The sequence below is a fragment of the Hyperolius riggenbachi genome, chromosome 5 (assembly GCF_040937935.1).
Source record: "Hyperolius riggenbachi isolate aHypRig1 chromosome 5, aHypRig1.pri, whole genome shotgun sequence".
NCBI classification, from domain to species: Eukaryota; Metazoa; Chordata; class Amphibia; order Anura; family Hyperoliidae; genus Hyperolius; species Hyperolius riggenbachi.
The window spans coordinates 271,774,602-271,986,212 of NC_090650.1; the positions used below are offsets into that span (position 1 = coordinate 271,774,602).

Genomic DNA, 211,611 nt, shown 5'->3' on the forward strand with positions numbered 1-211,611 from the left:
AATACTCAGAATAATTTTGACAGTACCTTTTCCCCTGCTTTTCAATTACAGGGTGCAAAAGTTGTTTTAAACAGAAGATGAGAAAACTTAGAAGACAATGTAAATTGGATTGGGCCCGAGATCTCACTTGAGACAGAACTACCCGCTCTTCTCAGGCTTTACCTCTATGTTATATACAATTTTGCATCTCTGTACTTTTCTGTTTTCTGCCACAGTAAAGATTTTGCTTATTTGTTGACCCCCCCCCCCCCCCTCCTCTGATTATTTATCTTTGTTCTGCAGTGTATTTCACATGAAAAGCTGCATCATTAGATTGCAACGTGATGTACAGTATCAGTATCCATTATTGTGTTTTTCATGTATTACTTCAATTTATTTTTACCGTTACATTATCTTATTGGTAAGTTAAAAAATTGGAATTACAGTCGGACACTTCATTCAATGAAAACGTATCCCCCCCCCCCTGCCCCTCCCCCAGCAGGGCTGGGAACTGCCATTGTAATGGATGTATTATATCAAATTCATTGTGAGGAAAATTATCTTTTCTACTTATAGCCATAATGAATCCTGCTTGCTCACCATATCAATAACAATTGTGGTCGGAAAACAAGGGAGGAAGCTGTGGGGCAGGGCAACAAACTATTGATAAGCTAATGAGAAAAGGTAAATAGTTAACCTTTTAGTGAAGTGTTAACCCTTTTAGTAAAGCCTTTCACGCATGTATGAGGCATGTCACATGTTGAGGAATGAGACCCGATCCTTAGGTTAAATTGCTGGGCCTATGGCTGTACAAGCGCAATCAGTTTAGTGATGGGTTGTATTGCTATGAGGGGGGGACGGGTTCACAAAGCAGAGAGGAATGGGCATAATAAGGAGGGTGGGATGAGAGTGATGTCACAAGGAGGGCATGATGACTGCTTAGCACTTTAGGGGTACACTACCAGGTAAATCCCAGGTGATCATAGCTGGTTAATATCTGTGCAAAAAGAGATGGCTTTACTCAGTGATTAATAAAAGCTACATGACACTATTAAGATATTCTATAAACTATTTATAGCTTATTCATTGCTTCCTCTAGACTGCATGTTATGTAATGAAAGGGCTGAAGACTTATATTCTCTGAAGTGTTACAATGAGTGTCTTTGTTCATTAGAGCTGCGTACAATAGGGTTTTGTTAACAAGTTAATTATTTAATACTTCGGAAAATAAACCTTACAGGGAATTTTGTTTCTAAGCTACACTATGTCGTGGTAATTTACCATCTCTGAAATTAAATGGGAAACATAGGCTGGTATGTTTAAACACTTAGACTGTTTTTAGTTCCAGTGTACTATGGCACCGAATATTATTTATGTGTAGACTATGAAGATCCAGTTATGAATGTTCATTTCATTTGAGAAGTATAACTGTATTGTACTCCAAGTAAAATCATCTGTACGTTTATGGCTGCTGGGTCTTGGATGCTTGTTTGCTCAGTAAAAGCTCACCTGCCATTGGATTTAGCTCTATAATAATCTCCTGTGTACAGCAGATGGTTAAACAGAAGACTGATGCTTTAGGCAAAGAGACGGGTATTGTAAATTCTGAAGGTTATGGCCAGCTATTGTCATCTCTGTTTAGACATATCAACTTCCTGTAACTGGAGAGAGATGCTTAGGGGCATATATTAATGTGAATATGGGCATACACGTATCCATTTTCTCCAATAGTATCCGGCTGATTTGATCATTAATTTGAATCTGCTAGAAACCAATGCCCCCAACATGCTGTCTTGATCTATCATTAGATCCACAGATGGATTAAGATGTAGGGGGCCCTAGGCAAGGTAGATGATTTGCTGCCCCCTTGTGGTCCTTTTGGTAAGCTGAAATGCAGAAAGTCCAGATAAGGTGGGCCCCTATAAAACCTACTAGGCCCCAGGCACTTGCCTAGGTTGCCTGGTGGATGATCCTGCTCTGATTAGATCAATTTTCAGGCGAAATTGATTGATCATACCAGACAGAAGATATCGATCGGTGGCAGGTCAGGAGCAGCGGCAGATTGACAGCCTATAGCATTGCCTTGCAGCGCACAGTGCAACGCTGTGGTTCGATAGATTTTAATAGATTTCATGCTGAACTATATATAAAAATCTGTGTAGAGGGATTCGTTCAGGTAGATCCCTCTCAGATAATAATCTGATCAGTGAGGGATTATTATTATTATTATTTATTATTATCATTTTTATTTATAAAGCACCAACATATTCCGTGGCGCTGTACGATGTAAGAAAACAAACAAGGGATACATAATGATACAGACAATGATATACATCAAATATGAACACTGATACAAAATACAGAACTGCTGATTACAATAGCAAATTTAACATGATGACTAAAATGTATAAATGTCTCACAGAGTGCAAGCAATTAAATTAATAACATTCCATAACACAAAAGGGTGAGAGCCCTGCCCTTGCAAGCTTACAATCTAAAGGAATGGGGTGGAAACGAGAGGTGGGGGAAGTATACAGTATATGTACAGGCAGTGCGTAATTAGGTTATTTAGTGGGTGCATGGCCTACCCTAGAGAATATGCTTGTCACAAAAGGTGGGTTTTGGGGGAGCGTTTAAAGATTTCAATGGTGGGAGAGTGGCAGATGTGCTGTGGAAGGGCATTCCAGAGGAGGGGTGAGGCACGTGAGAAGTCTTGTACACGTGAATGTGAGTAGGTAATTGTAGAAGAGGATAAAAGAAGCTTGTGTGCAGATCTGAGATTGCGGTTGGGATGGTATCTGGAGACTAGTGAGGAGATGTACAGGGGAGAGAGATTGTGGAGAGCTTTGTAGGTTAGGGTTAAGAGTTTGAACTGAATCCTCTCGTTAATTGGTAGCCAGTGAAGAGCTTGACAGAGAGGAGCAGCAGAGAAAGAGCAAGAGGAGAGATGAATGAGTCGAGCAGCAGAGTTCAGTACGGAATTGAGCGGTGCTAGTCGGTTAGTTGGAAGTCCACCAAGCAATATATTGCAATAGTCCACTCGAGATATAATAAGAGCATGTACTAACCTTTTGGCTGTGTCATGGGAGAGAAAAGGTCGGATATGTGCTATGTTTTTGAGTTGGAGATGACAGGAGCTGATTAGGGAGTTAATGCGAGGAATAAATGAGAGAGAAGAATCAAATATTAGCCCTAAGCACTGTGCTTTGGGAACTGAAGTTATAGACGTGTTGTTAACATTTATTGTAATATCAGGCAAAGAGGTGGACAGGGATGGTGGAAAGACTATTAGTTCAGTTTTATTCACATTAAGTTTTAAGAAGCAAGAGGACATTATTATTTTATTATTATTTATTATTATTTAATATTTATATAGCGCCGACATATTACGCAGCGCTGTACAATGTATATATATATATATCTTGTCACTAACTGTCCCTCAAAGGAGCTCACAATCTAATCCCTACCATTGCCATATGTCTATATTATGTAGTGTAAGTACTGTAGTCTAGGGCCAATTTTAGGGGGAGCCAATTAACTTATCCGTATGTTTTTGGAATGTGGGAGGAAACCGGAGTGCCCGGAGAAAACCCACGCAGACACGGAGAGAACATACAAACTCTTTGCAGATAGTGCCCTGGCTGGGGCATGAAAGAGGATATAGCGGACAGGCAGTCGGGAACCCGTGTGAGGAGGGAGTTAAGGTCTGGGGCCGAGAAGTACAGTTGTGTATCATCTGCTCATAGGTGGTAATGAAAACCAAATGAGTTGATTAAGTTACCAAGACCGTGCATGTAGATGGAGAAGAGGAGGGGACCGAGAACAGAGCCTTGAGGTACCCCTACAGACAGAGGATGTGAAGAGGAGGCCTGAATAAGAAACAGTGAAAGACCTTCCAGAGAGGTAGGAAGATATCCAGGAGAGAGCGAGGTCCTTTATTCCTATAGATGAAAGGATCTGTAGGAGTAGAGTGTGGTCGACAGTGTCGAATGCTGATGACAGATCTAGAAGGATAAGTATGGAATAATAGCCTTTGGATTTAGCTGTGCGGAGATCATTAGCTACTTTGGTGAGGGCTGTTTCTGTGGAGTGGTTTGGCCGGAAGCCAGACGGAACTGATCAAGCAAGGAATTTGCAGATAAATACTGACTTAGTTCAGCATGAATGTTCAAGTAATGTAGAGGGATCTATCTTTTGGCCACATCAACCAGTGTATGGCCAGCTTAAAGAGGAACTCCAGCCTAAACAAACATACTGTCATTAAATTACATTAGTTATGTTAATTAAAATAGATAGGTAATATAATCTCTTACCCACACTGTTTTAAAAGCACAGGCAAATGTTTGATTTCATTATGGCAGCCATCTTTTTGGTTGAAAGGAGGTGACAGGGAGCATGAAACACAGTTCCAACTGTCCTGTGTCCTGAGCACCTCTCCCAGTTGCTAGGCAACGTGAATAACAACATAGGAAATCCCATCATGCTCTGCACAGCATCAAGGGAAAAAGGCCCAGGCTTTTTTTCTTTGATGGGTGGAGCTTAGCTAAAAATGCAGCTAAAATGATGCTTTGGTAAGAAAAACAAAGTTCTGATGCTGTGAAACTGTTAAAGAAACACCAAGCCTTTTCAGTTCTGCTGAGTAGATTTTTAGTCTGGAGGTTCACTTTAAGAAGCTAAACTTCACATTTTTACTGCATCTTTAACACTACACCTTAAGGTATTTGGAATGTACTGTGAAATTACCACTTTGTAGAAAAATAGCTTTAGAACCAATACCCTACATTTTTTTCATCTTTTTATTGGTCTCTGTGTTTCAGGTTGCTGCATGTGTAAATTGTGAGCGCAAGTAGCTAACATTGGTTTGTACTGGACTTTGACACACCCCTTAGCACCTTCCCTCCTCCTATTTGAGGCTTCTACAGGAGGAGCACAACTATACTGTTTGGTAGTACTCCGATACACCTCACCCTTTTTGCTTCAGTACTGCTCAGCTATCTTGGCAGATCTGGCTAAAGTGGTAATTACCATCACTGGTTTCAGTTTGGGCAACTTTGCTTTATCCAATAAAAGTCTGCTTTATATTGATAGAAAAAATATAAGGGAAGACGCCGAGAGCCCAGTATAGTGTAGTATGTACTGTAAATTGGGTATGGAAGGTAAGTATAGGTAGGTTATACTCACAAACAAGGGTTACCGTCCAGGTAACCACTATGAAGGCAGGTGAGGAGATTAGACCTGTCCCCACTCAGGATTAAGAAGTCACTCTCTGTAGATCGGGAAAAAAGAAGAATTCCCCTCCACCAGGCTACCGCTACCTACTTCATTTTAACCATTTTAAAGAAATATTGTTTTTACCCTGTTGGCGCCTCTGTACTACTTTTATAGAAAAAATGCTATTGTTTGTTTATAACTTTTACATATGGTAATCAGTTTCGGACAAGCTTAGTTAAAATATATGCCAGAGCTGCCAGATATATATATATATATACAGTATATGCCTGCCAGAGCTTAGATTTTAACTTACGCATTCTGCATGGACCTGCTGCAACTGTCGATAGTGCCTTTCTCCTGCCACTGCAGCTCTCTCGCCCCGCTGTCAATATTACAGCAGAGCTCCGTGAGCCGGTCAGGAGCTGATTTCAAGCCAAACCCATGATTGCTGTGAGCCAATCTCAAGTTCAATCATGAATTGTGAGCCATTGACTCACATTGATCACAGGGACAGGAGCCAATGAAATCAGCTCCTGGCTGGCTCACGAAGTTCTGCTGCCATAGTGAGCTTCAGCAAACAAGTGAGCTTCAGCAAAGGGAGAGATTGGCAGGGCCGTGTGGTGTGTCATTAGTGAACCCGGTTTCTGCACCAGCAGTCTCTGGTCCTGAAGGGGCCAGAAACGAATAGTCTTAGGTGGTTAAGATAAACATTGTATTTTCAGGAATTCAGCTACACATAAACAAGAAGTTATTCACAAAATGCATCACTTCTTGACAAATAATTCCTTTAGGTCACTAAGAGGTCAGGCATACTTTCAGAATCACTGGTCATAGAACACATAAAGCCTGTTAATTTTACAACTGTATATGAGCAAACTTGCAGACAGCTGTTTCAGGCTTTTCTGGCCTTTATCAGAGCAAGTTGCAGATTGTTGTAGGTCTGTGGTAGGATTTGTGAGAAAGAGGTTTTTATAGGGTACCCAGTTAGGTCATGGAGCACAAAAGAACTCAACTAAGGATGAGTTTGTGAATCCAAATGCTTTAAATCAGAACTCAAATGTTTACTAATGCGGGCCACAGCTGGAGGGGGGGGGGGGGGGGGTTTCCTCACCTCTACCCTTGAAGCTCCATGTCGCATTCTAGCTCTCCGATACTTCCTCCTTCTGGTTGTGAATAAGAAGTATCAGAGAATTTGAATGCGACATGGAGTGCAGCAGCCAGAGGCAGCAACAAAGGGGAGTTAACCATCTCACCCCCATCCTCCCCACTCTCCCGCAGTCTGCATATGTAACGATTTGGGTTCTGATCTGAAGCATTCGGAACGCTGATTTGGATGCATACCATGGCACCTTTTGTTCAAGACATCCTTTTTGAATCCATTCCACTAACCACACCTAGAAAGGGAGACACACTTGTCATGCCAAACATCATTTTTCATCACATTCCATGATATTTCTTTATTTACAAGATGTCTCTGTAATAATGCAGAAAGCAGCATTTTCAGAAGTGCAAATGTTCTTCTTATAACTATGACGGAGCTCATATCTCTACTACAGCTACAATTTACCATTCCTAAAGGTTTTGAAAGGTAAATTATAGTACATTTTAGTACAATGTAATGATATTCCTGTTTTTTTTTCTTCATTTTTTTATTTAACAAATAAACAGATGGTGCAACCACAAAACTTATCTCTTGACAGCTCATATCTTCTGGGATGCTCTTCCAGCACCCTCTGCATAGATGTGTAAATTAGCTTAGCTTGGTTTACTTTGCTGGGAGGGAAAAAAGAAGTGGAACCTTTGAGTGTGAGTTGGTTCACACTGTAAGGTATCATTGTTTCATGACAACAAATAGTTAATCAAGCATGACAGGTCTGCATCTCATTACTGAAGTAAATACTGTCTATTTCATGGTCAGTCTTTCAAGTTAATATGCTGTATGCTGCCATCTACAGCCAATGAAGAAAAATGCAGTCTGCCTTGAAAAAGTTCACTGACCCAGAAGTGTTTCTCCACATTATTTCAGTATGTACCTCTTTATGAAAGATAGTGTATGTCAATAACATCATCTCAAGTAAAACATACAGTGCAAATGTGTTAGGAGTACTCAGCATTTATATAAAAATGTGTATGAAAATATTTATTAACCACTTCGCATCCAGACTTTGTTTCCTCCCATGGACCAGAGCAGTTTTGACGTTTTAGCCATGTCCCTATTTAAACAGCAATAACTTTATCCCTACTAATGACACCTAAGTGAAACATATATCATTTTTTTTTCATGAGAAACCAGGCTTTCATTTGGTGACATTTATCCCAAGAACTATTTTGTTTTCTATGCATTTTAATAAGAAAATTAGGAGAAAAAATATTTATTTATATTATTTATTTCTCGGTTTTTACCAATCCCAGTTTAAAAATAAAAAGTGATACTGTATAGAAGAAACACACATTTTATTTGGCTATTTATCCTGTTTTTCATAAAGGTTTTTTTTTTTTTTTGAAAGATTCGTTTTATTAACTTTTTTGGTACATAAAAAAAAATTACATTTAGGCCCCAGATCCCCTAAACAGATGGGGATAACAACATTCTCAACCACAAGAAGAAGATTTACATCCATGAACCGATATATAATGCATAATATAAGGAGATCAATGTGTTAAGGTGATAAATGCATGCAGTTAGGTCCACATCTTGTATATCATTATGAAGGAACAGAGAAACTTACCATGTTATTTTATATTGTTCCAGTTCAATCATCCCGGATACTTCAACTAATTAGAATCACTGACTCACTTATTCAGTACAAAAGTTATATTATATTTCCCATCGGTGTATTTGTACGGATATGTTCTGTATTTATAGCTTCATAGCAAGAGGATTACCATATATCCTTTAGTAGGAGAGATTCATTATTAACACTCAGTAACTGTTATCCTTGGAATGTATATCATTTAGTCTGTAGCTGCCGTATCCCGATTTTTAACCCATACACCCCATACCTTTTGAAATTTGGAGGCGCAGCCCCTAGCAATGTATGCGGCTTTGTCTAAGTGTAGAGAGGAATTGATTAAATTTTTCCAGTAGGAAAGAGACGGGTTCCTGCTGCTTCCATTGTAGTAATATGCATTTCCTGTAGTAGTACAATAATAGTCCAACCAATGATCTTTGGGCTCTAGTTGGGGCCAAGGCTGTCACTTCTTCAAGGAGTCAGTGTAGCAGTTCTGGGTGTACATTTATTTTAGTTATATGCGTAATGTATTTACATATTTTAATCCATTGTGTGGCTATTTTAGGGCATACCCAGAAGATGTGGTCAAAATTTGCTGACACCTCCCCACATCTCCAGCAATTACTGGAATCATCCGTGTTGAATTTTGCTAGTTTTACTGGAGTCATGTAAGCCTTATGTATTATTTTAAATTGTATGAGTTTGTCTTCAGTGGCAATTAAGTACTCAAAAGGTTTTATAAGGGCATTTTCCCAGTCTTCATCATCAATGGTAGGGATTAGGTTGGTCCAGGACTGTTTGTAGATGGATACGTGAGGTTCTGTAAGTAATCAGAATCAGAATCAGAATCAATTTATTTTCGCCAAGTAAGTTTGCACCTACAAGGAATTTGTCTTGGCAGTTGCTTAACAAACACAAACAAAAACAATACAAGGACAGACAGTGTGAATATTACAAGTTAAGGACGTTATAAGTATAGTGGCAGTAAGTGTTGATACAAGGTGGATAGTGCTTTTTGTAAGTCTTCTTTTCTAAGAATGTCTTCTAGCTCTGAGGTCTGTAGTCTGACTATACCATCTGTATATTGTGTGCGAAAAGCATGTCTTAGTTGGATGTATCTAAAGAAATGTGTGTTGGTTAAGGAGAAGTTCTCTTTTAAAGTGTCAAAGTCCATTAAAGTACTATTAAAAATGATGTGGGAAAGTTGGGAGACACCCTTTATTATCCAAATAATTGGATCCGGAATAGTATAAAATTGGGTAAGGAGTGGATTATTCCAGGTAGATGTGTTGGGAGATATTTGGTTACATGGGGCTTTATACCAAGAGTGCACCACGTTCCAAGCCCTGATGACGACCTTCATGTTGGTTAATAATGGATAGGGTGCTTTTAGGCCTCTGTATAAGATCTGTGTTAATGCTTCAAATGAGCCAAGGTGCGCTGCTTCCAGGACCAGGGAGGAGTTGGAATGATCCTGGACCAGCCACCAATGAGCTGTGACTAGTTGGCTAGCTATAAAGTGCTTGTAGAAGTTGGGAAAAGCTAAACCTCTCTCTGTCCATGGCCTCTGTAGCTTTCTAAGACTGATACATGGGGTTTTATTGTTCCATATAAAGCTGCATATTAATGAATTGATTTGTGCGAAAAAGCTTTTTTGAATCCATATGGGGGAATTTCTAAATATATATGTATATTTGGGTAAAAGTTTAATCTTGATCAGGTTGATCCTTCCTATCAAAGACAGTGGAAGACATTTCCGACCTGCAAGTTTTTGTTTAGTACGGTGGAGTAAGGAAAGGAGGTTGTCTTGGTAAAAGTCAAGCGAGTCATGGGATATCCATATACCTAGGTATTCAACTTTAGTGACTGAATCCAGTGGGGTTTGTATAAGAGTATTTTGAGTAAGAGGTAGTAATGGTTAAGGGCTCTGCCTCTGACATGGGAGACCAGGGTTCAAATCTCGGCTCTGCCTGTTCAGTAAGCCAGCACCTATTCAGCAGGAGACCTTAGGCAAGTCTCCCTAACACTGCTACTGCTTATAGAGTGTGTCCTAGTGGCTGCAGCTCTGGCGCTTTGAGTCCGCCAGGAGAAAAGCGCTATATAAGTGTTTGTCTTTGTCTTTATTTTAGATTTGGTCCAGTTAACATGTAATCCCGATAAAGGGGAATAGTTATTAAGAATGTCGAGTGCAACTTTAGGCCTCTTTCACAGTGCGACGTTAAAGTCGCACGTTATAAAATACTTTAACGCAGAGTAACGCACAGCAATGCAAAGTCTGTGCGACATTCACGGTGGACACTTTGCGTTAGTGTGTAACGTGTAGCGTTATTAAAAAGTGCTGCATGCTGTGCGTTTAGCAATGTATCTGCTGCATTATGCGTGTTGCACATGCTCTGTAATGTTTTTAAAGAAAAAAAAAATTAACGTATGCGCCATTTTCATTCCATCAGTATGCAACGAAAAACGGCGCACCAAGAGACACATAACACAGTGCAAAATAACGTCCAATTTCATAACCTACATGCGCTGCGTTAGAGGCACGTTGTGCGACTTTAACGTCGCATCAAACGCAACGTCCCACTGTGAAAGAGGCCTTAATAGAGCTATTGGTGTCCTCTAGATAAAGTACCATATCGTCAGCATGCAGAGACACCCTCTCCCCCAGCCCTCCCACGCGAAAGCCCTTTAAGTAAGTGTTTTGGTGTAAAGCCGCTGCAATCAATTCTATGGCTATCGCAAAGAGGGCTGGAGGTTTTTCATAAAGTATAAATTATGTTCCTGGCACAATTTAAGTTGATGATATTTGTTTCTGAAATAAAGGTGGCTTTTTGCTACAATGTGTACTTTTCCCTTAGAATTGAGAAAACATTAAAATATTTTAAATTGTAGTAGATGTGCCCGTTCTATTAGGTATCCCCTCCCCATATATAAATAGCCAGATGTGTCCACAGTATTAATACCCCCCCTCCCCCCCTGTATAGAGAGCCAGGTGTGCATCCAGTATTAGGTTCCCTCCCAGTATAGATAGCCAGATATGCCGCCCTTGCCAGTACAGGTAACTAGATGTGCCCCCAGTATTATTCCCCCTATAAATGGCTAGATGGGCCCCCAGTATAGTCAGATTTGCCCTCAGTTTAGCTAGCCAGATGTGCCGCCATTATTAGCCTCCTATATGTAGCTAGCCCCCAGTATAAGGTCATCCCTCCAGTACAGATAGTCAGCTGTGTCCTCAGGATTAGGTCTCCTTCCCCCCCATATAGATAGCCACATGTGCCCCCGGTACTACCCCACCATTATAGATATGTGCCATTATTAGGTCCCCCAGTATAGTCAGATGGGTCCCCCAGTATTAGCCCCCCAGCATAATCAAGTGTCTCTCCTATTTTTACCCCGCTCCCCCAGTGTACCCACTTGTATTAGGAGCCCCCCCTCGTATTAGGCAGCCCACCCCCATGTATTAAGCAGCCCCCCTCCCATCAGGCAGCCCCCGTGCCACGATCTGTTAATAAAAACCTGTAAAGAAAAGTATGACTCACCTCCCGGGATCTAGTGAAGATTGTGCAGCAGGAGATGCTATTCACAGCTCCAAGTCATCAAGCCGGGACCCGGTGTACATGGAAGTACAGGGCTGACTGCGGAACTGCGAGCAGAGGATCCTGCAGCACGATCGCTGCTAAATTCAGGGAGGCGAGTCATGCTTTTATTTACAGGTCATTCCTCCGTGGGGGGTCTGCTAATTGGTTAAGGGAACGGGGTCCCTTAGACTAATTAGTGCAGAAGCAGGCTCTAAAGGGAGTGCACCCAATCATTTACAGCACTGCTTCTGCTAAAAATCATATATCTACATCCTCGTGGCTTAGATGAAGTTACAGAGGACGTAGATATACTGTAGCCATGAACAAAGCAGTTAAGGTTTATTTATACACAATTTATCATTTTTGTTTTGGATCATCTGGCAGAACTAAAGATGTCTGAACCAGTGATAAATTTCAGAATGTAAACCAGGGAAAGGAAAGATTTTACAGTGGGCAAATACTGACTAAATAATCTACTCATGAATATTGTAAAAAAATGAACAATTTTATTCATTATGTCACACATTTCACTACAGTTCCTCTTTAACATGTTACCTGAAGGATCCAAAGCAACCGGAATTCAACATTCATCAAATTTTCATTCTGACTTACAGCGCCCTTTAAACTAAGTACACATGCTAGAACGATTCCTGACGAATGGCCAATATCTGCAAATGATGTAATGCCCAAGAATACATTTTATATAATGTGATGCCCAAGAGTACATACTACAACAAACTGAGCAGAATGATCAGGAAGGATCATGCATTTGGAATTGGTAGAGAAAGTGAAGCATGCACGCTATGAATTGTGTATGGGTATATGGGCATTCAAAACACATGTGGAGAAACTGTACATGTGTACTTGCACTAATAATCATTCATGTTTTAAAACTATTGTGGCCTCATACAATTGTTAATGACCTCAACAATTCACCACAATAGATCATTTTTGGGTCCTGAGAACTGTTGTTGGTCATTACATTTTAACGTCTTTGGAGCCACTGTAGCAAACAGTTGTATGACGACTGTAATAAAGTATGTGTATGAGGCTTCATTTCTAGAGTGGAGGTCTGAAGACACTTCACATGTTGATCCATCTATCCTAGTTAACAAAGTAAACTGGAAGAAGCTCCTTATTGTGAATGCAACCTGCAGGACTGCTGAAGTTTTACATAACCCATGTGTAAATACCTGTAAGCCATTAGCTGTGACATGTTGCAAGACCAGGGACCTGCCATAGTGACATTTTGCAGCTCGTGACTGACTTCTAGTGTGACACTGTCTTGAAGTGCTTCAAGCATGGTCTTTTTTATGCCCTATGTAGCTGTCAGATTTAAGAAAGATTGGATAAATCTGCACTCTAGTAGCAAACCCTTTAACTAGCTGGAAACAGATGATTTCACTTGTGTTTTTTTGACATTTAATGCTAGTACTATATAACCAAGGGCCATCAAGTTCCAGAATTGTATCTCTTGCCCAGCTGTCTGCAGTTACATATTGTTAATCCATTGGCATCCAAATATGGTGAGTTGAGGCCAATTGTTCCGCTATCTTTTTTTTGTGAGCATATTTATCAAGCAGTAAATTATCTGATCTCACTGAATAATTATATAGAGAACAAACAAACAATAATTTATAGATATAACTGCAATAAAACTTTAGGGAAATATATATATGCATTGCTTACTTCTTTTTTCTCAAATGGTATGCATTTGACTCTATGTAATATTTTCTGACTGATTGATCTGCGCTTTGAATCTTGCATTGCTTACTTCTTTTTTCTCAAATGGTATGCATAATTAACTAAGGCCATTTTCTGACACTTCTTACCTATTCAATAGAGGCTTTGCATATGTTTGACTAGCCCTGCCCCTTTGAGACATATTGGCTAGCCAATTCTCACCTGATATCAGTCTGCCTATTAACTTCAAACTCAGGGCCTATATTAGTAGATCTCAAAAGGTCAGCAAGACCTTTTTGGTCAGCAGGGCATAATGTTAAAGGGTATATCTTTAAGGGTGTATAAGACACCCAGAATTAGCCCAGAATTGAACCAGAAGAGAACAGACGAGATCAAACACAAAACTCTCCATGGCTGCTCATCTGCTGATCTAACACTGGTATGATCTTTTATCTTTGGTTTCCCTGATTTCCACCATCAGCTCAAGTTTGTCAATCCCTGGGCTACCCTCATTTCAACTATCCACATACACCTAATAAATTCACACAAACTACCCTGCACTCTTTAACTCTGACACTTATTTTCCCTAATTATACTGTATACACACCAACTTGCAAAATGTTTAATATCCTTTTTACAGCCATTATCCTGTCAGCCCCATTACTTCAAATACCTACAACACTCACCCCTCCCGCTGTTAGTAATAACATCTACATTGCTCCCTCTCTCCTACCTTCCTCTCTTCTCTCTACTCATGAACTATTCTTATTTCTCAAATCACACATACCTTCCTCCACGTCTCTTAAACAGCCCTCTGTCACATACAAATCACATCCTCACCTCTCTCATCTCTGCCTACTACTCCTACTTGCTGCTGGGGACATATCACCCAATCCAGGACCCTCTCCCAGACCTCACTGCACTCTGGTAAATACCACATCTCGCACAGACCGTCCTCACATCTCCACAAACATTAACCGATGTAACCTGATCACCGTTCCTTGCCTTCCCAGCTCTCCCACTCCCATATTTGGGGCCCTCTGGAATGCATGCTCTGTAGTCAATAAACTAGCCCACATCCATGATCTGTTCATCACTTATGCTTTCACCTTCCTAGGGCTCACTGAGACATGGCTAACCCCATCTGATACTGTGTCTCCAGCTGCCCTTTCATACGGTGGCCTCAAATTTAGCCACACACCTAGATCGGGTGACAAACATGGGGGTGGGGTGGGAATTCTTCTTTCTGAACACTGCTCCTTTACACCGCTTGCACCTGCACCTTCTCTGGCTTTCTCTTCTTTTGAGGCTCATGCTGTCCGCATCTACTCCCCTCACCACTTCCAGGTTGCTGTCATCTACCGTCCTCCTGGACCAGCCTGCACCTTCATTGACCACTTTTCCACATGGCTCCTCCACTTTCTATCCACCGACATTCCTTCCATCATCATTGGGGACTTTAACATCCTCATAGACACTAACTGTTCCACTACCACAAAATTCCTCTCACTCACCTTTGACATCCCCATAGACACTAACTGTTCCACTACCACAAAATTCCTCTCACTCACCTCATCCTATGACCTCTCCCAGTGGTCCTCAACCTCCACCCACAAAGATGGCCACACTTTGGACCTAGTTTTTACCCGGCTCTGCCCAGTTTCCACATTTAACAACTTTTCATTCCCACTTTCAGATCACAATCTGATAACTTTTACAATCAGCCCCTCCCTTCCTCCTCCAGCTACTGTAGTGCAGCCATCACACTTATGCAGGAATTATCGCAACCTCGACCTCTGCTCCCTAGCTGATTCTCTAAAACCCCTGGGCTCCCTGTCGTCCTACACTGACCCCGAGTGAGCATCCATCTACTACTCCACCACAGTCACCGCTGTCATGAACACAGCCGCCCCTCTCACCAACTTCCACCCCTGCCACATCAACAGATAGCCCTGGCTGACTGAACCCATCAAACAACTGAAAAGACAGTCCATGGCAGCAGAACGGCAGTGGAGGAAAAGCTCCAATGCAGACGACTTCGTCCACTTTAAAAACACGCTGCTCCAGCTCAGGGACGCTCTCTCACTTGCAAAGCAGTCATACTTCTCTACACTCATTTCTTCACAATCCCATAACCCTAAACAACTTTTTAACACCTTCAGCTCTCTTCTCCACCCCCCGCCTCCCCCTACAACCACATGCTTGTCTGCAGAAGACTTTGCAGCATATTTTGTGAGCAAAATTGAAACACTACAGAACAGCTTTCAAAAGCAACCCTCTTCACTGTTCCAATCACCTCTTCCTTTTTCCTATCTGCCCGGCAGCTCCCCTACTATCAACTATCCCTCTCCACATAACCACTCACTCACTCAAACCCCCTCCCTGCTAACAATCTTCTCTACCTTAACTGAACAGCGTCTTTTTTCACTAATCTCTAAAGATCATCTTACTACATGCTCCTTGGACCCTATTCCCTCTCATCTTATTCCCCAGCTCTCCTCCCCCCTCATTCCTGCTTTAACAACACTGTTTAACCTTTCCATCTCAACTGGCATTTTACCTTCTTCATTTAAACAAGCTATCATAACACCCCTAATAAAAAAAACCTCCTTAGACCCTACTGTCCTTTCTAATTACCGCCCAGTCTCTCTCCTTCCCTTTGCCTCCAAACTGCTGGAACGCCACATTTACTCAGAGTTGTCTAACTTTCTCTCTGCTAATTCCCTGTTGGACCCCTTCCAGTCTGGCTTCCGCCCTCAACACTCTACGGAAACCGTTCTCACTAAGGTTGCCTATGACCTCCTAGTTGCTAAAGCCAAAGGCAGATTTTCAGTACTATTACTCCTAGATCTGTCCTCCGCCTTCGACACTGTTGATCATACCCTACTCCTCCAGACCCTCTCAACACTGGGAATCAAGGGCCTAGCACACTCCTGGACCAACTCTTACCTGTCTGGACATTCTTTCATGGTCTCCTATGCCAATACCAACTCCTCTCCGTGCCCACTGTCTGTGGGAGTACCACAAGGGTCCGTCCTTGGACCCCTCCTCTTTTCCATTTACACCCACGGCCTAAGACAAATAATAAGCTCTTTTGGGCTTCAATATCACCTCTATGCTGATGACACCCACATTTATTGTTCTGCCTCAGACCTCTCCACACTACTATCAAAAGTCCCAGAATGTCTATCCGCTGTATCTACATTTATGTCATCCCGCTTCCTTAAACTCAATATGAGCAAAACGGAGATTGTGATATTTCCACCTATCAACAAACATGAATCCTATAAGGACCGCACCACACAAAATATAATAGGTTAAGAAAAATGAACTTTATTGAAATATGATTGCACACAATTGTAAAAACAATTAAAAACACTAGACCCCAGGTAGTCACAATGAATAATGTAGCCAATGGCTATAATAATGAATAATGAATGAAACATCAATGATAAAAGCCCAACCCTTCACTCAATCCCCAAATGCAAAATCGGTATACACATTGATGGGAAAGTGACAAGTGCAAAGTGCATGAAGCCTCCTAAACAATGTATGGACAAGGAGGGTAAGAAAGTGCTAATAGTGCAATGAAAATTGAGGTAGAAATGCTGAAGAGTGCGATGTACCTGTCAATTCAGATGTACAAGACCGGAAAGTGTGACAAGAAGAAAGAAAGTGGAAGTAAAGTGAAACACTGGTCAGTGTGACCAAGTAAGAAAAGTGCGCCAGAGGAAGACTCACCAATGTAGAGAGCGGGAGGAGGAAGGGATGCGACAGCCTGGGACGTCTGCCTTCGCGATTCTTCTACCGGGCATAATGAACGCCTGAGCGTCCCCCGTATAAATAGGAAGTGCGTCATCGGAGGGGGCGCGGCGTCACAGTCAAAGCATACGTGGCCACGTACGCTAAGACGCAAAGGTCGCGCTCCAATGGAGCGCACCTTCCGTCCCATCACACACAAGTCAAGTCAATTGGAGCGCGACCTTTGCGTCTCAGCGTACGTGGCCACGTACGCTTTGACTGTGACGCCCCGCCCCACCTCTCTTCTATATTCTCAGAGGCAGCCCCTCTCTGACAATCCCTCCATTAGTTACCAGTTGCCCAAAGGATCCAGTTTAAACTTCTCACGCTTGCATACAAGGCTCTACACAAGCTATCGCGTCCATACATTTCCTCTTTATTCTCCAGATACCTCCCCGCCCGGACCCTCCGTTCCTCACAGGAGACCCTTTTGTCCTCCAGCCTAGTCACCTCCTCTCACTCTCGCATCCAAGACTTCTCACGGGCTATCCTTTTCCTGTGGAACTCTCTCCCTCAGCCGGTTCGTCATGCCACGAGTCTGGAAACCTTCAAACGTACTCTGAAAACACACCTGTTCAGAAAAGCCTATAATTTGCTATAGGCAGCACTGAAGGCACACTTGCTCACCCACTGATCCTTGTGTTTCCTTCCCTTTTGTTTCCTCCCCACTGCCCTCTAGATTGTAAGCTCGCAAGGGCAGGGACCTCTTCCTAGTGTTTCTCATACTGCTGCAATTTTAACATATGTACATGTACCAACTACACATCAACTATGAATGTATCTGTATTTATTCTATTCAATGTCATGACTGTACAGTGTCTTGTATTTCTTATGTATATTTGTTCCCCATTATTTGTTTGTACTATGTACAGCGCTACGGAAGATGTTGGTGCTATATAAATAAAAAATAATAATAATATAATAAGGGGTTATCTTTTGTCTTTCTTTTGTGGCCTGAGGGTTGGGTTTTAGAATTCTGTTTCAATCTTTGGTGGGCACAGACAGTTAGTCCACTGGATTTCGTTGTTTTTTTTCAGTGTTTTGTGTTATAATTGCACCACAATTGGTCTGATATGTTCAATCTTTTTGGCAGTTAGAATTTATATATTTTTTTCATTCCTGAAGATCTGAGATATGGTGTATACAGTCATTACATTCATTGTTATTAAACAAAATGCAGTTACTGTAGGTTACTAATACAAAATGCACAGGTTTGTCTGAACCTCATGTTCGCATAGATCATTAATTTCAGTGGTGAGGAGAAAGTGCCCTCTAGGCTAGATGAGGTAATGCAGCTTTAATTTAGCAGTCTTAAGGCAGCCATACACTGGTTGATTATGCCACCAGATCGACCAGCAGATAGATTCCTCTGTGATCGAATCTGATCAAAAAGGGATCTATTGGCTGCCTACACTGCAAACAGATTTTGAATCGATTTCACTATGAAACCGATTCACAATCTGTGGAGCTGCCGCCGCCGTCCCCTACATACATTACCTGATCCGGCCGGCGCGGGTCCCCCGGTCTCCACTGTCTCTACTCCGCTCTGGGCTTCAGCTTCACTTTACTTCCTATCGGGGGAAGTTTACACAGTAGAGGGCACTCTACTGTTTAAACTTCCCCTGACAGGAAGTAAGTGAAGCCAGCCGCAGCCCAGCGCGGAGAACGGACGGTGGGGATAACGGGGACAGCGGGGACACGCGCCGGCGGAACAGGTAATTATTGCCGCTAGCGTCGGGCATCGGACATTCAAACGCCGCTATCGACGCACTCCCGACCCGGCGATCGAGCGACAGATAGACTGGATCTATCATTTACGGGCAGAAATTGGTCGAACGGTCAGCGTTTGCGCATCGATTTCAGTGATCGAATCTGCTGTCTATCGGCGGTAAATCGGGCAAGTGTATGGGCACCTTTACTGCATTTGTGTATGTTCTAGTTTGTCACTCGCAGTCTCCTTAATATAGAAAGTGGTGAACTACACCAAATTAGCACCATTCTTGTGCATTTTGTTTTGCCCCTCAATTCTCCTCCTAATATTCACTATTTCATAAATTACTCCGTGGCTTACAACGTGAACAAGTGCAGTCTGATTCAGAAGGGTAAAGTAAGTAACCCCATTTTTGAATAGGCCCCTGTGTTTTCCATATTAAAGTGAGCTTTGCACATAAGGACAAGCTACATGGATCCCATGGATGCCGGAACCTAAGCTGTAAACCTTGGGCCTGGTACTGCAGTACACTCTGATGTTGGCTTTGCACAAGGTTAACATTGGTAATGGTAACAGTAGGCTGACTAGTGCCCCATCCTAACTCTTCCCTAACTACATCAAATCAGAATCATCTTTATTCGCCAAGTACGACCGCAGTTGCCCACGGAATTATTTATGGTACACACGTCATTAGTAAATAGTGCAGTAACAGACATTTAAGGATGGGCTTAGTACACACTTCAGATACTGTATATATTTTTATATTTACATATTTATTATATATATATTTATTTATATATATATTTCAGATATATAGAGAGGGTCTAAACAAGACAGAATCAGCAATACAGAAGATGCCTGAGAGGAAGGTATGGGAAGCAAGGGGATATTGCAGGGCCTATAGTTCAGAATAAGGATAGCCTGGGGGAAGAAGGAGTTCCTGTGCCTGGCGGTTTTGGTGGGGATGGTCCTGATGCAGCGGCCGGAGGGGAGAGGGTTGAAGTAGAGCCTGCTGGGTGGAAGGGGTCATTTATTATCCTGTTCGCCCTAGACCTCAGTCTAGAGGTACCGTATATACTCGTAAGCAAGCCAAATTTTTTTTCCCCCAAAAGTGGCCCAAAAGTTGGGGGGTCGGCTTGCTTGCGAGTCATGTGTCTCTCCCCCCGCTCTGCGGCTGCCGCTGCCATTACCTTAGCCGGCGCCGCTTCCTCTATCCCCGTCCTGCTCGTACGGTAACTAATTCACAGCAGCTCGCCCCATGGCGGCCGCTGTGATGAGGGAGGAAACCATAGAGAGCGGTTCCCCTAGTAACGGCGATACACATCGCCGCTACAGGAAGCCGCTCTTTCTAGGCTTCCTCGCTCATCACAGTGGTCGCCGTGGGGCGCGCTGCTGTGAATTAGTTACCGTACGAGCAGGACGGGGATAGAGGAAGCGGCGACGGTTAAGGTAATAGCAGCGGCGGCCGCGGGGGGAGCGGGAAGGGGCACTACCTACCCACCCACTCACCTACCCATACTGGGACTATACTAGCCATACTGGGCACTATGTTAGCTATACTGGGGCACTATACTAGCTATACTGGGCACTATGCTAGCTATACTGGGGCGCTACCTACCCATACTGGGCACTATACTAGCTATACTGGGCACTATACTAGCCATACTGGGGGACTACCTACCCATACTGGGCACTTTAATAGCTATACTGGGCACTTTAATAGCTATACTGGGTTGCTACCTACCCATACTGGGCACTTTAATAGCTATAATGGGACACTATACTAGCTATACTGGGCACTTTACTAGCTATACTGGGGGACTACCTACCCATACTGGGCACTTTACTAGCTATACTAGGCACTATACTAGCTATACTGGGACACACTGGGGGGATCACACGGCCAGCATTTCCTACCCCCGGCTTATATGGAGGTCAATCATTTTTTCCTGGTTTTTCGGGTAAAAGTTGGGGGGTCGGCTTATATGCGGGTCGGCTTGCTTGCGAGTAAATACGGTATATAGGAGGTCCAGCAATGACAGGGGTGACCCAATGATCCTCTCCACAGAGTTGATGACCTTTTGAAGTTTGAGCCTATCGCTTGCGGTTGCGCCCACATACCAGACAACAATGGAGGAGCAGATGATAGAATCGATGATGGCAGTGTAGAAGCTAGTCAACAGTCTCTGCGTCATTCTACACTTCCTCAGTTGTCTCAAGAAGAACAACCTTTGCTGAGCTTTCTTCTGGGCTTTGATGGAGTTCTCCCCCACCTCAAATCATTGGTGATGGTGGTACCAAGGAACCAAAGCGCTAGACACTCTGGAGATGTCAGTGCCCTCTATTGAGACTGGGTTGAGTATGGGAGGCTGCTTCTGAAGTCAACAACCAATTCAACTGGTTTTGCTGCATTTAGTACGAGCTGATTTTCCTTGCATCATTTGCAGATGCGCTCTCGTTTCGGTATGCTTGTTCATCATCACCGCCGATGAGGCCAAGAATGGTGGCATCATTCTTCTCCTTCAACATCTTCAAGAAAGCCCTCAAAACTCACCTTTTCACTCTGGCCTACTACCCTCACAAGTGCTCTAAACCCACAGCTGAACTCTCGTTCCCCACAGTCCGTGTCCTTACCTCTCCCTCTAGATTGTAAGCCTTTGGGCAGGGTCCTCCTCCTTTTGTGTCCTACCTGATCATGCACCTCCATTACTGTGAACCCATGCTATGCATCTGAGTGAACCTAACTTGCCTAATCTCCATGCTCCATCCAATGACTGGCTAAGCATTACCTGGTACTCATACTGTGCGGTGTGATCTGGTTTTCTTGTATTCCTGTATTGTCATATTGCTGTATGTCACCCCTAAATATTGTCTGTAACTTAAATTAATGTTCAGCGCTGCGTAATATGTTGGCGCTTTATAAATACAATAAATAATAATAATCATCTGCAAATTTAAAGAACTTTACAGACTTGGCAGATGAGGTGCAGATGTGCGTGTACAAGGAGAACAGGAATGGGGACTTTTCGGTGTGCCTGTATTGGTAGTTCAGTTCTGGGAGGAGCAATTACCGAGCTTGAGAAGTGGCGACCTGTTGGAGTGGAAGTCTTTGATCCAAGCACATAGAGTGGGGTTGAGACCGGGTTGTGCAAGATTATGAGTGATGATGTGCTGGGGGTGAAGTTTAGACAGCTTATAGACTGCTGATTATTGCAGCCAGTCATTATCAGAATCATTATGATTAAGTGCTGGTTTACACTACAAGAGCTTTTTAAGTGCTAGTGATTTTGAAGAGCTCTTGCTAATGCAATGCTATAGGTGATTTTTATAAAATCACGTTGCTCAAGTGAAAACACACACATAGCATTTTAAAATCACAAGTGCTTAGAAAAAGATCTTGCATTGTGAACCAGCCCTAACTGCTACAAACTTACAGGTAGGTTAACTGGTTCCCCCTAAAATTTGGCCTTAGACTGCAATAGGAAAATAAGACAATGATTGACTATGGTAGGGATTAGATTGTCAGCTATATGAGTACACAATAATAATATTATAACACTGTAAGTCCACATTGCAAACCCAGCAATGCGGGCAATAAAAAAACAAATAATCCAAAATGGTTTTGAGAAATACCTAAAAAAACCCTGTGCATTGAAAATTATGATATAAACAGGCCTGTACTGGAGCATAAAAGGATGATTATTGTGATGTGAAACAATCTCATGCAATGTGATAAAGCAGTGGTTAAGCAGTGACACTCAGAGGTGAGAAATGGAATTGCAGTGTCACTTAATACTGCAGTCTCCTAATATTTGTAATTTAAAAAAGAACATGTAAGCCTTAATATTGCATAGAATGTTAAAGGTAAGAAGTGTAAAAAAATACAGTTGTATGGATAACTTAAAGTGTAACTACATTTTTGTTTAAAGAAAAATTATTATTTCCAGAAGAGGTTAAATGACACGCTGCAAGGGTTTCAGCAAGTTTTATAGCAGTATTGCCTGTTTGTTTGTTTTTGGAAGTGGCAAGTGGAATGGAAAATATGTCCCATCATTATTAGCTATGGGATTGAAAGGTCTTTTGCAGTGACCCCAGACACAGTCCTGAGCATGTCCAAAACTTAGATTTTTCTTGTAAACAGACTTTTGGGAAAATGGTGAATTAGTGATAGAAACAGAGAGAGATGACAGTTCTGGATAGCTGTACCCCCAAATAGACTACATACCCTTACTAAGCCAGTCACATGAAACACCATTTACTTTTACTGAGCCAAGAGCTATGTGAGGACAGAACAGGAGTAGTCACATTAGGTAGCCCATTACACAGCAATGTGCTTAATGACGGTGGAGAGTAACTGTCTGCAGCTGCATCACCATCATTTAACGAGGAACTGCAGTGAAAATTACATAATGGCCCATATGCAATTCACTTTTTCTCCTTCGTTTTCTCCTAGGAGATTATGTTTCATCTTCTATTTAAAATAACTTTTCAGCATTTTTCAATTGAAAATGTACCAACAAGTATTTGAAAAAGTACTATAAAAATTATTTTGAGCATTTTCTTGCTTGTTGGTTTGTATAAAGGCATTGTATTGACAAGTTTGAAAATATCACCTAGGAGAAAACTGGAGAGAAAACATTAAGTGCATATGGGCCAATGAAAGAAGGTGCTTTTATTCAATGGAGAATAGTGATTACATCATTAAAATGCGACGCACATGTGCAGAAGTGTTTAGGCGCAAGTGAGAGCAAGGAAAATGGCAAGAAATTAATGGTGTGATGCGGGCGGGGCACCGCACAGCACACAGCAAACATGCCACACCCTCTATGACCTGAGAGGTGTGTATTAAAATTTTACCTTATAGATACAACACCAATATAGGTAAAAATAAGGTAATGGAGTATTGGTGCTCTCTAGTGGAGAATCTTCATACAGCAGTTAACATTGGTTCAATGTGTAGAAAATAAAACAAATGAATAAAAATTGGCTAAGAGACATAGATCTAGTACTAACATTCAAGTGGTTGTCTACAGATTCAATTAATCATTGCCTGAATGGTAATATATGATCCATAATGAGAAAAGAAAAATAATTAAAAACTAGTAGTAAGAATGAGTAATAAAAATATAAAAACAAAAGTTTGCTTTCCTAAAACAGAAAGAATTTGCGATAATTCAGGTTGGAGTGAGCTCGAGATGTCTCCCAGGCACCACTGCTGAATATATGCAAATTAACCATTGTACCCTTAGAAGCTAAACACACCTCCAGAACGGCTGGAATGCAATGATGTGTCAGCTTGTTAATCTGTACAGAGCCATAATAATCCAACTCTGTATGGCTCTGTACATATTAACAAGCTGACACATCATTGCATTCCAGCGGTTCTGGAGGTGTGTTTAGCTTCTAAGGGTACAATGGTTAATTTGCATATATTCAGCAGTGGTGCCTGGGAGACATCTCGAGCTCACTCCAACCTGAATTATCGCAAATTCTTTCTGTTTTAGGAAAGCAAACTTTTGTTTTTCTTAACATCTTAGTAAGGGGGCTTTTAGGACCATTGTAGTCCCTTACACACCCCAATGAGTTCTGGGTCACCATGAGCTTGCTGGTTAGTCTGTGCCTCCCTAATAAAAATATGAACACTACATTAGTCAGAGCAGTGATACTAAAAAGGAAAAGGGAAAAGCGTGGAACCATTCCTCAAAACAGTTTAGATTACTAATGGCTGTTGTGTGTTATGATCATAGAAGATATAAGTTCATAGTAAAACTATTGCATACAATCATAAACTTATTGCAGGTAAAAATCATAATGATAGTAACAAAATTTAAATAAAAGTGGAAATACAAATGATAACAGTAATAAAAGAATAGTATAAAAGAATCAGTTTAAAAGAGAGGACTAATAAAAATATTGCAGAGATTATTTAATATATTTTTTTCCAGTTATTCATTAAGACCTCCTGGAACCAGTGTTTTTCTTTTACCCCCTCCCAAATACCTCTTATTCCCCCAACTACTCCCCTCCCCCCCCCCCCCCCCAATGTATCAAATCTTATCACCTATATTTTTGTTATATTAATTTCATTACATAAGTGAATTATACACAATTGCTACTTTTCTATGTGAGCCTCACTTAGCCATGCCTTCTGTCTTTAGCCTACAGTATATGCTCCATCCTTATTGCCTGAGGAAGCAGGGTCAATCCCGCGAAACGTGATTGTATGTGACCATAAATGGAAAATATCTTCTAAAAAACCTGATCAGATTAATGGAATCGATCTGATTTTCGTGATGAGATGCATCAGATTTTTCCTCACTTTCTTAAATAGGCCCCATGTGAGAATACATCAGCTAAAACAAAAGCCTTATCCAAAATAACCAGAAAAGAGAATATGGGTTGAGTTATTAAATTTGGAAAAACATACGTGATCCAACAAACAGGGGCTTTTGTTTGTTTTTTAAATAACTGGCTTCTATAAGATTAATCATACAAATTTGCACACCTAACCTGGGTCCTATCAGAACAAAGTAAGGCTGCTGAAAGGTTACATGTGGGAGAAGTTTTGTAGCTACAGAGCAGTGGGCCCAACAATAGTAAATACAATAGCTAATACTCATGCTAACACTAATACTCATGTGTGAGAATCTGCTCCGCTGCCTGTGCAGACAGGCAGCGTTTTGACCACTGTTTACGTCTGCATTCTGCAGGTCTCTTTAAGAGAGACCTTTTGTCAGTTCTGCAGCTTCCTGCTGAGGAATTTGCATACATTCGTTATGCAAATCCCCTACCTGCCTCCTGTGATGACTGGCAGTATAAAGGTTGGGATTACCCACAGTCCTTTGCTGGTCATTCCTTCAGGGTTTGTAGTACACACTCCTAGAGAGTGTCAGCCATGCTCTTGGTTTGAAGATCAGCTTAGAGTAATTCCTGGAAACTGTGCTAGGCAGATTCCCTAAGTGCAGTTAGGATTGTTTATCTGTTTGTTTGTTCTGTTGCTGTTGTCCTGTCCCAGCGGTGGTCGACAGGAAATGGTTCTGATCTCTGTTCTTGGAGTATAGCTGGTGCAGCGGTTGCTACCAGCTTTCTCTTCTGTTCTGTCTCCTGGGATCGCTCTAGCCACTTTTCGCTAGCGCTGTGGATCCTTCTGTTCTGTCTCCTGGGATCGCGCTAGCCACTTTTCGCTAGTGCTGTGGATCCTTCTGTTCTGCTACTCTGTACCTGGATCTCACTCGCTTCTCGCTGGTGCTGTGGATCCTGTCTCTCGCTTGTCCCTGTTTTCGTGTGTCTGTCTTGTCTGCTACAGACGCTTGCTGGAGGCTCGGTGAGGTAACCGTTAAGCAAGCGTTTGCGTCCTCTCTTTCATGTTTGTCTGTCGATGGTTAGTTAGGCGTGCTTGTCTCTATCTTTATCACGTGGAGACCGCGCATAACCACGTGCACTGTTGCGAATGAGTGCGGTGTTCGCGGTTAGCTAGCGTTTGTTATTTTCCATATCTCCTCATTGTATGATTTGCTGTGCCTTTGCTACTCTCGTGCTCCGCCTTGCTGTAGCCTTGTGTCACGTCTGGCGATCGCACCTCTCGCGATCGCGTTCCTGCTTCTTATCTGCTGTGGTGTGCGCACAGTCGCGGGTTGGCGACTAGTTTTATGCACACACACACAATCTGTCTCTGTGCTCACTCTCAATCGCTTCTCTTGCGATTGCGTTTCTTCCCTTCGTACAATTCCTGTCTGGCGTGTGTGGTAGGGCAGAGGAGCTGTTCCTCTGCACTCCACAGCTCCACCTGCCGACAGGAATTTCCCTCTGCAGGTGCATAGCACCTAGCCTGGGTGTCCTCAATTATACGCTTGTGGAGGAAATCCGCCGTGTCAGCGCACGTCTGGTGCGCTGACCACGGAGACAATTCCGCAATCGTTACATCATGTCATAGAAAGTTTATGCTTCAAAACAGAGAGACTTTAAAAAATAATACAAAACAGTAAACATTAAAACATAACATTGTTTGTGGCACAAATTCAATATCTCCCTGAGTATACATGTATGAGCAGTATATATATATATATATATATATATATATATATATATATATATATACACATACTATATATATATATATATATATATATATATATATATATATATACACACATACTGTGTATATGTATATATATATATATATATATATATATATATTTACATACACACACACAGTGGGATGCGAAAGTTTGGGCAACCTTGTTAATCATCACGATTTTCCTGTATAAATCGGTTGTTACGATTAAAAATGTCAGTTAAATATATGATATAGGAGACACACACAGTGATATTTGAGAAGTGAAATGAAGTCCGTTGGATTTACAGAAAGTGCGTAATAATTGTTTAAATAAAATTAGGCAGGTGCATAAATTTTGTTGTCATTTTATTGGATCCAAAACCTTTAGAACTAATTATTGGAGCTCAAATTGGCTTGGTAAGCTCAGTGATCCCTGACCTACATACACAGGTGGATCCAGTTATGAGAAAGAGTATTTAACGGGGCCAATTCTAAGTTTCCCTGCTCTTTTAATTTTCTCTGAAGAGTAACAACATGAGGGTCTCAAAACAACTCTCAGATGACCTGAAGACAAACATTGTTCACCATCATGGTTTAGGGGAAGGATACAGAAAGCTGCCTCAGAGATTTCAGCAGTCTGTTTCCACAGATAGGAATATACTGAGGAAATGGAAGACCACAGGCTCAGTTCAAGTTAAGGCTCGAAGTGGCAGACCAAGATAAATCTCGGATAGACAGAAGTGACGAATGGTGAGAACTGTCAGAGTCAACCCACAGACCAGCACCAAAGACCTACAACATCATCTTGCTGCGGATTAAGTCACTGTGCATCGTTCAACCATTTGGCACACTTTACACAAGGAGATTCTGTATGCGAGAGTGATGCAGAGGAAGCCTTTTCTCCACCCACAGCACAAACAGAGCCACTTGAGGTATGCTGAAGCACATTTGGACAAGCCAGCTTCATTTTGGAATAAGGTGCTGAGTTATTTGGGCATAACAAGGAGCGTTATGCATGGAGGAAAAAGAACACAGCATTCCAAGAAAAACACCTGCTACCTACAGTAAAATATGGTGGTGGTTCCATCATGCTGTAGGGCTGTGTGGCCAGTGCAGGGACTGGGAATCTTGTCAAAGTGGAGGGACACATGGATTCCGCTCAGTATCGGCAGATTCTGGAGACCAATGTCCAGGAATCAGTGACAAAGCTGAAGCTGCGACGGGGCTGGATCTTTTAACAAGACAACAACCCTAAACACTGCTCAAAATCCACTAAGGCATTCATGCAGAGGAACAAGTACAACGTTCTGGAACGGCCATCTCAGTCCCCAGACCTGAATATAATTGAAAAGCTGTGGTGTGAGTTAAAGAGAGCTGTCCATGCTCAGAAGCCATCAAACCTGAATGAACTAGAGATGTAAAGAGGAATGGTCCAAAATACCTTCAACCAGAATCCAGACACTCATTGGAACCTACAGGAAGCGTTTAGAGGCTGTAATTTCTGCAAAAGGAGAATCTACCAAATATTGATTTCATTTCTTTTTTGTGGTGCCCAAATTTATGCACCTGCCTAATTTTGTTTAAACAATTTTTGCACACTTTAGGTAAATCCAATAAACTTAATTTTACTTGTCAAATACCACTGTGTGTGTCTCATATATGATGTATTTAAATGACATTTTTTGTTTTTCGCATCCCAATATATGTATATATATATATATATATATATATATATATATATATATATATATATATATATATATATATATATGTGTGTGTGTGTGTATGTATATATATATATATATTCCAGTTGTTGAGGTTTTAAATACCTCTGCTCCGTTACAGGGAACCTGAAGTCAGAGGTATATGGAAGCTGACATGTTTATCGCATTTTAAGCAATACTAGTTGTCTGGCTGTCCTGCTGACATTTTATTTTTTCTAGCCATAGACCCTGAACAAGCATGGAGATTAGGTGCTCTAACTGCAGTCTGACTGTATTAACTGCATGCTTGTTTAAGGTGTGTGATTCAGACATTACTGCAGACAAAAAGATCAGCAGGACAGCCAGGAAACTGGTTTTGTTTGAATAGAAATAAATATGCCAGTCTCCATATACCTCTTGCTTCAAATGTCCTTAAAGGAATACTATCAATACCCACGTGTTCTAAAATGACAATGTACAAATAATGTCTAAGTAACTGTGTAAACATTTTCCTAATTTTCATGTTAAATATCAGAGGCAAAATCTTTAATTCATTGTGTATAGGATTTAATACTATTGGGACAAATCATTTGCAAAGGGGTGTCTGCTTCAATGCACAGCCAGTGTTGTTTTTTTGCATATCAGACTAGAGAGTATTTTTCCCTGAAAGCCTAAAAGGTATGAAAAGCTGTTGAGTCACTGACAATTAATGTTTAAAACAAGTGACATTTCCTCTGCTCTCTGTCAGAAACACAGGCAGCTGAGTGCTCTCTGACACACAGTTACACACAGAGATAACAGTGAGGGAAATCCCCCCTCCCGTCACAAAATGAGCAGACTGCCCTCAGTTTAGAATGAAAGGAATTTGTTACAGTAAACAAAAGAGATAAGCAAATGAAATGTATACAACATTATTTACCAGCACTTCAGGAACTCTCTCAAACTCAGGTTAAAAAACACATTTTAATCGATAGTATCCCTTTAAGTCATGTGTGTGACAGTGTACTTGTTCAGCCCATCTCAATAGCGGACCCAGAGCTCCAGGTTTTCCTAAAGTGGGGTACTATCTGTATCAAGTACCATATTTCCACATTTATTTATTTTTATTTTTATTTTTTTTCAAACCAAATTTTTTATCTATTTGATTTGAAATTTGGGTGAAATACAGAACAATTGTTTTGCAATTATAGAGTTATAAATGTAATGTGCTCATAACTTGACAAGTTAGCATTGAAAGAGGAAAAGAATGGTGCCTGTGGCACCCTGGTAAAAAGGGTGCCACCAAAGGTGGCAATTATAAAAGCCGTGATTAGCAGCATTACGGGAAAATTTGGAGCCTGGATGCACCCCTTAATATAGCGGGTGCCAGGGCTACCTGTTATGCAATGTACATAGTGGGCAGCCCCAGCACTTGCATAGCGGGTAGCCCAAGAACCCTCTATTTTATCAGGCACCCAAATTTCCACATAATGCCACTAATCATGCTTGGTGGTGATGGTGGTGGTGGTGGGGGGTGGGGGGCTGGGAATTAAGGGTAAGGTACCACCAAGAGGGGTGGGGTAAGGGTGCGGCTCCTCAGGGGGGTTAAGGGTTAGGATCCTCCAGGGGTGATAAGGGTTAGGCACCAGTAGAGGGAAGGTTAAGAGTTAGGCATCGGTAGAGGGAGGTTTACGGGTTAAGCAATGGTAGAGGATGGGTTCTGTGTGAGAGTAGGGTTAAGTCATAGTGAAATATCGGTAAAGATTGCCAATATTTTACCAGAATTTATCGGAATTCAGTAATAGAAATATCTGTTATTTTAACTATATTCTACTAGCGGCAATATCTGGCACCTTTTTTTTCCAGGCGTCTCTATTACATGTACATAGTTGGCATCCCTTGAAGCACACTGGAGAATAGTTAGGGTTTTAGCTCTAAATGGATTTTTATTTTGTCATTGTTTGATGCCTACCCTTTGATAAGGTTCCTGAACATTGCATCATCGTCAATGACGTATTCAGATTTAGTTGTTTCTCCCCCCTTTCTGCCATGTATTTGAGTTTCTGTGATTTTGGCAGCTGGGTTTGTAAAGAGTACAACACAGAAATACTTACCTATCTCAACTGGTCATAGAAGAAGTAGAGTGTTATACTTTGTTAGCTATCAGTAAAAGAAATAAGTTTTGAATCAGGATGATACCATTTATTGGCTAACTTAGAGATAAATAAAGAGTAAGCTTTTGGCTAATAAGCCTGCATATACAGGAACTAAGTCATTCTGCTTCTTCTGTTGCTGTTCAGCCAAAGATCCCAAAGGGGACTATGTAGTTCTGTGGAAGGAACAGGACACCGCTGCTGAGGTTCAGGGCTTCTGCCCCAAATCTTTTCCCCCACAGAACTGGGCCACAGGGCAGTATTCCAAAATGATAGCGACCTCAAACACACTTCCAAGACCACCACTGCCCTGCTAAAGAAGCAAAGGTTCCGGACTGGCCCTTTTGAGCAACCCTATTGAGCATCTGAGAGGCAGCCTCAAATGGAAGATGGAGGAGCGCAAGGTCTCTAACTTCCACCAGCTCCATCATGGAGTAGTGGAAGAGGATTCCAGTGGTAACCTGTGGAGCTCTAGTGAACTCCATGCCCAAGAGAGTTAAGACAGTGCTGGAAAATAATAGTGGGCAAGCAAAATATTTACATTTTGGGCAAAATTTTTATATTCTTAACGTAGTATTGTACTCACTTTTGTTGCCAGAGGTTTAGACATTAATGGGTGTGTGTTGAGATATTATGATGGGACAGCAAATGTACAGTTATGCAACCTTTACACTGACTAGTTTACATTGGCTCACAGTGTCATATTTTCAGTGTTGTCCTATGAAAAGATAGGAAAATATTTTCAAAAATGTGAGAGGTGTACTCAGTTTACTGTATGCAATAATAAATGTACCTTTGTTTATATGGCACTTGCATTTCATACAGAAGACTTCCCACTTTTTTATTTACTATAAGCCATTGTAGTTTCTCAGGCCTTAGGTCTATAAACAAGTAATGACTGTGGTAATTTCTATATTATTTTATTAGCAATATCATTCAAAGTTTACTAGGAGAGGAGCTTTATGTTTTTAAATTTCAGAAGGCAGGTGCGGGTGGCTCTTCCCGGTGCTGGCCATGCTGGGGGGGGGTTGCCTGAACCTCCCAGCCTCCCCCTCAGCGGTGCCGCTGTGGTTTCCAAGCAGTGAGAGAGCTTGGGTCCCCGTGGCACCCCGGTTGTATGGGGGCATTGGGAAGCCTCCCCGTGGTGCTCCTGGATAGTGCTAATGTAGCATGGACTAATCCCTGCATGGAAACCGCCTGCGGTATTGGTTTTAACCCTGCAAACTTTGGCATGCGAAAGCAAATTCTTATTTGCATGAGCTATGTCTCATGAGTAGCCAATTAGGCCAAATTTGCAAAGCCAGATTTGTCAGGTGTTACTTGGTTTGATGCACACATAAATTCTCTACGAAGTGTAGTCATTCAAAGTTTACTAGGAGAGGAGCTTTATTTATTTCATTCAGATTATCTTATCAATATTGTGACATGTTCCTTATGTTCCTGTATGTGTGTTTTTAATTATTTTAAATTCTTAAGAGGTATGTTAACTCTTTTAGTTTTACTATTATAAAAAAAATACTTATTGTAACGATCTGTGTCAGCAAGAGGCAGAATTTGATTATTAGGTGATCTGCAGTATCACCTATAATGCAGATATATACCTGATTATAGAGTGATCTGCAGAATCACCGATAATGCTGGTATATCCAACGCTGCCGTGACAACAAATACAGATGGTGTAACAGGTGTAACTACACACAGGAGGTACACAATGAATAGTGCTTGGTGCAACAGTAGTACTTGATAGCTAGCAAATACCTCACCAGAGGAGCTGGTGGGTACTCTCAGTATAGGGGCCTTCACCAGAGGAGCTGGTGGGTATATCAGTACAGAAGCCCTCCCCAGAGGAGCTGGTGGGTACTATCAGTACGGCAACTTTCACCAGAGGAGCTGGAGGATGTTATCTGTACAGTAGCCCTCACCAGAGGAGCTGGTGAACACTATCAGTACAGAAGCCTATTACCAGAGGAGCTGGTGGATAATATCAATACATTAGTCCTCACCAGAGGAGCTGGTGGATAATATCAATACAGTAGTCCTCACCAGAGGAGCTGGTGGGTACTATCAGTAAAGAACCTCACCAGTGACAAGGGCTCACTGGTGAGTAGAGTAGTCAGACAGATCGGTTTGGCAACAGACAGTAAGAGACAGTACAAAATCGGCAGGCAAGAGGATAAAGGTAATTCAGGCAGTGTTAGCAACAGGATCAGATTTGCTAAAGTACAGAGACGTTAAGTGAAAGGGAAGTCAGAAGAGAGCCAGAGTCATACACAAGATATCAAGCAATATATCGATAACAATAATAAATCCTAGTCTGTGTGAAATCCCCGGTTTCCTCCCGGATCAAAGCACACCCGATCTATCTATGGGTCTGAGTGCTAACACCTAGCATTCGCAACAGCAGACAAAGAAGGACTGAATCCTCCGAGCTTAAGAGCCGGAGAAGACCTCGCAATCACGCCCCCAGCGTCCAGCAAATGAGCGGCGGCGGGCGCATGGCAAGACGTCAGCCGACCCGTAGGTCAGCTGACCCGTCTCCTCGCCGCATAAAGGCCGCGACGGTGCGCACGCATTGCAACAACCCTATGGGCAGCTGACAAACCCGTCCTTGGCGTGCTAGACGCCGGAGGCACGGGTGACACACTGGGCAGCGGAATGGAAGCAGCTGCGGTGGACACCAGACTGCCCGCAGCTGCTTCCTCCATGTTCGTTACAGTACCCCCCCCCCCCTTGAGGCGTGGACTCGGACACGATTTACATGGCTTTTCTGGATGTAACTCATGAAACTTCTTCCTAAGTTCCTCAGCATGCACCATGTACTGTATTGAGTTGCGCACCCACCGGGAATCCAAAATCTGCTCAACCTCATATTCAGGCTCACCCTCAATCATCACGGGGGGGGGGGGGGGGGGAGAGGAATCCACATGCACAGCAGGCTTCAAGAGAGACACATGGAATGACTTTACACCTCTCATGCTGGAGGGTAATGCAATGACATAAGTGACATCATTAATCTTCTTGGACACTGGGTATGGGCCTATAAATCTGGGGCCCAACTTAGGATAGGTAGAGAAGAAAAACCGTGCACCTTCCGTCCTTGGATAAGTGTGTTTATTTGCAGCAAAAGCATTCCATCATACCGGGTATCTTGCATAAAGCCTCTGATTACGTGACCCCTGCATAGGCAATGGTGGTGGAGGAGGTGGGTGGCGGGTGAGGATGGCGGAGAGCTCTCCGCCATCCTCACCCGCCACCCACCTCCTCCACCACCATTGCCTATGCAGGGGTCACGTAATCAGAGGCTTTATGCAAGATACCCGGTATGATGGAATGCTTTTGCTGCAAATAAACACACTTATCCAAGGACGGAAGGTGCACGGTTTTTCTTCTCTACCTATCCAAAGATTTATTCTTCCCTGTACTGTGGCATGACGGAGCACACGTCTTAAAGGTGACAGACAGCAAAAGATCAAGACAAAGGTGGTGAGAGTTTTTTTGCTTTTTATTACCTTCCAGTGTATTTTTCTAAGGAGTGCCGCACTACACTTTTCTCTCTTGTATGAGACTGGGGCCCAACTTAACTGAGGGTTGTCTCAAGGTCAAATGTCTGGTAGAGACCCACACCATGTCTCCTGGAGCAAACTCCCGCTCTACAGACCGTCTCTTATCTGTCTGTCTTTTATGGGACTGAAAGGCCCTTTCCAGGTTCTTTTTGACCAAGACCCAAATCTCCCTCAAAGCTCCCTGCCAATCTTCCAAAGCAGGAAAGGAAGATGACACCACAGATAATGGCGTGAATTTGGGTGATCTTCCCATAACCACTTGAAACGGGGAGAAACCTGAAGAAGAACTCTTCAGGTTATTGTGTGCAAATTCTGCAAATGGTAAGAACTTAACCCAATCCAATTGAGCATCAGCCACATAACAGCTTAGGAACTGTTCAAGGGACTGGTCTGACCATTGGTTTGTGGGTGGTAGCCAGAGGAAAATGATAGGTTCATACCTAGATGATGACAAAAGGCCCTCCAAAACTTGGACACGAACTGGACTCCCCTATCTGACACTATATTCTCCGGTATCCCATGCAACCGGAAAATATGCTGGATGAAGAGTTCTGCCAGTTCCTGCGCTGAGGGGAGTCCGTCCAATGGTATGAAGTGAGCCATTTTACTGAATCTATCGACTACCACCCAAATAACCGTTTTACCCTCAGATCTAGGTAGTTCACCGACGAAATCCATGGACAAATGAGTCCATGGTTGTTCAGGTACAGGTAATGACTGAAGCGTGCCTACAGGAGTCTGTCTGGATGACTTATTCCTGGCACAGACTGAACAATCTTTGACAAAGTCCCTACAATCTGAGACTATAGATGGCCACCAGACGCATCTGTCCAATAATTCCTGTGTCCTAGCAACTCCTGGTATGAAACATATTCAGAATTTTCAGACGGAATTGCAGTGGCACAAACAGAACCCCTTCAGGTCTACCTTCAGGAACGTCCTGTTGATAGGGACTCAGAGTGGACGACCAATCCTCCCAAGTTTCTGTATCTGCGAGGACAACTTTCTCGGGAAGAATGCTCTTAGCGGTTGGTGGCTGTACTGTCTCAGGCTCAAAACATCTAGACAATGCATCTACCTTGATGTTCTTACTACCTGATTTATAGGTAATAATGAACCTGAATCTTGAGAAGAATAATGACCATCGGGCTTGTCTAGGAGTGAGACGTTTGGCCCCCTCAATATGCTCTAAATTCTTGTCATCAGTATAAACTGTAATGGTATGTTCTGCTCCCTCGAGCCAATGCCGCCACTCCTCAAATGCGAGTTTGATGGCCAGCAATTCTCGATTTCCAATGTCATAATTTCTCTCGGCGGGAGAAAATTTCTGAGAGAAAAATGCACATGGGTGTAATCTGCCCTGTAGACCGGAGTGTTGAAACAGCACAGCCCCAACCCCGATCTCTGATGCATCTACCTCAACAATGAAAGGATAAGAGACATCCACATGACGTAAAATGGGGGCGGAGCAAAACAACTGTTTTAGTGAGGAAAAGGCCGCATGAGCTTTAGGTGTCCAATTATAGGTATCGGCCCCCTTTTTGGTGAGCTCCGTGAGGGGTGAAATCACAGAAGAAAAACCTTTGATAAATTTTCTGTAACAATTGGCGAAGCCAATAAATCTCTGGAGTGCCTTCAGTCCCAAGGGCTGTGGCCACTCCAGAACGGCAGAAACTTTGTTAGGATCCATAGAAAGACCAGTAGTGGAGATAATGTATCCCAGAAAAGGAACCTCAGACACTTCAAAAATACATTTTTCCAACTTTGCATATAAAGAATTCTGCCTGAGCCTCTCTAGCACAAATCTCACATGCTTTCTATGTTCAGTCACGTTGGGGCAAAAAATAAGTACATCATCCAAATATACCAATACGAATCGCCCCAGGACTTCTCTGAAAACCTCATTGATTAGTTCCCGGAAGACGGCTGGAGCATTACACAACCCAAAGGGCATGACAAGATACTCGTAGTGCCCGTCGGGTGTGTTAAACGCCGTCTTCCATTCATCACCCTCCCTTATCCTTACCAGGTTGTATGCCCCTCTTAGATCAAGTTTTGAGAAGATACAAGCATCAGTAACCTGAGAGAATAAATTGTCAATTAAGGGGAGAGGGTAACGTTTTTTTACAGTAATTTTGTTCAACTCTCTGTAATCGATACATGGCCGCAGGCCACCGTCCTTTTTCTGTACGAAAAAGAATCCTGCTCCGGCCGGAAACCTAGAAGGACGGATAAATCCCTTAGCCAAGTTTTCCTTAATATACTCCTGCATAGCAAGCTTTTCAGGTCCTGAAAGGTTATACAAACGACCTCTAGGGGGCATACAACCTGATCTTAACTCAATGGGGCAGTCAAAATTCCGATGTGGAGGGAGCTTGTCTGCCGCTTCGGGACCAAATACATCAGCAAAATCAGAGTACTGAGCAGGCAAACCTTCCATTTAAACCTTGGTAGCACAAACCGTAACTTTCTCCATACAATGATGATGGCAAAAGGAGGACCAGCTCTGCAACTGTCTGGAACTCCAGTCGATCTGAGGGGAGTGTTTTTGCAACCACGGCATACCAAGGATCACTGTGGAAGTAGCCATTTTGAGAACAAAGAACTGTATCTGCTCTTTATGCAGTGCCCCCACCTGACATAACACTACAGGAGTTTGTGATAACGGTTGTTACCCCTGCAGTGGTGAATCGTCCACTGCAGTAACGAATATTCTGCGACCCAAGGAAACAAGGGGAAAACCAAACTTAGCAGCAAAGTCATAGTCCATGAAATTAGCTGCGGAGCCCGAGTCTATAAAGGCATGGGAAGATAAGACTTGATCTTCCCAGGTGATTGAACACGGGAGCAATAACCGATTTTCTTTTAGAGGTAACAAAGGTTCGCCTAGGGTAGTACCTCCAGCTACACCTAGGCGATACAGTTTTCCGCCTTCTGTGGACAATTCTGTACCATATGACCTTTCTCAGCACAGTATAAGCAGAGTCTCTCAGTATGTCTTCTAGTTTTCTCTGCCTCAGTCAATTACGATTGTCCATCGGCTCATTTTGAGGACGAGAAGAAGTAGGAGCAGAGAACGTGATGGAATTGGTTTTTGCTGTTGCTTTACCTCTCATTAGCCTTTGATAGCGAACTCGTCGATCTATCCTTACAGCTAATGAGATAGCATCATCCACAGTTTTGGGTTCTGGGTGACTCAACATTAGATCAGCAACAGTGTCAGATAATCCTGACAAGAAACAATCTAAAAGAGTGAACTGTCCCCATCTGGCCGAGATTGCCCACCTTCTAAATTCTGCCTCGTATGTTTCAACAGTATTATGCCCTTGTCTGAGAGCTTTTAACTTCCTCTCTGCGGTCACTGCCAAATCTGAATCATCATATATAATTACCATAGTTTTAAAGAATTCCTGTACTGAATTTAAAGCCTCATGACCAGTGGGAAGATTGTAGGCCCATGACTGTGAATCTCCAGATAATAACGTTTTTCTAACAGTAACTCTCTGACTTTCTGAACCTGAAGAGGCAGGCTGTAACTCAAAATAGGAAAGGGAACGATTTCTGAAATTTTGGAAATCAGACCTATGCCCTGAAAACCTTTCAGGGAGAGGTATCCGGGGTTCCATAACAAATGGGGATGACACTGGTGCATTAGGCGGTTGTAAAGTGCGCACCGTCTCAGATAGCTGATCTATCTGTGTCTGTTGGGTGTTCACCGTGGTGGTCAAATTGTTTACAGCCATTGTCAGGAGTTCAACCTGACTGCACAGTGTCTCCATAGACATTTTGGTCTGCTGTTCTGTAACGATCTGTGTCAGCAAGAGGCAGAATCTGATTATTAGGTGATCTGCAGTATCACCTATAATGCAGATATATACCTGATTATAGAGTGATCTGCAGAATCACCTATAATGCTGGTATATCCGAAGCTGCCGTGACAACAAAAACAGATGGTGTAACAGGTGTAACTACACACAGGAGGTACACAATGAATAGTGCTTGGTGCAACAGTAGTACTTGATAGCTAGCAAATACCTCACCAGAGGAGCTGGTGGGTACTATCAGTATAGGGGCCTTCACCAGAGGAGCTGGTGGGTATATCAGTACAGAAGCCCTCACCAGAGGAGCTGGTGGGTACTATCAGTACGGCAACTTTCACCAGAGGAGCTGGAGGATGTTATCAGTACAGTAGCCCTCACCAGAGGAGCTGGTGAACACTATCAGTACAGAAGCCTATTACCAGAGGAGCTGGTGGATAATATCAATACATTAGTCCTCACCAGAGGAGCTGGTGGATAATATCAATACAGTAGCCCTCGAGGAGCTGGTGGGTACTATCAGTAAAGAACCTCACCAGTGACAAGGGCTCACTGGTGAGTAGAGTAGTCAGACAGATCGGTTTGGCAACAGACAGTAAGAGACAGTACAAAATCGGCAGGCAAGAGGATAAAGGTAATTCAGGCAGTGTTAGCAACAGGATCAAATGGGCTAAAGTACAGAGACGTTAAGTGAAAGGGAAGTCAGAAGAGAGCCAGAGTCATACACAAGATATCAAGCAATATATCAATAACAATAATAAATCCTAGTCTGTGTGAAATCCCCGGTTTCCCCCCGGATCAAAGCACACCGGATCTATCTAAGGGTCTGAGTGCTAACACGTAGCATTCGCAACAGCAGACAAAGAAGGACTGAATCCTCCGGTCTTAAGAGCCCGAGAAGACCTCGCAGCACGCCCCCCTGTGTCCGGCCAATCAGCGGCGGCGTGCGCATGGCGTGACGTCAGCTGACCCGTAGGTCAGCTGAGCCGTCTCCTCGCCGCATAAAGGCCATGACGGTGCGCGCGCGCGGGTTACAACAACCCTATGGGCAGCTGACAAACCGAGCCTCGGCATGCTAGACGCCGGAGGCATGGGTGACACACTGGGCAGCGGAATGGAGGCAGCCACGGAGGACGCCAGACTGCCCGCAGCTGCTTCCTCCATGTTCTTTACACCCATACACTGTTGTGTGGAGGTCGCCTTCTGTGAATTTTAAACTGGTCAAGCAGAAAATCTCCAAAGCAATGTACTTTGACAAAATGAAGGCAATCCAAGTCTAGATAACACCCTTAATACATTTGTAAAAGCCTGGAGGCCCTTGTATACTTATATACTGCCGGAGTTTTGTTGTGAGGTCTTTAAGTTACCCGGGGCAGAGAAGCGGGGGGCAGGGGGCTGGGATACTGCACTGGGATCTGTTCTGTCTTGTGCTACTATTTATCCATGTATTCCTTCTTTCATGTTCCTCCCTTTTCTCTCCTTCTTCTCTGTTGTTGAGGTAAAGGGGTGCCCACTCCTCTCTCCCTCTGCAGATTCATGCCTCTCGGGGTTTTGGAAGCTCCACCCACTGTTGTTTTTGGTGTTATTGACTAACCTCTCTTTAGAGGTCCTAATAGTGATATGGGCTATCCTAGGGCCATCTCAGGAAGGTTAATACCCATTTGGTCCTGGGTGACCTCCTCTAGTGTTCCACCTGGCACTGGTCCCCTCCATACTTGTCTCATACTACAACTGCATTGATGGTGAACAGTTAGTTACTAAAATTAATGTTGTATTCTTTGCATTTTGTATTTTCACAAAACTTTTCTTCAATAAAAAATGATTGATTGTAGTCAAATCAAGCTGCGCCCCCTGTAAGTTCACAGTACTTATATCACCAATGCTATTCCTTGGTCATGGGTTCGGAGCAATGAAAGTCCAACATTTCTAATGTTTTCCAAAATTCACTGTACTCATCCACTTGTCAATCTATGCAGAAAGAAAATTACACTACAGGGAGTGCAGAATTATTAGGCAAATGAGTATTTGACCACATCATCCTCTTTATGCATGTTGTCTTCCTTTAAGCTGTATAGGCTCGAAAGCCTACTACCAATTAAGCATATTCGGTGATGTGCATCTCTGTAATGAGAAGGGGTGTGGTGGGTGTGGTTTGAATTCTGAAGCGTGATCATCAAACAATCAAGCGTTTCATTCAAAATAGTCAACAGGGTCGCAAGAAGCGTGTGAAAAAACCAAGGCGCAAAATAACTGCCCATGAACTGAGAAAAGTCAAGCGTCCAGCTGCCAAGATGCCACTTGCCTCCAGTTTGGCCATATTTCAGAGCTGCAACATCACTGAAGTGCCCAAAAGCACAAGGTGTGCAATACTCAGAGACATGACCAAGGTAAGAAAGGCTGAATGACGACCACCACTGAACAAGACACACAAGCTGAAACGTCAAGACTGGGCCAAGAAATATCTCAAGACTGATTTTTCTAATGTTTTATGGACTGATGAAATGAGAGTGAGTCTTGATGGGCCAGATGGATGGGCCCGTGGCTGGATTGGTAAAGGGCAGAGAGCTCCAGTCCGACTCAGACGCCAGCAAGGTGGAGGTGGAGTACTGGTTTGGGCTGGTATCATCAAAGATGAGCTTGTGGGGCCTTTTCGGGTTGAGGATGGAGTCAAGCTCAACTCCCAGTCCTACTGCCAGTTTCTGGAAAACACCTTCTTCAAGCAGTGGTACAGGAAGAAGTCTGCATCCTTCAAGAAAAACATGATTTTCATGCAGGACAATGCTCCATCACACGTGTCCAAGTACTCCACAGCGTGGCTGGCAAGAAAGGGTATAAAAGAAGAAAAACTAATGACATGGCCTCCTTGTTCACCTGATCTGAACCCCATTGAGAACCTGTGGTCCATCATAAAATGTGATATTTACAAGGAGGGAAAACAGTACACCTCTCTGAACAGTGTCTGGGAGGCTGTGGTTGCTGCTGCACGCAATGTTGATGGTGAACAGATCAATACACTGACAGAATCCATGGATGGCAGGCTTTTGAGTGTCCTTGCAAAGAAAGGTGGCTATATTGGTCACTGATTTGTTTTTGTTTTGTTTTTGAATGTCAGAAATGTATATTTGTGAATGTTGAGATGTTATATTGGTTTCACTGGTAAATGAAATGGGTATATATTTGTTTTTTGTTAAGTTGCCTAATAATTATGCACAGTAATAGTCACCTGCACACACAGATATCCCCCTAAAATAGCTAAAACAAAAAACAAACTAAAAACTACTTTCAAAAATATTCAGCTTTGATATTAATGAGTTTTTTGAGATCATTGAGAATATGGTTGTTGTTCAATAATAAAATTATTCCTCAAAAATACAACTTGCCTAATAATTCTGCACTCCCTGTAATAGTGCATTGCTGTAGCAAGTGTATATCAATCACTCCACCAGTTGTTAAGGGGCATGTGCTCAATGTCAAAACAAACATAGCACAATCCAGCTCATAAAAGCATCTCCTGCATTAATTTAAGATGGCACAGTAACTGTGGGAGTGGTTAGCAGGAGCTTGGGCATAGCATGGAGGGACACGACGCTGTACTCCGACACCGCTTGACAGATATGCCTACATTCAACTTCGGTTAGGTAAATGCAATCTGAACTTCATGCAGGAGAATTTCTTATACACTGGCTTACACTACAGTATGTTGCTATTATTTTGTTTTACCTTGAGATTTTATAAGCATTAAAGATTTCTGGAAGAGTATCAGCAGTTGTCTATTGGAGTTGTATATTAAGACCGAGATCCACCTGCTCTACAAGGTGGTATGACTTTGGTGAGCGCAATGGAAGTGTGCAGTGCTGAGGACACCAAGCACATGACACATGTGTCACACTTATGCTTGTGGAGTGATTGATATCTGGTTGCTAGTTGTGTTATGTAGTAGGGGTGTCTTGGCGCCCTATAGGAAAAGGCACAGGAGACAAAAGACAGGAGCCAAGTAGTGTAGTATGTCAGTTATTGGTGAAATAGTAATAAGTAAGATGCTACTCAAAAAGGAGGGTTGCAAGGGGCAACCGACCTCAGGAAGCAGGTGGAGTCCATAAACCCAACTCCACTCAGGGTGGTCCTGAATGGACCTGGATGTGGTCTCTTGAAGAAAAAGGGGACAGATGTCCACCGTGGTGGAAACCATGGGAGTTCTGTCACCACCCCACAGACAGGATATGTACGGGAGTGTACTATGCACACTAGGGGGAAAGAGGGACCCTGGTTGAATAAAATCTTCTAAAAACAGTTTAAAAGCGAAAAGGATAACGAGGTGTCTTAACTTAATGACGAAATCTTTGTAGCTTACAAAATATTTTTAATTAAGCACAGGCAACGCGCCTCGCGGGTCTGAACCCGTCTTCCCAGGCCAATAACAGTGCCAATTAGAAGAAAAACCAATAGCAAAGGAAGCCTCTCTGAGATCCTTTTCGCTTTTAAACTGTTTTTAGAAGCTTTTATTCAACCAGGGCGCCTCTTCCCTCCTAATCTGGTTGCTAGGGTAATGCACTATGTGTAGTTTTCTCTCTGCATAGATTCAAAATTGCGCAAAGGTAGATCAGCGCATCACCAGGCCGCCTCCGAATGGCCACCAATCAGAGGTGCGCTGAGCCCCCCCCCCCCCCAAGAAACTACAATCGCACCTTGAAACCAAACAGAAGCTCTGCATAAACATCAATAAGCAATGCTATTAAATGGGAGCAGCTGACCAAAGTTACTTACATTTGTACATGGCCGAGGAAAGGAACAGTGCTAATTAGAAACAGATTGCATCCTTATGACTACCTGCTTGAGAGTGCAAGCCCCACTAGTGGGATAAAATACACACCCAGCATTCAAATTACTATTACGGAAACCAACATCCTCCAATGGTAGACAGGTGCATTTTATTTGAATGCTGGGTGTGTATTTTATCCCACTAGTGGGGCCTGCACTCTCAAGCAGGTAGTCATAAGGATGCAATCTGTTTTTAAGTATCGCTGTTGCTTTCCTCGCCATGTACAAATGTAAGTAACTTTAGTCAGCTGCTCCCATTTAATAGCATTGCTTATTGATGTTTATGCAGAGCTTCTGTTTGGTTTCAAGGTGCGTTTGTAGTTTCTTGGGGGGGGCTCAGTGCACCTCTGATTGGCGGCCATTCGGAGGCGGCCTGGTGATGCGCTGATCCACCTTTGCACAATTTAGAATTTTTACATGGTAGCGCACCCAGGCTATGCATATGCATAATTTAAGATTAGTTAGTGTTAGGGCCCCTCCCATGGGGGATGACATCTTCGCAGTGGGAGGGACGAGTACTTAATAAGTTGCATGCAAGCTATTACGGAAACCAACATCTTTCAATGGTAGACAGGTGCATTTTATTTGAATGCTGGGTGTGTATTTTAACCCACTAGTGGGGCTTGCACTCTCAAGCAGGTAGTCATAAGGATGCAATCTGTTCTTAATTAGCGCTGTTCCTTTCTTCGCCATGTACAAATGTAAGTAACTTTGGTCAGCTGCTCCCATTTAATAGCAATGCTTATTGATGTTTATGCAGAGCTTCTGTTTGTTTTCAAGGTGCGTTTGTAGTTTCTTGGGGGGGCTCAGCACACCTCTGATTGGTGGCCATTCGGAGGCGGCCTGGTGATGCACTAATCCACCTTTGTGCAATTTTTAATTTTTACTTGGTAGCGCACCCAGGCTATGCATATGCATAATTTAGGATTAGTTAGTGTTAGGGCCCCTCCCTTGGGGGATGACTTCTTCACAGTGGGAGGGACGAGTACTTAAAGAGACTCTGAAGTGAGAATAATTCTCGCTTCAGAGCTCATAGTTAGCAGGGGCACGTGTGCCCCTGCTAAACCGCCACTATCGCGCCGCTAAACGGGGGTCCCTTCACCCCCAAACCCACCCCCGCAAGACTTGGTCGCAAAGTTGGTCGTGAAATGAGGCAGGTCTAACGGCTGCAGCCCTGCCTCCAGTCGCGTCTATCAGACGCGCATCGCCGCCTCTCCTCCGCCCCTCTCAGTGAAGGAAGACTGAGAGGGGCGGGGGAGAGGCGGAGGTACGCGTCTGATAGACGCGCGGGAGGCAGGGCTGCGGCGGTTAGCCCTGCCTCAATGTGGAAGAGATTCCGCTTTGTACGGGGGTGGGTTTGGGGGTGAAGGGACCCCCGGTAAGCCGCGGGATAGCGGCGGTTTAGCAGGGGCACACATGCCCCTGCTATCTATGAGGTCTGAAGCGAGATTTATTCTCGCTTCAGACTCTCTTTAATAAGTTGCATGCAAATTATTACGGAAACCAACATCCTCCAATGGTAGACAGGTGCATTTTATTTGAATGCTGGGTGTGTATTTTATCTCAGTAGTGGGGCCTGCACTCTCAAGCAGGTAGTCATAAGGATGCAATCTGTTTTTAAGTATCGCTGTTCCTTTCCTCTCTGCATAGATTGACAAGTGGATGTGCGCAGTAAGTTTTGGAAAAAATTATTGAAACAGAATAAATATACTCATACTATTGCACGCAATACAGCCTTTGCTAGCTGTCTTGCTATCTTCTTCTTTTGAATAGAGTATATAATTCACCTTCAGCTTGGCTTGCACAAGGAGGGTGGTGCTTGTCCCAGTCTGTTTTGTTTGTCCATCCTCCCAAAGCACTGTTGCCACTAGCCTGGTGCTGCTGACACCCAGTGTCCTACTAAAGTGCCGGTAATGAAAGAGAAAAGGTGGTATACAATTGTTAAAGAGACACTGAAGCGAAAAAAAAATTATGATATTATGATTTGTATGTGTAGTACAGCTAAGAAATAAAACATTAAGATCAGATACATCAGTCTAATTGTTTCCAGTACAGGAAGGGTTGAGAAACTCCAGTTGTTATCTCTATGCAAACAAGCCATTAAGCTCTCCGACTAAGTTAGTCGGGGAGAGGGCTGTTATCTGACTTTTATTATCTCAACTGTAAGTGAACTGTTTACTTTTTCTTCTGCCAGAGGAGAGGTCATTACTTCACAGACTGCTCTGAAAGAATCATTTTGAATGCTGAGTGTTGTGTAATCTGCATATATTATAGAATAATGCAATGTTAGAAAAAACACTATATACCTGAAAATAAAAGTATGAGAATATTTTCTTTGCTGCTAATCTTCTAGTAATTATTCATAGTACACAACCAATTCATTATATCATATTTTTTTTTTCGCTTCAGTGTCTCTTTAAAAAAAGAAGCAGTCCTGCCCTGGCCCCATTCTTGATCCAGCACTTTCTTGATTGTGGTCTGGCTGCCTTCATGTTATTTGGAGCCTTCTTTCCATGTTCATCGCAGTCTGGATAATTTCTTGTTTTTGCAGTCTTTTTCTATTTTGCTTGGGGAATTTGTGGAAGAGTTACATACTCTAGAAGCGCTTCTGCTGCGCTATGTTCTTGCTGTCTCGCCTGCTCCATCTCTGTTTCCAGATTAGACTGGGGCTTGCAGGAGACTGACGTAGCAATGGCATGAGATTCTCTGTCTATGGCTATATATAATACAGTTTTATAGGTATTTATTAATATTAATAATAATAATTTCCATAACGCTGACACATCTACCAGAGTGCTTTACAGTGTAAGGTGATCATTTATGCCACTAACTGTCCCTTGAGGGACTCATGATCTTTTTTCCCACCCATAGTCTACAGAAATAAAATTGACCAACCAAACCAGAGAACCAGGAGAAAACATAGGGAGGATATGGAAACTTCATTAATGACAAATCTTGACTTTCCCACTGAGTGCTACTTTGAATTTTCCCACAGAAGATATTTTGAAGTCCACATAAATTGTCCAATAGGAAGTGCCGACAGGGACGTCAAATAAACTGGGCCTCCTTATCAGTATAGAACTGAGATATAATATGACTAGACAGCAGCCTGTAGTCTAATAGCAAAATTAAAGAAGAAGAAAAGAAGAAGAGTAGAAGAAGTGAAGAACACAAGAAAAAAAGAAAAAGATAAAAGACACAAAGATTACAGAGTACAAAAGATTGAAAAGCGCGGACGAGAGGTATACAGATTTAAAAAAAAGTTATTTTTATTACATTTAGAAGTACTGCACCTGGGCAGAACGCTCCCGGCCACGGGCACAGGTGCGCTCGTGCATGCGCAGAGGCTGCTTACCTGGCTGGGTCGGCAGCTGCTACGGAGGGGACCGCGTGGCGTGAGACCGGCTTGGAAAGGAGCTGCTTCAAGGGACACATACTGTAGGCTTCCAGATGCTGGAGGAAGCCCCAGGTAAGAATGGCCTCAATTCACTAAGCTTTATCAAACACGTATCGATAAAACATTTGATAAATATATAACACATTAGTGAATTCAAAATTAGATTTTACCCATGAGGTAAATTATCAAACGTTTGATAAAGTGTTTGATAAAGCTTAGTGAATTGAGGCCTTAATCTGATTTTTAAAAAAATATTTTTAGGTGTTTTCTCTTTAGCACAAAACATGCTGCTCACTCGCCGAGGAAAAGATTCTGCTTTATTTTTTTACTTCACCTCCTTTTTTATATATTTGCGGCTGTCCCCTCATGCTACGTGGTCAGCCTACTACCCCCCCCCCCCCTCCACCCCCATCGTGTGGTACTGTTTACATCATTCTGAGAGTTTTGTAGTGCCCTACGATGCTCTGTTTGCTGCAGAGGTTAAAAGACTCAATTGGCACAACCCTATGGCCAGAGTTTCAATATCGGGCCGAGGCCCTTATTTTTCAACAGGGTTGTGATATCTGGTTAAGTTTTTATTTGATGTTTGTCTTAACAGTTTTTTTGCTCCCTACAGGTACATATTCATTGCTAGGCAATTGGTTCTTATGCATTACTAGTATCTGGTTATTTTATATTCACTCCTATGGAAGTGCTTCTCCTCTCTTCTTCCTTGTATTTAGGTCTACGATTAACACTTGTCTGTGGAGCTTAGTAATATTTTATTGGAAATGACCATTACTTTTATCTCTCATAATGTGAGGGGTTTTAATACCCCCCACAAGAGGAGGAAAGCCTTCAGGGAATATAAGAAATCCAAACCAGATTTCATTTTTTTGCAGGAGACTCATTTATTTGATCGCTCTGCCCCCACCTTTTTTGACCCTTCCTATTCTCGAGTATTTTATACTACCTTGAAGAGGAAGAAGAGACGAGTGGCTATTCTCATTCATAATAAGACCCCCATCACTGTTATACAGGTATATAGGGATCCACAGAGCCGTTTCATCATTATTAAGGCCAGACTAGGCTCCAAGGACATAACACTGGTCAATTGCTATGTGCCCCAAAGCTCTCAAGCCCAGTTCTACAGGTCCCTGTTCCAGCATATGGATCAGTTTCATTCGCCTCATTTTATTCTAGCGGGCGACTTTAATGGTGTGTCTAGTCCCTCCTTAGACAGGAGCAGGCAGACAGTCTTTACCAGGGTGTTTCCTAGAACTCTCATTTCTTGTCTACGTAAATTTCAATTATTGGACGTCTGGAGGGCTCACTTCCCTGGTGAGACTGGGCACACCTATTATTCCCAAGCTAGGGACGTGTATGGCAGGCTTGATTATATGTTTGTTTCCCCTGTTGATATAGGGGGCTCTTCGGGTGTTGAGACGAGATGGCACTCTTGGTCAGATCACGCTTCATTACAGGTATCATTCCATCACCTTGGCTTTCCCTATTCGATGGTTCATTGGAGGCTTAATGACTCCCTATTATCTGACTCCTCGGTGAGGGATCAACTTTCTACCACCCTCGAGAATTTTTTTGAGGATAATGAGACTGATGGTCTATCACCGGGAACTCTTTGGACTGCACATAAGGCCGTCCTTAGGGGCCATTTAATAAGCATAGCCAAGCATAAGCAAAAATCTAGAGGCGCAGAGATTGCTCGTCTTAGTAGAGAACTTGATATTTTGCATAGGAGGAACGTAATTGGCAGTTCAGGCTCCTTGAGAGATCTTCTTATTGCTAAACGCAAAGAACTAGAATCCTGTTTTGATTTCTCAAATTGATAAAGAACTCCGAAGTTTTAAAACACGGTTTATTTTACTGGGCAACGCGCACTCAAAAATGTTTGCCCGTAAACTGAACCAAACATATAGAGTCCCTCATGTGTACAAACTTCGAGACTCGAGGGGCCGCCTCGTCTCTCATCCGAATGAGGTTGTAAAACTGTTTGAGTCCTTCTATGGTAAACTTTATACCCCCGAAGCTTCTCTTTCTCCTGAATTTATTAATAACTGGCTGGATACTTTACCACTGCCTAGGTTGAACGCTGATCAGGTCGAGACTTTAGGGCATTCAATCACTGATGATGAAATACGTACAGCTATTCAATCTCTTAAAAATTCTAAATCTCCAGGCCCTGACGGATACACGGCTTTATTTTATAAAACTTTCAGTCACATACTCCTACCCCGTCTTAAGGGCTTGTTTAATTCAGTTATGAACAGTTCTCCTCTTCCTAAAGAGATGTTGTTGGCCAGTATGTCTCTTATTCCCAAACCTAAATTGGACCATACACAACCTACCAATTACAGGCCAATCTCAGTCCTGAATAATGACATTAAACTGCTGGCAAAAATCCTAGCCCTTAGATTAAATGGAGTTATTCAATCAATTATTTCCCCTTCTCAGACGGGATTTATTCCTGGACGTCAGCTTACTGACAACACAAGGCTAGCCATTAATATCATTCAGGATGCTTGGTTAACAGGGGAAAGGTTGGTTTTATTGAGTCTCGACCTGGTCAAAGCGTTTGACTCTGTGCTCTGGCCTTACATGAACACTACGTTGCACCATTTTGGTATTCCAGGTACAATATTAAATACAATCCAGTCTCTTTATCGTTTTCCTGAAACAATAATTAGGACCCCAGGTGCTAATTCTTCCTCTATAACTATGCAAAGGGACACCCGTCAGGGGTGTCCCCTTTCCCCTTTAATTTTTTCTCTGATGATGGAGCCCTTAGCATGCGCCATTAAGTCAAATTCGAATATTAAAGGTTATGAAAAAGGTGCATCGACTTACAAAACAATTATGTATACCGATGACGCTCTTATGTTTATCACTCAACCTCTCACTTCCATGCCTAACTTGCTTAATTTATTAGACGAATTTGCTGGTCTTTCAGGTTTGAAAATTAGCCCTCATAAATCTAAAGCTATGCCAATTAACTTTCCTCCAGCTGTTTATAAGGTCTACCAGGCTAATTTTCCTTTTGATTGGTCCCTAGATTTTATCCCCTATCTAGGTATAAAACTAACTTCCACATATGAGACCTTATTTAAACATAATTTTCCTTCTTTGTTTACGTCGGTTCTAAGCAACCTGAAAGACTGGCTTGCATGCAAAATCTCTTGGTCTGGTCGCATGGTGGCCTATAAAATGACCCTTTTGCCAAGGCTCTTATTCTTTTTCCGAGCAATCCCAATACCGGTTTCTAGATCCCTTTTAAATTCAATTCAGGGGCAAATCTTAAAATTTATTTGGGATAGGCGACCCCCTCGAGTTAGTCGTAAGTTTTTTCAAAGGCCTAAGCATTTAGGAGGGATGGGTTTACCTGACCTATGGTCCTATTACCTTGCCTCACAGTGTGCTCAGTTGGGCGGTTGGTATTCCACATTGGAACCTCCTCTTTGGGTAGCCTTTGAGAGAGATACCATTGGCCCTTACAACCTTCATTCTTTATTACCCTCTAGTAAGAACCTTTCTAAACACCTTTTAAAGTACAATAAAGTTGTTTCCCATGGGATATCTTTATGGTGGCGGAGGTTTGGGCAGTCCCCTCCAGGAATCTCAACTATCCCTTTAATTGGTAATCCGGATTTCCCCCCAGCCTTTGATAACCCAGGAACATTAAAATGGTGGGAAGATAATGGTATGCATTATGCTAAAAAATTTTGGATCTCTGATATTTTTTTTTCCTTTGAACAGATTAGATTCACCAAGGATGTTCCTAGATCGGAATTTTTTCACTATCTGCAGATTAGGCATTTTTTGCGTTCAAGGAGCCTTGGCAAAAGGGTTGACCCCCCGTCACTTTATGATAGATTATGTAGGGGGGATATCCCAAGTAAGGGACTCATCTCCTCTATTTATGAGGATTTGATCACAACTGGTATTGAAGCCAAACCTAAATATATATTGGATTGCGAAGGAGAATTGGGGATTACTCTAACTGAAAATCAATGGACGCTCATTTATGATAAAATACTAAAATCCTCTCCATCCCCCTGCGTAAGGGAAACCGCTTTTAAATTGATGATGAGATGGTATAATACACCGGTTAAACTTCATAAGATTTTTCCTACTCATTCTCCATTATGTTTTAGGGGTTGTGGGGGTATGGGTACATTAACTCACATCTTTTGGGGCTGCACGGTCGCTCAATCCTTTTGGGCTGAAATTTGGACCTTGTTTCACAATATTACTCAAATAACGTTTTCTAGTTCCCCAGCCCAAGCTTTGTTATATGCTAATGCACCTACTATCCCTAAGTCCTTCAGACGGTTATATAGTGCTTGCCTGTTAGCCGCCCAATGGGTTATCGCATATAATTTTGTGACAGTGGTGCTTTAAAACATTTTTCATTAAAAAACTTGAAAAAAAGGCACATATACTGGTCCATATTTAGAAGTAAAATGTTTTATTTTGGGGGCTTAATTTCCTCCTGAAAAGATGAGGTTTTATTGAGCTACGTGAATATAGTGGAATGAACATCACATGATTAAAATCATAACTAATCAAGAATTAATGGGTTGCAAATCACACATTTTATGTATTCTCTATTAAAATTCAGATCCTCAGTATCATTACATCAGTCACAAAGGCCCATATCCCAATTATTTTTCTCAGTTTTCTCAAAGGTGATTTTATCAAACCTTATTAATAACCAAACAAGAGATTACTAAAACTACTGTATGCTTGATATTACCTTTTACCTATTTTTCAATTGCTTGGTACTGAAAAGTTATTTTGTAGATAAGATGAAAATTATCTCCTAGGGGAAATCTTAAGAAAAAAAAAAAGTTAAGAATTTTTTTTTTAAGAGACTCTGTAACAAAATTTTCAGCCTTATTTCTTCTATCCTATAAGTTCCTATACTTGTTCTAAGATGCTCTGCATTACTGCAGCCTTTTCTAGTTGCTCTGTCTCTGTAATAGATCTAATCTTCTTTTCTTGTCAAGCCTTGTCGAGCCAAAGAGGATTGCATTGTCTCTGCTGTGATAGGGAGAAGTTATGCACGCCCCCTCCATGCTCTCCTGTGTGTGTATGAGTCACAGGCAATGTCTCTGCTCACAGCCAGTGTCTCTGCAAGGCTCATGGAGCTGAGACATTTCAAACAGCTGTGAGTGCAGAGAGATCAGTGCAGAGCTCAGACAAGCAGCTAAGGCAACACATGGGAGTAACATTCCAGCAATTAAGTCACCTTTGAGAGGAGCCTCAGCAAACAGGCACCTGCTCTGACAATGTATTTCCTGTTTTGTTTACAAAAACAATGAATAAAACAGTGATATTTTCACCAGGAAAGCAGCGGGGGTGGCGAAAATGTCACAGAGGGGGCTAGGAGAAGACAACAAACAGGTTGGTACGTTTATTTATGTAAGATTTTCACAGGACAGATTCTCTTTAAACGAGAGGCTATGTTTAAAGGACCACTGTTGCAAATGATAGTACATTTTAAAACACGTGTATACATGTATAAAAATGTACAATTCTCCTAGAGCAAATGCAATATAAATTGTGTTGTTGTTTTTTCTATGTTACGGTCACCCTAAAGTATGTACTAAACAAGTAAAACAACTCCCCATGGGGGATTCTCAGCATTCATTCTATTTTTTTTTTAATCCCTGTAAATGATCTATATAAAAGATGGTGGCTGGCTGACCTAATTATTTACACACTATTGTGGCAGTTGGTTGGTTCCAGTGACATTCAGGCCCATATGCAATTCTCTTTTTCTCCTGAGATTTCTCCAAAGTGATATTTTCATAACTTGTCATAAAATGACTTTTAAGCCGCCAGCAAGCATTAAAATACTAAAAATAAAATTGATAGTGGTTTCTAACCAACTTTTGGGTAGTTTTTAAATTGTATAATGCTGAAAAGTTCGTTTTAAAGAGCAGATGAAATTTATCTCCTAGGAGATAACTCAGGTGAATAATGTAATTGCATATGGGCCTCAGTGAGTGCTTTTAAAAATAAAAAACTGCTAATTGACAGGATAATGCTGATTGCTACTTTCACAGTGCAAATGATAAAACAGAACACTCTCTAAGAACACTTCCTAAAGTGCAATGCTCCACAGAGGTTTTAGGGTCGGTTCACACTTGCTTTAAAAACGTATCCTGGAGATACGTTTATAAAGCTTCGCGAAAACACAGGAAGCGGATCCTATGTTAAAAAATAGGACCCACTTCTACTCCTTAAGAACACAGATCATACACGGATCTGAGAGCCGCAAAATGCATGACGGAATGCAGAGTCCAGATTTGGCACATTTTCCCAGACCGGATGGGAAAATGTGTCCATTGAAAGCCTATGAGAGGCAAGCATGAAGACAAAAAGGATAAAAACACATGAAGAAATAAGTAGGCAGATTAAACAAAGGTGTAATAAATAGAAGCTAAGAAAAGTGGAGAGGTCATAAAATAGAAAGAATAGGGAGGGTTTAACTACTTAAAGACCGCGTCACGCCAATGGGCGTGAACGCGGCGGCAGCCCCAGGACTGCCTAATGCCAATTGGCGTCAAGTCCTGGGGCTGCAGTTCCCCAGGGAATGCGCGATCGTTCCCTGCCGCGTCACGGAATGGAGTTCCGTGAATAGCCTGCTAACCACCGATCGCAGCTAGCAGGCTGCTTGTAAACGTAAGGGGAAAGAAATCCCCTGTGTTTACAAGCGTACAGCGCTGCCGGGGGCCGCAGCGCTGTACGAGATTGGCGATCCCCGGCCTCTGATTGGCCGGGGCGGGGAGTGCCGTCCTCTCATAGGCTGATGCCTATGAGAGGCGGAACAGGACGGATCGCTGTTCACGGAGGGGAGGAGGGAAGGGGAGGGAGGAGGGAGGGAGAGAGAGCCTCATAGAGGCGAAGAAAAAAAAACAAAAAACAAAGTGCTGCAGCAATCGGACCCCTCCGGCGGCATGTCCCCTTAGGGACAAAAAAAAGGAGGTGAGTCCGATCGCTGGGCTCCCAAGCTGGGCTGTGCAGGAGGCTGAAAAGCCTACACAGCCCAGTACTTCACATAATGGCCAGGTCTTTAGGGGGGGGGGGGGGGGTTAGCACTGTGGGCAGCAAGTGGTTAAGTATACAGATAAAAAAAAAAAATCAACCGAGAGGTAAGTAGGAAGATGGAAGTCTGAAGGGACGTTACATCCACTGGATTACTCCCGACTGATCTTAGAAAGTGGATATTTGGTCCAAGAAATGAAATTGCCATTTCTTATGTTGAAAAAACTCTTCTAGGTTTCTACCTCTTATCTTCCTTTCAAACTAATTTTATTTGTTTTATACAGTTTCTCTTGTCACCTCCCATATATTAGGACATTAAACATAATAACTACTGTAGCTATTCTATATTACAGGTTGTTTTTCCCTTGACTTAAGTTGCAGCAAGAGAGCTGTTGTGTATTCCAGCATGAGCTACACCATGACTAGGAAAAGGGGTAATGCTTAGAGGGAAGGTGGCTTTGGTGCATTTATGAACTGCCATTCAGTGCATGCCACTATCACAGGTGAGGCCCCTACACCATGTGGATCTGCCATGAGGGTGATTAGATAAATTAGAGAAAAATATATGGAGAAAGCAGTGGTGTTACAATCTAAAATGTAAGAAAAAAAAATGTACCTAGTGTTAGTAAGAGTAACATTCAAAATATTGCAACTTTACTTTCCATGTGTGTATGTATTGTTTCAGCAGAAATGTCAGAATTTTTTTTTAGATAGCTGCACTTCCTGAATTGGAGAGATTTACTTACTTTACCACTTGACAACCAGCTGTACAATACACTGACAGCAGCCATCAGGATTTGGTATTGCCTGCTGAATGTAAGCATGTGACAATCTAGGGTTGCTCGTTGGATTCCGCGGAATTGAGATTTCCGCGATTCCAGACGGAAATTGGCAGTTCTGTTCCGGTGAACCGGAACCGAACATCTACAGCGGTAATCGGTAAATAGCGGAATTTCTATGCGGAATTTTGCCGGAATTTAGAGCCATCGGAAATTAAAAGCCAATCAGAAGCGTGTAAAAGCTGCATTTACTATTAGGCAGAATTTTTAAGCCAATCCGAAGGACCGGAAGGGATAGACCCATCACAGAAGTTTAAAACACGCTGATTTCTGCATTAAAATCGGAATTTCTGCACCAATTAGAGTCTTAACAAAAAACAACTAATCCTACATTAGCAACCAGCTCCTAGCTACCTATCATCAGCTATCCCACCCATTTTGTATATAAGAGAGGTGTGACAGTCACGAAGCTTGTGGGTTTCAGTCTCGTGTTTTGGAGAGAGGAGAGACAGACCCATATTAAAGACTATATATAAAACAAAAGTCTTTTTAAAGGCTATGAGAGAGAATTAGACTGAGCTATTAGTAGTAGTAGCTAGGTGTATTTGTTAAAGAGTGACAGTAGATTGTTAGTTTGAGTGATAGATTGTAGTGTAGTGTACTAGTAGTTGCTGTGTGGAGAGGGTTAGAGAGAGCTAGCCAGGCCGCAGGCTTAGTGTTTGACAAAGTGAGAGAGGTAGGTGATCGAATTAGTTGAGTGTAGTGCAAGTTTTTTTTTTTGTTTTCTAAGTTCATTTTTGTTTTCTATATTTTGTTTTTGATTTATTATCTTTATTTCACCCCCTTATTTTCTTATGTTTTTTAGTTCAAGTTAGGTTGATTTTATTTTATTTTGGTTCTGTCGCTCATACCCATTCCTCAATAAACTTTTTTGGCCCCAAAACAATGGAGCGAGAGCAGCAGCAATTTCCTTCCACTCCTAAAAGAAAATGGAGTGATGCTGGTGTTGGTGGATCACGTCAAGTACGTGATCAGGTTGAGGGTGGCAGGAGCAGCAGGAAGCGTTCCCCCCTTATCAGAGATGTCTTCCCTATGTTCGCACGCAGGAAAATTTTGACAGAGCAGCAGGCGAACAGAGTTGTTGATTATTTCGATCAGGAACCCTCTACCCAGTCTGAGGAACTTGAAGCTAATTTCGTTGTGTTACACAATGACAATAAATTGAATTGAATTGAATTGAAGCTAGTTGCAGCAGCACCAGTAGTGGCCAGGTTCCTCATGACCAGAACCCGACTGCAGCTGCTTATCTTGACGAGGTTTCTTCCTCCCAGTACTCTCCTCCAGAATTAAAGCACACCTATGTAGATGAGAGAGATGTGCAGAAGGATTGGGATGAGGCATTGGAGGAGACCATGGGACCAAGCTCCCAAGAAGTGGTGGGTTCTGTGGTGACAGAAATGGCCCCTGTGTTTTCTTCATCCAGTGATCCATCACAACTGGGAGCTTGTGTCACCACCAATCAACATCACAACCAGTCAACTACAGAGGTGTTTCGTGGCCAGGTGGAGGGTCCAGAAGAGTCACTTATGGGTTCCAGAGCTTTTGTTGAACTGGATGATGTTTTGGATGATGAGGTGGCAACGTTGTCGCCATCTGGTGGGTTAGGCAATAGCAGGAGTGAGCAGCATAGAGAAACAGAGCAGATGGTTGGCCAGCAGCCTGCAAGTGCTTTCCCATCTGTCAGTACCCACCAGTCCAATGCTGAGCATCGACGTGCTAGAACAGGTCGCACCACTGTTCCACGTGCACGCATGTCTCCATCATGGAATTATTTTACTGTTCTGGAAGAGGATGAATCCAGGGTAGTCTGTTCTGTGTGCAGTAAATCGGTGAGCAGAGGCAAATCGGGCAGCGGGTTCGGCACTTCAGGGCTGATAAGCCATCTGCGCAACCACCACAGACGGGAGTTTGAATATGTAAAGAATTACAATAAGATGGGTGGAGGAAAAGCAGCAGCATCAGGCCCCTCCTCTTCTTTTTCTAGTCGTCCTGTCCCTATCCAACCTGCTCAATCCCATTCTACTGCAAATCCCTCTGCATGCCAGGCTGGAAGAGGGCTCCAGACCTCGGCAAGCACCTCATCATCATCCTTGTTGGTTTCCTCTGAATCACCAGTGTTCCAGCGTCAGGCCTCTGTGCCTGAAATGTTGCAGAGGAAGCGGATGCTCCCTGCAACTAATCCATTTGTTGTCAAAAATAATGCGCTCCTGGCAAGGCTGTTGGGCCAACAGCTGCTGCCCTACCAGTTTGTGGACTGTACCCCCTTCTGCAGACTGAAGTGACAGTAGTGACAGTAGCTCCACAATGGCGGATCCCCAGCCCCCATTATTTTGCAAGGAATGCTATCCCTGCCCTTCACCAGCACATTGTGGAGTGTGTCGGCCGATCTATGGATCACGCTGTCGGTGGCAAGGTGCACTTCACTATGGATGGCTGGAGCAGCAGGCATGGGCAGGGAAAGTATCTAACTTTTACCGCCCATTGGGTCACCCTCCATGGTGCTGAGGAGAGTGCAAGATCTGGGGCATCTCAGCTGGTGGTGCCGCCACGTGGGTTGAAGGGGAGACCTGTTCTACTTCCCTCTGCTACCTGTTCTGTCCAAGGCCAGTCTGCCATTGCTGAGTCTCCCAGCAAGTGGTCCCGGTCCTACACTGGTCTGCAGCACCATCGATCCCAAGCAGTGCTGAAACTTGAATTCATGGACGAGAACAGGCAAACCGGATCTGTAATCCTTGCAGCCTTACAGTATCAGATTCGGCAGTGGCTGTCCCCCCGAAAACTGGAGACAGGTGTAGTGGTGTCTGATAATGGTGCCAACATGCTGGGCGCTATTTCTGAAGGTGGCTACACTCACTCACCTTGCTTGGCCCACGTCTTCAACCTTGTAGTTCAGAAGTTCTTACGCACTTTTGATGGGTTGAAGGATGCTGAGGCCTCAGCACGAAAGGTGTCAGCCCACATCCGTCGCTCTACAACCGCCAACGCGGCATTGAAACTGCCGCCATAGCCTGCCGCAGCACAGGCCTATTTCTGATTGTCCGACGCAGTGGAACTCCACCCTCCACATGCTGGAGAGGTTGTGGGAGCAGTGAATGGCGGTCAGGCTATACCTGTCTCAGACATCTTCCTCCAGAACAGGGCCACTGGACTACATTACTGGGGGCCAGTGGCAGCTGATTGGACAGGTGTATGAAGTCTTGGAGCCGTTTGAGCAGGCAACAAAATTGGTCAGTGAGAAGCACTGCAGCATATCAGAAGTGCTCCCTCTTGTCTTCATGCTGGAGAAGGCTCTTGACAAACTGCTCAGACAGGGGGAGGAGGCCCTACTGAACAGTGGTCAGTCAAGTGGGGGAGTGAGTGAGCATGCTCAAGTCCTGGATGAGGAGGCAGAGCTTGTGGAAGCAGAAGAGCCCATTGTCCGGGGGTGGGAAGAGGATTCTGATGTGGAGCTGAAGCATGACGACAGTTCTGAATGCCAGGAAGAGGTGATTAATGGCAGACATCTCTTCCCTATGGCTGCGCATATGCTCCAATGCCTCCGTAAGGACCCCCGAATTAAAACGTATATAGCGCTTTTCTCCTAGCGGACTCAAAGCGCCAGAGCTGCAGCCACTAGGGCGCGCTCTATAGGCAGTAGCAGTGTTAGGGAGACTTGCCTAAGGTCTCCTGCTGAATAGGTGCTGGCTTACTGAACAGGAAGAGCCAAGATTCAAACCCTGGTCTCCCATGTCAGAGGCAGTGCCCTTAACCATTACACCATCCAGCCACTGCGTTTCCTGAACCTGTATCCCGGGCCCAAGCTACCAAGCCTCATCATACTCAGCAAAGGTCTGGTGGTCCCACTCCCAGCAGCAGCACCATTAGCCAATCTGTTAACCTGATGAGTATGTTGAATTTTATCAGCCAATGCCAGATACTCCTTGTAGCAGCAGCACCACCAGCGGGCAAAGTAGTCACCGCCAGCGGATGGACCGTATGGTGAATGATCACTTGGGGTCGGCCAGTGCTCCAGACAATATGGAGAGTAATGATGACCCCATGGAGTATTGGACAAAACAACTAGATACCTGGCCTGAACTCGCTCAGTATGCACTGGAGGTTCTTGCATGCCCGCTGCCAGTGTTCTTTCTGAGCGAGTATTTAGTGCTGCAGGTGGGGTGGTCACCGGCCAACGGACCCATCTGTCCACAGATAATGTGGACATACTAACGTTCATTAAAATGAACGAGTCATGGATCAGTGATAATTACAATGTCCCACTGATTCATTATGAAGATTAGACAGACTAAATTAAAATTGTGCTATTTTCAAGCCTCAAATGGTCTCCCTCTCAAACTCTGCTGCCTATCACTATCATTGCATATATCACTATCATTGCATATTTTTGTCTTTTAAGATCATAAAAATGCAGCTTTTGCAGCTGTCCGATGTTATTTTCTATCATAACCCTATGCTTTTGGCCTACAACTTCTCCTGCTGCTCCAAAAAAAAATGTAATGACTGCTGTGAAACCACCTCTTGGTCCCATGGCCTACGACAACTCCTGCTGCTCCCCAAAAAAATTGTAATGACTGCTGTGAAACTACCTCTAGGTCCCATTGCCTACGACAACTCCTGCTTCTCCAAAAAAATTGTAATGACTGCTGTAAAACCACCTCTAGGTCCCATGGCCTACCACAACTCCTGCTGCTCCCCAAAAAATTGTAATGACTGCCGTGAAACCACCTCTAGGTCCCATGGCCTACGACAACTCCTGCTGCTCCAAAAAAAATTGTAATGACTGCTGTAAAACCACCTCTAGGTCCCATGGCCTACGACAACTCCTGCTGCTCCCAAAAAAAATTGTAATGACTACTGTGAAACCACCTCTAGGTCCCATGGACACAACTTCTCCTGCTGCTACAAAAGAAAAATTGTGATGACCGCCGTGGAACAACCTCTAGGTCCCATGCCCTACGATGTTTCAAAAACGGTGTTTCAAATGAGCCTGTGAGTAATACCTTGGAAATTTACAGAAATCCTTTTAACCTCAATGGCGGTTTATTAAAATCCGCCAGGGGGCAGCAAATACGTTTTTTTTTTTTTTTTAATTTCTTTTTCAACAATGTCTCGCTACATGACAGCTGCTGCCGAGCGGCATCCCCCCAGCCCCTCCGATCGCCGAAGGCGATCAGAGATCAAGAGATCCCATTCAAAGAACAGGATCTCTTGGAGGGCTTCCCCCGTCACCATGCAAATTGGCCCAGCGGGGCCTGAGCGGTGCCTCCCGGCGGCATAGCCCGAACTCAGTTCGGGCTTACCGCCAGGGAGGTTAAAGGGAACCTAAACTGAGAAGGATGTGGATTTTTCCTTGTAAAATAATACCAGTTGCCTGACTCCTGCTGATCCTGTGTCATTAATACTTTTTGCCACAGCCCCTCAACAAGCATGCAGATTAGGTGCTCTGACTGAAGTCAGACTGGATTAGCTACATGCTTGTTTCAGGATTGTGATTCAGCCACCACTAAAGCCAAAGTTATCAGCAGGACTGCCAGGGAACTGGTATCTGTTTAAAAGGAAAAATCCATTAGGTTCCCCTTAAGATTGTGGAAATTGTACTGCCGGAATGCGGAATTCCGCGGAATACTGCGGGAAACCGCCGGAATGTAGCGCTAGCGGAATTTCGTTACAGCGGTAGGTGGAATTACTGAGATATCGGAAATCACCTCTTCCGATCATCCGATCACAAGCAGTATCCAGCAGGCAGTTGGTGCGGAAGACAGCATGGACTCCTCCCTCCTTACAGCCTTGCTGCTAGAATAGTGCAGTGGATCTAGAATGATGAGGTTATCAAATTGTTGAAAACCATCTTCAAGCCTAAAGGTGCTCATTGTTCTAGCGATGATGGGCAGATATGGGTCAGATTTGGGTTTTCATAAATCCTCCTCTTTGTGGGAGGAGATACTAGCACTATTCCAGTATGTAAATTCAAGGTTTTCAGCCACACAATAGAAATGATGTTTGGGTTGCAATGCTTAGCAGCCTACTGAATGGAATGCATTTCAGTTACTTTGACATTGTGCCCTTCGTTTCAACTGTAGAATTATGCTGCGCACACAGACTTGTTAAACTGGTTACGACTGTTTGTATCTGGTTTACACAAAATAAATGTCTTGATAAAGCAACTGCAAGAAGCAAACAAAATAAATTATGCCATTCAATGCCAGAGCATGCAGCATTTATTAGCAGAAAGTGTTAATCTAAAGGGCCATGCCAACCAAATTATTATCCAATATTGTTTTTTCTTAAAGAGTACTCACATTATAAATTACAGTTTGCTTAAACCTAGTAAGTTGCCAAGATATTTAAAATCACACTTGATAAAGTGTGATTTTCTCACCTCCAGGGTCCGTACTCCACATATGGTCTTAAAAATCCCTGCCCCAAGTATAAAAACTGGGACCTGATCATAGGTGTTAAGGATGCTGGGTGACTGATGTCATAACTCCACCCCTCCTGTCCATGTGATCTAATCTAGGCAGACAGATAGACATCTAAAATAAGAATTATAGCAAACAGACATGCTAAAGCTGGCCACTAACAGTCCAATTTCTAGCGAAAAATCGTTCGAGCGATCAGAAATTTTGATCGGACGAAAAATCGTTCACTACACTATCAACTAACCAATCATTTCTTCCTATCTATCACGACCACCAAGAAAATCCAAATTTTCGTTCGACGAAAATTCATTCGGTCGACATTTTTTTCACTCGCTCATAATCGATTGTGTCCACCAATGGAGATTATTTACAACCAATCCGATCAGAATTTCTGATTGCTCTAATGATTTTTCGCTAGAAATTGGACCGTTAGTGGCCAGCTTAAGACAGGCTACAGCAGTTCTTCTGCATCTCCTCTCTGTTACACACTTAAAAGTGAAGTAATTTTATCCAGGCAGGCAGAGAGCCTGGGAGGGAGGAGCAGGGGAAGGAACCAGGCCGGGGGGAGGGGGAAACAAAAAGTTTCAGAATTAGGAAAAATAAGGAAGTGCTGCTACAGATATAAATGTGTGTCTGTTTTATCCACTTTGATGTACCACATGTAAACTTTATATGTTTATCTAACGGTACACAGTGCATAGACTACATATATGCCATTCAGACCTTTCTTTGGCTGGAGGTGGTCTTTGAATAGGAGACAGAATTAAATCCACAAGACCATCAAACATACTGCAGAACCAGACCAGTAAGAAATGTTTAATGTCTTTAATTTTAAAATGAGACACTGAAGCGGAAACAAAATTATGATATAATGAATTGGTTGTGTAGTTGTGATGATTTGCTCAGCTGCCTGTGCAGGCAGGCAGCTTTTTGACCATTGTGTAGGTTTTCATGCTGCAGGACTCTGGAAAGAAGAGCTTCTGTCAGTTTTGCAGCTTGTGCTTGCTGAGGAATTTGCATACATTGTCATGCAAATTGCCTGGCCACATTCATTGGAGGCGTGTACTATAAGTACTATGTGTGTCCCACAATGCTTTGCTGTTCATAAGGATTTCGTCCTATGTAACACTCCTAATGGGGTGTCAGCCTTACTCTCTGTTTGAAGATCAGCTTAGAGTAATTCCTGAATCTGCGCTAGGCAGGTTTTCCCTAGTGCAGTTAGGATTGTTTATCTGTTTGTTTGTTCTGTTGCCATTGTCCTGTCCCAACGGTGGTCGACAGGAAATGGTTCTGATCTCTGTTCTTGGAGTATAGCTGGTGCAGCGGTTGCTACCAGCTATCTCTTCTGATCTGTCTCTTTGGATCGCGCTAGCCACTTTTCGCTAGCGCTGTGGATCCTTCTGTTCTGTCTCCTTGGATCGCGCTAGCCACTTTCCGCTAGTGCTGTGGATCCTTCTGTTCTGCTACTCTGTACCTGGATCGCGCTAGCCACTTTCGCTAGTGCAGTGGATCCTATCTCTCGCTTGTCCCTGTTTTCGTGTGTCTGTCTTGTCTGCTACGCTTGCTGGAGGCTCGGTGAGGTAACCGTTAAGCAAGCGCTCGCGTCCTCTGTTTCATGTTTGTCTGTTAATGGTTAGTTAGGCGTGCTTGTCTCTATTGTGCTTATCACGTGGAGACCGCGCATAACCACGTGCACTGTTGCGAATGAGTGCGGTGTTCGCGGTTAGCTAGCGTTTGTTATTTTCCGTATCTCCTCATTGTATTATTTGCTGTGCCTTTGCTAACCTCGTATTCTGTCCTGATCTGCCTTGTGTCACGTCTGGCGATCGCACCTCTCGCGATCGCGTTCCTGTTTCATATCTGCTGTTGTGTGTGCACTGTCGCGGGGTGGCGACTAGGTTGGCGCACACACATACAACCTGTCCCTTTGCTCGTTCTCATTCGCAATCGCCTCTCTTGCGATTGCGTTCTGCGCTTCGTACAATTCCTATCTGGCATTTGTGGAGGTGCAGAGGATTGGTTCCTCTGCACTCCCCAGCGCCATCTGCCGACAGGAATTTTCCCTTTTGCTGGGTGCCTGCAAATATACGCTTGTGGAGGATTTCCGCCGTGTCAGCGCACGCGTTGTGCGCTGATCACGGAGAAAGTTCCGCAATCGTTACAGTAGTACAGATAATTACTAGAACATTCGTAGCAAAGAAAATATTCTCACATTTTTACTTTCAGTTATATAGTGTTTTTTATAACATTGCATCATTCTCTAATATTTGCAGTTACACACTACTCAGCATTGTAAATGTTTTTACAGAGCAGTCTTGTGAACTATTGACCTGTCCTCTGGAGAGAAAAAGAAAATACAGTGATTGACAGTTGAGATAATAAGCTTCAGAAGACAGAGCTCTCTGCGACTTTGAAAGTCGTGGAGCTCAATGGCTTTTTTGCATAGATAACAACTTAACTGTTCCTGTACTGGAAACAATATTAGACATATGTCTTTGCTTCTAATGTTTTATTTCTGCTGCACTACACATACAAATCATTATATCATATTTTTTTTCCTTCAGTGTTTCTTTAAAGGAATACTATCGATTCACATATTATTTTTCAATTGACACAGGAATTGTTTGGGAAATGCTGCTAAGTACTGGTGTGTACATTTTAGTAGCAACTTCTTTGTTTACTGTTAGCAAAATACTTTCAAACTTTACTGACGCCAAAACTGACGGCTGACTGAGCTATGAGGAGAGGGGAAATTCCCCTCACACTTGATCAGTTAACTCTATGTGTAGCTCTGTGTGTGACAGAGAAGAGAGCTCCCAACAGCTGCAGCTCCTGTGTCCTGTGCTTCTGACTGAAGTGTCTGAAGAGAGCAGAGGAAATGTAACTAATTGTCACAGCTTATCATACTGTTTTTGCTTTCAGAGTTTGATATGTTTGATATTTGCTTTCTGTAGTCTGATATGCAACTCTGGCTGTGCATTGAAGCTATATTTGTCCCAATATAGCTAAATCCTACCCTCAATAAATTACAGTTTTTGCCTCTGATATTTCACATGAAAAGTAGGAAAATGTTTACACAGCTACTTAGACATTATTTGCACACTGTCATTTTAGAACACTTGGGTATCGATAGTATTCCTTTAAGTAGATATTATTCAAAATATGTAGGCAATCAACCTGTTGTAGTTATTGAGCCTCGAACACAGGCTAGATGTATCTCTATCACTTATTTTCATTAGGTGTTGTAGTAGAAGTGATGGATATGACAGCTAAGCTTTAAATTGATTTTCTGAAATATTTGTTAGTAATTTATTCCTGAAAATGTTTAGGCTCAACATGTGTCTATCCAGTGGCGGACATACGGCCGTGCAGGCCGTGCCGCCGCACGAGGGCCCCTGAAGTTCTGCTGCTTCAGGGGCCCATTAAGTATTGCAGGTTTTTTTTTTTTTATTTATTTTTTTTTTATTTATTTTTTTTTTAACCTGGGGGGCCCAACTCCTGTCCTCCCCCCTCACCTCGCCCCCCCCCCCCTCATGCGGCGGGAGAGCGGAAAATACAAGAAGTCTCCGGCCGGGGCGGCAGCTGCCGCTTGGTCTTCAACTTTGGAGACATATCGGAAACTAAGCAGCAGCTGCCTCTAGCGTCTGCTGCAGCCCCGGCCGGAGACTTCCTGTATTTTCTGCTCTCCCGCCGGCTGCAGCGCATACCGGGAGGGGGGCCCCGAGGTGAGTGAGGGAGGATAGGAGTCGGGCCCCCCACCCGGATAGCTACCCACCCGGCTACCTTACCCACCCACCCGGCTACCTACCCCGCTACCTAACTATCCACCCGGCTGCCTACCCGGCTACCTAACCAGGCTACCTACCCACCCACCCGGCTACCTAGCTACCCACCCGGCTACCTAACCACCCTGCCGGCTATCTACCTGGCTACCTACCCACCCGGCTACCTAACCACCCTGCCGGCTATCTACCTGGCTACCTACCCACCCGGCTACCTACCCACCCGGCTACCTAGCTACCTAACCACCCTGCCGGCTACCTACCTGGCTACCTACCCACCCGGCTACCTAGCTACCCACCCGGCTACCTGACCACCCTGCCGGCTATCTACCTGGCTACCTACCCACCCGGCTACCTAGCTACCCACCCGGCTACCTAACCACCCTGCCGGCTATCTACCTGGCTACCTACCCACCCGGCTACCTACCTACCCACCCGGCTACCTAACCACCCTGCCGGCTACCTACCCACCCGGCTACCTAGCTACCCACCCGGCTACCTAACCACCCTGCCGGCTATCTACCTGGCTACCTACCCACCCGGCTACCTAGCTACCCACCCGGCTACCTAACCACCCTGCTGGCTATCTACCTGGCTACCTACCCACCCGGCTACCTACCCACCCTGCTGGCTACCTACCCACCCGGCTACCTACCCACCCACCCGGCTACCTACCCACCCACCCGGCTACCTACCCACCCGGCTACCTAACCACCCTTCCGGCTATCTACCTGGCTACCTACCCACCCGGCTACCTACCCACCCGGCTACCTAGCTACCCACCCGGCTACCTAACCACCCTGCCGGCTATCTACCTGGCTACCTACCCACCCGGCTACCTAACCACCCTGCCGGCTATCTACCTGGCTACCTACCCACCCGGCTACCTACCCACCCACCCGGCTACCTACCCACCCGGATACCTACCTACCCACCCGGCTACCTACCCACCCACCGGCTACCTAACCACCCACCCGGCTACCTAACCACCCACCCGGCTACCTACACACCCACCCGGCTACCTACCTACCCACCAGGCTACCTACCTACCTACCCACCCGGCTACCTACCAACCCACCAGGCTACCTACCCACCCACCCAGCTACCTAACCACCCACCTACCCACCCACCAGGCTACCTACCCACCCGCCTACCCAGCCACCCACCAGGCTACCCACCCGGCTACCCAGCCACCCACCAGGCTACTTACCCACCCGGCTAAGGGCTACCTACCTACCCACCCGGCTGCCTACCTACCCACCAGGCTACCTATCCACCCAACCACCCATGGGAGCTGCGCGCCGGATGGAGGCTGGGACAGGAGGTCTGCTGCTGCAGGTGAGTAAATGTTTTTTTTTTATTATTTATTTTAGCAGGTGTATGTTCTGGGCAGGTCTGCCACATGATTGCGTGTATGTTCTGGGCAGGTCTGCCACATGATTGCGTGTATGTTCTGGGCAGGTCTGCCACATGATTGCATGTATGTTCTGGGCAAATTTGCTACATGATTGCATGTGTTTTCTGGGCAAATCTGCCGACATGATTGCACGTATTTTCTGGGCATATCTGCCGACATGATTGCAGGTATTTTCTGGGCATATCTGCCGACATGATTGCACGTATTTTCTGGGCATATCTGCCGACATGATTGCACGTATTTTCTGGGCATATCTGCCGACATGATTGCACGTATTTTCTGGGCATATCTGCCGACATGATTGCACGTATTTTCTGGGCATATCTGCCGACATGATTGCACGTATTTTCTGGGCATATCTGCCGACATGATTGCACGTATTTTCTGGGCATATCTGCCGACATGATTGCACGTATTTTCTGGGCATATCTGCCGACATGATTGCACGTATTTTCTGGGCATATCTGCCGACATGATTGCACGTATTTTCTGGGCATATCTGCCGACATGATTGCACGTATTTTCTGGGCATATCTGCCGACATCATTGCACGTATTTTCTGGGCATATCTGCCGACATCATTGCACGTATTTTCTGGGCAAATCTGCCGACATGATTGAATGTATTTTCTGGGCAAATCTGCTCACATTATGTGTATTTTCTTGAGAAAACCTGCACAATTATGTGAATTTTCTGGGGAAAGGGTCACCAAAACTTGGGCCCACTGTCTTTGCGTTGCACTTTTCAAGGGAACCTGAGGTGAGAATAATATTGAGGCTGCCATATTTCTCTCCTTTTAAGCAATACCAGTTGCCTGGTTGCCGTTCTGGTCCTCTGCCTCTTATTCTTTCAACCATAGACCCTGAACAAGCATGCAGCAGGTCAGGGGTTTCTGACAATATTGTCAGAACTGAGAAGATTAAGCTGCATGCTTGTTGCTGGTGTAATTCAGTTTATTACTGCAGCCAAATAGATCAGCAGGGCCGCCAGGCAACTAGTATTGTTTAAAAGGAAATAAATATGGCAGCCTCCATATCACTCTCACCCCGGGATCACTTTAAATTACAGTTAGCTCCGCCCTTATCCGGTCATTGCCACGCCCATTTTTTGCCGCGCCGCTACGCGCCGCAGGTTCTATCCACGCCCTTCGCGCGCCGCAGGTTATAGCTGCACCCATTTTTGGGCGCGCGCCGCAGGTCAGGGGGGCCCACAATTGATATTTTGCACAGGGGCCCACTGCTGCCTGTGTCCGCCACTGTGTCTATCCAAATGTTAGCTGTAGAAGCCTGCTTTACTATAAAATTGGGGATTAAATTATTATGAAGAGAAGGTTCTTTTAGTATATGGTGATAATAGAAGAGTGTTCTTAGTTGAAGGGATTGTCATAAATATTTTATTCTGTGGTGAGAAAATTACTTTGTTTAGGGGCTAATTAATAATACAATTAAATATTTGATTTATGCATAGTAAGGAGATTACGATATGGGGCAGAGTAGATCCGTCTATACGTTGGTAAAAGGGCAGTTCGCTGCTCTCATGATGCCCTAGTTGGCTCCAATTATGGGTGTTAACAGGTCTAACTTTCAAAGGGATGTTAATCCTATGGGGAACGATTAAAGAGCATATAGAGTGACATCTTGCCCTGAATACTATTCAGTTACCTTTTTTCCCACCAGGTTATAATAGTATCACAAAAAGTGATATCTGTTTTCAGTCTTTAGGACTTTGGGATTAGGGGATATGAAGGAAGCCCGTCAGAGAAAATAGTTGTATTTCAAAACACTGCACTGACTCAATTCAGAGTATAAATACGGTGGTATACGGTGGTATAAATACGGTGGATGCTTATTAATGATGCAATTTTACTGAACGATACTCCTTCCAGTTGATTGTATTGGACAGTGTTGATGGTACCAATCGACTACAAATTACCAATTTGTCAATCGTTTTATCAATTGATCGATTACATCTGAAATGATGGGAATGGTTGTAAGTTTTATTCCATTTATGAGCCAAATCCATGTTTTTTGCTCTGAAAGGTTGGAGCTGGGTGGAGAGCGGGAGTTGGACTCAAAGAGCAGCTGACAGTGATGATGAGTGACAGCTCAGGTCACAGACATTTCCTGCCCCTCCATCCTCTGAGTCCCAGACACTTTCCAGACTGCTGCAGTTCGCATGTTTGGCAGTTTGACTGCTTTAAGTGAACCTAAAGTCAAGTAAAACAAATGAGATTAACTCACCTGGGGCTTCCCTCAGCCCTCTGCAGCCGATCGGTGCCCTCGCAGCCCCGCTCCGATGGTCCAGGACCCGCCGGCGAACACTTCCGGTTTGGCCGTCACCGGCCGACAGGCATGGGAACGCGAGTGATTGTTCGCGTTACCAGCCTTTAGGTTCACTTTAAGTGTGCCAGTCCGCAGCCCGCCCCTTGCTTCCTGGTGCCCTAGGCCATGGCTTTTGTGCCCTTGCCGGAAATCCGGCCATGCTGGTATGGTAGTTGACGGGCTAGCAGTTCTGACAAGACAGCTGTCAGATGCTGGGCAAGGGGGTTACTTAGCGACATCATTTTTTCCCCCTCAAACATCTGAGGGAAGGAACCCCGGCTCTGTGGTGATGACCATAAAGGAGGCAGGTTGGAAGGCAGAGTGGAGCACTACTGGGAACTATGGGGAGGGCAGGAGGCAGAAGGAGGAACACGAGGAGGTTGGCTTGTGCTTTGACAGCTTTTTTCTTTAAGGGCTTCCTGCCACAGGGCTTTGTGATAGGACCCCATGTGCCTTCTCAGAGAAGTTGTTCCTATATGTGTATGCTGGTCTTCCCACAAATTCGCTGGTGACACAGGATGCAATCATGCAGATGGCTTTGAACTGTCAGCAGCACACACAGAAGTTTTTCAATATTAATGAGCCTTGTTGAGGCTATCTAGTCCCACTAGAAGTCACTGGGTGTGGGGCTGGCTGACCCCATGTGACGGCACACTCTGCTGTTTGCCGACTGTAACCGCTGCTTCCTTCCCTTTTCCTCCCTCTGATCTCTCCTCCTCCTGTTCCTCTTTTGTGGGAACCCAGGAGTTATCTATCACCACATACATCATCATCACCCTCATCGCTTAAAGTTTCAAGCTCACAGTAGGCTGAAGCAGCAGTGTCATTACACCTTGTGGTGACATGGTGTAATGACAAGTGTGAGACAAGTGTCTCACAAAAGTCTGTGACACGGTTTTATTTTTATTTTTTTTCGGCACACTGAGATCACCTATAACACACAGTATGCTCACACGGATGTTGCTGTGACACGGTAACAGAACACGCAGATCACACAGCAGGCAAAGACCAGCAAAGGTGGTGTCACATGTCTGTGACACGGCTTTATTATTTTTATTTTTTTGGCACACTGAGATGACCTATAACACAGTATGGTCACACGGATGTTGCTGTGACATGGTAACAGTACACTTTTCACACTGAAGGGTATAGCAATAGGGGTTGCAGAGGTTGCGACCGCATCAGGGCCCTTGGGCCAGAGGGGCCCGAGGGGCCCTCTCTCAACTGCAGTGTTAGCTCTCTATTGGTCCTGTGCTCATAGTAATCACTTCTATAGATGCTTTGAATAGTGGTAATTATTAACAAACTGTTCCCCATCCCCTTCTTGCACCTCTGACACTGTAGTTGCCATTGGCAGGTTTTGGTGCACAGTATCAATTGTTATGTATAGAGTGCTTAGGAGGGCCCAATGTAAAACTTGCATCGGAGCCCACAGCTCCTTAGCTACGCCACTGATCACACAGCAGGCAGTGACCAGCAAAGGGGTATTGTCACACTGACAAATGTCTGTGACACTGTTTTATTTTAATTTTTTTGGCACACTGATACCACTGATAACACAATGCGGTCGGTCACACGGGTGTTGCTGTGAAGCTATGTGGGGGTAACATAGCACTCCTCATGTCACAAATGTCAGGCACTAAATCACTCTTTGCAGTGATGGTGGGCTATAACAGTGACGCAGCCACACACTACAGTCACACGGATGCCCCAGCAAAGGGGTATTGGTACAAATGTCTGTGACACTGAAGGTTTTTCTTTTGGCACACTGATATCATCGATAACACAGTACAGTCGGTCACACAGGTGTAGGTGTAGAATCCATCAATATGTCCGTTGGTCCATTATGTCCCCTTCCGCGAAAAAGACTATTCTGAAGTATAGTGTGAACCTACCCTTCCTGGTATTTTCCTACCATGTTACCTATAGTAATCTATGGTAACATCACAATCAGTTCATATAAAGTGAGGGAAAGTATTTGATTCCCTGCTTATTTTGCTTGTTTGCCCTCTGAGCAAGAAATGACCAGTCTATAATTGTAATGGTAGGTTTACTGTAGCTGTTAGTGACAGAATAAAAACAACAAAAACCCTCAAAAACCCTGTGCCCCAAAGTAAGCGCTGGACGTGCATTGTAATGAGTGAATTAAGTATTAGATCCTTTATCAAAAATTTACTTTGTACTGGGTGACAAAACCCTTGTTGGCAATCACAGAGGATAGATGTTTCTTGTAGTTGGCCACCACCAGGTCTGCACTCATCTCAGGAGGGATATTTTTGGCACACTCCTTTTAGCAGATCATCTCAGAGTCAGTAAGGTTTTGAGGTTAATGTTTGGCAATGCTAACCTACCGCTCCCTACACAGATTTTCTATTGGACTGAGATTAAGACTCCAGAACCTTCAAGTGCTTCTACTTGAGCTACTCCTGTTGCCTTGGCCGTATTTTTGGGGTCATTGTCATGCTGGAATACACATCCACGACCCATTTTCAATGCCCTGATTGAGGGAAGGCGGTGCTCACCCAAGATTTGATGGAACTTGGCCTGTCCATTATGCTTTGGATGCAGTGAAGGTGTCCTGTCCCCTTACCAGAAAAAGACCCCCAAAGCATAATGTATCCACCTCTATGTCTGTTGGTGGGAATGGTGTTTTAGCCATCATAGGCACCATTGCTGCTCCTTCAAACATGGCAAATTTTATTTGATGCCAAAGAGCTTCATTTTAGTGTCATCTGACCACAACACTTACCCAGTTATCTGGATTATTCAGATGTGCATTGGCAAACTGCAGACGAGCCTATACATGTGCTGTTTTGGGCAGGGAACCTTGTTGGCAGTGTAAGATTTAAAGAGAACCTGTACTGAGTAAAAATATTTAAAATAAACACATGAGGTAACTTCAAATGAACATTACATAGTTACCTTGCAATCAGTTCCTCTCAGAAGCTCACCATTTTCTTCTGACAATAATCCCTTCCAGTTCTGACAATATTTTGTCAGATCTGAAATATATCAGTTGCTGTCAGTTATAGCTGAGAGGAAAACCGATGTACCAGGTAATGTTCATGTTTCCCTATGGCTCAAGTGGGCGATGTTACAGTTTAACTGTGTGCTGACCAGGAAGCTGTTACGGGGTAATGGCCAGTTTCAAAATGGAGGACGGAAAATTCCATTGAACACAGAGGACAAACAGGACGTGAGAGAGGAGAAAGACACTGAGGAGTAGACTACATGGAAGGTAAGTATGACTTGTGTATACTTATTTTGACTTTTAATGTTCAGTTCAGGTTTTCTTTAAGTCCTTGGTGTGTTACCAATTTTTTTATTGGTGACCAGTTGCCCTGAGATCATTAACGAGTTTCTTCTGTGTAGTTCTAGGTTGATTTTTCACCATTCTTATGATCATTTCAACCCCACAAAGTAAGATCTTGCATGAAGCCCCAGAACGAGGGAGATTGACAGATATTTTGTGTTTCTCCCATTTGCGAAATTATTGCTCCAACTGCTGTCACCTTCTCACCAATCTGCTAGGCAATAGTCTTGTTGCCCAGTCCAGCCTTGTTCAGGTCTACAATTTTGTCTCTGACATCCTGGGACAGCTCTGTGGTCTTGGCAATGGTGGCTAGTTTGGAATGTGATTGCTTTTGTGGACAGCTGTCTTTTATACAGGTCCTGTAACAAGCCAGGATTAGGAGCACTCCCTTACAGAGGGTGCTCCTAATCTCAGCTTGTAACCTGCATACAGTGGTGACAACAGTTGGCGCAATAATTTCGCAAAGTCACCTGGGAGCCTGGTTGCTGGTTGATAGGGGATCAAATACTTAATTTAATCATTTAAATCATTTAAATGCACATCAAGCTCGGACTTTGGGGCACTGGATTTTTGTGGGTTGTTTTGTTGTTATTCTGTCACTCACAGCTACAATAAAGCCACCATTAAAATTATAGACTGGCCATCTTGGCCAGAGAGCAAACAAAAATCACCCTCACTGTAAGCAATCATGTGTAAGACTGTTTTGCATCAAATTTACACTGAGGTAGAACAGTATTTCAAGTGTAACAAATGATTCAAAAATATAGGTTAAGTAGCCTGGCGGTTTTCAACATTTTTCTTGCGGTTTTCGGTTGTCCAGGTTGTTACTGGGGTCAGCCCAGCCAAATAAAACCAAATGCCTCAAAAATACTAGCTACGCAAACCCACCAAAATGCTCTTATTTAGACTGGTCTCTTGAAAGTGTCTGTCCAGCTATGACTGGAAATGTAGAATTGAAGTGGTAAAGTGTACTAAGCACCATTTTTAGCACCCCGGGCATCTCAATAGCACAAAAAAAATGCATGACAACAATGTGGCTCATTAATAATAAAAACAACCTTCAATTTAAAAGTTTAGCAGAGAAGAAGGGTAATAAAATACCCTACTTCCGCAGCTTGCCTAGCCACAGAAATTTCAGGCAGATAAGGACTGATATTATTTTACTGCAAACATTAACGTGGAGCAAACAAAAGCTTTCATCAGCAGGGGGCTGGGGAGATAGGTCACTGTGCTTCAAACAGTTTTGAGAAATCACAGACGCTATTTTCACACCTCCACCTGGATAAATAGAGGACAGCTAGAAGGTGAGGGGGGAACATGGCAGCTCCTACCGTATAGGTATTAGAAACCAGGAGAAACTGCAGGGGGGAAAGTGGCACTTGGTTCCCTTTAACCGCACCAGCACCACCACTCCACTATTTGCATGAACCAGACCCTGGTATTTTTACTGATGTGTGTGAAAACCTCAAGGCTTATGCATTAGGCAAATGACTTTCCCTTTGAACATTAACAAGTCATGAATGGCTGGTTTACAGGAATTCGCTTTGAATTCACATTCCATGCACAAGTAGATTAAGATGCATGCAGCTATGCAACATATATCTATTTTCATGTATGAATCATATTGTGGCAGAGAAAGCAGTGGAACACTTGTGTAACAGTACCAGAAGATGTTTAGTGCACACCCTAAAAAGGTCTTACAGGAAGTGTTTGACATAGGATTGTCTGCATCACATTCATTTACAGTCTGCTCTGTTCTGTTCTCTCTTCTAGGGAAGATAGCTGCAGCCAGCAGGTTTTACCCACACAACTACAAGCACGCAAGGCTCATTGATGAATCCTGTCTAGTGCTTTGATTCAGTTATGCAGCCTTTTGCTGTGGAGAGCAGTTGAGTCCTGTTATTACACACACAAACTAACACACACACACTAGCAGCCGCCAGAACAGGAGCCAGAGGGAAGACTGGAGTCCTGCCGCTCTACTCTACAAAGGCACTTTCTAAATACAGCACTTGCCTAATAAAGATATGGGGCTTGTGCATTCATTGCTGGCCTTTACTGCACTATAAATACTCTTGCTGAAGAACATTCAGGCTTTGGTTGTTTTAGGCTGAGACCTGGTGCAAACACAGTAACAAGCATATCTGCTGTTCTCTGATACACACTATATACAAGGCCCTATTCATTCAGGATTAAAGGATCTAATAACCTTCCCTGAGAATGCCTAGGGTGGACGCAGATATCAAGCTGGACTTTAAAGATGTCCTTCTCCGTCCAAAGAGGAGCAGCCTTAAGAGCAGATCAGAGGTGAGTCCTGATTTATTCTGCTTTTCTATTGGATGTCATATACTAATGTATTGCATGCTTTGTCATGGTTTGTTGTAGGTGGGACACTTTAAATGTATCCTCTTAAATGGAATAAGTTCTGCAGTTGTGGCTAAATGGTTACAAAATCAGCACAAACCATTTTTTTACTTTGAAACAGATTTTAAAGGATTAGATTTTAGTACATAGTAAAGCTGCCCACAAGCAGATTTTATTTCCCATGTGATCAGTCAGATTAACAAGATTTACCAACAGCTATATTGCATGATAACCTTTCGACATATTCTATTACAATTATTTAGAGTAAATCATCTTAATCCTCTCACTACATGGCTGTAAGTTTGCTAATAAATAATGAATAGAATCTGAGGGGCCATCATGTGGTTTTCAGTGAAAAGTTTAAAGAATGATGAAAAGCTGAGTTGTGGACACAGAGACACTGACTATGAGGTGAGACAGGTGTCTGACAGGTGCATGTATCTGCAGCATCCTAGGAGGAACAGGTAACTGTTTCCGTTACCCAGAAGAAATTTCCACCTTTCCTGAAGAGTGGTGCGTGCACCTTAGGCAAGACAAAGGACATTGGTGTAGTAAAGAAAGCATAAGGCAGCCAGCCCAGTGCTTTCACCTTGCAACGTTCTATAATTCACCTTGACAGTCCAGAGAACAACTCCACATAGTTTTGGCTGAGGGTGGAATGACAGCCAAGTTCTCAGAGCTTTAGAAAACACACATGACAGTGACAGTCCCTAGGTAGACTCAGGCACTAAATAAGCAATTGCTCTGTCTCAAGTTACACTGCTCTGTGTCCTGCTGGGAAGATGTTAACCTATGCACTGCTGTAAATTACTGTACAGTTACATCAAGCCTCTTTACAAATACATATTTGAATTGACGGATCATTACAAATATTTTTTTGTATAGTCAATTTGTTTACTGTGGTAGTACATTTCTTTACTGTTTTAAAAAAATATTGCTTTTGCGTTATCTTTGTATGGCTTTCCAGCAATTCTAATATATAAGTATTATAAAAGCTACTGTAAGATTTATAATAGTAACAATTCACTATAGCTCCTCTCTGAATGGGGTTTTTGGGCAGTGTCCTGATAATGGCTTCTGCTGATTTGTACACCCTACAAAGGTAATTCAAGGTAACCGCATTCCAAGGCCTTGACTGGATTCTGGCAGGAGGAAATTGATGGCAGTGTGTTCTGTGGTACACATCTCTGGGAGCAGTGCTGTATAATATCACTGCATTGCAGGCTGTGTCTGCATTCTGAAAGAACATGAGAGGGATGGGCCTCTGTCACTCCTGCTAATGTCTGCAGCAGCTTCCCTGCAAAATCATGCAACCTCTATGTCATACTCTGGGCAATGAAGTGTAATTTCCTCTTCTTTCAAACTAGTGACAGCCTTTCATTGTTAGGACTATAAAATGTAATCTGTTTGTTTAGGAGAAGAGAGGGTTGCTCCATTACATCTGTAGTGATAGCTCTTCAAGAGAACACAGCCTGTAATACTGGGTATGAGTTTCCAGGAACACTGGGCCACTGTGCATGTAAAGTGTATACACATGCATACATATGTCATGACTGAGAAGAAGGACCCTATAAAGGGGTTATTTGGATCACTTCATACTGGATTCCTAAAATCTAGAGAAGCCATGATAGAGGTGCAGTCCAACCACATTTGTTCCTTGCAATGCATTTTTCAGGATGTGCAGTGCTGATACCTTGAGTATTGGTAAAATGATTACCAATATTCTTGTTTGGTTTGCATTGGAGTTTTTCTTTCTCTCTTTCTTTTTTTTTTTTTTTGCAATGGAATTCTTCTAACCTAGTTTTAACCTAATTCTAATTCTTCTTCCTTGCCCTATCCTTTAAACCTTCCTGGCGGTAACCCCAAACGTAGTTCGGGGTAAGCCGCGCAGTAGGTTTTCTCAGGCCCTGCTGGATTGATTTGTGCAATTTATTTTTGCTGCACGCAGCTAGTACTTTGCTAGCTGCGTAAGCACACCGATCGCCGCTGCCCCGCGCCGATTCGCCGCTATCCGTGTCGCCGCAGAGCCCCCCCCCTAGACCCCTGCACTGCCTGGCCTATCAGCGCCAGGCAGCGCTAAGGGGTGGATCGGGACTCCCTTAGACGTCACGACGTCCATGACGTCGGTGACGTCATCCCGCCCCGTCGCCACGGGGATTTCCTGATCGCCCATCGCCGGAGGCGATCGAATAGGGTAGGGGGATGCCGCGGCTATCATGTAGCAAGCCCTAGGCTCGCTACATGATTTTAAAAAAATCGCTGCCCCCTGGCGGTTTTTAATAGACCGCCAGGAGGGTTAACTAACCTCCTACCCATACGCCTAATACTAACTGACCAAACAATGACCCTCCTACCCATATGCCTAACACTATACCGACCTAACACTCACACTCACCCTTCTACCCATATGCCTACCCAAGACTAACCGACCTAACACTAATTAATATGCCTAACACTCACCCTCTTACCAATACACCTAACACTAATCTTCTTTTGGGTATGCCTAACACTAATGTTCCTTCCAATACAACTATCAGCAACTGAAGTCTTCTGCCACTAACCAAATGTTCTTCCAATATGCCTTACACCAGGGCTGGTTCAAGTAACATTTGGGCCCCAGGGCAAAATTAGCCTGGGGGCTCCCCAACAGACACCCCCCCCCCCCCCGACCAAAACGCATCATTAGAGGCCCTTTGTTGCAGCCAAACTTCCCTCCTGGGCCCCTGAGCTGGCTGCTGACCCTCCCCCAATCACCTCCCAACTTAACAGACTCTGCAGAGTCCCTGGGAAGCAACAGTTAAGGTGGGGAGGGACAACTTGGGGGCCTCTACAGGCTCTGGGGCCCTGGGACAATTGCCCATTTTTTCCTATGGTAGCTCCGGCCCTGCCTAACACTATCCTATTACTGATGCTGTTTACCAAATTTTCCCTTGCCGCTAATATCAAAAAGCATTAAAAAGAACCTACTCAGCGCCGCTTCCCAAAGTCACTGCATCACTTGCAAGGTTTACTGTTATAACCACTCCGGAAAACCCCCTTCATTGGCGCGCCATAACCACAATTAACATTGTGGTTTATGGTATAGCTAAAAAGCACCATTTACTGTAGTGCCAAAATGAACTTCTTCGGTACAGTCAGTCTCAGGGAAACATTGCTGGCCATTTTGTACATACCATACATATGCTCTCCCACCTCCAGTGAGCCTTGTATTAAATTGTATGGAATAGTGCATAAGGATGAATAGGGAGCAGTTATCACATGTTGCCTGTTCGGTACATTTTCTGCAGCCAGAGGCATATCTAGAGGGGCGCAGGCATACCTTGTGCCATGGGCGCCACAGCACCATGGGCGCAATGCCTGCTCCTGTGCTGCACCCCCCATGCCTGCCTCCGTGCCTCTCTGTCACTTAGACTTCAGATGAGATTCATTCTGTTAACTGAGGAACATGGCTACTTAATGTATGTATGTAGGATGCACTTGGCTTAGTGAAAAGAGGACAGAGAGGGAATAAGAAGATATATTTCAAAAAAAAAACTTCAGCAAAAAACATAGGCCACCATAACGTATGAATAAGAAAGGATTCTGTTTTTATAGGGGAAGGGGGCTCTGACTAGGGGGAAGGGGGGCACAATTTCAGTGTTTGCCATAGGCACAACATTACTCAGATGCACCCTTGTCTGCAGTGCAGTGACCAGCATGCAAACAGATCTAATGTACAAAATAGCTTGTGCTTCCACTTGCTATTTCTAACGGATCCTTTTGCTGCATTACAGTAAGCGCAATGCAAGGTCCTAACCTGTTGCTTTTTTCCAGACATGACATATGCAGCGCTTGCTCACAGAGACAATGCAAGCCTATGGAAACTAATGGTGTCCGTACCCACTAGGCTTTTTACCATTCTTTTTCTGTCACCTTCTGTTTTTCTGTCACCGTCATCTGTCATCTTCTGCCATCATTAGTGTTGGTTGCCGCTCTGGCCGTCATCACCGACAATATCCACAATACGAACGAGAGCCCTGGCAAAAGCCTATTAAACTGCTAGGGATCCCTATTGGGCATGAAACACATGGTGACCGGAGTGGCAGTGACCCGAGTGGTGCAGAAAATGTATCCATGCTAGTGCAAAAAAAAAAAAGATGCAACAAAGTGTGATGTATCTGGATGGACCTGCTTCAGTGCACCATTGCAGATGCAACACAAATGGGAACCGAGCCTTACTAATGCCTGATTGATTATTTTACCACGTAGTAATTCAGTTGCCTCAAAGGCCAATTTCAACCTGATGAGGGTAGTAAGTTGCACCATTTTACTGTCCACTTCAACTGCCAGTGTGTTAACCATAGGACCAGTACCCCTGACCTGTATGCGCATAGGAGGTGGTGTGGTTCTTGCAGAATTCAGGTTGCTGTACCCGCCTGAAACTAGACATCTACTAGTATGGGCCGAAGCAGTAAAGTTTGGTGTGTGCAGTTATAAGGGTGGCTAAATACCTGGTGTAAGCACCACAGAGAGCTCGCTAGCAAATGTCTTTAATACTGCTCAGTGCTGGGCGTAATGGAAAAAGCTACGCTTACGGATCATTACGCGTAATTTTACGCTATTATGCATTACGGAATTACGCTAACGGTGTAGACATTCAATTTCGGTACATGTCTGTAATTACGCATAGCCCTTACGCAATTACGCGTAAGAATACCGTAATTCGGGTTGTTACGTTATTGGCTTACGCGTAAAATCCTACTAGCAATTAATGCGTAAGGTCATGCTGCCAAGCGGAAAAGTTGACGCATGGATCAATGTTAGGTAGCCGCCGACTTTAAGGGTTAATAGCAAAGCCCCCTTAAGTGCTAAGAGCCTCAAATTTGGAGAATATATTAAGGAGATCAGAAGGAATAAGAGGAAAATTTTTTTTTTCAAAAAGACCTTATAGTTTTTGAGAAAATCGATGTTAACCGCTTCAGCCTATATGGACGAGCAAGCTCGTCCAGGCAGCGGCAGCTGAAGCCTATCTGGACGAGAGTCCGTGTCCAGGCGCACTTCCGCGTGTGCGCGCGCATGGCCGCGTGGTGCGCACGGTGCGTGCTTGTCCCCGACGGCTTACAAGCCGTGCTGTTTGGTGAAGAGGAGCCAGCGCTCCTCTGAGCCAATCAGAGCAAAGGAAGTAAAGAATTCACATAGTTACATCCAGTAACAATGTGAATTCTTAATAATGTTTGTAAATAAAACGTTTCCCTCTCTCTGTCTCTCAGCTCCTGTCACACAGATCAATCACTGTTCTGTGGTGACAGGAGCTGAGAGACAGACTGACAGATAAACTGGTAGGACTTTCTTTTAATAAAATTTGCCCCCCATCCCTGAATTTTTAACCCCATAACTGCCCAGAATCCCTGATTCTCCCTCTCCTTGGCCATTTATTCCCTACAGATCTATTGATCACTGATCTATTGTGATCTTTTTCTTCCTATCTGTTACTATCTATACTCTACTGTCCCCCCCCCCCTCTCTACCCCCTCTACAACCCCCTCTACACCCCCCCCCCCCAAAAAAAAACTTTAAAAAAAAAACTGTCACTTTAAAAAAAAAAAATCTTTCTATCACTTTTTTCATCTTTATCATCTTTATCTATCCCTTTCTAAATAATGGCGAGGAGGCTCTATTCTGTGGTGGAGGCAGCTGCCATCCTCCAGCAGAGCAGCAGCGAGGATGAGTCAGGTAGTGATTGGCTCCCTCCGTCCGGCTCTGGTTCAGGATCTGAATCTTCAGAGTCCGAAGGGCCGCCATCACGCCGCTTGAGGAGGGACCCAAGTCCTGAGTCCGCTGATGAGGGACCATCAGGACTGTCCACAGCAGGGGGCTCCGTGGGCGACCCAGCATCGGGCTCCGTGGGTGACCCAGCATCGGGCTCCGTGGGCGACCCAGCAGAGGGCTCCGTGGGCAACCCAGCAGAGGGCTCCGTGGGCAACCCAGCAGAGGGCTCCGTGGGCAACCCAGCAGAGGGCTCCGTGGGCAACCCCGCTGCTGCTAGCAGCAGTGCGCCAGGGGGAGCTAGGCGCAGACAGGGTAGGCAGCCACAGGTACCTCGCAGGCAGGAGGTACTGCTTCATATGTTAAATGGCACCTGGGAACCCCCTAATTATGCTGCGCCCAACATCCCACCCTTCACAGCCACCGCTGGTGTGTCAGTGCCCATTGTCAATCAGGCACCAATTGACATTTTCCAGCTTTTCATGACAGAGGCAATGTGGGAGCATTTAGTAGAGCAAACTAATTTATTTGCTCTACAATTTTTAGCTGACCACCCCACCAACTATATCGCCAGAAAATGGCACCCCACCAACGTGCCTGAAATGAAGGCTTATGTAGGCCTCACGCTCAGCATGAGCATCACCCCAAAGCCCCAGATAAAAATGTACTGGTCCAGGGACCTTTATCATAATGCACCCCTCTATCCAGCAATAATGCGCAGGCAGCGTTTTGAGCTGTTGTCAAAGTTTTTCCACCTGAATGACAACTCTCAAGATGTGGAACATACCGACCCTGCCCATGACAGACTGTTTAAGTTGAGACCCCTGTTGACCCACCTAAGTGCAGTGTTCATGGATGTATATACCCCACACCGGGAAATTGCTGTGGACGAATCCCTGGTACCGTTTCATGGGAGACTTTCCATGAAACAGTACATCCCAAGCAAGAGGGCAAGATGTGGGGTGAAAATTTATAGGGCATGCGAGAGTGGCACTGGCTATACCTTCACTTTTAAAATTTATGAAGGCAAAGACTCTATTCTGCAGCCAGCTGGGTGCCCTGAGTACATTAGCACCAGTGGCAAAATAGTGGTGGACCTACTGAATCCACTTCTCCACCAAGGCTACCACGTCTACTTGGACAACTTTTATACAAGTGTGCCACTGTTCAAGTTCCTCTTCTCAGTCCAGACTGGCGCATGTGGGACGGTGAGAGCAAACTGTAAAGGCCTCCCCGCACAGGTAGTAAATAAAAAACTATGCAGAGGAGAGTCCTACGCACTCAGATCTGAAGAGCTCCTGGCATTAAAGTTCCACGACAAGCGGGAGGTGATGATGCTATCCACCATCCATACTGAGGCCACAGTTGTTGCCACATCCAGAACGGAACATCGTACAAAGCCAGAGGCCATAGTCGCCTACAATAAAAAATATGGGAGCAGTGGACTTATCAGACCAAGTCTTGGCGCCTTATTTATTAAGAAGAAGAAGGAAAGCATGGTACAAAAAAATAACATTCTTCTTGTTGCAGATGACCATGCACAATGCATTTGTGGTCTATCTAAAAACCACCACAACACCAACAAGCCAACAGATGACCTTTCTTGAGTTCCAGATTCAAGTCCACAAGTCCCTAATGTATTCCCCTGGCCAAATTGCACAACAGGATCCTATCCATTTGGAGAACTCAATTAGACTGAGGGAGAGACATTTTCCTGAACTAATTCCCCCCAATGAAGTGAAAAAAGCCCCCCTGAGAAGATGCAGAGTGTGTGTGAAACACAAGAGACGGTGTGAGTCACGGTATTTTTGCCCAGATTGCCCCTCAGCCCCAGCACTGTGTGTTATCAAGTGCTTTAGGGCATACCACACACTTGCAGATTACTAATTTATTTTTTTCCTTTTTTGTGTGTTTTTGTTTCTCTCTTTTTTTTGTGGTTTTTTTTTTCTTTACCTGGACATATTTGACTGGCATTTTCCCCCTTCCTATATATTCATGTAACTTACAGACCCTCAAAGGAGCTCACATTTGGCATACCCCTATGTTTTTGGGGTGTTGGCGGAAACTGAATTTTTTGAGGAAAAAGAAAACACAAAGTAAGTTCAAAATTGAACTTTGGACCCTGCTGCTCCCATCTTCTGACTCTTGGATCTGCTTGACCCCTGGCTTATGGCCTCTGGCTTTTCTCTAATTCTGCAAGACATCCAATGGTAAGTTCCAATGTATTTGTTATCACTGTGAAGAGAAGTGATATATTCAAATTAGCCACATTTTGGATTTGTTATAACCAGGGCAATGTGAAAATTCCTTTTGCAGTGTTCCTTTGAGAAGGTAGCTCACAAAATACCTACTGATGAATAGCCCTGGTTGTTAGCCTTCTATGATGGTGTCATGTGCGGTCTTTGTTTGATTCCAATCTCTCCTGGGAATATGCAAACAAACAATAGCTCTGCAACAATTAGTGCAAAAAAAAAATAGTGCACATTGGATATAATTGATTGCTGCACACAACCATTTGTTACTAAGTAAGGTATATGTTGTATAATTTTAACCGTGATGAGCTGTAGAATACATTTTGGTGTGTTTTAGGACTGAGGCCTAAGTCATCAGATTTTTTTATAGTGCCAAAGTGAAAAAAAGATGTAAAAAATATCATTTTCCAAGTTATGATTCAATTTTAGCAAAACCGCAGAAGTCCAATTGTTTCAAAATATGTGTATCTCAGTAGGCCTGGGTCTCTAGTTTTCAGAATGGTGACATTTGTGACCTGTTTCAAATGTTCTGACACTCCAGGGGCTTTGCGAACAAAGAATGACTGTATTACTTTTGTTGCAAAAAATGGCCTTGAAAATTGCATTAGTGCTGCTCATGGTTAACAGAGTATTGCGTGGCCAAGAAGCTATCTGATTATGTGTATAGGGTATCATTTTCACCGGGACAAGCAAGAGAATAGTATTTGGGGTCTTTGAGAGACAAAAACTATGTCAAGTGTTTTTTTTTTTTGTGCCAAAGTGAAAAAAGATGTAAGAAAATACCATTTTCCAAGTTATGATTCAATTTTAGCAAAACCGCAGAAGTCCAATTGTTTTAAAATATGTATATCTCAGTAGGCCTGGGTCTCTAGTTTTCAGAATGGTGACATTTGTGACCTGTTTCAAATGTTCTGACACTCCAGGGGCTTTGCGAACAAAGAATGACTGTATTACTTTTGTTGCAAAAAATGGCCTTGAAAATTGCATTAGTGCTGTTCATGGTTAACAGAGTATTGCGTGGCCAAGAAGCTATCTGATTATGTGTATAGGGTATCATTTTCACCGGGACAAGCAAGAGAATAGTATTTGGGGTCTTTGAGAGACAAAAACTATGTCAAGTGTTTGTTTTTTTTGTGCCAAAGTGAAAAAAGATGTAAAAAAATACCATTTTCCAAGTTATGATTCAATTTTAGCAAAACCGCAGAAGTCCAATTGTTTTAAAATATGTATATCTCAGTAGGCCTGGGTCTCTAGTTTTCAGAATGGTGACATTTGTGACCTGTTTCAAATGTTCTGACACTCCAGGGGCTTTGCGAACAAAGAATGACTGTATTACTTTTGTTGCAAAAAATGGCCTTGAAAATTGCATTAGTGCTGCTCATGGTTAACAGAGTATTGCGTGGCCAAGAAGCTATCTGATTATGTGTATAAGGTATCATTTTCACCGGGACAAGCAAGAGAATAGTATTTTGGGTCTTTGAGAGACAAAAACTATGTCAAGTGTTTTTTTTTTTGTGCCAAAGTGAAAAAAGATGTAAGAAAATACCATTTTCCAAGTTATGATTCAATTTTACCAAAACTGCAGAAGTCCAATTGTTTTAAAATATGTATATCTCAGTAGGCCTGGGTCTCTAGTTTTCAGAATGGTGACATTTGTGACCTGTTTCAAATGTTCTGACACTCCAGGGGCTTTGCGAACAAAGAATGACTGTATTACTTTTGTTGCAAAAAATGGCCTTGAAAATTGCATTAGTGCTGCTCATGGTTAACAGAGTATTGCGTGGCCAAGAAGCTATCTGATTATGTGTATAGGGTATCATTTTCACCGGGACAAGCAAGAGAATAGTATTTGGGGTCTTTGAGAGATTAGGCATATGTGATGTGGTTTTGTTTTAGCAGCAAATGAAATGAAAAGCAATGCAATTGTTATTTTCATATACTCTGCACCAAACTAATACACTTGTAAAAAACACCAAAAGTGACAGAATTGAAAAGTGAATACTTAAATAGTTACCTTAGGGACTCAGCTTTTTAAATATGTATGTCATGAGGATGTATTACTGTTTTTTTTTTTTCAAATAAAGGCTTGTAATCATTGGTAGTGTGCAATGAGAAAACAAAAAACACAACATAGAAAAAATGCACCTTTATTTCCAAATAACATATTGTCACCATACTATGTACTAGGGACATAATTTAAATCTTGTGATAACCACGACAAATAGGCAGATAAAATGTGTGGGTAAAATGTTCTGTAGAATTGTTCATTTTAAAACTATAGAGGCTGGAATTGGAGAAATAGTGTATTTTTTCATTTTTTCCCTCGTTTTTCTCTTTAAAGAGACTCTGTAACAAATTGTTTATCTTTATTTCTTCTATGCTATAAGTTCCTATGCCTTTTCTAATGTGGTCTGGCTTACTGCAGCTTTTCCTAATTGCACAGTAGCTGTGTTATCTCTGTTATATGATCTAATCTTCTCTCTATAGTCGGCACAGTCAGGCTGAGGCAGTCAGACTGGAATGTGCAGGGCTGCTTGTGATTAGCTAGAAGCTGTACACACCCCCTGCAGGCTCTGTGTGACTAACACACTCTGCTTAGCTGAGCCTATTAGAAGCTGGTTAGTTTGTTTGTAAACACTGCCTAAAACTGGCAATTACAAGCCAGGTTTGCAGCAGAGAATGGCAGAAACAGCACAGAGGGGACCAGGAGCACATAATGAATAGAATGGTATGCTTTTTATTGTAAGAATTTCAGAGTACAGATTCTCTTTAAAATACATAGACATTTTAGTAGTTACTAAAAACAAATGTCACCCCCCAAAAGCCAAATTTGTGGTGAAAAAAAACAAGATCTAATTAATTTATGTGTGATGAGTAGTGATAAAGCTATTAGCGAATGAATGAGAGCAGCGCTGACAGGGGAAAATTGCTTCAGTCCTTAAGGTGAAAATAGCTGTGAGGCTGAACCGGTTAAAGTTTCAAAGGAAAAATATATACATTTAAAAACCCGCCGACTTTAACGGTTAATAGCAAAGCCTGCTTAAAATTTAGGAACACCAAATTCACAGGGTATATTAAGGGGATCAGTGGGAATAAGAGGAAGGGGAGCGGCAGCCAAGCTTTCCCCTCCCCCTCCGAGCCCTTGTCCAATCCAAGGACAAGGGGCTCTTCTCCACCTCCGATGGACGGTGGAGGTGGAGGCCGCGATTTCCTGGGGGGGGGGTTTCATGGTGGCATCTGGGAGTCCCCTTTAAAAAGGGGTCCCCCAGATGCCCACCCCCCCTCCCAGGAGAAATGAGTATAGAGGTACTTGTACCCCTTACCCATTTCCTTTAAGAGTTAAAAGTAAATAAACACACAAACACATAGAAAAAGTATTTTAATTGAACAATAAACATAACCACGAAAAAAGTCCTTTAATATTCTTAATTAACCATTAATACTTACCTGTCCCTTTAAAAGCCAGTTCCCACGCAATATCCTCGGAAATATACTAATCAGTTACAATGTAACAAAGTTGTTACAATGTAACAACTTTGTTACTTTGTAACTCCACCGCACCCGACGTCACTCGCCGCTCACCCGCCGGCCGCCGCATACACTCTAAGTCCCCGCCGGCTCCCGCCGTCCACTCCGCCCACACCTGTCACCCTGGGTGCCAGCATGTATATAGGTGACATGTGGGAGAGGCGGGGAGGGCAGCGAGAGCCGGTGGGACTTAGCGTCCTGAACCCGACAGAGCTCTGAGCTATATAGCTCAGAGCTCTCTAAAGCATCTTTGTATTTGGGCTCCAAGGAGCCCCATTGGTCCTTAGCAGACCAATGGGGTTCCTTATGATTTGAAGGAACCCCATTGGTCTGCTAAGGACCAATGGGGCTCCTTGGAGCCCAAATTCAAAGATGCTTAGAGAGCGCAGACGCGTATGCGGCGGCTGAGCGGCAAGTGACGTCGGGTGCGGCGTAGTTACAATGTAACAAAGTTGTTACATTGTAATAACTTTGTTACATTGTAACTGATAGAACGTTTCCGAGGCTATTTCGAGGGATCATTTATTTAAAGGGACAGGTAAGTATTAATGGTTAATTAAGAATATTAAAGGACTTTTTTCATGGTTATGTTTTTTGTTCAATTAAAATACTTTTTCTATGTGTTTGTGTGTTTATTTACTCTTAACTCTTAAAGGAAATGGGTAAGGGGTACAAGTACCTCTATACTCATTTCTCCTGGGAGGGGGGGGTGGGCATCTGGGGGACCCCTTTTTAAAGGGGACTCCCAGATGCCACCATGAACCCCCCCCCAGGAAATCGCGGCCTCCACCTCCACCGCCCATCGGAGGTGGAGAAGAGCCCCTTGTCCTTGGATTGGACAAGGGCTCGGAGGGGGAGGGGAAAGCTTGGCTGCCCCTCCCTTTCCGAGACCCCCCAATCCATGGACCATGCGGGCTGGTATAGTCAGGGTGCGGAGCCCCACGCGGCCGGTGCTCCGCATTCTGGCTATCCCAGTCTGCATGGGGGACAAGGGGTTAAAGAGGTCTGGGAGGAGGGAACCCACGTCGTTTTTTTTAAATATTTCCCACACTCAGAACGAAGTAAGTAAAACTCTTCCCACTTGGGGGAATCTATGAAAATAAAACACTATTGTTACCTGTGCAAAAAAACCTGACATTTTCCGCATTTAAAAGACATTTTTGCCCTTGAAACTTAAAAATCGATTTTCTCAAAAACTATAAGGTCTTTTTGAAAAAAAAATTTTCCTCTTATTCCCACTGATCCCCTTAATATACCCTGTGAATTTGGTGTTTCTTAAATTTTAAGCAGGCTTTGCTATTAACCGTTAAAGTCGGCGGGTTTTTAAATGTATATATTTTTCCTTTGAAACTTTAACATCGATTTTCTCAAAAACTATAAGGTCTTTTTGAAAAAAAAAATTTCCTCTTATTCCTTCTGATCTCCTTAATATATTCTCCAAATTTGAGGCTCTTAGCACTTAAGGGGGCTTTGCTATTAACCCTTAAAGTCGGCGGCTTTTTTATATTATACGGGAGCGTAATATTACGCGATTACGGCAGACTGTGTAATTTCAATGGTAGTTTACTGTCTTACGCGTAATTTGTTACGCGTAATAACGTAACCTACGGTCTACGCATAATTAATCACGCGTAAGACAGTAACCTTACACGTAACGCTTACGGTGCATTTGTAGTGAATTACGATGCGTAATTACGCTAATGCGTAATTTCGGCCCAGCACTGATACTGCTATATAAAGTCGGTGTACCAGGCATTTGCAAAACTGTCAGGCTGTAAATTGATATTTTGACCTTTTCTGAATCCTGTAAATGTGACTAAAAGAAGGAATCCTTCTGCTCTGTTGGATCATTTTGCCATATTTTGTACTAACATGCATGTCATTCAAAATTGTCATTCCTTTATTTAAACAAACTCCCTCAAGGGACTATTGTGTGTGTTTAATATGCAAGCAAATGATGGACCTGCTTACACTAGATCAGCTGTATTTGTCATCACAGCTGTCACACTGCAGATCTAATTGTACTGAGATTCCCTGTGATGTGCTGCCAGATTCAAACCACAGGTCCGTCTCTGTAGACTATCAAATCTCAGTGAAACTTTGTAAATAGAGTAAAGCACTTCGAAAAGAGTAAAGCCTTCGAGAGACAAAACCTGCTTGACTTGTATGTTTTCACATCTCAGCACTTTCCAGCATCCTCAATACACCTACCTAAAACCTAATTTACATGGGAAGATTCCCAGCTGTAAAACATCATGTTGTAAAAGGAACCAAGCTTCAAACAGATGACATTAGTGACACTTGAGGAATTTCACACCATCCCTGGATAATGACAGTGAAAAGGAAGCAGGGGGGTTAACCTCTCAAACATGGCAGCCCTTTCAGCTATTTGAAACCAGCAGCTGCAAAGATCCAACACCCATTTTTGTATAAATTTCCCATTCGAGACAGTAAACATACCATATAAGTTGCAGATCCAATGTAAATTTGGTGCAAGCATCTGAAACAGTCCTTACAGAAAAGTTTAAAGGTAGCTCTTGTAATCCAGATAGATTCATTGATCCTGCAAGCTTTAGAAAATTTCTCAAGGCAGTGATGGGGGTATTATACAGTATACGAATTGTGGACAAATTTGCAGCTATCAGTGTCTTTTTCATTTTGCTACTGTGCTGAGAAATGCAGGAAGGCCAATCGTTACTGGATCTCAGTTGCTGGAGTTCAGCCTGGCAATATAGAAAGTAACTACCGTATGTCCTATGCCTGCAATTTGTAACCTGATGGGTAAACTAAACAGGTATCACAAGCTTCCATGCCGCAAAAATGCTGGTTTGCTTGTATAAGACAAGCCTCTGTTACATGTGCATGCAGCCGGCTGGAGGCACAAGCAGAGTGTCCAGATGCCCGGCCTCCCAGATCCCATTCCAACCGGTAGAGGGTGCCACAATATTGTTGATGGGGTTCAGGGCAATGATTGATGGGTTTCAATTGAAAACATCAACAATATTATTTTGGCAAGTTAATTTGTTTCTATTCTTATTCCAATACTTATTCTAATACTTTTAACCATAGACCCTGATCAAGCATGCAAATCAGATGTTTGTCTTAAGGTGTGTTATTCAGGCACTACTGATGCATGCAAGATCATCAGGATGCTGGGCAACCGGTATTGTTTAAAAGGAAATAAACATGGCAGCCTCCATATCCCTCTTGGGCCAGTTGTCTTTTAATGCCAGGATTGGGGGATCAGTGGATACCCAGACAACCCCACAGTCATTTAGGTGAACTGCAGCAGTGTAAACTTACTGTCATGGACATATTTATGTAGGCACCGAATATAGACCACAGGAAACATCGTTATGTCCAGGAAACAATCATTGGAAAATCCCACCCTAGTCTAATATTTTTTTCCCATGAGAGTAGTTGGCCCATGGCTTGTCTGTAGGCATGGGTCTGTCCCATACATATACAGTGGCTTGCAAAAGTATTCGGCCCCCTTGAAGTTTTCCACGTTTTGTCCACTTACTGCCGCAAACATGAATCAATTTTATTGGAATTCCACATGAAAGACCAACACAAAGTGGTGTACACATGAGAAGTGGAACGAAAATCATACATGATTCCAAATATTTTTTACAAATAAATAACTGCAAAGTGGTGTGTGCATAATTATTCGGCCCCCTTTGATCTGAGTGCAGTCAGTTGCCTATAGACATTGCCTGATTAGTGCTAAGGACTAAATAGAGTGCGCCTGTGTGTAATCTAATTTCAGTACAAATACAGCTGCTCTGTGAGGGCCTCAGAGGTTGTCTAAGACAATATTGGGAGCAACAACACCATGAAGTCCAAAGAACACACCAGACAGGTCAGGGATAAAGTTATTGAGAAATTTAAAGCAGGCTTAGGCTACAAAAAGATTTCCAAAGCCTTGAACATCCCACGGAGCACTGTTCAAGCGATCATTCAGAAATGGAAGGAGTATGGCACAACTTTAAACCTACCAATACAAGGCCATCCACCTAAACTCACAGGCCGAACAAGGAGAGCGCTGATCAGAAATGCAGTCAAGAGGCCCATGGTGACTCTGGACGAGCTACAGAGATCAACAGCTCAAGTGGGAGACTCTGTCCACAGGACAACTATTAGTCATGCACTGCACAAAGTTGGCCTTTATGGAAGAGTGGCAAGAATAAAGCCATTGTTAACAGAAAAGCATAAGAAGTCCCGTTTGCAGTTTGCCACAAGCCATGTGGGGGACACAGCAACTATGTGGAAGAAGGTGCTGTGGTCAGATGAGACCAAATTGGAACTTTTTGGCCAAAATGAAAAACGTTGTGTGGCGGAAAACTAACACTGCACATCACTCTGAACACACCATCCCCACTGTCAAATATGGTGGTGGCAGCATCATGCTTGGGGGGTGCATCTCTTCAGCAGGGACAGGGAAGCTGGTCAGAGTTGATGGGAAGATGGATGGAGCCAAATACAGGGCATACTTGGAAGAATACCTCTTGGAAACTGCAAAAGACTTGAGACTGGGGTGGAGGTTCACCTTCCAGCAGGACAATGACCCTAAACATAAAGCCAGGGCAACAATGGAATGGTTTAAAACAAAACATATCTATGTGCATAGCCGGCCTTTGACCTGTGCGACTAGAGCGGTCGCCTAATAGCTGGTTACCTATACTGAGAGCACCTGCACCTGATTTCCTATACTCTGGGCACCTATAGCTGGCTACCTTTACTGAGGGCACCAACACATGGCTACCTATACTGGAGGCACCTACGCCTGGCTACGCCTGGCTACCTATGGGGGTGATGGAGACCTTCAACTGACTATACTGGGGGCACCTATGCTTGGCAACCTGTATTGAGGGCACCTACACATGTGATCAAGGTTTTTTTTTTGGGCGGGGGGGGGCGCACTGCAGCTATAACGCGTGGTGCAAATTGTTGGTGCTGTGCTATCATTGTGAATGTGGGCGGGGGGGGGGGGGGGGGGGATAACTGTCCCACTGATTGTTTTTATTATTATTCCTGAAAGGTTTTAGCCTTCATTGCTAAGTATATTCAGGATAATTCAGTGTGTGTGTGTGTGTGTGTGTGTGTGTGTGTGTGTGTGTGTGTGTGTGTGTGTGTGTGTGTGTGTGTGTGTGTGTGTGTGTGTGTGTGTGTGTGTGTGTGTGTGTGTGTGTGTGTGTGTGTGTGTGTGTGTGTGTGTGTGTGTGTGTGTGTGTGTGTGTGTGTGCACAAAAATCAGGTTTCGCTCAGGGCGCTGTGAAACCTAAGGCCGGCCCTGTCTATGTGTTACAATGGCCCAAAGTCCAGATCTAAATCCAATCGAGAATCTGTGGCAAGATCTGAAAACGCTGTCCATCTAATCTGACTGAGCTGGAGCTGTTTTGCAAAGAAGAATGTGCAAGGATTTCAGTCTCTAGATGTGCAAAGCTGGTAGAGACATACCCTAAAAGACTGGCAGCTGTAATTGCAGCAAGAGGTGGTTCTACAAAGTATTGGCTCAGGGGGCCGAATAATTACGCACACCCCACTTTGCAGTTATTTATTTGTAAAAAATGTTTTGAATGATGTATGATTTTTGATCCACTTCTCACGTGTACACCGCTTTGTATTGGTCTTTCACGTGGAATTCCAATAAATTTGATTCATGTTTGTGGCAGTAATGTGACAAAATGTGGAAAACTTCAAGGGCGAATACTTTTGCAACCCACTGTATATTCATATCTATTTAAGCTGGATTTGGGCATGGTCATCTTGTTTGCTGTTCAACTTGTGCCTGCCAACAAAATCTCCCGGCACTGGAACTTTAAAGATTTTATTGAGCTGAATCGATGTGTCTACATACTATGCACCTTAAAGAGAATCTGTATTGTTAAAATCGCTCAAAAGTAAACATACCAGTGCGTTAGGGGACATCTCCTACGCCCCTCTGTCACAATTTCGCCGCTCCCCGCCGCATTAAAAGTGGTTAAAAACAGTTTTAAAAAGTTTGTTTATAAACAAACAAAATGGCCACCAAAACAGAAGTAGGTTGATGTACAGTATGTCCACACATAGAAAATACATCCATACACAAGCAGGCTGTATACAGCATTCCTTTTGAATCTCAAGAGATCATTTGTGTGTTTCTTTCCCCCCTGAGGGGGGAGTGCAAAGCAGAACCACAACACTGAAGAACTTGGCAGCCTTCCAGACACAGGCTGACAAGTCTGACAAGGGAAAGATACATTGATTTATTACAGAGACTGTGATAGTACAAAGTGCTGCAGTAAGCCAGAACACCTTAGAATAGCTTTTAGAACTTGTAGGATGATAAAAAACAGGATGCAATTTTTTGTTACGGAGTCTCTTTAATGAATTGAACATATTTTTTACAACCTAATGAAATGTATCCATTATTAAGCAATTTCTTAGTTTATGTACATATACTCTTACTATCTATATACATTATTCAGTTATATTGCTGTGGCTAAGGTCAGACATCACTTATGACTCATATCATTCATTAAATTAAAATATACTTCATTTTGAAAAAAAATAAATAAAAGATAATGTATAAGAACTAATAATAAACAGGAAAGGCTTAAGGACCAGGGACTGCTGGTACAATTTCCAGGCTTACCGACATCACACATCATGAACTCATCGCTACCGCTGATCGCGCCACTCTCCCGCTACTGTAGCTCACTCACTATTGGTATGACAGCAGAGCTCCTTGAGCCGGTCAGGAGCTGTTATCATTGGCTGATATCATTGGCTCTTGACCCTGCCATCGCTGTGAGCAAATGTGAATGGCGGTAGCGGTGGGTCTGTGTGAAATGTGGAAGTTGAAATCTACCCCCTGGCAGGCTTAGGTGGACATAAACAGGGCGTAGATTTCAAGTACGCTCATCTGAAAGAGGTTAAGCTAGGTACACATGCTAGATGACTATTGGGCAAGGCGACTGTTCAGGAACATTTTAGCTGAGAATCCAGCATGTGTTTAGCTGAGAGTCCAGCAGGTATCCCCTAAACTCCCCTCCTGAGTACCCCTAGGGGTACGTATAATGTGTTGGGAACCTAGGCCCTAAACAATGCCTGCCTGCATTGTTCTTCTCCTCCCCTCACCATTGTTGAGCCCACCGTCATTCCTAAACACACCCCCAAACCTCACCTCCTGTAGGAATAAATCAGATCACTAACCTACAGGCACTTGACCCTGAACCAGTGGCGTAGCAATAGGAGGTGCAGAGGTAGCGACCGCATCAGGGCCCTTGAGCAAGAGGGGCCCTGATGGGGCCTACCCCTCAAACATAGTATTAGCTCTTTATTGGCCCTGTGCTGATAATATTCACTTCTTTAGTTAATTTGAATAGTAGGGATCATTAACACACAGTTCCCCACTCCCTTCTTGCACCTCTGACACTGTGGTTGTCCTTGATTGGTTTTGGTGTGCTATATCAATTGTTATATATAACATGCTTGGGGGGCTCCAATGCTAAACTTGCACTGGGGCCTACGGCTTCTTAGCTACGACACTGCCCTAAACTGTCGCACCTAGGGGTTGAGTCCCATTCCTTGCAGGCGATAGTAATTGTACATGTATATGCAACTTTAGCCTTTACCCACAAAGCACCCATCATTGCTGGAATCCAGCAGGAGAGCACATAGCAACAGACATCACAATAGGAGCCATGCCTAGCATCAGCACACAACAGACACAGACACCATTCAACACACAGGTTTTCTCAATTGTATATACAGTATTTTCATATCAAACTTACATCAAGTTTATTACAGTACTCTGTAAGCAAAAGTGTTTAAAAAGAAAAAATAAATTATAAACAAACATGCAACAAAACACTGTGTGCAAAACACACCATCCAATACCAGTTCTACCCGTTCCCAATAATACAACAAAATTACCACAGGTAAGGTAATCCAGCACTCAACATGCACAGAGTTTGTCTATTACTGGGGAACTGTCTAGGAGCCCTGTATGTTATTTGGGGGCTGTCTGTTACTGTCATCTATCATGGGGCTCTGGTCATTTGGCTCACCTGTTTGTTTATTTTTGGGGGACTGAATTCCCTAAAATTATTAATGTTTAGGATATGATGTTATTTAATTATTTTTTAGTGGAACAACACACTGGCCTATGTGCATGTCACTGTACAACTGACCTAGTGCCTCACCTCAATCTTATTGGTCAAGCCTCATATACATAGTACACCTCAGAAATACAAGCGCCTGATCATATAAAACCGCACATTTTGTGGCCTATCCTCTTGCAGGTTTATTTCTCCATGGGAGGAACTGCCACCACCTACCATGTGCCACTATTGCGCCTCCCGCAATATTGTGGATGTGGGAGGAGCACTAATTCAGGAATTGGGGTAAATTATGTTCATGATCACCATTTTATCAGCTTGAATTTCACAACTCTTCCTTCCCCTTCCACTCTTTGCCCTATACTGTCTCCCCTCACTTCCTTCACAAACAATACCAGTGCTCACATACGCACAGAAACTGCCGTTCCTGCCACAACCATATTATGTTTCATTTTTTCCCCCGTCTTTGGCCTCAACTCACTAAGGGCAGTTCGGTAAAATACTTTAGTTTGGTAAAATACAGCATCCGGTATTTTACACTTTTTTTTTCCAAATTCACTAAGATTTTACACAAGCGGTAGAAGTTTGGTAATTTACCGAATAAACATGCTTCTTTTCACTAAGCCTTGCTCAGTAAGTCTCACTTACCAGCTGTGGAGCAGGTCAGCGGTCAGGCAGGAAGCTGTGTGCATGAGTTGGGGTTTTCTGTTTTGTGCATACCTGGCATCCCTTTAGATGTACTGCAGCCACCAGGGGGAACTCTCCTGTATAAGAGTATACAGATATTCACATCTAAAGAGATGCAGAAAAGCCTTATAAAATGTCACCAGCCAGGGGCATAACTAGGTCCCACCGGGCCCCCCTGCAGAAATTCTGAGCGGCCCCCCCTCCCCCTGGGGCCCCACTCGGGGGCCGATTTGGGGGGCTGGAGGGGTTGCAGCATGAGGAGAAAGCCATGCTGCACTTCGGCGGGGAGGGGGGATGGTCCTCCCCCCTCACCTTGGGCTCTCCCCTCTGCGCTCCCCTCCAGCATCAATACGTCTGTCTGTGCAGCGGCGGCAGCGCCAGATACATACCTTCTGTGCGCTCCAGCGTGGACGTTCCTCTCTCTAGTCTCTGACGTGACTTCCTGTACAAACAGGAAGTCGCGTCAGACATAGAGGGAGAAACATCCACGTTGGAGCGCACAGAAGGTATGTATCTGCCGCGGGAGCAGGGGCTGCAGGCCCTATTGTTACGCCAGTTTCACCAACTCCTGCACTGCCGGAATGAAGTCCTGACCTCCAGGGTATCGGACCAAATCAGGAGAGAAGCAGGGCTGTGTGGCTCTCCCTATTGACTGCCTGGCTCTCCCTTTTAGCTTTCTGCTACATCTGTCAATATGTTACTGCAAGGAGATTGTGAGTCATCGGCTGGTCAGAGCTGGAGGTAAATACCGTTTACCGAACACTTTTACTTGATTTACTGAATGCTTTAATCTTTGTGAATTGCAATTTCTTGACATTTCTTGAGATATTTACCACACAAGTTGGTCATTTACTTCACTAGTCAGTAATTTTTAGTGTGGTTTTCAGTGTGGTAACAGGTTTAGTGAATTGTCATTTGCCAAGGTGATCAGTAAAATCAACTGTTTTCTCCATTACCAAATGCAGTAATACTTAGTGAATTAAGGCCTTTGTTTTCATCTCATGCAAACGAGTGGTCTCTGTATACTCATGTACCCATGCTCTGCCCATACATGTGCTGTTCTTTATCTGCACTTTATCCACTCTATGCACACAGTACATGTACCCACACTCTATCCACATATACTGTACATCATACCTTTACCCATACTCTATACACACGCACTCTATACTTGTACCTACATACTGTAAACATGCACATTGTACATGTACACTACACATGCAGTGTATGGTGGTTGATCTAGGCAGTTGCTATAATTTGTTGCTTTCTTTACAGGTAGATCTGGTACGGACGTTCACATTTAGAAACTCCAAACAAACATATACTGGAATACCAATCATTGCAGCAAATATGGATACTGTAGGTACATTTGAGATGGCCAGAGCTCTGTTCAAGGTCAGTGCCCTTCTGTCATCAGTTGTTTTTTCTTTAAAGTACTGTTCATATGATTTCGTTTTTCGTCGTGGTCGTTATTTTGCACTTACAAATGACCTTTTAAGATCTGAAGATCTTCATGTTAAATAATATAAGAGATCCTGCATACCTGGTCTGGATGTATTAAAAATTGTCTGCTATTACATGGAAAAAGTTTGTCCACACCATCTGGGTCACATCTTACCAAAGCAAGAGGCAAAACTTTTTTCTTGTATAAATGAACACATTTGCATAATTTGAGCATACATGAACCTTTTGTGCAATGCCAAGTGATTCCTAAACTTTTCAGCTGCTTCTCATGCATGGTTTAGGGACTAGTTTAAGAGCCGAATAAAGCAGGTATTTACCGACATGCACAAAAGAGCCATGATTTTGCCATGTAAAATGAACCATCCTGTAGACTGCCTTTTTTTGTATTTTGTTTGTCATCAAGCTGAGGAAAGTCCAAGGGAGGGTGGTTATTTTTCCCTAACTTGTACACCAGCTTGCTGTAGTCATCAGTTGTGTGTGTGTGTGTGTGTGTGTGTGTGTGTGTGTGTGTGTGTGTGTGTATGTGTGTGTGTGTGTGGGGGGGGGGGGAGGCAACAACAGGAAGTGCAACATTACCTCCACTAATCTCTGAGCCTATTACCCACTGATGCTGGTCAAGGGAGCTCTTCCGCCAAATTCCCTACCCCAGTATGGCACCACATTTTGGGCTTGATTCACTAAACCGTGATAAATATCACACCTTAGCATAGCGAGCGCTACGAACCCGCAGGGGCTCAGGGCAGGACGAGTGCCATTGCCAATTAGCAGGCATAAGTTCGTAGCACTCGCTATGCTACTCTGATAAGGCGTGTTAACTTTGATAAGGTGTGATATCTTTGATAAGGTGTGATATTTGAGTTATCACGGTTTAGTGAATCAAGCCCACAGGATCAAGAGTTTATGGTACTATTGTAGTAATCAAAAATATGCTATAGGAGGTAACAAGACCACACCCACACAGCCAATATTTTGCAAAAAAATGTAAAACACGTTCAGTCTAATGCCACTCAAAATGATCCTCAACGCAATGGATACAGCATAAAATATGAATACTTTCTGCAGAGTATTGCTCACAATTACTGTTATTCACTATTAGAGTAACTTAACTTTCTGTTTTTTCTCCTTTATGTAATATGAGACAGGAATTGAGGGGGAATTATCACATCAGGAACAGGGCACATTTTCCTCTCTTTTTACCCAGGGTAAAGAATCCACTCTCAGGATTTTACCTTTGCCTCTGCTCCTGTTTGGGGATATTTCCCTCACTTCTTGTGATGAGTGTCACAAGGCGCAGCGAGATCACAACTCCCAACTGTCCCCTTTTCAGAGTGACAGAACCACTTTTCAATCCAAATCCTCTATCCTACCCATTTGTCCCTCTTTCAGGACTGACGTACAAACCAATGAAAATTACATGTATTTTTCTACTGAAAAAATGTGTTCAATTGACTCTAAACTGTATTCCTGTCCTTTAATTTGATATAGTTCTTATTTCAAAATGTTAATGAGGGGGGTGTGATAAGAGGTGTGGCAGGGGTGTGCCTTTAAAGTGTACCGCTTTCTTATCTCAAAGAGTTGTGAGGTGTGGGACACTGATAACTAGGGATGTGCGAAAGCTCCACTGATGTTACCACTAAAAATTGTCAATAATACGGTCATTCCACAAATTTTCACGAGAACATCAATAGCCCCGACTCTTGCAGTTAATAGTAAGCCGTTTTTGAGAAAATGTTTTTTTAAATGCGGTTAAATGACAGATAATGTACCTATGTATCGGCAGTGAATATTTACATATATCATTAGAAAGAGCAGTGAATTTCCTGTCGGGTTTTCCAAGTGGTCAGTAAGCATTTTCTCCTTAAAACATTTGAAAGGCAAAATTTGCTGCGAGATTGAGCATACAATTCTCTCTCTCTCATCCCTGTTGATAATGGTAACAAAACTGAACAGTGATTCTAGACTGTCATCATTCCTTATTTCTTCATTCATTATTCCAAAGTAATAGCCCTAGATCATACGTCAAAGCCATTACATTTGGCCCTCAAGGCATTTCCCCACCTTGCATTATGTTTGGCCCACTCTAGACCACCAGGGAAGCTATATTAGAGGTAAAGCCCTAGAACACCAGGGCAGCCATATGGGGAGGTAGGAGGAAGCCACTAAACACTAGGGAACTGTATAGGGGAGGGTGGGGGGCAGTTGAGTTTGACACCCCTGCCCTAGATCATAGCCAAGACTGAACTACAGTATTACCTCATGACTTTTTAAAGTAAGTAAAGGTTATGGGAAAGCTAAAGGCTCATTTTGGGAAACTAATCACTTTTTGTGCCATCAGTATACTTTATAAACTGAGTCATAGTTTATGTCATGTACGCATAGGATAGTATGATGTACAAACTTCTGTCCTTTATGTTTTCTTTCTAGCATACATTGTTTACTGCAGTTCACAAGCATTATTCATTGGAAGACTGGAAGAAATTTTCCTCTGCATATCCAGAATGCCTTGAGGTATGAATATAGCCATTTATTCCAAGTATATTCCTTTAGAAAGTTCATTGTAGGACACTTGAAGGCTTTCAGAACAAATACATATATACAAAGAAAATAAATGCCCACTTTCCTGTGTGGGTGATCTACATTTCCTCTGTATGGATGATCGGCAGAAATGCCCTGAATGTACAACTGTAAATGGATTTATTTTTAGATGGATTCAATTAAGAGTCCTTGCTGTTCACTTTCCACTATGGTTTACTAGCAACAAATAGAGAAAATAGAGGTGTATTTGTGATCGATTGCTACCCCTCACAACAGTCAGCACTTATGTGTCACTCCTGAAGCAAGAGAGAAAAATCAGACAATAAGAAACGTACACTTTGTACCAAACAAGATATTTGAAAGAGAGAACAGATAGGCTGTAGTACCTCCTTTTAGCACAAGTGTTATTACTGTGGCATGTCTAAATGGGGCAGGCAAAAAATACAGAGCTGCTCTTATTATATATTTATATGGCTCCAACAAATTCTATAGTGTTTTTCATTTAGTATGGCACAAGTAAAGTATAGAGACATTTAGCTGATGCCGACAAGGGTAAAAAAACACACAACAGTCGTACAAAATACCAGGTAGGAGATTTGTAGCAAAAAGGTAAAACAACAGCACTACTGTGACAGATTTGGAGGAGTAACCCTGCTCATATGAGCTTACAGTGTAAACAAATCAAGGGATAAAATACAAAGTGAAGGGAGCCTGTAAGTTACAGTTCTCTGAATAGATATTAAGGAATTAAATCAAGGTTGTATGATAGTATGATTGCCTGAAGAATTGAGATTTAAGATTGTTTTAAGACGGAGGGGAGTGCCAAATTAAATGTGGAAGGAATATCAGACGAAGGCAGAAGCTTGTAAGAAGTCCTGTGTACAGTTCTAGGTGGACGTCACGTAATTAAAGCGGACTAGAGAGAAGTTCTTCTGAAGAGCATAGATCATGGTTTGGGTGACAGTCTGTGAACATTTCATCAGTGTATGAAAAGGTTACATTGAGAAGAGCTTTATACGTTGAATTTGGACATTTGAACTGAATTTATTGTGTGATAGGGAGCCCATTGCTGAATACAGTTTGTAAAAAAAATATGAAATACATAGACAGGATCTTATGGAAAATAAGAGAAATGTTGTTAAAGCAATGTTATCAATGTTATCTACCTTATACAAGCCTGCCTTGTACTGTGCAGCTGACATGGATATCATCAAGCAGCTGCTAGCCAGTTGCATTTTAGACAAGACAAGAGACAAGACAAATAACATTTATATCGCGCTTTTCTCCTGGTGGACTCAAAGCGCCAGAGCAGCAGCCACTAGGGCGCGCTCTATAGACTGTAGCAGTGTTAGGGAGACTTGCCAAAAGTCTCCAACTGAATAGGTGCTGGATTACTGAACAGGCAGAACCGAGATTCGAACCCTGGTCTCCTGTGTCAGAGGCAGAGCCCTTAACCATTACACCATCCAGCCACCATACAGCTGATTGGTATGAAGGTAGCCACACAGCATACCATTTTTAAAATATCTTTTTTTAAATTCAAGAATTGCAATCAATTTTTCTGATTGATTGTAACATTTAAAAAATCTGACCAATGTACCACACACCTACAGTATGTTTAATTATTCCTCACTTAACCACTCTGGCTTCAATTTCCCCAGGATTTCCATGCAAAAAGTGTTTCAATTAATTTCCAATAATTTTCAACCATTTTTTTTGCAATCAATTTTTTTTATATTGAATGCTATACAGGTTATTGTATTGAATTCAATAAAAAAAAGTTGATGATGTTGATGATGCTGTGTGACCCTGGTGTTATCAACGCCGATCGGTGGGGGACATGTTATCGCCGAGGGACATGTCATTGCCGAGGGAGAAGCAAAATCCGCCAAGGGACATGGAAGAAGGCACTGGGTGAGCAATCAGAGGTACGCGACAAGTGATCAGCACGCCAATGGTGAGTATAAGACCCAGATGTGTAGCCAGGTATATAGGTAGCCAGATGTTTAGCCAGGTTTTAGGTAGCCAGATGTATATGGAGCCAGATGTAAGGGTAGTCAGGTGTATAGCCAGATGTATAGGGAGGCAGATGTAATGGTAGCCAGGTGTATAGCCAGATGTATAGGGAGCCAGATGTAAGGGTAGTCAGGTGTGTAGCCAGTTATAGGTAGCCAGGTGTGTAGCCAGTTATTGGTAGCCAGGTGTGTAGCCAGATGTGTAGCCAGGTATAGGTAGCCAGATGTGTCGTCCCCCCCCCTCCCGATTCCCTGCTCCCTCCGTCTGAAGCCCCTCTATGGGGGGCTCCCCCTCTATGCGGTGGGTGGGGGGGTCCCTTGTATGCGGCGGGGGGTCCCTTTCTGTATGGGAGTTGTCTCCCTTCTGTGTGGGCTGGTGGCCGGGTGGGGGCTCCCCCTCTATGCGGTGGGGTCCCTTCTGTACAGGCTGGTGGCCGGGTGGGGACTCCCCCCTCTATGGGGGGAGTCCCCTTCTATGCGGGCGTGCTGTGGGTGGCCTCTCTCCCTCCCTCGCACCATCTCCTCTCCCTCCCTCCTTATCCCCTCTTCTTTAACACCCCCCCCCGATCTGAAGCCCTTTGAGGTCTACTCACCCGAGGGCTCTCTCCAGCGGCGGCAGCAGCACTTCCTCCTCCATCGCCGAAGTCTCGTTCTCTGTGTAGTTACAGTATGAGGCTTAGTGATGCCACCAAGCCTCGTACTGTAACTACACAGACCGGGACTTCGGTGATGGAGGAGGAAGTGCTGCTGCCGCCGCTGGAGAGAGCCCTCGGGTGAGTAGACCTCAAAGGGCTTCAGATAGGGGGGGTTTGAAGAAGAGGGGATAAGGAGGGAGGGAGAGGAGATGGTACGAGGGAGGGAGAGAGGCCACCCACAGCCCGCCCGCATAGAAGGGTACTCCCCCCATAGAGAGGGGAGTCCCCGTCCAGCCACCAGCCCGTACAGAAGGGACCCCACCGCATAGAGGGGGAGCCCCCACCCGGCCACCAGCCCGCACAGAAGGGGGACAACTCCCATACAGAAAGGGAGCCCCACCGCATAGAAGGGGGAGCCCCCGCCAGCCCTGCAGAACTCTGCCCCGCTGATCCACTGCCCAGGGATTCCCCAGGGTGGCTGGATGCTAGTTCTGCACGCTGGGGGTAGCACAGATCGCTACCCGCAGCGTGCATTCAGGCATCCAGCCATCCTGGGGAATCCCTCTGATGAGGGAAAAGTGAAGCTGGCGGGGCAGACAAACAGGAAATCTCCCTTGCAGTATTGACGAGCTGAGCTTTCAGCATGTTTCTGCTGGACGAGCCAGGCTCGTCAATACTGCCAGGAAGGCTACAATAAAAATGATTGAAAACTCAGAAAAAATTGCTTTGGTCTTTACATCAAGTAGTTGACAATCTACCACACACCAAACAATTTTCAGGTAAATTGATCAGAAAAATCCAACACTCCTGATCTACTTTTATTGAAAAAATGGAAAATTCGGTCAGATGTATCAAATTGATGAAAAAAAAAAGATTTAGATTATTCGTTACAAGTTATCCTATTTATCAAAGTGGTGTAAAATTGGATGTTTTAATTGTATGGTGTGTAGCCTCATCTATATGTGCACCCAGTTCTTGGGTGGTTGCAGCCCAACATATGAAAAAGAGAAGTCGATGCCTAAAGGAGCTGTTCATGAAGAAGAGAGGACTGCTGTACATGGATAATACACATGGAACATTGGGCTGCTCATGGAATGGGAGGTTGCTGCTGTACATGAAAGGGGAGTCACAACACACTTGGCCTAGGGGCACAAAAAGTATAAATCAAGCCTTGCTTCTAGAAAGAGGAAGGCTTCTGGCTCCATCTCTTCCTCCACTTTATAGAACAGAACAAGCAACTTGGCACTGGTGAACATGGATGTCTGAAGAAAATCACTGGGCACACAGCCACCTGAAATGATCAAATACTAAGCAGTGAGACAATATTGTCTGAGAAACACCTCAGAGAAACATTGGCTGGATGTGAACAAAAGGCACTCCAAAAATGGCTAGGTCAGGCAACTGTCTCTTTGTTGCTATAGGTACTTTAAGGGCTAAGACTAATGTAAAGAAAACAGGAGAAAATGGCTCAAAGCAAAGGATCAAAAACCTTGTTTCTGTTAACAGATTAAACATCTCACCACTTTTGTTCGAGTTTTGCTGCACTAGTTTTGATAAATATATCTTTTTTTATTGTATCGACCTGCACATAAAGGTTGATTTGACAACACTTCAGTAAGCTTTGGTACCCCTTATATAGATTACTGAAGCTCACTGCATGCATAATTCAGCAAATAAGTATGAAGTTTGCTTTACATATGCATTATTGGTAAGCACCACTTGCTATGTGAATTTGGACACCTCCTTATGGGAGATTCTCAAGGTTTCCTTTATTATTAGTATTTATTTTATACGCACTGCTGGACAGTAAATAGGGATACAAAGAGGTAGAAAACTGTTATACAACATAGCACAAGGTTATACATGCAAACAGGGTATAAGATGCATTTTGCAGAGACCCAGCATATCAAGTCCGAGTTAGTACATGAGAAGGGTGTCATTGCTGGGGTTGCAAGATGAAGAAGGACACACTAAGGGAGGGAATGGGGGGGGGGGGGGGAGACCCCGCCAAAGGCTTACAATCTAAAGGGTGGGAGAGGGACACATGAGGTAGGGCTGTGGAAAAGGTGCTTGACTGCGAGAGTTCAAGTGTGGTAGATGGGGGTAGGCCATTTTAAAGAAATGTGTGTTTGAGGGCTTACTTGAAGGTGTTGAAGGAAGGAGCAAGTGTGAGAAGGAGTGGAAGGGAGTTCCATAAGGTGGGGGCAGATCTTGAGAAGTCTTGTAGGCATGCATGTGAGTGAGAAACATGTGGCAAGGTCAGGCGGAGATCATTGGAGGACCGGAGGGTCGGGCAGGTATATATCTGTTGAGGACCTCAGAAATATAGGTTGGGCAGGTCTTGTGCACAGACTTGTAGGTAAGGCACAGAATCTTAAAACCGATACTGAAGCAGATAGGGAGCCAGTGTAGAGCTTTGCAGAGGGGAGAAGTGGAAGCAGAGTGGTGGGAAAAATGGATGAGTCTAGCTGCTGCATTCATGACTGATTGAAGGGGTGCAGTGCGTTTCAAGGGGAGACAGACAGTAGGTCATTGTAGTAGCCAAGGCAGGAGATGATGAGGGCATGGATGAGAAGCTTGGTAGTGTCTGGGGTCAGAAAGGGGAGGATTTTGGAGATGTTACGAAGGTGGAAATTGCAGGCTCTGGTAACATTTTGGATGTGGGGGTTGAAGGAGAGGGCAGAGTCTAGAGTGACGCCCAGGCAGCGAGCCTGGGAGGTAGGGCGGATGGTAGTGCTGTTGATAGTGTCGTGAATATCTGAGAAGGGTGGTGCAGCGCAGGAAGGGGAAATTAAGAGCTCAGTTTTATCCAAGATTCAGGATCCTAGCTGACATCCAGGAAGAGATGGTTGAGAGGGAGGAGGAGACAGGAGAAGACCTTGTCCATGGTGGAGGGGGAGTGATCGGGGGTGTGGAGATTTATTTTCAAAAGCACTACCTGAAACACAGTGGCACAGTCAAACGGGCAGAATAGTGTGCACACAAGTAGGCAGACCAACTGGTTTGTATAGCTCTTTCCCATGAAGTGCTTTTGAAAAAAATAAAGAAAACCTTGAAAATCTCCCATGGTGAGATTTATTAGTCCTATTCCCGTCGGTAAAAGGTTTATTGTCATCAGATTTATAACACCTGTAAAATCTTCTTGGATTTGGAGATTAAATGAAAGTATCCAAATCCTTAAAAAAACAGGATAACACAGGTGTTATCCTGCAAGAAGTTTGCTGAATCAACCCCATAGTGTGGAAAAAGGACAGCGACATAGAAGATTATGGACCTGATTCACTAAACTGCTGTAAGATTGCAGTGCAAGGCAATTTTACCATTACTACCGCTGGCAGCGTACAGCGAGTAGTAATGGTAAAATCTCCGGAGTTTTCTCTAAGGAGATATTTTTAAACCTCACCAATAAAATACCTTTAAAGCTCCCACCAATCAAGAAATAACCCAATATAAGAGCTGGTTCACACTATGAGTGGTTTAAGACATTTTTTTTTTCACTAGCGTTTCTAAAAGCGATTTAAAAGCATGCAATGAAATCCTATGTGTTCTCACATGAGCGATGAGGTTTTTTTCCCAATCGCAAAAACTGATCCTGCACCATTTTCAGGTTGGCTGTGCTGCAGTGCAAGGTATAGGAAAATTGCAAATCGCTTTACAATCAATTTGAACACCTATTTTGTGAGCATTTATCAAGCAAATTTACTTTAAGAGACAAGAGGCCTGATTCACAAAGCAGTGATAACTCAGTTATCACGCCTAAAAGACTTTAGGCGTGATAACCTTTGCACTAGCAAAGTTATCACCGCTTTGTGCTCTAACTCGCGCAAAGCTCCCGCGCGCAAAGTTTTGCGCACGCAGACTTAATGGGCGCTGCGCAAAACTTTGCGCACGGGAGCTTTGCGCGAGTTTCTTCACATCACGCCTAAACTAAGTTTAGGCGTGATAAAGGGCTTTTCACAGGCGTGCAAAGTGTTTGCACCGCTTTGTGAATCAGGCCCATTGAGTTCTGGGTCAGATTGCACTTCCTGTTTGTCTGCACACAGAAAATCGCAAATCGGAACGAAAACACATACAAAAAACTGCAAACTGCTCTAAAAATGCTTCACTCCCGATGCTGTGGTTCCCAAGTCACTGCATGTTTCATGAAACATGCAGAGCCTGAAAGAAGTGACTTGGGAACCACAGCATCGGGAGTGAAGCAATCTTGTCCATACACGAGAGGTGGAGATCTGATTCAGTGTCTGTGAGGTGGCCAATACCTCAGAGGCTGAATCGGGTCCACTTAGGCTGCAGCATTTGGTGAGTGGGGACACAAAGGGGGGATTGTTCCCTAGCAGATCTTGTCTCATGCTGGACTTTGAATGCTTTTTATAAATTTGAGTCTACTATACACCTGATGAGCTGCATGTGCTATGGACTCTGAGAAACTTTTGATATTTTTTTGGTGTATGTAGCGCTTTATAACTCCTTTACACTTACTGATTTTTGGCTGTACACTTAGCAGAGTAGCGCTCTACAGACTGTTTTATATGTCTTTATTGGTTGTGCGCTAGCTTAATTGTTTAAAATTTGATATGACTTTTTGACTTACTTTTAAGCACGTTTTCAATTGCAAGATTCTGAAAAGTTATTTCTTAGATAAGATGAAAAAAAAAATTCTCCTGAGAGACAGGTCAGGAAAAGTGTTAATTGGATAAGGGCCTTTGTGTAACATTTCCACCAGTGCAGTGCATTGTGCTGCAGTGCAATATCACACTGCTGCTGCTCACATTTCTGTGTGATGTGGATTACTCCATTCAATAGAGCTGACTGGGATCAGAATCTTCGTGCACAGCAATGCTTAAGGCCTCTTGCACACTGCAAGTGATTACGATTCAGATTCCGCTTTTTAATCAGTTTTTACATCCGATTCAGATTCCGATTTGCAGTTTGCTCCCTGCACACTGAAAATCGGAATCTGAATCGGATGTAAAAACTGATTAAAAAGCGGAATCTGAATCGGAATTGCTTGCAGTGTGCAAGAGGCCTTATAGTGCAACATGTGGCCATACACATTCACAGTGTGAATTGAGCCTTAAGGTGCATACACACATCAGACTATAGTCTTTGGAAAATGAAAGTTTACAGACCAATCTTACCACCCTTCATGTAGTATGAGAGCCATACTCTACACAGTCTTTTCTATGGAGCTGAACTCCACATCAGAAAAAAATCTTTGCAAGATGCTGCACACACAGATGCTGTACAGACACAAAAGATCAGTATCTGCAAAAGATCTGTTCCTGCCAAAAATCCATTCCTGCACATTGTAATGATAGTCTATGAGATCTGCAGATCATCATACACACATGATTTAACTGACATTCATCTGCAGATCAGATCCACCAGAATGGATTTCAGATCTGCAGATGATTGCTTGATCTGCAGATGAATGTCAGTTAAATCATGTGTGTATGATGATCTGCAGATCTCATAGACTATTATTGCAATTTGCAGGAATGGATTTTTGGCAGGAACAGATCTTTTGCAGCTACAGATCTTTTGTGTCTGTACAGCATCTTTGTGTGCAGCATCTAGCAAGGATTTTTTTCTGATGCGGAGTTCAGCTCCATAGAAAAGACTGTGTAGAGTATGGCTCTCATACTATATGAAGGGTGGTAAGATTGGTCTGTGATCTTTCATTTTCCAAAGACTATAGTCTGATGTGTGTATGAGCCTTTACACTATATAAAAGCTGAAAACAATGTGCAATGCAGACATTTTCTGTCCTTTTACATGAACTACAATATGCAATGTATACTACAGTATTTATTGGTGCGATTTTCAAAGATGTCTTTTTATGTCCATGAAATGATTGCTGATATCTGGTAAATGTGCCATCATGCAATGCTATTTTAGGTTTCTCTTCTGTTTCACCGAACGCTTCCAGATTCTGTGATAATTCTGTTGGCAATTATGTTTCAAGTTTGAATAGCAGCCATAATAAAACAGTGAACTGCAACTAAGAATAACATTGTAATGCATAGTGACATACATTCTAATCTAGGTTTGGGTTTCAGATAAAAGTGTATCAACTTGTGGGTATCAACAAAACTAAAAAATATGTGTCTTAAAGTGGATCCAAATTAAAAATACAAGATTTCAGAAATAAAATGTATTTTCTAAATTATAATAATAAATAGCAGCTGCATGATGACAAATATAAAATATTTTACATTTATTGGAGAAACCCCTCCCTTCCTTTCAAATTGCCGGGACAGGATCCGGCAAAATGCTGGAGTAGGTGGTGTCTGGCAATGGAGGAATTGCTAATGGCTGCCACCTGTATAACCCTAGTTATTAAAAGAGAAGGGTGAAAAGCATGCACTGCATGCTCATAGGCTTGAAGGAGTGTTTATTTATCTTTGTATGTGTCAGAGTGGTGCAACTAAATATTTTGAATTAAAAAAATGTTTGGTTTGGGTCCGCTTTAATGATTTCGGGGTAGGAAAACAAGTAACACACTCAGGCCAATATGAAATTAAGTTTTTCTCCTGAGCTTTCTCCTAGTGGATAATTTTTCATCTTCTCTTTAAAATAATTTTATAGCACTTCCCAATTGAAAAAGCACCAAAAAAGACGGTAAAAAAGCACTAACAAAATTATTTTGAGTATTTTCTTGCTTGCTGCTGGTTAAAAAAAGCATTTAATTGACTAGTTGCGAAAATATGACCTAGGAGAAAATACAATTGCATATGGGCCCATGAGCAAAAAAGTACAAATTTGGTTAAAGAGCACTAACACTAATGCTGTAAAGTTCTATCTCCCTGGCTTATTGTGCTATAAATTAGGCTCACCAGTCCTGTATCAGCCGGGTTTCAGAACATAGCCCCGCATCCTTGCAGAAAAAAAGTGTCAACCTTTCTTAAATCTGATGTGAGCATTCCAAGGCAAACCAGGATAGGTGAAGGCCCCTCTCCGTCTTCTATACAAAAGGATCATGTAAACGTTCTTGAGACAAATGGCGCACAACCTGACCAGATGAAAGCAGTATTCATCTCTGTCAATGTAGTTACCCCTTACCAGGACCTAAGTACCTGTTCCCTGCATGCAAGACAATTATAAAGTACCTATCTATAAGCGCCACACTTTTATTTTAATTATTTGCATTGCTTGTCTGTAATTGGAAAAATAGGCCTTAAAATGACCTGATCTTAAGCCAATTTCCCATCCACAGTGTACATAAAATGGTTTAACTGGGCGTTCCACAAAATGTATAGCTGCATTGTTCCATTTCCCATTTTTAGAGATGTCCATAAACAAGAATTTCCATTCCCATCAAAATGTTCCGCATTTAGCAAGTGAATTAAATGTAGTATTATCTGTGTGGGTAATGAAAACTACTTTAGACAGCTCTCTGTGAATGGAGCACAGTAAAAATCAGAGGCATAGCTATAGGTGGGCAAGGGGGGACATATGTCCCTGGGCTCAGCACTGTGAGGGTGCTCAGCACAGTCATTGCACCCCCACGTGCACGAAAGGTGGCACGCTGGCTGCTAAAGGAGGGCAAATCTGGCTAACTAAAGGGGCATACATTTGGCTATTTAAAGGGGGGCACAACTGGCTATCTGAATGGGGTATGGGGGCACATATAGCTATCTAAATACATTTTGACTCCACCCATGACCATGATCACATTCTGATGTATGGCCACACCCATTTTGTCCAGAGGGGGGGGCGCAAAAACTGTCTTTGTCCCAGGGCGCTGAAAACCTTAGCTACGCCTCTGGTAAAAAAAAACAACTCCATCCTCTGTGATGATTTCCGGGTCAGTAGCACCTTTCGGCAGCTAACAGCTGCAGGAACAACAATGATGATTGTTTTGAAATCCTAATGGGGTCTCTGAGGCCTCATAGTGATCATTCAACTCATGACAAGCACAGTAACCCTTCTTCTTTATCTCCTGGCAGCACTAGTTAATCTTATCTGTGCCTTATATACTGTACATAGAGATAAAGCTTTTAATTGGCAAGCACCCATATGAATAACGACTCTGGTTGAGCCTCTACTAAACCATAACGGTGGTCATACATCTGTAGACTTGGGGGCTGATTGATCATCAGATTTGGTAATTATTATTGAATCTGATGAAAATCGGTGCTGCCAAAAGCCTGCCCGATTGTCAATTCAAACAATTTCTGGCTGAAAATGGTCAAATGTATTGATTGGACATTCTGGAAAATCTCAGGCTGACATGCTCAATCAGGTGTATGGTGGTAACAGCATGTGATAATCACAAAATGATGGGGGGGATACAACATCAGGGGGACAGCGGCCGGGGACAGCATGGTGGTATAACAAGGCTGATTCCTGAAATATTCTATGCTGAAAATGATCGGGGATCAGCCTGTGGTTTATGGCAGTCAACAGATATCTCTCTCCAATCAGATTCGACCAGAGAGAGATCTGTCTCTTGGTCGATTGGCAACTAAAATAGTTAGATGTATGGCCACCTTAAGACTTCTTTCTTATTTCTGGTTGACCATTTCTGAGTATAAAAGCCATTGACCAAGTCACTCAGCCCCTTATTTCAAGGATACTGGGAGTCCCTGTATACTGGAAGAGGCCAAAAGTGGCCTTTTTTCTTACATACTTTTCACTTGTACACTTACATAAAAAAAATCACAACACTGACATAAACACAAAATTACATTTTTCATTGGGGGATTGCTGCTTATACTTACCTAAGCTACCTGACAGAATACCTCATATCATTCTGTCCTCCTATTTCCTCTGTAGCTCTTTTGTTCAGAGATGCTAAAATACGGCAAGGAAATGAACAGCCGTTAGAGAGTACTGTTGATGCATTTCTAACCACTTGATGTTATAACTATGGATACAGCACAGCACAAAATGCATTAACATCTACTATATTGTACATGTGATGACTAAAAGGAAACTTGTAGTGAGAGGGATATGAGGATTGTCACCTTTATTCCCGTTTGAAAAATTCTGTTTATCTGGCTGCCATGCTGATCCCTTAATGCCTGCTCCCGTGGAGTCAGTGAAAAGATGCATGCCCGGTGTAAGACAAGGCACAATTACTCTGAAACAAGTAAAGATGGATTCTAAATGATGTGCTCTAAATCACATTAACCACAGGCACAGACTCAAATGCTTGCAGTACAGATTACCAGTGCTATTGTGTCTGCACAGAAGATACAGAAAAACTGAGGTAAAAATTAGCACTGAGTAATATGTTGTTGAACCTCTGCTTTTCTGGTGTTTCCAGTGTCTGGTAAGAGCACAGTGATGTACTCATATTAAAGCTATGACTAAATCTCAGCAAAGTTTGTTTTGAGGGCTGCTACTGAACTTCCTGAATATAAATGGAAACATAATAATCTGAATCCATTGGTTCTTTCTTTATAAAACTTTAGGCGTATGTTAATTTGATCATAAATTGAGTCAAGGCTCATCCTGTTATACCTACCTATGATTTTGTTACGTAGCACATATCCAGTATAAGTAAACTCTGTTTTTTGTATACTAGTAGTTCCAAATTATGACTCTGACTGACATAGTGTAGTGTGTGTTCCCACCCATCTCATACTTTATATATAGACATAGCATGCAAGTTCCTGGAACCCATAAGTCAGGATAGATAAGGATGAATGTCATAACCTTAGACCAACATTTCCTTTTTGTGAGGTACTCATAAACTATTGAAAATGGAAGATATGCAGGTGCTCTCCAAAAAGCAATTTCAACCAGGAAAAATCTTCAACAAGACAGCCAGCTGCTTAGGATACTGCATCTACTCTGGGTTCCACGCAATGTCACAGGGCTCCTCAGCGCTATGTTCACAACATATTCCAATGTGGTGCTCCCTGTAGTCACCTGCTGCTCAAACAACACAGAAGCACACATACGGTGACCACAATAAAGAACGGATTTTAAGTGTGTTGTCTGAAAAACAGTAGTAGGTTTTATTTCTTACTCACAGATAAAAACTGTAGTACAATACTCACATTGTGGGCCTTTATGACAAGGACCCTTCAAGTATTAAAAGCATTTAGCGTACATACAGTACACACACAAATGTCATGTAGGAGTAATAGATCACAGGTGTCAAACACAATGCCTGCGGACCAAATGCGGCCCTCCTTGCCATTTTATGTGGCCCTCCAGAGCTTCAAAAGTGCATCATTGTAAGCAGTGACAACACACTGCCTTCCCAACCAGAGGAAGACAGTGTCAACCCGGTGACAGTTTCTGGTTCAAACATTGTCAGTTTGAGGTGGGTTGCACAGAGATGGATTAAGATGTAAGAGGGCCCTTGGATGGTAGTAGATTTGGGGCCACCTTGTGGTCTTTTTGGTAAGCTGAAGTGAAGAGAGGTCAGAGAAGGTAGCTGGTGGGCCCTTTGACACCCACTAGGCCCCAGGCTCCTGCCTAGGTTGCCTAGTGGATGATCCTGCTCTGGGGGAACCCATGGAACCCCTCAGCAAAATAACCATGGGGCTCCCTCTTGGCATCCAAACCCCCATGTGTGGCTAGCATCTTGCCTCAGGCCATATTTCATCTTGAAGATTTTCTGCCGAAGCAGTGCTGGAGCAGGTAGTTATTAAACTGCTCCACTGCACTACTCTGCAGAAGGGGGAGAAGCAGACTCCCCGGTTGCTATAGTTATGACACTTAGTTTGAGGCTGATCAATAAATGTTGATTCTCAATAAGCAATTTGGCCCGTGACTTAAACTAGGTTTTAGATTTTGGCCCCTTAGGTGATTGATTTTGACACCCCTGTCCTAGGAGATAGCTCAGATAGACAATTTCCCAGTCTCCAATTCTCAGTTTTCATCGGTGAGTGAGAAATAAAACCTACTACTATTTTAGTCAATCAGGCTACACTCCCTCCTGGAGCCACTCCCCCCGTATAAAAGGCAGGCATCGGCGGCCATTTTACTCACTCGTGTGCCTGCAGTAAATAGACAAGGAACAGCTGCTGCAGACTCTCTCATAGGGAAAGATTAGTTAGGCTTTTTTAGGCTTCTTAGCTTGCTCCTTGATGATTCTTATTGCTAAAATAGCACCCCACAACAGCTCTCTTGAGAGCTAATCTTGTTCTTGTGATCTATTTTTTTTTCTGTGTGTCCCACTGACACTTGTGTTGCATAGACAGCCTTGATAATTCACACTGTGTGTGCCACTGCCAGGCCCAGCACATTCAGTGACTACCTGTGTGTGTGACAGGTGCACATTGCCCATCACTGCATATACCTACCTGTTGTTCACTGTGCACCCACCCACCTACGTGAGCGCACGCAGTGTCACTGTGCCGGTCCGCTACCTGTCTGTGTGTGACAGGTGCACATTGTAATACCCATTACTTACTGCATATACCTACCTACCTGTTGATCACAGTGCACCCACCTACCTACGTGAGTTGAGCACACGCAGTGTCACTGTGCCCGTCCGCTACCTGTCTCTGTGTGACTGGTGCACATTGTAATACCCATTATTCTATATACCCACCTGTTGTGTTCAGTGCACCAACCTACCTACGTGAGTGCACGCAGTGTGATATACCACTCCGTGCATACCTGTTAACTGCACCTGTGTGACTGCACATTGTATTAGTCAAGTCAGTGCATACCTTTCACTTCATCTCCCCCAATATGGACAAATCAAAAGGCAGAGGCAGGCCACCTGGCAGGTCTGTTCGAGGTCGCGCTGTCGTGATTTCGTGCGGCCCTCGACCAAAGTACAGTGTTCAGAAGAAGGCATGTGCCATCAACCCCCAATATTGTCAGGACATAGTTAACTATTTAACACAGAACACCTCATCTTTCTCAGCTTCCGCACGGAAGCGTGACATATCTTCCTCCTCCTGCTCTGATTCTGGCACCCCACTTAACACTCAGTCGGCCACCAGCACCAAACTGCCATCACCCCAGGGCTCAGCGGTGTGGAAATCTTTTTGTGTGTCTGCCTCATATGAGAGCAATGCCATCTGTACTCTCTGCCACCAAAAATTGAGCCGTGGAAAGACCAAGACCCGCGTAAAGACAACTACCTTACGAAGACACATGATTACAAAGCACACACTGCAATGGGATGACCACCTGAGGAAAAGCAGCAAACAAAAGCAAAGTCACACACCGCAGTGGAAGATACCAGGCCGCAATTTTTTCTCAAAAAAGGCGATACCTAAACTGCACTGTGATGTTGAAAGGCAAGTGGTGACATCTCTGGCACACAGCGTTGGGTCAAGGGTCCATCTGACCACGGATACCTGGTCTGCAAAGCACGTTCAGGCCTGCCCGAAGACTAAGTCAGTCCCCATACACAGCATCTCTACCTGCACGTTGTGTGAGTGCCTGCCCCAAGACTAAGTCAGTCCCCATACAGCCTCTCTGCCCGCAGGCCGGTTGACTGCCTTCTCCGCCACCACCAACAGGGTCCAGGACTCCAGGCGGATTGCTGAATTTTTAAGGCCGCTGCTAGCAGCGGCCTATATAATAATTTTTCTGGTGCGTATACATGCCTGCCTAATTTTTCTGGCTGCACTGCAGCTGCAACAACAAAACAAAAGGCATGTACATGTGCCAATTCCCCTTCGTGATCATTACCTTGCCTTGGTGAAGGGGCTTGCGTATCACAATGAAGCAATGACCGACGGCTATATGAGTGTGTCGGGGGGGGGTCTCACATCCACGATAAGGTAGTTGCTTCATTGTTTACAGACCAAATTTGATCAGCTGGACAACAGTGACTGTTCTGTCATTCAGCTACCTCAGCCCGGCGACCATATGGGCTTGAAAACCGACAAGGTCTGCACTCTCGCCATGGTGCACACCAGTCCAGCAGGGCCGTCACAACACAAACAGCTGTTTGCAGTGCGTTAGTGAGTTTGGTGTGTCAGTGTGAAGCAGTACTCTAATTACACTCCCTGATTGATGTATACACATGCAAGATGTTTTAAAGCACTTTAGGCCTGCAATTTAGCATTCAATGTGATTTCTGCCCTTAAAACACTGCTTTGCGTCAAATCCAGATTTTTCCCTGGGACTTTTGGCATCTATCCCACTCCGCCATGCCCCCTCCAGGTGTTAGACCCCTTGAAACCTCTTTTCCATCACTTTTGTGGCCAGCATAAATGTTTCTAGTTTTCAAAGTTCGCCTCCCCATTGAAGTCTATTGCGGTTCGCGAAAGTTTGCGGGAACCGGACGTTCGCGAACCCGGTTTGCGAAACGAAAATTGGAGGTTCGGGCCATCTCTAGAGCCTAGCGCTGAGGAGTCTTTTGACTCATAAACTAGGGACAGCGGTACCATAAACTGTGTCATAGTTTAAGAATCCCAGGTTTGAGTCCGGTAAAGACACGTTCTTCTCACGTTTGTGTAGCTTTTTTTACTGACAGAGAGAGTTAACAATATAAATTGTTTAATGTTCTCTGACAAGTTTTGTGGAAAATGTCAGTGTTATGTAAATGTGTAAGTAATTGAATACATATAGCATGAAGATATTACACATTAACAGAATTACTTTTACTCTTCACTGTGTACAGAGAAGCTAATAATAATGAAATGTTTGGACATGTGTAGCACATACAGATCGTCATGGAATGTAAATGGCTTAATGGACCACTATTGTGAGGAAATATAACATTTAAAATACACATGTATGCATATATAAGGAATATACATTTGTCCCAGTGTAAAATGCAGACGAAAGAAGATGGTCTGGTCCAAAACCTTATTCAGTCCTGTTAGATTATTAAACTAACTGTAGGGACCAATGACATGGGAAATAATACATTTATGGTGCATTTTTCTTTAGAACAGTTGTACTACTTATAAGCATGGAGTTTGTATGTGTGGGTTTCTTATGGGTGCTCTGGTTTCCAACAACATCCTGGTAAGTTAATTGGCTCCCCAAACTTGGCTTTTGACTGTCATAAGGACACCAGACTATGACTACGGTATGGATTAGAACAACAGGGGTAAGAGACACCCAAGGGTGTATAAAACAAATAAAAAGGAGAAGGAGGTAGCTTACCTCAAAAACGACAATCACATATGATAATTGAATACATTAGCATAGTCATCGCGTTTCGTGTGTCCAAGCTCGCTTCCTCATGCCAATTACAGTGCCAGCAGTAAAAAAAAAGCCGGAATAATGAGCACCTCTCATTCTGGCTATTTATCATATGGGATTGTCATTTTTTAAGGTAAGCCACCTTGTTTTTCTTTTTACTTGTTTTTAACGCTTGGGCGCCTCTTACCCCCGTTGTGCTTACTCATACCCCCACCTTGTTGGTTGGAGGGGTATAGGCTGGCCTCTCACATTGTTATACATAGCAGAGGTCACCTCACCAACCTTTTTTCTCCAAGAGAGTGACCGCATCTAGACTAGGCTATACACCCAAGTGGAGTTGGGCTAAACATCTCCACCTGCCTCCAGTAGTCGGTTGCCCATTATGCATCCCACCTTTGTGAGTATCTTCTTGTCTTATTTCTTACACCAATTGTATTACATATTGTGCTATGTGGGCACCCATTGTCTCTGTGCTTCTTTTAAGGTGTCAAGGCACTGAAACACCCAGGGTATGGATTAGATTGTGAGCTCCTCTGAGGGACAGTTAGTGACATGACCATAGGTTCTGTAATACACAATAAATAATAATAAAAATTAAGACCTACATCTAAAGTTCAGGTCTTATTTACTTTTACATTGAAATTTTTATGCAATCAGAATATCGATTGAATTGGTCACCAAATGTTATATGTGGGTGCTGTTAGTTCTGTGATCAAATCTGCCAAAGATTGTTACCCAAACATGCTGTCCAACAAAATTTGCATAATGCTGTATCAACTCAAAATGATTTGCATCACTGACCATCCCTAGTTAGGAGTACTTCACCTTTAAGCATACATGCTTTTCAAACATTCCTTTATGCTTTTAACTAACTTACAATAATTATTCTGCATCCTTGTATATGATTTATTATTGTTTAACCCCCAAACTCACTGTACAAGATTGACTATGACAAATTCAAGTAACTCCTGTACCCATCAAGTACCCCCAGGGGTAAGCATACCACACGAGAGTCCAGGTCTAGAGCACCTGAGTATACTATAATGAAAGTGATTTGAATTACAATGAGAGATTTGACGTTTATGTATCATATAGTTTTATCAGGATAATTTAGTTGCTATCTGTTCTCTTTTGCTTCTCTTTATGTTCACAGTGTCAATGTTGTGTTGTTGCAGCATATAGCAGCCAGCTCAGGCAGCAGTCAAGCAGACTTGGATAAACTGAGCAGCATTTTGGAAGCCATTCCTCTCATCAGATACATCTGTCTAGATGTAGCCAATGGATATTCAGAACACTTTGTGGAATTCGTGAAGACTGTCCATTCCAAATTTCCAAAACACACCATCATGGTAGGCTATCTATATTTATTAAGAAACCCTTTACTAAGTTATGTTAAAATAGCGTGTTAACTTGTCAGCTAATTATCATCTTTCAATAGTAATTTAGGTCTATACCTTATAAGTTCGCCTAGACGCAAGTTTCCTTTGTAATGTATTTTCTGAAATCGTCTGCAGAACCAGCTGACAATGGCAAACTGTAGATTAAAGCCCGGCTATTTTTTATAATTGCATTTAAAAAAACTATATAAAAAGTATATCATATTGTAAAATCACCTGTTTTTTGCAATGTAAAAAGAGGACGTTACAGGTGCTTTGGTTCACCAATAGCCATTTTCTCACTGCAGGACATCTTGCAGGCATTAAGCCAGGGGAGTGACATGGTCCATGCTGTCCCATGTTATTGTGACTGCCCTCTGCATTGTTACTTTAGAGGACACAGCACAAGTGCCCTACAACTTGGCCGTCCCAAACATTCCCTCCTGTGCCCACACACAGTGATGCACTGGGGGATGCTGGGGGATTTATGTCATAACTCCTCCCCTCATGTTCATGTGATATATCCTAGGCAGGCAGACAGACATCTGAAATAATTATAACAAACAGACATTATAAGATGGCTGCAGCAGTTTTCCTCTGTCTTCTCTCTCTTACACACTGTGAAAAGATAAGTAATTTGATCCAGGCAGGCAGACAGCAGGGGAGGGAGGGGCAGGGGAGTTAATCAGGCTGAAGAGGTGGGGTCAATGCTTTCAGCTTCAGAAGGAATAAGGAAGTGCTACTTACAGATATAAATGTGAGTCTGTTCTATCCAATATGATGTACCAGATGTAAATGTATGTGCGTCACGCGGGTGCACCAATTATTTAAATAGACGGGCCTTTTTTACTAGTCCTATTATATCCATCATAAAACTTGTATGACTGTGTTACAAGAAGCAAAACATCAAAATGAACTTCCATACACTCATGCAAATGCTCCTGCGAATCCACTTTACAAAAGTCATGCAGCAATCAATGCTGTCCCTACAGCTAAGTTAAATCTTCGTTACAAGAATAAAGTCTCTTGCGTAGTCACATACAAGAATAAAGTCTCTTGCGTAGTCACATACACTTTTACAGGGCCAAAGTTAGGACACATACGACACTGAGCTACCTCTACGCGGTGTATGTGACTACGCAAGAGACTTTATTCTTGTAACGAAAATCCCAGCTTTTAACTTAGCTGTAGGGATAGCATTGATTGCTGCATGCTTTTTGTAAGTGGATTCGCATGAGGATTTGCATGAGTGTGCAGAAGTTCATTTTGATGTTTTGCTGTTTTGCTTGCCACACCCCTTCCAGCACCTCCCCATTAAATCTACAAGTGTTTAAATGTCCTAGCTCAAGGTGAGGAGCCTTGATTTTGTGGGTTTTTTTTAAATGTGTTACAAGAACTGTTCTGTGGCCATTGTTATTAGGTGCTTGAAAAGAGTTATTGTTATTTTGCTTGCTTACCTCTGCATAAAAATGCAAAGAAACTGAGTTTCTGTCAAACCTTACTAACTTCCAGGCTTTCCTGTATAGAAAGAATATCTACTAAGTGATTACAAGGACTGTTCAAACTAGGATTATGGTCTCTGCAACTAGTTATAGTAGAAAATATATTGGTACACAACTGTTTCACATTACACCTGAAGAGTTAAATTGTTCTTTTGGTTCTTCTTATTCTCCTTCTGGGAGTGGACTGAAAAGAGTGGAGAAGAATTACATCATTTAAAATAGCTTGAGGTAAACTGATGACATCTTTATTTCAATTTGTTGTGGAATTTTATTCTGGGAAAAGCTAATGGGTTTTAGGAATCATTAACAGAAAAATTGCTGAATTGGCTACATGCCCCACTAAAGTTGCGACCTGAGGTTTACACAAGAATGAGATTATCTGCCTGTCAGTTTTAAATGAAGCAGAAATGCTTCAGGTATTTTAGCTGGATATGAGAATTCAGCTTAGCTCGTTTTAATGTGAAGTAAGGTTGTGTTTTTTTTGTTTTTTAAATCAACAAAGTTTTCCCTGAAAAATGCAGATACGCTTCAGGTATTTCAGCACACATATAAGGAAAGGTTGTCAATAACAAGTGCTGTTGACGGGAAGCAAATTAACCTTTTTTGGCCATAATTTAAAAAAATAGGTCACATCCTTCAGAGGTCAGATATTAAGTACTGTATAAACTTGTGTATAAGCCTAATGTTTCAGCACAAAAAATGTGCTAAAAAAGTTGCCCCCTTGGCTTATATGCAAGTCAGTGCAGCAGAACAGATGGTGGAGCAAGTTTTGTTGCTGGCAGAGGAGCGTATAGATTGTGCACTAGCGATCCTGCTCTTGCCATCTGGCTCCCTGTTGTTTCCATGGCCTCCATCCCCTGCAACATGGTGTGCAGAGTTTGCTGTTCAAGACTACCTGTGTCTCCTGGCTTGTGGAGCAGAGCGTGTAAGCAACATGTCAGCGGTGCAGTGATCTGGAATTCTTCCTGTGTGGTATTCGCTCTGTCTCATATCTATGATGCCATCTAGTGGCGTCCTGAGATACAGCTGTATCATCCTTGCGGCACATCTAGCTATGGGGAGGGGGAGCTGACTTGTACTGGGGGCACATTTGGCTACCTTGGAGGGGGCTTTACTGTGGAGGGGCTTATACACAAGTCAATTACTTTTTCATGGTTTCTGATGGAAAAGTGAATACCTCTGCTTATACGCGGGTCGTCTTATATGCCAGAATATGCAGTACACAAAATCCAACATGGCTTCTTAAACAATATTTAACAATCAAGCAGCATCGTCAACATAGATTTGCAGGTAAAAAATAGTTGCTTACAGACAGATAGAGTGGTAATCACAAACTAGTAAATTCAATTCCTATTTCGAGACCTAGCCTATCCCTGGTAAGACCAAAGTCAGCAAGACCTGCAGTGTCCAGCTAAGCTCGCAAAATGTTTTCAAATTTACCTGGTGTCTGAACATATAATAATTTCTCTGTTCTCAAATTGTTTTTTATCATCATCTGCCTAGTCCTGGTTGAGGGGGGAATAGGGTCCTTCTATTTTTGAAGCAATAGCTTCCTAGTGTTGTTTTCTAATTTATATTTTAGACGGCTGTGGTTGTTGACCATAGAAATTAACAAAAATATTGGTGTACATACAAGAATGGGTGTGGGCCACAGAGGAGCAGTTGCTGCTCATTGGCGTCTCAGTTTCCTCTGTTCTTGGGGTTCCAAATACCACCCTTGCTTTTTGTAATGATGAAATTCTACCTACACCAAAGCTGTGGCAGGAAAGGCTGGATTTGATTAGTACCCAATACATTCAGCCTGTTTTTATCTAAATAATAATTGTATGAGCTATCACAGTTAATTTTAAAGCTCATCTTATTCCTTTAGAAATGCAGAGTTAAACCTTGTGTACAGTAAAAGAATTTGCGCCATTCCCCTGGACTAAAACTAAGGAGGCAGGGGCGTAGCAATAGGAGTTGCAGATGTGGTCACTGCAATTGGGCCCTTGGGTCACAGGGGCCCTGAAGGGCCCTCCCTCAATTGCAGTATTAGCTCTCTATTGGTCCTGTGCTCATAATAATTACTTCTATAGATACTTTGAATAGTGGTAATCACTAACAAACTGCGCCCCCTCCCCTCCTTGTACCTCTGACACTGTAGTCGCCATTGGCAGGTTTTGGTGCGCCGTATCAAATGTTATGTATAGAGTGCTTAGGGGCCCCCAATGTAAAACTTGCTTTGGGGCCCACAGCTCCTTAGCTTACGCCACTGTAAGGAGGCCCCCTTCCCACTCAATCCTCCTTTTATACTCATACAGGTTCTGGAAGCACTACTTATGATAAATACTGGGGCTTTCTACGCTGTTTGCATTGACTACTGGAGTAGCAGCACTGCATCATTACAATGATCTGGGCCTTGGCCATCTCTTTCTTTGCTAGTGAATGGAAAGATGTGGCTATAGCACCCATTGATCCTTCCCTCCCTGTTTATTTATGGATGAGTAGGGAGCATAGATACCAAAAATTATTCCTAAATGAGATGCTGCAATGTTGGATTGCCATAAGGCATTCTTGAAAGTGTTGAAGGGGAGTTGTAGTAAGGGATGAAGTTAAGGCATAGTTACATAGCTATTTGGATTGAAAAAAGTAATACGTCAATTGAGTTATACCAGAAAATAAAGCACAACACTAGCCTGCACCTTTACATATCCCTGTTGATCCAGAAGGCAAAAAACTCTCACAAGGCATGGTCTATTAGCCCCTAAAGGGAAAAACAATGCTTCCTGACTCCACATGGCAATGAAATAAAATCCCTGGATCAACACCGTCTGGAATTACCTAGTAATTATAACCATTGATGTCTTTCAACGCAAGGAACTGAAAAAAAATATATACATACCTGGGTATTCCTCCAGCCCCCTTTAGGCTGTTTTTTCCCTCACCATCCTCTCAGGCCACCTTAATCCTCCGCTAGCTGGCCAGGTAATTCCTCCAGTTGGGGTGAGTCGGTGTATGCACAGTCTGGCTGTGCGCTTACCACCCCCATTATGTTCTCGTTCCCGAGCACTCTGTATAGAATGCTCCCAGTGCCGGGAGCGTGATGGGGGCATCTGTGTGGCCAAGCCATGCATGTGCAGTATACCTCGACTGTAGGACTTGACAGGCCGGCTAGTGGAGGATCAAAGGAAGCCCGGGAAGATGGCAAGGGAGCGAACAGCCTGAAGGGGGCTGGAGAAAGTCCCAGGTATGTGTGCATTTTTTTTTTTAATTCCCCCATCTCAGGTTTCTTTTAAACACAGATATAGAATTTCCCATAACAACTTCCTGTTTTAATACATTCCACATTTTAATCACTCTTACTGTAAAGATCCCTTTCCTAAATAAATGGCAAAAACTTTTTTCCTCCATGTGAAGATCATGTCCTCTAGTCCTTTGCACAATCCTAGGAACAAAAAGCTAACTTGCCAAGCTTTTCTATTGCTCTCTGATGTATTTATATGTTAATTAGATCTCATCTAAAGGCCCATACACAAGTTCCAAAAATCTGCTTAACCATTTTCTGTTCTGTTGGAAGATAGTTGGACATGTGTACGGCTGGCAAACAACCTGACAACCAACTGATAACAGGTTGTTTGCCAGATCTAACCGGTGGATCAATCTGCCCAACTATCATGCAGGTTGGAACGTGTGTACAAGTCTTTTGAACAACTTTGTTATTTTTTAATGCAGACATGTTGTGTTGTTTAGTTTGCACGTATAGTATTTAACCACTTCCCTACCGCCGTATATACAATTGGCGACCGGGAATTGGACCCCGCAAGGACCGCCGTATTGACAAATGGCGGCGTCCTTGTAGGGGCATGGGCGGAGCGATCGCGTCATCAGTGACGCGATCCTCCGCCTCCGCCTGGCGCCGCTCACCCGCCGCAACATCCCGCCGGCCATACGGAAGCGCCGGCGGGATGTTAACCCGACGATCGCCGCATACAAAGTGTATAATACACTTTGTAATGTTTACAAAGTGTACTATACAGGCTGCCTCCTGCCCTGGTGGTCCCAGTGTCCGAGGGACCACCAGGGCAGGCTGCAGCCACCCTAGTCTGCACCAAGCACACTGATTTCCCCCCCCCCCTGCCCCAGATCGCCCACAGCACCCATCAGACCCCCCCCTGCCCACCCCCCAGACCCCTGTTTGCACCCAATCACCCCCCTAATCACCCATCAATCACTCCCTGTCACTATCTGTCAACGCTATTTTTTTTTATCCCCCCCCCTGCCCCCTGCTCCCTCCTGATCACCCCCCCACCCCTCAGATTCTCCCCAGACCCCCCCCCCCCACCCCATGTACTGTATGCATCTATCCCCCCTGATCACCTGTCAATCACCTGTCAATCACCTGTCAATCACCCGTCAATCACCCCCTGTCACTGCCACCCATCAATCAGCCCCTAACCTGCCCCTTGCGGGCAATCTGATCACCCACCCACACCAATAGATCGCCCGCAGATCCGACATCAGATCACCACCCAAGCGCAGCGTTTACATCTATTCTCTCCTCTAAACACCCACTAATTACCCATCAATCACCCATCAATCACCCCCTATCACCACCTGTCACTGTTACCCATCAGATCAGACCCTAATCTGCCCCTTGCGGGCACCCAATCACCCGCCTACACGCTCAGATTGCCCTCAGACCCCCCTTATCAATTCGCCAGGGCATTATTTACATCTGTCCTTCCCTGTAATAACCCACTGATCACCTGTCAATCACCCATCAATCACCCCCTGTCACTGCCACCCATCAATCATCCCCTGTCACTGCCACCCATCAATCAGCCCCTAACCTGCCCCTTGCGGGCAATCTGATCACCCACCCACACCAATAGATCGCCCTCAGATCCGACATCAGATCACCACCCAAGCGCAGCGTTTACATCTATTCTCTCCTCTAAACACCCACTAATTACCCATCAATCACCCATCAATCACCCCCTATCACCACCTGTCACTGTTACCCATCAGATCAGACCCTAATCTGCCCCTTGCAGGCACCCAATCACCCGCCTACACGCTCAGATTGCCCTCAGACCCCCCCTTATCAATTCGCCAGGGCATTATTTACATCTGTCCTTCCCTGTAATAACCCACTGATCACCTGTCAATCACCCATCAATCACCCCCTGTCACTGCCACCCATCAATCACCCCCTGTCACTGCCACCCATCAATCAGCCCCTAACCTGCCCCTTGCGGGCAATCTGATCACCCACCCACACCAATAGATCGCCCGCAGATCCGACATCAGATCACCTCCCAAGTGCAGTGTTTACATCTCTTCTCTCCTCTAAACACCCACTAATTACCCATCAATCACCCATCAATCACCCCCTATCACCACCTGTCACTGTTACCCATCAGATCAGACCCTAATCTGCCCCTTGCGGGCACCCAATCACCCGCCTACACGCTCAGATTGCCCTCAGACCCCCCCTTATCAATTCGCCAGTGCAATATTATGATTACCTGTCAATCACCTGTCAATCACCTGTCAATCACCCATCAATCACCCATCAATCACCCCCTGTCACTGCCACCCATCAATCACCCCCTGTCACTGCCACCCATCAATCACCCCCTGTCACTGCCACCCAACAATCACCCGCTGTCACTGCCACCCATCAATCAGCCCCTAACCTGCCCCTTGCGGGCAATCTGATCACCCACCCACACCAATAGATCGCCCGCAGATCCGACGTCCGATCACCTCCCAAGTGCAGTGTTTACCTCTGTTCTCTACCCTAAACACCCACTAATTACCCATCAATCACCCCCTGTCACTGCTACCTATCAGATTAGACCCCTATCTGCCCCTAGGGCACTCAATCACCCGCCCACACCCTCAGAATGCTCTCAGACCCCAGCCCTGATCACCTCGCCAGTGCATTGCTTGCATCTATTCCCCCCTCTAATCACACCTTGAGACACCCATCAATCACCTCCTGTCACCCCCTAACACACCTACCCATCAGATCAGGCCCTAATTTGCCCCGTGTGGGCTCCTGATCACTCGGCCAAACCCTCAGATCCCCCTCAGACCCCCTTCCGATCACCTCCCCAGTGCATTGATTGCATCTATTTTCCCCTCTAACCACCCCCTGAGACACCCATCAATCACCTCCTGTCACCCCCCTAGCACTCCTATCCATCAGATCAGGCCCAATACAACCTGTCATCTAAAAGGCCACCCTGCTTATGATGGGTTCCACAAAATTCGCCCCCTCATAGACCACCTGTCATCAAAATTTGCAGATGCTTATACCCCTGAACAGTCATTTTGAGACATTTGGTTTCCAGACTACTCACGGTTTTGGGCCCGTAAAATGCCAGGGCGGTATAGGAACCCCACAAGTGACCCCATTTTAGAAAAAAAGACACCCCAAGGTATTCTGTTAGGTGTATGACGAGTTCATAGAAGATTTTATTTTTTGTCAAAAGTTAGCGGAAATTGATTTTTATTGGGTTTTTTTCACAAAGTGTCATTTTTCACTAACTTGTGACAAAAATTAAAATCTTCTATGAACTCGCCATACACCTAACGGAATACCTTGGGGTGTCTTCTTTCTAAAATGGGGTCACTTGTGGGGTTCCTATACTGCCCTGGCATTTTAGGGGCCCTAAACCGCGAGGAGTAGTCTAGAAAACAAATGCCTCAAAATGACCTGTGAATAGGACGTTGGGCCCCTTAGCGCACCTAGGCTGCAAAAAAGTGTCACACGTGGTACCGCCGTACTCAGGAAAAGTAGTATAATGTGTTTTGGGGTGTATTTTTACACATACCCATGCTGGGTGGGAGAAATTTCTATGTAAATGGACAATTGTGTGTAAAAAACATCAAACAATTGTCATTTACAGAGATATTTCTCCCACTTAGCATGGGTATGTGTAAAAATACACCCCAAAACACATTATACTACTTCTCCTGAGTACGGCGGTACCACATGTGTGGCACTTTTTTACACCCTAAGTACATTAAGGGGCCCAAAGTCCAATGAGTACCTTTAGGATTTCACAGGTCATTTTGCAACATTTGGTTTCAAGACTACTCCTCACGGTTTAGGGCCCCTAAAATGCCAGGGCAGTATAGGAACCCCACAAATGACCCCATTCTAGAAAGAAGACACCCAAAGGTATTCCGTTAGGAGTATGGTGAGTTCATAGAAGATTTTATTTTTTGTCCCAAGTTAGCGGAAAATGACACTTTGTGAAAAAAAACAATTAATATCAATTTCCGCTAACTTGTGACAAAGAAAATAAAAACTTCTATGAACTCACCATACTCCTAACGGAATACCTTGGGGTGTCTTCTTTCTAAAATGGGGTCATTAGTGGGGTTCCTATACTGCCCTGGCATTTTAGGGGCCCTAAACCGTGAGGAGTAGTCTTGAAACAAAAATGACCTGTGAAATCCTAAAGGTACTCATTGGACTTTGGGCCCCTTAGCGCAGTTAGGGTGCAAAAAAGTGCCACACATGTGGTATCGCCGTACTCGGGAGAAGTAGTACAATGTGTTTTGGGGTGTATTTTTACACATACCTATGCTGGGTGGGAGAAATACCGCTGTAAATGGACAATTGTGTGTAAAAAAATCAAAAGATTGTCATTTACAGAGGTATTCCGTTAGGAGTATGGCGAGTTCATAGAAGATTTTATTTTTTGTCACAAGTTAGCGGAAATTGATTTTAATTGTGTTTTTTCACAAAGTGTCATTTTCCGCTAACTTTTGACAAAAAATAAAATCTTCTATGAACTCACCATACTCCTAACGGAATACCTTGGGGTGTCTTCTTTCTAAAATGGGGTCATTTGTGGGGTTCCTATACTGCCCTGGCATTTTAGGGGCCCTAAACCATGAGGAGTAGTCTAGAAACGAAATTTCTCAAAATGACCTGTGAAATCCTAAAGGTACTCATTGGACTTTGGGCCCTTTAGCACAGTTAGGGTGCAAAAAAGTGCCACACATGTGGTATCGCCGTACTCAGGAGAAGTAGTATAATGTGGTTTGGGGTGTATTTTTACACATACCCATGCTGAGTGGGAGAAAGATCTCTGTAAATGGACAATTGTGTGTAAAAAAAATTAACAAATTGTCATTTACAGAGATATTTCTCCCACCCAGCATGGGTATGTGTAAAAATACACCCCAAAACACATTATACTACTTCTCCTGAGTACGGCAATACCACATGTGTGGCACTTTTTTGCAGCCTAACTGCGCTAAGGGGTCCAAAGTCCAATGAGCACCTTTAGGCTTTACAGGGGTGCTTACAATTTAGCACCCCCCAAAATGTCAGGACAGTAAACACACCCCACAAATGACCGCTTTTTGGAAAGTAGACCCTTCAAGGTATTCAGAGAGGGGCATGGTGAGTCTGTGGCAGATTTTATTTTTTTTTGTCGCAAGTTAGAAGAAATGGAAACTTTTTTTTTTTTTTTTCTCACAAAGTGTCATTTTCCGCTTACTTGTGACAAAAAATAATATCTTCTATGAACTCACTATGCCTCTCAGTGAATACTTTGGGATGTCTTCTTTCCAAAATGGGGTCATTTGGGGGGTATTTATACTATCCTGGAATTCTAGCCCCTCATGAAACATGACAGGGGGTCAGAAAAGTCATAGATGCTTGAAAATGAGAAAATTCACTTTTTGCACCATAGTTTGTAAACGCTATAACTTTTACCCAAACCAATAAATATACACTGAATGGGTTTTTTTTAATCAAAAACATGTTTGTCCACATTTTTCGCGCTGCATGTATACAGAAATTTTACTTTATTTGAAAAATGTCAGCACAGAAAGTTAAAAGAAATCATTTTTTTGCCAAAATTCATGTCTTTTTTGATGAATATAATAAAAAGTAAAAATCGCAGGAGCAATCAAATAGCACCAAAAGAAAGCTTTATTAGTGACAAGAAAAGGAGCCAAAATTCATTTAGGTGGTAGGTTGTATGAGCGAGCAATAAACCGTGAAAGCTGCAGTGGTCTGAATGGAAAAAAAATGGGTAGAAAGCCCTAGGTCCTCAAGTGGTTAAGGGAGCTGATTGTTTAGTTTGTTGGCGTGTGTGTATCTACTTGTCGTGTAAACCACTTGTTGTGCAATGGTCAAGTAGTGTGGTTGGTTGTGCGTTAAGTTGGACGTGTGTATGAGCCTTAAGGCGTCTTTTCTCCAGACTTAAGAATCCCAGTTTATCTAACCTTTCCTGGTAAATAAGACCTTCCAACCTAATCAATTTTGTTGCTTGTCTCTCCACCTGCTCTAAAACTGCAATGTCTCTCCTGTAATGTGGTGCCCAAAAGGAAATTCCATATTCCAGATGTGGCCTTACTAGAAAGTTAAACAGGCAATATTATGCTAGCACCCTAAGTACTTATTTCCCTTTTCAATGCATCCCAATTCCAAAATGTTATTTGCTTTAGCTGTAGCTGCTTGGCATTGAATATGATTATTTAACTTGTCAATGAGTACTCCTAAGTCCCTTTCCAAGTTCAATGTCCCCATCTGTATCCCATTTATTTTGTATGGTGCACGACTGTTGGTATGACCAAAATGCATGTCATTTTTTGAAAACTGAATTTCATCTGTTGATCTGTTCAGTTGATGCATTTTATTAATAAGATTTGAAAATATCACCTAGTAGAAAACTTGGAAAAAAGTAAATTGGATCGGGCCCTAGGTGTTTTATAATTTTCTATATTCTATATCTATATTCTATTTTATAAGTTTGCTATGGATTTGAAAAGAAAATCCAAACATTCTCAGCATCATATTAGATTTATCACACTGACGGGTAAAGAACATTAGTTCAATAGTGGTTGGGTGACTGTAATGATATACATACATCTGCAAAGAGAACAGGGGCGTAACAATAGGGGCTGCAAGGGATGCCTAGGGCTGGAGGGGTCGCAGGGGAGGGGAGACGATGGGGCCACTCCTCCCTCCCTCACCTCGGGCTCCCCCTTCAGTGCTTCCCCCTTCAGCATTAATTGGCGGCAGCAGGCATGGAACGTGGACATACCTCTTCCATGGCCCTCCCTCCCCGCCTCTATGGGTGGCCATTTCTCTCCCCTTATGCGATGCAACCCTGGAGCACCTAACTGGCTACCTATACCTGGCTATACTGGGGGCTATACTGGGGACACCCATGCTTGGCTATACTGTGGGCACCTATACCTAGCTATACTGAGGGCACCTATACCTGGCTATATTGGGGGCACTTATAACTAGTTATACTGAAGGCACCTATAATTGGCTATACTGGGGGTACCCATGCCTGGCTATACTGAGGGCACCTATACCCAGATATACTTAGGGCACCTATACCCGGCTATACTGGGAGCACCCATGCCTGGCTATACTGTGGGCACCCATGCCTGGCTATACTGTGGGCACTTGTACCTGGCTATACTGTGGGCACCTATTCCTGGCAATACTGGGGGCACCTAAACCTAGCTATCCTGTGGGCACCTATACCTGGCTATATTGGGGGCGGCTATACTGGGGGCACCTATACCTCTCTATACTGGGGGAACCTATACCTGGCTATACTGAAGGTACATATACCTAGCTATACTGAGGGCACCTATACCTGGCTATCTGTACTGGGGGCACCTGGCGGTTACCTCTGTACACCGAAACCACCTGCTTCGGCACCTATACCTGGGGTTGGAGAGGGGCCCCATCCAAATTTTCGCAGGGGGGCCCAGTGATTTCAAGTTACGCCCCTGAGTGAGAACATTTTTTTAAATGGTTAGACCATCCAAGAGGTTATGGCATCCAATTCGCTAACATTTCAGCAATACTCTCTGGCTATTACTCAATTATTTTTACTCTAAAGTTTTCTTCTAGGAGATAATTTTTCAACTTCTTTTAAAAATAACTTTTCAGCAGTTTGCAATGGAAGTAGTATCAAAAAGTTGGTGAAAAGTACTATCAACATTATTTTGAGTGTTTTCTTGCTTGTTGGTGGTTTAAGTGGTATGTTATTGATAAGGGCCTTGATTCACTAACAGGCACTAAGGCGGTTAGTGTGCCTTATCACTTAGTGGGCACAAACTACAGCGCTAACCTTATCTGAGGTTAGTGTGCCTTATCTGAGTTAGTGTGCCTTATCTGAGTTAGTGTGCCTTATCTGAGGTTAGTGTGCCTTGTCTGAGGTTAGTGTGCCTTATCTGAACTTAGTGCCCCTTAAGTAGCTTTGTGCACACTAAAAGATGCACAAAGCTACCATGCGCACAGCACGATAACGTTGCACCCGCTATACTGCATAGTAGCTTTGTGCATCTTTTAGTGTGCACAAAGCTTGTTCCAGAAAAATGCTTGTAAACCAAAGCACTCCATAAGGATTCATGGAAACTCAGATGATTCCTTCCACAATCCAAAAACATTTCTAGAAGAAAATGTAATACAAAGTACTGTATAAAGTAAAAAAAAAAAATCATTGCTATCTGTTGGCTCACCCTAACCTTTTTTCTTCTTTGTGTGGCTTAAACAAGGAACATGTCCAGTAATAGTTGTTTTTTGCCTCCTTTGGAGGATTTCACCTAAATTATTATGTTGGCTATGAAATATGAAATAACCAACATATTGTTCTTCGAGTTCAGCTCATTATTCTTCTTATTATGTTGGCTATGAAATGCCAACATATTACTTGAAGTTCAGCTCGTTCTTATTCTTCTTATTATTAGCGTCCCCCAATTTTCTATACGCTACTACTCCTACAGTTTTAGGGGTACAAGCGCCAAACTTTCCACACTTATTCGTCTTATAGCGAAGTACGTTGCTTGTGTTTTTAATAAGCGATCCCACCCTCCACGCCCCTGTGGCAGACCCCAGAAGACCCCTTTTTTCGTATTGACTTTGACAGGAAAATTTTCAAATCACTGCCACATGTACAGTTTTGAAGCTACGCTCCCCATACTCAGACCACATATTGTTGGTGTCACCCCAAATAAAAATTTGTATTTTGAGGGGGCACCCCAAAGTGGGCGGAGCTACCATCGGCCAATGAATATTTAGCAATTTTCTATACCCCACTCCTCCCAGAGTTTTAGGAGTACAGTTATGAAACTTTGGACACTTGTTCGGCTCATACCCAAATAGGTTGCTTGTGCTTTGTTAAGAAATCCCACCCTCCGTGCCCCTGTCGCGGCCCCCCGAAGACCACATTTTTCCCATAGACTTTCATTGGAAATTTTTAAACTTTTGCCACTCGTACAGCTTTGAATTTACACTCACCAAACTTGGGTCACTTAGTCATGGGGTGAAGCTGAAAATTCTGTCACATTTTGGGGACTCAAAAAAGTGGGAGGAGCCACAATAAAACAATTAGATTTTCCCTATTGACTTCAATGAGAAAATGTATGCATTCTCATAGTATGGAAGCCAGAGACCCCAAACTTGGCACAGTGGGTCACTGGGGATAAAATTTGGTAAGGTGGGTGGAACCACATACTGCCAATCAGACACATAGACAACATCATGTGGTTTCTTCAGAAACACCACCATCTAGTTATTATTATTATTGGCGCCCCCCATTTTCTGTACGCTACTCCTCCTACAGTTTTAGAGGTACAAGCCCCAAACTTTCCACACTTATTCATCCTATGTGCTTTAAAAAGCTATCCCATCCTGGATCTTCTGGTTAATTGGTAGCCATTGAAGAGCTACAGGCCAGATTCACACTGTAAACTGGCAGCAGCAATGCGGTGCATCGCTTCTGCCGCACCACACCTCACCGCCATAAACAGGCCTTTGGAGAATACTACGCAGTATTCCCTATCTGGCATTGGGCCAAGCAGGAAGTGACACGTGCTTGCGGTCACTTCCTGTTTCGAGGTGAGGGGAAGTGCACGGAAGCGAATTGTAAAAATATGCTTCCGCGCATGCGAGCCATGACATCACGTCGGTAATTTAAAAAAAAAAGCGTTACCATAGACTAACATGACTTCTGGGCCGATGTAGCTCACTGCAGAAGACGCATGGTAATGTAGTTCTGGACCTGCGATCGGGATGCGGCGAAAACATCACTTCCGTTGCGCCGTGCCATAACGTGGCAATATGAAAATCTCCATAGACTTTTATTGCCCAGGAGTGGGGTGCGGTACAAATACCGCACCGCTCCGCTCCGGTGTGAAAGGGCCCTGAGACTGAGATTAAAGGAAACCAGAGATGTCTGAAACAGAAGATTTGATAGTTACTCAGGGCTTCCTGCCCCATAAGCACGTGCGAGTCCCTCTCTGTCCTCACGTGGTCTGCCGTTCAGCGGCGATCAGCCCCAGTAACTGGCTCCATTCCCATTAGTCATTGTCTTCTGCGTATTATTATTATTATTTAGTATTTATATAGCGCCAACATATTACGCAGCGCTGTACAGTGTATATATATATATCTTGTCACTAACTGTCCCTCAAAGGAGCTCACAATCTAATCCCTACCATTGCCATATGTCTATATTATGTAGTGTAAGTACTGTAGCCTAGGGCCAATTTTTTTAGGGGGAGCCAATTAACTTATCCGTATGTTTTTGGAATGTGGGAGGAAACCGTAGTGCCCGGAGGAAACCCACGCAGATACAAACTCTTTGCAGATAGTGCCCTGGCTGGGATTCGAACCAGGGACCCAGCGCTGCAAGACGAGAGACAAGGGAGGACTGAAGGGGGGAAGGGGGGAGATTTCCCCGCAGGCTGCCTCTCATTTAATGATTTAGGGCTGGTGCATGGCCTGCTGCATTCAGGTTTTTGTATAAGGCAATGTAAAACATTACTTTGGCTGACGGAAATAAAAGCCCAATTAGCAATTAGAGGGCGGGAAACCTGGTAAAAATACACAGCATAATGCAGAGCAGAGTCTTGCCTGGAGGGTCCGTGGGAAAAAAACTGTGCTCTCTTACCATCATAGCTCCCAACTTTCCCTCTTTTGAAGGGACAGTCTCTCTTAGGATATAAGTGTGTGTGGGGGGACCATTTGGGCTGAGGCTGCCATGAACATGGGCCTCTAGTTTGTGTTTTCCCCCCAGGCCAAACGTTCCCAGTCCTCCGCTGGCGAGAGAGCTAACCACTACGCCACCGTGCTGCCCGTGTACGTGGGAGGTCCATGCATGCACAGAAGACCACGACTGATGAGATTGAGCCAGTTACAGGGGGTCATCGCGGCTGAACGGCAGACCGCAGGAGGATGGTGAGGGATTCACACGTGCTTATGGGGCTGGAGGAAGCCCCAGGTAAGTATTGAATCTTCTGTTTCAGATGTCTCTGGTTTCCTTTAAGTACAATCTTGCAGCATCAAAGGAAGAAGAACCATCAGCTCAATTGTGATGATGTGATGTGGAGTATACGTTCTGTGCTTGTATATCAAGACGTTGCTTGCTTATCAAAATTTTATAAAAGTTTTTGCTTGTCTTGCAACGCTTTGCAAGACAAGCAAAAACTTTTACTCTTAAACAAAGTTAAGCTCAATCCAAGGTTTCACTTGTATTATAAGTATTGCAGACTTGTTTTTCCATATTTAGATGGCAGTACTGGCATATGAGTAAAAGCAGTGATGAGCTTCATAACTGTGCTTCTGACAAGAAGGTTAACGTCTGGTTACACTTTTGTGTTCATTGAAGGGCATCACTTTGGCTCAAGGTCAGTTTATTACAAACCAATTGCAGATAAGCAACCAGCTGTGTGAAGAAATGTCTGGATTCACAAACCAACTGGAACTGGCTAATGCTGTTATGAGCACCAGCCAAGACAGAGAGAATGACATTAACAGAAGAAATCATAAACATGGATATTATACTTTTCAGTGTTAAGATTATTATCAGCTAGTTTTTGACCAGAAAACTCTCTGATGATGGATTGGCAGCTAGTAATGAGTTTGGCTGGCTAAATGTCTCTCTGTTCTTAGGTCTGTGGAGATTTGAATAATAAAATAATTTATATCCTCAAAGCTATTAGCAGCTAATAGCTGCGGCTGTAGAACATTTATATTCTGAAACTAATGCAAATGATGTTCTATTACTTAACCTGCATTATTAGACCACATGAATTGTGAATGAAAAAAAAATAATAACATTTGAATGCTCTACATAGTGAGCCCAACACCATAAATGTGAACCATTTCTAGGTGGAGACATGCAATTAGCTCACACAATTTACACAAGTGGGGAAGTAGTGGAACAGGGATAAGTTTAGGCAAGTGTACATATCACATCACCCGAAGGAACTAATATTATTATTATAGATTTATATAGTACCAGCATATCACATGAGGTTTTACAATTACAATGGAACAGACAAAGTTCTGAGACAATTATAGTCCACAAACAAAGGTAGCACAGATAACGTAAAGTCATACATTATGCCCAGTAGGAGGTACATAGCAGAAGGCTAAGACAATTAACAGCAACACCACAACACTTTTAGAAATGTGTCCCTAACCATAAGAGGAAAAAATAGGTGGAACCGAGGGTGGTGTCAAAAAAGGGCGTCGGGAAAAAAGGGCGCTGGGTGTAAACGAATAAGCAGTAATACCGTTTCTAAAAATATTGTGTTGTATTTCAGTTACAAATAATGTTTTACAAATTTAGAAATCATTAAATAATGTGTATGAAATTGCCAATTGTGAAAACGTTAATCTTCCCTGTTTCAAAAGTGAAACTTATAATTACGTTTGTTAAAAAAACGATAATATAGGTTTAATCGCTATAATTGTATATTGTGAATAACCTTAATTTGTCGTTTCTTCTTATAATAAAATCTGAAAATATTGTTTATAACGATGATATAAATATAACTACGTTCATAATAAGTGTTGTAAAACATTAGTAAGTATTACTAAAATTTTACTAAAACTATACCGAACCCTACTTTCACACAGAACCTTCCCTGTACCTAGCCCTAACCCCTAGACCCCCCTGGTGGTGCCTAACCCTAAGACCCCCCTGGTGGTGCCTAACCCTAACCACCCCCCTGGTGGTGCCTAACCCTAAGACCCCCCTTGTGGTGCCTAACCTTAACCACCCCCTGGTGGTGTATATTGTACTGTAATTATACCTAACCCTACTCTCACACAGAACCCTCCCTGTACCTATCCCTAACCCCTAGATCCCCCTGGTAGTGCCTAACCCTAAGACCCCACTGGTGGTACCTAACCCTAACCACCCCCCTGGTGGTGCCTAACCCTAACCACTGCCCTGGTGGTGCCTTACCCTAAGACCCCACCTGGTGGTGCCTAACCCTAACCACCCCGGGTGGTGCCTAACCATAACTACCCCCCTGGTGGTGCCTAACCCTAAGATCCCCCTGATGGTGCCTAACCCTAAGACCCCCCTGGTGGTGCCTAACCCTAATCACCCCCCTGGTGGTGCCTAAACCTAACCACCTCCCTTACTGATTGCTTTATTATGTGGATAATAATGTTTTACAAATAGTGACTGTAAAAAAATATATTGCAATTTACGTTACGTACTAATCGCTTTATTTTGTGAATAATAATGTTTTACAAACATTAAGGGATAACATTTTAAATAATTTTATTGTGTGGATAATAATGTTTTACAAATAGTGACTGTAAAAAATATATTGCAATTTACGTTACGTACTGATCGCTTTATTTTGTGAATAATAATGTTTTACAAACAGTAAGGTATAACATTATAAATAATGTTTTAGTTAAATACGATAAATATGTTTAGTATTTTTATAAACGTTATTCGTCACAGGCGCATTTTCTAAACTTAAATCGTGATAAGCACAGTTATAAAACATTCAAAATCTCTGGGCGCCATTTGTAAAATGTTAATAATCTCCGGCGCCCTTTTTTCCTGTTCTGCGCCCATTAAACGATATTTATTATGGGAGTGAATGGCGACGCCATTTTTGTCCACTAGCTGCCGGCGCCCTTTTTTCCTGTACCGTCACAGGGGTGTAGGCCAGTCAAACAGTACATATTTATACTGACTCTTTGCACACTGAAACTTACAAAATAATTTAGGGGTGAGAAAAGGAGTGTTAAGAGAAGAAAGAGCAAGAGAAGCAAATAGATGACAGTGGGAAGAAGCCAAAGATGCCAGAGAGAGAAAGGGTAAGAATTTGGGTAGGGAGGGGTGGAGAAGAAAGGAGAAAAAAGTGACGGGGAGAGTGAGAGAAATAGGATAGATGAGAGAGAGAGAGATAATAGAGAGAGTGGAGAGATGGCAGAGTGGAAAATAACTGGTAGGAAAAGAATAGGAGGTGGCAGAGAGAGGTGTCTCAGAGAGAGAGAGAGGGAGAGCGTTGTTCTAGGGAGAGAACGGTGGTTAAGAGAAAGATGAGAGAGGAAGATAGTTGGTGGAGAGAGTAAAGTTAGAGGAGAAAAACAGAGGTAAAAAGAGGTATTGGAGACAGTTGACAAAGAAAAAAAAGAAACAGAAGTGCCCACAAAAAAGGGAGAGGAACACACAAAAGAGGTGGTGCACAAAAAAACCAAGAAAGAGAAATGGTTGTGAGAGAGTGAGATAAGAGACGTGTAAGGAAAGAAGCGTGGCAGATGGTGATTGGTGGAAACAGAATGAGGCAGTGAACCAAGAGTAAGTTGTACATGGGGGGCGGAGCTTGCCATGGTTCCGTGAAGACGCAGCCTTTCTGAGCTCCGAGCGAAGCATACAAAACAGGAGGTTATGCAGAAGCAAAACAGCCCAAAAAACTCCACGGAGACCGCTAACCCAAAGGCACCAAGGAGGGTGACCAAAGCTAACCAAACCTCAGCTTCTAACACACCATCCGTCACGAAATTCTTCACTGGCCCGGTCACGAGGCAAGCAGACAAGATGGCGGATCAGGCATCCCAGCCGGGAGCCTCCGACAAAGTCTCTTCCCAAGACAGCGTGAGTAAAAATTAGGGATGGGACGAATCCACAATTTCTTCGAATCCGAATCCGGATCCGAATCTAAAAAGGTTCTCGAATATCTCGAACCTTTCGAATCCCGAATCTAACGAATCCTGCACATAAAAATTGTGCGATCCGTGGTATAGTTGCCCGCAGTATAGGTAGCGAGGTAAAGGTGCCTTCAGTATAGCTAGCTAGGTATGGGTGCCTTCAATATTGGTAGCTTTCAGTATAGGTAGCAAGGTATATGGGCCTTCAGTATAGGTAGAAAGGTATATGGGCCTTCAGTATAGGTAGCAGGGTATATAGGCCTTCAGTATAGGTAGCAGGGTATATGTGCCTTCAGTATAGGTAGCAGGGTATATGCAGGGCCGGGCCGAGGCATAGGCTGGAGAGGCTCCAGCCTCAGGGCGCAGTGTAGGAGGGGGCGCAGAATTCATTCAGCTGTCATTCCTAATTGTGTTTGAAGCAGAGAGAAATAAGAAAAGGGGATACATGGCAGTGACTGCAAGCCAGATAACTAGATATTAAGGTGTTGGGGAGGTTGTGGGACCTGTGGCGCCTCTTAGTCTAATAGCAATCAGTGTGTGATGGCTGGGGTGGCAGGGATGGAGGGGCGCACTTTGGTGTCTCAGCCTTGGGTGCTGGAGGACCTTGTCCCGGCTCTGGGTATATGTGCCTTCAGTATAGGTAGCAGGGTATATGGGCCTTCAGTATAGGTAGCAGGGTATATGGGCCTTCAGTATAGGTAGCAGGGTATAGGGGCCTTCAGTATAGATAGCAGGGTATATGTGCCTTCAGTATAGGTAGCAGGGTATATAGGCCTTCAGTATAGGTAGCAAGGTATATGTGCCTTCAGTATAGGTAGCAGGGTATATGGGCCTTCAGTATAGGTAGCAGGGTATATGGGCCTTCAGTATAGGTAGCAGGGTATATGGGCCTTCAGTATAGGTAGCAGGGTATATGGGCCTTCAGTATAGGTAGCAGGGTATATAGGCCTTCAGTATAGGTAGCAGGGTATAGGGGCCTTCAGTATAGGTAGCAGGGTATATGGGCCTTCAGTATAGGTAGCAGGGTATATAGAGGCCTTAAGTATAGGTAGGTATGTAGGTAGGTATAGGGGCCTTTAGGTAGGTAAAGGGACCTTCAGTATAGGTAGCAGGGTATAGGGCCTTCAGTATAGGTAACAGGGTATATAGAGGCCTTAAGTATAGGTAGGTATGTAGGTAGGTATAGGGGCCTTTAGGTAGGTAAAGGGACCTTCAGTATAGGTAGCAGGGTATAGGGCCTTAAGTATAGGTAGGTATGTAGGTAGGTAGGTATAGGGGCCTTTAGGTAGGTAGGTATAGGGGCCTTTAGGTAGGTAGGTAGGTACGTATAGGGGGCCTTTAGGTAGGTATAGTGGCCTGTAGGTAGGTAGGTAAGTATAGTGGCCGGTAGGTAGGTAGGTATAGTGTCCTGTAGGTAGGTAGGTAGTTAAAGGGACCTTCAGTATATGTAGCAGGGTATAGGGCCTTAAGTATAGGTAGGTATGTAGGTAGGTAGGTATAGGGGCCTTTAAGTAGGTAGGTAGGTATAGGGGCCTTTAGGTAGGTAGGCACGTATAGGGGGCCTTTAAGTAGGTAGGTAGGTAGGTATAGAGGCCTGTAGGTAGGTATAGGGGCCTTTAGGTAGGTAGGTAGGTAGGTAAGTATAGGGGCCTTTAGGTAGGTAGGTAGGTATAGGGGCCTGTAGGTAGGTAGGTAGGTACGTATAGGGGGCCTTTAGGTAGGTATAGTGGCCTGTAGGTAGGTGGGTAGGTATAGTGGCCGGTAGGTAGGTAGGTATAGTGTCCTGTAGGTAGGTAGGTAGTTAAAGGGACCTTCAGTATAGGTAGCAGGGTATAAGGCCTTAAGTATAGGTAGGTATGTAGGTAGGTAGGTATAGGCGCCTTTAGGTAGGTAGGTATAGGGGCCTTTAGGTAGGTAGGCACGTATAGGGGGCCTTTAGGTAGGTAGGTATAGAGGCCTTTAGGTAGGTATAGGGGCCTTTAGGTAGGTAGGTACAGGGGGCCTTTAGGTAGGTATAGGGGCCTGTAGGTAGGTAGGTATAGTGGTAGGTAGGTAGTATAGGGGGCCTTTAGGTAGGTATAGGGGCCTGTAGGTAGGTAGGTATAGTGCCCGGTAGGTAGGTAGGTACGTATAGGGGGCCTTTAGGTAGGTATAGTGGCAGGTAGGTATAGTGGTAGGTAGGTAGGTAAAGTGGTAGGTAGGTAGGTGTCGCTCCCCCCCCGTGCCTCCTCCGCTCACCCCCATGGCCTCCTCCGTCCCCCGTGCCTCCTCGCTCACCCCTGCATAAGTATCAACTCACATGTCCAGTGGAGCGCAGACAGAGCGGCAGACCTCCTCCTTACTTCTCGGTTCCCTCTAGTGGCCAGACCGGCTTTTACTGATGACGTCATTGTAAAAGCCGTCACTAGAGGGAACCAGGAAGTCAGCGAGAGGTCTGCCGCTCTGTCTGCGCTCCACTGGACGGGTGAGTTGATACAAAGTATGCGGGCGGCCGGGCGGAGGAGGCGTGGGGCGGTCGGAGGAGGCGCGGGTCGGAGGAGGACGAGTGCGAGCGGCGGATGCGCGGCGATGCAGCGTCGGGATTCGGCGTATTCGTAAAGTGGAAAATGGCGTCGGGATTCGAATCCACGAATCTCGAATATTTCCCAATATTCGAGGGATTCGTGGATTCGCCGGATTCGTCGTCCCATCTCTAGTAAAAATCTCGAGGATATATGGGCCTTTCTTAAAGACTTACCTACGAGAAGGGATATAACCCAACAGACAGACCTTATCCTCTCAACAACGCGCACTGAGATATCAGCGCTCCGGGAAGATATAATAGGCCTATCCGGCCGCGTGACGCATGTCGAGACAGACATTGAAAAACTTCAGTAGGAGTTGAATCTCCTAAAAGAATCCTCTGCCAAGCAAACTTCACTCTCCACCATGCTTAGAGTACAATTAGAAGACCAACAGAATCGCAACAGGCGCAATAACATTAGGCTTCGCAGCCTACCGGAAGCTACGCGAGCAGAGGACCTGGCAGATACAGTCAGAGCCATCTTCGAAAAGATTCTCGGCCATGCACCCTCGCCTCCGATACGGCTGGATAGAGTGCACAGAGCGCTGCGGGCACTTCCGAAAAAAAAACAACGCTCCGCCGCGGGACGTAATCTGCCGAGTGCACCACTTTGACATCAAGGAGGCCATTATGATGGCGGCAAGAAGGAGCGGCTCAATAGACTTTGATGGAGCCTCTGTCACTTTATTCCAGGACCTGGCACCAACTACTCTCGCACAACGCAGAGCCCTAAAGCCACTGCTACAGGTACTCCACGAAGCAGGCGCCATCTACCACTGGGGGTTCCCCTTCCACCTACATGCAAAGATGGGTTCAAAGTCGGCAATCCTACGCTCACCAACCGATCTCGCCGAGTTTTGCACAGCCTTAGGCGTTAACACAGTCGCCTTACCAGAGTGGGACCCGGATCTGATCTTCCTTAGGGGACCCCAGTGCCCCCGGCGCGACTCTCAAGAGAACTAGGAGGCCTCGTGAGTATATCTCTGCACTCATACACCCAACACAAGAACTCTACGCTCTGAAGCACTATTTTTTCCCTTTTTGTTTTTTGTCTCCCTCGCCTTTCTGGCATTGGAACTATGGCCTCTATACGGCTCCTCTTTGCGTAGGACCCTGGTTGCACCCTACACACGTTTTTTGTTTGGCGCTGGTCAGACAAGAGACCTACCTAACCTGTTTTTTCTTGGTCTCACATAGCCATGAACGTTCTCATATTATTTATATGTAAAAGCTATATGTGATTCTTATATACTGTACTAGATTTATGAAGCATAGAGTTTTATAACATCTGTTATTCACACTAATAGATCTTTGGATTTTAGACTGAGTTAAATCATACAATGTCGTTTATTCTGCTTGGGCTGATATCTGTGACACTGAGGCCTGGTGCATTGTGAGGGTTTGCGGTCTCCATCAGGAGATTATCCGCCCACAAATAGATATCGTTCTTTGTTATGTATGACCTCCCCTATTCGCACAATGCTCGGGGGCTCCGTCACGGGTACCATGCTACTCTGTTACCCACCCATGTTGGCCCTTGTGGCTAATGGAAAAACTTCAATATCCATACTGTTTAACATTTGCCTAATTATATATGCAACCTGGCCGAGGGAACAACCTCGACCTTACTCCTCTTTTAACTATACTGTCCCTTTCCTTATTACTCTGATACTCTCACTTTTCTATCCCTACCCCTCACTATGCTTGGCCACCCCCTCGCGACACGATTATACGCTGGTCTCTTACCTCCGTGTTCCTTAGAATTCAATCCCTGAACATCAGGGGGCTCAACACCCCTGAGAAGCGCAGAGCCCTCCTACGTGAATTACATAAGCAAAAAGTCCATATTGCATTCTTGCAGGAGACACACTTTCGAGCAGACAATATCCCAAAACTTACAGATAATCACTTTAACCTGGCTTTCTTCAGCTGCTCCGCTGAATCTAAATCCAAAGGTGTAGCAATCCTTCTCTCTAAACAGATCCAACTTAATCTCCTGCAGGAGTGTAAGGACTCAACTGGCCGTTTCCTTTTTATAAAAGGCGAATATCAATCTCGCAAACTCACATTGGGTACATTTTATGCCCCCAATGGTGGGCAGCCCGCTTTCCTGGAGAGGGCCCTTGAAGCTCTAGATGGTTTCGCCGAAGGTAGCGTCATCCTAGGCGGTGACTTGAACATGGTGCTGGACCCCTCACTGGATAACTCCCTGGGCAGGAGCTCCCTCTCCAGTAAAGCTATTAAGACTACCAGAGCCTCTCTAGCTTCTAGACAGTTGTTGGATATATGGAGACTTCAGAATCCTTCTTCCAGAGACTACACCTATTTTTCAAATTTGCATGGTAACTATACACGCATTGATTACCTTTTTATCTCCCAAAACCTATTATCCGAATCCATAAAAACAGATATTGACCCAATGGTACTTTCTGACCATTCCCCTATCACTCTTGAGATTGGCATGAGGCCAAAACACCATATTCCGAGGCAATGGAGACTTAATGTCTCTCTCTTACAATCCCCTGAACATAAGCATACCATTCAAGCAGCACTCTCTGATTATTTTGAACTAAACGATATTGGAGACATCAACCCGTTTTCTCTATGGGAAGCGCACAAATGTGTGATCAGGGGAAGGATTATACAAGTCTCCAGTATCCTTAACAAACAAAGGAACGAAGCTTTGGATGAATGCTTATTAACAATTCGCCAACTAGAAGCCAAACATAAATCCTCTCTCTCACAGGAGAACTTGGCTACACTTATAAGCACTAGAGAAAAATTGAGGTTGTTATTGTTCCAAAGAGAAAAGCATATCGCATTAAAATGCAAACTAAACTTTTACGAGTATAGCAATAAATGCAGCAGGATGTTGGCTAAATCTCTGAAAGAACAATACGCCTCCACACACATACCTAAGATACAGGACAAAAGAGGTAAAATGAGACTCAAGGCAGAATCTATAACACGTGTCTTCCGGGAGTACTATTCTACTCTATACAATTTAGATCTCAAAGATAAAGGAGGCATGAAACCCTCCAAGATCGCCTTAAAGGAAAACTTAAGTAAAAAAAAAAAAATGACATTTACTCACCTGGGGCATCCCTCAGCACCCCGAAGCTGGATGGTGCCCTCGCAGCCCCGCTCCGATTGTCCTGTCCCCGCCGGCGGCTACTTCCGGTTCGGCGACAGCCGCCGACAGGCTGGGAACGCGGCTGATTTTCCGCGTTCCCAGCCGCTGCTATCACCCTCTATGCTGCTATAGCGTCTATATATACGCTATAGCAGCATAGAGGGTGATAGCAGCGGCTGGGAACGCGGAAAATCAGCCGCGTTCCCAGCCTGTCGGCGGCTGTCGCCGAACCGGAAGTAGCCGCCGGCGGGGACAGGACGATCGGAGCGGGGCTGCGAGGGCACCATCCAGCTTCGGGGTGCTGAGGGATGCCCCAGGTGAGTAAATGTCATTTTTTTTATTTGACTTAAGTTTTCCTTTAATAACTGACTACCTAAGGGACTCTGGTCTTGCTCCTCTTGCAGAAACAGTCATTGAGGACTTAGAAGTTCCAATAACAGAAATGGAACTCAGGCAGGCCTTGAAGGAATCGCAGACAGGCAGGGCCCCGGGCCCGGATGGACTCCCCTTGGAGTACTATAAAACTTTCAGTGATATTATTTGCCCACACCTACTTAAAGCCCTAAATTCCCTTATCTCAACAGACCCAGCCCCAACCCAGCTCCCTCGCGACATGCTCTCAGCACATATCACAGTTATTCCAAAATCGGGGAAGGACGCCACCTTGTGCTCTAACTATCGCCCCATCTCCCTGTTAAACACGGATTTAAAACTCTTTGCCAAGATCATCGCTAACCGCTTAGCTCCCTTGGTCAGCGACATAATACACCCGGATCAGGCTGGCTTTATTCCGGCCGGGGAGGCACGGGACAACACCATTCGCTCTATAGATCTAATTGACTGGGCCACCAGATCCAACACTCCGACCCTTCTCCTATCAACAGACGCTGAAAAAGCCTTTGATAGAGTTGACTGGGATTTCATGGAATGTACATTAAAACACCTAGGACTTGGCCCACACATGTTAACGTGGATCCTATCCCTATACTCACAGCCCACGGCAAAGGTGCGAGCGAATGGTGTTGCCTCTGACCCCTTCGGAATTACTAATGGCACCCGCCAGGGCTGCCCCCTGTCACCACTAATTTTCGCCCTCACCCTCGAACCCTTTTTGTGCATGATCCGAAAAAATCCAGATATAAAGGGGCTGACTCCAGCACAATCCGAGCACAAGGTGGCGGCCTATGCCGATGATCTTTTATTTTTTCTCACCACACCACATATATCCCTCCCAAACCTACTAAAAGAATTTAAAAAATTTACTCACCTGTCAAATTTCAAAATTAATGCCGATAAATGTCAAGCCATGAAAATTGGTATACCTCAGCAGCAGTATCTCCTGCTATGCCAAAATTATACCTTCAAATGGACTCCTCAAGCCATACATTACCTAGGTGTTCATATTCCATCCTCACTGCCCCTGCTATACAAATTAAATTTCCCACCGCTCATTCAAAAAATTAAATTAGACTTGCAAAAATGGAACAGGCCGCAATTCTCCTGGCTGGGACGAGTTAATATCCTTAAAATGAATGTCCTCCCCAAAATACTGTACCTTTACCAAGCCCTGCCTATTACTCCCCCAGTAGATCACTTCAGAGACCTTAAGACGTCCTTCACTAGATTTATTTGGAATGCAAGACCCCCCAGGATAAAACTTAGCACACTAACTCTCCCAAAACTACAAGGAGGACTTGCAACTCCTGATCTCAGAAAATATCATACTGCAGCAGCACTAACCAGAGCAGTTGATTGGCACAGAAACTCTCACCACAAACGCTGGGCCTCCCTAGAGGGGGAATTAATGGGGAAAGACTTAACATCCTACGCATGGTCATCAAACAAACTACAAAGTGAGTACGTTTCGATACAATCTACTTTCACAGCTCTTAATAAATATAGACATGTTCAAGACATTTCCCCCTGGCCATCACCTTTGGTCCCTGTTCTGGATAATCCGGGGTTCTTGCCTGGCTGCCATCCGCAAGGTTATGTTTGTTGGAGGATGAGCTCCCTGCTTAGAGGTCAAGACCTGATTCAAAAGGGTGCATGGATCCCATTGGATAGTCTTAAAAACAAATTAAATAACCCTTTCCTCGACACCTGGAGCCTATTACAATTCCGACACTTTCTGCAGTCGATGGGCATGAGAGAACAACTATCCAGAGCACACACCCCATTCGAACACTTGTGTATGGGTAAGGGCCCCCTCACAAGGACACTCTCAGATATCTACCAGCTACTAATATCAGACTCTTCCTGGTCCACCACTTTAAGGAATAGCTGGGAATCCGACCTGCACCTACAATTCACCAATGATCAATGGTCCAAAATCCTGACTCTCTCCCAGAAAACTTCAATCTCAGCACGAATACAGGAATCTAACTATAAATTACTCACAAAATGGTATTTAACTCCAGTCAGGCTTGCTCGCATATATCCGGATGCGGACCCTAGGTGCTGGAGGTGCAGAGAGGATACCGGCACCCTTTTGCATATATTCTGGGAATGCCCCATTATCAAACCATTCTGGTCTAAGGTCCAACACTATATTAAGATCCTAACGGATGGTGATCCCCAAAACGACCCTTCCTACTACTTACTTAACAACACTCATAGGTCTCTAAAGACTTATAAGAAGTCCCTCACCAAACACCTAATCCAAGCTGCCCGAATGCTAATCCCAAAACACTGGAAGTCTCAGTCGGCCCCATCGATTGCGGAGTGGTTTACGGAAATTCAGTATATTGACCAAATGGAATCCATGACCCATGCCCTTCATAACAGAGGTGAACAGTACTCTCACACCTGGATCCATTGGCATCTTTTTGTAGAATCGGAAGACTATAAATCCTGTGTATCAATACCATAAGTGACCTATTTCCAACATTATTCCCCCAAGATGTTCAAACATTTACTTACTAACGGAGTATAGGCACACAATCTGTGTGCCAGATGACACATGAGTCGCGAGATGGTTGGCCTAGGCATATATATATATATATATGTGCCCCCCCTCCCCCTTTTTCCTCTCTCTTCCTCTCTTTGTTCTGTCTTTTCCCCTTCTTAAGGGTTCCTCTTCACCCTGCAAATAGCAGGAACTTACTTAGTACTTTTTATCACCCATTCAAAATATGGTACCGCCCACTTGTGTCAAGGGAAATGCCCATATGCCCTCACCTCAGCACATCTGCCGCTTTGGGATGCCTTTATCACCACCTGTTGTCAATGGAATAGCGGACTCAATTAAAGGAGAGACGGATGTATGACCCCATTTGGGCTCCGTCTCTTTATTTAAGCACTTACCACAACTCCCCCGCTCTAACGTTGGCAGCATACTCCTTTTGCCCCTTGTTAAATCCATATCTCCCACACGGCTGTTGTAATGCTTATTGGGCCTTGTAACAATACCAGTCCTAGTATTGTCCTTTTTGGGGCGGAGCTGGCTTTCCGCCCTGCATCTTTAAATATGCTAATAATTGTTGTAAGTTATATTATCTATGTCTTTTCTATCACTCATGTTGTGACCATATCACTTATTTTCTGATTGTTATGTACCGTCTGTACTATTGTTCTTGAATCTCAAAACAAAAATAAAAGAATCTTTAAAAAAAAGAGTAAGTTGTACATGAGTCAGGTAGACTGAATTTTGGAAGTCAGAGTCGTTTGGGAGACAAGCAGTAGGTGAGAACAGCGGGAGGTAGATGACAGACTAGCAAAAGTGACATAGTTGCATTATGCTCTTATATACATTGCCCATGGGAATCACAGCACATCTTCTGGTTGTGGCCTTAGTTTGTCACTCCCACTTATTGGGTTGCACATATGGCCTACATTTCTGTCTGCTCTTAAACTTCAGTGATTTTGACACAGCTGTCCCCTGGAGATTTCACATTCCTGGAAGTTTGAGATCATCCTGCAGTAACACTGCCCATATTTACCGTAAAGATAGATGTTTAAGGTGGCTAAAATGAACATCTACTGGGATTAGCAGCAGGAGATGACCTGCTGCTAATCCCAGACTAATACACATTGCTGCGTGCGAGTGTCTAAAGACTCCCGCTTCCTCTACAGGAATCTTTGCACAGCGGCAGACAGATTTTTGCCTCTAAGCAAACATTGCCTTGATAAAGGGGCCCTACATGGCTCCGAAACTTTGGCCATATGCTTTTACATGGAGCCAATAAAGATTTACTTTGGATGTGCCAGCTCTTTTCACTGTTGAATACTGTTCAATACTGCATAGAGGGTGTCATCCCTCTTTTTCAGCTCTTGCACTCCCCTTAAAGACTATTGGTGTGATCCTTTAGTGTGTGGGAGACAATACTACAAATGTGATGTCCTTCTGAGTACACCCTAAACGGCTGCAGCTTTCAAGCACTTTGAGTCCAATGTTAGCATTTAATTTTTAAATTTCAGAATGAGCTATCTGGATAAATAAACCTAAATCTAAATGAACTCTATAAGCTTGTGTTTGGTCAAAGTACACTTATATGTTTTGTAATTAAATATATGGAAAACATATATTTTTGACTTTGAATTAAAAACCACACAAAAAAACTGTAAAATGTCAAAAATAGGTATACATATAACATGTACATTTTTCTCAGAGTAAAATGCACTGTAAATAACTTTTTTCATATGTAACTCGCATGCTGCTGCTTGCATTTCTGTGTGCAACACAGGGCTGTTCCATTCAGTATAGTTAAATGGAGTCAGTAGGTCCAATGTGTTTCTGTAGCCCAATCTTCTATAGCCGCCATTTAGTGGTTTTGGTTCAGTGCTGTACAGTAAGAACCTGCTCTAACCCAGTAACAGGAAGTTGTATGTCATGTGCTGTGAGTCCAATTCCTCTTCACAAAACTTTGCACTTTCTGGACCAGTGCACACCAAAAAGCGCTAGCATAATCGCAAACGCTCAGCGCTTTTTTTTAAAGTGATTTTTCAGAGCAATTCTAGGCCTAGCAATTTTCTAATCATGCCTAGAGATTTTTGGAGCATTTTGGTGTAGTGGTTTTTATTTTTTTGTTACAGTAGAGCTGGAACTGAATAGCTTCTGTAACAAAAACGCTTGGAAAATCGCTCTGTTCTTGCGCTTTTCAGAGCAATTTTCCACTTTCCTATACTTAACATTGAGGCTGAATCGTCTCAGAAAAGCGCAGAAATGCTGCAGGATCCACGTTTGCATTTGGGAGAAAATCACATCGCTCTGTTGTGATCCATCCCATTCAAATACATTAGCCAAGCGCTTTTAAAAGCGCCAGCGTTTTTAAAAGTGCTCAGAAGTACTCTTGGTGTGCACCTGCCCTTTCCCAGTTACCTCTAAACTATAAAACAGAACAGTCTTAGTCACCCATACAAAACTTTCTCCGCGGGCGAAAACAGTGAAAGTTGGCAATCCAAAATGATTTGCACTGTCTTCATAAAAGTAACTTACTGCAAAAATGTAAAAAGCAGCATAAAAGCAAGTGGTGGATCTAACTATGGTGGGTCTATAGCAGTGATGGCTAACCCTGGCACTCCAGCTGTGTTGGAACTACAAGTCCCATGAGGCATGGAAATACTCTGACAGCTCTAAGCATAACTCGGAGAGGCAGAAGCATGATGGGATTTGTAGTTTTGTCACAGCTGGAGTGCTAAGGTTAGCCATCATTGCTCTATAGCTATGATTAAAGAGCCATTCATGCTCAGATACACATGAGCTATTATGTGCTACAGCCCATTTGTTCAAATAAAGATTGGACCTTTTATGGATCTCACACGGTGAAGCGGAGTCTTCTGTTCTACAGTTTTGACTGGGGCCATTCTACTTACTCTGCTCCCGTGCTCTGGGTGCTTGCAGCAGTCTTTTTGTTTTACAACTATCCACTACTCCAACATGTTGCCAAGATCACAATCAGGGGCGTAGCAATAGGGGGTGCAGAGGTAGCGAGCGCATCGGGGCCCTTGGGCCGGAGGGGCCCCGAAGGGCTCTCCCTCAACTACATTATTAGCTCTCTATTGGTCCTGTGCTCATAATAATCACTTCTATAGATACTTTGAATAGTGGTAATAATTAACAAACTGTTCCCCATCCCCTCCTTGCACCTCTGACACTGTAGTTGCCATTGGCAGGTTTTGGTTGCTGTATCAATTATTATGTATAGAGTGCTTGGGGGGGCCCCAATGTAAGACTTGCATCGGGGCCCACAGCTCCTTAGCTACGCCACTGATCACAATGCACGGTCGCCTGCTTTGCTGTCCCTTTTGACGCTAAATGGGACAGTGCACAGATATGGACAGAAATTAATGCAACAGTGTATTCTTCTAACATTTAACACACCTAAATTATGAGAAAAAACAGTTACAACATGTAAAATACATTATTGTGCAGTCTGGGCTATATGGCTAATGTATTCATCCTGATGTGTATAGTCTGTTACTGACTTCTAGGCTGGCAACGTGGTCACAGGAGAAATGGTAGAAGAGTTAATCCTTTCCGGTGCTGACATCATAAAAGTGGGAATTGGCCCAGGTGAGTACAGAAAATGTAATGAATCCCTTATAATTAACCGCAAAAACCTACAAGAGTGTTTATTAGAAAGAGAAAACTGAACTATTACAAGTCAGCACACATATTGTTACTCCATGCTAGAGTTAGTTTTCATGTCTGTATTACAACAACAATGTAGACACCGACAGCTCCAGACAGTGGTTAGATTAGGTAGAGACTAGTGAAATGTCCTGCAAAGGCCAGCATAGTTACAAGAAGCATGAAATAATCATGATCTTTCTTCCATGTAATACAGTTATTCATCATGAGATGGAGTAGGGAACGTTATGGCTACAAAGATTTGTGGTGACGGGAAACGTAGGCTTGAGAGGCATGTAATTGAAAACCATCTTTGGTCACCATAGTGACTAAGAATTGGCTGCTGCCTCCTGGCTATAAACCACTTCGCCTTTTACTCCTGACAGTCGGTTGACATGATCCAGAAAGCCTCTTGTTCTAATCCATTTATGTTCAGAGAGGAGAACACACTAAACACTTTGGGAGTTTTTAATAGGACTATGTACAGAGTGGTGTGTACTATGATAAAATGCAGAGGCCAATGAGATTTCAGTTTACCATAGTTACTTAAGTTAGTTATACTCTTTGGTTCCTATAGATGATGGCACTTTGATTTATTTTTCCTTTCCAGTAAAGCTGTTCTACTTGTCACCCTGGCCCAATGTTATTTCATCTTAACCCTTTCCAATCCTGTGTCGGACTATGCTTGACATTGGGCTTTTCCAGCAAAGGTCCAATGTTGGATGTAGTAAAGAATGCCTGCCACTAGAGGGCACTGTTGCCTGATGTAGTCTGGCACAGTATCATCTGCTTTCGATCAAAAAGCTCACAGGACCCCATGCCTTGGACTGCATAACTTCTACAAGCATGCTTGTCATCTAACATCTGCAGCTCCACCATGGATGTGTAACAAAATACATCTATGTGAACTCTCTAAGCTTTGCTCTGACTAACCTACTGCTGTGCATGGGAGCCATCAGCCGTTAACACATGCATTGCTTCTGCTCATGCTGATTATCATTGCCGCCTATCAATGTCAACCATGTACACTGGGCTGTGAACCTGCTTTGCTTGTTGGCCTCTTTCAATCAACTGTCATACATATGAGCTACTGCTTGTTGGTATATACAGTGTTTCTAACGCATGCGGTTGTTTATGCTGCATGCACGTACTTGGTTCACACTACACGATTCTGCGATTGAGTTTCATTGATGGACCTTCAAGCCTTTGTTTGTACATGCATGCTGTGCCTTTATCAAAATGGACTATCAGATGCCTTTGATGTGTACCGGGTTCACACTATTTGGCTCTGCGATTGAAATTCAAAGTGCATCTATGGTGATCATCTGTGGAAACTTTTGATATCAGCACTTGTGATCTGCAATTGGAATTTACCTATAGAGGAGTTGTCTGTGTAGCAGTTAATACAGGTAGAACTTTGTTTGCAAGTCTCAGGAGAACAAACATCTAGTTGGATTAATGCTTCCTGAGAGTCCTGGCTTTACATTAATCAGGGGGATATGCACATGAAGTATAGATACTGGGGACTGCAGCCTCCTATCTTACTCCAGAGTCAGTTTGGTTCATTTATCCATGAAGTTAGGATATGTTTAAAGTGAATTATATGTTTTTAAAAATGTGGTATTGTACTCAGTAGATTATTTGTATTAAAGTTTTCCACCCTTTTTTTCACATGCACCCAAGAGTCAATTTCTTTTTTATATATTTACCTGTCTTTTACTAGTACTATTTACTAGTAAATGAGAAGTTATACCAAAATGTTGGCTTAATGATCCATACAAACCAAGTTTCCTTCTTTTAAACATCTAAACGAATTGGCCTTTAATGGTGTGGGTGATTTTCCTGTTTATTTGGAATGATATTGTGGCTAACAGCAAGTATTAAAATATTTTGAATCCCTTATGTCTACACCTTGTGACTCACAGGAAGAACTGAATATATACTTAGACATAGAATAACACTGGGAAAAAACACCAGTGGTGACATCACTGGTAACAGAGCCTAGACGGGCTCCTTCTCATACAAGTTTTCTTACACCACATTCATTTTCTTCATTTGATAGTTTAGGAATTTTCTCTGTATGGACACACTGATTCTGATTTAAATTCAGAGTTAAAATGGAAAGGATATACAGGTGCAAAAAGGGGGGGGGGGGAGGCTGCTAAGTTCCTGGCTTTGCTGAGAAAGATGAGCTATTAAAGAGACTCTGTAATAAAAAAAAAAAACCCTGGGGGATACTTACCTTGGCAAGGGGAAGCTTAATGAGGCTTCCCCCATCCTCCTAAGCTTTAGGGATCCAGCGCTGGCTCCCCTGAAACTACAACCAGCAAAGGATATCGGCTGTGGTGCAGGCACAGTAGCGCCTGCAGTATTTACCTTCCTCAGCTCCAGCTCCAGCGCAGTAGTGGTTCTCCACTCGGGCTATGGCCGAAATAGCCGAGGCCAATCGAGTCCGCTCTATTGCTCCTTTCAAATTATCTAAAAAGAATTATCACACTTTCTGAATATGCCTATACTTATGGATGGATTCATTGATTGATTGATATTTTTGTACTTATTGCACTTTTTGGAATATTAAAAATAAGCATCTTTAGTTGCTGGTTTCATATATATCCATATCCTTGTACTTTATTCATTGACAAATCTGCTCATTCCTGAACAACTTGATATCACCACCATGTAGTTGTCTGACTTTGGCTGCAGAATGGAAGCAGCAAGCACATGATGAAGGTTTGGTTTCCTTATATCTATAGAGAAGGGGATGATCATTTGCGAGTCACAAAGAGATATTCTCGCATCATGACCATGCCTAATCCTATTTTGGCATTGTCTATCATGTAAACTCTTTGTTTGGTTACTATTTTGCAGATAGGTGTCAGTTGGCTGTAACCTACAAGCCAGCTGACACCATACTGCTAAATAGTAACCAGTGCAACTGTCATCTGTGTGTTCACTACTTAGCTGCATACAGGGTTTTACTAATATCTGCAAATATCCCTGAAGAAGCAGACTAGTTCCCTGAAAGTTTGCATAATTTAACTTTATCAATTAGCCATTTAAAGGGATAATTAAGCTAGGGATAAAAATAAGTTTTACTCACTTGGGGATTCTACCAGCCCCCTGCAGCTGACCCGAGCCCTTGCAGTCACTCACAGATCCTCCGGTCCTCCGCTGCCAGCTAGTTTTGTTTCACTGACAGGCCCGACAGGCCTGGCCACACGTAGCCTTCTTCACGTTCCCGTCCACAATAGCATCCTGCACCTGCACAGGACACTATTGCGGACGGGAATGCAAAGAAGGAGATGCATGGGCAGGCTTGTGCAGGTGCAATAAGCCTGTTGGCGAGAACGAAACTAGCTTGCGGCGGGGGACAGGAGGATCCATGAGTGACTGTGAACTGTTTTTTTAATCCCTGGCTTAAGCTCCTCTTTAACTTCGTAACCATTTGAGGACCACAGTGTTAAACTCCCCTAAAGACCAGGTCATTTTTCTGTTAATAGGCCACTGCAGCTTTAAGGCCAGGCTGCAGGGCCGCACAGCACACTAGTGATTCCCCCTCCTTTTCTCCCCACCAACAGAGCTCTCTGTTGGTGGGGTCAGATCACCCCCCGGATGTTTATTTGTTTGTTTGTACTTAACTATTTGTTTGTTTTTTTAATACATTTTCCTATTTTTTTATTTTTACATATTCCCCCCTCCCTCCCCCGCCAGCCAATCCCTGTGATCAGCTGTCATAGGCTTCAGCCTATGAAAGCCGATCACTGCCGAGGCACAGGAGGGGACAGGAGTCCCCAGTACAGCATTGCTGTAGATCACAGCGCTGTACACCCTAATTAGACAGCGGTTTCGCTGTCTAACAGTCTCCCGAGCGGTGATTGCCACTCGGAGACTGAAGGTGGGGTCGGAGCTCCGCCCCCCAAGCAGGAGATGCGCGCTCAGCCTGCGCGCGATCTCCTGCAGTAGCCGGCCCCGGGACTTGACTCTAATTGGCATTAGGCGGTCCTGGGGCTGCCGCTGCAGTAACACCCATCGGTGTGACGCGGTCTTAGAGTAGTTAAAGACCGCATCACGCCAATGGGCATGACAGAGGCGGCAGCCCCAGGACCACCTAACGCCAATTGGCGTCAAGTCCTGGGGCTGGCTCTTGCAGGAGATCACGCGTTCATCTCCGCTCCGCCTTCAGTCTCCCATCGGCGATCGCCGATCGGAGACTGTTAGACGGCAAAACCACCGTCTAATTGCCTCGTACAGCGCTGCGATCTAAGGTAGCGCTGTACTGGGAACAGCCGTGTGACACGGCTGTCCCCTCTGTTGCTGCGGAAGTGATCCGCTGTCATAGGCTGAAGCCTATGACAGCCGATCACGCTGATTGGTTGGCGGGGGGAGGGAGGGAGGGGGGGAGGTTATAAAATGAAAAAAATATATAAAAATATTAGCAAAATAAAGAAATAAATATTTATAAAAACAAACAAACACCCGAGGGCAAACACCCCACCAACAGAAAGCTCTATTGGTGGAGAGAAAAAGGGGGGGGGGGGGAGAGGGATCACTTGTGTGCTGAGTTGTGCGACCCTGCAGCTTGGCCTTAAAGCTGCAGTGGCCAATTTTTCAAAAAAAAAGGCCTGGTCTTTAGGGGGGTTTAATACTGCGGTCCTCAAGTGGTTAAGGACAGCAGTCATGAATTATTTAAAAACGAATCAAATGCAGATAGTATAGACAGCAATCTAAAGTTATGAAGAAACATGTAATTAGATTTAAAAAAAATAATAGTTTTTATAAAATGTCATTATAATGTGAATGTATGGTAACATTGATGTTTGACAGAGGCTCAGCTAAACCAAAGGGACAGGTGAGCCTGATATAAACCATCCCTCCCCCCATAAATTAACTTCTTCCTACCTGTACAGGATGGTTTATTCCTGTGCGCTGCAAATCTGCCATTACCGCCAATGGTTTTCTAACTGTCGGAAGCTAGTTGTCCCATCTGCGGGACATTCTTTCAGAGAGGACCCCCCCACTTAGTTGCAGTAAACCGCAGGGCAGCCGCACTGTCAACAGAGTCCAGTGTATGTGATCTGTGATAGCCATTCACCTCAATCTGTGACACAAGGGATAGGTAGCTGTTGCTTTTGCCTTCTGGGGCAGACACAATGCAAAGTAAATCTTAAGGCAGTCCTTGTGATTCACCAATACCAGTGTTTATTAGTGCAGTACGTGCTATTTGCATACTACTAACAAAGTTAACAGGAAAAAAGAAACTGGGAAAAAATTGAAAATAAAAAGATTGGGTGGATATTCTGGGTGGCTAATTTGACTAGATGGGGGGTGGAGGCAATATGGCTACCTATACTTGGGGGGTTAATGTGGCACCTACAGTATACTTGGGGGTTAATGTGGCTACTGATACTTGGAGGGGCTAATCTGGCAAACCATATTGGGGCTACCTATACTGGGGGTGAATCTAGCTACCTATACTGTGGGGCTAATCTGGCTAACTATACAGTGGGTCTTATCTGACTACCTATACTGTGGGTGTAATCTGGAGACTGATATGGGGGGGGGGGGGGGTGTTTAATCTGGCTACCTATACTGGGGGCTCCTCTGGCTACCCATACTGGGTGTATCTCTATCTACTTATAGTGTGGCTACCTGTAGTGGGGGCTGTCTAATAATGGTGGGTATCTCTAGCTCCCTATACTGGTGGGCTACCTGGGCCAAAAAAAGCCTTGTATTTTGGGGGTGTGGGGCTCCAATCAAAATTTTGCTATGGGTCCCCATTATTTTTAGCTATGCCCCTGACAGCAAATCACATCTGTAAGTATCTGGGTAATATAGCGCCTATGGCAAACACTGAAATTGTGTCCCCCCTTCCTGGTCAGAGCCCCCTTTCTCCTCTAAAAACTGCATCCTTTCTCGTGTACATGTGTTATGATTGCCTGTGTTTTTTTGGCTTGGGATATTGCTGAAGTTACTTTTTGGGAAATATATCTTCTTATTTCCTCTTTGTCCTCTTTTCTAACACTAAACCAAGTGCGCCCTAAATTAAGTTGCTATTTTCCCCAGATAACAGAATAAATCTGATCTGAATGATGGGGAGGCATGGGGTCAGGCATGGCACCGGGGCAGGCATGGCCAAGCACATGGGCACCTGCACCCCTCTAGATACACCTCTGAAGTAATTTAAAATAGCAGTGCAGAGAAGATAAATCTGGGACATAATCAAACACCATGCATCAGTTTGTTAGGCACCCTGTCCCTGCAACTTCCACAAACACATACACACTGTAGGCTCTGGGCACTGCAAGAGAGTTATAGTAAACCTGTAAGGTTAAGGGGAATACAAATTAGATACATACAAGGGAGGGGGAATCCTCTGGATCCTCCAGAAGGTACCCCAGTCGTCTTCCATCATGCTGCTTCAGAACACTTTGCCTGTGCAGTAGTATGGACCACCTTGGGCTTGGCTTTTCCCACCGACGCCGGAAGGGGTCCCTGCTACTGCGAATGCATGAGCCGTCGACAAGTCCTGGTTGCCGGTTTTGCAGCGGGGAAAGTGCTGGAATGGCCCAATGGAGGAGGACAGAGGAAGCCTATAGACGATCGAGAGGCTTCCCTCACTCAAGGTGAGTACTTATTTGGAGGCTTTTACAGGTTTCCTTATGGAATGAATGCAGTAAACTCCTGTTTTCCTGAATATGTAATACTACTTTCATTTCTCCTCCAGTTCATACACACACTTATTGCATTTAAAGGGGAACTGAAGTAAGAGGTATACGGAGGCTGCCATATTTATTTCCTTTTAATCAATACCAGTTGCCTGGCAGCCCTCCTGGTCTATTTCTCTGCAGTAGTATCTGAATAACACCAGAAACAAACATGCAGCTAGTCTTGTCAGATCTGACTTTAATTCTGAAACACCTGATCTGCTGCATGCTTGTTCAGGGGCTATGGCTAATAGTATTAGAGGCAGAGGATCAGCAGGGCTGCTTGGCAACTGGTATTGCTTAAAAGGAAATAAACATGGCAGCCTCCATATACCTCTCTTTTCAGTTCCCCTTTAATGTTTTCCAGATGTAAGAGGAGCAATGTAATAATATAACCATAATTTGTCCAATCCACCACTAAAGTACACTGATTGCATGGAAACTATACGTTATACTTGTGTTTGCATGAATTTTCTCTGGTTGTGGGCGACAGATTCCTTTCAGACCCAAAACATTAGTGGTGAGCATGGGCGTAGCAATAGGGGGTGCAGAGGTAGCGACCGCATCGGGGCCCTTGGGCCAGAGGGGCCCCGTAGGCCCCTCCCTGAACTTCAGTATTAGCTCTCTATTGGTCCTGTGCTCATAATAATCACTTCTGTAGATACTTTGAATAGTGGTAATCATTAACAAACTGTTCCCCATTCCCTTCCTGAACCTCTGACATTGTAGTTGCCATTGGCAGGTTTTGGTGGGCCGTATCAATTATTATGTATAGAGTGCTTGGGGGGCCCCATTGTAAAACTTGCATCGGGGCCCACAGCTCCTTAGCTATGCCACTGGTGGTGAGGTAGCAGACTTGCCATATAAACTGGATGTAGAATGTGGCTGGGGCATTAACTATATACCCCCCCCCCCCCCCAATAAGTGGAAAACTGCCAAAACACACACCCAAAAAAAGAAAACAACATAAGAAAAATTCATGTGCTTTGATACTGACAGGCATTCTCTGGATCAGTTTAGTACACGGACTTCCTAATAGACAGCCAACATTTAGAGCCAGACTATTTTTACTGCATAGCCCTTGTTAGTCATCCATGTCTTGCTTTGCACAGTTGTAATTTATAAATACGCTGGCATGTTGTGGTGATCTGAATAACAGATGTAATATTCTTCATTGGAGAGACAGATGCGGTGTCTGTCAGTGATGCAGAGATTTGTCAGAGAAATTACACCTGATATGATACAAGTGAGCATGTGAGTCATTCACATCTCATTTTTACAATCAAATGAAGATACCCAGAGGGCCTGTAGGCTGATACTTTATTAGGAGCTAGTGAACCTAATAAATAACACTGGATGAACTCTATAGAAAAAGGTACTTAACTGTGAACTTGTGATGAAAAAGTACAGAAGCTGAAAGTTTTAATCGGTTCATCATGTGGCTTAAAGAGGAACTGTAAGGAGAATTTTTTTTTTTTTACAAAAAACAAAGGAACAGGGAGTGTGTTATGAGTAAAAGAAGAAGAGATAAGCAAAAGAGAGACAACAAATATCCTCTTACCCCGTCAGCGTGGTATAGAAAAAATGTCTCATGCAGCATGGAAGGTATCATGTTTACTATTGGCACGCAGAAATAGAGGGGTTTTTCCCCCTTCGTTGAAGACACACTCCTTTTTTCCTTATATAGATACCCAAGTTTATCCAGATCGCTAAGGGCTCTGTCTCACACTGAAAATTGCTGCAAAATTCGTGCTATTTTGCCGTAATTCTGTTTGCAAGTCTCGATGCTCATTCCCTGAACAAGAATTGAAAATGCAATTGCTGCAAAATTTTGCAATAAATTTTGGGTATGAAACAGACAGGTTTTCACACTGGGTTATTTTCTGCTATTTCTCTGCTTTCCACTAGGCTTGTATGTCAGTGCTGTGCCTGATCCTGTGCTGCTGTTGCCATTTCTCTGCTCTCCACTAGGTTGCTATGCTGTATCTGATCTTCCTATGTCTACAGTATTATATTATGCTACTGATATTTAAGGCTCAATATCTTAGCACTCATAGCTCCTACACACTTCAAATGTTGAGGGGAGGGTAGGGAAGGGACCCCCGACCTACCTCTGTACCAGCCCCCCAGTGCTGCTGGTTCCTGAGATAGGGTATATCAATGCTATCTTGTGAATCAGTGGGACTGAGAGGTACAGAGGTAGTTCAGGGGGTCCCCTCCCTACCCTCAAAATTTGGAGTTTGTCAGAGCTACAAATGCTGAGATATGGAGCCTTCAACATCAGCATTATGCAAATCAGAAATGAGCTGCATGTGATGTCATTACCCAAAAGGCTGTGTATCAGTAGGCCAAATTTTAATTAGCCCTACACTGTGGGAGGGGTTTCATCTTTTCAGCTGGCTTTCCATTGGCTACAGGACTTTTTCCCCTCTGAGAATTGGGTTTTCCTTTACAAACCTGCCATTAGCTTCACACTGGTAGTGAGTTCATTTTCACCTTACAGTTCATCTTTAATGCATACCTCATCAAATGCACTAAAATGAACACATATGCATTGCTAACCTCCTTCTATAACACCAGGATAAGAGACAATATTAACACTACATTACACAAGGGAAAAGTCATAAATCTTTTAAAAATAAAATGAAAGCATCTTGAAATGGATGTAAGTATTTCTACCAGGAGACCTGCTTAGTTTTACTGATTTTGATCCTCTTTATGTCCCCCTATAATAGACACCTAAAGTGAAAGGGATATGGTGGCTACCATATTTATTTCCATTTTAACCTCGTGAGGACCACAGGCTTACACCCTCCTAGTGACCAGGCAATTCAGCACTGTGCAGCTTTAACAGTTTATTGCCTGGCCATACAGCGCTAGATCTCAGCTCTGCACAAATCAAAATATAGTTTATTTTATCTCTACCAGCCTGCCAGCTGCGAACCTGGCTGGCAGGCTGATCACGGAGCCCTTCTCTATTTACAGGCATTCGTACTCGTGCAAGCACGCGCTACCGTCAAATCTCACGCATCGCGAGATCACACTCCAATGTGTGATCAAGAAACAAGGAAGCCACTCTGAGGCTGACATCCAGAGTTAAAGGGAACCAGAGAGGAAGGATAGTAAAAAATAGGAAAAGCTTTGCCTACATACCTGGGGCTTCCTCCAGCCCCATAAGCCTGGATTGCTCCCACGCCGCCATCCTCCGCTTCCTCTGTCGGCGGTACCGAGTCCCGTCACTTCCGGTGGACGCGACCAATTTTCCGCATGCACAGGGGCTCCCTCCATACCCTTACGTATGCGCCTGCGTAGTAGGGCGCCGCACGCGTAAGGATAAGGAGAGAGCACCAGTGATGCGGAAAATTGGCCGCGTGCTTCCCCCGACTGCCCGAAAGTACGGGACCAGGTACTGGCGGATACAGGCAGCGGAGGACGGCGGCGTGGGAGCGATCCAGGCTTATGGGGCTGGAGGAAGCCCCAGGTATGTAGGTAAAGCTTTTCGTTTCTTCAGCTCTGGTTCTCTTTAAGTAGTTGCAGAGTGGTTAACAATACCAGTCGCCTGGCAGTAGTGATGGTCATGTCTAGAAGAACTCATGGAGAAGCATGTGATTTGTTTGTTCAGCTGATAAATTTGCAAAGCTCTGATTTACTGTGATCACATCCTGACTTAGCACATGACAATGACTCACAAATCAGAGACTTACATATCTATTACCTGACCAAACAGATCACGTTTCTGCATGAGTTCTCCTAGACATGGCCATCACTACCTTGCAGTCCTGCTGATCTTCCATGCATCAGTAGCACACCCATACTGCACCTACATAAGTTCAGCTGTGCTTGCGCAGTGAGTTGAAGCTACTCCGTGCTACTGCGCAGGTGCAGCCCTACTCATACAAGCACAGTATGGCCGCTCTTGTGCATAAGGAGGGCCACAGATGCCAACTTCCAGAGGGTCCCAGGCAGTGAAGGTGGTCTGGAGGAGGAAGGGGGAAGCCTTTGGAGAATACAGAGGCTTCCCACTTCCTAGCTAAGTATCTAGTTTTCTGTATTCATGCCTTAGGTTTCTTTGAGTAAATTGGTTCCGTATGTACACATGTTTACCTGACCATATTACAAGTCACTTTGGGCACATTTTAAACTCTTAATGGGTGGGGAGCTCTGTCCTGTTGTTTATCAGTCCAAATTGTGGTCAGTGAGGTTGTAATAATTCCAGCTTGCATAAGAATTGTATGCAGCTTAGAAATAAGCCAATGAAATGCACTCCCTGACTATTTTGATTTGCCAATTTCAAGCTGCATACAATTTCCATTTTTGCATTAATTTTGCATGCAAGCCTAAATAGTAAGCATCTTACTGACCAATAAGAAAATAGCTGAGCAGGACTAATCTTGCTGTAGTTATAGAATGCCTGCCATGAAGACCAGCTTTTAATTCTCTCTTTTCCCTACACTCTTGCACAGGATCTGTTTGTACAACCAGGATTAAAACAGGTGTTGGTTACCCCCAGCTGAGCGCTGTGATTGAATGCGCTGACTCTGCTCATGGCTTGAAAGGGCACATCATTTCCGTAAGTACAGGCATGTGTTTACTGAACAACATCAACATTGGAACTTTTTTTAGCTCATCATTTCTGTCAGTTATCCACATTGGCCAATCCGCAAACTCCATAGAGTCTGTTATTTAAATCTTAGTAACATGATGAACTGGAGGAAAACAAGGTCACAATTAGTGTGCTGCTAGTGATGGTCAGTGCAAAGCTTGTATTAGCTGGTTTATTTTATAGAGCAATAGATGTAACACACATACTTAATAGGACTTCACCCTCCATCAGGCTAGAGGGGGTAAAACAAGGAAAGATGACTTCTTGGTAGTTTGTTGCAGCCTGCATTTTGCTTTTTTTAGTGGTAGTAGGTTTAAGGCTGTAAATAATCTTTTAGAGCAAAGAAATGCTAAGTTTCATACCACTTTAAGTAAGTTTTGCACAAATATAAAACAATATATATGTGTCTCACTAGTTGTAGATTTTCTTTTCCGTTTTTTTTCTTCCTTCAAAACCAGTTGCTTACTATTTATAAGGGCCCATTTCCACTATCACGAATTCGCATGCGTGTGCCGCATGCGAATTCGCATAGCCAATACAAGTGGATGGGACTGTTTCCACTTGTCAGGATTCCTGAGCGTTTTCGTCCGCGGTAAAAATTTGCATGGCAGAGCCATCAGAATTCGCATGAAGCATACCGCTATGCGAGTGTATGCGAATTTTCATGCGAATTCGCATGGAATCAATGAAAAAGCACACAGGCACTGCCATGGTTAAATTGGCATACTGCATCATATTCCCATACAAGTGGAAACGAGCCCTAACTCTTTAGCATCCAGTTTATTTAGAGGCTTGCAAGTGCTCCAGGTCAATTTATTTTGGCACATTTAATTATTTATTTGTTACATTTTCCCGGTTCTAATTAGTACCTCTGTAATGTGTATTTATGGCCACTTGTCACTAGGGGGCAGTGTGATACAATAACAGAGGACTTCTGCTTTCAGTTTCTATATTTAGTAGAGAGAGATCAAAGCATTCCAAGAATTTACAGCACAACGAGTTCTGACGACTGAATTCAAAAGTAGTGCTCTAATCTCAAACAAGATAACTCCATTGACGTTGCTAATGGGTTAAAACATATCCAGGAAATGCTGAATCACCATCCCCAGTTGTGTGAAATCATACTTGTGTTCTGTTTGAGTTTGTTGTAGGATCATTCTTTTTTAAGAGAAACCCTGCATGTAAAATCCTTTACTAGTGTGATTGTCCCCTAATTAGCTCAGCACCTTCACCTGTTGCTTCATAAACAAACCCAGGCTGTCTTAATAGGATGAATGCGACTTTCTTCTTTATTCAGTTCATTTTCTGTAAATGCTACCGTAATCTATCCAAATGGGTATTAACTGATTTGTTAGAAAATACAGAGGCAAAGTGGATAAGAAGAATTTGGGAGTTTTGTTCTCAGCCACTCAATTGCAAGGTTCAACCACTGCAAACCCATCCGAGTGAACTAGGTCTCAGAAACCATGACCAGGACCCATGATCAGCATAGCAGCCAACGTGGAACATTTTGAAAAGGGAATTAGTAGTGATTAAAGGACAACTGTAATAAGAGGGCTATAGAGGCTACCATAGTTATTTCCTTTTAACCTCCTTAGCGGTAATCCAAAATCAGATTCGGGTCGGAAACACACAGCTCAGAGTGGTAAGCACATGCCTGAGTGAGTTATATGCAGGAGTTCCTGTAGATCTCTCTGTGGTATGTTTTTTTTGTTTTTAGGGTCGGTGAAAAAGTTGTATGGCTTTTAGACCCTAAATCTGGAAATAATCACTACAATACCAGTTGCCTGGCAGCCCTGCTGAATTATTTGGCTGCAGTAGGGACACCAGAAACAAGCATGCAGCTAATCTTGTCAGATCTGACAATAATGTCAAAAACAGCTGATCTGCTGCATGCTTGTTTAGGGTCTATGGCTAAAGTTATTTAGAGGCAGAGGATCAGTAGGGTAGCCAGGAAACTGGTATTGTTTAAAAGGAAATAAATATGGCAGCCTCCATATCCCTCTCAATACAGTTGGCCTTTATTCTCCATTCAGATGCTGCTCCAGTGCAGCACAGAGATGAATTGTACAGATAGAAGTGGCAAGAGACTACACAAAGCTGGTGATCTCAATGCAGAGTCTTCAGCTTTGCTGCATCTCTGTCCAGATGATCTTGATGCAGAGGTTCCAGTAGGTTACTCTCATCTCCAGCAGGCAGCTAATATATAGTTTCAGCTCATGTTGGTTTAAAGCAGGGGTCTCAAACTCAATTTACCTGGGGGCCGCAGGAGGCAAAGTCAGGATGAGGCTGGGCCGCATAAGGAATTTCACAAAAAAAAGTCAATCAGCAGCTCCCGCCCCCGCAAACCCAACCCCCTCCCCCCCAGTCCCTTGCATTGATTTTTATTTCAAAACCAAATTCACACTGAAGCGAACTACTTTACCTATTTTACCTTATAGTTCGCTTCAGTGATCCCATTACAAGTAATCCATCGTGTCCCCGCCGCAAAACGAGGGCTACAGAGCCCCCAAATCGCCCAGGGGGCAATCCGCCGGCATTTCCTGGAAGGGGCAGAGCTTTCAGCTTTAGCTCTGCCCCTCCTGACGTCAATCGCGATGCATCGCTGCCTCTCCCCGTCCCTCTCTGTGAAGGAAGAGTGAGAGGGGTGCGCAGAGGCGGCGATGCACCGCGATTGACGTCATGAGGGGCAGAGCTGAAGCTGAAAGCTCTGCCCCTTCCAGGAAATGCCGGCGGATTGCCCCCCGGCCAATTTGGGGGCTCTGCAGCCCTCGTTTAGCGGCAGGGATGCGGCAGATTACTTGGGAGCACTGAAGCGAACTATAAGGAAGATTTTGTCGGCGAGGGCCTCAAAATATTGTATCGAGGGCCGCAAATGGCCCGCGGGCCGCGAGTTTGAGACCCCTGGTTTAAAGGGAACCTGAACTGAGTAAAATTATTTAAAATAAACTCATGATGTAGCTGCAAATGAATATTACATACTTGCCTCGACATCAGTTCCTCTCAGAAGCTCACCATTTTCTTCTTACAGTGATCCCTTCCAGTTCTGACAAAATTTTGTCAGAACAGCGATATATCAGTTTCTGCCAGTTATAGATCAGCTGCTGTCAGTGACTCTTGAATGTGCAAGGTAATGTCCATGTTTCCCTATGGCTCAAGTGGGCAATATAACAGTTTAACAGTGTGCTGACCAGGATGCTGTTATGGGGTAATGGCCATTTTCAAAATTGAGGACAGAGAATTCCATCAATCACAGTGGACAAACAGGACACAGGAGAGGAGAAAGAGATTGAGGAGCAAATTGATTATCTACATGGGAGGTAAGTATGACCTGTGTATGTTTATTTTCACTTTTTATTTCCAGTTCAGGTTCTCTTTAAGGATAGGGCAAGTGTTAGGTTTGTGTAGGGAGCAAGTCTTATTGTCCCTGCATTTGCTTTATTTGGTGCCTGGTGTTGACTATGCAATAGCTACTTGTTGGCCTAGGCCAATGCTCAGTTGACATCAGATTTTGTTAGAAAAGACAGGTTGTTGAGCTGGGATAGAATCGCAATATTACCATGAACCCATTTACTGAACCTGTCTTCTTCTTGTGAACTGTCAGCATTGGCATGCCTGCCTACTTAACCACTTACCTTACAGCCTGATATACAGTAGGGGCCTGTATGCAATTCACTTTTTCTCCAGAGTTTTCTCCCAGGTGATATTTTCACAACTTGTCAAAAAATGCCCTTTAAGCCACCAGCAAGCAAGAAAATACTCAAAATAAATTTTATAGTACCTTTTCAACAACTTTTGGGTACATTTTAAATTGTTAAATGCTTAAAAGTTAATTTGAAGAGAAGATGAAAATTATCTCCTAGGAGATAGCTCAGGTGAAATATTTAATTTCATATGGGCCTAGGGCCCGTATGCAATTCACATTTTCACCTGGGTTTTCTCCTAGGTGACATGTTCACAACTTGTAAATAAAATGCACTTTAAATCCCCAGCAAGCAAGAAAATGCTCAAAATAATTTTGATAGTACTTTTCATCTAATTTTTAGTGCCTTTTCAACTGCAAAATGCTGAAAAGTTATCTTAAAAAGAAGTAGAAAAATAATCTCCTAGGAGAAAACTCAGAAGAAAAAGTGATTTAAATATGGGCCCGGGTGTCCTAGTACAGTAATGGTGCAGCAGTCTGCACTCATCAGACCACATTTACTATCAAATGTATTACACTAAAATATCCTTCATATATATTAGCATATTGCCATGAGTGGGGATTTTACATGAGTGAATTCAAGGAGTTTATAATGCAGCACTAAATGGTTCTGTAAAAACAACTGTTACTAGTATGTAATGCTGTGCTTTATTTAAAAGGTTATTGTACTAATCTAGCAATGAAAATCAAACCTAGCTTCTTTTATAGCGGCTTTTGGTTACTGTTCACTAAGCACTTGTAATATTACATCACTAATTGTATGGTTTGGCCAAGTATTACACAAGATGTTCCAAGGAGAAAAAAAAACACAAACGTTTCCTTCTTAGCCCACTAGATGGCGATCCATACCCACAACATAGATGTTGCTAAATGTCTCATGCGACTAAGTATTTGTAGCAGATCACGCTACCGCATCTTTCTCCATGTCACTCTGTTCATTGGTTAAGAAATTGCCAGCTACTACACAGTGAAAATCCTCAACCTTGATTTTATCTCTGCCGCTATTTATATTAAACTTCCAGGGAAATCGATAGATATACGCTAGATCCGGATAGGGAGCGTTTTTAATATGAAAGAGGCCATAAGAGGCATGATTTGTGCATAGATATGTATAAGTAATTCTCGCTTCATCTTGTTTTAAGGATGGAGGCTGCAGCTGCCCAGGAGATGTCGCCAAAGCATTTGGTAAGCTTTATGACAATAAAGAGTCTGGATGGGTCCTTGAATGTCGTGTTACAACTAGTAGATCTTCCTCTCAATATACAGTATGATACCAAGGGACCTGTTCATAGATAAAGACATTTCCTTCTCATTATATAACACTCTTTAAAATAACTGAAACTGTAACGTCACATTTCAGTAAATCTCAGTGAATACCAGAGTTTACTATATTTGCTATAGATCATGAATAATAAATATAGCCTGTGCCATGTAAATGCATAATATTAATAATAGCCATCCCACCTGAGGTATCACTGAGCATGTTTCTGTGCAGAGGACTCCAGTGCTGCTGCAATAGCCAAGTCTGTAGCTGTGATGTCCAGTGGATCTGACATGAGAGAATAATAGGCAGTATGCCGCCCACTAATAATAGGCAGAGTGCCCCCATAAATAATAAAAAGTGCCCCCATAGATAATAGGACGAGTCCCACTCCAATTAGGCAGAGTGACCCCCACCCACCCGAATAAGTGATTCCTGCAAAAGGATCATTCACCTCCAGGTACATTATTCATGGCCTGCCTGCGCAATCCACAGACCAAATTAATCGATCTGCACACAGTGCTGACTACGGAGAACCATGAAATAAATCTCAGCGTAAGAGTAAAGGTGTAATGCACTTCACACTACTCATTGCTTACTCATATGTGAGCACTTAAAGAGACACTGAAGCGAAAAAAAATATATGATATAGTGAATTGGTTGTGTACTATGAATAATTACTAGAAGATTAGCAGCAAAGAAAATATCCTCATATTTTTATTTTCAGGTATACAGTGTTTTTTCGAACATTGCATCATTCTCTAATATGTGCAGATTACACAACACTCAGCATTCAAAATGATTCTTTCAGAGCAGTCTGTGAACTAATGACCTCTCCTGTGGCAGAGGAAAAGTAATTAGTTCACTTACAGTTGAGATAATAAAAGTCAGATAACAGCCCTCTCCACGACTTTGAAAGTCGTAGAGATTAATGGCTTTTTTGCATAGAGATAACAACTAGAGATTCTTAACTCTTCCTGTACTGGAAACAATTAGACTGATATGTCTGATCTTAATGTTTTATTTCTTAGCTGTACTACACATACAAATCATAATATCATCATTTTTTTTCGCTTCAGTGTCTCTTTAATAGTGTGAAATGCGTTAGGAGTTATGCTGTTATCGGTAAATCTAAGATCTATTTAATAAATACTGTATACATAGTCAGCACTCCACGGATCGATTTGTTTGTGCTTACACTACCTCTGCCTTCACATCAACCACATCAAGTATACCAGTCATATGTCACAGTCTGCAGAGTACATTACAAGAATACCAACACTATGATTCAAGGAGCAGAGACAAGCTGACCCACCCTGACCACAGTTAATGCATGGGGCGGGGGAAAGGGGTGGTGGGGACGTCTTTTTTCTATGTACCACCTGAGAAACATAACATGTCATTAAATAAGCCAGTGCAAAGGGCAAAGCTCAAGATACAAAACATATACCAACCATCTGTGACCTATCATATTTCTCTTACTAAATTAATATTAGAGTTTGGTTTCTAAAGTAATATATTTAGAGATTAACTCCGAACACTTGCTTGGGTCACTTTATCTTACAGTCTGCTTTACGTAATAAAGTTTTATGATATAATCAGACTATTGGGCCTGAAAGGCTGTAAAAGGCCTCATTCCAGGTAATTTTGCAAAAAAAAAAAAAAATGCTTAGTTAATAATAATAGTTAATACAGATGGAAAAAGCGTTTATAACTGCTTTTGTTTAAATATGTCCCCCATAGCTGTACATTGTTATTACACTTTTATAGCACCTGCTTATTACATTTTTCTTAACAGGATATTAATGATTTGAGTTTCGGTATGACATTTGTTTTGTTGCATCCTCCATAAATTGGCCGCAGGGATTTCCCCAGCTGCAACCAAAATTCTATCATGTAATCAACTGCTATCCGGTGGTTTCAGACTTACAGCTAAACTCTGCACATTTTACTCCTTGCTGTTTCTTTCCTCAAAGAGAAACTAGCACTAGCATTAAAAGTTAAAATTGTGTTTATTTGCCAGGCAAAACCTTTTTAGTTAATTTTAGTCTAAATAGAGAAAGAAAGTAGAAAATTACAATCTCATTTAGATTATTACAACTGTGTCCCTGTTGTGAACGATTGCTCTTACTGACTGCCATTTATAACCAATCTAGACTATAATCATTCGCATATAGGAAATCTCCCCTACAGGAATATACAGTATATATACATTATTATTTATTATTATTATTATTATTTAGTATTTATATAGCGCCGACATATTACGCAGCGCTGTACAGTGTATATATATATCTTGTCAGTAACTGTCCCTCAAAGGAGCTTACAATCTAATCCCTACCATTGCCATATGTCTATATTATGAAGTGTAAGTACTGTAGTCTAGGGCCAATTTTTTTTTTTTTTTTTTTTTTTTTAGAGGGAGCCAATTAACTTATCTGTATGTTTTTGGAATGTGGGAGGAAACCGGAGTGCCCGGAGTAAACCCACGCAGACACGGAGAGAACATACAAACTCTTTGCAGATAGTGCCCTGGCTGGGATTCGAACCAGGGACCCAGCGCTGCAAGGCGAGAGAGCTAACCACTACACCACCGTGCTGCTACATATATGAAACATCATTAAACTGGTTCTTTATATGATCCTGTGTTATTGTACCATCCAATTTTTAGGCAGTGCAAAGATATTATAACAAATGGTAATACTGAGAATTTCTAATTTGCAATGACAGCAATATAAGTAAATTCATAAAAAATAAAACCTTGGGAGGCGGACATGTTTACTGCTGTGTTGCATCTTCTCTTCTTTTGAAGCAAATCTGAAGCCCCACCAAAAAAAGACTGACTGTAGAAGTAAGCAGATGCTGTAGAGCAGGGGTCCCCAAACGTTTTGGGTCGAGGCCGGGTCAACATACTGGAATATACATAAAATGATGTCGTTGCAGGCCAAACAGTGAAGCATACCCAGGTGACAACCTGAAGTCCAATTGGACAGCAGTGTCACCTGAAGTGGAATTTGATTGGAAACCAGCAAATTACTGCTTTCTGGCTTCCATGTGGATGGGTGGTGCAAGCATTGCTATTCTACATTTGGACCACCAATTTTTAAAGATGTAGTGCACCGCATCTATAAGTAATACATTTTGTGTGTGGGGGGGCCAGTAAAAAAGCCTCAGGGGGGCCGCATTCGGCCTGCGGGCCTTAGTTTGAGGACCACTGCTGTAGAGGCTTCCCCAATCCTTTACAACCCCTCTGCTGCCTTCTGGGAACTTCTTCATCCTCATCACAGTGCATCTAATTTTTCACTGAATTTTAAACACACTTACTACCTCTATACCTATAAGGTGCACTTACAGAAATGAAAGGGATCTTTTGAAACAGCTGGGATACCACAGGTTCCTCCCAAACACTTTGCTTGCCTCCCACAGACCACTGACTTGTCAGAAACTGAACAAACAGTGGATCTTTCAGCTAATCAGCCATAGCCTACCTCCAACTGACCCCTGATCATTTAATGCACAATGTGGTTTGTTACCCACACCACACAGTACCAGTTAGGTTACCCTAAGTAGAAAAATTAAGAAACCTTTATGTGAGGCATGTTAAAATAGTTCCACTCAAAGGATCAAAACTTATTACCGTATTTTTCGCCGTATAAGACGCACTTTTTCTCCCCAAAAAATAGGGGGGAAAAGTCCCTGCGTCTTATACGGCAAAGGCAGGGAATTCCCGACTTAGAAACGCCCGCCGATACGGACCGCGACCCGCCGCCACGTCGGGAATTCCCTGCCTGAGTATGTAAGTTGTGGCTGCAGATGACGTATGCCTCTGCCCGCTCCCCATGCCTGTAATGTGTCCGGCGTGTGTAACATGCCCGCTCCCGCTGTGTTATCTCTGCGTGCCCCCGCGAGTGACTAATATGCCCGCTCCCCCGCCTGCCTTATCTCCCTCCCCCATGTCTTGGCTGCCCCCCCCCCGGGTGTTAATCTGCAGCGGGCTTACCTCTCCGCCATGCCCGTGAGGATTGGAGACCTCCTTCACAGCCGCATATCTCGCTCTAGTGATCGGCATGTGATAATGACGCAATCACCACATGCCGATCACTAGAGCGAGATATGCGGCTGTGAAGGAGGTCTCCAATCCTCGCGGGCAAGGCAGAGACGTAAGCCCGCTGCAGATTAACACCCGGGGGGGCCAGCCAAGACATGGGGAGGGAGATAAGGCAGGCGGGAGCGGGCATATTAGTCACTCGCGGGGGCACGCAGAGATAAGGAACACAGCGGGAGGGGGCGTTTAACACACTCAGCCGGACACATAACAGGCATGGGGGAGAGGGCAGAGGCATACGTCAGGTGCAGCCACATGAGGGACACGGCAGCCATGGGGGACACAGAGGACACATGGGGGACACAGAGGACACATGGGGGACACAGAGGACACATGGGGGACACAGAGGACACATTGGGAACACATGGGGGACACAGAGAACACATGGGGGACACAGAGGACACATGGGGGACACAGAGGACACATGGGGGACACAGGCACATGGGGCAGGCATGAGGGACACATGAGGCATGCATAGGTGACACAGAGGACACATGGGGACACAGGCACATGGGGCAGGCATGAGGGACACAGAGGACACATGGGACATGCATGGTTGCCACAGAGGACACATGGGACAGGTATGGGGGACACAGACAACACATAGGGCAAGCATATAGGGCAGGCATGGGTGACACAGGGCACATGGAGCATGTATGAGGGACACACAGATGACACATGGGGTTTGCATGGGTGACACATGGGGCAGGTATGGGGGACACAGAGGACACATAGGGCATGCATGGGGGACACATGGGGCATGTATGAGGGACACAGAGGACACATGGGGAGACAATGGGACACAGGAAGACAACATTTGAGGGGTAACATGTACAAGACTCTCCTGGAATATGGACGCACCAGGTTTAGTATATATATTTTTTTCTCTAGTTTTTGCCCTCTAAACCTGGGTGCGTCTAATATTCCGGAGCGTCTTATACGGCGCGAAATATGGTAATTAGTTGTCAGCTTCCAGAAGAAAACAGACACATAGGCTTGATTCACAAAGCAGTGATAACTGTTATCACACTGTGAAAAGTGCTTTGTGAAACCGCAAAAATTCGCATTCACACGATAATGCACATTTTTTCGCACGTTAAAGTTCCACGTTTGCACGATAAATTCATGTTATGGCGCAAATGCGAACGCGTGAAAATTAGCATTGTTGTGCGAACTCATATTTTTGCACACGATAACTGATTTACACACAAAAATGCCATAAAAACGCACGCAAAGCACTTTTTCTCAGCCGTGACAGCAGTTATCGCGGCTTTGTGAATCAAGCCCATAGAGAACTAATGAGAACATCAACATTCCAACTCATCAAAACTATAGCATAGGGAAAATGAGAACTCTGATAGAATTTACTAAACTTCTTAAATATTTTAAGAACAAATGATCGATCACAACCCACTACTTGAGAGAAAGTAAGGAGCCAATATTGAAAAGAGAGAAAAGGAAAATATGACTATTACTTTCTTTCACAATGCTCTAGCTACCAATACTTTGAAATGAGAAGAAAGATAAATAATCAAGTCATAGAACTACTTGCCAATTTTTTTCTTCTAACCCAAAAGAATAAGCTTGCCAAGACCAAAATGACCAGATTTTCATAAATTAGATACTTTCAAACTTTATTCAAAAAATAAAAACAATGAACCACTTTATCCACAACTACAGTATATCTACGTCCTCTGCGAATTCATCTAAGCCACAAGGACATCGATATACGACTTATAGTTGAAGCACAGCTGTGCACCTGTGCATTGCTCCTGTGCACACCTCCGGCACTATCTGCTGCCACACTAATTGTTGACAAGGGATATATGTTCACTGGGTCAATAAGATTGATTTTTACCATTGAAAATGCTCTTATTTTCTCAGTGCATAGTGAGAAATATACACTGCAGCATTATTTCAGAATCAAATATCTTCACCACAAATTATGACAAGAAGATAATGTACGTTTTCTGATAAACGGTAGACATAGCCAAGCAAAATGTGTTTTTATCTACAATAGCACTTTTTATTTTTAAACTGAAATTGGTAAAACTGAGAAATAATGTGTTTTTTCCCCCCATATTTTCCTCTTTTTTTTTAATTAAAAAGCATAGAAAAGAAAACTGTTTGAGGGGGAAATGACATACAGTGAAAGGCCAGTTTGTCTTAAAAAATACATATATATTTTTAATTTAGGTGTCATAAATATGGATAAAGTTATTGCTGATGAAATAGGTCCATAAGGGGGAAACAAGGTCTGGGTGCGAAGTGGTTTAAGTAGAAGAGGCATATCATCCATCTATGGAAAAGCCTGCTTCTCAATCTAAGATCTGGATCTCATGTGACTGGAACTTAATAAAAGATTAATATACTGGGGAAATTATATAAATGGCATCTCTTTAAATTTTCTCCTGCGTTTTCTTCGAGGAGATATTTTCCAACCTTACTGACAAAATACCTTTAACGCTCCCAGCATGCAAAAAAAATACTCAGAATAAGTTTGTATTACTTTTTTTTACCTACTTTTTATTACTTCTTCAATTTCTAGGTGCTGAAAAGTCATTTTTAGATAAGATGAAAAAATGATCTCCTGAGAGAAAGCTCAGGAGAAAAAAATAACTTGATAAAGGCCTAAACGTTGTAGTTTGAGCAATGGCATTATTTTTCAGACTATTGGAAACAACAGCCCCCAACTACGGCTACTTTCATACTGACACTCTGTGTCGGACAATTTAATTGTATCGTGATGTGACTATGTTGTAATGGTATGTTACATTTGTTATATAATTGGTTTGATAAAAGAAAGACATCCGTTCAACAAGTCCAACCACAATATATGGCACAACACTAACCTGCACCCTCACATATCTCCAGACCCAGAGGAAGACAAATAGAACCCTTACAAGGCTTGGACCAACATTGTAGGAATTAACTCGTAATTATTAGCCATGGATGTCCTTTATGCATGGGAAGCACCCATGCCTGAATATCTGATTCTGAATATCAAAAACAAAAGCCTGATAAAACAAAGGCTGTAATTTATACATTTTATCACAAAGGAATACAGGCAGTCCCCTACTCACAAACAGGTTCCATTCTGGGAGGGTTTTTTTTGGAAGAAGAATTTGTTCATAAGTGGAGAGTTGGTAGACAAGTTGAAATGTAGATAAATTATTTAATTTCAGACAACTATGGATTTGGGCAAGTAGAATATGGCTTGAACGTGTACTGGTTAAGGGTTCTGCCTCTAGAGACCGGAGTTCAAATCTCTGCACTGTTCAGTAAGCCAGCACCTATTCAGTGAGGAAACCTTGGGCAAGACTTTCACTTGGGGTTCTGATTTAAGCCAAGATAGAGTTTAAACCAGACTAATGCTAATGAGCACCTCCTTTTTTTGTAAATTAATTCCTCTAGAACTGTTTCCAGCACCTCGTAGAATTGTTCTTTGGTTTTAGGCAATGCATAAAAATATCCTGGAGAGAAGATCACAGTACACATTTTTATCCCTTTGAAGGAAGAGAATTACCGTACTTGAAATTGCTGTAGTATTATTTCTTATTCATTTTATCATTTTCAATTTTGAGCTAGAGCGGAGACCAATTTACAATAGCTCATAATGGAAATTAATTACAAGAAAAAAGAGAACCGCAGAGCATATCTGTGCTATTTTTCACACATGATGTCATCATGCAGCGCGGCTGGATAGAAAGCTGATGCCTGCTGGGAGAAGAAGGATTTGGGAAATGATAGCAGATTTTATTGGCTACAATACGCTCAGGATGTCAGCATTTAGTGTAGCCATACACAGATGTTTGTAAATCACAACATTCCTGCACTAAGCTGTCATGTAATAAAATGTTCAGCAACACTAAAGTCTTTGAGCATAACTATGTGTAGCAATTTCCAGCAAATTCCCGTGCTTGTTTATACATAACATCATGTCCTATCCAGTCCACTATTAAAAAACTGCAGGAAGCAACAAGATATTTTTAAGTGCCATAAAACAAAAATCTAGAATAACATTTAGGAACTCCGAAAATTAGATTTTCGAATCTTTCCATATTTTCTGTTATGTGTAGTAAAGAAAGAGTATTGGACACTAGGGCCCATATGCAATTAACATTTTTCTCTTGTGTTTTCTCCTAGGAGACATTTTTTTTTATCTTGCATTTAAAATACATGTTTTCAGTACTTTGCAACTGAAAAAATACCCCAAAAATTGATGAAAAAGTACTATCAAAATTATTTTGAGTATTTTCTTGCTTCCTGGTGGTTTAAAAGGCATTTTATTGATAAGTTGTGAAAATATCACCTGAAAACTGGGGGGGGGGGGGGGGGGGGGGAAGTGAATTAGACATGGGCCATGAAGAGAAGGAGGTAAAAAAAGGAACGAAAAGCCAGTATATGAGCTTAAATCTGTCAGTATTTAAAAAGCAATCCAACCCCCTATCACGGCAATTAAACATCAGCTCGTTTAGCCCTTCCTCCCTTTCCCTCCTCTCTCAAGACGTATCCATCCTAATGTGCCTTGTTACAGTATCCCTCCCCCACTGTTATCCTGCTAGTCAGCCTAATTGCCTTTCCCATTCCTGACCATGGCGCCATGTGCACGCTCCTCCCGCACCTCTGTTGCTCCCTGTCTGTCTTTGACGTAACACAACCATGACCTGGGAGGCAAGGTGTAGAGTAGACACATCATGAGGGCCTGAAGGACAGCTGAAGGTAAAGCAGACAAATAGACACATACAGCCAGCTCTTGTTTTGCTCTGCCTTAAAACAGGCTTGGAGCATCAGGCCATGCATATTGACCATCCATCTCAGACTTTTGCAGATTCTGCAGAGTGAAAGGACAGCAATTGCAGATTTTCCATCTAAGCTTCACTTAAACTTTACAACCCACGCCTCCACTGCTGTGACATCTGTGTATGGCTACTCAAGCATAGTAAAATATTATCAAGGCCCACTCATGACTGCTTTTTTATAACAACCGCTTCATATTCAGTTACGCTGATGAAGATTTTACTTTTGTTGAATACCATTTATGTTGGATTGAAATGCATTTCTAATTCTAGCTGTAGAAAGTATGCTTTGTTTCCTCTTCTGCGGCTTGGCACAAATCCTCTGTGTCTGCCTCTGACAAATCTCATTGTCTGTCAGCAATCACTGCTGAAAAGCCAGGAAATTGTTTTAGATTTCCAAATAAGAACTCAAAACAGCATTTACAAAGAAAAACAAGGTAGCTTCATGTAGACTTTTCATCACTCCCAAAGAGTGACTTCTACAGTTATGGAGAATCCTAGGAATTTTATATATACAAATAACTCATTTACTTTAGCCAACAGTCTAGCTCATTGACACTATTATGTAGATGTCATTGTGTAAATTCCTGTCTTAAAGAATGCACTGATTCCAAAACAGGTTGATAAATAGCGATGGTAGTGTCTAGGAGAATTCATGGAGAGGCATGTGATTTTTTTTGATCAGCTGATAGATTTGTAAAGCTCTGATTTGCTGTGATGATATTTGCTGCTTTAGCACATGATCATGACCAGCAAATCAGAGACTTACTGTACATATCTATCACCTTACCAAACTGATAACATGCTTCTCCATGATTTCCCCTAGACAAGACCATCACTTTTGTTAAATCTGCACTTTTAATCCGAGTTTGGACCAGTATATTCTCCTTTGTTCTCCAACCTTGGTAAATCATCAACCCTTTGGTGCACAAATACCACATTGGCTGCTAATACATTTTCGGTGTATTCCCTCCTCCTCCAGTTCCTCCATAATTGGCTGATAACCTAATATCCATATTCTTTTTCATTTTTTTTTGTTTAGGGGCTGGAGCAGACTTTGTGATGCTGGGTGGGATGTTAGCTGGACACGATCAGTGTGCTGGAGAACTTATTGAAAAAAATGGCAAGAAGATGATGCTTTTCTATGGTATGAGTTCCGACACTGCAATGAAGAAACATGCCGGTGGAGTAGCTGAATACAGGTATAAGAACAAGTTGTTTTTTTTTAAAAAAGAGGTCTTTACATCCTCTATAGCAGGGATGTCAAACTGGTGTTTCTAGGGCTGAAGTCCTCACACATTCATGACACAGCTCAAATTAATTGGTGGGTCTGAATCAGGAAAGGTGTGGTCCATGAGGTAGAACACATTCCTCTATTTCTCAGTCCATCCTAAACACTGGCATGGATCTAGCCCTCAAGGCCTAGAGTTTGACACCTGTGCTCTATAGTTTGTAAGAGTACCTCTCCTTGCTCATTCAAAGCTTATGGTGAAAATTCTGGAGCATTAATCATCATTGATCTTGGCTGGTGCTTAACCATAGGTAAAGTGACAAAAATAGGGTCATGCTGCCACAGCCATCCTTACTCTAAATTTTCCTTCCAGCTGTCTTCATCCTCCATCTCAGCTGGGGACAGTTGTAATCAAGTCACTGGAGGTCAGCCAACAAGAATTGCTTCAATTGGAATGGTCACCCATAATTCTGTACCCTGTGATAAAGATTAGTTCTGGTGCCAAGTTTTTAAAGGTCTGGTCTTCTCCTCTGAACAGATCGAGTACACTGGAAATCCAGGCAACTGAGCACAAATAATTTAGGGCTGTGAGTTCCAGCAATCTGCTAATATTTGTTTCCCTTTGAGATCTACAGTACATTCCTTAGCATTACCTTGTCTTTCGGTTTTATGTCATGATCATATCATATTCTCTTGTTCTGCTGATCCTGATTTTTGGAGGCAGTATGAGCCTTCTCATAGGCTGTCTTTAGGATTTGTGTAAGTGAGTAATAGTTACATACAGTGGATATACAAATGTACACACTCCTGTTAAAATAGCAGGTTTTAATGATTTAAAAAAAACGGAAGATGCTAATTCATTATTTGAAAACATCTCCAGCTTTTAATGTGACCTGTAATTTGTACAATGTCATTGAAAAACAATTCTGTTCGGGGAAAAAATAGAAAAAATAAAAATAAAGTACGATAAGCTGGTTGTATAAAAGTTGATACCCTTAAATGAACATTTTATTAAAGCACCTTTTGCTTTGATCACAGCATGCAGTATTTTTGGGTACATACCAGCTCTCAATTAAGGAGAGTCTGGTTAACCCCAAATAAAGTTCAGCTGTCCTAGTAGGATTTTCTTGACATTTACTCAGCTTTCTGCTAAAGCAAAAGCCATCTTTTACAGAGAGCTTACAAAGTATCAAAGGAATCTCATGGTTGAAAAGTATTATTCAGGAGAAAAGTACAAAAACATTTCCATAGCATTCGATGCACACAGTGAAGAGAGTCATCAAAGCGCAGAAAATACAGTTGTGCTCATACATTTACATGCCCTTGCAGGATTTCTTAACCATTTTTCATAGAATATGAATGATAATACAAAAACTTTTCTTTCACTCATGGTTAGTAGTTGGCTGAAGCCATCTACTGCCAAACAACTGTGTTTACTCTTTTTAAATCACTACACAAACTACTAAAATTACCTCGATAAAAAGTTTATATACCCTGATGGTTTGGCCTAATAACATGCACACAACTTGGTTACCTTTAATAGCCATTAAAATCTGTTGTACCATCTTCACATGTGACCTGTTTGCTTGTAATTAGTGGGTGTGTATAAAATGTCTATGAGTTGTGTCTTTCTGAGTCAGGCTCAGATGCAGACTGGCACACAACAGACAGGTTGAGGTGCAGGCTGGTATTCAACAGAGTAAGTTGGAAAGTTGACACTTGTCAAGATCAGGATGAACAGGAATCTGGTACTAAGAGTTGCCAAATTGTACAAGAAGCTGACATTCAGCAAAGTCAAGCTGAGCGAGAGGATATTGTTTCGTGAAAACAGAAAAAAAAATGGCCTCGATTCATCATTGTCTTTGAGATAACTTTTTCCAGTTTGTTAAATTACCAAATTCGAAGTTTATCGATTTCTAGTTGTATTCATCAAGGTTTTTCCGCATTCGGTGTGAAATTGATAAAATATCGATAACAATTCGGTAACCATTCGGTAACATGTCAATATTTCCATTTTACAGCAGTAATTTTACAGCAGTAATTTAACACAAGGCCATAAGATTCCCATGGAATTGTGGGTAAAAGGCAGTCCTTTGAACACTACATAGCAACATTCTGAATAGGGCTTGACACCTGGACCAGGATTCTGGAAATGGCTTGGGACAATCCCACAATTTCGCCAGCTGCGGCTTGATTGCAGCCTTTTCCCAAAAAAATATAGTGCAGCTAGCAAATTAGTTAACCCTGGCACTGCTTGTGTTCTCTTACAAGATGATTCAAGAGAAATGCAGATGTCCTGTTATAGCAAATAAATCTATTCTCTTGCAAATTGATGTGGTTCTAGACCTTATTCTTGCCCTTCTGCGCCTTTGAATCACTTTCAGCTGATACATAACCACTTCAAATGGCTCCATCTTCTCTGTCAGCAATGATCTGACAGGAATAACGACAGAGCAGTGAAGGAGATAACTAATCCTAAATGTAACGCTAAACCACGCCCACTTTCATTTTCATGAATTGCACTTTCTTACGTTTTAACGCATCACTAACGAATGATTACCGAATTATTACCGAATGCTCACTAACAGTCAGCCAGAGGAGCCATGAGTGGCTGCGAGGGCACAGGGTGGCTGCAGAGGGCTGTTCGATGCCCCAGGTAAGTGAAACTCATTTTTTTGGGGGAGTTAAGGTTCCCTTTAACTATCCTTGAGGCAGGGTTGTTGCATGCTGTGCTTAAAACAGGAATGCTGCAGACAGTACTAGTAACTGAGCCACATCTGGAGATGCTGGGGACTGGGTGGCAGCTGGTGGTACTGATGACTAGGCATCAGCTGGCAGTTCTGAAGACTGGACAGGAGCTGTCAATGCTGGAGTCTGGGTGGCATCTGGTGGTGCTGAAGACTGATGGGCAGCTGGTGTTACTGGAAGGCAGCAGTTTGCAGTTCTTACGGCCTTGGCAGGGTAGGTGGCTTTGAAGATGTTGGATAGATACAAAGAGAAAAAAAATCAGTTACAGTTGGTTTGCTCTGCTGACAATTTTCATACTGATTTCTGAAGATGTAGAAGTGGATACCCGTCTACAAATAGTAATTTTAAATGGAAGAGTTTTCCTGGTAGACTGCTAACCAAGTAGTGCTTATATTGGCTGCGATTCTCTCAAATGCACAATTCTCTCAAATGCATGTGTAGGCATCTCACTGACATGAATGAAGCCAGCTTAGAGGCAACAAGACCAGATACAACACTGCTGGAAATAAGTAGGCATATCGGCAGAAGCTGTGGCTCTATCTCAAGCAGTGAGCAGCAATACAGAGATACATAATCCCAAGATCAAATCTATTGTGACAGCCTGTCTACATTATGTGCTTCTACCAGTGACGATAGAAGGATAATACCTGTTAGCATGAAGTGCTGCTCCCAGGGGCAGTATAAAAATACTCAGGATAATACCTGTCGCATATAGCTCCTCCCTTCCTGCCTCCAAGGTTCAATTTGATGTCATTGCATCGAAAGCCAGATGATTCCAGTCCTTTCCTTTCTTGGTGACAGTAGGACAGCTTGGATAATCCATAAGTACATGTTGTGCAGGTTATCTTCCAGCAATAGTACACAGATAAGGAGCATAGTAAATGTTTTCGCATAATGTGCTAATATCTCCGTATGGTTTTGGTGATAAATTACAAAATACAGACCATCTCTTTATTAAGAAAAGTTTAAGTAAGTTTAAGGTAAATTAAATAGTATAGGTCAGATGGCTAAAATAATTTGATTTAATTTATAAAGAATATAGTTTAATTCAATCAGAAACTCATCTATGAACAGTAGTAAATTAGATTGCACCAGCAATTACCGTAATCTGAACACGGGACAGCCCCTTGTGTGGTTGAATGATTAGTGTTGGTTCTTATTAATACTCATATAATACAGGACAGTCACTATGAAAGCATAGTTAACTTTATACAGAAATGGCGCTGATGGGTGTTTCCTAAAAGCTGCGTGTCAAACAGGGATCCCTTTGACCTTGTAAATTAAACGTACAGAAGTAAAATAACTTTTCAACACACTGACTAAAATCAAAAGCTGCTTTATTGTACACAATTATCAATGCTCATGCAATGCATATGAATCCAAAAGTATCCACTCACACCTCACAAATTCGCACACACATCACCATCTAGAAGGGCCCTTCTACTTTTCTATTTCAAAAAGATCGAAAACATGTCTAAAAGATAGTGCCCTCAGTATCTGACACAGGAAAAAAAATATCCCCCAAAAAATAAGCACAATACGCTATCATCAACGCATTTTGACCAATAAAACATTGGTCTTACCCTCCTGATGGTTGAAACGCATTGAGGTTAATGTATGTGGTTGCTATACTATTGATTCAACGATCTGGAAATGAAAGGGGATCACTGGAATCAATTTGGCTACGGCCCGCAGCAGCCGTATTGCAAACAAAAGTTCCAAACCCCAGTGGTGACGTCACCCGATCAGAGAAGCCAGCTGGAACCAGCATAGCGGAGCGGAAGTACAGAGAACAAAACTCTGGGACTTACTGCGGAGATACACCGCGAGAGCTTGGAGGCGGCAGACAGACCGTGTAAAAAGTTATAAGGATCCGGCATAACAGTTGATGTATAAGAGCATGCGGGGGACCGGAGTCTTCTATATAAGTAAAGGAACGGTGAGAGCATCATTGGTTAAAACATCAAACTGTGAGTTATATTGACTAAAGACTTGCAGAGTTTGTTATAACACTCTGAACCCATATTTGAAAAATTACAGAAGTAACTTGGCAATCAGAAGGAAATTGTTCAGCAATTTTGTATATCAACAGGAACTTCTTTGATGATAGCGAAAGCAGATTGTATTGTGCTTATTATTTGGGGAATTTTTTTTATTTTTTTTTTCTGTCTGATACTGGGGGCACTATATTTTAGACATTTTTGAAATAGAAAGGTAGAAGGGCCCTTCTAGATGGTGATGTGTGTGTGAATTTGTGAGGTGTGAGTGGATAATTTTGGATTCATATGCATTGCATGACCACTATGAAAGCATATTTGTTTTAAAGTAGAGCTAAAGTCAAATAAAGAAAGCAGCCTGCCATAAAGTAGAAACACAGTAATAACAATACTGCATTGTTAGGGGAAGAGGCAAAGATCTCCCGAGTCCTAATACAACTATGGAGTTGGGGGGGGGGGGGGGGAGGAGGGAATGGCAGAGACCACCTAATACTGCTATATGGGAGAACACGGGATATTGCCCAAGTTACTTTTTCAGTAATATCACTATCCTATTTCTTCTCCCTCTCCTGCTCTAACACTAACCTCCCCCTTCTTGATGCCTAACACTAACCTCCCTCTCCTCTCCTAACCTTTGCCTCATCACTTCTACCACTAACCTTCCCCTTTCTTCTCTGCTGCCATTATCTGCCATTGCAGTGCAACCAAACTCAATGCCAAACTGAGCCTTGTCCCGGCAACTTCCTCCACAGCTAGCCGAGTGACCGTTCCAAGTTCATGTTCGGCTATATGATAGGAGATAGCTGAGCACCAATTTTGTGTGCCAAAATTCAGGTCCCCATCAACATATAGCCACAAATTTATATTGTGGTCTTTGGCAGCCAGAGACACAACAGGCACCCGTGCACCAAAAATGCCTGCTTCGACCTAATACTGCTATATGGGGTACAGGTAGCACAGAGGCTCTAATCTCCTTTCTAACTTTTATACATCTAAATATAAAGTATGCTCCTCCCTCTGTTATCATGTAATTATATAAGATATATTTGCTTGTTTGAGAAAAAGGGAATAAGGTGGAAAGGAATGAGATTTAAAGCATAGGCACTTTGTTGGGATCTAGAAAATTAGAGATAAGAGTTGTTCAGATAGGGGGCTGATGCAAGTTAGAAAGAAGTAATTACACCAAATGTTTTGAAATTGGGGTTTAAAATGAAGCCAGACTCTGGTTTGCTAGCAGGGCTTTTTTTAAGCAAAAGCACGCCAAGCCAACGCCTGGAGCGCAATTGGTCCTGGGGCGCAGCCACAGTGCCTGCTGAGAGTAACCAGTAAGGTCACCTCTGCGGCATGGGCTCACTGCTGCATCCCCTGTTCTCCTCAAATGGATTTAGCCCAGCAAAGCTAAAGCCCCAAACAAAGCTTGGGTGTACACTCACCCACTTCTTCACTCACTGTGGAAGTCTTCGCAGCAATTCGGCAGAAAAGCTATGAGAAAATGGTGCCTGAAGCCTAGCACTGGAGTCTATTTGTGTCTTAAGTGCTGGGCGCCGGATGCCATTTTCATGTAGCCCCTGTAGCCCTATTCTGCCTGTCCCAACATAGAGTGGGTGATTTGTAGTAGGGCAGGAAATGGGGTAACATAAATAAGCTTAAAGTGGAACTCTGTCTCATATGTTTTATGGGGAAAATGCTGCCTTGTAAACACATATAGTGTTTATAGTGGGAAAAGGTTAGCTAATTATTTGTAATTTGGGGGGCAACAGTGCCTAATTATGTGTATTTTGGGTGAAACGTACTAATTACGTGTAGTTCTGGGATATGCTGCCACATTATGTATTTCAAGGGAAATGCTGCCTTATTATGTGTATTTTGGGGAAACTGACTAATTTCATTTATTTGGGGGAAACGCTGCCGCATTATGCATATTTCAAGAGAAACGCTGTTATACTATGCTTATTTTGGGGGAAACACTGCCTAATTAAGTTTATTTTGTTTGGAAACGCTGTCTAATTATGTGTTTTTTGTGGGAAACACTGCCACATTATCTCTATTTTGTGGGGAATTGCCACCACATTACGTGCATTATGGGGAAACACTGCCACATTATCTGTATTTTGTGGGGAATTCGACACACACAAGCAATAGAACACAGCAATACATGCATGCAGCTACATTTAAGTCGTCTGGTGTGAGAGGTCCAGGCCCACCTGCACTCCCCTCCAGGTATCGCGCATTGGCCTTGGGGCCCCGGCCAGTGAGAGAGGTCCGGGGCCCCTGGCCATCGTGCGAACCAATCGTGTGTTTTTAAACGTTTTTTTTGTGGGGAATTGCCACCACATTACGTGCATTATGGGGAAACACTGCCACATTATCTGTATTTTGTGGGGAATTGCCACCACATTACGTGCATTATGGGGAAACACTGCCACATTATCTGTATTTTGTGGGGAATTGCCACCACATTACGTGCATTATGGGGAAACACTGCCACATTATCTGTATTTTGTGGGGAATTGCCACCACATTACGTGCATTATGGGGAAACACTGCCACATTATCTGTATTTTGTGGGGAATTGCCACCACATTACGTGCATTATGGGGAAACACTGCCACATTATCTGTATTTTGTGGGGAATTGCCACCACATTACGTGCATTATGGGGAAACACTGCCACATTATGTGTATTTTGGGGGAAAATGCTGCCTTCTTATGAAGCCTAAACATGCCACATTGGGGACATGATGTTGGAATGTGTTCTGTGGGTGATGTAATATCTGCAGTTTCTATATTAGGTGCATGGTAGCACGGTGGCGTAGTGGTTAGCGCTCTCGCCTTGCAACACTGGGTCCCCGGTTTGAATCCCAGCCAGGTCAACATCTGCAAGGAGTTTGTATGTTCTCCCCGTGTCTGCGTGGGTTTCCTCTGGGTACTCCGGTTTCCTCCCACGTCCCAAAAACATACAGATAAGTTAATTGGCTTCCCCCTAAAATTGGCCCTAGACTATGATACATGAAACTACACAATACATACATAGACATAGTACTATGGTAGGGATTAGATTGTGAGCCCCTCAGAGGGACAGTTAGTGACAAGACAATATATACTCTGTACAGCGCTGCGGAATATGTCAGCGCTATATAATTACTAAATAATAATAATAATAATAATGGTAGCAGCACTAATTATTTGGTACATGGTTTATATCAGATATTTGGTACATGGTTTATATCAGATGGGATGTTATCTATAGTGTGTGTGGGTCTTTTTTTTTGGGGGGGGGGGAGGGGGGGGTGTTGCACAAATTTTCTTGCCTGGGTCAGGCCCAGATTTCTGGAAAGGCAAGGCTTTAAATGGGGGGCGACACATGAAAAGGGAAGCTGGTGTCCAAGAAAGCTGTGCATGAAAGAGAGGGTCTACAGTACAGGGTTGATACACCTGGAAGAGGGGGAGGCACATGGAATGGAAGGGGCGCTTCTGCACTAGGGAGGGGGAGCCCCAATATACTGTACTTGGCCTAGGGGTGAAAAAAAAGTATAAATCTGGCCTTGCCTGGGGTAACAAAAAGGCTAGAAATGGCCCTGTTTGCAAGTCAAAAAGCATCTTATTAATTCTTGAACAAAATTCTTCAGGTTCATACTGATTAAGGAAAAACACGTGGCTTCACATGCAGGTCCCAAATAATGGCCTGACACATGTTTCGCAGTAAACAACCGCTCCTTCAGAGGCACACAAAATTACATATACAGTCAGTTCCTTAAAGGGAACCAGAGAGGAACGGGGGTGAAAAAAGGAAAAGATTTCATACATACCTGGGGCTTCTTCCAGCCCCATAAGCCTGAATCGCTCCCACGCCGCCATCCTCAGCTTCCTGGATCTGCCGGTACCGGGCCCGTCACTTCCGACGGACGCGGCCAATTGTTCGCATCACAGGGGCTCCCTTGATACACGTACGCATGCGGCTGCGCAGTAGGCAGCCACATGCGTATCTGTATGGAGAGAGCACCCTGTGATGCGGAGAATTGGCCCGCGTCCGCCGGCCGACTCGTGGCAATGACGGGACCCGGTGGCGGCAGATCCAGGTAGCGGAGGACGGCGGCGTGGGAGCGATCCGTGCGTATGGGGCTGGAGGAAGCCCCAGGTATGTATGTGTCATCCTCTCTGGTTCCCTTTAACCTCTTGCCGACTGCTCCACGCCAATTGGCGTGAGCAGTGCGGCAGCCCCAGGACCGCTCCACGCCCATTGGCGTGAACAGTCTTCTATGGGGCAAGCAGGAGATCGCGCGCACGCTGCACACGCATCTCCTGCTCGGGGGGCGGAGCTCCGCCCCGCCTTCAGTCTTTGTGCGCCGATCGCCGCTCGGGAGACTATTAGACGGTTTCGCCATCTAACTACTTTGTACAGCGCTGCGATCACCCTGGGGGACAAGAGACCGATCGGCTCTCATAGGCAGAAGCCTATGACAGCCAATTGCGTGATTGGCCGGCAGGGGAGAGGGAGGGAGGGAGGGTAATGCAAAAAAATAAATAAATTAGTAAAATTTATTTAAAAATAAAAAAAATAAATATTGATAAAAAAAAACAACAATGTGGGGGCGATTAGTGTTGGGCGAACATCTAGATGTTCGGGTTCGGGCCGAACAGGCCGAACATGGCCGCGATGTTCGAGTGTTCGACCCGAACTCCGAACATAATGGAAGTCAATGGGGACCCGAACTTTTGTGCTTTGTAAAGCCTCCTTACATGCTACATACCCCAAATTTACAGGGTATGTGCACCTTGGGAGTGGGTACAAGAGGAAAAAAATTTAGCAAAAAGAGCTTATAGTTTTTGAGAAAATCGATTTTAAAGTTTCAAAGGGAAAACTGTGCGGGAAATGTCTGTTTTCTTTGCACAGGTAACATGCTTTTTGTCGGCATGCAGTCATAAATGTAATACATATAAGAGGTTCCAGGAAAAGGGACCGGTAACGCTAACCCAGCAGCAGCACACGTGATGGAACAGGAGGAGGGTGGCGCAGGAGGAGAAGGCCACGCTTTGTGAGACACAACAACCCAGGCCTTGCATGAGGACAAGAAGCGTGCGGATAGCATGCTTTGTACCGCCATGCAGTCATAAATGTAATAAAGATAAGTGGTTCAATAAACAGGGACCACGCGGCAACGCTAACCCAGCAGCAGCAGACGTGATGGAACAGGAGGAGGCGCAGGAGGAGAAGGCCACGCTTTGTGAGACACAACAACCCAGGCCTTGCATGAGGACAAGAAGCGTGCGGATAGCATGCTTTGTACCGCCATGCAGTCATAAATGTAATAAAGATAAGAGGTTCCATAAACAGGGACCGGCAACGCTAACCCAGCAGCAGCAGCAGCACACGTGATAGAACAGGAGCAGGCGCAGGAGGAGAAGGCCATGCTTTTTGAGACACAACAACCCAGGCCTTGCATGAGGACAAAAAGCGTGCGGATATAGCAGCAATGCTTTTTGCCGCCATGCAGTCATAAATGTAATACAGATGAGAGGTTCAATAAACAGGGACCGGAAACGCTACACCATCCCAGATGTTCATTGGTCATGTTACTTGGTTGGGGTCCTGGAGTGTTGCGTAGTCATTTCCAATCCAGGATTGATTCATTTTAATTTGAGTCAGACGGTCTGCATTTTCTGTGGAGAGGCGGATACGCCGATCTGTGACGATGCCTCCGGCAGCACTGAAACAGCGTTCCGACATAACGTAACAGTAAACAATGGTATATAGTCTGGCTGAGCGGTGTACACAGAGTGTCAGTAAACAATGGTATATAGTCTGGCTGAGCGGTGTACACAGAGTGGCAGTACACACAATGCTATATAGTCTGGCTGAGCGGTGTACACAGAGTGGCAGTACACACAATGCTATATAGTCTGGCTGAGCGGTGTACACAGAGTGGCAGTACACACAATGCTATATAGTCTGGCTGAGCGGTGTACACAGAGTGGCAGTACACACAATGATATATAGTCTGGCTGAGCCGTGTACACAGAGTGGCAGTACACACAATGCTATATAGTCTGGCTGACCCGTGTACACAGAGTGTCAGTAAACAATGCTATATATAGCGTGGCTGAGCGAGGTACACAGTGGCAGTACACACAATGCTATATAGTCAGGCTGAGCCGTGTACACAGAGTGTCAGTAAACAATGGTATATAGTCTGGCTCAGCGGTGTACACAGAGTGTCAGTAAACAATGGTATATAGTCTGGCTGAGCGGTGTACACAGAGTGGCAGTAAACACAATGCTATATATAGCGTGGCTGAGCGAGGTACACAGTGGCAGTACACACAATGCTATATAGTCAGGCTAAGCCGTGTACACAGAGTGTCAGAAAACACAATGCTATATATAGCATGGCTGAGCGAGGTGCACAGTGGCAGTACACACAATGCTATATAGTCAGGCTGAGCCGTGTACACAGAGTGTCAGTAAACAATGGTATATAGTCTGGCTGAGCGGTGTACACAGAGTGTCAGTAAACAATGGTATATAGTCTGGCTGAGCGGTGTACACAGAGTGGCAGTAAACACAATGCTATATATAGCGTGGCTGAGCGAGGTGCACAGTGGCAGTACACACAATGCTATATAGTCAGGCTGAGCCGTGTACACAGAGTGTCAGTAAACAATGGTATATAGTCTGGCTGAGCGGTGTACACAGAGTGTCAGTAAACAATGGTATATAGTCTGGCTGAGCGGTGTACACAGAGTGGCAGTAAACACAATGCTATATATAGCGTGGCTGAGCGAGGTGCACAGTGGCAGTACACACAATGCTATATAGTCAGGCTAAGCCGTGTACACAGAGTGTCAGAAAACACAATGCTATATATAGCGTGGCTGAGCGAGGTGCACAGTGGCAGTACACACAATGCTATATAGTCAGGCTGAGCCGTGTACACAGAGTGTCAGTAAACAATGGTATATAGTCTGGCTGAGCGGTGTACACAGAGTGTCAGTAAACAATGGTATATAGTCTGGCTGAGCGGTGTACACAGAGTGGCAGTAAACACAATGCTATATATAGCGTGGCTGAGCGAGGTGCACAGTGGCAGTACACACAATGCTATATAGTCAGGCTAAGCCGTGTACACAGAGTGTCAGAAAACACAATGCTATATATAGCGTGGCTGAGCGAGGTGCACAGTGGCAGTACACACAATGCTATATAGTCAGGCTAAGCCGTGTACACAGAGTGTCAGAAAACACAATGCTATATATAGCAACGCTAACCCAGCAGCAGCAGCAGCACACGTGATAGAACAGGAGCAGGCGCAGGAGGAGAAGGCCATGCTTTTTGAGACACAACAACCCAGGCCTTGCATGAGGACAAAAAGCGTGCGGATATAGCAGCAATGCTTTTTGCCGCCATGCAGTCATAAATGTAATACAGATGAGAGGTTCAATAAACAGGGACCGGAAACGCTACACCATCCCAGATGTTCATTGGTCATGTTACTTGGTTGGGGTCCTGGAGTGTTGCGTAGTCATTTCCAATCCAGGATTGATTCATTTTAATTTGAGTCAGACGGTCTGCATTTTCTGTGGAGAGGCGGATACGCCGATCTGTGACGATGCCTCCGGCAGCACTGAAACAGCGTTCCGACATAACGTAACAGTAAACAATGGTATATAGTCTGGCTGAGCGGTGTACACAGAGTGTCAGTAAACAATGGTATATAGTCTGGCTGAGCGGTGTACACAGAGTGGCAGTACACACAATGCTATATAGTCTGGCTGAGCGGTGTACACAGAGTGGCAGTACACACAATGCTATATAGTCTGGCTGAGCGGTGTACACAGAGTGGCAGTACACACAATGCTATATAGTCTGGCTGAGCGGTGTACACAGAGTGGCAGTACACACAATGATATATAGTCTGGCTGAGCCGTGTACACAGAGTGGCAGTACACACAATGCTATATAGTCTGGCTGACCCGTGTACACAGAGTGTCAGTAAACAACGCTATATATAGCGTGGCTGAGCGAGGTACACAGTGGCAGTACACACAATGCTATATAGTCAGGCTGAGCCGTGTACACAGAGTGTCAGTAAACAATGGTATATAGTCTGGCTCAGCGGTGTACACAGAGTGTCAGTAAACAATGGTATATAGTCTGGCTGAGCGGTGTACACAGAGTGGCAGTAAACACAATGCTATATATAGCGTGGCTGAGCGAGGTACACAGTGGCAGTACACACAATGCTATATAGTCAGGCTAAGCCGTGTACACAGAGTGTCAGAAAACACAATGCTATATATAGCATGGCTGAGCGAGGTGCACAGTGGCAGTACACACAATGCTATATAGTCAGGCTGAGCCGTGTACACAGAGTGTCAGTAAACAATGGTATATAGTCTGGCTGAGCGGTGTACACAGAGTGTCAGTAAACAATGGTATATAGTCTGGCTGAGCGGTGTACACAGAGTGGCAGTAAACACAATGCTATATATAGCGTGGCTGAGCGAGGTGCACAGTGGCAGTACACACAATGCTATATAGTCAGGCTGAGCCGTGTACACAGAGTGTCAGTAAACAATGGTATATAGTCTGGCTGAGCGGTGTACACAGAGTGTCAGTAAACAATGGTATATAGTCTGGCTGAGCGGTGTACACAGAGTGGCAGTAAACACAATGCTATATATAGCGTGGCTGAGCGAGGTGCACAGTGGCAGTACACACAATGCTATATAGTCAGGCTAAGCCGTGTACACAGAGTGTCAGAAAACACAATGCTATATATAGCGTGGCTGAGCGAGGTGCACAGTGGCAGTACACACAATGCTATATAGTCAGGCTGAGCCGTGTACACAGAGTGTCAGTAAACAATGGTATATAGTCTGGCTGAGCGGTGTACACAGAGTGTCAGTAAACAATGGTATATAGTCTGGCTGAGCGGTGTACACAGAGTGGCAGTAAACACAATGCTATATATAGCGTGGCTGAGCGAGGTGCACAGTGGCAGTACACACAATGCTATATAGTCAGGCTAAGCCGTGTACACAGAGTGTCAGAAAACACAATGCTATATATAGCGTGGCTGAGCGAGGTGCACAGTGGCAGTACACACAATGCTATATAGTCAGGCTAAGCCGTGTACACAGAGTGTCAGAAAACACAATGCTATATATAGCGTGGCTGAGCGAGGTGCACAGTGGCAGTACACACAATGCTATATAGCCAGGCTAAGCCGTGTACACAGAGTGTCAGAAAACACAATGCTATATATAGCGTGGCTGAGCGAGGTACACAGTGGCAGTAAACAATGCTATATATATAGTGTGGCTGAGCGAGCGGTGTACTACTGTTCCCAGCAGCGACACACAATGACTGGGGGGGACCCTGGCTAGCGTGGCTGGAGAGCGAACTACCCTGCCTGCCTACCCAAAGCTAAACCCACAGAGAAATGGCGGAGATATGACGTGGTTCGGGTATTTATTTACCCGAACCACGTGACCGTTCGGCCAATCAGAGCGCGTTCGGGCCCGAACCACGTGACCCGTTCGGCCAATCACAGCGCTAGCCGAACGTTCGGGGAACGTTCGGCCATGCGCTCTTAGTTCGGCCGAGCACCGTCAGGTGTTCGGCCGAACTCGAACATCACCCGAACAGGGTGATGTTCTGCAGAACCCGAACAGTGGCGAACACTGTTCGCCCAACACTAGGGGCGATCAGACCCCACCAACAGAGAGCTCTGTTGGTGGGGAGAAAAGGAGGGGGAATCACTTGTGAGCTGAGTTGTGCGGTCCTGCAGCTTTGCCTTAAAGCTGCAGTGGACCAATTAAGTAAAAATGGCCTGGTCACTAGGGGGGGTTAACATTGCAGTCCTCAAGTGGTTAAAGAGTTAAAGCTTTGCATAGATCAGTGATACTAACACCAATGCCACTCCACACTGAGTGTGTCCCTCCTCCCTTTTGTATAAGAATAGGAAACAATAGTGTTGGGCCCAATTAGTCAAAAAGGCACGCATATTTTGGCCACATTGGTATGCTTGAATCTTCTTAAGATGACCATACATGGATAGATTCGTTGATGATCTTTTAAGGGGCTAATTTAACCACTTAATGACAAGCTGACTTATAAAAATATCCTGGAGCCATTAAGAGGCTCTAGCAGGACGTTTTTATAAGTCAGACAGTGCTGCTGCCGCTGTGCGTGTGAAAATAGTGAAAAAAAACCACCAAAGAATAAATACACCTTTATTTCCAAATACCATATTGTCACCAAACTTTGTACTAGGGACATAATTAAAATCTTGTGATAACCAGGACAAATAGGCAGATAACATGTGTGGGTTTTATGCACAGTAGCAGTAATTATATTAACCTCCTTGCCGGTTATCCCGAGCTCAGCTCGGGGGAACCTGCGCAGGAGGATTTCTCAGGCCCCGCTGGGCTGATTTGCATAATTTTTTTTTGTTACAAGCAGCTAGCACTTTGCTAGCTGCTTGTAACACCCGATCGCCGCCGCTCGCCGCCGATATCCGCAACGTCGCGCCGCCCCCCCCCCCCCCTCCAGACCCCTTGCGCAGCCTGGCCAATCAGGGCCAGGCAGCGCTGAGGGGTGGCCCGGGATTCCCTGTGACGTCCCGACGTCCATGACGTCGGTGACGTCATCCCGCCCCGTCGCCATGGTGACCGGGGAAGCCCTGCAGGAAATTCCATTCTCAACAGGATTTCCTGCATACTCTGATCGCTGAAGACGATCGGAGTGGGTGGGGGGATGCCGCCGCTCAGCGGCTATCATGTAGCGAGCCCTGGGCTCACTACATGATTTAAAAAAAAATAAAAAAAAGTTCCGCGCTGCCTCCTTACCGGATTTTTTAGACCGGCAAGGAGGTTAAAACTATAGGGGAGGAAATTGGAGAAATAGTGTAATTTTTTTCATTTTTTCCTTGTTTCCCCTTTAAAATGCATAGAAAATAAAGTAATTACTGAAAAAAAATATCAACCCCAAAAAGCCCAATTGGTGGTGAAAAAACAAGATATAGATCATATAGATCATTTCATTGTGATTAGTAGTGATCAAGCTATTGTCAACTGAAAGGGTTAAGCACTGAAAGGTTTAAATCGCTCTTGTCCGTTAGGGTAAAAACCACTTTGGGTGAAGTGGTTAAATATTATTTGTAATGCAATATGGTAAGTGATGTGATATGTGTGTATGTATGTGTGTGTGTGTATATATATATATATATATATATATATATATATATATATATATATATGAGATGAGAATTTGCTAGTGGGACTTTTGTATAATCAAAATGGATTTGTGTTTTGTCTGGTGTTTATTAGATGTACTACTTCCATGATTTCATATACAGTACCCTGCTGCATAATATGAGAGCGCTCCATAATAATATTTTCTGCTGTTCCATCAGCAGCTGGCAGGTAGACATAACTAAAATGGGGACTACGCTGCAACTTCCTGTGTGCAGCTCCTCATCTGATGACTGTGCGGAGCTCTTCTTAAAGTGTATAATTGTGGCATGTGAATGTTTGAGGCCAGGCATATGACAAACTGTAAGAGGATAATTAGGTGAAGAAGCAGCTCATTGTATAGTATAAATTCCTCACGTTTCCTTTTTTTTTTTTTTTACATCTCTGCAGCAGCTAAGTGTAAGGATAGTGTCAAATCCTATTTCTGTGCCTCAGCCTGTCAGGGATGTTACCTTGCAGGATCTGCCAGCTAGCACACAGGCTGTGCTTCTAACTAGCTCATTTATTCTCTCATGCAGCTTCTGGGATAGTCCTGTGCAAACACTGAATACTCTGCAGCATAACCAAGAAATAGGAACGGTTGTTTTTTTCCCCGAAGATGAATATTTCTCCTCTGATGTGTAGATTGTTTATCTCATAATCATTAACAGCTGTTATTACTATTAGTAGCAAATGTATTCATGGGCTGGAAGCACTGTGAGGAAAAATCCTGTAAAAATGAGAATGCTGTCATTAACCCCTATCCTGCCACAGAAATGGCTTTCTGCCACATCAGAGTCGGGTGATGCCCCCATTGCACTGGCACTTAGGGGGTGCTCTGTAAGACGTGGCCTAGCAAGAAGAAAATAGGAGAGCATTATCATCATCATATGTTTACTGATAATGTTGTTACTGAATGATTCAGTCTAAATATCTACCAGATCAGACATAAAGCTGAAAGAGGTGGCATAGCTACAGAATCCCGGCCCCCATGCAGATTTTACACTGGACCCCACCCCCACTCAGCACTGTATGGATAACAATCACAAGGTACTGTTCACCAAGAGCAGCTTTCCAAAGGCAGCCACCTACTAAGAGAGGTGTAAGTAGAGCGAAAGAGTGATTTGTTAATAATTACCATTTTATACAGCACATATAGAGGTGATCATTACTGCTACATCACCTATAAAAAGTGATTGGAGGAGGGTTCCATATGAGCATCTCTATGGGCCCCGTCGTGGTAACAAACTCTGTATCCCCTAGTGATACACCACTGATTATTGACCAGTTTGGTTGTGTAATTAGCAACGCTCCTGTATCGCTCCTGGCCAGCTAGGTTATCACTGCTGGGATGGATTGATTCTTTAAAGTTACCCAAAGCTCCAATCATTTAAGTGCAAAACATAATGTTCCTCCAGCAATACACAGTAGCTTTGGACCCCAACCACAGACCCCCCCGACACAAACAAACACAACCAAGGCGCCACATTTTCTTTAGTTACGTGTAATTCATTAAACTGTATTTTGTAAAGGCAGTGTTAGTGGTGAATCTGTCTTTACTTACCAAAAATCATAAACATTATGATTGCTATCATATCTCAGCACAGTGAGCATTTAGCACTGGCCGTGACACAGTGGGGAATAGGGGCTGATGCATGGAAGGACGCAAGCAGAACTTTACTGTAACAAGACTGCAACATTATTATGAAGGCTGCCCTACATTTTTGCTCCCTGGAGAGTCTGTCTGTACTATAGAAGCCGGGAGGTGTGAGATGTATGCTCTATTCCAATGCCAGGTTATCTGGATATAAGTTATCAGGAAAGCCACTTAATCTCCAATAACCTGTAAACAGCAGTTCTTTTTCACTGGACTAACATTTTAACCTACCTTAACACATGCACTGTCCGCAACCTTTCCAATCATCCCCTCTCACCTATGCCTAGCACTAAAGTTAATTCTTTATTAACTGCAATTCCAAATAGCCTTACTCATACTCACTTTTAACTCTTACACTTTTAAAACGCTAACTTTTTACTTATGCCCAGTTCTAACATTAAAGCACAAATTCAGTGTCAATTTCATAGTCTATCAATCCTCTTCTAATATAAACTAGTGAAAACTAATTAGGGGGGCTCACATTTTTTAGGCGTAGGAAGTAAGAAGGGGGAGGGGGTAGGAGGTTACCCCAAAAAGAGGAAACAGGTCAAATAGACACTAGGCCCAGTCCCCCATCTGAACCAGCTAGACCCCAGTCATGGGACGGACACAGAATTACAGATAATGAATGTCTGATGTTGAATTGCCTAATGTTATCTATTATAGAGGGCTTAAAAGAAACCCAAGGTTTGAGACCTATGGAAGCTGCTATATTTATTTACCTTCAAACAATACCAGTTGCCTGGCAGTTTTGCTGATCTTTCTGGTAAGTAGGGTCTAAATCACACACCTGAAACAAGCATGTAGCTGATCTTGTCAGATCTGTCATAGACATCTGATCTGCATGTTTGTTAACGGTCTATGTCAAAAAGTGTAAGAGGCAGAGGATCAGCAGGACAGTCAGGCAATGCACATTATTTAAAAGGAAATAAACATGTCAGCCTCCATATCCCTCTCACTTCAGGTTCCCTTTAATTTTTGTATTACGTGTGAATTTGAAGCATGTCGGTTTGAGGCTGATTTGATAGAGGTGGTGAGAAAAATCTATGCGCACAAATTCTTTAAAAGCAAAAACCAGATTGCCAATGCAGTATAATAGGATCTCTGGGTTTCAGCACAAAGACCATGAGACCCTAGGTTACCTAAAGGATACCAGTTTTCTAACAAAACCTAAAATGAATTGGGTAGGGGAGTAAGATATAATACTGCTCCTTCCATTCCTCTCAGTCAGCCCCCATTCTCCTGTAATCCTTTCCGTTCTTCTCCGTCCATCACCGTAATAATGCAGCCTGCTACGTCATTATGCACAGCCACGAGGAAGCAGAAAAGACCTACTGCACATGCACGGCACAGTAAACCTGGAAGACAAGTCAGGAGAGTCGTCTGACTTACGGTGATGGACGGAGAAGACGGGAAGGATTATGGGAGAACGGCGGCTGACTGAGCAGAACAGAAGGAGCGGTAGGTATTAGCTCTTCCTCCCCTACCCACTCCATTTTAGGTTTTGTTAGACATCTGGTATCCTTTAAGGGAATTGTTGGAGGAGGGAGGAGGTTTGGCTGAAAGGGAGGAGTTGGTTGAAAGTGGTTGGGAATAGTTGTTTTGTAAATCTACCTTTAATCCCCCCTATAAAGGCAAATTGAGGTCCCTACTGAGAAAGGGGGTGGAGATTGGCTTAGTTAGCAGAAAAATAGGGAAAGAACTTTTTGTGGCCAAAACAAGGTTCCCCATTTGGTACTACAGCAAAGTCCCCATAATCGAGAATTCAGGCAACCGGAAGTCTCAACTAACCAGCATGCCTGAGGGATAACGGGGACCTCTGTTGGAGGAGCTTTCTGCGGGTGCTGACAGGCTTTCAAATACTTACCGAGGCTCCAACGATGGCTAGCAGTCTCCCGCTATCTCCCCGCGGGCTTCTATCAGAAGTGTATGGCTGTATAGAGAAGACAGAGTATCACAAACGGGATACAGATGGGGACATCAAACTTGGAGAAGGACTTAGGAGTACTCATCGACAACAAGTTAAATAATCGTATTCAATGCCAAGCCACTGCAGCTAAAGCTAATAAAATTTTGGGATGCATTAAAAAGGAAATAAAAACTCGAGATGCTAGCATAATATTGCCCCTGTTTAACTCTCTAGTAAGGCCACATCTGGAATATGGAATTCAGTTCTGGGCACCACATTACAGGAAAGATATTGCAGTTTTAGAGCAGGTGCAGAGACGGGCAACAACATTGATACGTGGGATGGAAGGTCTCATTTAAAGAAGAAAGGTTAGATAAACTGGGTTTATTTAGTCTAGAGAAAAGACGCCTAAGAGGGGATCTAATTAACATGTATAAATACATCAGAGGGCAATATAAAATCTTGGCGGATGAGCTTTTTGTCCCTAGGCCTTCACAAAGTACTAGAGGACATAATCTACGCATGTAGGAAAAATGTTTTAGCCATTTATTTAGGAAAGGGTTCTTTAAAGTAAGAGTGATAAAGGAGTGGAATGCATTGTCACAGGAAGTAGTTATGGCAAATTCTATATCTGCAATTAAAGGAGTCTTCAATGCTTTCCTTGCGATGAAAGACATCCATGGCTATAATTACTAGGTAATGCCCAGTGGTGTTGATGCAGGGATTTTATTTGATTGCCATCTGGAGTCCGGTAGGAATTTTTTCCATTTTGGGGCTAATTGGACCATGCCTTGTAAGGATTTTTCACCTCCCTCTGGATCAACAGGGATATGTGAGGGAACAGGCTGGTGTTGTACTTGTTTTCTGGTTGAATTCGATAGACGTATGTATTTTTTCAACCCAAATAACTATGTAACATGATGTGAGTCAACTGACACTCCGACTTCCGTGCACTGGGGAATCCGGAAATCCACTCCGAGCCTGCGGGGAGATAGAGGGAGACTGCCAGACAATGCTGGAGGTTTGTGCTATTTCGTCCGGTTGCTCAAGCAACTGGCAAGCACATGTATCCTGCATCAGGCGATACCTGCCGATGCTGGATACTGGAGACTTTGCTGTATTTGCGTAGAGTGCACAAAGCGTAGGTGAACCCACCTGGGAGACCAATTGTTTTGGCACAGAAAGGGAGGTTAATGATTAAAATAACTCACGGAATTTCCTCTTTAAACCTTCACATTTTCCTTGAACGTACTGTGACCCGACTATCAGATCACCAATGTAGTATAATACCAATATCTAACTATAATCAATAATGGTACATCACTCCAATCCAGTATGACCCTAATGACACTTACCCAATCGTGACTTCTTTTTTTAAACCTTGGAGCTTGGGGTACTTGTCTGGAGAGATAGCTGACTAATTCAGTCCTCCTCCCACCATGCTTTTGTGGAAATCCGCAGAGGTAGTTAATCAGCTCTGCTGAGACACTAATTACCTCACCTGTAAATATTTGTGATTTCTGCAAAACATGAACTGTTGGTGGTATTTGAGGACTGGGTTGGGATGCCCTGCTCTATGTAACTGTTTCAGCGTATGATGATTGACATTAAGAAAGTCACCATTGTTGCAGAAGCCTCATGTTCAGAAGACTCAGCACTATCATCCGTGAGGGTCACTGTTCCTTGCATCTGACTTATGCTTGTTGACTTTTTTGTGCTTGTTGGCTTTGCCAGCAAACATTTCTAGGGGTAACATTTATATCATTGGGCAAGTTCATTTCTTAATGCTTTTTTTTTTTTTAACAAAGTAAAATGCTATATTCAACAGCCACACAAAAAGATATCCCATTTTATTCATGAGCAGTTGGTCAGGAATCCGAGTGAAGGGATTTTCCATCTGATGCTGAAGATTGTATTTGTTGCACCTTTATCACCTATCAAAGTAATATTATTTGCAGAACTGAATATTAAAGTGCCTGTTGCTTTAATAGTTTGTTAATGTGACATTTCTGTGTGTGTTCAGGGCATCTGAAGGCAGGACGGTAGAAGTACCTTATAGAGGAGATGTAGAGAACACGATTCGTGACATCCTTGGAGGACTGAGATCTACTTGTACATATGTCGGAGCAGCTAAACTCAAAGAGCTGAGCAGAAGGACGACTTTTATCCGAGTGACCCAGCAGTCCAGCCAGATGTTTTCCTAACAGAGTAACTCTCTAAGCAGTTACTATTACATTCTCATCATAGAGTCTCATTCTTATTACTGGACAAATGATTGTTGAATGGTGACATTTCACAGCAGATGTATGCACAAGTTTCCTATGCATGAACATTTAGCAGAATATCACGCTGGTGTATATTAATTCGGGTTTTCTTTTTTTTTTTTCATGTTTGGAGGACTCACCATTGTCATTTAGTAAAACAAAATAATTTAATAGTCAATAGTTTTTTATGTAGCATATTTAAATATATTTAAAATAGACTATATGAACATGTATTTATTTAGATATTTTTCAATCTATATTTTAATGCCAAATCTAGGTATTATTGCAATTACAAGATTTAATGTGTGGATTGTATGAAAAATAATATGTTCATCTGGGAAGAACTACATGTTAGAGCCAAAATAATTTAGATCAGGTTGACCTACCAGTGGCCTTTCTATTTGTAAAATAACAGTAGGAGGCATTAAATGGTCTATGCATTGTTTATAAGGCATACTGGATTACTATGGCAAGAAAAGTTTTGGTTGAACAATTTCTTATGATTTACTTCCCATGTCTGTCTGATTATAGCTAACCTGACCATTAAAGGTAAATTCAAACTACGCAAATTCCAAAACTGAAACATTTCAGCATATTTTTTTGTCAATGAAGGTCTGTGGAATTTTAAGATCAAATATTCACCAGAGGCATGTTTACAACTACTGTATATAACCTGAAGCTATATACAGACAAGTTAGGGCCTTATTCAATTCACTTTTCTCCTAAGTTTTCTCTTAGTAGATAATGTTTGATCTTAAAATAACTTTTTCAGTACTCTGCAATTGAAAAAGTACCAAAAAGTAGGTAAAATGTCCTGTCAAAATTAAAATATTTTCTTGCTTGGTCAGGATTATAAGGCAATTTTTTGATAAGGTGTAAAAACCTAGGAGAAAACTTGGAAGAAAAAAACAAAAACAAAAAAAGAGTATTGAAAAAAGGTGTAGAAGAAAAAAAAAAGTGCATTGAATAAAGGCCTAAATGTTTTTAACACCCAAGCCACCATTTGCACTAAGTTACACTGCTTTGTCTGCCATTCTCTTGGTGTAACCCCAGTGAAAAGATTAGCAGTCTGCTGAACTGCAGTGCACATTACTGAGTACAGTGAGCAATTAATGTCATTAGCTGTCCATGACAAAGGCTCACAACTAGAACAATCTTGGAAAATACCAATTCATCTACTATTTTATATGTGGGATGAAACTAGAGTGGCAAGAGGCGACCCATGCAAACATGGGGAGAACATAAACATTCTAAACAGACAGTATCCTGGGCTGTGATGCTGCAAGTTGAGAGAGCTAGGCATTTGGGCATTGTGCTGCTTCACAGAGATGAACAGACAAAGTGACTAAGCGAAGCTGTTTGTTTATATGTTTGCTTGCTTTGATAGTTGTCACATTGCTTTGCAAAGCTTGCAACCTCTCAAAGTACCAGCACAAAACAATCTAAGTTTCCTTATTCTCATATGACTTTGGTAGCAAGAGAGGTTGTGACTTTGGGTGAGCGAGAAAAGGTGAGCATGTTTTTAATTATTTCTGCAATTAAAATGAATTATTGTAAATCCATAACTTTGAATTCATTAAATTGCCAGCTGTAGCTGTGACTCCAGAAATGCCTTTAAGTTAAGATTACATTTACTGTATTTTCCGATACCTTTATCAGCGCTTCTTCACCCAAACCAGTATAACAGAGTGGGATTAAGGTTACAGGTCAGGTTAACTTTAAAGTCATGACTGTCCATAATATTGAATTGTCAGTGTTCTAAAGGCGATATCATAGTTACTGACTAATCAAGTTCCAAGTAATGCCCAAATTCATGTTATTAACAAGTTAAACTATACAAACCAGAATCGTACACAGACTAGTCTTTATTTTTGGGAGGAGAAACTTATCTAGTCAGGTTTTTAATGTTAATATTTTTTCTGCATTCTGCAATTAAAATACAGTAAACGTAAGTTTTTTTTTTTCTTTTTTACCTTGGCTGTGTAACGATCGGTGTACGGCTCCCTGCACACTGCAAATCCGTTTTCCGATTCCGTTTCCGATTCCGTTTCCGATTTTCCTTGAATACATTCAACAGAAAAACGGATCAAAAAACGCAGCATGCAGTTAAGATTAAAAATCTGAATCGGAATCGGATGTAAAAACAGATTAAAAAGCGGAATCGGAATCTGAAATGCATGCAGTGTGCAAGAGGCCTAACACAGAGAGAATCTGATTATTGGTGATCTGCAGTATCACCAAAAATGCAGATATATACCTGATTATTGATTATCTGCAGTATCACCGATAATCAGATATATCACTAACCTCTGGATATCTGAGTGATATGAGTGTTTGGTGCAACAGTAATACTTTGAGGAGAATAACTGGGGTACAGGTATCAGGGCAGCAGGCAATACTGTCCTGGAGAACAAGTACCTTCCAGTAACCTGGGACTCTCCCGCAGGGAGGAGCCAGGCTAGGGGTATGAAGGGCCAGAGCGTGCGTGACACCAATGGCAGGATGTCACTGACTGATCTGTGAACTATCTCCTAAGTGAGAAGATAGTTCTCGAGGTCGGACTAGCCAGGTCGGCAACACACGGACAGACAAAGTACAAAGACAGGAGACTGATTCGGTAATCCTAAGGCACGCAAGGTTTGGCAACAGAGTATCAGATATAGCGAGGTACCGAATCAGTGATCAGAAGAGTGGTCAGGTAAGCAGAAAGTCATAACAGATAATATACAATGCCTAGTCTAGGGTGAAAGCTCCGTGATAATCAACACCCTGGAACTAGTCTGATATATATATAACAGAATGGAAACACAAGTCCCTAGACTTAGGTGTGAGGTCCTTGATCATCAACACCCTGGAACTAGTCTGAATAATAACAGAATGGTAATACAAGTCCCTAGACTTAGGTGTGAGGTCCTTGATCATCAACACCCTGGAACTAGTCTGAATAATAACAGAATGGTAATACAGATTCCTAGGCTTGGGTGTGAGGTCCTTGATCATCAACACCCTGGAACTAGTCTGAATAATAACAGAATGGTAATACAGATTCCTAGGCTTGGGTGTGAGGTCCTTGATCATCAACACCCTGGAACTAGTCTGAAGTATAACAGAATGGTAATACAGATACTGACAAAAGGTCTGAGTGCTACCACGTAGTGATCGCAACAGCAGACAACCAGTGAATGACCAGCACCCAGTATATATAGTACAGCGCTATCCAGCGCCTTCCCTAAGTGCTGGACCAGTGAGAACTGGTTGCAACGTCAGCTGACCGGCTTGGTCAGCTGACACGCTTCTGGCTTTTTTTAAAAGTTCTGCCTCTCAGCGCGCGCTCGCGCGTCCTTCTGAACCTGTGTGGACTATCAGTCCCAGCCACACCAGACGTGTTGTGAGCCACCCACCGCGCTGGACGCGGAACCAGCCGCACCGCTATCAAAGCATGCGGCGGTTTCTCCGCGTCTAGCCACACTATCAGATGTAGGCCCACGCTTGCAAACCGCCGCGTTGGACGCGGAATCAGCTGCCTTGTTCTGAGCACACGCGGTGGCTTTTCCGCGTTTTCTCACAGGCTCCTCTATGTACTAAATAAGGTAAACAGAGCATATCTGAGGAATCAGCACATTCCAAATACCTTTATTAGTGCCCTCAAATTGTTGTTATACGGACATAAGTGTTGCTTGTGTTAAGTGCTCTCCAGTGTTACAAATTCCACTCTTAAAGGGGAACTTCAGCCTAAACAAATATACTGTCATTAAGTTACATTAGTTATGTTAATTAAAAAATAATATATTCTCTTACCCACCCTGTTTTAAAAGAACAGGCAAATGTTTGTGATTTCATGGTGGCAGCCATCTTTTTCATGGGGCAGCCATATTTTTGGTTGAAAGGAGGTGACAGGGAGCACGAGACACAGTTCCAACTGTCCTGTGTCCTGATCACCCCTCCCAGCTACATGCACTAAGCTTCAAATCTCAAATTAAAAATTAAAAAAAAAAATTGCGCCAAAACAGCAGAAAGAGAACAACAACATCATAAATGTCATCATGTTTTGCACAGCATCAGGGGAAAATGCCTGGGCAGTTTTCTTCTGTGCAGCTAAAATGAGGCTTGAGTCACAAAAACAAAGTTCTGATGCAGTGAAACTGTTAAAGAAACACAGAGCCTTTTCAGTGCTACTGAGTAGATTTTTAGTCTGGAGGTTTCAGTTTAAGGTGCTATCCACTACATGCTATCTACTGCCACCGACAACACAAGGTAGAGCGTGGTGAACATAAGCTGGACACAGGTACCATGATGTCCAACTGCCATCCTATGACTATTTCTATTAGTCATATACCGCTGGTATCTAATATTTTTTAGATCTTCAGCACATCCACATGACTGCAATATAATTTCTCCCATTGAACATTAATTCTGTTGTTTGTGTGGCATCTGCTGTGTATTATGACCTGTTGTGCCTAATAATAAGTCTGGTCTGCTTGCAGTCAACATGTTTTTCGATCAATATGATATGTGCAGACACTGTGGACAAAAATATTGGCAGCAGAGATAAGATGCACAACGACACAACAGTCTAGTGGCCAAACACAATATAGCTGAGCTTTGGGAAAATAATTGCTAGAAATGAGGATTTGGTGATTTATCTTGGCCACAAAACGGAATTTCACTAAAACCTTCACCAAGCTGCTATTTCAAGCAGCTTGATCTGCTGGTCAGGATGGACAATGTATCTGTGATCAGAACAGAACCTCTACACCAGTAGAAGAATTTAAGATCTGTTGCTTTAAAGTGGACCCAAATTAAAAATACAAGATTTCAGAAATAAAATCTATTTTCTAAATTATAATAATAAATAGCAGCTTTTTTTCAGCTGCATGATGACAAATATAAAATATTTTACATTTATTGGAGGAACCCCTCCCTTCCTTTCAAATTGCCGGGATTTTTCCGGCAAACTGGAGGAGTAGATGGTGTCCGGCAATGGAGGAATTGCTAATGGCTGCCCCCAGTATAATCCTAGCTATGAAAAGAGAGGGGTGAAAAGCATGCACTGAAGTGATCATAGGTTTGAAGCAGTGTTTATTTATCTTTGTATGTGTCAGAGTGGTGCAACTAAATATTTTTAATTTAAAAAATGTTTGGTTTGGGTCCGCTTTAACATATTATTTTACTAAGCTGTGTATTGATATCTTCAGATGTGCCTTTATAACACTTATCTTGTTAAATATTTGCACTTTTAAAGTCCTTTCAAAAGCACCATGATGGAATGAAAATGGGGTGGATACTCTCCTCTGACACTCACATGGCGGCTGTACACAAAACTGCTCTTCAAAGCGCTCAGTCCTATACGTTATTTAAGACAGGAGATGAGCTTAGTGAATTGTGGCCTTGTTTAGCACACATGCAATGGTCACCATCGCCAGCAGGCAGATGATCAATCTACTCAAAAAATCTTCTGTTTGCCAAAAAAACAACGAAGACTGATCATAAGAGCTTGAAAGTCAAAATTGCATTTGTGGCTGAGTGATAATCATTGATACTACAAAACCATTCTATACTAGAAAAGCCTATAGAACCCAATCACATTCCTGCCAGAAGTCTGATTGGAATATGAAGTGCAGTGTGGTGTGTAGATCAGTATTTCCCAGTCAGAGTGCAGATAGGGACTATTGGCTGCTGACAGCATTGAGTCATACTCACTACATGTGTGCACAGATGATGTGCACTGCGCTGAATAGATATCCCAGATCAATGTATTGGGAAATAGATTCAATAGTTTAGAACAACAAAACATATTGGTAAATGTTAACAATGTGACAGTGATATACAGAACTTAAAGTGGACCTGAACAAAGTAATAGTACAAGACATAGGGGAAAGAGCCGCCTGGGAGTAATAAAATACTTCAGAAACAAATAAAATGAAAAAAGGTGAGGTGGCTTACCTCAAGGAAGACAAACTCAATAACGGAGTTTTTATTGCACTGGCAACGCGCTTCGTGGGTACTTGCCCACTTCCTCAGGTCAAGTAGTAGTGCCAAGCAGTACTAGTGGCCGCAGATGAAGTGCCTTATCGGTGGCTACTAGTACTGATTGGCACTGCTAGTTGGTAGTGCAATAAAAACTCTTCTATTAAATGAGTTTGTCTTCCTTGAAGTAAGCCACCTCACTTTTTTTCATTGTATTTGTTTTTAAAGTATTTTATTACTTCCGGGCACCTCTTTCCCCTATATCTTGTGCCGTCACTCTCCTTTTGGAGGAAAATATCCCTCTTGGACCTTTTACAGGTCACTTGAGGTTGCTGTTATTTTTTTATCAAGAGTGCGACCACCACTAGCTCTGCCTGGAACCCGAGTGAAATGTAGTTTGTACATCTCCGCCTGCCGACAGTGGTTGGTTGCCCTTCTGCAACCCACCTTTGTGTGAGTATAATCTACTTTCACTCTTACAATATTTTCCCACTACTGCGACATACTGCACCATTTGGACTCCTGTTGTCTCTGTGTTTTTTTCTCCTGTAGGGAGCAATTTTTTTTATCACCCCTAACCTTCATCCAAAGTAATAGTACAGGAAATCAACATGTGGTACCTATACTTTAAATCGATCCTCTGTTATTCCCATGATCCCCAGTTTTTGATACACTTCTGGGTAGTCACATCCCATGATGCCATCTACTGGCCTCTGCACAGGTGCTGATGCCAGGGTGTAGTCACATGGGAAGAGGGGACAGGGATTTAATCCCTCCCACTCTAAATCCACCCTGTTTTGGGAAACCCATCTGATGCAACAGGATGCTTTTCCAACTACAGTTGTAACTTTAGGTTCATTTGAAATCTTAAAATGCTGCAATATATCCAGTTTCTTCCACCAAGTTTTATTTGTGTTTTGCTTGCTACTTGCCATAGTCTTTGAGATAACAGTCCATTTAGGAGTTTTGGGTTTATGATCAGTTTAAAGCAAACCTATCACAGCGTGAAACATTTGTAAAGCAAAACTGCTGCTACAATTTAGGTATTACAAGGTGCCTGGAAATAAAGACAATGTACTCCAAATTGGTTCTTTCATTTGCACTTGGTATTCCACTGAATAGATATGATCAGTAAGATGCTAATTATAATGACAAAGACCATTTTTGTTGCAATTTGTATGTAGCATGGGATTAGGCAATGAAATGTATGCTGCTGATTTCATTAGCCCAGTTCTAGACTGTGTAAAAAATAGCAGCAAAATGTACATCAAGTCCGAAGGAAAATTGCACTTCATTGATCTAATCCCTGAATCCAGATGCAGATGTTATAGTGATCATGACAGACACATGGCCCAGCCCTACACCTGTCTGTCATTCCTAAACCAATGGCTGCATTTTAGTGGCTAACAACTGTACACCCATTGTTTTCTAACCATCAGGGAGAGAAGCCTAAATTCAGCATAATCCCAGTAAGGGCAGTTTCTAGGCTAAATTGCACCCAGGGCAAGGGTGTAAAAATTGCCCCCCCCCCCACGTCGAGACAGGTATAGGTGCCCGCAATATAGGTTAACCAGGTCTTGTTGTCACCAGTATAGATAGGTAGGTTCCCCCGTATATGTTAGATAGGTAGGTGCCCCCAGCATAGGTTAGCTAGGTAGGTGCCTCCAGCATAGATAGCCAATATAGTTTCCCCCAGTATAGGTTAGATAGGTAGGTGCCCGCAGTATAGGTTAGATAGGTAGGTGCCCGCAGTATAGGTTAAATAGGTAGGCGCCCACAGTATAGGTTAGATAGGTAGGTGCCCACAGTATAGGTTAGATAGGTAGGTGCCCCCAGTATGTTAGATAGGTAGGTGGCCCGAGTAAAGGTTAGATAGGTGGGTGCCCAGCAGCAGCAGTGAGCATAGTAGTTTCAATTCACCTTCCTCGATTCCTGCACACAGCCTCTAACTTCCTCCTGTTCCGGTGCCTGTCACATTAGTAAGAGCGCCCCCTGTGGTGACATGCGGTCACGTCATCACAGGGGGCACTGTTACCAATGCAATGGATGCTGGAACAGGAAGAAGATAGAGACTGCGTGCATGCAGGTGTCGAGGAAGGTGAGTTGTAGCGCTACGCCCGCTCTCCACCGCCGCTGCACCCCCCGCCTGTCGCTCCGCCCAGTGCTCCGGGCAGTCGCACTGTCCCCACATGTTTGGTAACAGGCCTGGTTTCCTGGAGGCAAGTAGACTGATAGATCTCTTATGAAAAATAAGAAGCAGTGATCTGCCTTTTGTCCCCACCAAATCAATATTAGGTGATGGGAATCTCCTTCAGAGCCATCAAGTACATTAGGACTATGTGCTTTGCTTCCTGCCTGATTTAGTGATTTTGTATGCAAGCATTCCCACATCATTCACATGCCACATTAGGTTTTTCAATAACTGCCTGTTACAAATAATGACTTCAGGGACCCCTGCTGTTCACAGAGCTATTTGGTCACAGTTGGTTGGACAATGTGCATGTCTGGGCCTTTCTAGGCTTGCAGCTCGAGTGAGTTTCTTACTATCCTCATTCATTAGTTAATACAGTATTTCTAAAATGTATCACTTGGTAATGGTGGCTGTCTTACTTAAAATACACCTGTCACTTGGGTGTTATGGAAGCTGCCCCGTTACCCTCCTAACGATGATGAAAATGTTTTATGGCTTTTGTGGTGATTGTAAACCAGAAATCCAGATGTGTACTTTTTGCTTTACCTGGCTTAGGTAGTTTATGGGCAGATAATCAGCATTACAGCCGGGAAATTATAATTTTTAAACAGTAGCTCAAGATGGCTGATTTAATAGCGCTGTAATGACAGGTGTAATGTAAACCTGACACGGCAGATAGATATGAAACATTACATTAAAATGCAGTTTACACCAATTTCAAGTTGTACTTTTAAAAGTAAGGCTGCATTTGATCATCGTTCCATTCTTTCTTTCACTGCCGATTCCTTGATCTGACACTTACTTACTCCTTGGCTCTACAGTGTGCCCCTCTGTGATTCAGCACATCCCCATGATGCACATGTCCTCAGCCAGGGCTTCCCAACCCTGTCCTCAAGTACCACCAACAGTAGTTGTTTTGCAGAAAACCACAAACATTCACAGGTGAGGTAATTAGTACTTCAGCAGTGCTGATTAGCTACCTCTGTGGATCTCCACAAAACATGCACTGCTGGTGGTACTTAAGGATAAAATTGCGAAGCTCTATTCTAGGCAGTTGGGCACGTCTGACTTATCATCTGGGCTGGGAGAACTGCTATAGGATTAGAAGTGAGTGCAGCAAAGCTAAATTGATTCATTGGGCCCTTCCATCGCAGGGCATAGAGAAGGGGGCAGGGTAAGGAAGAAAGAATGTATTGCAGATACATATGTGGATTTAGCATAAACAAACCTCTCAACATCAGTACCCTATTCTTTACCTGAATGTGCTTTGTAAGCATGTTAAAAGTAGGCCCCAAAAGTTCTTTAACCACTTAAGGGCTAGCGGTCTCTGCCCCCTTAAGCAACAGAGACCGCTGGTACCAGAAATGGTGGAATAGTGACGAATAGCTGCACATATGCGCCGCAATCACCGTCACCACCATGCACATCGGGAACCTGGGCCACTCTGCCATCTCTATGACGGCAGAGTTCCTGTGAGCCGGTCAGGAGCCGCTTTCATTGGCTTCTGACCCTACCTATCATTGTAAGCCAATGGGAGCACCTTACATTGATAGACAGGGTCAGGAGCCAATGAAATCAGCTCCTGATCTGCTCACAGGGCTCTGCCGTCTTAGAGACAGTGGAGTGAGTGAGCGAGCTGTGGCTGGGAGACAGTGGCGAGATTGGCGTCGGTGGATTGAAATCTAAACCCTGGCAGCCATCAAAACAGCAAGTAGATTTCAATCATCAAGGTCCTTAAAGAGAATCTGTAACACATTTTTCAGCCTTAGTTCTTCTATCCTATAAGTTCCTATGCCTGTTCTAATGTGCTCTGGCTTACTGCAGCCTTTCCTAATTGCACTGTCCCTGTAATAAATCTTATCTCCTTTCCTCTGTCGTGTCTGTCGGGCTAAGGCTTGAATGTGTGGAATGTGCAGGGCTGCTTGTGATTAGATAGAAGCGATACACACCCTCTGCAGGCCCCCTGCACCCTCTGTATGACTCACACACTCTGTTTATGTGAGCCTATCACAAGCTGGTTAGTTTGTTTGTAAACACTGCCTAAAACTGTTACTTACAAGCCAGGATTGCAGCAGAGAGTGGCAGAAACAGCACAGAAGGGCACAGGAGAAAATAAGGAATAGAATGGTATGCTTTTTAGTGTAAGATTATTAGAGTACAGATTCTCTTTAAGTAGTTAATTTCCGGGGGCGACTTACTTTTCCACATTCTCCTTTATATGTAATGCTATACTTGTGTAATCGTCAGAGGCACTGAAAATGTCTAGTTTTAGGGGGATTATGGGCTAGGAGGCCTTTGAAGCACTGTACAAAATATGATACATGCTAGTTTTGTACTGAACTGAATAATATGTTATGTATAAAAAAAAAATAAGAATAATAACTTGTCAACTGTGTTTAGCTTCTCACATGGGGTTTAATACCTGTCTGACCTGATGTTTTGGTTGCATCCCTCAGTAAACCCCACAGTAGTCACAAATAAATGGTACGATATGTCTTTTATAGTCATGCTGCAGGCGATCTGTTCTGTGAAGGAGTGCCGTTAGCAGCCCATGTTCCAGACAGCCCAGCAAGACCTTTGCAGCCTCACTGGCTTCCTACTCACGGCTAATTAGTACAGTATTTTGCTGGCTGTTTAATAGATGGAAGGTTACAGAATTTACTAACTGTTTTGAGTCTATTACAACCTTAAAATGTCTTTATCTTTGCAGTACAATTTTAATTACAGTGTGGCTGTTTTGCCCTTTTTTTTAGAACAGGGAATAATCAGGCATGATGTATATTTAATTAAAATGTTCAGCAGCATTTGTCTTGACTGTCTGAAGCTGGCTGTGTGCTGGTGAGGAATGAATCCTGACTACATGTGTGGGAGTGCCGTAGGCATGCAGGCTGGAGTACTCCAGAAATAGCAGAGCTGAATCAGACGCCTGTCATTGTCACACATTCTAGTAAAATCCAAGTCTGCAGAACCGGAAACAGGAATCGTGCTAAGCCTCCACATATGTCTAAGTCACACTGACCAGAGAGGCTTCATTACACACAGCAGTGAACAATTCTGCATAGAAGATAAAAATGAACACTGAAGATGTTACCCATAGCAACTATCTGCTTATAAAAATGGCATTTAGTGCTGCTATATTTTTTTTTCTAAAGTATACTTTATCCATTGTGATTGTGATTAGTAGCTCATCTAGTAAAACATGCTGATGGCACTTTACCAGATCTTCCAATAAATTATAAATGTAATAACCTTAGTTATAGAGGTCTTAACGCATCATAATTTTTATTACTGCTGATTAACAGAACAAAGCCATTGGAGTAACCAAACAGTGCTGTTCCTGTTCTGTGATTATTGGTGTGGGAATTTAAATGTTGATTGGCTAATAATTCTATGCAAAGTGAAAGCAGGAATAAAGAGAGCTGAGCCCATGGGCCTCCCTATTGGTCAGTGAAGACATCCATCAATTTAACCAGTTCTACATTCAGCAACAGTATATCTACACTCCTGAGACTTCATCTTAGCTCCAGGGGCATAGATATATGTACTCCGATGCAATCGCCTATTGCTTGTGTTCCAGTTGCTGCCCGTTAGTACACTGAACGGTGAATGGGAATGTGTTCAAAAAGCCTACAACATAAGCGAGATACCGCTGATCATTCTGAAAGTGAAAGTAAAAACACAGGCCACAAAGTAAAAATACAGCTACATACATTAAAAAATACAAATAATAACCCCTTCCCCATTAAGTACCCTTTATGGACCCCTAGGCCCTGTTTAGGCTCAGAAGCTCCGTTGTTACCAATCACCGAATCACTAAGTATTAAAAAATCCTTATGCAGAATGTTACCCCAACTAGCCTCTCTCTCAGGTATGGAATCTCTATTCTACAACCTTGACTTCCCACCTGGGGTTTGTGGCCTGGCCTGGGGTGCTTGGAGGAACGAGGGGATTATGTCAGTGGCGGATTTACTCTCAGAGGGTTCTATGCTTTCCTGGCCTCAGGTACAGGAGAAACATCAGATTACTAACGCCGAAAGTTTTAGATTTAGGCAACTCCACCACTTTATGCAATCTAGAAAGGCAAAGGGCTTACAGCTCACACGTTCTACCCTTGAGTCCACTTATTCCTCATACCCCCTTCTGGATGGCCTTATATCTTCCATGTATTATGACCTCTGGTATGTTAAGCACGCTGGGGCCTCCAAGGCTATGACTAAATGGCAGGAAAGGCTAGGGGCAACGTTAGACGAACAACAATGGGAGGTCATTTTCTCTGCGATGGCTAGCTCCTCCAAAAACACAGTAACCAAAGAGAGGAACTACAGGTTGATGTATGACTGGTTTAGGACCCCGGCTATACTTGCCAAATGGGGGTTGACTCAAACAGACCTATGTTTCCGTGGCTGCTTGCTTTCTGCAGACCAATTACACTGTTGGTGGTCCTGTCCATTTGTGGCCGATTTCTGGGCCATAACTTTCTCATTGGCTTCTGAGGTTCTTGGGAAACAAATTACGCCTGAACCCTGGGCGGTCTTGCTTCATAGACCGACGGCGGAGCTCTCCAGACACCAGAACAAGTTATTGGGCCAGATATGTAATGCTTCTAAAGCCCTCCTGGCTAAACACTGGAAATCCCCTCCCCCCACGAAACCCGAGTTGGTCAATAAAATTCAAGCTATATATGTAATGGAGAAAATGACCTCCTATATTAGGGAGACTATGCCGGCCTTTGACAGGATTTGGGAACCATGGGAGGTGTGGACCTCGCTCCATCCCTGAGTATACTTACCTTCGTAAGCATGAAGGATTTCTGTCTCCGGCTAAGACAGTCCTGGTTTAGTCTCAACTGGCTTTTATTTATTTATTTATTTTTTTCCTTTAATCTTTTTTGTTTCCCCTTTCTTTCTTTCGCTTATGCCTGTCTGTTTTATTTTATTTCACTTTATCTCCCTGTATCTGTTATTTCCCCAGGAAGACTGTATTGTCCATAATTACAAGGGCCGCAGGACTTGAATTTTCGGGCCCCTTTTGCATCTAAGGTCCATAATGCGATAGTATAAAGCATTGTAGTCAGATGTCAAATGTAAATTTTATCTCTGTAACCTGGACATCGCTTCCTATGTATATTTTTTGTCTTTATGAAAAAAAAACCAATAAAAAATCAAAGTGGAAAAAAAATTACAAATAATAAATCCCCCATTAGTTATTAACCACTCCCCCCCCCCTTCCACCCCGTTATCAAAATAAAAAACTTGGAAAAAAATAAGGAAAGTGTTTTCTTGAAAAATACATAAATTGCAACGTCAGGAACTAAATCTTTTTTTAATATGTGTCATGAGCATGAGGGTATATTACTGTTATTTTTGCAAATAAGGGCTTCTAGTCAGTGATATAATAAAAACGAATACAAAACTTAAAAATACAAATCTGTAGGTTTTATCTAGTTGCACATTTTAAAACTATAATGGCTGAAAACAGAAATAATTTTTTTCAATTTTTTCCTATTATTCCTGTTAAAATGCATATAGAATAAAATAATTGTGTAAGTAGAGGAAAAGAGTGACTGGCACTCTTTGCACACTGGATTAACCACTTCCCGACCGCCTAACGCACAGGGGCGGCCGGGAAGTGGAGCCCTGAAGGACCGGCTCACCCACAGAGGCGGCGGTCCTTCTAAGGGCATGGGCGGAGCGATCGCGTCATCCGTGACGCGATCCTCCGCCGGCTACTGTCACCGCTCGCCCGCCGCAACATCCCGCCAGCTATACGGAAGCGCCGGCGGGATGTTAACCCCGCGATCGCCGCATACAAAGTGTATAATACACTTTGTAATGTTTACAAAGTGTATTATACAGGCTGCCTCCTGCCCTGGTGGTCTCAGTGTCCGAGGGACCACCAGGGCAGGCTGCAGCCACCCTAGTCTGCACCCAAGCACACTGATTTCTCCCCCCCCTGCCCCAGATCGCCCACAGCACCCATCAGACCCCCCCCTGCCCACCCCCCAGACCCCTGTTTGCACCCAATCACCCCCTAATCACCCATCAATCACTCCCTGTCACTATCTGTCAACGCTATTTTTTTTTATCCCCCCCCCTGCTCCCTGCCCCCTCCTGATCACCCCCCACCCCTCAGATTCTCCCCAGACCCCCCCCCCCCCCCCTGTTTACTGTATGCATCTATCCCCCTGATCACCTGTCAATCACCTGTCAATCACCCGTCAATCACCCCCTGTCACTGCCACCCATCAATCAGCCCCTAACCTGCCCCTTGCGGACAATCTGATCACCCCCCCCACACCAATAGATCGCCCGCAGATCCGACATCAGATCACCTCCCAAAACCATTGTTTACATCTATTCTCTCCTCTAAACACCAACTAATTACCCATCAATCACCCATCAATCACCCCCTATCACCACCTGTCACTTTTACCTATCAGATCAGACCCTAATCTGCCCCTTGCGGGCACCCAATCACCCGCCCACACGCTCAGATTGCCCTCTGACCGCCCCTTATCAATTCACCAGTGCATTAATTACATCTGTTCTTCCCTGTAATAACCCACTGATCACCTGTCAATCACCTGCCAATCACCTATCACCCATCAATCACCCCCTGTCACCCCCTGTCACTGCCACCCATCAATCAGCCCCTAACCTGCCCCTTGCGGGCAATCTGATCACCCACCCACACCATTAGATCGCCCGCAAACCCGCCGTCAGATTACCTCCCAAATGTATCGTTTACATCTGTTATCTTCTCTAAACACCCACTAATTACCCATCAATCACCCATCAATCACCCCCTATCACCACCTGTCACTGTTACCTATCAGATCAGACCCTAATCTGCCCCTTGCGGGCACCCAATCACCCGCCCACACGCTTAGATTGCCCTCAGACCCCCCCCCCCCCCATATCAATTCGCCAGTGCATTAATTACATCTGTCCTTCCCTGTAATAACCCACTGATCACCTGTCAATCACCTGCCAATCACCTATCACTCATCAATCACCCCCTGTCACTGCCACCCAACAATCAGCCCCTAACCTGCCCCTTGCGGGCAATCTGATCACCCACCCACACCAATAGATCGCCCGCAGATCCGACATCAGATCACCACCCAAGCGCAGCGTTTACATCTATTCTCTCCTCTAAACACCCACTAATTACCCATCAATCACCCATCAATCACCCATCAATCACCCCCTATCACCACCTGTCACTGTTACCTATCAGATCAGACCCTAATCTGCCCCTTGCGGGCACCCAATCACCCGCCTACACGCTCAGATTGCCCTCAGACCCCCCTTATCAATTCGCCAGTGCAATATTTACATCTGTCCTTCCCTGTAATAACCCACTGATCACCTGTCAATCACCTGCCAATCACCTATCACCCATCAATCACCCGCTGTCACT

At 43.4% G+C, this 211,611-nt stretch overlaps 1 protein-coding gene across 1 annotated transcript; it reads left to right on the forward strand.

Annotated features, from left to right (window-relative positions):
• Positions 1–73,116: 73,116 nt before the first annotated feature.
• On the forward strand, positions 73,117–197,919 carry GMPR (guanosine monophosphate reductase). The gene is made up of 9 exons (XM_068234647.1): positions 73,117–73,624; positions 95,274–95,393; positions 97,887–97,970; positions 115,902–116,075; positions 147,677–147,758; positions 158,983–159,089; positions 163,968–164,010; positions 174,033–174,192; positions 195,791–197,919. The coding sequence occupies exons 1-9, from the start codon at positions 73,538–73,540 to the stop codon at positions 195,969–195,971; spliced, it is 1,038 nt and encodes a 345-aa protein (XP_068090748.1). The 5' UTR covers positions 73,117–73,537; the 3' UTR covers positions 195,972–197,919.
• The last annotated feature ends 13,692 nt before the right edge of the window (positions 197,920–211,611 follow it).

Excerpts from the sequence above, each read along its gene's own strand:
- GMPR (XM_068234647.1), top strand. The coding sequence starts at position 73,538 with ATGCCTAGGGTGGACGCAGATATCAAGCTGGACTTTAAAGATGTCCTT. Across the intron at positions 147,759-158,982 it reads AAAAGTGGGAATTGGCCCAG|GATCTGTTTGTACAACCAGG; the intron begins GTGAGTACAGAA and ends ACTCTTGCACAG. Across the intron at positions 174,193-195,790 it reads GGTGGAGTAGCTGAATACAG|GGCATCTGAAGGCAGGACGG; the intron begins GTATAAGAACAA and ends GTGTGTGTTCAG.